Below are 288358 nucleotides of genomic sequence, written 5' to 3'. Positions count from 1 at the left end.
CTGGGGGGATAGTAGAAATAGTCTTCAAGTATTTGAGAGGCTATCATGTTGAAGGGTGATTAAATTCATTCTGCTTGATCTTAGAGGATAAAACTGAGAGAACTATAGGAAAAGTACTCAGAGGAAATTGAAAAATGGAAAACCTTCAAAAATTCAGAGCCATAAAAAAAGCAGACTAGCCATTCTCAGTTATAAGGGGATCCTTTCAACTAGAAGTCTTTATATTAAGATTTAATGACTACTTCTCAGGCATGTTGTAGAATGGTCTGCTATCTAGGAAAATACTGGGTCAGAAATCTCTGAACTTTCCTCTCCGTCTCTCCAATTCTGTGAAATTGTGCTGAACTCAATAAATAATGACCCAAACAGAGGCAGTAGTTTCATGTCTACTTAATTTGGAAATTATTATATTTTGCCTTAGAATGACCACTGGCCTCCCTAACTAGACTATAAACCTCTGAAAATAAGAACTGTGTTATCTGCTTTTTGTATTCCCATTGTGCCTAGCCTAGTGTCAGATAAATGAACATTTACTTAAATGAATTTAGCTTCCATTTTCATATACTTTTAAGAATAGCTTATCAATGGCATAAAAACAACCATCAAAATAGAAATTTTAAATATTTTGTTTTTCAAAGATGTGCATAATTTGTACTATATAATTTTGTAGAAATCCTCTTAACCAGTAGTTTAATTCCTGTCTTCAAATTACAAGCACTTCCCTATTTGGAAAATCAGTTGACAACACAGGGTATGATTCAAAGACCTATATTTCTTAGAAGCTATTTGACAGAAACCACAGAGCATAAAGAATAAACAACTAGAACATGATTAACTCAGGGGACCAAAAAAAAGCTAACCAAAGCCTTTGTCTCCCAATGAAGAGTTGTATTATTTCTTACACAACGAGAAAATATACAGGAAAAACAAAATTTGTATGCATTGATGATCCCATCATTCTTCAGTATCAAATTTAATTTTGGATCTCTGACATTTTTATGATTAAACAATTCATCAAATTGAATCCTTACAGGTCCTATACAGATTCAAACTATGTTATATTATTTCTGTAATGAGATATGGTTGAATGCAATTGTTCTGTCATAAAGCTTATGCTATACTTCCCAGAATATATAATTTTACACCAGGAGGATTTTCACAGAAGGCATTCATCAAATTTGCTTCCTTATCTCAGAATCAAATTATTTAACACATCTAGTTAAAAGAAGATATTATGTGTAGTAGAAAGAGTTTGGGATGCGGACTCTGGGGACCTTGATTTCAAGCAAGTTACTTCTCTAGGCTTCAGTTGAATTATCTCTTAAATTAGGGAGATAGGACTACATCATTTCTAAGGTCATTTCCAGATCTAAATCATTGATATCTGTGATGCCTAGAGCACAATGTGATAATTAGGAGACATCTAACCTACTTTGGAACAAATCAGGAATTTGGAGGGTAAAAAAATATTATCAGAAAAATAATATATACTGCTAGAAAGTATTTACTAATACCACTATCCTAGAAAACTTCATTTATGAAAGGTTCGCCTTTGTTTCAGTGAAATGTCATAGTCTACAGATTCATGGACTTGGAAAAAATGGCAAAGTCATTGACATTGGCTCTGGGACAGATGGCATTATCAACAGTAACATCAAGAGTTTAGAAGGCCAAGGATTTCAAAAGTGCCAGCAGATGATAGTGGAAGTGTGGTAAAAATATGAGAGAATGTATATATTCAGAGAAATAATACAGTATCATGATCTGTCTTTGTGAAGAGCATGCAAAAGCCTGATTTAAAAAATAAATAAACAAATAAAGCAAAAGGTAGAGACTTTTAAGTCATGTGAGTGTAAAAGGAAGGACCCCACCACACAAAGGAGGGCCTGCTGTACAGGTTCTTTGTTCTGTTTTTCTTAAAGGAAAGGCAACTTTTTAGGGGTCAACAATCACTTTAATCAAGCATATGTATCATTTACTTAGTTCAGGGGGAAAAGTCAACACCCTGAACTTCATAGAAAATACAGAAAAATCAAAATCAACAGACAGAGCTTTCAGCTGTCTCACAGTAAGCAATACATACATCACAAATCAATAGACAGTTAACTGTGTGACCACATATACATAATTACCAGAAAGAGAAGCAGCAACATCTTAGTTTTCAAAGCCTGAGGGGTGCTTAGCAGCTTCCCAGAGTCTCATCGGGCACAAAAACCTTCTTCCAAAAACCAAGCCCCAAAGTAAAATCTCACCTCAGAGTATTTATGCATTTTTCAGAGCTAGAAGGCATCACAACCCTTCAGAACCAGTGTCTCATTAACAGAAGGTGTGGGCCTTCCTACAAATCTTCCCAGGCCCCTTAATGGTGGGGGAGATCTTCTTTAATCACATTATTCAATCAGAGGCACTTAACTACCTGAAAACAAAAAATGCATTATCAGTGTAGTGAGCAACAAAATTTCAGATTGGATATTTCTTTGAACCCCAAAATGTCTGAAACTATCAAAAACAGAAATTATGTGCCAAAGATAAAATAATGTCAGCTGTCTCCAAAGTTTGGATACTCAGAATTGAAAAGAAGACTAAAAAACAGAAACAGTAACTGACATTCACTGACCCTGAGTTCACATAGCATCCCTCCCCAACCTTCCATGTTATTAGAAACAAGGCCACAATACTGGACCCAAGGAAATGGCACAAATTTATATCAAAACCCACTCCTATAGTCCTAAAGTCCCACCTTTCCCTTTCCATAGTTAGGAAGACCCTAGTTCCAGGCTACAGAAATTTACTCAGGCTTCAACATTCAGATTTGCCACAACACTTCAAAAGCAAAAACCTACTTAGGGGCTGTAACTCAGAAATACCAGTGGTATAAAGCTATAAACTTCCAGGGCTCTTAATAGGCTTTGAAATGCTAGTAGTATTACACCAGAGAACTAAGGAACAGAGTGAGTGGGATGGGTCATGAGAATTGGACACCCTATAGGTGGGAAACTGTGTGTCAGTCCACTAAGCATGAAGTTAAGACAACAGCATCCATGTGGAGCCAGTTCAATCAACAAAAAGTTAGTTGGGACAGAGACCTAGGTTGGTAAATTCAAATTTTTCAGTGTGGGAGGAGCCTGAGATGCATTGAGATCCAACTCCAAAAGAAACGCAATCAGAGGGGAGGGAGTCACAAAGTGAAGAGTAAGAAAAATAAATCAAAAAGAAGAGTGGCAGGGAGAGACTGAAAGTACTAATGATTTTATGAAAAAAGAAGCTCACAAACTTTGAACATAAACAGATAAATCAACAGGAAAACAGTAACAACAGAAGAAAATATGGCCTTCAAATCTAGTCAAGAATTTTAGTCATTTATGAACAAATACTTCAAATTAAAGTAAAATGATACTCAATGAGACAGAAGACCTTATGGACTTTGGGGAAAACATAGAACCACAGCATGTTATTGCTAAATGGTTTAAAAGAGAAATAAGAATTATGTGAGCACAATCTATGTCCAGCACAACAGCAACAAAAAAATAATGAACTGAATATAAAAACTTGAATCTTCAATGGCAAGTCTCTCCAGAGAAACAAAAGGAAGAGCAATAAGTTAATAAAGCAAATACACAAAAGTAAAGGACAATCTAGAAGAAGAGAAGGAAAAAATAACATTAAAAGAAAATATGCTCACCACATAAATAATCCTGTAATTTAGCAAAAATGAAAAAAAAGTCAACTGCCACTGTCAGAGGGGTGGTGGAAAGATAGGCAAACTCATCCAATGTTGGTGGTACTGCGAAATGGTACAACTCTTTTGGAAAGCAATTTTGAATTATGCAAAAAAATTTAATTTAATGTCCATGCCCTTTGAAACTAAGATTCCATCACTGAGATTATAGTCCAAAGAATTCGTTGATAATAAAAATATCCCCATATAACAAAATATATGTAGCCACACTTTTTGTGATACACACACACACACACACACACACACACACACACACATACACATGGGTAGGTAAATAGATAGACAGAGACAGATAAATAGAAAGATAATTTGATAGTTCTGCTTACTTCACTTTTCATTGGTTCATATAGACCTTTCCAATAATTCTACATTTTCATTCTTCTACATATCATACACATAATTTCTTATAACATGATGATATTCAATTACATTCATGTACCACAGTTTATTTTGTTGTTCCCCAATTGATGTGCTAACAGCCAACAGCTAACTCTGTTTCCAATTGTTAGCTATCACAAAAAGTAGTTATTGTGCATATGTATATGTATACATATTTATATACATGTATATATACATATATATCACAAAAACTACAATAATTTAAAGAATGACAGACCAAAAAAGTCTAAAGTAAATGTAATAAAAGTGTAAAGATCAAGTGGGATCCAAAGGAAGAGATATTAGAAGATGCCTCCAAAGTACCCCTTCATGAAGGTATACATTGTACATACTTTCAGCCTTTTTCAATGTATGAATCACTCATGTGCACGTTTTTCTTTTTTGAAAAAAAAAATACTACCTATCATGGTGTATGGCTCTTAGGGAGGAGGAAAGGAAGAGATACATGGGATAATATGGTGGTTTAATTAATGGACTGAAAATATCAATGTAAAAACAAAAGCCAGTAAGTCAAAGAACGTCAACTTGAATCACAAGTTGAACAACAGGAAGACAGAACTGACAGAGAAGATGCTCTTTCAACAAGAACAGGAAGGAGTAGCAGCAAAGATAGGTCATAAGTGAGAATAGGACACATTATCCTGTGCAAAATGATCATGTCCCTCCAACTTCTGACACTGGCATTTCTGAGAAAACTGGGAAGGGTGGGAATATGAGTTCAAGGATACCACTGTCACTGATCCTGTGATTCCTTCCCAAGAGTGTCTCAGGCACATTAGAAGCATTGTCAGGCTACAAAGGAATTCCTCAGCAAAATGTTCAATGCAACAGCAGCAGCACCAATAAATTTAAAAACAACTTAGACATTATCTAGCTAGAGACACTAAACACTTGAAGGAGTATTGCGTCTCCTTGAAGAGATCCTGTTTGCTTCCTTGTCTCCCTTTATTGAGATCAACGAGCCTGCAATATCACAATCATGGGTCAGCCTATGATACCAGCAAAGAAGTTTGGCTCTTCCAGCTTTTGTGTGCTGATGGAAGGTATAACTAATTAGGGCAGAAGACTGGAATTCTTCTTAGGACTATTGGCAACCACTACTGCCTTCAGGCTTACAAAAGCAATGTAGCATAGTTAAACTCAGAGTCAGTCTAAAAATAGAGTCTAAACTCAATCCATTTATGACATGGTTTCCATTATTCTCACTATCTTGTTCACTCTGATGTGGATATATTCCAGCTTTTCAAAATCCCTTTTGAGTTATGGTTCTAAGAGAGGTAGCTACGGTATAGTAGATAAAGAGCTGTCTAAAAGGTCAGTAAAACCTGAATCCAGATCCTGCCTCAGACACACACTGTTTGACCTTGGGCAAGTAGTTAACTTCACAATGCCTCTCAGATAAAGTGATAAGGTTTTAAATTCATAAAGCGTCTTTCCATCTGCATTGGTATAAGGAATTTCAAGTACCAATGAAATACCAAGTTCAAAAAGTGAAAAAGAAGATTTATAAAGAGCATTGCAATTCCCCTACTCAAAACTTCCTCTTGAAAGTCTAACCTTAAAAACAAAAGTGATCCCAAGGGCCAAGTACAATAGTTCAGGTGTGATGTGACCTACACCCAGTTAGAAGTCCAAATAATTGTATACTCATTCAGTTTACTTATCTTTATGTTATTCATGAGGTTATTATACTGAAGGTTTTCTCATCTGCAAAATGAGGAAATTAGGCAAAAGTATCTCTAAAATATTTTTCTTTCATATATGATTATATATTTGTCAGAATCTATCTAGCATTCATTTTACCTATCATTTTAGTAATGCTCTTAAAAAGAGGGGTGCAGAGGGTAAACAAGACTGTTTATAAATCATTGTTGATGGCTCTAACTTATCAATGTGTTTTTTCCTCATAAATTACACGAGTGATATATTCAATTACACACTACAGAATTTTACTAGGAATTGTTCTGAAGTTTACTGACTCCTAATTTTCAGAATTTACTGTTTTTATCCCTTCTGAAATCAATCTTTTATGCCTCCCCTGTTCTCCACAATTCCTTTAACATTGCCAACTATCATATCTACAAGGTCTTTGAATATCTGAAACATAACTCAATTGGGTTTCAATGTATTCCTTTTGATACTGTTTAAAAAAAGATCCTTACCTCCTATTAATCACATATGGGTATATATTTGTGTGCACACATGTTTATTATATACACACACGTATATTATATACACATATGTATGTATGAGAGAGCAGGATGCTACTAGCACAATCATAACTTGTATATAGAAAAAACCATTCTTTCAGGCCCTCTCTTAAAGTTATTAGAGTGTTATGACTTCTCATATTGCCATAATCCCAAGGAGACCAACTCGGAACAAGTGTTTCCGAATACTTAAGTTCAGCAATAAATTTAGGACCACTTGTTTTTTCCAGGCATAGGAAAACAGCATTATTTGCTCTATGGACACATGGCTTATTTGGCCTGTATTCCTCCTTCCTTTCTAGTCAAATTTCCAGAAAAGTTAACTATATTCCTGGCCCGTATCTAATCTTCTTCTATCCTCTTCCAAGGTTCCTCCCAACTCTAAACATATGAACTGATGATATTAAAGTCTCAAGAATTTTACAGTCCTAGGAAAGCAGATGCAGACAAGAAGAAATAAACAATACAAACAACAGTAAAGTAAAGCATTTGTAGGATTGACTAAAGGTAAACAAAAATGGCACCAATATAAAAGACAGGGAAGAATGTCCATGGTGTATTCAGTGTCCTTGAGGCAGAGTGAGGGTACTTAAAGGGGATCATTGTGATCAACAAATAAGGAGAAAAGAATACTTCAAATTAATCATCTGAGCCAATTAAAAATAGCTGTATTTTCACTGCTATGTTACCATGTACTCATTCCAAGGGACAAACACCATCTGAAATGACTGTGCCTTGTTTATCCTTTACAATATAAAATGAAGTGACCTATATGAGAAGAGACATTGCACTCAACCCTCCCCAAAAGAACACAAAGCAATGAAGAAAATGTATAAACACACTGTAATGTAAGAGGGTGGCATGGAGGTGGGAGGGAAAAATGAAAACATCTCTTAAAACACAAAGCTCTTATACTGGATTCCATGACAACCAGCACAGCAAATGGACAAAACGCGAAATTTCTTTTCATGCCAGGAAGGACAAACCAACCATTGTATTATTGCCTGAAATATCTGCTGAAAGAGCATAAAAATTCCAGCTGTGTTCTGATTCCATCCTCTTAGCCTTTTAAAACTACAGTTGTCCTAATTTTTAATTATGTTTCTAATATGAGCAGTTGTCTGTTACTTCCACTTTCTTAATTTCTTTAGTAATTTTTGTACTTATTACACAAAATCTTTTCGGATGAGTTCTAACTTTGGTCTATTTTTACATGGCTTCCAAAAAGCTTGCACCACCTGTGCATTCCTAAATTCAAAATATCAAGGATAGTGGGTATGGGTATGGGTTGGAGGGTGAGGGGGGTGGGGGGAGAGCAGAGACCAGAAACTAGCCAAATGTTTATGGCTTGGTTACATGCAGGGAGGTTGGGGGCAGGGTTGGGAGAGAAATGTAATTTTAGGCTATGTTAATGGAAGTATGCAGAATGGGGGAGATAATAATCCTCCTCTACTTGCTCTTGTAAGATTGAGTGGGAAAATTGTGTTCAGTTCTAGGGGCCATATTTTAGGAAGGATATTTACAAACTGGAGCAAAGATGAGAGACAGAAATGGGAAGGGAACTGAAAACCATGACAACTGATAATGTATTAATGAAACTAGGAGAGTTCATCCCAAAAAGAAAGAGCCTTTGCTCTTTGTCCTTAAATATTTAAAGTCTTATTATGCAGAGCTATACAGCAGAAGTAGGACCCATGGTTGGAAACTTCAAGGAGGCAGATTTTGCATCAACAAAAGAAAAAAATAGGACCAAGTGCATAAAGTGACATAAAAATAATGGCAATAACAATGAATATTTATGTAATTATATATGTATACGTCTGTGTGTGTGTATTCTCATGTAAGCCTCATAATAACCTTGAATAGCATGTTATTTACCACTTTTACAGGAAGACACTGAGGCAATTGGAGGTAAGAATGTGCTCAGGGACATGTTGCTGTTCACTCATTTCAGTCATGGCCCCATTTGGGTTGGAGTTTGGGGTTTTGTTGTTTGTTTGTTTTTCTGTTTCTTGGGTGTTTTTGCTTGTTTTTTGGCAAAGATATGGAAGAAATTTGTCATTTCCTTCTCCAGCATATTTTACAGATGAGTAAACTGAGGCACACAGGATTAAGTGACTTACCCAGAGTCATACAGCTAAAAAGTGCCTGAGGCCAGTTTTGAACTATGAAAATGAATCTTCTTTACAGCAGCCCTGGTATTCTATCCACTGTGCCATCTAGCTGCCCACCCAGACTTATACTGTTAAAAAATATATGAAGCAGAATTTGAACTCAGGTTTTCCTGATCTCACAGTCAACATTATGCCTCCTACCTGTCACATTGATCAAATGAATACCTTAACTATTTGGGACTGATATTTTGCTTACTTACATAGAAAGGAGAAGGAGCCCCTATCTCCCTATATGATGAACTGACAGTGAGTATAACAGAGATAGAAAAAAGGAAGCACTAGTTGATCCTTATGTCTTCTCATAGACTATACTTCATGCTTAGAATGCACCCTTTCTTTATATGCATCCATCTCAAGCTTCCCTCAAGAATCAGTTCACATTCTTGTCCACACTTAAAGCATTTCCTGAATCCTCAAAGGATATTTGTTCATGCACCCTTTCTTCCCAGTTTACTTTATATGTACTTATCTGAATAGATGCTGTAGCTATCCCTGCCCTCACCACACACACACACACACACACACACACACACACATACACACACACACACGCAACCACTGGAATAGGATGGAAACAATTTGGGAGTAGATTCCATTGTAAAATGTAAGATATCAAATGTAAAATGTCATTCAAGGAGACTGCTTAGTAAATGTTTATTTAATTGTGAGACTAATGGAAAAAGCAGTTGTCTACCATCAGAATGCCTTAGTTTCAATTTCCAGCTCCCATTTCTTACTATGACTATAGGCAAGTCTCTTAATGTATCTGAATCTCAATTTCCTCATCAAGAAAGATGGGATAATGATACTTGTCCTCCTCATCTCCCTAATGAATTAGACATAGAAGGTGACAGATTAGAGCACTGGACTTGGAGTAAAGAAGACCTGAGTGTGAGTTCTATCTAAGATGATTGCCAGCTGTATGACCCTGGACAAATACTTTATTCTCTCTCAGCCTTAGGGTACTTATCTGTAAAATCAGGATAAGAGTGCAACCCCTCACAGGATCTTTCTGAAAGTCAAATAAATAAATATACAGTGTTTTGCAAAGCTTTAAGCACTAAGTAAATTTTGCTTATTATAATTATTAATGAATCCTTTATTGTAGCAATCATTTTATTCACAATAACCATGTAAGCTAAATGGTAAAGCTCTTCACAACCTTTAAAACTACATGTACATGTGTGGTATTGTTATTCATTTTCCTTCAAAATGTCTTCACTTTATATATCATCATAACATGGCCATATCTGAAAAATATAAGCACTGACAGGTCCCACCATATTGAAAGCATCATAAATATCAGACCAGTAATAAACTAGATACCTATTGTATGAAGCCACATCTCACCAAGTTCAAAGGTACTCATAACCTTGTTGACTGTGGTTAATGTTTTTGTTTTGTATTTTCTACAGGAACTGTCACAGATCATCTTCTAATAGGGATTAGAGCTGCCTTGTTGGAAGGAGGACACATAAGATAAAATCAAAAATCCTTGTCATATAGGGGAGAAAATTACTTCATGTTGAACAAAGGTCTCGGGATCAAAGGCTCAAAGATTTAGAGCTGGAAGGGACCTTAGAGTTTATGTAGTTTAAGTCCTTCATTTTACAGAGTCAGAGAAGATAAATAATTTGTCTCTGGACACATAATTGGTAAATGACAGGGAAAGAACTGACCTCAAGAGCTCTGATTCTGAATCAGGCAAAATAATCAGTCTCTGAAATATGTCCCCACTTATTCTCTGATTCTTAGAATTTGTTATTTTCTTCAAAATGCTACCCAAATGATACCATCAACAAACCTTTCTTTACCCTCCTCCCAATTGTTAGTATTTTTTCCTCTCTTGCGTTTATTTTATGTGTATGTGGTGTCTCTCTCCCCATAAAATGCAACATATTTAAGGTCAACATGTGTCAATGTGTGTGTTAGATTCTGACTAAGGAACGTTGGAGTTCAAATTTCACTTCAAGCACTTAGCAGTTGAGTGACACTTGCCAAGTCACCTCATACATGAGATATTTCTCCAGATAATGATGCACTGTCACTACCAATAAAAATTTCCTCCCATAGAAATATATAATGTATAAACGTATGTACATATATAAGTGTATTATATGCACATATACATGTATTTACATTCTATTCTATATGCATATATGTGTATATAGATGTTCTATTAAGGGAAAACAACACATTTACTTATGAGCACATATAAATATATGATATATAGGTGTATTTATATACACGCATATGTATGTATATATTATATATGTAAGTAAATAAAAATGTGTGCATATATGTATGTGTATGTATATGTGCATAAATATATTACATATGTGTGTACATTTACATATAAATATATTGTTTTTCCCCCAACAGAATGTAAGTTTCATGAAGGCAGAGTATGTCATCTCACTTTAGTTATTGCATCCTTAATACCAAGTATAGAATATGATCAGACTAGGGAGATCAGATCACTGAAGAACTTTGAGATCATTTTTCAAAAGGAGAAGGCAAAGGAAATGGGAATATTAAGTGCAAAAAAAGATAACAAGGGATATGGGACTGTCAAGTGGAACTGTGTTATACTCATTCTGTTTGACTTCAGAGGAAAGAACTAAGAACAATGGGAAGAAGTAGCAGAAGGGCAGATTTTCTCTTGATGTTAGGAAAACCTTATCCAAGAATTATAGTGGCCTCAAAATGGAATAGAAGATGTCAGGCAGCAGTGGTTTCCCCAGTACTCAAGGTCTTTAAATAAATTCTGAATGGCCACTTATCAAATATAGTATAAAGGAATTCTTGCTCAGAAGGTTGGACTTGATGGTCATTGAAATCCCTTCCAAATCATTGCATTTCTCTGGGCTTCACTCCTGTGTTACAGCAATCAGGTCACAATGGATTTCTAAATGATTACTTATGACTTTTCTGACATTTTTATCAGTGCATACCCCCTTACAATCCTCTCATGTGTCCTCATATCCCCTAGTGTTTAAGAATTTCCTTTGGAAAGTATTATTAGGTCCTTTTCTGTAACACATTACACAAAGTTACCATTTCATTCTCCATTTTTATAAGACTTCACAGTGAACTTTAATAGTTCACTGCCCAAAGTGAACTTTAATAACATAATTGCTTTTTACCTTTTGTGAATTCTAGTCCATGAAAAGCTACATTCGATTGGAAAAGTGGAGCAAGAAAAAAAGTGACAGTTATAATCTTTCGTGCTTTGACATGTTAACACTCAAAAAGGTCAAGTTGTTTCGTGCAATCCTTCCTTGTCTACTTACAGATGATATAAAAGTCCATGGTTAAAACAAGGTATAGGAGTTCATATGAAAATCACAAAAGAGACCTACCAAATACTTTAATATGATAGATTAATATTCCACATTTGAACTGCAATTTTGTTTTATAGTATCAGAATTTTTAACTTGAAGTAGCTTTTACTGGTTATCAAAGAAGGTGGACTCTGGTCACCTCAATGTTTAGTTGAATGAAGAGGAACCACATTGACCATACACGGATTGCAAATTCTCAGAGAATCAATAGAAAATGTTACAAAGGAAGTGTAGGCCAATAGAATGTGTATTTGACTGGGGACTCACCAGAATTCAGTTCTGGTTTGGGCACTGTCACCAATTCACTGTTACTTTATGTATTATGGAGAAAAGAGCCCAGGATTTGAAATCAGAGGAACTTAGGTCAATTTATAGTTCCGCTACTTACTACCCATGTGACTTTTAGCTGGCCCCTTAATTTCTCTATGCCTCATTTTGCTTATTTATAAACTGAGGGAGCCAAATTAGATAATCTTTCAGATCCTTTCCAGTCATAAATCTTCCTTATAATTCTGTTCCTTCAGCAGCAAAATATCAATGCATCATATTTCTATAATATTTTGATGTTGAAAAAATGCTAGGGTAGACTAAGTATTCTCTAAGGTCCCTTTTTAGCCCCGAATTCATGATTTTAAAACTGTATTGTACATAATTGAGTCCTGTATTGCCTATTTAGCATTTTACATTGCCTCAGGGTAATCATTATATGCATCAGTTTTCATTGTACTGTACGGGGTGTGCAGATTATAGGAGATCTAACTTAAAATACATTGGCTCCAGGTTATATCATTAAAGTTGATTTAAACCACAAATTCATGTTATTTCTTATGTAGCACATTATATAAAGGTCTAAAGAACAACATCAACAACAAATGCACAGGAACAAACAGTAATGGATGTGATGACAAGTTGTGATATGGTAACAGCCAACAAAGTCACCTCAAATGCGATTTGTATTTTTTTCAACTTTATTAATGTTTTTATATTGCAAACATTCACTGTGAGACAGTTAAGTAAAATTAATAATACAGTAATCCCTTCTGGTGTTATTTATCAATACAGCAATTAATCTGTGGATTGGCTCTCTCTATTCAGACCTCACTTTGTCAAGTCTGGGTCGCAGAGTCAGACCACCACGAGAGAATTGCCTTCAAACTCTCAAAGTGCTAGTGACCACCCTTTTAAAGAGAAGTAAATCCTCACCATTCTAATTCCTGAGGCCTTATCCACTGTTTTCCATCTTCAAAACCAGTCGTTCCTAACAATGACACTTTAATATCTGAAACATCCATTTACTTAAAAGTAAGGAACAAGGAAAGGGCAAATCATGCCAATAGTTTTGCCAAGAAAACTCTATGTACAATATTTCTATGCTGTGGTCCAAGGGGTAACAAAGAGGCAGATATGATTGAATGATTGAACAACAATAAAGACAAGCAAAATGCTATGGATATTAAAGTAAATTGATAACTAATAAAAATAGACCACAATCCACATGTAAAATGCTATCACACCATCTCACTAATATACTCAATATCTATATTAAAAAGCATATAAATGGAAAGTAGAGCCAAGATGGTGGCATAAAGACAGGAACTCACCTGAGCTCTCTCCCAAACTCTCCAAATACCTTTAAATATTCACTCTGAACAAATACTAGAGGAGCAAAACACATAAAAAGATGGAATGAAACAATTTTTCAGTCCAAGAAAATTTAGGTGACCAAAATTGTTTCACCAGAGTAAGAGAGAAGTGCAGTTCAGCAAAAACTGTGCCAGGCTCCAGATCAGGCCTCAGCAAATCGAGAACAGACTTCTGGGAGACTGAGTCAGTGGCAGTAGTGATGTTCTTCAAACTTCTCAGCCCACAGATGGTAAGGAGATTACACAATAGCTCAGGAGGAGATTTACAGGGTCCTATTGCTGACAAGAGGGGTAAGACTCTGTTGCATTGCCTATACTTAGATCTGTGTAAACCTGGATCATAGTCTTAGTGTGAGGAGGAGGACCAGCACAGCCGATCTTGTGGCCACAGTGGAGGGGAGACTCTCAACAAAGCTCCATTCAAAAGAACACTTGTGATCACCAATGTACAAGGGAGCATTGACACTATTCTCTAGATCATATCACTTTGCAAGAGATAAAAACTTATAGGTCCCTAGAATTACTTCTAAAAAGAGATGCAAAAAAAGCCCCTAAAGATTGAGACAGTATACTCTCCACCCTTGAAAAAGAGCCCCACTTTAGCATAGAGTTAAAAGTCAAGAAACAGACTGGAACATGAGCAAATAGCAGAAAAAAAATTCTGACCACAGAAAGTTACTATTGTGACAAGGAAAATCCAAACACATTCAGAAGAAGACAACAAAATCAAAATTTCTGTATCCAAAGCCGAAAAGAAAAATAGGAATTTATCTCAGGTCAGAGAAGAGTTCAAAGAGCATTTTAAAAATCAAAGAAGAGAGGTAGCGGAAAATTTGGGAAGAGAAGTGAGAGTAATGCAAGAAAATCATGAAAAAAGAGTAATCAACTTAGTAAAGGAGGCACAGAAAAATGCTGAAGATAATAATGCCTTAAAAATAACTAAGTTAATGATAAAAGCAGAACAAAAATCCAATTAAGGGAAGAATGCCTTGAAAAGCAGAATTGTCCAAAGTGAAAAAGATATATAAAATTCAGTGAAGAGAAGAAGGACAATTGGCCAAATGGAAAAAGATGTACAAAAGCTCACTAAAGAAAATAATTCCTTAAAAGTTAGAATTAGAAGTTAATGATTTTGTGAGGCATCAAGAAACAATCAAACAAAATCAAAAGAATGAAAAAGAGAAGAAAATGTGAAATATCTCACTGAAAAAGCAACTGGAAAAAAGATCCAGGAGAGATAATAACAGAATTGTTATACTACCTGAAAGTTGTAATCAAAAACAAAAAAGAACCTAGATATTATCTTTCAATAAATTACCAATGAAAACTGCCCTGATATTCCAGAACAAGAGAGCAAAATAGAAATTGAAAGAATATGCTGATTACCTCCTAAGGTCCCCAAATTAAAATTCCCAGGAATAGTATAGCCAAATTCCAGAGCTCCCAGGTTAAGAAAGAAATATTGTAAGCAGCCACAAAGAAACAATTCAATATCATGAAGCTACAATTAAGATAACACAAGATTTAGCAGCTTCTATATTAAAGAATCAGAAGGCTTAGAAAATGATATTCCAGAGCATCAAAAGGCAAGGATTACAACCAAGAATCATCTACCCAGCAAAACTGAGCATAATCCTTCAAGGGAAAAAAGACATTTAATGAAATAGATGACTTTAAAGCATTTCTTCTAAAAATACAAGAGCTGAATAGATAATTTGATTTTCAAATACAGGACTCAAGAGAAGCATAAAAAGGTAAATAGGAGAGAGAAATTCAGAGGGATTCAAAGCACTGAATTGTTTACATTCCTTCATGGGAAAATGATATGTATAACTCCTAAAACTTTGTCATTATTAGGGCAGTTAGAAGTAGTATGCATAAGTGAAGGAAAAAAAATCACCATGAACCACCAAAAGAGAAACTGAGGCAGAGCTCTGAGCCAAAAGACTTTATTAAAAGGACCTTACATCTTCTAATGAAGTAGACCCCAGATGTTTTTCATGAACTGAGATGCCACCTCCTTCCAGGGCTCTATTTTTATAAGGTTTGATACCTAAACATTCTAAATCAGCTATACAAAATACAGAGTAATTCCGTTGGTTGACATATGATGGATAAGCTAAAATAAGCAAAAAGTGTGTGTGAACAGGGTCATGAGTTGGGTGAATCCAGAAACATCTCTGTTAAGTGGTAACAAGATGGATGGGCTCCTCCTTAGATTAAGCAATAGGAGAGAAGGGGAAGACTTTTGTATGATGTCACCATCCATGCTTGGTTTGATCATGGAATTTGAGCAAAACAGGTTGGACATATCCCTTTCAGTATTTTTGTGATTCAGCAACTAAGCTCCAAAACTGGTAAACAAGTGACGAATATTATATCAAAGTCTGAGGCCTATTACATGGCCCTCTATTGGAATCTATATTCTATATAACTGATACAAAATACATTGCTCATTCATATACCTATTATTAGGTGATTGAGTTACTATGCATTACTAGATGAATGTGTTAAAATAATTGCTATCATTCCCCTTATAGGATCATAATGAACTGATTAATACTGATTAACATTCTCAATGAATCAATTTTCTTAACAGACAACAGATATGTTAGTTGAATGTGATGATATGATTATCTAAAAGATATAATTAAGTGATATGAAAGGAGAATGCACCAGGAGAAGGAGAGGGAGGAGGAAAAATGGGATAAATTATCTGACAAAAAAGAAGTTTGAAAGAAATTTTACATTGGAAAGCAAAATATGGGAAATGGGTAGGGGAGCACATGAACCTTACTGTCACAGGAATTGGCAATCTTTCTTATTATACAGTAAAGTAGGAAGGGAAGGGAGAAAAGAAGGATGGGAGAAGCTGATAGAAGGGAGGGTATTTTGGGGGAAATAAGTCAGAAGCAAAATGCTTGTGAGAAGAGACACAGTAAAAGGACACAGAGAGTAAGATAATTAGTGGAAAACAGGATGGAGAGAAATACATAGTTAACAGTTGTTCCTATGAAAAAAAGATTAAAGTTGCTCTGATGAATATAATTCTAAAACATATCAAAAATGAGTCATTTTTTTATACACATAAAGCCATTCCTCAACTGATAAATACTAAAAAGAATAGGAATGGAGTTTTCAAACAAAGTAATCAAAGCTATCTGTTCTCTAAATCACTATTGTTGAGAGCAATGCAAATTAAAGCAACTGAATTACTACCTTACACTTATCAGATTGACTAAAATGACAGAAAAGGAATATGGCAAATGTTAGAGGGGGTGTGGGAAAATTAAAATATTAATGTACTTCTGGTGAAGTTGTATACTGATTCAACCATTCTAGAGAGCTATTTGGAACTTTGCCCAAAGGGCTATAAAACCATGGATACCCTTTCACCAAGCAATACCGCCACTAGATATGTATCCCAAAAAGATAAAAAAACAAAAAAGAAAAGGACATTTTTGTGCAAAAATATTTATATCAGCTCTTTTAGTTGTAGCAAAGAATTGAAAATTGAGGGATATCCATCAATTGGGATACTGAATACAATTGCGATACGATACGTTACAATACAATTCATTGGGATACAAAACTGAACAAGCTGTGGTACATGATTCTGATGAAATACTATTGTGCTTTAAGAAATGACAAACAGGAAGCTCTTAGAAAAATTTGGAAAAACCATGACCTGATGCAAAATGAAATGAGAAGAACCAGAAAATTGTACACAGTAACAGAAATATTGTGGGGTGTTCTAGTAGGAATAACTTAGCTATTATCAGCAATATAATGATTTAAGACAATTCTGTAGGACTTATGATGAAAGGTGCTCTCTATCTCCAGAGAAAGAAGTGGTAGAGCTGAATGCAGACCAAAGACACTTTTTCTTTACTTTCCTCATTTTTCTTGTTTTTTTTTTTCATCTGTTTTCTTTCACAGAGACTTATGTGGAAAGGTGTTTTGTATGACTACATATGTATAATCTATGTAAAATTGCTTGCCTTTTTCAGTGGGGGAGAGGAGGAAAGAGATAATTTGGAACTCAAAATTTGAACAAAAAGAAAGTTATAATTGGGAAAAATAAAATATTAAATAAGATTTTTTAAAAATACACAAACAGAGAAACAAACAGGAAAACACAGGCTTCAACATTACTGGTCTATTCAGGACCATCTGTATCACCAAAAAAAAAACAAACAAACCTGCTTCTCTATTTATAGCCTTAGCTAGGGAAATACTCTTCTCTTCTTTGTCTCAACATGGAATTTATAATCTCTTTCAACTTGCAATCACCCTTGAAAGGGAATTTAGGTAGCATTAATTCTTACTGTGAACAGAATCAGAAAATTGCAGAGTTCATCAAACTGCCTACCTGTGTGCTATACAGTTCAACTTGTCATTTATGCACTGATCCAAATGTTGCACAGACCAATCAGAATACAGCTCATAGCCAAGTAGTTCAGGAGTGAGCCAGTTCACTCTACTAAAGGAATTACAAGTTTCTTTTTATTTTATTTATTAATTCAGAAGGGCAAGCAGAAAGCAACAAGACTTTATGCAATGCTTCATTTCTCTCCACCTCTAGGTGGCACTGAAGGGCAATAGCTGACACTGAAGCTCTTGATTAATGAATCATAGCCCTTTCACCAATCAAGAATCACTCAAAAGAAGCTTTCTACCAGTTGACCACCTCCAAATGCTTTTTCAGCCTTTTGCCGTGTATTCAATTCTTCTCCTCAGGTTCCTATACCTGGTTCTTCAGTTCAATTGTTTTCAGTCTTATTCTACTTTTCATGACACCATTTGGGGTTTTCATGGCAAAGATACTGGAGTTATTCCCTTTTGTAGTTAAGTTTACAGATAAGGAAATTGAGGCAAACAGGATTAAGTGATTTGCTTGGGATCACTTAGTGACTGAGGCCAAATTTGAACTCAGAAAGATGCGCTCTCTGACTCCAGGTCCAACAGTCTTTCCACTATGCCATCTACCTACCTACCTACCTCCATTCTTCTGCAATTCAATGGCTAAAATGAAAGCTTTTACTTTAAAAAGTACAATCTCAAATTGTCCCTAAAATTGATAGAGCTTTTAAAATCTTAGATCAGTCTCCAAATGTTTGTAGCAGTCCTTTTTTTTTTAGGTTTTCTTTCTTTAATCATAAGACATATGCAAATGAATCAAGGTACCAATAATGCCAATTTCTGAATGCTTCAATATGGTCTAAATTTCTTTGGCTTTCTGAAAACTGGTGTTCTTTATGCTATAATTTCTCCATTTTTCATACATAAAAGCACTTTTTCTCTTTGTTTAAAATATCACAAATTACCATTCAAGTGAGATATTCTATATAACATTCACAAGGTATTGGAATCTATACTTATGCAATTGATCATTTTTTGTTCATAATTCTTGAAATCTAAAAGTTCTGTTTCTTCATATGCATACATTAACAATGTATATTAAATGAATGTTTTTTCTTACTTCTTTTATTTATGGAAATCTTAATCTTTAATGAAGGAAATATCTTCCATAACTAGAAAATTGACATAAAATTTTTCCATTACACAAAAAACACCCTCTCCTCCTTTTCCATCATTGAACTTTCATATACATATGCATATATGTGTGTGTCTGTGTCTCTGTGAATATATATCCTTAAAGGGAAAGTGTACCTTATACCTAATTTTATAAGTCCAGAAAGAGTATGTTAGTGGCAAAGCAAGGAATATAACAAACTTGTTTAAATAGTATGGCACTTGATTTGAAATAAAAAAAAAATCTATATTCAGGCTTGTTATCTGTCACTTGGTAGCCATGCAACCTTCAGAAAGTCACTTTAAAAATTTCAATGCTCAATTGGAATGCTTGGTGTTTTGGGATGAGGGGAGGGGACAAGGGGGGAGAAAATTTGGAGCCCAAAATTCTGTGAAAATGAATGTTAAAAGTTAAATTAATTAATTAATTTAAAAAAAAATTTCAGTACTCAAGTTTCTCAATTATAAAGTCACAATATTTGCTCTACTTACTTTACAACTTTTATGTGAAGGAATTACCTTACAGCTATAAACACATATAATGTAAACTATTGGTAATCATGTGAAAGTTTTAAAAAGAGTAGATAAAAAAGTCTGATCATATGAGTATTATGATTATTTGGAATTAAAAAGAGAAATGTCTTATTCTTAGGTATGATTCCTTGAATTATTTTTAGCCTGAGAATTTGAATGCTACTTCATTTTCTCACTTGTCTGTTTCAAAATTCTATAATTAGAAATGCAAAACTTATGCTTGTAATTTAAATAAACTTTTAGAGGACATAGGGAAAGAAGGGAATTACAGGAAGGATAGATTAAAAGAAGAATTAATGCTAAACAAATTAAAGTCTAAATAGAAATGTACAAAAACAGTCATTACAATTTTTGCAATGGTAAGTAAAAACTGAAGCGAAGCCCACTGATCAGAGAATAATTAGCAGAATATAAATATGATAGGATATTATTGTATTATAAAAAGATGAAGTGATTTTTTTTCAGGGAAACCTCGAAAGACTTACATGGATTGATGCAGAATGAAATGGGGAGAACCTGGAGAACAATTTATAGAAGGAAAATAAAATTTTAATAAAAAACAGCTTCTAAATCCTTAGGACCACTGATCAGCATAATGACTAATCATTACTCCAGAGGACTAATAATGACACATAATATCTATTTTCTGGTACAGAGGTTAAAGATTTAGACTGACTAATGAAACATAATATTTTCGGACATGTACAATGTAGAAGTTTGTTTTGCTTGATTATTCACTTTTGGAAAACGGGTTTGATTTCATTTTCTCAATTTCATATGATGCTGAGAGACATAGAAATCAGATTTTTGCTGTCTGACAAAAATAAAATTTAATTTAAAAATTGAAATAAGTTGATTTACATAATTTTACTGGTTATCTTCTATAACATAACTGAAGAGACTGAATTAACGAATACTGCATCATTGCTCATAGGGGATGTGCAGCAGTGGGTTCCTATTAACCTCTGGTCCCAACATCTATTTTAGAATATGATCTCACATATAGATTAGCAAATTTTCCCTTCCTTTTTTTTTGCATGTACAGCATAGTATTATAATTAAAATTGAACTCATAATGCACGTTACTCTAATTCATGCAAGAATGAAATTTAACTAACACAGAATTTTTTTCCATAAGATGTATATTCATTGTATCCTTGCATGCAGGAACACCCTCCCTCCTGCCGCTTTCCTTGTTAAAGGGAAAGAGGCAGGAGGGAGGGAGGAGATAATTTAGAGCTACATTTTGCTAAAAAGTGACATACATAATGAAGCAATGGCATTTTTTTTACATCATGCTTATCTGATAAAGGACTCATTTCTCAAATATATTGACTTCAGTCAAATTTCTCCAAGAGCCATTCCCCAGTGGTCAAGGGGTATGAACAGGCAGTTTTCAGATGAAGAAATCAAAGCTGTCAATGATCAAATAAAAATTCTCTAATATCACTATTTTTTAGAGAAAGGAAATTAAAGCTACTCTAAAGTACCACCTCATATCTATCAGAAATAACAAATGCTGGAGGGGAATGAAGGAAAACATATATATTAATGAAATGTTGGTAGAGTAGTGTAATTGGTCCAACCATTCTGGAAAACAAACTGGAAAATCTAACCAAAGGGCTATAAACTGTGCACAGTCTTTGTTCAAGGAATATCATTACTATATTTGTATCCCAAAGAGATAAAAGAAAAAGAACTTACATGTATAAAAATACTTATAGCAGCTCAGTTTTGGTGGCAAAGAATTGGATGTTGAAGAAATGCTCATTATTTGGGGAATGGCTGTAAAAGTTATGGCATATGATGTGAAAGAGTACTATTTTGTTATAAAAATGAACAGGTTATTAGACAAACATTGCAAAACATATAAAAACTGATGCAAATTTAAATGGGAAGAACCAGATCATCACGCATAGTAATCACAATGACCAGCTGTGAAAGACTTGGATATTCTGATCAATATAATAATCCAAGACAGTTCCAAAGGACTGTTAGTGAAAACAATCCTATCCACCTACAGAGAACTGATGAACTCTCTTGGCAAACAAAGTATAATTTTGTTACTTTTTTTACAATATGACTACTACAGAAATATGTATTATTTGCCTTCTTAGTTGGTGTGGGACGGATTGGGATGGAGAGGGGAAATTTGGAACTCTTATTTTAAAGAAAGAATGTTAGAAATTGCTTCTGTAGCTGAGTGTTGAAGATAACTAGAGATTCCAAAAAGTAGAGTTGAGGAGAGAGTTCTTTCCATGCTTGAGGAAATATATCCATTATAAAGATGAAGAAAGGAGAGGTGCTGTGTTTTAAGTTCAAATGCTTTGACTCAAAACTAACATATAGACCAGTATATCTGGAGACTATAGTTCAAAGAATATAGTCATGTTTAAGAAAGCTAGAAAGCTGAGAAGAGATCATGTTGTGAAGAACTTTAAATGTACACAGGAGTTTCTATCTGATCTGCAGGGCAATCCTAGTATTTGTCCATTGAAGAGTAGGAGAAGTTTAATTATTTTTAAATATTTCTATGTCATGTCATTCTAATACCAGCTTAAAATTAAAAAAAAATACCTTCCAAATGAACACAGATTTCTAATCATTCCTTTTTATGGATATAAAATGTGCGTTTTGACCTTATTTTTAGCTGTAAGGGAAAAAAAACTGTCAAATAAACCCCATCCAGAGAGCTTTTGTTGACATCTGTAATTATCCTACCATGTAAACAAAGCCATTTTAGTCTGACAGACATCAGGTGCAGTGCTTAAATCTAACACCTCCATTCCAAACTTAGAAGAGAGAGAAGGAAAATCAATGTTCACCAAATATAAAAAGGCAAGATATATAAAAAGTAATTTCAAGGTTGTTACAAGAAAGAAAGTAAATACTGGAAAGACAGATTGTACAAATGATTCAACAATATACTTCTAAACAGTTTAGGGCTGATGGAGATGACAGTATTAATCATTTTGATACAATTCAAAATTTTCCCAAAAGTCTCTCCTCCCCTAACACAGACTACATTGCCTTCATTTGCAAAGGAAATGAAAATCCTTTCAGAACTTGTAATTGATCTGTTAAGTAACTTTGAAAAGTAGGAGCAAAAACTATGGCTACCCCATCGTTTTGGTCTATGGCAGATTCAAATACGTTTGGTAACAGAATTGTTTTGGTTACTTTCTCCTTTAAGACCAGTATTATGCCCTCTCTTAATTTCTACTTTTCTCTACGTTAAGTTACAGATTAAGGGTAAGGAGAAGAGTCACTAATTTAGCATTTGCAACCAAAATCTAACCTAACTTCAGAGAAATCCGAATGCTGCTGTTCCAGTCCCAGTAGTCTTGTTGCATCATGCTGGAGGTGTAGAAGTGCTCCAGAGTAAGTGACAAAACAAAATATTCACAAAAGATTCGAATGAGAAAATACTGATAATGTAAAGCAAGTGTGAATGAGTACCTTGAGCCCCTGGTAACTTAAAAGACAGAGACTGAGTTCAGGAATATCTTAAAGAAAGGTAAAGAAGGGAAGAGACATGATTATGATTTGACAGACAACACAGAATACCACATTAAATGTAACCTTTTCTAAGATGTATTAAATAATAATAATAATGGTGATGACAATAATCTTAGCTAGCATGTACTCTGTACTGGGGACTCTGCCAAATGTTTTAACAATTATTATCACATTTGATCCTCACAATAATCCTGGGAGTTGGTGACATTATTATCTCCATTTTCGAGATGAGGAAACTGAAACAAACAGAGGATAAGTGATTTGCCCAGGGTTGCACAGTCAGGAGAGTCTGAAGTTGCTTTTGAACTGAGGTTTTCCTGACTCCAGGTATTGATCTCTAGCTACCGTGTCTCTTGAGTGTTAAATAATAACGTTTATTAAGAGCCTACTCTGCGATAGTTGCTGTGCTAAGCATTAGAGATGCAAATAAGAAAGACAATCTCTGTCCTCAGAGAATTTATAATCCCTTAGAAGAAGACAATACACCAAAAAAAAAAAGGAAATTTGAAGATGCCAGAGGGGCGAGAGAGTACCTAGGGGAGTATAAACCAAGCAGAGTAGTTCGTCACAAATCAAGAAACTGCTGAGTTTTTTTTTTTCCTCCTAAAGTCAGTTTAGCAATCTGAGAGTCAGAAACAACTAAGGGTGCTGATGAGGTGGAAGTACCAAAGCTGAAGCAATCTCTGTCCAATGAGTTTCCTGCTGATGGGCTTATTCTGAGTGGGGCACGATGATGATGATGATGATGATGATGATGATGATGATGATGATGATGATGATGCTGCTGCTGCTGCTGCTGCTGCTGCTGATGCTGCTGATGCTGATGCCGATGCTGATGATGGAGTAGAAACTAAGCATGGTAGCTGGTGGCACAAGATTACTATAGTGTCATGTCTTATCTTTCCCATTTGTTTCATAGAAGCCACCATGCTGTATTTAACAGGGATAACATCAGTTTCATAAGGGTATAGTTTAAAAAAAAAAGCTTGTGTTATCTAAAAATGGGAAGAAGTACATGAACAGATTCCTTTAGGCCATTCTCATTAGTTTGGATTTAGTTTATTATTAATCAGTTAGGATCCTGGCCATTATGGGATACATACACACACACACACACACACACACACACACACACACATACACACACACACACACACACACACACACACACCATTTTTTTTTTATTCCCATGACTTATTATTTTTATCTCACAATTTAGCCTGAAATTGTACATCAAGCCCCAAGTTACACCGGGGATATATTTCTGAAAAAAATAGCCTGTGTAGTTTGAAACTTTATAACTAGAGTCACTATCTATTAAAAAAAATAGAAGCCAAAAACAATCATTCAAAGACCTTTAAGAAAAACCTTTATCCCCAAGTTAAAAGAAAAGACAACAAAAACTGAAGAGAAATTCAGAAAGGCAGGTGAAAATGAAGAAAGTGTCAACTAAGCCTTGAACATTTTGCCTAATTTCAAGTCTCCCTCAAAAATGCCTAAAGAAAATGAAGTCCCTATCATATGCATAACATTACGCATCCCTGAAAGGAATGGAAAGGAATACTCTCAGGAAGAAGGGAGTCTCTATTTTCAAATGCAGCCACACAGAAACCCTTAGAATTTAAGCTGCTCCATGAAAAACAAACAAATCGAATAAGCCTATTTTGTCAACAATTGATTTTTGAGGGGGCGGAGCCAAGATGGCGAAGTAGAAAGACGCACATACACATAGCTCTGAACCCACAACCCACAGAATGGCTAGAGGGGACCAACTCATGGTGAATTCTGCACGCAGAGGCCACAGAATATTGGAGCGAGGGAGATTTCTGTTCCGGAGAGACCTGCAAACCTCTTGCGGGGGGTCCTTCGCACTGCGGACTGGGCGCCGGGACTGGGAGCAGAGGGCAGCCCTGCAGCAGCCACGACACCGTGAGGAAAAGATCTGAGCGGGCTATGGGGACGGGATCTCCAGCGGCCACGCGGGTCCCTCCACCCACAGAGGGACCTGCAAACCTCTTGCAAAAGGTCCGTCGCGCTGCAGACGCGGAGCCCAGCCCAGACCTGGGGCGGCCGCGGCTCCAAGAGGTACAGATCTGAGCAGGCTTCAGGGACAGGATCTCCAGCGGCAGCACAAGCCCCTCCACCCACAGGTGACGGGGGTCAGTGAGAGAGTCTCTTTGGCGGGTCGAGAGGGGAGTGGGGTGCCCCCATGGCTCGTGCCCCCCCCCCCGGGAGATAGAAGCTGAGAGGCAGCTGCAGACAGGGGCTCCCCAAGCGGGCGGGAGCCTGGATCCATTGTGGAAGGTCTGTACATAAACCCCCTGAGGGAACTGAGCCTGAGAGGCGGCCCTGCCCTGACCTGACCATCTGAACTTAATTCTCACACTGAATAGCAGCCCTGCCCCCGCCAAAAGCCCTAAGGCGGGAAGCAGCATTTGAATCTCAGTCCCCAAACGCTGGCTGGGAGGACCAGGAGGAGAGGTGGGTGTGAGGAGAATATTCAGAGGTCAAGCCACTGGCTGGGGAGAATGCCCAGAAAAGGGAAAAGAAATAAAACTATTGAAGGCTACTTTCTTGGAGAACAGACATTTCCTCCCTTCCTTTCTGATGAGGAAGAACAATGCTTACCATCAGGCAAAGACACAGAAATCAAGGATTCTGTGTCCCAGCCCACCCAATGGGCTCAGGCCATGGAAGAGCTCAAAAAGAATTTTGAAAATCAAGTTAGAGAGGTGGAGGAAAAACGGGGAAGAGAAATGAGAGGGATGAAGGAGAAGCATGAAAAGCAGATCAGCTCCCTGCTAAAGGAGAACCAAAAAAATGTTGAAGAAATTAATACCTTGAAAACTAGCCTAACTCAATTGGCAAAAGAGGTTCAAAAAGCCAATGAGGAGAAGAATGTTTTCAAAAGCAGAATTAGCCAAATGGAAAAGGAGATTCAAAAGCTCACTGAAGAAAATAGTTCTTTCAAAACTAGAATGGCACAGATGGACGCTAAGGACTTTGTGAGAAAGACAGATATCACAGAACATAGCGAGAAGATTAGAAAAATGGAAGATAATGTGAAATATCTTATTGGAAAAACAACTGACCTGGAAAATAGATTCAGGAGAGACAATGTAAAAATTCTGGGACTACCTGAAAACCATGATCAAAAGAAGAGCTTAGACATCATCTTCCATGAAATTATCAAGGAAAACTGCCCTGAGATTCTAGAACCAGAGGGCAAAATAAGTATGCAAGGAATCCACTGATCACCACCTGAAAGAGATCCAAAAAGAGAAACTCCTAGGAACATTGTGGCCAAATTCCAGAGTTCCCAGGTCAAGGAGAAAATATTGCAAGCAGCTAGAAAGAAACAATTCAAGTATTGTGGAAATACAATCAGGATAACACAAGATCTAGCACCCTCGACATTAAGGGATCGAAGGGAATGGAATAGGATATTCCAGAAGTCAAAGGAACTAGGACTAAAACCAAGAATCACCTACCCAGCAAAACTGAGTATAATACTTCAGGAGAAAAAATGGTCTTTCAATGAAATAGAGGATTTTCAAATTTTTTTGATGAAAAGACCAGAGCTGAAAAGAAAATTTGACTTTCAAACACAAGAATGAAGAGAACCATGAAAAGGTGAACAGCAAAGAAAAGTCATAAGGGACTTACTAAAGTTGAACTGTTTACATTCCTACATGGAAAGACAATATTTGTAACTCTTGAAACATTTCAGTATCTGGGTACTGGGTGGGAGTACACACACACATGCACACACGCACACGTACATAGAGACAGAATGCACAGAGTGAATTGAAGAGGATGGGATCATATCTTTAAAAAAAAATGAAATCAAGCAGTGGGAGAGAAATATTGGGAGGAGAAAGGGAGAAATTGAATGGGGCAAATTATCTCTCATAAAAGAGGCAAGCAAAAGACTTATTAGTGGAGGGATAAAGAGGGGAGGGGAGAGAAAAACATGAGGTCTACTCTCATCACATTCCACTAAAGGAAAGAATAAAATGCACACTCATTTTGATAGGAAAACCTATCGCACAATACAGGAGAGTGGGGGACAAGGGCACAAGGAGGCTGGGGGGGGAGCATAGAGGGGAGGGCATGGGGAGGAGAATGCAATCCGAGGTCGACACTCATGGGGAGGGAAAGGATCATAAGAGAATAGAAGTAATGGGGGACAGGATAGGATGGAGGGAAATATAGTTAGTCCTATACAACACAACTAGTATAGAAATCATTTGCAAAACTACACAGATTTGGCCTATATTGAATTGCTTGCCTTCCAAAGGGAAGGGGTGGAGAGGGAGGGAGCTAAAGAAGTTGGAACTCAAAGTGTTAGGATCAACTGTAATGTTCTTACCACTAGGAAATAAGAAATACAGGTTAAGGGGTAAAGAAAGCTATCTGGCCCTACAGGACAAAAGAGAAGACGGAGACAAGGGCAGAGAGGGAGGATAGAAGAGAGAGCAGATTGGTCACAGGGGCAATTAGAATGCTTGGTGTTTGGGGGGGGAGGGGATAAAAGGGGAGAAAATTTGGAACCCAAAATTTTGTGAAAATAAATGTTAAAAGTTAAAAAAAAATTGACTTTTGAGAGATTTTTGACTCTCTTCTGTCCATTCAGATGTAGAAAAGTGTTAATACTGACACGTATGGCTCTATTTTTTAAGGCTACAGGTATGGCTATTATGGATAGCTCTCCTAATTATTCCAAGAGACACTTCTGTTCTACCATTTTAAAAGAAATAAGTGATACTGTCTTCTAAATGAGGAATGAAAAGTAGAGAACAGTCTGACAGGGCTGAGATACAAGAGCAAATGAGAAGGCATCAACATATGTCAGCCTTACTTCATTGCCTCTCCATAGTGTCTTTCCAAGATAGACACAATAAGCAACTATACAGGCAGCTCTGATCTACAAGTCATGCTATAATTAATTGGAATTCTTCATCACCTGGTTTTGTCCTGTTTGAGTAAGTCAGAATCTTTTACGTGATTATCATCTATCTCATTTGGTAGACTCTGAAATTAAAATAGTGCCATTAATAAATAGAACATCTGGAGCCTCCCACTATCTAAAGGGAATCCATTTTGTTTCTGGGCAAACTATCATCCATTGCACTGACAAGCACTTTGAACAAGCAAACTTCTACCTGTTTTGTGACTCACTTGTGTAATGTATGGCGCATGCATGTAGTTGACTTTTCATTACAAGGCTAATTATTGCAATAAAAACACTAATCAGATACATTTCTCAAAACATGCAATCAAATTTAATGATGAAATTACAAACAATACTCTTCTCTAGCAACAAACCAAAAATGTAAGTCTTAGAGGTATTAACAGGCTTCTTTCACAGATTCATAACAAAGTTCCCTCTCTGTCCATCCAAAAGCCATGTGTCTCCTTCCAAAGTAGCCTGACAAGTACATATAAATCATTCAGCACTGTCCTCAAGCACACAGACTTTCTGGAGTCTCAAGTGCCTGGAGTCACCACCCAGAAGCAGCTGAGGGCTAGGACTTCTTGGGTTTGTTTTTTTTTTTTTCAATAGTTCCAACTGTTGGAGTTCCTAAATTGTTTGCCAAATGATTTGATTGGTAGAATAAATTACCGATAAAACTGTTTGTAAGTTATTTTCCTTGGTAATTTGTCTTAACAGAGGGTTTTTTTTATTTTGAATAATATTTCTTTTTTCTAATTACCTATAAAATTTTTAACACTTTTTTAAATTTTGAGTTCCAAATTCTTTCCCTCAGCTTTCCTTTCTCCTTTTCCTGAGAAGACAAAGAATTTGATAGAGGTTGTGCACCTGCCATCATGAAAAAACATATTTCTTACTAATCATGTTGTGAAAGAAAAGAAACCAAAAAAAGTGAAAAAATAGTATGTTTCAATCTAGATTTGGATTCCCTCAGTTCTTCTCTGCAGCTGGATAGCATTTATCATCTTAAGTCTTTCTGAATTATATTAAATCATTGTATAGCTAAGAATAGTTATGTTGTTCACAATCAATCATTGAAAAATATTGATCTTTCTACGTACAGTGTTCTCTGGGGTTTTTTCACTTCACTCTTTTATCAGTTCATGTAAGTCTTTCTAGGTATTTCTGATAGTATCTTGCTTGTCATTTCTTTTAGCACAATAGTATTCCATCATAGTTGTATACTACATTCTCTCAGTACCTTGTTGGGTTATAAAATCTTCCTTTTTTCTACTTATCTGACAGGTCAACTATTCCACGCTTCCCAAATTTTCTTATGGTATCATCTTTTATATCTAAATCATGTATCCATTTTGACCTTGTTTTGTTACACAGTGTGAGATGGCAGTCTACACCTTATTTCTGCTTAACTGTCTTCTAGTTTCCCCCTTAGTTTTTATCAAATAATGAGTTCTTTTTTGAAAAAGTTGCATCTTTGGGTTTATCTAAGACTGTGGTCATTCACTACTGTGAACTTTGCTCCTAGTCTATTCTGCTTGTCCACCACTCTATTTCTCAGCCAGCATCAGATTGTTTTGATTATTGTACCTTCATAATACTGTTTATCTTCTCAGCGGTTTAAGAATACTCACATGTTGTTTACTACATCATTCTGCACAAATGCTTACCTTGAAAACAAGTTAACGAAAACAAACAGAAACAAAACCTTACTAGAAATAGCTTAATCACAAAGTGGAGATTTAGGAACCAAATGGAATCAATTAGGTTAAGTGAACAACTATTCTTACTATATCATTAAGATACTAAAACTTATTCTCATTGCAACTGGATTTTTTTTTTAATCATTAGGGGACTCTGATATTCACTAACCTAATCCTATTCCCAGTAAGAACCAGCCACTAAAAAGTCCCACTTTAAAACTGAAAATGAAACATTCCACTCAACACCAGAGGGAACTCCAAGGCAGTGACACTATCTCTGGTGAGCAAAGAACTAGCAACCTTTTTTCATTAACCTGGTCCCTGTTTGGAAGGCACCTGCATCTGTCTTTAGAGTAAGAGTAATACAAATGTGAGGTAAGTGTAGAGATTTAGCCAATCAGAATGCTTTTCAAGTACCTTTCCCACCAGGAATGCTTCCCTCGGCATTTCCCTGAATTTCAGTCACAGTGATCAATAATACAACCAGACACATAAACATATTTCCTCAATAGTTTTACTTAGATGCAACATCAATGAAAACAATATCAATAAAAATAAGAGCTGGCATTTATCTAGTGGTATAAGGTTTGGCAAGTGCATTATATTTTATCTTTTTTCATCTTCACAACAGCCTCTCAAAATAGGCGTGTTAAAATTGCACCTTATTCTGGTCCTCCTGACCATTACCCCCCCTCCCTTCTAGTCAGTACAGTAAGTTTTTAAGTAATCAATACAAAATTGCACTCTCATGGAGTAAGATTGCAAGGGGAACCAAAAAGTCACATACAAACTATCCTAAATATCAAAGGAGCATAGTTTATAAATTATATTATATATTAACAAAAATTGTGTCATTTATTATTATATATCATATGTGTATGTATAATATATTATTTTATATGTATTATATATTAACCAAAACTCATATGCCCTGAATCAGGGAAAGCAATCCAGGTTTGACTATAAGAGTTCTCTGATCCTATCATATGTAAATCTCATACAAACTCCAGTTATCCATATTAAGATCACCAGAACACCAAATGGTACTGATCACTCTGAGATGATACAAATACGTTAGCTTTAAAGTCTTACTGACAGCTTTGAGATTATTTAGATATGTTAGTGTACCACCTTCAAGGTGACTCAGAAAAGAGCTAGTCTATTACTCCTTAAACCCATAAAAATAAGACCATCATTAGTAACAGTATTTGCAAATCCTACTTCATTTCCTCGTGGGGTAAGGTGATATCTCAAAAGCAGACTGAGTCTGATCAGCTTAACTGAAGACAAAACAACTCATCATGAGTGATAGCCATTTGATAATGACTCCTTTGCTCATGAAAAGCCATGTAACAAAGAAAACTGCAAAATATCCCTTAGTCTTGTGTCCTTCTTCTGAAATGATGGTTTCAGAAAGATAAAGAGACAATACATCCAGGAATGGGACTCTGTTAGGGAAAAGACAGAGATGGGACATGATTCACATAGGAGAGAACATGGTCAGTTTGGCTGAAAAGGAGAGTGTCAGAGGGGGAGTAACACCCAATAAGGCTAGGAAGATAGGATTTATCCAGTTATGAAGGATTTTAAAACTGAAAGAGATAAGACTAATCTCAAAATTGTGGACAATATATGCAAGGTATATAGAGACGACACAGGAAGTAATAGGTAAGTCAGAAGAAGAAGCAGATATCCTAGTCTATCCCCTGCCACCTGACAGATCAATAAACTGACTCCAAGGCAACTGAAATGAGATTCCCAAGGTCAAATAGGAAAATATTTGATTTAACCTGATTTTCTTATCCCAAATGCAGAACTCATTCCACTACAGCATAGTACATAATTTGGGTTTTGTCATTATTTCCTAACAGCAGAAATGTTAATCCTTCCAATTTCCTTTTTCAGCCTTTCAAAAGCCAGATTCTGGAAGAGAAAAAAAAAATAAAGACAAATAATTACTAGAGAAAGCAGACAAGTCATTTTCACAAAAGACACTTTTGCCTTGGGAGTGCACTCTACAAGAAAGTTGTATTTGTAGGATAATTGACAAGTCCTCAGAGAACTCTAGAAGACCTTTATTTACAGTGAAATTGATTCTACTACTAAATGAATCCTCCTTAAAATACAGCTCTTTTCTAAAGGGCAGCCCCTCTTTAGAATGCACCAAATTACTCTGCAACTCAGCAAGGTGATAATTACTTCCAATTGTCCTTAAGTAACATTTTAAACATTAACTGTTTGCTTGCTCAGGGAAAGTCTTAGGAAACTATTGAATTGAGAAGATAGAATGTCTGCAAAATGGCATCCCATGCTGGTCTGAGGCAAAGATTCTGATTTGAGGAAAGGTCAAGGTGAGATAAATAGAAAGCATGTACAAGAGCAACTGGAGATATGTGACTATGAAATCACTCACCCTCTATTTTCACTAAGCTACCAGTAGCAGCCCTTAAATCCTAAAATCTAACAAATTGTAGCTGCAGTAATCCTTATTCATCAAAAGCTCATACAGGTTTCTCCTTCCTCCCTCTCTGCTCCAAAATTTAACAGTTATCTCTACCAGGCAACAGACAAGTAGAAAGAGTCAAATCATTCAAGTCAGCAAGCATTTATTAAGTGCTTATTGTGTCTCAGGTACTGTAGTAAGCACTGGAAATACACAAAAAGTTCAAAAATAGTCCTTCCCCTCAAAGATTTTATATTATAGAGTATTATACATAGATTGAAGAAGACCTGACCTCAAATCTCTCATCTCATCTCATCAAATTTCTCATTTCAGATCATCTTACATCCCAACTACATAATGGTGTAAGTATAACAATTAACCTTTCTGAGCTTCAGTCTCCTTATCTGTAAAGTAGAGGTAATACAACCTGTAGTACCAACCTCAGAGGGATTTCTTGAAGCTCCATTAAGCTCATATATATATACAGAGCTGTATACATATCAGTTATTATTAGAGAATAACCTCAATTGTACAAAGATAAGAGCCACAGACTACATTTTGAACTCACAAGAAAGATCTGTCATCATTTTTGTATTGACTGACATATTTTAACTTTACATCTTCTAAACTCTGAGATGTTATTTTTAATTCTCACTACAACTTTCCCAGATATGAGGAAATTTAGAATAGTTTTTACAAAATTGTGGCTGCTTGAGTAAAAAGAAGGGATATTAAGAGACATATATAATGGACCAATAAAGAAATTAGCCTATAGGTACATTGGGTATGGACAGCTAGGTAGTGCAGTGGAAAGAGCACTGGACTTGATCTTTTCTGAAATCGAACTAGGTCATCTTTTGCCTCAGTTTAGCCTTTAATCATTGGATGGTCATTGCCTTGGACAAAGTGACCTTGGAAAGGCCTTAACTTAAAAAGGACAAGGTCTCCTACTGCATCTGGTGCCATCACCAGTCATCATGACCTATGACTTGCCACTGGACTCCAGTGACTCTGGAGGACCAGTGCCGCTGATGACTTTGCACAGTTTTGACTCCTTCATATTTAATTCACTCACAAGTCAAGATGGTTCTGGTGTAATGGCGACTTGTTCTAATTTTGGCCTTGTCATTATCTAATCACGTGACCTTAGGGAAGTCACTTTTCTCAAGCTAAATTTATTTATAAAAAGGACAGAGGATAGATTAGGTTGGTCTTTAAGTTGCCTTGTGGCCAGTCTCTCCTCATTTCTGCTCCTCAGACTCCTTCAACTTGTGTCACCTCTTCAGTGAAACAGTTTTGATGCTACCAAGAGTAAGTATCCCTTCTTCCTCCATTTACTGTGTATCATCTTATTTGTTTGCATGCAGTATCTCCCTGGAATAATAAAACCTCCTTGAGGGTAGGAATCTATTTTTTCTTTTCTTTTTTTTTTATTTTTGTAAATCCAGATCTTAGAAAAACACATTGCACAGAGTAGACTCACTATGTTTGCTGAAATTAAATAAAATTTAATAACTAATGTTGTAATTACATTCGAACAATTAATAAAACAGGAATGTGGGGAAGTAGCTCCTTTCTAATGTATAAAAAATATCCATTTTGCTGTTACAGTTAGCAAAATATCACATACAGAGGCTTGGCTCATGAAGGGAACTTCCAAGTCATCTAGTCCAACACCTTTGGTACAGAAATGAAAAACTAAGACCCAGAGAGAGGAAAAAAACATCTTACCAAAATTACTCTTATAGTGTTAAAAAAAAACCAAAAACCTCTTGCGTTCAAAAGGCAGGATAAGAACACAGAACCCTTGACTACAAATTTCATGCTCTGTCCACTATTCAATAAACCATGTAGATAGCCTTCTAATGTAATTATCACCCCCTCTGTACTAGGAGGGATAGAATTAATCTTGCTTCAAAATATAAGAAATAACAAAGGAACAGCTGCACAGTTGCTAACATGATTCATACTCCCTGGGGTATCGAAATGGCAAGTCTCTTTTATAGAGTCAACAGGTCAAGTGCAGCAGTAATGTCACTTGAATCAATTTGTATTAGGTTTGTAAGGTCTGTTTTTACTTGAACTAAAAATCCAACATCTGTACAAAACAGCATTTCTTTCCAACAGAGAGACCAATATCAAGTATTTCAAAGAATATTGAACAGTATCCTTAACTCTCCCTTTGTAGAGTGTAATGTAGATAAAGAATAGGCAATTTCTCTTTAATATTTTTGAAGAAACAAGGAAAGAAATATCATACATGAGGAGAAATGAAATGTGACAGGAAGTGAGGCACTTTCAGTTTTTTTGAGTGAAATAGAAAAATGCTCTCCTTGAGGTAAGGGTGGTCAATTTATCTTTCTATCTACATAAAGCATATAGCATCATATTCTGCACATCATAGGTGCTTAGGGGGTATTTGTTAGAAGAAAAGGTGTAGATAGTGAAGTCATCCAAATGACAAAAATTAAGCTGATTTTCCTCATTCATATGTATCTTTGTGTTATAGGACCCTAAGGCTAAAATCAGGGCTAATTAAAAAAAAACCAGAAGAACAACAATTCTAGCTTAATATTTCTGTGCAAATAAAAGTGGAAATAGTAAATAGTACTTATTTCTCTTTTGGCTGGCAATGCTGAGTGTCTTCCCCTCTCAGTTTGTTTTTTTTTTTTTTTTTTTGATTGAAGGAGCCATCCCTTGACTCACTTCTTAAAGAGGCCTATTCACTGAATGGGCATTACTTCAGCCAAAGTGAGAACCTGAAAAAGCCTTAGCCTATCAGGGCCAAGATCTCCCACTACATCCTAGGTCATCTCCAGTCATCCTAACGAATATCTGGCCACTAGAGCCAGATGGCTCAGGAGGAGAAAGTGAGGCTGGTGACCTTGCACAGTCCTCCCTCATTCAAATCAAAGTCAACTGTAAGTCATGTCATCATTTCTCTGTTGTCATGGTCTTCTTTGAGAAGGAAGGACAAACACAGCAGCAATAACAACCAAGGCAAAGGATGAAAGGAAAGAAAGCATATTCCTCACATCTCACTGCTGTTCTTATTTTCACTGAAGCTAAAATCTTGGTCCTTTAACTTTACTGTTGTTTTGAAAAATGTAAATTGTTGGAGCATTTTCTCTACATATACATAGGCATCTATAATGCCAATCAGCAGAGAATGAATGTGCCTACTTATTTATAAGTTTCACAACTGGAATGTAAATAGGATGCAAGTCCCCAAATTAGAATGCATCTTTTGAGGGTAAGGACCATTTTTTGCCTTTCTTTGTATTCTCATGGCTTGACACAGTGCTGACATATAGTAAACCCTTTTAAGAAATGTTTATTTTTTGACTGTATCAGAATGCTACATGTTATAAGACAGATTGATAAATCAAGAATAATGATTGTTATCCATTCAGTTTACCTTTTCCTGCAGAATTTCATAACTAATTAAGTTACAGGTCCAGAAGAAAGTTGTAAATAAGACATTATGGCTCCTTTATCTCTATCTTTTCCCCAAACAAAAATATCCATTTTTATCCTTCAGTTTTACTATGAATTCAATGTACTTTTTGGTGTCAATTCTTTTCCTTCTCAAACTAATATGCTTCTAGGCACTGGTTGGTCTTTCTCTTTTTCAACCAAGTGATAGTCACTCCTGTCATCCAGTTCCTTCTCTTGTCAATTCACATGTCTCCCTCATCCTGAAATAAAGCTTTTTGTTTCTTAATGTCCATGTCACCTTTGTTATGTCCAGGTTAAAGGAGTTAGTTTCTCTTTAACTAGATCCAACAAGGAGTTGATCAAACAGGCTGACTGAGCTTGTTGGTTATTCAGTCATTTCAGTTGTATTCATCTCTTTGTAACCTCATTTAGAGTTTTCTTGGTGAAGATACTGGAGTGGTTTGCCATTTCCTTTTGCAGTTCATTTTACAGATGAGAAAACCAAGACAAACAGATTTCAGTGACTTGTCCAGTGTCACACAACTATTAAGAGTCTGAAGCCATATTTGAACTTAGAGAAATGAATCTTCCTGTTTCTAGGTCCACTATTCTATCCACTGTACCACCTAGCTGCTCTACTGACTAAGCTTAGGGGTGGGGAAATAATGCTAATGTTTCACCAACAGTCCACTTGATTAGCTATCAATTTATATCAGCTGGCCTCAAGAAACACAATAAATCATGAATTTCACTCACAATACTTATTTTCATAAAGTCAAAATAATCTGACACTTGGAATGAACTTCAATGGCCTTCTAATCCAATCCGTTAAAGGTAATTAGGTCTAGTAGTTAGAAGATGAGCCATGTAATCAGGAATCCTTGGATCCAAATGTTCCTTCTACCACAAACTGACTGTGTGACTCTAGACAAACTGCTCCACCTCTCAAAGTCATTTTAAGTCTTCATGGCCTCATTTTCTTAGCAAAGATACTGGAGTGGTTTGCCATTTCCTTCTCTAATTCATTTCACAAATAGGGAAACTGAGACAAAAAGGTTACATGAACTATCCAGATTTACACAGCTAGTAAGTGACTGAAGCCAGATTTGAAGATGAGTCTCCTGTCCACTATTCACTGTGTCACCTACCTGTCTGAGCTCAGCTTCTTAGAGACACCAAAATGAATTATGGTCCTTCTATTTACCATTCTTGGAGTGAAGGGATTAGGGGCTATTACACTATAAAGAGTTCTATATCAGGTAAAAATATACTAAGAACAAAGAAGAGAACATTTGATCTCATCACAGGTAGAAAACTTCTGGCCTTCACAATTCTAGGAGCCAAAATTTCCTTTTTGATCATCAAAAAAGGAAGGTGTGATCCAAGTACAGAATAAATCACTGCTGAAGGAGAATTATTTCCTAGTAGGGGGAAGAGAAAAGGCATTTATATAACACCTACCTATATCAGAGTTTTATAAATACTCTCATTTATATTGGCATTTTTATTAGTATTATCTCATTTCATCCTCACAACAGCTTGAAAGGTAATTTAGGCTGTTGTCTTCATTTTCCAGTTGAAGAAACTGCCAGTCACATAGCTAATAAGTATCTGAGGTCAGATTTGAACTCATCTTCCCGCCTCTAGGCCCAAGGCTCTGTCCACTGCACCACCAGTTAGTGAGCCTCAACTTGGCTATTTACCGGTAGCTATTACTCACTCCTTGCCTGTCACTCTAATTGCACTTTCATCACATTTGGAGATGGACATTATTCTATGATGGAAGTCATTATTATCATTTAAAAGTGAAGTAAGTGAAAATATACCTCCTTTAAACTGTATAGAAAAGCAATTATTAACATAAGCAGCCTATCAGCTTCAACACAAATTGTCCTCCAAAACATGAGAAAGTAAGTTATAGTAACTTATTTCAATAAACTCTGCACCAGCTGACATTTTCATCTCCAAGCCTTGAGAATTTCTGAAAGAAGGAATGGTATTCAAGATTGCTCAGAAGAAATCTTCCACAGAATGATTAGCTTAGCAAAAAAAAATAAATAAATTTGGAGATTGTACAGTTGTGAGTGATAAAGACATATACAGCGAATTCACCTTTTAGTTATATCATATCATGAGTTTAAACGCTTCACCCCTATTGAATTTCTACCAAGCCTGAAGTTCTTGTGCCTCTCCTAACTCTCTACATTTAATACAATCCATTTGATTTCAGTGTAAGGTTTTTCCTCCCCAGGAGCTCAAAATTAGCAGCTTTTGAGAATCGGAATTCATGACCAATCTTCCTTAAATTTATTTTCAACCTCAGGGGTGGAAATGAACAGCAGCCAAATGTGACTAACATACAACGGAAGCTTTCTGCACAATAGAAAGAAAATGATCAACTTCCCCGTCAAGAATATTAAGCAGGAACAGTGGCAAGAAATAAATGGCCAAGAAAAAATCAATCCAGACTGAAAGAAAGGAGAAAAAAAAAGGTTGAAGCAATTCTTAGCTTATTCTTAGGGTTCACCTCTCTTTTCTACTTAAATCAGTTCAATGTGAAATAAGAATGATACATTGCATTCTTTTAAGACAATACAAAAGAATGGAATTTCAAAAGTAAGGAGTTTGTTGAATCAATCACTATTTAATTCTGAAATAAAGGAAAACATTCTCAAATGATTTTATTTCTATTCAAGATTTCCTGCTTACTGTCATTCTTATGGAGAGCTACCACAGGTCCCTGTCTTTGGTGGCCAGTAATTTACTTGACTGGTGTAACCTACCTCAATGTTTAAGATACTGCTGTTGAACAGAATTCTTTTCTATCTTTAAAGTGAAAGTAAACAATGAATCATTTACTTTGTTGAAGTATAACAGCTCCTTGGAATTTTATAGTCCATATGCTAAAGTTTCAGCAATTTTCCCCTCCTTTGTAACTTTTGCAAGAAGCCAGACTGTCCCAACCCCCAACATAATAGTTGTCTCAACCAAAAACATTATCACAAAAATGTATAGCACCTGAACTGGATTGGCCATCAAACATGATATAATAGTTGCCTCTTAAGGACATTGAAAATATGTCATCACTAGGGCAATTATGAAAACATGAACAGTATATTCTACCACATAACAGCCATTTTTATCTGAGGCCACTGTGGCCTGACAGGCTGATTGTGAGCATATATGTGGCACTTCAAGGTTTACAAAGTACACACATACATACACAGAGAGACATATATGTGGATAGATAAGCATGTATACAAATAGATGTGAATGTATAAAACATTAAATGTGTACATGTATGTTTACATAGACACATACACACATATTTTAAAATATTTTTGTTTTAATTTTATACATTTTAAGCAATATATGTTTAAATTTTATTTGATCCTCAAAATAACCCTGTGAGAGAGGTGAGTTTGTCATTCCTAGGCAACTAGATGACATAATGAATAGGTCATTAGACCTGGAATTAGAAAGACCTGCATTGAAATCTGGCCTCTCTACTTATTTGATCCTTGGCAAATCATTTAACTTCTTGTCTTTCTCATGTTCCCCATCCATAAAATGGGAATAATAAAAGCACCTAAGACGTGGGTTTGTTATGAGCATAAAATGAGAAAATATTTATAAAGTTCTTTGTGAACCTTGAAGTGTTATATAAATGCTAGCTAAATTAAGCCTGAACAAGGTCAAACTTCTTGACTCTAGCTCTGAATCGCTCTCCATTGCAACATATAGAATTAGGGGCTATATATTCGCTGTTTGCAATTATTTGAAAAGTCATCATAGGGATGAAGTGGTAGTTTTTTTGCTTTACCCAAAGCAGCAAAATTAAACGCAAGGGGTAAAAAATTCAAAAGAGACAAATTTTGGTTTGGTTTAAGACAAAACAAAACAAAAGCTTCTTTTCCTCTGAGTCAACTAAAATGTAGGCTGGAGATCTGTAAGGCAAGTCTGGATAGCCAATTGTCTGTCAGATATATGTAAAGGGGATACTTGTTCAGGGACTTAAACTATATGATTTCTCAGTTACTTTATAATTGTGAAATTATAAGATGACCTCCCATGAATCACAGTCCCATCCATCTTACTTTATTTGTTCATAGGTTTATTTCAGTGTGGTCTTGGTAGTTAGAAGTTATCAAAATTAAATTCCTTATGCAAAGATTTCTCTGACTCTCAGTTTGATGAACTGATCTGCATGCTTGTCTGTGAACTAAAATTTCCCCAATGTAATCAATGTATGGTTTAATCCTGCATTCATTATAAATTCCACACTATGAGTTTCAAAGAAGAATCAATGTGAATATGTGTCCTTTGGTGCAGTCTGACTCAAGACACAATTGCTAATACTGAAAAATTTCAGAAGACTCAAAATAAGTGTAGAAGAAGCATATGTCTGGAAAGTTAATAACATTAACAATGTTGGTGGAATATTCAGGTACGTATAGTTTTTAAGAAGAAACGCAAACAAGTTCAGCATTCTTATAAAACTGTGAATTCCCTTTGTCTCAGAAATACCACTACTAGGTCTATATCCCCAAGAGATTTAAAAAAATAAAGCAAAAGCACCCCATATGTACAAAAATATTTATAACAGCTCTTTTAGTGGTAACAATGGAGGGATGGAGGCATCCATCCCCATTCCCCAATTGGGCAATGGAGGGATGCCCATCAATTCGGGAATGGCTGAACAAGTTATGGTGTAGGATTGTGATGGAATAGTATTGTGCTATAAAACCTCATGAGCAGGATGGTTTCAGAAAAACCTGGGAAGACTTACATGAATTTATGCAAAGTGAAATGAGTAGAACCAGGAGAACATTGTACACAGTAACAGAAATATTTTAATGATGGACAGCTGTGAAAGTCTTAGCTATTCCCAGCAATGCAATGATCCAACACAATTCTGAAATATTTATGATGAAAAATGCTATCAGTCCTCAGAGAGAGAACTTATGGAGTCTAAATGTAGATAGAAACATTTTTTTTTTTACTTTATGTTTTTACTTTCTTTTCTTTTTTAATTTTTTTAGTTTTCTTGTTTTCTTTTTTTTTTGTCTGTGTTTTCTTTTGCAGTATGGCTAATATAGAAATGTTTTTCATGATTACTCATGCATACTTATATCAAATTGTTTGCCTTCTTGATGAGGTAACAAGGGAGGGAAGAAGAGATTTTGGCACTCAAAAATTTTAAAAGAATGAATTTTTCACTTAAAAAAAGTTTAGCCTTCTACAACAGAAGTTCTTGAATGTTTGCATTTCACCATGTACTAAATGTTCTTATTAAATCGCATTCAAGTCTCCGATCACCTCTCAAGGAATAGGGACTAGATCCATGACATCCCTGGAATAGGGAACTTAAGAAAGATCAAACTCCTTTTACCAATGCAGATTGGTGCATTCTCTGCACTGATAGCCATGCTAATTGGCCTTTGATATTTGGAGATGTAATCACTTATCCAGGATCACATAACCAATATGTGTCAAAGGCAAGTCTGAAATCTAGGTCTCCCTGACTCTGAGGCCAACTGCTTCTTTCCACTACCAGAGTATCAAACATGTGGCCTGTGAGTCGAATTTAAATTAACAACCTTCCCTGATGGGATTAGTCCAGCTTAAAATGTAATTGGAAAATATTACCATAATACATGAAGATATAATAGAACATAAATATTGTTAATATGTGTGGTTTTCTAAGATAATATGTGACCCTCAAGGACTCTGGATATGTTTTAATGACTCTGCTGTAATTGGAGTTTGAAACCACTGCACTAAGACAGGACACCTTTCATATCACCTTTTCTCCCCTCTCAAATTTAGAAATGTTTAGTTTCTGTCACAGGTATCCCATTTTCAGTTAGATAAGAATATGATTTCTACAACCAATCTGTCTTCCTTAAACACCTACTACTTGATTAATCTTCCATGTGTGTTTCTTAATTTATTCCAAACTTCACAATAAAACTAGGGTATAGGGTACCAATAGCATGATCCAGGGCATCAATTCACCCCATTCATGAAAATTTAAGATTTGGCATTACTAGCACCAAATGACTGCTTGTAGGTCTGAAACTTTGCTACCTATAAAGTCCTGTCAACAAGTCAACAAGCATTTATTAAGGGCTTAAAATATGCTAGTTGTTGTGCTATAAGCAGTGAGGATACAAAGAAGTCCCTGCTTTCCAAGAACTCATAGTCCACTGAGGAAGATAACTATTGATAAACAACTGTGTAAAAACAATATAGTCACAAGACAGATTGAAGATGATTTCAGAGGGAAGGCATTAAAATTAAGAGAAAGTGGAAAAGGCTTCTTTCACAAGTAGGGATGTAAGATAAGACTTGAAGGAAGTCAAAAATGCAACAAAACAGAGGCAAAGAGAAAGACTATTTCAGGCATGGTGGATAGTCAGCATGGAGCTGAGAGATATGGCTTCTTGTGCAAGACATAGCAGGGAGATCTATGTCTCTAGATTGTAGACATGATGGGAGATGAGAAGGGGAGAAGAGGAAGCCCTTGTCAAATGACTTCCATTTTTTTTAGTGACATATTGGCAAATTCCCAAGTGAAAGCACTACTGGAAGGGGAGTCTTGAAAGTGTGAGGAACCATGAAAAGGTTTGGTAAAGCTACTGTAATGAAAAGAATAATAAATCATTTAGAGGGATTGCTTTACCATAGTGATGGCCTAATTAAGATTCAATAACACAAATTTGTAGTGAACCCATATTAACACAGTTTCATGGTTTTCTTTAGTTTCTTTCATTAGTAAGTGAATAGGAGTAAAGGTAGTAGAGAGTGGGAGTAATTCAAGAATGAAGCTTGGCAGGGTAAGATCAACAATAGGATAAGAGGGCAAGGAAATTCAAGAGAATATGGTATAAAGTTGAACTAGTTGATCAAGTGGTCAAAATGGGGAAGGGAGCCAGTGTAGGATGATGGCTTGAGGAGAAATTCTGGAGCAAAGGAATTGCAACCTTGAAAAACAGGGTTGGGTGTATAAAGGAAAGGGAAAGGTAATCTGTAATCAGATAAAGGAATTTCGGAGTTCATGAACACAGAAATAGAACATGTGTATGTGTTTGTAAGATCAAGTGTATAACCATCTCCGTGTGAGTAGCTCAGGTGAGATAAAGAAATGGGTCATATGACAATGAGTATATTATAAACCTGGGAAGTGGGACTGTTTGAGAAAGCATCAATATTCAAGCAGAAGTCTCCTAATATAAGCACAGAAGTTAGAAAAAAAAGACTGAACCAGGTAGTGCAGTCATTGGGAAGGAAAGCAAATATCCTGTAGATTAGTAGATATACACTACTAAAATCATAACTGAGTGATAAATGTGAATTGAATGAATCTCAAAGGAGGAGAGATTACCAAGAGCTTGTGGTAAAGGGAAAGTCTCGAAGTGGCAATGAAGAAAAAGTATTATTCCAACCCCTCTACCATGAGCAAAAAGTCAGGGTGTATGAATCACAGCACAACCAGTTCTAAAATAGAAAATGCTTTTCCTAGAATCTTTATCATTGAATAGAAAATAGAATTCCCTTACTTTGACAAAATGTGTGATGAGTACAAATGTGTGATTTGTACGTATTGATCACTAAAACAATACAAAGCTAACTGGAATAGTATTTATAGTAAACCAGAAATTTATAAATAATTGTTTACAAGCAATTGACAGCACAGTGAATACACTGGGCTTGGAGTCAGGAAGACATGAATTCAACAGCCTTGCACAATCTCTAGCTGTATGACTCTGAACAAGTCATTTAACTTTTATTTGTTCTGGTTTCCTCTACTGTTAAAGAGGGATAATAATAGCACTTATCTAACCCATTTGTTGTGAAGATCAAATGAGATAAGAATTATAAAGCCCTCAGCACAATGCCTGGCATATGTATTACATAATTGCTTATTTCCTTTCTCTCCTCCAATAATATTACTAAAATATATCTTAAAAAGTTAATAGTTCAAGATACTATGGAATTGCCTATATTTATCCTTACTAGTCCTGGCCCCAGGAGGTAGCGGCAGCAGCAGCAGCATCCATTTTTGCAGTCCTTGACCAAAAGACCCTGGGGGAATTGAGCACCTGATCTGGGTCTCAGTCCTGAGTGGTGGTCCTGGGGTGAGGAAGATTGCTGGCATGGAGCTGGTGGAGGTTATAGAAAGGCAATTCTACTTGCATATCCTGGGCAGAAAAGCTTTGGTAGCTCCCAGACTAGCGCACAGGCCAGGAAAGGAGTAAACTCCTCTCTCTTGATTGTGCCACCTTGGAGGAACTGAGAAATTATAGGTCCCCAGAGTATACTCTCCTCTTGACAAAGGACTCAAAAGACAAGTAACTGGCTGGGAAAATGTCCAATAAAGGGGAAAAAAAAGACTATAGCAGGCTACTTTCTTGGTGAACAGATATTTTCTTCTATCCTTCCAAATGAGGAAGAGCAATGCATACCATCAGAGGAAGACTCAAAAGTCAGGGCATCTGCATCTAAAACCTCCAAGATAAATATACAATAGTCTCAGGCCATGGAAGTACTCAAAAAGGATTTTGAAAATCAAATAAGAGAGCTGGAGGAAAAAGTGGGAAGAGAAATGAGAGCAATGCAATAAAATCATGAAAACTCCACAGCTTACTAAAGGAAATCCCAAAAATGCTGAAGAAAATAACACCTTTAAAACAGACTAACTCAACTGACAGAAGAGGTCCAAAAACCCAATGAGGAGAAGAATATTTTAAAAAACAGAATTAGCCAAATGGAAAAGGAGGCTCAAAGGCTCACTGGAGAAAATAGTTCTTTAAAAATTAGAATGGAGAACATGGAAGCTAATGCTTTTATGAGAAACCAAGAAGTAACCAAACAAAACCAAAAGAATGAAAAAATAGAAGATAATGTGAAATATCTCATTGGAAAAAAAGCTGACCTGGAAAACAGATCCAGGAGAGACAATCTAAAAATTATGAGACTACCTGAAAGCCATGATCAAGAAAAGAGCCTAGACTTCATCTTTCATGAAATGATCAAGGAAAACTGCTCTGATATTCTAGAACCAGAGGGCAACACAAATATTGAAAGAATTCACCAATCACCTCCTGAAAGAGATCTGAAAAGAGAAACTCCTAGGAACATTGTGGCCAAATTCCAGAGTCCCCAGATCAAGGAGAAAGAAACAATTCGAGTATTGTGGAAACACAATCAGGATGACACAAGATGCAATAGTTTCTACATGAAAGGATAGAAGGGCTTGGAATGTCATATTCCAGAAGTCAAAGGAACTAGGATTAAAACCAAAAATCACCTAGCCGGTAAAACTTGGTATAATACTTCAGGGGAAATAATGGTCATTCAATGAATTAAAGGACTTTGAAGCATTCTTGATGAAAAGACTGGAGTTGAATAAAAAATTTGACTTTTAAACACAAGAATCAAGAGTAACATGAAGAGACAAAGAGGAAAGAGAAATTATAAGGGGCTTACTTAAGTTGAACTGTTTACATTTCTACATGGAGAGATAATATTTGTAACTCTTGAAACTTTTCTCAGTATTTTGGTAGTTGGAAGGATTATACATACATTCATATATATACATACATACATATATGTGTGCACATATATGTATATGGACAGGGGGCACAGGGTGAGTTGAATAGGAAGAGATGATATCTAAAAAAATAAAATTAAGGTGTGAGAAAGGAATGTATTTGGAGCAGAAAGGGAGAAATGTAATGGGTCAAATTATCTCTCATAAAAGGGGCAATAAAAAGCTTTTTCAATGGAGGGGAAAAGGGAGGAGGTGAGAGGGGGAAAAGTGAAGCTTATTGTCATCACATTTTGTTTAAGTAGGAAATAACAAGCACACTTAATTTGGCATGAAAATCTATCTTACACTACATGAAAGTAGGGGAGAAGGGGATAAATGGGGTGGGGGAATGATAGAAGGGAAGGCAAATGAGAGGAGGGAGTAATAAGAAGTAATCACTTTAGGGGAGGGACAAGGTCTAAAGACAGAATAGAATAAATAGGGGGCAGGACAGGATGGGGGAAAATATAGTTAGTTTTTCACAGCATGACTATTATAGAAATCTTTTGCAAAACTACACATTTATAGCCTATATTGAATTGCTTGCCTTCTCTGTGGGTATGGGTGGGGAGGGAAGAAGGGAGAGAAGTTGGAACTCAAAGTTTTAGTAATGAATGTTGATAATTGTTTTTGCATGCAACTGGGAAATAAGAAATACAGGCAATGGGGTATAGAAATCTATCTTGCCCTATAAGAACAGAGAGAAGAAGGGGATAAGGGAAGGGAGGGGTGTGACAGAAAGGAGAGCAGATTAGGGGAAGGGGTAATCAGAATGCATGGTGTTTCAGAGTGGGGGAGGGGAGAGATGGGGAGAAAATTTGGAACTCAAAATCTTGTGGAAATGAATATTGAAAACTAAAAATAAAGAAAGAAAAAAATTTAAAAAACTGATTCCAACAAAAAACATCACAAATGGCAAATAGTAAACAGACCCACTTATATTAATTGTATAGGAAATGGAATTTGGAGAATTCATACAGATTAGAATATTCCAAAAGATACAAATGAGTGACAGAGCTATTGAAAGGGAAAAAGATAAGATTCCAGAAAAGGCTCCAATTTCACCCCTCCCAAAAAAATTTTCTCTGAAGTTTCTAGAGGAGCAATCTGGAAATCTGGGGCATGTTTTTGAGCCAGCTTCCCCTATAGTCCTGCTGCTTCCAAATATTTTCCACTTGTTTCTTAGAAAAGGGATGTCTCTCCAAGTTCTGATACCAATTCGAGCAGATAGCATAATTTTTTTTTGTTTTCTCCAGTGTGCACAGTAGATATTCTACAAATACTGTTGAATTAAATTGAGCTACCTAGATTCTTTTTTAAAAAAACATTCTCTCTTCAAGCTCCTTCCACTGTTTAAAATTAATTATGTAAGGATGAAACCCAGGATAGAATGCCTATTACCTATCATTGAAACACTATGAATAAACTATTGTGAGGGTTAAGTTAATGTAATAAATAGTTGTTGAATAAATAATTGGATGAATTACATGGACACTTTCCTGAGTTAACTTAAGAAATTCTTTTCACTTTCAATCAGTGTTATATCATATCCTCTCCTCCAAAAAATAATTAAGAGGCAGTATGGTACAATGCATAGAGCACTGGACTTAGAATAAGAAAGACCTGGTTTCAAATTATATTTGTTCTGTGACCCAGTACAAGTCATTTGTTCTCTTTTGTTTCCTTATCTGTAAAAGATGAGTACTTGAACTTGATGACTTCTATGATCCCTTGCAGTTTGGGTTATAGCTTGGGATCTATGATCCTAAGAACTTAGTAATTGGTCACTTTTATAAAAGGTTAAATTATCATCATGATAATAGACACAAAAAATGTAATCAGAAAATTACTTTAATTATAAATAATTATACATTTCACAATGAAGTATTTTAATATATAAAACCAGTATAATGTATCATGCATATACAATTATAAAATTTTTCATTCTTCAAGAATTTGAAAACATCATACAAAGGAAATAGAAATGAATGTTTAAGAAACAACTTTTAAAATTAGCAACCAAAGATAAAGAGTGGGCTCTACATGATTTCTATATATATTTACCAAATAACTCAGCACATACACTGACATTTCTCTTGCTATATATACCAAATAGCAAAGAAAAAAAATGAGGCAGAAACTCATTTGGTTTATTTCTAGATTTTTTTTTCTAAAATCACTACACACAAAAATTAATTTCAATACTAAAAAGAAGCAAAAAAAATTACTATGAAAAACCTTTCCACTATCCTAAAACAGAAGGCACGATTACCAGTAATTTGTATTTTAGACACAAACAAAGCGAGGTTAGGACAGCTTAAATAGGTCCTCTGTCTTTAAGAATGCACCAACACATGCAAGGTGAACTAGACATCCCTCGCAATTATCCAAAAGATTCAAGACAAAAGTACAAATTTCTTTAATTTATATTAATCTCAGGCAAAAGCAAACAAATAAACAAAAACTCAGCCAAAACATAAATTAATCAATCACTCAGCAAGCATCTATTAAATACCTACTATTTGCCAGGCACTGCACTAGCCTCTAGTGATACAGATAAAAGCTAACGTCTCTGCCTTTAATGTAGTCTACATTCTAAAGGGGAGAGCAACATGCACATACATATATATGTAAATATAGAATACACACACACGCACACGCACACACACATGAAACGCAGATACAAGCTAACCTTGTAGGGGAAAGCACTAAGCAGCAGCAAGGGGACTAGGAAAGATTTCATGCAAAAAGTGGTCCTTTAAGTTAAGCCTTGAAGGAAACCAGATTCCAAGAGGCAGAGACTAGGAAAAAGAGCATTCAAAGCATGGGGAACAGCCATTGCATATGGGATGATAGACTCAATTTTCTCCCTCACTTAGTGATAGGCAAATGGCATTCTTTCTGTGGAAGCAGAAATGAATGATTTAGCCTATGAATTTGGTCACGATAGAGTGCCGCTTTGGATATCACTATCCAGCGACTAAAATGAAATGACTACCTCAACTTACCTCAACTAGATCAATTTGGTAATAGACAAGAGGGCAATTTTATATATTTTTGAAGATAGTTTTTGCAGCATAGGCTTGTACGTATAAGGATATAATGATATCTCTTCTATGTAAGTAAAGTTCCCATAATATCTGACCTTCTCTCTGACCTTCTCTGAAAGGTCTTCCAGGTGGATGTAATGAGCATTATTCTAGAAAGTCATTTGATGTCCAGGAGCAGAGAGGGGGCATGTGATTTCTTGTAAGCATTAACACTTAGGTCTTAAATTGAGATAAATTGAGAGGAGTCTTTTCCTTAACATACAAACAATCTAATAACAACAAAACAAATCAGCCTAAGAGATAATCATGTAAATAATCAAATGATAACTTATGTGAATCATTATATATAAGTATATATACATACATACATACATAATATATACATTTGAAAAGGCACAGGTCTCAAAAAGTACGCTTCTCAAGTAGAATCACTGTTCTTTATGTTGCTGACATGTACAGAAACAGCTTTAGCACAGAATAATATGACTTGAATTGTCATTATATCTTTTAAAGTTGTCATCTCCGCTCCCAACTGAGGTTTCAAATAGGTTATTGCCTCACTGCCATGGAGTATTGTCATCTGGAATATCACTGATGTTTAGGGATACAGCTGTATTATGGTATAACAGGCAGAGGCAGCTTGATTGTTGGAATCAACTACTAATGCTGTTAAAAAAATGAAAAGAAGAGTTAAGAATATTACAAGACTGTTCAGTGGATTCTAGAACAAAGCTTGGCAGCTGCAGCATACGCAGGTATAGCTAGCCCTTGGGATGTATGTATTGAGAGACAAAGTAAAGTGGTAGGGTGAGAAATCATCTAGCTGAGTCAAGAAATGCACTTGTTTCATGGGGAAAAGAAAGGATTTGGAATTTTGACCTAAATTATCCAGTGTGGCACTTGATTAAACCACCAAATAACTAATCTTTTTCAGACATTTCATTACGTGTAGCCAGTGCTTTCAAAGACATGATTAATTCCAATATTCTATAGGCTTGGCCCCAGATTTTTTTTTAATATGATTTCCACAGACCATTAAAAGGTTCATGAATTTGGGATGAGAGGAAAAAAAAGTCTTTCTTTCAACTAACCTCTATGTAAAATATAATATTCCTTTCAATTATTAATTGGAAAAAATATTGAGAAGTAATTCACAGACTTCATTATGTTGCTAACAGAGTCAATGGGACACAAAAGATAAAGAATTTCAGCAATAACCATTCATCCAATGGAATAATTGTGTTTGATTATGTTAAACATGTAGGTTTCAGTAAAAAAAACTTGATGAACACAATTAATTTCCTTGTAATGAAAGGTATAACACTTTAGTAAGCAGAAATCTATAGAAAACGCTAGGTAGTATCCATTACAAATCTAAAAACTAGTACCCATAACGGTGGTATAGTGCAGAGTGCTGAAGTTGGAGACACAGGACCTGGATTGGGTTCTCAGCACTGTTACTTATTATCTGTGTGACCTTGGGTAAGTCCCTTAACTCCTCTGAGTATGCATTTCCTCATTTGCAAATAAAGGGGCTAGACTGTATTACTTTCAAGATCCCTCCCAACTTCAGATCTTTACCTGTCATTTGCATTCAGCAATTAGATTTTACTGAAATGAGCTAAGATTTCTAAAAGGTCCATTTCGGTGGTGGTGGCAGTGGTTGTTAGAACACAATTTCTCAGGGCTTTCCCTGAAAATGGTCCTGCCGATAACCTTTGCTTGCATTTGCAGTTAAGGCAAGAGAAGGATAAGGTAATTATCTAGAGGTAAAATTAGGTAAAATTTGAATAATCCCAATGACTGTCTGGGAACATAAATAATAAAGGTTTTATTATATTTTATTTAGGAAGATACTAATTGTTTGGTAGCGAGGGAATTAAAGAATAGCACACAGCTTCATTTAGTTGGGATACAAAATTATTACCAAAGAAAAAGTCCAACATTTACCTATAAGTGAACAGTTCTATCCTTTCTATGTCTGGAGGAACAGGATCGGAATGGAAAAAAGATTTGATCCACCAGGTTGATTCAGTTGCTTCAGGTAATCCTAGAAAAGTATAATCAAGCTTAGTGACTGAAGTTCAGTAATGACAAACCAGAGGGGGAAAAATAATAGTTATAAGTATCTTCAATTAAATTAATTACCTTGATGTGCTTTCTCTATGTCTGTGAAGTTTACAGGGTCAAAGCCAGAGAAAGAATTTACTGAAGAAATATTGGATTCTGTGGGGAGATAATAATATTAATAACAATAATGATAATTATATATACAATGATGAAAATAGTACATATGAAAACACTTTAGAAACTTTAAGTGTTGTATAAATGTCATACATGTGTGTATGTACACAATCATCAAATAACTTTGTAGCACACCCATATTGTAGTCAGAATTTTAGTTCCATCACTACACTTAATAATTAATAGTTATATTATTAATAATAATAATAATATATAATTATACCATTATAATTATGATAATAATGGATATAATATTATAGTTATAATAATAATAATAGCATGTATGTAATACTGATTGTGTCAGGCACTGTACTAAGCAATTTGTACATATCTTATTTGTTCCTCAAAACAACTCCATTTTAGAATTGAGGAAATTGGGATAATCCAAGGTTAATGGATTTGCCAAAGGTCACAGAACTCGTAAGTATCTAAGGCTAGATTTGAACTCACTCTTCCTGACTCCAGGCCCAACACTCTAACTACTGTGTTTTTCTAGAGACTTCTCTGTTTTATAAACAGTGAAACCCTCATACTCAAGGAGGTTGTGGGCTGCATGCCATTTGTAAATACAGAAGTTGTCAAGGTGCCTGAAAACCTTCTATTCCCAGCCCAGACTCAGAAAATAAGACATGTGAAGCCAATCACTAAATGTGTCCTTAGCACATAAGAGAGAATGTGCTTCTTGTACTTACTGAAGCTATTGCTTAGTTTCTTTAGAGTTTCTTTCAGACTCACTGTGATTTCAAAAACTAACCCTGGGAGAGATACTTCAGCATTATAGTGGGAAAGAGGATTAGAACTTGGTATAATAGAGACCCTGACCAGATCAAAATAACAAGGATATTGCCACCTAGGAAAATACTTTGAATTCAGAGTCTTCAAAAAAGCTCACATATATGCACAACATAGTGTTACAGAGTAATGTGCCTTGAGTTTTTGTTATTCATAATATTGGATCCTTGATCAAGAGCTAGAAGGAATCTTAGAGGACATCTAGTCTAACTCCTTTCATTGTAGAGTGAGAAAACTGAGGCTGAGAGGTTAATACATGGGTAGTAAATACCAGAGGCAGGATTTGAACTCAGATCTTTTGATTCCAGAGGAAGTACATTTTCTACTGTATGACACTATATGTATATATTATAAATATGTATATACTATATATATTACAAATAATATTACATATTTGTTAATATATATTACAGATATGTGTGTTATATATACACACACGTATGTGTGTGTGTCTTACAAAAGTTTAGATTACCAAAACTTCAAAGTGATTCATTGATCAATAAGAATATGTTAAATCCCTACAATGAGCCAGGCATTATGCCAAATATTATAGTCAAAGACTTATTGTAGCTTTCTACATTTTTCTGTCAAAATTAAATCTCAAATATATTTCATGGAGTCTCATAAAAGCTACTTAAATTACATGTAAGTGCATACTCACACTTTAAATATATGTATGTAGATAACTTAAGTATATATACACTATACATATGTATACACACATATATTCAGATGTGAACTTGAGTATAGCTAAATAGGCAGAATTTCTGTGTGTGTGTGTGTGTGTGTGTGTGTGTGTGTGTGTGTGTGTGTGTGGAGAGAGAGAGAAAGGCAGAGAGAGAGAGAGAGAAAAGGAGAGAGAGAGAGAATGAGAGCTTTGAGTGAGCCTAGGAGTACAAGAGAAAAATAATTAGAAAATTCACAATGTAGAATTGTGTTGAAACTTCTATTATGAAAAATAATTCTTTGATTCTTTATTAAGTATGACCTTTCTACAAACTGATTCCAAATATAAGCTTGTGAACTTATTTTCTAAGCCCATGTTATGAATTCCTAAGATGCATAAAAATGGAATATGTATGCAAACATATTGTGCCTCATTACTGTATGGAATTAATCTTGGATTCTCTCACTTATGCCAGTGCAATGCAAGCCCCAAAAGTTTCTGTCTAAATCAGAAAGATTTTGAGTATGAACCTGGTGAAAGACTGCTGACTTAAAATGAGCCTAGATAAGTTTAGAGAACCGTATTACTAAATTGATCACAAAGTGACAAATAGTTTAACTAGAACAACTTTCAAAAACCTTCAACTAAGTCACAGGGTAGCTGTGATTTACTTCAATATATGTAGTATCTACATCACATCACAGATAATACACACATTAAATTATAAACAAGAATGTCTTGACTAAGGCAAAATCATTGTTTAAAAATGGATCCTTACTCAAAATTTGCTAATTTTTCTTCCTTGCCATAGATATACATTGGTGTTCTATCCTGAAATGGGGTATATTACGTTACATACTTTACATTCCTCACCCACCTCAGCCTCCCAAGAAAAGACAACCCTACATTTGAGAGTCATTGACTTACTTCTATAATACAGATTTTGGGTCAGCAGGCAGCCAGCTATGGATACAGAAGCCATAGCTGTACAAGAAAGACAGCACAAAGAGAGCTATTAATAGCTACCTGTAAACCTGTAGAAAAAGAGAAAAGTCAGAAAATAAACTGTTATTGTTTGTCCTTTCTTAATGAAAACATTTTGCAAATATTATGAATGCTCTTTTAAACAGCCTTATAAATATCTAAAAGATGCTTCAATCAAAACAATGCTCAAATAATGTTTAACAAACCATTTTAAGGGAAACCAAACTACCAAAGGCAGGATTTCCTGTTGGGTGGGAAGATGCCTGATCCTAAACAAATTGTTAACAACTCAGCACACTTAAAGAAACACAATAGGGAAAGCACCAAGGAGACCCCACTGTAGTCTCTCACCTATTCATGTATTTCCTCCAGCTCTCAAGTTGCTCAGCAGTGTCTCCAAAATGTTCAAGATTCAAAAATCTAAGTTAACTCTGTCCTTTGAAGAGCACATGGACAAGAGTGCTGACCTAGGCAGCTTTCAACCTGCCCTATATGTGGACTAGGGCCTTCCAGCTCCCATTATATTAGGGAAGCTGGGTTGGGAGTAACCTGAGCCCAGAGTAATTGCAAGAAGGGTGGCAATCAGCCAGCCAAAGGCATAGGACACAACTTCCCCACCTGTTCTCTGTCTTCCACTCTGGGCAGACCATGCAAATGTGTTGCCATGCAAAATCTAAGCTGGGTTGGGCAATGAAGAAAATTTCCTAGTGCTATTTTTGAATTCTCCCTCTAAAAGGTCAATGGACTGAATAGCTCAGAACAAATGCTCACACTCATTAACGGTACATTTATGGTGAAGGGAATCCAAGATCAGAGAGAGTGAGTGAGTGCAAAGACTTAGTAGACAAAAAAAACAGATTTCACAATAATCATTAAGAAATATTCATTTTTAAAGTTGACATAGATAAGACAGCATAGTAATTGGAGGCATATGCAAATCACATTCAAACAGTATTCAGATCATCATTAAAATAATATTCATGCATCTCCCCTAATTACAGTAAATCCTATTTGCTAATTACCCTGCTATTCTGTAGACTAAATTACACCGTCAGTCAAGAGTATCTCCTCTGTATCATTTTGTAGGAAAATAAGCAGTGGACTGGGAATTAAGAGATCCAGTCTGAAAGTAAGTGTGTGACCTTGGCAGGCAGTCACATCCTATTAGAAAGAATACTGGATTTATTGGTTCAAATCATGGTTATCCCATTGTGTGATCTGCAAAGATACATGGCATCTACCTGGGCCTGTTTTCTCCACTGAAACGCAAGGGTGTTGGATCAATATAGTAATCTTTTACCTTTTTTGGTGTTATGGATCCCTCTTCCACTGTGCTGAAAAAAACAGCTCAGAATAATGCTTTCAAATATTTGAATATTCAAATATTTGTTAGAGCTTAGTGAAAATAAGCCTGCATTTTTATAATCCTAAACCAAGTTCAAGAACCATCTGCAATATATTCATAGACCCCTTGGAGACCTGTGAGTCACAAGTTAATAACCTCTGGATTAGATGATCACTAACTTCCCATATAGCTGAAAATACTGTGATCATTAGCAGACTGCACTCTTCTCTCTACAAAAATGTCAACTGTACTAAATGGTTTTCCCTAGGGTCTGTTCATCTCCAGCACTTTATGATTTCATGATTCTTATACTGAAGAGCATGAAGTTCTTTCTTGTTGGCATCCACAACCAATTACAACATGAATCTTGTGCCTGTTCCACAGTGAAGTCTAAGGCATATGTAACACATTTTCTGTCTGCTAATCGTTTAATCATAGCTTAGTGCTTTAAGACGTGTAAAGCACTTTACATAAGTTATAAATTTGATCCACACAATAGTCTTATAGGCAAGTGCTATTATTACATAATTTCAAAAAATAACTAAGACAGGATAAGTAGCTTCTTAGGGTCCCATAGCTAGGAAGTGTCCAAGACAGCATTTAGATTGAGGTCTTTCTGACTTCCAGTAGAATTCTTGATATCCATTACACTGCCTAACTGTTTCTAGCAGTCCATAGCTCTGTGTCAACCATTCAGTAAGAATCTGGGTCACTAGGCCCAAAACACTACTTCCATCTACACTGGTAGTGCTAATAATACGCATATCTTTATGGAGTACCATACCTGCTTAGATACAGTGGATACAGTGAATAGAGTGTCTAGTGGATGCAGGAATACTCATCTTCCTAAGTTCAAATCTGGTCTCAGATATTTACTAGCTGTGTGATCCTAGACAGGTCATTTGACCTTATTGGCCTGGGTTTCCTCATCCATAAAATGAACTAGAGAAGAAAATGACAAACTAATGTAGTATCTTTGCCAAGAAAACCCCAAATGGGATTACAAAGAGTTAGACACAATTCGATAATAAAAATAATATATGCTCTTATCATAGCACTCAGGAACGAAGACTATTAAAAAATACAAAATGCACTTCCTGCTCTCTATGGATTATGAGTTAGAGCTGGAATATCATGAAGAAATCATTGAATCCAACAGCTTTATTTTATGGTTGAGGTGACTGAGGTTCACATAAGCTAATAAGTGACTTGTCCAAAGTGAATCAGAGCAAGGATATGAATCCATATCTGCTGCCTCAAAATTCACCGGTCTTTCCTTAATAACTTTTAATTTGTAGAACTTTTTCATTATTTCTAAGTGCTTTCTTTACAAAAGCCCTGGATAAACATTATCATTCAACTTTACAGAAGAACCACTTGAAGTTCCAGGATGTAACCTGATTCTCCTAGGCTCACAGACCCAGAAAATGGAAGGGAAGGGAGTGAAATCCTGGTCAGATCGTTGCTGGCATTTGCCCTTGAGACAAAAATAATGCAAGGGAAGATAGAATATTGTGATTATTAGTGTTAACATGAGGTAGTGGAAAATGCACTGGATTTCGAGTCCGAGATCCTCATTATTTTGAATAAGCCAGTCCCTTTCACTAGGTCTCAATTTGTTTCTATAATTTTTTTTCCAACTTTATCCTGTTTGTGGGGACAACAGGACTGACAAATGTAGGAACATCTATTTGTCTAAAAATAAAGTGTAACTGTCCAGACAGATGATCCCTTTAAGGAATGTGGGATAATATAACGGCTGCTATTTTCATTGACATTGGAATGAGATGGTAAGCAGTAACTGGAGCTCTGCTATGTAGGGCATGGAAAGTGACTGCTGGAAAAACACAATCAAAGTTCCATATCCCCCAGTGACCATGAACTCTCATTGGCAACTGGTGTAATGAACAGTATGTGAGAAGCAGTGTTTCCCTGGTTTCAATCTATGAGTTCTAGACCTAGTTTCAAGCAAGATTTATAAAATTCTTTACTGCATATAACAGAAAAGGAAGCAATAGGGACTGAATCTAAATTTCTTTCATGGAAGGAATTCCCAGGAAAGGAAATTTCCCCTATCAATACAGGTTGCCACCTTCGCTGCAATTTATAGTCTTAGAGAACTCCTTGAAATCGTGAGAGGTTAAATACTAATAATAATTAATAACAACAATGTTGATGATAGTTGTCATCTATGTAGCATTTGCTATGTGCCAGGCAATATGTTAATTGCTTTAAATATTATCTCATTTAATCTTTATAACACCACTAAGAGGTAAATGTTGTTACTATTTCCATTTTGCAGATGAGGAAACTGAGACAAACAGCAGTTAAGTGACTTGTCCAGGATCACATAATCAGTTCGTTTCTGAGACTGGATTTGAACTCAAGTCTTCCTGAATAATATAACCAGTTACATAGGCAATATGTGTCAGAAGCAGGATTGAATCCATGTCTTTCTGACTTTGAACTACTTATTTATCCACTATGTTACACTACCTCTCCAATAGAGAAGTTATGAAGTGTTTTTTTCTTCAAATAGCATACTATCTGTAAGTTTAAGAACTCAACAACAAAAAATAAAACACACACAATAAAAGCAAAGCTGATGGCAGAGTTTTAGCCAAATAACCAAAATTGGGAATGGGGATCAGGAAGAAGATAAAAGATGATTGATGTTGGATTTTTGGCAACACTCCTAAAGTCAGAAGTGTTCCTTATCAAGTGATAATTGGAAATGCTACATCTGGATATGTCTTGTATTTCCTCAAACAAATTTTCTTCTACAAATATTGATTTAATATTATTTCAAATGTACTTAGATATCAACTGGATAAAGTTGTGCTTTGTTTTACAATTTTTCTTCACTTTTATGAATTGACAAAAATAGACATTTATTTATATTTATCAAGCTCTGAGTTTGTGAACTTTCCAGACTCTTATGTTTCAAAATGGAACATTAGTCCTTTGCTTCTTTAGATACAGTTTTCCAAGACTATAAGAGATTCAGGAGTGAGGCCCTTTTTGGTTTTTCTTTTGGTTATTTCATAACACTAATGGGGAATGGGAAAATTTACAAGGCTAGGACCTTTGTTTGTCTGCATTGTAAATTTGTTTTTAAATGATAATACTGGGTTCATAAATTCCAATAGTAGTCAAGGTTTACTTCACATTATTCCCAATATACATTCTATGTCCCAATCAAACATTCCTACTTAACTCTTCTCCATGCATATCATTCTATCTCCCACCTTTACATTTCTGCATGGCTCTCTCCCATTCCCAGAATGTTTTGCTTCCAATCTTCTACATTTCGAAATGCCTAATTACATTCAAGGATTAGTTCAAATTTCATCTTATACATGAGACCTTTTCTGGTCCTTTCAATTGGTACTGCTCCAATGATCTGAAATCCTTTTGTGTTTTCAGCGCTATAAGAATTACTTGGGACAAAATACAGTAAACATATTGGCATAAAATTTAAAACCCTCTGTCTAAAAATAAATGATTGCTATGGAATACATCCGCCTTTTGAGCAGCTAGGTAACACAGTGAAAAGAGTGCTGAGCCTAGAGTCAGTAAGTCTTGAATTCAAATCCAGTCTTAGACATCTCCTAGCTATCTGATCCAGGGCAAGTCACTTATTCTCCAGCTACCTCAGTTGGGGATAATAATAATAATAATACCTCATAGCTATATTGTGACGATCAAATGAGATAATATTGGTAAAGCATTTTGAAAAGTTGAAATGCCCCAGAATGCATGGTGGTGGTGGTATAACTCTCAGATTTATATATCCAGCCTGGATCTCTCTTCTGAGCACCAGCCCTGTATCATCAATTGTCTGCTGTACAACCCTAATTGAAAGTCCTGTAGGCATCCCAAACTGTCCAAACTGAAACCTATAATTTCTTTATTAATACCTGTTGGGGCTTACTCCCTTGTTGCTAAATAACTATACAGTTATCATACATAAATGTACTTATTTATATTATGCATGTTCCAGATAGAAAGTAAGCTCCCTAAGAGCAAAGATTATTTTTCATTAAGCCTCTGTGTCTTCAGTTCTGAGAAAAATGCCCCCTAATATTAGGCAAATAAGTGCTTGTAGGACTGGAACCCTCCATTACCTTTACTCATGGAGATAAAGTTATTGTCAGAATTGGGATTAAATTATATAAAGCTCTTGAGATAAAAGCAAAAGTATTCACACACTTCAATAAGATATGTTTCTTCTGATCCTCTTGTCAAATATACAGCAAACAATATTTAAAGTAAATCAGCATTACAGGCATTGATTCAATAACCCTTTAGATAGAAGCATAAATTTTAGAGTTGGGTTTAGCTCCCTGAAAATCTGATATCTAATATCATCATCATTTAAGAGATGTCCATGGAACTTGGAACAAATTAAGCATGCATTGTACACAAAGAGTTGACAATTAAATAAAATCAAAGAATGATGAGTAACAATAAAGATGTAATTTGATTTTTCTTTGCATTAATTATGCAACTGAGTCCAATCTGTTTCTTGTTCTCATAAAAATAAACCCAGATGGCCTTCTTTTTAACTTTTATCAGGTGGCCCAAAACTCAGAGTAACCTTTGAACCTCTGCCTAGGAATGTGTAGTTGAACTTACTGGATCTCATGAGGAAAAAATAAAACACCCTGCAAAATCTGTACAAACTATTGCCAGGAACTTGGGAAAATTAACTTAGATGTTTAATTATCTGTGAAATAATGTTTTGGGGAAATAAAATCATCAACTAAAGATTACTCAGGAGTAACAGATCATAGAAAGACATAGGGAATTAATGTTACGTTAAAATAAAACATTTTTTTCATTACTCACTTAGTCTGACTGAGCCAAACTACCTTTCAACAGCACCCTTAACCCCCTTTCATGAATGAGAAAGTATGTTTCTTTTTCTAGAATTAGAAGCATGGAAATTTCAAACAATTAACCAGACAATCCAAGCCCCAAAAATACTTTCTATTATAGAATTACATTTTTAGATCTCTAAGAGAACTTTAAAGCTATTGAATACACCCCTTTCATTTTACAGATGAGAAAACTGAGGTAAAGCTAAGTGACTAACCTGGAGTCACACAAAGAAAAAAGCCTTCATTTTTATCCTTTCTTGAATATGATCAACATGAACTTCCAGCGTACATTGACTGAGTGCCCTGTTACCAGCAATGTCCTAACTACAGCATGTTCCTGACTACTTGGGGAAGCTAAGCATCTAAATCCTTGTCATATTATTATGCAAGCTACATTTAGGCAGTAATTAAAACACATTTTTTTTGGATGCACATTTACTATGTTCTGTAAGATTAATTAAATACCTCTAGTAAGCTGATCTTTTACTTTGTTGGTTTCCAAGACAGCAAAGCATAGTTTCTACATCTCATTTGGGATTCTTTCACTATCTTCATCTCTCAAGGATTCCAAATGTGAACCCTTGAGCAACAGACAAGATGTTAAATAAGGCGTGGAGATCATAAATTGTAACATCACCAAATGGAATACATGATGCATAATATAAGATTTAATTACAAATCTGTTAAGATTCCCTGTGGGTCTATGCATGAGGAATGTTTCACAGAAATATAATCATGATTGAGTGAAGAATCATATGTTCTAGATTTAACTGTATTTTAAGGTCATTATATGAATTGAGGTAAATATCTCAGTATTAAATTGCCATAAAGAGACAAAGAGATGCCATGGCAAAATGCATTGACAGAAAATCCAACTGTGATTCAGAACGTATTCTAGTTAAAAGAATGTTGGACCAGAAATCAGAAGACTCGCATTCAAATCCTCACTCTGCAGGACAACTAAGTGGCGCTGTGAATACAACACTGTGTGTTCAGTCAGGAAGACTTGAATTCAAATGTGGCCTTAGACATGTACTACTTGTCTGACCCTGAGCAAATCACTCACCCTCTCTTTTTCTCAGTTTCCTTATCTGTAAAACCTCTGAGTTTTTCAGTGAAAATTAAATGAGGTATTAATTGCATAAAGCACTTAGCACAGTTCTTGATACATAGTAAGTACTACAAAGTAATAATGAACATTATTATTAATAATTATTACTATTATCTATATGTGTTCTTGGGACCTTCACTTTACTACTCTGGACTTCAGTTTATTCATGCATATAGTGAGGAGGTGAGAATGACCTCTAAAGTCTTTTCCAGCCCTGAATTTGAAGTCTAATGAAAGGAATCAGAGCATTTTTACCTAAAGTCTGTCCTTAAGCTAATAGGCTAAATAGAATAAAATAATTGTACAATACGTACCTTAGATTTGCATATGTGTGAAAAATTATAGGCTTGAATTAATACAGAATCTTAGAGATGTAAAAGACCTTGAAAATCTAAAGGTAACCAGGATTTTCAGTACAATTCAATTGTGCATTTGTTGCATAACTACTCTATCTCAAGCACTATTTCCCCAGGTACTGGGGACAAAATTATCTCTGACCTCAAGCAGCTTATAATATATTAGACAGGAACAACATGTAAACAGAAAAATGATTAGAAAACAAACACAAAGTAATTTCAGGAGTCAAGACAAATGAGAAAATCCATAAAGGCCTCTTATGGGTATTGACACTTGAGCTGAGCTGTGAAGGCTTTCCAAGTGAAAAAGGTGAGAACTGGAAACATTTTGGGCAATACAAAATATATCAGTCTTTCAAAGGCACAAAGTCAAGGAATGGCTGAAGAACAGACTACTTTGGTTTAAATGTAACAACAGTTAGGTGGCTAGAAAGATACCTGGAATCACTTTCTGAATGACTTACTGCCAAGCAGAGTTTGCATATTCCCCTGGAGGCAATATTGAAAAATTGAATTTCCCTGAGGAGGAATATGAAAGAAATAGATGTGTTCTAGGAATATCAGTTCATCAGTTATGTGCAGACTAAATTGGATAAAGGAGGAGTTGAAAGGTAAGAAGACTAGAAACCAAGTCTTACAAGAACCAGCTGAAGGATTGAGAATGTTTTAGCCTGGAAAAGACTGATTAGGGAGGCAGGATATGGCAATCAGTCAAATATTTTTAAAAGGGCATGGTAGTCTATGACCAGACAAATATACCACACAAGAGATGAAGTAGATCTTACAGAGCAGAGAGAATTTTAAGGGGGGAGGCCCCTACACTGTGGAACAGAGAGAATTTCTAGCCAAATAGGCCATGCCATCTAGGCAACTCTAGCACAAAGATTCTTTGCTTCAAGCACAACGGAAGGTTTCACAACGGTCACACATTACCCAGAAGTCCCATGAACATACAAAAATGCCCAGCATAAAGAGCTCTTGGCCAGGTCATACCTAGTGGTTTCCTCTCCCCATCTGAGCCACATCAGCCATTATCACAGATTTTGTCTTTATAGAAAGCACGGAGAAGAATGGGAAGTCAGGCTCTTACTAGAAGCAGCACCAAGACTATCATTGTCTAACTTTATTTTGTCTTTTTTGCAAAAACATCATTACCAGCGAAGTGAGTCCATGTACATATCATGCTTGTTTGTATCAAGTCTGTCATTCATACCACTCTGATACTTGCCAACAACTATCCTAAAATACGTTCCTATGTGGAAAATGGTTTAAACTTAGTCTGCTTGGCCCCAGAGTACAAAATTAGGATATACTGGTGGAAGGCAAGGGAAAAAAAATGCTGTTTCAGAACAAGGCAAAACCATTTAACCATTAGAGTTTCAAAATCTGATGTGGATTGTCTCAGCAGGCAGTGAACTCTCTACCCACTGAAGTTTTCAAGCAAAGTCTAGAAGACTACCTTTCAGGGATGTTATGAGTGGAATTCTTGCTTTTGGCAAGAGTTAGACTAGAATGAGTCCCATGTTCTTTACTTGGAAGCCATGATTTTTATTTGTTTGTTTACGTATTTAGTGAGTCTGGGTCTTTCTATCTCACTTTAGCTGCAAATACAGTGATCCCTTACTGATCCAATCTTACTATTGATCAGCATGAAATATTTGACTTACTCTATTTCTCACCTAGGTTGGTTTGCCATTTCTTATGAAGCCTGGTGACCTTCCCATTCCTAAGAGCTAATATTTGTGCCAAACTTAGTGTGGACACCTGATCATCTTTAGACCTAGAGAAATTCAGAATTCCAGAGCTCAAGTGACCTATCAGCTTTAGCTTCCCCTTTACCTGAGGCACATGTCTGGCTCATGAACTTTTAAAAATATACATTTTAGAGAGGATTCTGGGAAGATGGCAGAATAAGTCTGAAAATTCCAACTTCTTTAGATTTTCCCATACAAAAGAGTTAAAATAGCACCTTAGGGCAAATAAAGTGTGAATGGAGATAAATAAGAATAGGGATACAACAGGGGTGTTCCTGGGATAATTCAAGATCTGAAGAAAATTTCAGGATTAGGTTTGGTCCCTGTGAAGAGTAAACACCTGCAGGCTAGGGTTCATTTTAATAACAAGCTGAAACCCTGGGATTAGGCGGTTTGAGAAGCTGCCTCCACCCCAGCCACAGGAACTTTCACCTGTGAGATAGTGGGAGGAGTCAGACATTTGAGTCTAATAAGATTGAGGAAACCTCTGCTGATAAGGAACACCAGACCCAGCTGTGCAGCAAAGAGCAGGGGGGTGGTGAGAAGGATCCAGCACACACCAGGTGAGTGCAGAAGCAGTGGGGCAGAGAGCCTCTGGCTGTGGACACTTATAGCAGGTCGGAGGTTTGGCTTTGGTCCCAAACTAGAGGGGATAACTGAAGATCTGGGGCAAGAGGCACCATTTCCCATTCGCATCCCATTTCCCATACCTCAGGGCTAGAGATGATTACAAAAATTAAGCTATTACCACATACACACACACAAAAAAAAAAAAAACCACAGGAAAAGGAGAAAGAATCCAACCATAGAAAGCTATTATGGGAATAGAGATGACTGGGGTTCATCTTTAGAGGAGGATATTGAAGCAAAGAAACTCCCAAAGAGGAATGTAAAATCATCACCTACCCAAAAGGAATTTATAGAAGATCTTTAAAAAGACTTTAAAAATCAAATGACAAAGATGGAAGAAAAACCAAAAAAAAAATAATAATAATAATAATAATCCAAAGAAAAAAATAAGAAGGTTATGAAAAGTCAACAAATTAGAAAAGGAGATCCAGAATCTTAAGGAAGAAAATGACATCTTGAAAATTAGATTTGGGAAAAGTGAAGCAGGAGAAATTATAATATATCAAGAAATAATTAAACAGAACAAATTCTAGAGTAGCAGAAGCCACAAAATGAGAGTGAAACAGATTTCCAGCTCAAGATAGCCTGGAAGGCCAACAAGAAGGGTCTATTGCACAGTGCTCAGAGCGGAGCCCAGCCCAGACTGGATCTCATGGAAAGGACAGGACTGGAGTAGGTTTTAGGGCTCAGAATCAGGGGTAGCAGTTGCAGTTCCCAGATTTCTCAACCCACAATACCAAAGACAGCTTTAGAGGTCAGAAAGAAAGCTCTTTCACTTGGGTGAAAAGGGAGCTTGGTCTGGCCCTGGCCTTGGCTCCAGGGCAGCAGCAGCCACTGTGACTGCAACTGTGGCAGCAGCAGTATTCACTTTTGGAGCCCTTGGCCTAAAGATTTCAGGGGAATCAAACAGAACATCTGGATCTCAGTCATGAGTGGTGGTCCTAGGGTGAAGAGGAGCACTGGCACTGGTGAGGTGGAGCTGGCAGCAACCCTGGAGAGGGAACCCTACTCACAGTTCCAGGGTAGAAAAGATAATTTGTGGTTGCTCACAGACCAGAGTACAGGCCAGGAGAGAAGTAAACTCCTCTCCCTTGATTGTACCACCTTGGAGGAACTGAGAACTTACAGGTCCCTAGAGATATCTCAGGGAACAGCTGCACAAATTCAAATTCTTGTGGAAGTGAATGTTGAGAACTGGAAAATAAATATAAAAAAACTAAAAAATATTTAAAAATACTTTTTATAGCAAAAAAAAAAATCATGTAACATCTATCACAAAAGAATTAATTAAACCATGCATGAATAATGAAAAATAGAAGAGAAAGTGAAACATAAGAAAAACAATAGATTTGGAGAATTGATCAAGAAAAGAAATATAAAAATAATTATACTGAGAGTTATAATCAAAAAAAGAATCTTGATACAATAATACAAGAAATAATTAAAGAAAATTGTCCTGAAGGATTAGAACAAGGTAGGGAAGTAGAAATAGAAAAAAAAAATCCATCTATTGTAAGATAAAAGAGATCTTACGAGGAAAACTCAGAAAAGTCATAGTCAAATTCCAAAGCCCCCAGCTCAAGGATAAAATATTAAAAGCATCAAGATTAAAACATTTTAATATGAGGAAGCCACAACTGGCGTTACATAAACCTAGTAGCAGAGACATTAAAGGACCACAGTTCTTGGAACACAATATATCAAAGAGTGAATGATCTAGGGCTCTGGCCAAAAATATCATACCTTGTAAAGTTAAGTATTATTCTGAATGGAAAAAAAATGGAAATCTAAAAACTCTCAGACTTCCAAGACTTTTTTAACAAAAATTTTGAACTTACTAGAAGAATCGACATGTAAGAACCAAGAGAAATATAGGGTATGTACAAAACCCTGATTGTAAGGGATTCAAAAAGGTAGATTGTTTATCTTTTATATATGTAAAATTTATGTCTAAGACTCATTAATAATTGAGTAGCTCATAACAAAGATGGGGTAAACCAGACTATGATATTAATTTTAAAAGTAAAACCATTTAGGAAGAGCTAAAAAGAATAATTATTTTATACAAATATGGTACAAGAGTTAGAATTGATACAAAGGATTTAAATGGGAGAGGAGGGTTGTTAGTTCTGGTAACCAACTTTCATTGAGAATGGGTTTAAGAGGAAACAATACATATAAATTTAGAAGAATATAAAAATCTTCTAAATTCAGCAGAAATAAAACAAAGGCTTGGGGAAAGGGGAAAGGACAAGAGAGGAATCTTTAGAGTTAGAGGGTGAGGGAATAGGTAAAAGGGGGGTATAGAAAGTTGTTTAGATTTATGGGAATGGAGGATAGGGGTAATTCAAATGGAGAGATCTGTCCCATTCATTAATAGGCCCATGTGACCTGTTTAGATCACATGGAAGCCTAAGTCACATGTGGTGGAAAGAGGCTGCTGAATGGGTGGAACAGGAAAGGGGGAGCATAGCCAGGAGGACATTAGTGGAAATGGTTGGGGGGTGGGAGAGAGGACATAGGCCAGCAGAAACAGCAAGACTCCTGATTGTTTACTGGTGGTAAGGCCTCCTGTGGAGGGGGAGGCAGAGGGTGAAGGTTTGGGAGTGCCTTTGTGCTCAGTAGAGCTAATTCATACTGACTTCTTGGTTACTATGACAGATTTGGCTTTCTGGTGTCTGAATGAATGTTTTTCTTCTGCCTTCTTTCTATATGGAGAATCTTTTAAACTTTTTGATTGAAAATTATGACAGCATATTCATAGAGGTTATCAGTGGTGTGAATATTGCCTTGGAAATACAGCAAGTAATAAGAGGGCAAGGTAATAGGTAAAATTTAAGTAGAAGAGGCAGTAGGGAGAGGAAACTAGAGATAAGCACAAACGTAAAAACCAATGATCAGGTGTAGAATAGCTTTGGAAAAATATGTCTATATATGTATGTGTGTATGTATATATCTATAGTTACAGAGAAACATTTCTAAGCTTCATTGTGTCCTTCTGGTGGTGGGAAAAAGAACAAAGCAAAAAAAGTGCACTGCAGAGAATATAAGAACTCACAAGGAAGCAAAGAAAAGATGAACAATTTTCAACACAACAAATACGATTTATTATTCAGCCTTTCTTGAAATGAAAATCTATTGTTACATAATTTTAATCCTTTCATGTTCTGCTTGAAATGCTGTTTTTTTTTTCTTTTTAACTTTGTGTTTAAGTTCTAATATTTAAGTTTATAATATGTTTTTTGTTATTTTCTCAATTCTGCATTGGGTTCTGTCATTTGAGTCTAAAATAAAATTTTGTTTAAAAAGATAAGAACATCTGAAAATAATATATACATAAATATATTGATAACTATATTTCCATATAATTGATTTCATTTGTAATCTTATGGATTTTATTTTATGAATTGAAAAACATGATTCTGAGAAGGGATCCATAGGCTTACTCAGGTTGTTACAGAGGACTAACAGAAAATAAGATTAAGAACCCCTGAGCTATGTAATTTCTTTCCTGCTATTTTCCTGGAATCTTCATATTCTACCCTCTCATTGTTCCCAAGCTTCATAAGCCTTGTTAAAAAATGCTTGAGTGATCTATCAAGCTAAGCTCCAACAACTCTTTTTCCTTTCACAAACTCCTAGAAAAAGCTCACCACTCTTACTATTTCTACTTCCTCATTCCTCAATTCTTCTCAGCCTTTTGCAGTCTTACTCAATTGGAACTATTCTCTCCAAAGTTATCAGTGAATTTTAATTGCCAACACCTTTTTTAATCCAGGCACTGTGCTAAGCATTTTACACCATTATTATCTTCTCGTCTGTGCCTTTCCATTCCCCTCACTTCTGCTCACACAACACTTTCTACATGAAGTTGTTATTTACTTTGCACAAATAAGAACTTAATAAATCCTCATTGAGTGGTTGATTTATTGGCATACTCATGGCAACAGGTCCCCAGATATGTGTTTCTTTTAAGAGATTGACCAATGGCTTCTAGCTTAATACTAAAGATATTTAATTAAACTTCATAGCAAAATAAGTGATGAAAAAGATGCCCTCAATACATATAGATCATATTGTCCTGCAGAATATTACACCACTGGTGGGAAAGAAATAAATGTAAAGAATATTAACGTTAAAGGAACACTAATAAAAATAATAGTAATTAATAATAACTAGCTAGCTTTTACACAGTGCTTATTATGTTCCACACACTGTGCCAAGCACTTTACAATTATTATCTCATTTGCTACTCACAACATCCCTGAGAAACAAGTGCTATTATTATCCCCATTTTACAGGTAACGAAACAGGCACCAATGGTTAAGTGACTTGTCCAGGGTCATGTAGCCAGTAAGTGTCTCAGTTCAGATTTAAATAGTTGGTATATGTTTATAGCAAGGGTAAGTCATACTCTGAATATAGTATCATCCTTTGAAGACTTCTCTGTCTGGGTCTTGCTCCAAAACAGCACCACTGAGGTTCTTTTTAATGTCATCAGGGTATAAAATTTCTTATCTGTAGACCTGAGACCTTTTGATATTCTGTTTTCTCTGCATTGCTAATCTCTACTAGATCTTTTGTGATATTACACTACCTATCTTCACAAGACAACGGCCTAGGGAATCCCTGGGGTATTTCATTTGTCTTTCGAAGTACCTTGTTTCTGCCTAAGGCTGCCATTCTCTGAGTTGAATCCTCTTTGCATCAGGATGTGAAAAATCTAATTTCTTATCACTCTCATTACAGCTATGTGGCCCGGAGCCATCTTACTCCAGAGTCAAGATGGAAAGGTCCTGGGTGGAGCTCCAGCATTGGTCCTACATACCTGTTAATATTCTTCATTTTTATGTACATCAAAAATGCTACTTAGAAATCAACCAACCAACAAGCATTCATTTACAACCCTAATGTGTGCCAGGAATCCTGCTAGGCATTTGAAATGCAAATGCAAAAAAAAAAAAAAGTAAAGAAACAAGTCTATTCATGAAGCTTAAATTACTGAGCAGATGACTTCTGAGGCCTCTTTTCACTTTATATTCTATGTGATACATCATAACATAGCAGAAAGAACTCTAGCCTAGAGTAGGTTGCCTAAATTTGCATCCCAATTCTGTGAGTAATCTCCTACAGGATCCTGGACAAATCACCTACCTTTACTGTTCCTTAGTTTCTTCATCTGTAAAAGAAAATCAATATGACATTGTATTTGTAAAGTATGATAAGCATATCAATTCATACAACCTTGTTGTACACACTGTCATCTGTCCTGTCCAAAGGAATAGGAATGATTGTTCTACATCCAACATAGTTTTACTTAAGTGATTTATTAAAAAAAGGCTCAAAATTACAAATATGAAACGATAAAGAGCAACAATGGAATCCTGAAGCAATGTTAAAATGTTATTAAGGGTATTAAAATGAAAGGATCTAAATTATTCTGAAGGATTTGTAAAATGAAGCTTTTGTAAATCAAGACATTTTGATCAATCAAACTCAAGTAATTTTCTACCAGTGTTTAAGTTGCTCTTGGATTGAAATTAGGCAACTGGGAAAGAAAATGAACTCTTCTAGGGTACAACAGTACCATAAAGAACACCGAAGTAACTTCTTAGAATCCTTGTTTCCTTTGAGACTTGGCTCAAGCTAGAACTTCATAGCATACTTCCCATCTCATCCCATCACACAATTCTTACTGTCCCCATTACCTTGAATTTATTTATATTTATTCTGCATATTTTTTTATGAGACCATGGCTAATTAAATTCCAATTTATTATTTAAGATACTTTATTAAAGTGCAAGGATTTGGACACAAATATCAAGTCACACAGTCCTCAATCTTCTAGTGCTTTTGTCATTTCTAATTCCCGTACCAGTTTTATTAACTCTAATGAGATGCTTTTGTTTTATGGGATTCTCACAGTGGGACAAGTTCTGCCTTTTCCCTCTGCGATTCTCATTTTTGTTGTGATTTATGTAGCCTGCACTTAGACCCTTTGCAGGGGCACCAGAGCCTTCAGGGTGCAGCTCAGGAGAACTCAGACAAAAAAGGAAGAAGGGGGCAAGTTTGACCGGCAAATAAACAGGCAGGAGAACTCCTAAGGGCAGGGTTGGGTCTAAAAAGGATAGGAGGGACCCAGAGGGACTACTGGGCCCTAAGTGGTCCTGGTTCCTGGCCAGGAGAACTGGGGAATGCTTACAGGAAAACAAAAATGGGTTGGGAAGAGCAGTTCAACCCTCCCTTTGTAATGCCTGACATCATTTGTGCCAACTTCTGGAAGTCAAGAGCTGGGTTTAAACAATGATTCAGCCCAAATGATGTGGGAATTGGGGAAGGCTGTCTATGCTACCTGAAGGATTAGGCCCTACCCTGGACCTCATGGTTTGTTGCTCCTGGGGTTTTTCTAGGCAGGAAGGCTCAACTGGGCTAAATTGCAGTTATTTTTGATAAACTACCCCATAGGAGATGTGTTGGTGTTTTATTGGTAGCGGCCCCATGGGACCTGTGTGTTTATTTCCTGTAAAGTCATTTACCCACAAAGGCTGTTTGTGTTCATAATGGCATCCTTGGGAGAGAGGGAGCAAAAAACTTCAAGAGACATAGAGCCAGGACTCCCAGCCCAACTCCCCCAGTAACTCACTGTTATCAGGAGAGTCACCTAACCTGTGTGGATATAGAAAACAGGGGGAAATAGATCTGCCTTTTCTTATTTCATATAGACTTTTTGAGGATGAGTGAGGAGTATTCTGTATACTGGGAGGATGAGCAGTTGAGAAATAGAATGGAAAGGATCTTTCTTTTTTTTTTTTTTTACTACTTGTTTCTTTAAATCTCTTTTGATTTATTTATTTTACTTTATTTTATTTTTTTATTTATTCAACTTTTAACATTCATATTCACAAATTTTGGGTTCCAAATTTTCTCCCTATTTGTCCCCTCCCCCTCCCCCAAAACACTGAGAATTCTGATTGCCCCTATCACCAATCTGTCCTCTCTTCTATCACCCCTCCCTTCCCTTGTCCCCATCTTCTCTTTTGTCCTGTAGGGCCAGATAACTTTTTATACCCCATTACCTGTATTTCTTATTTCCTAGTGGCAAGAACAGTACTTGAGAGTTGTTCCTAAAACTCTGAGTTTCAACTTCTCTTCATCCCTCTCTCCCCACCCATTCCCTTTGGAAGGCAAGCAATTCAATATAGGCCATATCTGTTAGTTTTACAAATGACTTCCATAATAGTCATGTTGTGTAAGACTAACTATATTTCCCTCCATCCTATCCTGACCCCCGGTGCTTCTATTCTCTCTTTTGATCCTGTCCCTCCCCAAGAGTGCTGACTTTAAATTACTACCTCCTCCCATTGCCCTCCCTTCCATCATCCCCCTCACCCCACTTATCCCCTTATCACCCACTTTCCTGTATTGTAAGATAGGTTTTCATACCAAAATGAGTGTGCATTTTATTCCTTCTTTTAGTGGAATGTGATGAGAGTAAACTTCATGTTTTTCTCTTACCTCCCCTCTTTTTCCCTCCACTAAAAAGTCTTTTGCTTGCTTCTTTTATGAGAGATAATTTACCCCATTCCATTTCTCCCTTTCTCCTCCCAATATATGTCTCTCTCACTGCTTGATTTCATTTTTTTAAGATATGATCCCATCCTATTCAATTCATTCTGTGCTCCGTGTGTGTGTGTGTGTGTGTGTGTGTGTGTGTGTGTGTAATCCCACCAACTACCCAGATATTGAAAAGTTTCAAGAGTTATAAATATTGTCTTTCCATGTAGGAATGTAAACAGTCTCTTTGCTGTTTACCTTTTCATGCTTCTCTTCATTCTTGTGTTTGAAGGTCAAATTTTCTTTTCAGCTCTGATCTTTTCATCAAGAATGCTTGAAAGTCCTTGATTTTGTTGAAAGACCATTTTTTCCCTTGAAGTATTATACTCAGTTTTGCTGGGTAGGTGATTCTTGGTTTTACTGCTAGTTCCTTTGACTTATGGAATATCATATTCCACGCCCTTCTATCCCTTAATGTAGAAGCTGCTAGATCTTGTGTTATCCTGATTGTATTTCCACAATACTTGAATTGTTTCTTTCTAGCTGCTTGCAATATTTTCTCCTTCACCTGGGAACTCTGGAATTTGGCCACAGTGTTCCTAGGAGTTTCTCTTTCTGGATCTCTTTCAGGAGGTGATCGGTGGATTCCTTGAATACTTATTTTGCCCTCTGATTCTAGAATATCAGGGCAGTTTCCCTTGATAATTTCATGAAAGATGATGTCTAGGCTCTTTTTTTGATCATGGCTTTCAGGTAGGCCCATAATTTTTAAATTGTCTCTCCTGGATCTGTTTTCCAGGTCAGTTGTTTTTCCAATGAGATATTTCACATTATCTTCCATTTTGTCATTCTTTTGGTTTTGTTTTGTGATTTCTTGGTTTCTCATAAAGTCATTAGCCTCCATCTGCTCCATTCTAATTTTGAAAGAAATATTTTCTTCAGTGAGCTTTTGAACCTCTTTTTCCATTTGGCTAATTCTGCTTTTGAAAGCATTCTTCTCCTCATTGGCTTTTTGAACCACTTTTGCCAATTGAGTTAGCCTATTTTTCAAGGTGTTATTTTCTTCAGCATTTTTTTGGGTCTCCTTTAGCAAGGTGTTGACCTGCTTTTCATGCTTTTCTTGCCTCTCTCTCATTTCTCTTCCCAGTTTTTCCTCCACCTCTCTAACTTGATTTTCAAAATCCTTTTTGAGCTCTTCCATGGCCTGAGCTCATTGAATATTTATTTTGGATGTTTGGGATACAGAAGCCTTGAATTCTATGTTTTTCCCTGATGGTAAGCATTGTTCTTCCTCATCAGAAAGGATGGGAGGAGATATCTGTTCACCAAGAAAGTAACCTTCTATGGTCTTATTTTTTTTTCCCCCTTTTCTGGGCATTTTCCCAGCTGGTTACTTGACTTCTGAGTTTCCTCGCCACACCCACCTGGCCTCCAGTTCTGCCCAGCTAGTGCTTGGGGTCTGAGATTCAAATGCTGCTCCCTAGCCTTAGGCTTTTGGCTGGAGCTGGCTGCTATTCAGTGTGAGATTAAGTTCAGCTGCTCGGGTGGGGGCAGGGCCGCCACAGGGGGCTCAGTTCCCTCAGGGGGTTTATGCAGAGACCTTCAACAATGGATCTGAGCTCCTGCCTGCTTTGGGAGCCCCTGTCTGCTGCTTCCTCTGCTGCTGCCTCCCGAGGGGGCCTGAGTTACGAAGACACTCCGCTCCCCTCTTGGGGAGCCAAAAAGACCCTCTCATTGACCTTTGCAGCATGTGGGTGGAGGGACCTGTGTGGATACTGGAGATTCCATCCCTGAAGCCTGCTCAGATCTGCTCCTCTCAGTGCCACGTGGCCAAGGCAAGGCTGAACTCTGCTCTGGGTCCAGTGTGCGATGGACCTTTACAGTTGGTTTTTCAGGGCTCTCTAGAACAGAAATCTCCCCTTCTCCATTGTTCTGTGGCTCCTGCTGCTCCAGAATTTGTTGGGAGTTCTTCTTTACAGGTATTTTATGAGCTGTGGGTTTGGAGCTACCATATGTGTATCTTTCTACTCTGCCATCTTGGCTCCTCCGTATTCTGCATATTTTAAATATATGTATATATGTGTATGTGTGTATGTGTGTATATGTAACACACATAATCTCCCCTAGCAAGACTGTAAGATTCTTGAGAATAAAAAGTCTTTTTTCCCTTCCCATATCCAAAGTTTATTACAATGTCTTGCACGTAGGATTATTGATCAATTGATCTAATCAAATTAAGCCCCATGGGAATTTTATGTATAATGTCAGCAACCCTGCCTACTTTTTGGTGCATATATATTAATTGTATCACACAATCTTGATCATTCTTACATAAAATACTGGTTTTATATACATTTGTGTGCATATATGTTTGTATGTATAAATGTGTATGTGTGTGCATTTAAGGGAGCAAAACTAGGATTTAAAGCTAGAAAGACCAACACATACAACACTCACTCATCAGATTTCTTTTTCCACCATCCCTCAGTAGCCTTCTTATGCTAGAAGATCACTCTTCCCCCATGAGTCTTTTCCTCTAATTGGTCAGTTATTCTCAGAAACTCTATTTTAAGGAAATGTGCCCAGGTCAGCTATGTTCCCATCTTTATTCCTCTGTGGGCTCTGCCCCTAACTCTGAATATTTTGTTTTCCACCTGCCCAGTCTTGGGAATCTTTACCTCTACCTCCCCTTCCTGCTTGTGTCATGTGCTGTTCTCCCTCATTAGATCATAAGCTCCTTACTTGGAGAGATTATCTTTCTTTTTCCTTGAATTTGTATTCTTGGCACTTAGCACAGTACCTTAAGCATAGTAAGTGCTTAACGATGCTTGCTATTGACTTGAGGACTATCTCTTTTTCAGAGACAGAAACTCAAGGCACAGAGTAGTAAAGCAAATCACCAGGGTCCAAGGGCAGACTCTCAGAGGTTGGATGAATTATGTTCTACTAGAAAATTTGTAATAATAGGAACTGACATTTGTGTAGTTCTTTTAGTTTTGTAAGGTTTATTACAAATATTATTTCATTCAATGCTCATACCGACTTTGTAAGGTAAGCTATCATTATCTTCATTTGATGGATGAGGAAACTGAGGCATGCAGAAATTAAGTAGCTTATCCAGCATCACACAACTAGTGAGTGTCTGAGGTGGGATTTGAATCAGGTCTTCTGGATTCCAAGTCTGGTGCTTTGGACCCTGCGCCATCTTTATTGTGTGTCTGTATTTTTAAACATGGACTTTTTTCCAGCAAGATTTAGTCTGTTTCTAAATGCTACAAATAATCACAAAACAAGCTAAGTTGAAAATGTTTCCTAGCCCTCCATGTACCATATGGCTAGTGCTAGTATAACTTTTTCTGCCAGTTCTCCATGACTATACTGAATGAAGGCTCCAAATGTCATTTAACAAAGAGAAAGGGCCATTTAGTTTAGAAATTATACAGTCCTATGCTTGTCTCTGAAGAGAAAGTAGGAAGGGAAATCAGACATGATGAATCAACTCTGGATTTTTCCCAAGAAGGTTTTTGAAGATATCTTCCAATTTATTCCATTGCTTTCATTAAGACAGCTGGGATGTTTGCAGGGGTCTGTTAATTATTAAATGTTTAAACCAGGGGTATCAAGAGAGTAGTAGGAAAAGTAAAGAACAGAAATTTGGGACCTATAAACATGGTTTTCCTTGTGTGGAGATAGTAAAGCTACCATTTAGTAGGAAAATGAGTGCAGAGAAAGGTATTGAGGAGTTTGAAATACTTTAGGCCTAATTTATGATCTCTATATAGATATCTATAGATATCTATCACTATCTAGTGGATATAAATACATTTATATGCATATTTATCTATGTCTATCAATTTATTCATATCTTTCTGTCTAGTTTGAGAATGCCTGAAGGAAGAAACCTTTATAAAGAAGTTTACAAGTTGTAATGGAAATTAGACTTTAGACTTTGGGCAGTTTCAGCTGATCTTCTTCTCTCCCTTCAAACACTCCATGCCCCTCACAAACACACTTGAAATTAGGGCTGTTGTGAGCCAGAACGATGTGGAAGGATGATGCTTCAAACAATTTAAGGTGACATTGCCACAAATGAACCCATATGTTATGGGCCCTTTGGGAAAGGAGCATATAAGTATTACTCTGTAGCTTAAGCAGGAAGTTTATGGAATCCCATCACTCAGATACGTTCATAACCATACACAACACACACACACACACACACACACACACATAAACACAAACATATACATACATCTGATGGAATTTCATTAAGGGCTGCTTTTACCTAAGGGTCATAGAGGATATCTTTATTAAAGTAATGATTTTCTCTGAAATCTTAGGCTTTAAATGATCCATTGCACCAGTTATGGAAACTCCTTCAAGAATAACACTGGAACCAAAAAAATTATTTTACAGAGCTAGAAAAAACAATTTCAAAATTCATCTGTAAGAATAAAAGTTTCAGAATATCAATTGAATTAATGAAAAGAAATGATAGGAAAGGCTGCCTGGCCCTATCAGATCTTAAATTATATTATAAAGCAGCAATCATCAAAATAATTTGGTATTGGCTAAGAAACAGAGGGGTAGATTAGTGGAATGAGTTAGGTACACAAGACACAGTAGTCAATGATTATAGCAATCTACAGTTTGATAAACCCCCAAACCCTAGCTGTTGGGATAAGGACTCTCTATTTGACAAAAACTACTGGGAAAACAGAAAAATAGAATGACAGAAACTCTGCATACACCAAAGTCTGACACCTTATACCAAAATAAGTCCAAATAAGTATACAATTTAGGTATAAAGGCTGATACTATGAACAAAAGTAGGGGATCAAGGAATAGTTTATTTGTCAGATTTATGGAGAATAGATGAATTTATGACCAAACATGAGACAGAGAACATTATTAAATGTAAAATGTATGATTTTGATTACATTAAGTTGAAAAATTTTTGCACAAACAGAATCAATGCAACCAAGATTAAGGAGGAAGCAGAAAACTGGGAAAGAATGTTTATAACTACTGTTTCTGATAAAGGTCTCATTTCTAAAATATATAGAGAACTGAGTCTAATTTATAAGAATAGAAGTCATGCCTCAATGGTCAAAGGATATGAACAGGCAGTTTTCTGAGGAAAAAAATAAAGCTATCTAAAGTCATATGAGAAAAAAATGCTTTAAATCACTATTGATTAGAGAGATGCAAATCAAAGCAACTCTGAGTTACCACATCACACCTATCAGATTAGCTAACATGACAAAACAGGAAAACGATAAAGGTTGGAGAAGATGTGGGAAAGTTGGAACACTAATTCATTGTTGGCAGAGCTGTGTGCTAATCCCATCATTCTGGAGAACAATTTGGAAATATGCCCAAAGGGCTTTTAAAAATGTGCATACTCTTTCACCTAGTAATATTGCTTCTAGGGCTATATCTAAAAGAGATTATAAAAATGGGGAAATTATGAATGTGTAAAAAATATGTAGAGCAGTAGACATTTTTGTGGTGGCCAAGAACTAGAAATTGAGTGAATGCTCATCAGTTGGGGAATGATTGAACAAGTTGTGGTATGTGAATGTAATGGAATATTATTGTGCTATAAGAAATGATGGACAAAGAGAAAGATCTCTATCCTGGGTGAGCAGGAAGTATGTTCCAGTCCCAGCCCCAGCCCCAGCTCCAGGACAGTGGTAGCAACCAGCTGCTTCCGGTGTTCTTGGCTAACAGACAGTAGGTGAATTGAGTGACTTATCTGGCTCTCAGTCCTGAACGGCAGTCCTGGGGTGAGAAGGAGTGTTGGTGTAGCAGAGCTGGTGATGGCTGTGGAGAAAGAATTCTACTTACAGTTATAGGACAGAAAAGAGTGCTTGTGGTTGCTCACAGATCAGAGTTCAGGCCAGGAGAAGAGGAAACACCTCTCACTTTTACCATTATACCTTGATTATACCATTTTGGAAGAACTGAGAACTTCTAGGTCCCTAGAGATATCTCTGAAAACAGCTGCACAAAACCTCCAAAACCTGGGGTACTATACACTCCACTTAAGAAAGAGCTCAAAAGTCAAGTAATTGGCTAGGAAAATGCCCCCAAAAAGGAAAAGAAATAAGATTCTAAAAGGTTGCTTCCTTGGTGAAAAGATATTTTCTTCCATCCCTTCAGATGAGGAAGATTAAAACTTTCAAGCAGAGGAAGACTAAACATACAACTAGAAGAAGACAACAAGGCCAAGGATCCTTTTTCCAAAGTCAGTACACACACACACACACACACACACACACACACACACACACACATATGAAATGGTTTCAAGTCACGGAAGACCTCAAAAAGGATTTTGAAAAGCAAGTAAGAGAAATAGAGGGAAAACTGGGAAGAGAAATGAAAGTAATGCAAGAAAATCATGAAAAATGAGTCAACAGTTTGCTAAAGGAGACCCAAAAAAATGCTAAAGAAAATTTTATTTTTTATCTACTTTCCCTTTATATTCAGCTCACCCTGTACCCTCTGTCCATATGCACACATACATACATATACGTACACACATATACATACCTACACATAGACGTACACATATAACACACACACACACACACACACACACACACATTCTCTCTAACTACCCTAATACTGAGAAAGGTTTCATGAGTTACAAATATCATCTTTTCATGAAGGAATGTAAACAGTTCAACTTTAATGAGATCCTTATGGATTCTCTTTCCTGTTTTGCTTTCCATGTTTCTTTTGATTCTTGTATTTGAAAGTCAAATGCTCTATTTAGCTCTGATCTTTTCAAACAAAGGGGCAATTAAAATGCTCAGTGTTTTGGGGTGGGGGAAGGGGACAAATGGGGAGAAAATTTGGAACCCAAAATTTTGTGAAAATGAATGTTAAAAGTTAAATAAATAAATTTAAAAAAACACAACAACAAAAACATGAAAAAAATATTTGAAAAAAGTCAAAGGAACAGATGGAAGCTAATGACTTTATAAGAAACCAAGAAATTATAAAACAAAACCAAAAACTAGAAGACAATGTGAAATATCTTATTGAAAAAACCACTGACCTGGAAAACAGAGCCAGGAGAGACAATTTAAAAATTATTGGTCTACTTGAAGGGAAAGAACGTGGAACTCAAAGCTTTAAAAATGAATGTTAAAAATTGCTTTTGCATGCAACTGGGAAATAAGGTGTATGGGCAATGGGGTATAGATGTCTATTGTGCCCTACAGGAAAATAGAAGGGAGGGAGATGGGAGAAGAGGGAATAATAAAAGCTAGGACAGACTGGGAGGAAGGGTGGATGGGATGCAAACTGTACTAAGAAGTGATGAAGAGGAAGACTTCAGAAAATGCTGGAAAAACTTATATGAACTGATGCTGAGTGAAGTGAGCAGAACCAAGAGAACATTTTTCACAGAAACAGCCACAGTGTGAGATGACTGATTTTGACAAATTTAGCCCTTCTGTGCAATGCAAGGAGCAAAAACAATTCCAAAGGACTTATGATGGAAAATGCCATCTACATCCAGAGAAAGAATTATGGATTTGGAATGCAGAGTGAAACAGACTACTTTCTCTTTTTATTATTTTGTTTTGTTTTGTTTTTCTCTTTCTCATGGTTGCTCCACTTCATTATAATTCTTCTATGCAACATGACTGAAGGGAAAATGTGTTTAAAAGGCATGTATGTGTAAATCCCATATTAGATTGTATGCTATCTTGGGCGGGGGGAGGAAGAGGGAGAAAATATAAAAGTTATGGAAGTGAATGTAGAAAACTAAAAGAAGTAAATGGAAGTTATGGATATTTGCAGAAGAGTGCACCCAAGCTTTAGAAGGGGAAAAAAAAGAACAACACTGGATCTGGACTAAGAAGACATGAGTTTGACTCCTGTTTCACAAATGAGTATTCACCCTTGACAATATTATGAGATATTACCTGATTCTCAGTTAACTTCTAATTTTATGAAATGGGTATCAGTGACTTGATCCTCACTCTTTTTGTGCAAACAAGTAAAGTGGGTCCCAATAAGTTATGTTGAATGAATTGAGAAGTCAGGTTTCCAATCTGAATAGGGCAAGATCTCTTTAACTAAAAACTGACATCTTTGGAAATGGAAGAGATAGTCTACTCACATTTCATTGGCAGTAGTTACAATGTAGGATATGTGATATGCCTTCTAATCCTCAGAAAGAAGATACTGACCACTTCTTGATCCTAGAAAGAAAGAAAGAATGTAGGTTCCTTTCATCCCTAGATCTATGGTCCTACGACATTAGGGAACATAGGACCTAACTAGAATGGAGCTAGTTTATGGAACTTTAAACCAGTTATCTTCTGGGGTCTTTTTCTTAACCTTGATGTTTTTCTTCTGGTTAAGGCAGACAACATATAGTTGACTCTGATTGTCTCTATCTGAAATCTTCTTGGTGAAAAACAAGGAGCATTTCCTGGTTCTCTCAGGCTTCCTAAATGGTCTTGAGACTCTCTGGGTTTAGAATGCATGTGAATGGATTATACACATACACACACACACACACACACACACACATGCATGTGTGTGTATATAAATATACATATATATTAGAAATAATTACATATTTTATACCTCTAATGTTAATGCTTATATTTGTTTTTATTATTTTGAAATCATTATGTTCTATTTATATTTTTATATTAAGCTTGAAATTTACATGATAGTCCTTGTGCTTCATTTTCCCTGTTGAATCCTACTCTCTCCCACCACCCCAAAAATATCTTCATTTTGTGAAATTCAGTTTTCACATCACTCACATAATCAAAATGCCTAGAAAATATCAACAGTACTGGCTTTCACTGGAATTGGTGGAGACACTGGGAAAGGGAGATAGAGGGCTTGATAGCACTTTAACTATTCTTTTACTTGCTATAGTGCCTGACCAAACTGCTTCACTTGTTTCCACATACATAAAACCAGAGTATTGATACTTAAACCATCTTATATGGCTATTGTATGCATCAAATGAAAAATTAAAGATGGCTAATTAGTGAACATTAACCACTGGGAGACTGGGAAATTAAAAGAGTAAATTCAATAGAAGAGTAGTTTTGTGGGTAATAAAGAATTCTAATCTTACAGAGACTTCTAATCTTATGGAGAAAAAGCCCAAGATATGGTAAAGAATCATTAAAGAAAAGTCAATGTATTATTGAAGTGAGTAGCATGAGTCAATTTGGGGAGACACAGAAAACATATGTTCTCAGTTCCTACAGGGACACTAAATGCAAATGCATATTCCTGCTACATAGGAAAAGATCAAAGAATGTATGTCCCTCCTTTTCAGTTTGTGAGGCAAAGTAAAAAATATGAAAGAAAATGAATAAAAAGGTCATAAGTATTTATTTTGTGTCAGATTCATTGCTAAGGACCAGCAATACAAATATAATGAAGTTTTCTCTCCTCAAGGATCTTCTATTCTACTAAGAGAAGAAATAAGGAAATGTATTTTATCTGAGATATCATGAGGGGTGGAAAATGAAGTCAAAGGCCAGCTGATGGAGATGTCTTTTCTAGAAATGGAAACGTCATTTCAATTACTGATCCCAGAGCAAGAAGTGGAAAGTGGAAAGGAAATACAACATGGTGGGTCTGGGGCCAGCCTGGATACAATGACCTCTCACTGATTAAGAGCCCTAAAGCAGAAGCTAGAGTACCAACAGGAGAAAAGCAAGCATCATAACAAGAAGATGTCATGAAGAAAAAAGAGTTAAAAGAGAAATTGGGGAATCCATGCCAGAAGAATGAAGGTTAAGTAGCTGAAATGTTGACAAATGCAATAGAAGACAAAAGGTGGAAGTATCGGGACAAATACTAGGTTCTATTTTCCATAGACAATGATTTTAGACTTTCTGAAGATGAAATTGGTGTCTATGTTGCACAGAAATCTAAAGAAATTTATAATGATGGCACTAAGAATAAAAGACACCCACAACAGTTTTGGTGTTAGGTGATCCCTTAATGAGAGTTACTGAGGTAGGCACATGGCCACCTCAGATAAACAATTTGATTAGGGCACCTCTTCAAAGTGCATATAGGAGACAATTTCCCAATATCTGTTCAACCTGAGGACCACTGACCACTTCTAGTGACTCATAACCACAAAAAGAAACATGGAAAGTATCTTTAGGAAATGTAAGGACTGGGTGAAAGAATTGAAGAAATTAGAGTCAAGGACAATATTCTCATTTCTGCTGCTGTTTAAAAATAGGCACTGCAGATTGGAAAATAGGACACGAAATGAATTGTCAGCAAAGAAGATCCAGTTTGACAGATTAAATGTATTGTATATTTATTAAGTAGAAGTACAAGGCACTTTTGAAAAGGCAATACATTTTCCCTCATGTAGTTTACGTTGTACTGAGGAGTGAATATATATAGACAACTAAATGCAATGTAACTTAAGATGAGAGCATTAACAATTGGGAAGATCAAGAAAGCCTCAAACTGGCATGGACAACACTAGACCTATTCTTGGAAGGAAGCTCAGGGGTTCTGCAATGTGGAGATAGGGGGAGAATGCATTACTGACACCTGAACTGACTTCAAGTGGTATCCTTGGAATGAGTAACAGTTTGATGTGTCAAAGTGTGGGATTTGGCCTTCTGGATGGTGGCTTGATATTTAAAAATAGTTAGATTTTGTTCAGTAGAACACCAAGATTAATGTATTCACACAGAGACTAACAGATCTGATTAAGAGGACTTCAAAAGGAAAATGGAGGGGAAAGGAGAAAATTGCCCTATTATAACAGCTGAACTAGATAGCATAGAGAGTCACAGAAGTAACACAGGAATAATGACAGCAGAAACCAATAAATATGTTCAGCAATCTACAGAGAAGGAGTAGTACGCTTATGAATCACAAAGGCACTCATCTATGTGAAATTCTATAAATCTGAAGGGGGAAACATAGTATAAAGTATTTAGGTAAAATTAAAATTAGAGAAAAAGGAGTTGGATCTCAGTGGGAGTATACATGCTACAGGCAAGCAGGCATAATCAGTTGACAAGATCCTGACAAATCACAAAACTAGCCAGCGTAAAATATATAGTTATAATAGGAGCCTTCAACTATTAAAATCTGTCAGTTGTCTCCCTATTCAAAGTAGAACAATCCACAATTTCATGATGTCTTGCTGATAATTTAATCTTTCAAGAAGTGGAGGTAGCAGCAAGAAAACTAATTTCTCATCCACAAGGAGAATCAAATGTCAAAGTCAAATGAGGAGAATCTTGAGAGGAAGTAGCCATATCATTTTAAGGTTAATGATTAAAAAGGGAAGAGAATCTTGGGTAAAATCTGATAAATGCCACTAGACTTTAAGCAAACTAAGTTTTAAATCTCAAAGATAGGATAGGTTGGATTCTGTGGACTAAGACTTTTATTAGATTGCATTTTCATTATTTCTTAGTTTTTACTGTATATTTTTATTTTGAGTTCCAAATTCTCTTCCTCTCAACAGACCTCCCCCACCCATTCAAAAGATACTATACATGTGAAGGCATGCAAAAAGTATTTCTATATTAAAGATATTGCCAAGAAAAAGGAGGTAAAATAAAATGATAAAAATAAGTTTACATCAGCTCTTGGAGTTCACTGATTCTCTCCTTAGAGGTGGAAAGTATTTTTCATCATGAATTTTTAAAAATTGTTTAGGATTATTGTTTTGACCAAAGAGACTAAGTCTTTCACAGTTAATCATTGTTATGATAATAATGATATTGTGCACAACCTTCTCCTGGTTCTGCTCGCTTCATTTTGCATCAGGTCATAGAAGTCTTCTATGTTTTTTTCTGAATCCATCCACCATGTTCTTTCTTCTAGCAAAATAGTATTCTAAAATAATTACATAAAATAATCTGTTTAGCCATTCCCTAAGTGATAACATTTCTACAATTTTCAATGCTTTAAAACTACAAAAAGAAATGCTATAAATTGTTTTGTTTACATAGGTATTGGTCTTGTTTCTTTGCTCTCTTAGGGATATAAATATATTGCAGCTGTTTTTGGCTTGAAGTATATGTATTGTTCTCCAGAATAGTTGAAATGGATCAAAACTCTACCAACAGTGCATTAGTGTGTCTATTTCTCCACATATCGTCTATCTTTTGTCATTTTCCTTTTCTGGAACAGTAACCAATCTGACAGGTATGAGGTAATACTTCAGAGTTGGTTTAATGGGCATTTTTCTAATCAGTGGTGATTTAGAGTAACCATGTTAAGAACTATTTATAGCTTTGTTGCCTTCTCCTGATAACTGCCTGTCAATACCTTATGACCATTTATCAGTAGGAGAATGATGGCAATTTTTAAAATTTGTCTCACTTCCAGTTCTTTTTACCTTTTGTATTTTAAACAAATGCTTAAATATATAATAAGAAAAAAGAAACATAAATTTAAATATAAAACTTAAATATCAAATGAGAAAAGAAAAAAACATGTCATATACACAGGAGAATATAGGAGAAGATCTGAAATATAAAACAATAATTTATCAATTCAAGAAAGCCTATATATTAAACACTGTGTGTGAAGTTGGAAACTGGCAATCTTTTCTTTGCTTCCTTGTAGGTTTTCTTTTGTTCTCTGCTGTATACTTTTTACTTTGTTCTTTTTGCCCCCTTCCTTCCCTCTACTCACCACCCCAAGGCTACTGTTGAGCATGGTTATATTTATAGATAGTTATTAATGTATTCATACATGTGCACATATACATGTGTTTGTGTATGTACATATATATGTGTGTATATATAATTATATATGTATGTGTATGTATATATATATGTATGTATATATATACATACATACATATATATATATATATATATGTATATATATATATATATATATATATGCTTTCCTTGTTGGATTTTTTAGGAGATTCTACTTCTAATCTTGTTTTTATATATATATCCTTTTTTCACACCTCTCCTAATTTCTCTACTTTCCTTCTACAGGCTACCTTACCCTCCTATTACTTAACCTACCCCCACTCCAGCAATCCCTCCCTTATCCTCCCCATTTCCCTAAATCTAAACAGCCTTCTACCCCCCTTTTAACCTATCCCCTCATCCTCTCCTCTGAAATTCCCTCCTTTATCCTCTCCTCCACTTCCTATCCCCTTAGAGTTTTATTTTCTTTTAAATTTAGAAGACTTTTATATTCTTCTAGATATATATGTATTTTCCCCTTTTAAACCCATTCCCAATGAAAGTAGGTTTCCAGAACTAACAGCCCTGATCCCCCATCTAATTCCTCTGTGTTGCTTCTTCCTCCTGTACCTCATTTGTATAAGATAATTACTTTTTAGCTGGTCTTGAATGGCTTTACTTTTAAAAGTCATATCATATTCTAGTCTATTCCAATCTTTCTTATGCGCAACCTAATTATTAGTAACAATCTTAGAAATAGGTTTCACTTTTTCCATACATAAAAGGTAAACATTCTATCCTTATTTAGTCCCATATAATGGGTCATTTGTATGTACATTATATTTCTCTTGGCTCTTGCATGTCAAATCTTTTATTGAGTTCAGGGTTGCTTTTTTGTTTGTTTGTTTTTTTCTAACAGAGCCCTTCAAGTCTGGCAATTGATCAAATGTCCATTTTTTTTTTCCATTCAAAATATGCTTACCTTTTCTGAGTATGATATTTTTGGCCAGAGTCCCAGTTCTATTGCTCTTTGATATTTAGTGTTCCATGACCTGCCATCTTTTAGTGTTGCCAATGTTAGGTCTTCTGTGATTCTAACTGTGGTACCATCATATGTATATTATTTTTTCTTGTTGCTCATAATATTTTGCCCTTGATCTAGGAGTTTCAGAATTTAACTGCAATATTCCTTTGAGTTTTCCATGTAGGATCTCTTTCAGGTGGTGATTGGTGGATTTTTTTTCTATTTCTACTTTCCCCTCTTGTTCTAACGCTTCAGGACAATTTTCTTTAATAATTCCTTGTATTATTTTATCAAGATTCTTTTTTGGATCTGAATTTTCAAGTAATCTAATAATTCTTATGTTTTCTCTTCTTGATATGTTTTCTAGATCCCTTGTGAGATGTTTCACATTCTCTTCTATTTTTTCTTTCTTTATGTTTTGTTTCATTTTTTTTAGATTTCTTCACCTCTTACAACTTCACTGTCTCTCCCTTGTCCAATTCTGATTTTCAAGAAGTTATTTTTTTCCTAAAGATTCTGGATCTCCTTTTCTAATTGGTTGACTTCCTTGTCATAATCTTCTTGTTTTTCTTGAATTATTTTTCTTTTTCTTTTTCTTTTTACCTCAATCTCTCTCATTTTATTTTTAAACATTTTTTTAAGTTCTTCAATGAATTCTTTTGGGGTAGGTGACTATTTGACATCACTCTTTGGCATAGAAAAGGGTTTCTTTCCTTCACTATGTTCCCCTGAAGATGAACCCCAGTCTTCTCTATTCTCATAATAGCTCTCTATGGTAGTATACTTTCTCCTTTGCCTGTGCATTTGTGTGTGTGTGTGTGTGAGACAATTCAATTTTTATAATCATCTGTAGTCCTAGAGTATGGAAGATGGTGTCTCTGGCCTCTGATCCTCTTCAGTTCTTTCCACTATCCTTGAACACAAACAAAGACCTTTACCCTCCTATAAGCAGGTATCCCCCTCCCCACTGTATCTGCATTCACTGGGCATGTGCTGGTTCCTTTTCACCCCTACTGATCACAGAAGCATGGTTTGGTCTTGCATTCCTTGTCTGCAGAGGTTCATTGCATCTTACTCATGTCAGACTCCCAGCTCCCTTCACTGTCCTAAAGCAGAAGTTCCTGTATCTGGGGCTGAGGCAGCCTCCCAACCCAGCTGACCCCAGGGCTTGCTGCTTGTTGTTTGAGCAGCTTGCTGATGGATATTGAAACAAACTCTAGCCTAGAGATGTTTACTCTTCACAGGGAGGAAATCAAGTCCTGGGATTTTTCTTCAGGTCTTTCCTGTTATCCCAAGAGGACCCCTGTTCTGCCCCTGCTCTTATTTGTTTTCAAAACTCTGTGTTTTCCCAGAGGTCCTCTTTATCTCTTTTGTGAAGGAAAATCTTGAGAACTTGAAATTTTCTGACCTACTCCACCATCTTCCCAGAATCCTTTTCTGAAAAATGAGGTCTTTGTCAGAGAAACTTGCTGTAAAAACTTTGTTCCCTGTTTCTTTGACTACATTAGTTTTGTTTTGCAAAACTTTATTTTTAATTTCATGTAATCAAAATTGTCCATTTTACTTCCTATGATGCTCTCTCTCTATTGTTTGCTCATAAACTTTTATCTTATCCATAGACCTGAATTATTAATGTTTCCACTCAACCATAACTGGCTTGTGGTATCACTCTTTATGTCTTAATCACATTCCTATTTTGACCTTATCTTGGCATGTGGTACAAAATGTTGATCTTTTCCAGGTTTCTGGTAGAATGCTTTCCTGTTTTCCCAGTAATTTTCATCAAATAGTGATCCAAAAACTTAGATATTTGGATTTCTCAAACACTAAATTATTATGGCCATTTATAATAGAATATTGGTACCTAATCTATTCCACTGATCAATCACTCTATTTCATAGTCAGAACTAAATTGTTTTGAAAGCTACAGGTTTATAATATAGTTTGAAATCTAGTACTACTAGCCCACATTCTTTTATTTTTTTTTTCATGGATTCCCTTGATATTCTTGAACTTTTGTTCTTCCAGATGAATTTTGTCATTATTGTTCTCATTCTATGAAATAATTCTCTGACAGTCTGATTAGCATATATTGATTAAATTAATTTACATATAGTTGGGATTTTATTATATTGGCTTGACCTACCCATGAACAATTAATAGTTTCCAATTGCTTAGATTTACCTTTATTTTTTTGAAAAGTATTTTTAATTACCATCATGTAGCCCCTGTATTGGCATGTAGAATCTCAAGTATTTAATATTGTCTGAGATTATTCCACATGAAATCTCCTTTATTATCACTTCCTTCTGGATACTGTTGGAAATAAGCTGATTATTTATGTGGGTATATTTTACATCCTACAAACTTGCTAACGTTTTTAATAATTTCAACTCTTTTTTATTGATTCGCAAGGAAAACTTTACCATCATTTCATCTGCAAAGTAACAGTTTTGTTTCCTCATCTCCTACTCTTTTTCTTACAATTTCTTTCTCTAATCTTATTGTTAGAGCTAGAATTTCTAGTACAATATTGAATAATAATGGAGATGATGGACATCCTTGCTTCAACCCTAATCTTATTGTGAAGGCTTCTGGATTATTCTCATTACAGAAAATGTTTGGTCCTGGTTTTAGATAGAAACTTCTTATCATTTGAAAAAAAGTTCCATTTATGCCTATGTTTTGTAATGTTTTTAATGTGAAGGCAGACATGACTGAATGATTGAACAAGTGTTAGATTATGTCAAAAGATTTTCTGTATCTTAAAATGGTCATATGATTTTTGTTATTTTTCTTATCAATATCATCAATTATGCTGAGAGTTTCTCTTTCATGCTTACCTTTTGTGCTTCTCTTGAGTCTTGTGATTAAATGTCAAATTTTCTATTCAGTTCTGGTCTTTTTATCAGGAATGCTTGAAAGTCCTCTATTTCATTAAATACTATTTCTTCTTTTGAAGTTGTAATGGTAATTTAAATGGGAAGATCTTTCTCATTCATTAATAGGCCCATGTGACCTTCTTAAGTCACATGGAAGCCTAAGTCACACTCCTGTGGTAGGAGGAGTTTGCTAAAAGGGTGGAGCATGAAGTGTGGAACAGGAGGAGGTGGAGCTAGAGCAGAGCTGAGAGAAAATTAGTCAGAGACTTGTCAAAGTTGTCAAGGATGCAAGCAAGAAGGCAGTTGGTTAGCATGAGTGAGAAAGCTTGCTTGTGATTTCTTTAAGGGAGTTAGCTTGTGGGAAACCTAACAAAGGGAAGGCTTGGGAATGATATTGCCCACTGCATTGTTATTGTGTATAGATTTCTTTATTACTATGATGGATTTGGTTTTATGGTGTCTGAATAAATGTTTTGGTCCTGTCTTACATGTGGAGAGTCTGTCGTATTTCATGATTCAGAATTGCACTAGGATATTCATAGCCATCATGGGCATCAATATCAACACTGGTGCCAAAGAGGGATACTCAGATTTGCTGGATAAGTCATTCTTGGTTGTAATCCTATGTCCTTTCCTTCCAGAATATTATATATTCCAAGTCCTCTTCTTTACATGGTAGCTGCTTGCTAAGTCATGTTTGATATTGAGTATGGATCTACTGTATTTCAACTTTTTGTTTACTTCCTGGCTGTTGGTAGTAATTTCTCTTTGACTCAAGAGCTCTGCAATTTGCTATAATATTCCTGGAAGTTTTAATTTTGGAATTTCTTTCAGGAGAGATGACTGGTACATTCTTTCAGTTAACATTTTACCATTAGGTTCTAAGATATTGTGGTAATTTTACTTTATGATTTCTTAAAATATGATGTCTTAGCTCTTTTTATTTATCATAACCTCCAGGTAGTCCAATAATCCTTAAATTATCTCTTCTCAATATATTTTTCAGGTCAATGTTTTGTTTTCCCAATGAGATATCTCACATTTTCTTCTATCTTTGAATTCTTTTGACTTTGTTTTATTGTTTTTTTGATGTCTCACTGAGTCATCAACTTCTTGCTCAGTTGATGTTTAGGGAGTTATTTTCATTGGTGAACTTTTGTACCCCTTTTACCACTTGTTCAGCCCTACTTTTTCAAGTCTTTTTCTCCAGTGAGGTTTTATACCTCTTTTGCCATGTGAGTAATTCTTTTTAAGTGTCGTTTTCTTCAATATTTTGTGTTTCATTTAGCAAGTTGTTAATTCTCTTTCCACACATTTCTTGAATTCTTCTCATACTTTTCCCTATTTTTCCTCTATTATGCTTGTTTAATTTTTAAAATCACTTTTTGCTCTTTTATGTCTTTCTTTATCTCTCTTAGGAATTCTTCCTGAGTTTGTGTCTAATCCATATTTTTTTTCCTTTGAGACTTTTCTTGTAGATATTTTTGCATCATTGTCTTTTTCTGAATTTGTATCTTGAGCTTTCCTGTCACCATTACAGCATTTTATGGACAGATTCTTTTTTCTATTATTTTTTCAGCCTATTTCTTGACTGTACACTTTATGTTAGAGTGTGGCTCTGCTTGCTTTGGTAGGTTTGAGGGAGGAGTTCACATCCTAAGCAGAGACTTTTTCTCCTTGTTGTTTTCATAGTTAATTCTAAGGCACTGTAAATGGTGATTCCATGGTGGAATTATCTGGTGAGAGGTGTAGTCACTCCTCCCCTAGTCTGTGCTCTATTAATTACTCAGTTAGGGGCCCTGACCCTTTGCAACTGCAAGTGTTCCTCTGCTCTGGAACTGTAACTCAGAAATGGGTAATAGGTAGTAGAGCTCCTAATGGTGCCTGGTCCTGCTCCCCATTCCACCACAGGGCTTCCCTGTATTCTGTTTTTGATTAGTTGTACAATTCCATGACCATCCCTAGATGATCAGAACTCCTGAAACTGTTTCTATGGCCACCAGCCCCACCATCCACAGTTAGTGTCAATCCTGCCCTGTACCCACAATCAATTCCCAGTGTCACAGTCTTCTCCTTTCAACCTCCTTGATCTAGAAAAATGTCTCACCCCAAACTTTGGTTGGTTCTGCTGCTCAAGAATTTGATCTGAAACATTATTGTAAGATTGTTTGGATGGAAATTTGGGGTGAGTTTGACTTGAATGCTCCCTCTACTCCCCTCCATATTGGTTCCCCCTCTCTAGCCCAAAATTTTTAAATGGACACAATTTCAAGAAAGATAATAGCCTCCAGAGTATAAAAAATTAAGTAACATTATGATAACTGACTCCAATGGATTAGAAAAAAGACTATGTAAAGTGAAAAGTGTGGATATCTCATTAATAAATTCAGATTTTAAAAGAATGTATATGAGTCAGAATCAAGCATATTTGGGAAAGAGTGTCAAGGTCCTGTAAAAATAACATCAGACAATAAACAAATAAATGATGACAGAAACATATTTAATAGAAACAAACCAAATACGAAGATTATTAGAAAATAGTTCTTGATAAACTCAACTCTCCTCTTCAAGTCAGTCTATAACCCACTTTCCTAAAATAACTTGCAAATGTGATTGGCAAATCACTGTTGATCTGTGCTGCATTTGGCAAGTGGTAAGTGTGTAATATGATTTAAGACATGAAGAAATGAAGATTTTTTTTAAAAAGAAAGTAAATCCTTAGAACTCAAAGCCTGTGAGCTTATGTCAATTCCTTTTACAACTCTCAAAAGGACTGTTAAATAATGATTGTAGGACATTTAGAAATAGGTGATGATAATGAGTATCCTATATTCATTATAGAAAAAGTCATGTCTGAAAACCTCATTTCCTTTTTGAATAGAATTACATAGTCACGGAAGTCTCATGGACATATACCTAGATTTCAGCAAGACCAAAAATGATTTCATTGGAGTAGAGAGAGAGAGAGAGAGAGAGAGAGAGAGAGAGAGAGAGAGAGAGAGAGAGAGATTGAGTAGAGGATAGACCAGTAAAGTAGTTTCAGTTTGGCTGACCTTCTGAAACCAAAGAATGGTGGTTATACCATCTATTTGAAGTTCTACAATGCTGTTTTCTTGTTTTTTTAAATCTTATTTAATATTTTTATTAATGACTTGAATAAAGCTACGTGTGTGTGTATGTGTGTGTGTGTGTGTGTAAAAATATACCTACAATAGTTTTGAGTTTGCTTTTCTTTTTTAGCATTTTCAAATGTCATAAAGTTGAAATGTAGAGTTAATACACAGGATGAAAAAATCAGAATCCAAAAAGATGTGAGTAGACCAGAAGGATTGTCTCAGAATAACAAGATAAAATTTAATGGAAACAAATGTAAAGTCCTGCATTTGGATTAAAAAACATAGCTACATATGGAAAGAGTAGATGTGTCTAGAAGGCAGATTATTTTTTTTAATCAGTTCTGTAGTATGAAGTTTAGTTAAGAAATCCTGGATTAGAAGGATCAAGTACACCTGCTTTCCTAGTTTGGCTTCAAGGACTTTCAAAGGGTAGAAAGCCTGGTACAGTGCCATCAATAGAGTTGTCAGCAATAGCAGCTGCCTTCCTGTTTCAAAGATCAATTACTCTGCAATTCTAAGTGTGGTAACAAATTGACAAGCTCAGCAAAAAAAGTCATGTGAGATGTGAAACTGATGGAGGGGTGCCTGGTCAGGACCTAGAAGGCTGTGCCAATGCTCAGAGACAAAGTTTCGAGGTTTTTCTGCTTATTTTCTTTTGCTGTAGGTCTCTGGTGTATGGTCATCTTTCTCTGCATTTCTCTAAAGATAAAGGGAGTAAAAGGGGAAAGGACCAAACTCTGCAACTGATCCTTGTTTTATAGAATCAACACAAAGAGAAGGCTCTACACTATAATACTCCAAGTCAATCAATCATCCGCCAATTACTGAGAGTTAAGGAAAGGTCGTCACTCCCCAACAAGGTTTCAGTGGACATGTTTTACATATATATGTGTGTGTGCGTGTGTATGTGTGTGTGTGCATGTATACATATATATACATATATATGCATATATATATAATAAGAAGGTAGAAGCAAAGTCAAAGAGACCCATCAAACTATGTTTGTCAAACTAAACAGGGAGTTTCCCTAAGCATTACAAATAATTTCAAAGATTTAAGGTGAAATTCTAAGATCACCTATTCCAGATGTTTTGCTGTCCTATCCATGTCAAATGATTATCCAGTTTCCACTTGAAGACCTCCAGAGATCTATCTCATGAGTATTAGCTTCAGTTGTGGGAATGAGATATTAGAAAGAATATGGACAAGTTGGGAAATATCCCAAGGAGAATACCTCAGATAGTAATGGCCTTCAAGATTATGTCATGTGAGGTTTACCTAAAAGACTGTCTGTTTTTATTTTGGAAATTTAAGAGTGACAGATATTTTTTAATCTGTGATGTTGAAGAAATATTAGACTTCTCTGGTCATTGCTGGATGTTAGAATTAAGAATAAGCATTCTGGACTGATTAGGAAGCAATAGATTCTCCCGACTAGAACTCTTCAAGCAAAGCCTAAATGAACAGCCATTTTTATAATGGTACTTGGCCAGAAATAGGCTGGACTAAGCGCTTTCTGAAGTTGCTTACATCTACAAGTTTTTGTTTTGTTTTGTTTTGTTTTGGGATTCTGTGATTTATCACATTCTTAACATGTTATCTTGCTTTCCTTTGGATTCTCTTTCATGTTTTCCTCCTCTTTGTTTTCAAGGGTGATATTATTACCTCTATATGGAATATAGCTATAAAGGCCAAAGTGGAGGCAAAATCCATCCACAGGTAAATGCAGGCTCTTTGGGTCACTATTGGAAAACCTGGTCATTACAAAGCTTACAGTCAGCTTAAAGCTATTGCTAGCATAAAAGGAAGTAGATACCCCATGACACACAGCAAAACTCCAGGGTTATCTGACTGCTATTGTTAAATCTCAGCAGTCCACAAATACTGATAGTGCTGTGTAATAAAAACTAAAATTAGAATTCAAAGACTTACATATTCAAAAACTTTCCTTGTACACACTATATAACATGAGACAAATTACCTCCTCTGAGTCTCAGCTCCCTCATCTATGAAGTGGAGATTATAATTGGTGCACCTACTTCAGAAGGCTGTTGTGAAGTTTAGATGAGATCACGTATGTAAAATGTTTCACAAATGTAGGTGATGCAGTAAATAGAACAGGACTGGTGTCAGACACTTATTTTCTGTGTGACTCTAGGCAAATCACTTACCCCCTACTTGCCTCTGTTCCTCTTCTGTAAAATGGGGACACATTGGAGAAAGAAATGGCAAACCTATCTAGTGTCTTTGCCAAGGAAATCTCATAGACAAAGTCTACAAGGTCACATAGAGTCAGACATGACTGAACAACAACAATTAAATTACTTGGACTCTTCCTCAGTGGACTTCATGTGCTCTCACTTCTTACTACATTGAAATCCAATCAGATTTTGTAATTGGTTTTCCTTACAAACCACACTGCTCTCTTGGACTCAAATACTCAGTGAGCTTTCTTTTTCTGTGCAACAGCCTTCTTAGAAGTCTATATGCTTTGTTACTACTCCACCTTTCAGTGACTGTATATAGACCCCCAGTGTCCTTTTAGAAAGACTTTTAGAAAGTACTAAATGCATTTGACTGAAAGTTTGAACAAAATGTCAGGAAAATGAATTCTCCTCCTAAGTATAAGCCAGATCAACTTCGGAGTCAATGTGACAGGATCTTCTCATTTGATTCCAATGGGAATGCTAAAAATATGTTTACTTTTGCTTCTAATTAATTAAATTTGCCATACTACAGATGAAGTATTTCATTTTTCATGAATATTTATGAAATGCTCCTTGTCCACATTTCACAAGGCTTCACTGAAACTCATAAAAGATTGTATGAATATTTCATTAAGATAGAGAACATAGAAGGAGACATTTCGTATTCAAAATAAAGAATTTTCACGTATTAAGGCAATTTTGATGTGGGTGCAATACTGAAAGTATTAGCCTTGACCTATTCTACTCGCTGTATATAATACATATGATGTACTTCAGTGTAGTAGAACACACATTGCTTCATGGTTAGAAGACATGGATCTTAAGCTCTGCTCTGTCAATTATGGTGTATATAATTTGAGACAAGTCACTTAACCTCAGTCTCAAAATGCCTCTTCTGAAAAACAAAATAATAATACCTACACTACTTGTGTCACAGGATCAATTAAAATAGATGTGAATATGCTTTGAAATTTTGTGTACATGAATACTCATGTTAAATAATTCTGCATCTTAGCGTACATGATACTTATGGTAGCTAGCTGACATTGTATAGAGTGTTAGACTTGGAGCCAGAAAACACTGAATTCAAAAGTTACCTAAGACAAAATGTCACTGTGAGATTTGAGACAAGTCATTTGCACTCTATCTGTCTCAGTTTCTTCATCTGTAAAATGGAAGTAATAGAAGCATCTAACATCCAGGGTCATTATGAGCAAAATATGGGAATATATATGTGCATGCATGTACATGCATACGTATATACATACATATATGTATTTACACATATGTGTATATGTGTGCACATATATGTATCTATATGTGTGTATACATGCATATACACATATATGTTTCCCTTTTAATAAAAATTCTAGTTGAACAAAATAAACTGATACATTGCTCCTGTGTGATAACATATGCTTCATTCTATACCTATAGATGATAATATTTCTAGCAGAAGGAAAGAGATACACTTCATTTCAAGTCCTGTGGAGTCAAGATCTATTATTTTATTGATTTCAATTCCAATATCTTTTGGTGTCATTTCTCTTTCCATTTTTGTAATCATTGTGAATATTGTTCTCTTGATTCTGCATACTTTGTCCTATGCCACTTATTCTTTCATCTGCCACAATGTTGTTTTCCATAACTCAATCAATTGGCATCCATGTTCATTCAACTTTCTTGTTATTTCAATAGCTATCTTTCTCCAATGCTCTGATAAATATTTAATATTATAAATATGTTGTTTGGAAATACCTGAGATCTTTCTATCTTTGTTCTCCTTGGGTTAAATATCTTTCTAATGTTATTGCTGTGTCAAAGTTTAGTCATTTTTTTGTAGCAACATTCAAGATTTTTCCCAGAATTCTTGAAACAGTTCATAGCTCCATCAGTGTGATCGCCTTCTCACAATTATTCCATATTGATTATTCCTGTTGTCTTGTAATCTTGGTAATTCTTTGAGTATGGAATAAAACATCAGAGTTCTTTTATATATATCTCATATATGTGATTAAAAGTATATTTTTTGTTTTGATCATTTGTATATATTTATCCCAGGTCAGGCATCACTAATTCTCTGAATTATGTCAAGATACATTGGCTGCCTCATTGCTTTACTCTGGGAGACCTCTTCTATTGGTGAGTTCTTTCTAGAACCTCCATTTTGGGGGAAAAGTCTCATTCTCTAGACTTAGCCATCATGCCCCAAGCTGATTCCCTGTTGGTTGCATGATAAAATGTCAAATTGTTCTCTCTTTTTTTCACATATAAAGCCCTTTACAACCCGGCTACTACTTGTCTTTTCAGTTTTCTAACCTTTTATTCCCATTCATGTCCTCCACAGTCTAACTACATTGATGATTGCTGTTAGTCAAACTTGATACTCCATTTCCCAAAACAGAGTTTTTATGGGCTGTCCCCATTCCTGGAATACTCTCCCTCCTTACTTTCACCTCAAGACTTAGCTCAGATCCTCTTACCTTCTATATGAGGTCTTCTCAATCATCTACAACTCTCCTCATCGCCCCACTGCCAGTTCATTTTCATTTACACTATTCATAGTATATCACATCATAGCACATCATGTTATGTCACAGAATACAACTTAAGTAATATAACATTATATCATATCATGACATAATATATTATTATATAATATATGTATTATGTGTACGTGTAATTTCCATGCAGGGACCATAGGTTTGCCTTTTTTGCATCCCCAGTGTTTAGCATAGTGCCTGGCATATAGTCAATACCCATTTTAGAAGCACCTACTCTACGCTAGACAAAATTCAAACAAAGAGACACTCATTTTTCTCAAGTAAATCACAAGTTCATGAGAGAGACAATATGCACATAGCTAGGAACAAATAAACTATATATGGAATAAATACAAAATAATCAAAATAAAGACACTATAATAGAGAGGAATCAAGGGAGTGGGATTTTAGCTGGGACTTGAAAGAAGCAAGGGAACCCAGGAAGCAGAAATGAGGAGAGAAAGTATTCCATGAATGAAGGGCAGTCAGTAAAAAGGCCCAAATTCAGGAGATCGAATGTTTTATTCAAGGAACAGGATAGAAGATGAATTCACTGTTTTGTAGAGCATGGGGAGGGAAATAAAGAGTAAGAAGACTAGAAATAGGGGAAGTTTTTAAAGATTTTTATGTCAAACAGGAAATCGAGAGATGATCAAAGTTTCAAATGGGGTAACAGTAGGGGTAGTCACACCACATATACATAATTACCTTCATAAACAAAATAAAAGAGTTATGCTTGAAGCTTGTGAAATTGATTTCATCTGTTATACTCTCTACTATTGCACAAAAGCAACAAAATGTTCTTAGAATATTTATATTCCTGATATGTTTTTAAACATGCTAGTTGTGTGGAAATTAAAATACTTTAATTAGTTTGTTATTATTTTCTTATTTATTTGACTTTTCTTAGCCCCACTTCAATTTGTATCAAACTCTGTAGGTTTGGCCATGGAAGACAATCCTGATATATGAAGTTTTTGGGTGAGTTGACTCCCCTGCTATGCTCCCTTGACTATTAGAATTAAAAATAAACAGATATATCTAAAAGATCACATGGTATAGACCCAACCTACTATATTTAATTCCTATATAATAAGCATTGCTGAAACTTACTCTGAAATATAATTATGTATTTAATTCTGGAGAACCTCATGGAAAATGTCAATTGCATTTAAAGGATCTCAAAGAAGTTATTTAATTTCCCATTCACATTTTATAAGGTATCTCCAGCAAATGTGCAGATGGTTCAAGAAGCAAATAGAATTCATAGTTTAAAAATCTTGAAAAATTAGGAAGTAAGCATTGTAGCTTAGGTAAACATTCCTTCATATTTATAAAGTACCTCCTATATGAATGGTATGGGGCAAAATACACAATAATATACTGTAAAAGCAAGCACCTAGATATACACAGGAGGACCTGCTATCACTGATTTGCTTTTTGAAAAGGAAAGGCAACTTTTGAGGGGTAAACAATCATTTTAATCAAGTACATACATCATTCACTTAGTTCAGGAGGAAAAGTCAGTCCCCTGAACTTCAGAGAAAATACAGAGAAATAAAAATCAACAGACAGGGCTTCCAACTGTCTGAACATAAGCAATACATACATCACAGATCAACACAAATCTAATTGTAGAGTCTCATCTGGCCAAACCAACATTTTCAATGAATAAGCCCTAAAGCAAAGCCTCACCTCAGAGCATTTATACATTTGTCAGAGTCAAAGGACATCACAACACTTGAGAACCAGTGCCTCATTATAAAACTAACAAAAGATGTGAACCTCCTCTAATCAAGTTTCCCTTAATGGGCAGGTTCATCAATGAGTGGGGAAGATCTTTAATTCATTAGCATAACATATACAAAAAATTAGTATATTGAGTAAAGCACCAGCCCTGACCTAGAAGAGACTATAAGCTAATTGCAAAGACAGGATATCATTTCATGTATTAAGATTTCATTTAGGTGGGTACTGAATACAACCCTGCAAATCCCTATCCATCCAGATCTTCTCATCTGATGTCTTGTCTTAGTCCATTCCTAATTCTTCCATTGGATCTCTGCCAATGAAATGGTCTTCCTTTCTCTATAACTTGTGACACAAACACATAGAAAATTGAAAAGTAGCTTAAGACTACATAATTAAGTGATAAGAGAGAAATGAATTAAGAAGTTAAAGGAAGCATCATGAGAGTCAAGACAAACATTATGGAGAAAGTAAGCCTCACGCTAGAACTTGAAATATGATACTCCATAACCATTTTAGATTTAAAATAGCATCATCCTATCAAAGGGTCTGAGGCAGGAGAGGGAGTTGGAAGTGAAGGAGACCCAGGTTGAGGCCAAAACCAAGGTACTCCCTCTTCCCCTTCCCCAAAATGTTTCCTCCTTAGAGGTTTTACTGGAATATTCTGTCGGCCTGTAGCCACTTGAAAACCTTGGATGAAACTGGCTTAATATTTTATTGATGACCCCTTGGTTGTGACCAAGTGTCTTCAGCTAATAGAAACATTTCTTTGCATGGTCATTTCAATTGATCAAGGATTATTTGTACTTTGTCTACTCCAAGGACTTTGGTTGTCTGGATGATAGAAACATAGTCTCACCTTGTAAATGTGTCATTTTTTTAAAAAGTGAAAGTAAGATAAATTGACTGATTTACTTGTGTGAGCCCTACTCATATTGCTTCCAGAGCCCTTGTATATTTGCTGTCCCTAGTTTATTTAGCAAAGATCCCAAATGCTGCACAGCTCTTTAGAGACTTGAAGATAGTCTGCATTTTCTTTAAGATTATCTTCTATACTACCTTGTACTTAAGTTTCAAGAAAAGTCCAAGTGATAAAATTCATAATGACATTAAGTATTTAACACTTGTCTATACTTCCAATTATAGGATAATGGCACTTAATAGATCAATACTATTTTAAAATTCTAATAGAACATTGCCCCTCATTTCTTGCAAAAAGTGAAATACCTGACTGAAGGTGAGAAAGGATATGGTGCATCTGATTTAAACATGTAGTACTTGTCAAGGAATAGTGCAAAATAAGGTTGATAGGCAATATGAGACCGACAATGAAGGACCTTCAAAGGCAAAAAAATTAAATTTGATAGAGTAGGAAATGGGAAGTAGAATTTGACTCAAGTCAAAGGCAGAAAATTTCTTAACATGTGTGTTTTCTTAAAGAGGATTGTTCTCTTTAGAGTCTTGATTGGAGTCAATGCTGAAGTTCTTCAGGAAGGATGAATTACCAAATTCAAACCTCACTCTAGATGGAATTCTTACACCCATACAGATTACATAAGATACCTTCTGAAATCCCTTCTAAATATTAGGGTAAGCTATTCAAGATGCTCAAGGAGAAGAGTGACATTATATTAAAGGAAGATTGTTAGGAAGAATTTGAATAAGGAGAGACTTCATTTAGAATTGCCAGCTAGCATTGTAGTTGTAGCAATTTAGGCTGAGGATCTATTAAGTAAGACTGGAGCTATGGCAGAAGAAAGGGAAAGAGAAGAAAGGACAGATGTGGAAAATGTTTGAAAAAAATAGATGGGTCTTGGGTGATGGAGATGCTGAATTCCAACATGATTCCAAACTTTCAAGCCCAGATAACTAGGTAGATAGTGGAACATACACTGTTAAACATGTCTGTGTTCAGAGCAGAGTCAGGGACTGAACTAACTAGAAGCTTCAGCTAAGAGCCTCTATGGGAAAGGCTTTGGTTCTAGCAGGCCTCCTTGGCCTGAGAAGGGTAATTCAGTGTATTATTATTGCCTCTGTGGAGGGTCAGAAATAAGAAATAACTTGTATGGAGGAGAAACTAAGGCACCAGAGCAGCCAGCATTATATATAAAGAAAAAGAGGTAACTAGATGTAGAAGGATTACATCTGGGATCTCAAAGAGCTAGTTAGCAATATGGTAGGGACAAACAAGTAAATGGCAAGAGTTTATTTTTTAAATATATGCATGAATATTAATGAAATTGTAAAAATAGTTCACAATAATTTGTGCTCAATATGGTAAGCAAACCAGAGTTCTTTTATGTTCTAGTATATGATGGACTTCTCCAATGGGATGATCTTTGACTTGGAGTCAGAAAGACCTGAGCTTAAATCTTACCTTAGACACTTATTAACGGGTACTTGTCAAGTCCCCTAACCTCCTGAGCCTTATCCCTTATCTTTATAGGTCTGCAATAGTACTTACTTCATAGGACTGTTGAGCAGATCAAAAAAGATAACATGCAAATAGCTTTGCTAAATCTTAAAGTGCTATATAAATGCTAGCTGTTATGAACTATCATTAATATATCTAGAACAGAAATCATCATCATACCCCTAATGCCCTCAAAATCTACCTTACTTGACTTACATATACTACATTCCAAATACACCACTTTATTCATTATTCCTGATATTACATAACCTGCCTCCAAATCTTTGCATATGCTATCCCCAGAGTACATTACCTTTTCAACTCCAATCCAAAGAAGTCCTAGATTTAGTAAAGCTTCACTTCAAATCAAATGTCCCACACACAGGTTTTCCTAATTCTGTCTAACTGTTCCTGTCCTCCTATAGTGAAACTGCTTTTGTTTATCCTGTATATGCTTCATATTGGCTAACCTGTGAGGATGTCATTCTTTTAAGTAAAATGGGAACTCCAACCCCTAATCCAGTGTCTGGAACATCATAGGTCCTTAATGAGCTCTTGATGAATAAAAGAATCAGCCTCAACTTCTTTGTTTCTCTTTGCAAACTTTGACCTTGGTCATTTCTCATGTGGGAAAATGGTTAGCCCATGAGGAAAATGTAATACAATTAATTTGTATGGAAAAGAAAGCTGAGAGAGAAAGAGCTGTTTTAGGACAATATATCATGATTTTACTTTTATCTAAATTGTTTGAATTGACAACTGGACATTCATATAGACAACTAGAAATATAGGATCCAAAATTAATCTACAGGATAAGATTGATGATATAGAGGTGGAAGCTATAAATTAATATTTAAAGTCAAGAAAATATTCATTTGCCTAGGTAGAGAGTTAAAAGCAGAGAATCACTAAATGAGCCTCATGGAGCATCCACTAATAGGATGAACAAGAACCTGAAAAAGAGAAATATTAGCTCAATTTTATAAGTCTATTGTGAAACATCGTATTCTTCAATTGCATTTGAATTCAATTACAACCAACTACATTGTAAGCTCCTGCAGGGCAGGTATTAGCATGATCCACTTAGAAAACATGAAAAAACTGTGGTAATTGAAAGAATAAAGGGGTGGTTGTCAAAAGATCATAGACAGGCAACAAACATTAATAAATCACTTACTATTTGCTAAATGCATCACTACTACAAGGCAAAATAAACAAAATCTTTGCCCTCAAGAAGCTAACATTATAAGGGTGAAAGACAATAATACATAAATGGAAGTTGAAAAGCAAGAGAGGGGAGAGGAAGGAAGGGGGAAAGGTCTCTATATAGGGTCATGGAGGCAAGAGTAAAGCCCAGAACATAGCCAATTTGTCTCCAATGAAAACCCTGGAAGGAACTCACCAATGGAAACAGGGCAGATGAGTCAGGGTGGTAAAGTCTATTGGAGTGAGAAGTACAGCCATAAAGACAGAAGGGAACTACACAAGGGATCATAGAATATACACCCCTCTGTTTCTATAAATGATCACATATACAATCACCATAAAACTAGTCACATATTTGTTAGCAGGTTCACTGACTGAAAATAAAGTCGCATGAGTTTTCATGGTATTTTATTTTGAAATTTGAGGCCCGTTAGTATCCAGACAGTTTTCTATATATTTCCTATTTTTATTATGAACTCAATAACCATCTACAAACAAATACTTCAATAAACAAAAAAGAACAAAAGGCTTATACATGAAACTGTGAATTTCTGTCATGTACAGTTTACTTTTAGAATATGTATATATACATACATGTGTGTGTATACTGTTTTTAGAGATAATAAATTATAGATTGATTTGGGGGGGAGGCACCCTGCATGTATATGACAATATTATGAAAGAGACGACAGAGATAGATAATGATAAACATATATACATATATATATAGAGAGAGAGAGAGAGAGAGAGAGAGTACTTACTATGTCCCAAGCACTGTGCTAAGCACTTTGTGATTATTATCTCATTTGATCATGAGAACAACCCTCGGGGGTAGGTGCTTTTATTATCCTCATTTTGAGGGTAAGGAAACTGAGGCAAACAGGGTCAAGCAACTTGCCCAGGATCACACAGCTAGTATCTGAAGCTCAATTTGAACTCAGGTCTTCCTGACTCCAGGCTCTACTCTGTTCATTGTGCCATCTGGGTGCCCTGAGATGATCTTTCTCTCTCTCCCTCTCTCCACACACACACATATATGCATACATAGATATGCATAATATAACATATTACACACATATAAGTATACATATGTACATAATATTATATACACAAAACATATATATCATAATATAGTAAATAAAATGTCAGATGCCTACAAACTTTAACAATGTGATAACTTTGTTTATACAATTCAATTGGTTTGTGTCTCCTCTGCATATTATTTCCTCTGTGAGTTAAAAAAAAAAGCTATATGATACTCTTTTTTAAAAATTCAATTCTTTCCCGACTCTCTTATCCATTATCCCCAGCCCTAGCCCTTAGAAAAAAGCCCAATCTGTATTGAAGTTTTGCCCCAGAAAAAAAATATCAGCACAATGGGTACATCTAAAAATACACATTTCATATGTATCTCTGAGACATTATCTCTCTGTAAAGGGTAGGAGCTGTGTTGCAACATTAGTGATCTTAAATCACTACTGTTTGCTACTTGGATTAGAGGACTAAGGTCTTTCAAAGGCATTGTTTTTCATGTTATTATTATAGTTATCATGTAAATTGTCCTGGTTCTGGCAAAGATGATCTTCAGAGTTAACATAAATAATAAATATCAATTTCCTTCCTCTGTTTTTGTCTTCCTCCACCCTCAGGCATTTTTATTAAACAATGAGAAAAATATGTTATCATCAAGTTTATGACTGTTGACAGGGGAATCTTAAGTCAACGACAGCAAAATTCAAAGAATTAGCAAATCAGTCAACCAATCTTCCAGCATTTATTGTTTCCACAACTGTATGCCAGATACTGAGAATACAAAGACAAAACAATATAGTCACTCCCTTACAAAGCTGACATTCTCAAATCCAGAAGTCATAAAGGACCCTTGAAGCTATTCGTTCCAACGCATTCCTGAAAACATACCCCTCTACTCCATCCCAAACAAATGGTTGTCCAGTCTTTGCATGGAAACCCCTGAGGAGAGGGAACCCTCTACCTTCAAAAGTAGCTTATTCCACTTTCAACCAGTCATGGCTATTTAGAAACTATTCCATTACACAGAAGATAAATAACCCTTTCACTACTTTAAGTTCATTACATTCATTGCTGTGCTCAGGGTCAACCTCTCTTCCAAATTATAACCTCTCTTCCACATTATAATGCTTAACAATACTAGAAGGTAAAAATAATGACCCCTGTAAACCCTATTTTCTAAACATGCCCAGCTTCTTCATCTAATTTTTATGCATTTTTTAAGTCCCTTCAATATTCTGGTTGCCCTCCAGCTTCTTAATGTTTGTCTAAAATGAGTGAGAACTGAGTCCAGTATTCCAGATATAGCCTATAGAATATTAGACATATAAACTCCCTAATCATGGACAAGGACACACTTTTATAGAGAGATTAGATTGACTTGGCTTCCCACATCTCCAGATTTTTTAAAATTTTAAACTTGTTTTCATTTCCAAACTCAGTCCTTCACTCTTCCTTCTCCCCACCAATTGAGGAGAAAAGAAAACAAAACTCATAACAAAAATTTATAATCATGAAGAACAAATAACAAATTGGAAACTGGGAGGAAGTTCATCAAGTGGGGAATGGCTGAACATCCAGATCTTTTCCATATTTCATCAACTCTCAATCCTCATCTAGTACTTATGAAATTGATTTTGTAACCATGGTACTACATTTATGCTATTAAATTTCATCTTATATATTTTAGAAATGAGGCCTTTATCACAGTCACTAGTTGCAAAATTTCTTTCCCAGTTTTCTGCTTCCCTCCTAATCTTGGTTGCAATGGGTTTGTTTGTGCAAAAACTTTTCAGTTTAATGTAATCAAAATTATCCATTTTGCACTTCATAATGTTCTCTATCTCTTGTTGGTCAAAAATTTCTCCATAAATCTGACAAATATACTATTCCTTGCTCCCTTAATTTGTTTATAGTATCAATCTTTATACCTAGATCATGTATCTAGGACTACATTCTTGTGTATGGTGTCAGGCATTGGTCTATGCCCAGTTTCTGCCACACTGTTATCCAGTTTTCACAACAATGTTTGTCAAACAATGAGTTCTTATCCCAGAAGCTGGGGTCCTGTGGTTTATCAAACAATAGATTGCTATATTCATTGACTACTGTGTGTTGAGTACCTAACCTATTCCACTGGTCTATCCCTCTGTTTCATAGCCAGTACTAAGTGGCTTTGATGATTGCTGCTCCATAATACAGTTTGAGATCTGATAGGGCTAGGCCACCTTTCCTAGCATTTCTTTTCATTACTTCCTTGATATTCTGGACCTTTTGTTCTTCCAGATGAATTTTGATATTACTTTTTCTAGTTCTAGAAAATAATTATCTGGTAGTTTGATTGGTATGGCACTGAATAAGTAAATTAATTGTCAAAAGATATGAACAGGCAGTTTTCAGAGGAAGAAATTAAAATCATATGATCATATGAAAAAATGCTCTAAATCACTATTGATTAGAGAGATGCAAATGAAAATGATTCTGAGATATCATATCACACCTATCAGATTGGCTCAAATGACAAAACACTAAGATGATGAATGTTGGAGAAGATGTGGAAGAGCTGGAACACTAATTCATTGTTGGGGGAGCTGTGAGCTGATACAACCATTCTGGAGAGCAATTTGAAACTATGCCCAAAGGGCTACAAAAATGTGCATACCCTTTGATCCAGCTATATCGCTTCTGGGACTGTATCCCAAATAGATCATAGAAATGGGAAAGGGTCCCACATGTACAAAAATATTTATAGCAGCTCTCTTTGTGGTGGCCAAAAACTGGAAAACAAGGGGATACCCATCAATTGGGAACTGGCTGAACAGGTGTGGTATATGAATGTAATAGAATACTATTGTGCTATAAGAAATGGTGAACAGGAAGACTTCAGAGACACCTGGAAGGCCTTACCTATATGAACTAATGCTGAGTAAAAGGAGCGGAACCAGGAGAACTTTGCACACAGCAACAACCACAGTGTGAGATGAATTTTTCTGGTATACTTAGTACTTCTTTGCAATACAAGGATTTAAAAAATTCCCAATGGACTCGAGGCAGAACACCTTCCACATCCAGAGAAAGAACTATGGAATTGGATCACAGAATGAAGCAGACCATTTTCTTATGCATTATGTTTTGGTTTGTTTTGTTTTATTGTTTCTCCCATTCATTTTAATTTTTCCATGAAACATGACTAAAGTGAAAATGTGTTTAATAGGAATCTAAGTGAAGAATCTGTATAAGATTTTACGCTGTCTCGGTGAGGGCGAGGGGAGGGAGGGGGGAAGTAGGGAGGGGGGAGAAGGAAGGAGAGGAAGGAGAAAAATCTAAGATATATGGAAATGATTGCAGGACACAAATAAAATAATTTAATAATAAAAAAATTTCATTTTATTAGAATTAGGCCAATGGTCTAACTTTGACATTTATTATCTTTCTCTCATTTATTAAAGACAAATGACTTATTCGAAGTTACATAAAAATCATAGCAAAATATATCAATCTAAAATTGTGCATTAGTATTAGATGATAATTAACCATTATCAAGGTTTATGTTAAAATGCATACCTAAAAAGAAACGTGCCCATAGAGCATGGGTTCTTAAGCTGGAACCTATAAACTTTTAAAATCTATTTTGATTATCATAATTGAATGTAATTATTTTCCTTTATAATCCTATGTGCTTTACTTTATGTATTTAATAAAATTTTTTCTCAGAAGGGGTTCATGGGCTTTGCAGACTGCCAAAATGGTACATCTCATATACAAACACACACACACACACACACACACACACACACACACACACGCACAAATGTAATAAGTCCTACATAAATGTTGCCTGCCATAGCCACCAGTTATGGGTCTGTCTTTGCTCCCCATAAAATAACAAGAAATTGATTCTCACTGAATGCCAAATTTGGAAGGGACCATGAGTCCAAATTGCTGAGACACAGTGCTGACTGTTCAGAAGTTTGCTAGCTGCAGAATACTTTGGATGCTGACAAGGGGAGAAGAGCCAATGTCCCTTTCTTCCCCTTGAAGTTTTAATTCATGAAGACTATAAGACATATACCACCTGATCCTCATGTACTTGGATCATTAGTTAATGGCCATCAAAGGACCTGACAACAGGTTCAAAAAAATTTGAAAACACCAAAAAAGTTCTGTGCAAAACAGGGAAATTCCTAAGAAAACTCCAGAGAAATCTATTCTCTTTATACACTTTACCCTCAGAACTCTGTGTAGTGCTGGACACCAGGAAACCTGTAACTCGACCCCACCCCACCAAGCCCAATTGGGACTGGCACAGAAATAGCCTTCCCTTCCCTTCACACAGAAAACATATGTTGGTCATAGGAATTCACATTTGCTTCAGGCTGTTCCCACCCTAGGGGATAAATCAGGCTGTTTCTAATTCTAGGTTTTCTCCTAGGTTCCTTTGTAACCTGAGGCAAGCCATTCCAAGTGTCAAGGGCCTGAGTTTTTCATCTAGAGAATTTGAAAAATACAACCCACTCTTTCATCCCCTTCTCACAAGGCTGCAGAGATTTATAATTTGTGCAAAGTGAGTTGGGCTAGTTAGAGAAGGGTGTTATATATTTGCAGACTGTTGTTAGTGTTGGTGGCATGCTAAGGCACCTTTCTCCCCACTCTGCCCTTTTGATGTTTCCTCTTTTGAATCAGTTTCCTCTCCCTGGGACTAATGTAGATTCAATCACTTCCTTTTAAGGAAATGTAATTTTCTGATTCTGAAAAAATATTAACTGGCCTAGATATATCTTTCTGCAATATATACAAATTATATATATATAGTTGAATTTTAAAATCATGGCTTAAAAATCATTCAGGGTTCCCAATGATTTTATATTAATTTTTTAGAATGATAGATTTCTAATGTTGAGAAGTAATGTTAAGTTTATTTTATTGCTCTTTGAAGAATGGTGTTACTTTTTTCATAAATTAAAGCAAAATAATGTCCAATTCACAATTTGGAGGAAATTGAATTGAAATTCTAGTTATTAAACAGATTGGTTATAATGGGCTCATTTCAATTATTGATATAAAAGCAGTCATTTGAAAGAGAGTCATCATATATTGGTACTCCCACAGTAGTGGCTCCTACCCTGCTATCTGCCATATGTATGTATATGTATATATGCATATGTATATGTGTGTATATATGTATATATACATATGTGTATATGTATACACGTGTGTATCTGTGTATAGACACACACATGCATATGTACACAGAGATATACACATACACACACACACACACCTGGAACTTTCAAAAAAAAAAGGAAACTATGAAATGTCATCTTGGTCTCAACTAACATCAGTAACTTTCTGTGATTTTGCCTAACTTCACTCTTTCTGACTAGAGGTAATAATGCAATGGTAATTGGCACTTAGGGCCTCAAATAAGCCTGACCTCCCTTTCTCAATGAATCTTCCACCCCAGAGATGTAGGTCACCAGAAACATAATCTTTGAGAGACTGAAGATGTCTGAAGTCAAAACACTTAAAAGTATTCTCTAGATTCTAAGGCTCTGTAGTCAAGGAAAAATATGATGGTTCAGAAAGATTAATCCGACATCGCAGATTTTCTTTTTGTGGTTGTTGTTTAGTCATGTCTGACTCTTCATGACCCCATATGGAGTTTTGTTGGGAAAGACATTGGAGTGAGTTGCCATTTTTTTATCTAGTGGATTAAGGCAAAGAGAGATTAAGTGACTTTTCCAGGGTCACACAACTAATGAATGTCTAAGGACAGATATGAACTCAGGTCTTCCTGATACCAGGTGGGATGTTCTATCCACTGAGTCACCTAGCTGCCTCATTATTACAGAAAGGAGCAGGGTTTTATCAGATTTTTTTTATTTCTACCTTTAGAAGGCAAATACCTCAAATTTCAATATTTTACTACAAATATCTGCTGTGTTCATCATTTACATGAATATGAGTAAGTGAGTCCATTTGATCAGAACCAGGCATTTGGGTATTTTAACTGACATTTTCTTAATTTATTTATTAGAAGATATAGAAGGTAAAGGGCTTTGCTGCTCAAGAACAAAGCAGTAAAAAAAGTCTTTCTATTTCCTGGCTTTTTTAAAGGACAAAATATAAAACATCTTCAGGAAATACCTCTTTGTCATACTGTCCCAACATGCAGTGTATGGTATTGGTTGAAATAATTTAGACAGACTATTCGGTATTGTTTTGTTCCCAAAGCACAATAGGAAACTTGAAATAAGTATAGCTCACCTTTTTAAAATGCTTTTTAAAATAAGAGTTAAATATCTATACTACAGTGAACTATCAGGCCTTTATGCCCTTAAGTAGAAAAGTCAAAGAGACCTGCAAGGACAGAAAGAACACCATATAGTTCTTAAACACACACACACACACACACACACACACACACACACACACACTACTTTTTACACATGATAAAAACATTGACTTTTCCATCATGCTCCTTGAGACATGTGGAACTCATGGTCACTAGACTGAGAGTCTAAGAATACCTAAGCTTGTTCAATGAGTAAAAAGGATCAGGCTAGTGGCTATCATTGCCATCTGGTGGTGAGTGACATATCCATATCCACTCTTTATTTCTTTGGTCTCTAAAGGTTAAGATTTAGTGATTTATAGGAATATTAAAACTTTGAATTTTTAATGGTATTTTCATGAATGAAAATAACACAATCATCTGGTTAACAAACAACATTGATGTGTCCATTGCTAGAAGTCTACCAATTATCATTTCAAACTTTTATGCGAAAATGAGAATATGTAATGGCATCACCTGAAAGTGATCAAGGAAAATGATAGTTTCCTTTTCCTTACACGTGCTTTTCAGAACACTGTCCACTCCTCTCCAAATCTGAATAATGTTATTTTTGAATGTAGGGACATATTGCTGACTATTTCCTGGGTTGGATTTGGTTTTGGCTGAATCAGTGCATGCATTAGGTAGGCAGTCCCTACACTTCAATGAGCATAACTGAAATAAAATGACAACTTCCCAGAAGCAAACTGGAGTTGAAGACCAAACTATAATTTTATGCTGTATAGGACCATCTGTTTGGTGCTTTTCAGCTGCATATTCATTACCTAGAAAAATAAACTAGGGTAAAGTATGGAGCACTTTAGAAAAATAACAGAGAAAAAGATTGTTCTTATTGCTGCCATTGCTTTAGAATCTACAAGCAACTGGGTGACAGAATACCCCATAGATAAATGCACAATCTGGCTTCATAACACTTTCTAATGATTTTTTCCTACTCACTGTAATGAAAGCCCTGATCTTTAGCCAATCTTCCCAATCATGATTCACACTTGGCCAGATAATGGGATAGTTAGATGATTCATCCATCATAATAAGTTTAAAAGCGGAGAAAGTGGATGGCACTTCACCAAAAAAAAATGTCTAGTTCTTTCTCCAAATAATTTCACCTATTGCTACTTATGTACATGAATATAGGAAAAATATTTTAGAAATTCAAGAAAAAAATACTCATTTGAAAGCATTATTACACAGAAAGATTACAAAGAGAAAAAGTAAGTCAGAAAAACACTTATATTTTTAAAATATCAGTTCAATTAAAGTAATCTTAGTAGTGGGAATACTTCTCAGCCTAATCAAATTATGGATACTTGAAAGCAAAGTAGAAATAATCATAAAAAAGGAAGAGGTGCTGCTTTCTGACACTTTGAAAAAGTGAACTTAATAGTTTGAAATTGTAATTAATCTAGGTAAGTTCAACATCAAGACTCTACTCAACCATTTGAATATGGGCAAATAATTTAATTTCATTGAATTTAGATTTTGTCATATGAGAAATATACCTAACCGTACTTGTTAAACTATTGTCACAAAAAAATGCTTCATAAATTGTAATGTATTGCACACTTTTGCTTGAGTGATTGATGGAGCCAAGCTAGAGCTTTATTAAACATAGGAGAAATTAGAATATTTGTGGAGAGGGGAAAGACATCAGTGAATAAGAAGTAACTGAAGTTGCATAAGAAGAAATTAAAGAGGAGAGACGACTCTGAAGGAGCTGATGCAAAGAGAATCACTGGAGCAAGTAGAGGATAATCAAAGAAAGGAGCCCCCTATATCCTTGAGAATGAAAAAAGGACAAAAATGGAAAAAAAATGGTTTGCACTGTGAAGAAAGAGAGAAGAGGGAAAATCTTAATCGCTTCAGTAGAGTAGAAGGTGAGATCATCTTCTAAGAGTGAGGACTTGAGGAAAGATGAACTCCATGATATCACAAGCAATATGCTCTTGGATCTGTGATGTTCAAACTTTAAATTATCTCTTGAATGAAGACATATACAGAAGACACCAGTTCTGCAGAAGAAGCAAAACTAGATGGGAAAGCCAGCTCAGCGTATGATAACCAGGACCCAAAAGTTCTCAATAGGTACCAGAATGATAGGTGACATTTAATGGGATGAAAATGTTTATTTTTGTCCAAGATCCATTTTTTTCAACCAGGGTAGGGAACTTTGGGCATAGGGACTCCATCCACTGATATACATTGGTAACTTATTGGAAATGTATAGTTTCAGAGAGTTGTCTAGAGGGTTGTCCTATATGTGTAAAAGATGTTACTTAATAACTAGCATTTATATTGAACTTTAAATTTTGCAAAGCAGTTTCAAATATCTCATTTTATTGTCAAAATTACCCAGGAAGGTAGAGACTGTGACTATCTCCACCTTACATATGAGACAACCAGAGGTCAAATGATTTGCTCAAGGTCACACAGCTAGTAAATGTCAGAGGCCAAATTTGAAGTAGAGTCTTCCTGACTCTAGATCCAACACTATATTTTACCTTCCTTGAACCGTATCTTCCTGACTCCAAAACAAGAACTCTCTGCCTCACCTCTTGCTGCCTCTCAAAATGAGATTTATCATTAGGGATAAACACACACACATACACACCCACACACACACACACACATACATACATACATAAATGCATCTGATTTAGAAAGGTCAATTTCATAAGTAAAAAACTTTTTTAAAACTGAGGTAGGTAGGGTTAGACAACTATTTTGTGAAAACCATCTAGGACTAAAAGTTCAAAGTGAGACATGGCAGTCTAAAATGTTACTTTTATCTTAGGTAGCATTAAGAGATTTATAGCATACACTTCTCAGGGGGTGACAGACCTGCGGTACTTTGTCCTACACAATCTCTACAATCTGCGTAGAAAGAGTATTGTAATACTCAGCAAAGTAATAGAGGATTGTGTTCAGGTCTGAGCATCACGTCTAGAAAAGCTATATATAAACTAGACAACATGCAGAGGAGAAAAAAGAGACAAATATGGTGAAAGGAATAGAGACCATGCCACAGGAGCACCAACTGAAAGGACTATTAGTGTTTAATCTGGAGAAGAGAAAGGTGAGAGCAGACATGCTAGTTCTCCAAAGGTTTGCCATGGACAAAGAGCACTAAACCTATATTGCTTGGGCCTGGTGAGTGGAAGTAGGAACACTTACAAAGAAATTTTTGACCCAATGTAAGGGGCAAAACCTTTGGTAATATTTAGAACTGGGGGCAGCTAGGTGGTGCAGTGAATGGAGTGTCTGACCTGGAGTCAGGGAGACTTGAGTTCAAATCCAGCCTCAGGCATTTATTAACTATGTGACCTTGGGCAAGTGACAATCTCATTTGTGTCGGTTTCCTCATTTGTAGAAGAGTTGGAGAAAGAAATGGCAAATCACTCCAGAATATTTGCCAAGAAAACCTCAAATGGGGTCACAAAGAGTCAGACAGGATTAAAAAGACTGAAAAACAACAACAAAATATTTAGAGGTATCCTACTGGGAAAAGGATGTATCACATGATATTTAGGGGAAAAATGTATGCCCTAACTATGTCATCATAACCACAGAGCATCTTCTGTAGTCTCTGCTATTTATATAGGGTTCTAAAGTTTATAACTTGGTTCAGAGCATTAAGAGATAGACCAAGAACCAGGATGATCCAGCTTCAAGTTCTGGCTCTGATCCACATAGCCTGTGTGATGTTGGACTAGTTATTCAGTACCTCAGTGATCTAGAAAGTTCTTTAAGATACTAACTTGCAAACTAATTGCTTTGAGGAGAGAAAGTGTATGAAATCCCAGATCCAATCAATCCCTTTCATATGTAAGGGTTACAAGGGGCTTCTGTGCATTATATTTTTGAACTTTACAATCATGTATGAAGAAGTATGAGAATGCCCCTTTCACAGGTGAAGAAACTGAGATTGAAAATGGTTAAATAACTTGTTTAAGGTTACATAATTAATAAGTTTCCAAGAAGGACTAAAATCAAGAGTGTACAGCCTCTACTCTATCTTCTACACAATTCAAGTAATAATGAGGTAACTATTAGTTAGCAAATAGGTGGTACAGTTGATTGAGGGTTGGGTCTGTAGTCAGGGAGACCTGAGTTCAAATATGGGCTCAGACACATAGTAGCTGTGTGACGTTGGGTCTTACCCTTTCTCTGCCAGAGTTCCCTCAACTCTAAAACGGGGATAACAGTCATACCTACATCACAAGGTTGTTGTGTGGATCAAATGAAAGATTTTGAAATATGTTTACCACTTTGTGTGGCACATAGAAGGAACTTAATAAAATGTTATCTCTTTCCCTTCCCTCTCGTACTAGAAGGACTAAAACGCGTACTCTTGTACCACTTGGATGCTTATATTCTGCTTCAGTTAGGCTACAGGGGAAAGTGGATCCATTTTAATTTGCTTAACTAGTCCATAAATGCCCCCAGTTCTTACCCTGCAGGGAGGAAGTCAATCAATTAACTAATAATCAATTATAAGCACTTTTTACATATTAAACCTTGAGAATACAAAGTAAGGTCAAATAATCTTATTCTAGTGTGGGAGAAAACATATAAATAACTAGGTACTTTAAAGATACATACAGACAAGATGGAAGGAACCTTAGAAGAGAAGTCTAAGAGTTGGGGAACTGAGAAATGAAAGGAACTTTGTTCTGTTTCTTGTAGAAAACTGAGCATCTTAACTTTCTGGATTGGATGATTTTTGATTTCAGCTGCCTTTTAACCCAAGTGATACAAATGTCTTTCAAACCACCTTTTTAGTCAGTGGGTTGTTTGTGTTGTTGCAGGAAGGCTTTTGTACAGGAGAAAATATTCCCTAGGTTTTCAGGAGTCTCTTAAGGGAAGAACTCCTCTGAGCAAACGGCAGGGAAGTTATTCACAGACATGGATGATATTTGAGCTACCAGCTTCAAATGAGAGGTGACTGTTATCTGCCATTCAGGCTTAGTAGGGTTCATATTTGACCCTTTTGTAGCAAATTCCACTAGAATTGGGTTCCCATCCAGAGATGTATAGCTTAAAAACTTAAAATTTCTTTGACCTAATCATGTTTCAGGCACTCAATACTATGGCACAGATTTTAAGAACTCTTTATCCATTGACTACTTAGGAAAGTTCTTCTATATCAATGCATGAGTAGAATTTATGACTTTTTTTAAAAAAATTAATATGCTTAGAAAAGTTTTTTGACATGGAGTCAGCATTTTATTTCACCCACTTACTTTCTGCATATGTCGTTAGAGTCTTGGTTAACTAACTTGTGACCTTTAGCCTAGTTTTGACTGTGGACTAAACATAGCACTACGGTCATAGTGGCTGTTTATTTCAGGGCTGATACCTTGTTTTCAGTCAGCCAAAGGACACGATTAGCTCAAAGCAAAAGTATTTACTGATTTAGCATAGTCAGAACGGTAACAATAAAACATATTAGTAAATCTAGGGTATACTGTCCCACAAGCATACACTGCGTCAGGGGGAATTACAGAATCTAAGAGGTGAAAAGGATCTCAGCAGCCATCTACTCCAAATCACAAACAAAAGAAAAGACTGTTGTAACATAACTGACAAGTGGTTTTCTAACCTTCACTTGAAGACGTCCAAGGAAGACCCTTCCCCTGTTCTCCTTCTCATAAAATTTTGTTTTGAACAGATCTAATTGTTAATAATTCTTCCCTTTTATCAAATATAAATTTGTCCATTTGCCAGCTGTTCCTATTCATTCTTTACTTTAGGGTCAAATCGAACAATGCTTCATCCATTTGACAGCCACTAAAATGCTTGAAGACAACTAGGATCCCTTCCACACAGTCTTATCTCTTCCCAGGCTAAAAGTCCCCAGTTTCTTCAGCTAATGTTTATATGACATAGACTCAAGACCTTTCATCACCCTGATGACATTCCTCTAGAAACTCTGAAGAGTATACACATGCACGCACACACACACACACACACACACACACACACAGAGGAACACACCTAGAATCCACAAATGGAAAGACAAATATATAGGCAACACCTGTGGTTAGGGTGAATGTCAATAGAGAGAATTCATACCTTCAGTGCTAGAGAAAGTCAGGGACACTACTGTGCTAGCATTACACCATTCTTGATTGAGTCACACCATGATAAATATTTAATAACCAATAACCATCTCTCCAGAAAGAGAAATTAAGCAGGACACCTTGTAAAATTTAACCTGCATTATCTATATTTTTTAAGGCAAGGCACTAAAAACGTCAAGCCTGGTTTGTAGCAATATATGATTTCTGACTTATAAATGCTCACAATGAAAATGTAATCATTAGCTCTCGTGAGCAATTCAAGCAGACACCGGCACACTCTCATCTTGGTCCTAAAGTATCAGAAGAAATGAATGAGAGAAAGAAGAAAACTTAAATACAATTTTAGAAGTTCTTACCAGAGGATGGGTAACGACACCCTTTAACTAGATTTGTAGTCAAAAGGGGATAATTTTAGAAATACTATGAAGGTAGAAATAGAATAACTTGACAAATGATTGGATAGGACCAAGAGAGAGGGAAAAGCTAAAGATGAGTCTGAGTTTGTTAAGTGGGGTGACCGGAAGGATGTTCTTCCCTGAAATAGAAAAATTTCCAGAAGCAATAGGTTTGGGGGAGTGGGGGTAGTAGCATATGTTTTGGATGGATTGAGGCTGTTACTGCTGGGGAGACATACAATAGACAGAAATGTAGGAATGGGCTATAGGAGTAAGAATAGGTCTGGGTATTTGAGACTCATTTTTGTAAAGGTGATCAATAAAATTTTTCATAAAACTCTCATTTATAAATAATTTTTCCTTCTTAGACCACATGTAAGAACTGCATACTTCTTTCATGCTTTTATTATATTCCATTATATATTATAATCATTTTATACTTATATTTCTGCATCTTTTGCTAGAATATTAGATCACGTATTTTTAAGTGGAAAGGAAAATTTAGTCCAACCCTTCTTTTGCCTATTGTTGGCCAATCAATGAGAGCCAGAGTGAATTGGGTTTAAGTGATTGTTTTAAAGAAATATACCTTTTGAACCAGCAATACCACTTCTAGGTCTGTGTCCCAAAGAGATCATAAAAACAGAAAAAAACACATGTACAAAAATAATTATAGCAGTTTTTTTGTAGTGGCAAAGAATTGGAAATTGAGGGAATGTCCATCAATTGGGGAATGGCTGAACAAGTTGGCATATATGAATGTAATGGAAAACTATTATGCTATAAGAAATGATAAGCAGAAAAACCTGGAGAGACTTATATGAACTGATGCTGAACGAAGTGAGCAGAACTAAGAGAACACTTTACACACTAATAGCCACATTGCATGATGACTGACCTTGGCAGATTTAGAAATTCTCAACAATGCAAGGATCTAAGAACTCCAAAAGACTAACAATGAAAAATGCTATTCACATCCAGAGAAGGAAATTTAGAATGTGAATGCAGATGGAAGCATGCTATATTATTTGCTCTCCTTTTCTTTTGTTGTGCTGTTCTGTTTCTTCTTTCTCGTGGTTAATCCCATTAATTCCAACTTTACATCATGACTAATGTGAAAATATGTTTAATACTAATGTATAAGTAGAGCCTTGTAACAGCAAACAAAGTAGGATTTTTTGCTGCTATTCTGAATTGAGTTTTAGCCAGTCAAGTACCTTTGACTGAGTCTTACCTTTGATTGAATCAGTCAAGAGTCTTTGATTAGAAACAATATATGTTGTAGAGAATTCAGTCAGAAGCAAAGCTGAGAGAGAAGCCACAGTGAGTGAACTAGGAGAACTTGTTTGTGGGGAAGCCTAACATAAAGAATGTTAGTGATGTGGTCACTCTGTCTGTTGGTCTCTCTTAATTTCTCAGACAGAAACCCTGCCTGTTGGTCTTTATGAGTGAATTGAAAAGATGGCTCTGGCGATGTGTATAAATATTGTTATAGCCCTATTAAGTTTTGTTTTCCTAGAAACAGAAGTTACAAGCAGGAGCCTCTAGAGCTTGCTGTCAGGCAGAAGCAGGAAGATTTTGGAGTGGAACTGGAGCAAGAGCAGAAAGCTGCCTGTGGGTGAACCCAAGCAAGAACTGGGAGCAGTTGACCCACAGAGGAGGAAGAGCCATGGGGTTTGGAAGTTGGCTTGGAGTCACAATGAGAAAGGATTTTACTTGGACACTGTGTATTGATTAAGGAGATTGTTCTCGCAATGACCTAGGGGTGGATGATGTGGTATTCGCTGCTACCCCTTAAGACTGCATTATGCTAGGGAAGACTCTATCCTGGGAACCCCTGACTTTGGGAATTCAATGATATGTGCTCTACACCATATAACATACTGAATGTTATGAGATGCATATACCTATTAGATGATATGTTTTGCTTAAGGATGTTGCTATGGATGTTATGCTTTGCTTTATTGAATAATAATGAATTTAATATATATTATACAATATAATATATTTAATAAATAAATAAATAATGAATGCCGAATAAAGAGTTCATTATACTATGTGATTACACCTTAAAATAATTCACAGCAGCAGTCCTCAGATGTGCTGCTGTGATTGCTTTTACAAGCCCATATGAGGTTGCACACTGTCTTGGAGAGGAGGGAGGTTGGTAGGGAGATTTGAAACTCCAAATCTTATGAAGGTAAATGTTAAAAACTAAAAGTAAATAAGTTTCATATATATATGGCCTGCAAATGCCCAGATATCTTGCCAGATTTTATCCATCAAAATTTATATTCCTTTGGGTAGAGCACCTATAGGTAAGGGCATGATACCCTAGGTGGACAGAGGGAGAGGGAAAGGAAGGAAGGAAGGAAGGAAGGAAGGAAGGAAGGAAGGAAGGAAGGAAGGAAGGAAGGAAGGAAGGAAGGAATGAGCTGCATTGCCTAACTGGAACTAGCCAGTTGGGTCCCCCGTGGGGCAGCTCAGACCACTCATAGGTTGTTGTTTATCCTTTAATCTCAAAGAGGACCATAACATAAGGAAGGTGATGCCCTGATTTGAAAATGAATTAGATTTAAGTGAAGGAAGGCTGTACAAAATCACCAGCCTCACTATCTCTTCTGGAGCCATCTGGGTTCACAGGCAAGATAAAACTCAGGACAAATGGAAATAGCCCTTATATATGTTTTATCCTTTCAGTAGATTGTAACTTTATAGATAACAGGGATTTTCCCAGTTTTTTGTCTTTATATCTTCAATATCTATGAGTAAGAAAGTACTTAATGTATATTGACTTGAATGATTTTACTATCCTTCACTCTTTTTTGATGCTCCTCATCTAATTGGTGTCTTTTCTAAAATGCAGTAACTAGAACTGAACATAGCACTCTTGGTATTTTCCATCCAGGCTAGAGTATATTGAGACTCATATTCACAGTCCTGGACACTATACTTCAATTTAACCTAAAGTAGCATTACCATTTTGGTCCACTACATCAAACCATTGACTGATACAGAATTGGCAGCACGAGCAGAAGATTTTCAGATGAACTCGTATCTATCCATGCCCAGTCTTCCTGCATTTGTGAAGTTGGTTTCTTTACCAAACATAGGACTTTACATGTATTTCTATTATATTTCAGCATTTATTCAGCATCTGTTTCTCCTCCAAATGCAAAGGATATTCTGTAACACATTCGTTCTGCTTTATTTCATTCAGTCACTACTTTGTCACCCATTCTACGGATTGGAGCACACTGAATAAAGTCCTAAAAGACAGTTTGGGTCTTTTCGTTAAATTAAAATATCATTAAATAAAACTGTAGTTTTACTATGTTGTCTCTTGGCAAAATTAAAAACACTAAAAATTGGCAGAGTTGTAAAGATTTTAAATATAACTGCATTTAAAGAAGAACAGATGGAACAAAAAGTCTTTTTGTTCAGAAGTCATGCTTCCTAATGTTTAAGCATTTATTTTGTAAAACAGTACAATAACGACAATGCAAGGCAAATATAGGAAAAGAAAAAGAAATTGTGTATTTATTGTTTGAATCGCTCCAATTTAATTCTTAGAGGTTTATTTTGTTGAGTAAGTCTGCAAGTGAGTTGTACTGATGTTTCTATTATTCTAGTGTGGTTTTATTTTATCATTGAGCATCATGGTGTCTGAAGGTCAGAAAACTGACCTTATAATCGGGAAGATCTGGGATCAAGTCTATCCTTATGACGTACTGACTGTGCCACCATGAGAAAATCACTTAACTTGTCAATCCCTCTCCCCAAGATACTTTCTAAGGAACACTGTGTTGATCTACTTTGGTCAAGCTCATCACCAGGAACTCACTATGCAAACAAAATCATAGACCTAATTAAAAAAACTTCCCTGTGGATATAGCCAACATTCTCACTTTTTGAAATCTTTTAGACTCTATCTTTGTTTTTCAAAATTGTCTCTACGTCTCAGATTTACACTATATACATCTTAGGTAAGCATGCTATCTATGCTTTATTCAAGTCATTAATAAAAAGTTGTTAAACAGCATGCAATCAAGCATATTCCCTGAGACACTTTATTAGAGACTTCCTTCATAACCTGGCTTTTTTTCACCTTTCCAAGCTTCATATACTTTATTACTTTTCACATACCCTGCCTTTCAGTCATACTGGCCTCCTTGCTGCTTGTCAAATAGGGCATTCCATCTCCCAAGTCAATGTACTTTCAATGACTGTCCTCCATGCCTGGAATTCTCTCATTCCTGACCTCCATATAATGGCTTCCCTAACTTCCTTTGAGACACAGACAAAATCTCAGTCTTCGCAAGATGTTTTTCCCAATATAGTGAATATAGTGCCTCACCTCTAAGATTCTTTAAAATGTATAGGTTGTGTAATATATTTGTACATATTTGTTTACATGTTGTTCCCCTCCATTACACTGAGAGCAGGAACTGGTTTTTTTTTTTTAATATGTTTGTTTTATTTTATTTTGCCTTCCTTTGAGTCATCAGTACTTAAAAAAGATCCTGGCACGTAAAGGATGCTTAATAAATACTTATTGACTTGACTTTGAACATTCCATTTAACAAATTTCAAATCCATCTAATTGTGCTATAATGTCACCTAGATGTTACTATTTTGTCTATATGAATAGTATAAAAGACTCGGGTCTTCCTAAGTTCCAATCTGTCCTCAGATATTTATTACCTGTGTGACCAAGAGCAAGTCATTTAACCCTGCTTGCCTCAGTTTCCTCATCTGTAAAATGAATTGGAGAAAGAAATGGCAAAGCACTCTAGTATCTTTGCCTAGAAAACTCCAAATGGGGTCAGGAAGAGTCAGACACAAGTGAAACAACTGAACGATAACAGATTCTTATATTACAGACCATGAGGTTCACCTGACAGAACCTATTTTTACAAAATCCATACAAAATTTTCACACTCACTACTTCCTCTTTTAAATACTTGTTAAAAATTCCTTCACAGCACCATAGAATTTTTCAATTTAGAAAAGATTTCAGTGGCTTTCCAGTAAAGCACACGACATGAACTTTCTACTATAATGTATTTTTAATGATTTGTTCTTTAAATGTAAACTTCTTGAGGGCAGAATTTTTTTTTCCTTTTTTTGTATCCACAAAAAAACAATGCCTCATGCATAACGAGCACTTGAGAAATGCTTGTCAATGCATTGATTGATGAAATAATTGATAAAATTTTCTCTGTCACTGTTTCTCCTCCTCCATAATGGGGCAAAAATCACTAGCACTTAGCTGAATATAAACCAATTGGATTTTTCACATGTATCATTCCTGTTCCATTTCCTGTTTCATTTTGGCCCTTCCTCCAGGACAAGAGTCAACTCCTTTTGTCTTTCATTAAAGCCTCCACACAAAACCCAATTATATATAGTGTTCTGAATGGATGAAGGACTCAATAAATGTCACTGACTGGTTGATTGACTGGCTGACTGACCTTCTCTGAAGAAACTTAAAACCCATGCTTCATAGAGCATAGTTTCATTACTATCATTACTAATAGAAATCGAATGTCACAGCTATTATTCTCTGAAAAGTAAAGCCAGCTATGTTGAGTATCTGACTGCTGTCTTTTAAAAAGTGAAGAAAATAATGCAAGCTGTCCAAAACATGGGCAAAATGTTTTATTTCTTAAGTATGCAGGCCTCCCAAGTTGGGATACCCCAAGTAAGTTATGGGTTCCGTGCACTTTCTTTTTTTGCTTTCCCCCTGCCTGGAGGTTAAGGAGTAGGGAAAGAATTATAGACTGCAAAGAACTGCTATGCCAAAGCTAGAGTACTAGCTTCGAAGGACCATAGAGGTCAGTTCTGTGATGCCCTGCAGGCATAGCGATCAGGATTTGCAGGCAGCCTTACTCATGAAATACAGTCTTATGTGTAGCCTGGATTTTTTGGGATGGTTTAAACATAAAAAGTCTGCATCTCTTTGCCCCAAAGACCCTATTCTCCCTTAAACTATTTATGACTATCTGATCTAGCTTTGACTATGTGTCTCAAACAAGGATGTATGAAGTTCTTTTAAACCTAGCTGCTACCTTCTGTTTCAAATGCAGAATGAAAAAACAATGTAGGATTACCAAAGTTCTTCCTTCAGGAAAGATAGGGGAGTGCAGAGTGGTCAGCTAATTTATTCCTCACAAATCTTGTGATTTTCACTAGAACATTCCCAAGTGACACACGTAGGTCTACAAATAGTTCAAAAGGTCACAAATAATTGGCACACTTATATCTTATGTATGCCTACATGGTCTGTGCCATCTATCCTCAGGAAATTTTCAAGAACAGGGAAAGATTTGAAACCAGGATGGTTCATTTGGGATATGGAGGGGATAAGGAAGTCTTAAATCAAGTTTACATTTGCAGAATCTCTCCTACAGCTATCTTTCTCTCTTTTGAACCTGCCACCACATAGTAACAGCCTTCATCATCTCGTGCTTGGGCTCCCAACCTCAAATCTACCCACACTCCAGTCCATTTTCTATCTCGTCCATTGCCAAAGTGATCCTCCTAAACTGTAGTCTAACCATGCCATTCCTCTACCAATTAGACATTATTAACATTAAGAGAGAACATAAGCTATTCTGCTTGTCATTTAAAGCCTTTCCCAACGTGGCCTTTCCCTTCCTACCTCTCCAATCATTTTGCATTTTAGTCTCCTGTAGGTATGTACTTTTGAATTCAGAGATCCTGGCCAGCTTGTCCTTCCTTACCCATGAAATTCAGCGTCAAACTCCCTGACTTTTTACTAGCTATTTCACATACCTAAAATGATCTCCCTTCCCAATTTGTCTTCTGGTTTCCACGGCTTCCTTCAAGTCTCAGCTAAAAAACTTACCTTCTACAAGAAGCCTTCCTTCTCTACTTCAGTCTAGGGCATTTCCTGTGAAATCATTTCCGAGATTCTCTATATATGTGACATGTACAAGTTGCTTTCATGTTATTTTCCCCATTAGACTGTGAGGCCCTTGAGGTCCGGAACTGTTTTTGTCTTTCTTATAGATACTAAATGCTTAATAAATATGTGTTACCTAGTTTACTTAAAGCATGGTTATCTGATGAAAAAGGTCAAGTCCAAGACTGGGAGTTATTTGTGGTGATTGAATAGGACATAATATAACCTCAAGAAATGTGAGAGCATCCAGCCTGGCAGCCTGGGCAAAAGGCCTTTCTTTTCATTTTTTATCATCTTTACTCATCTTGTCTGCCTAGTCTTCTCTCCTCAATCCCATCCTCACACTGGAATATTTCCTAGATCAAAAGTTCATAACCTATGGTTTATGTACTTTAAAAAATTAATAACTATTTCAAAATAATGGATTTCCTTTATGGGGTTGTGCATTTTATTTTATACATTTAAAAACATTATTCTGAGGTTGGATTCATAGGTGACACCAGACTGCTAAAGGATATCATAACACAAAGATTAAGGATAAAGTTTAGATAATTGCAAATAACACAAATAATGCCATGTATACAACATGTCTAGCAAACCCCTCCTTGAAGAAAATTTTTCTTAAATATATAATTTACTTTCACTTTACAATATTCATTTCCAGAAGATTTTGAATTTCCAATTTTTTCTCCATCTCTCCCAAACTGCCACCCCAGGACACCATGCACCCCATCCACCCTTTCCCCTAATCTGTCCTCCCTTCTATCACCCCCTTTCTTCCATTCGTCTCCCTTCTTTTTTCCTGTAGGGCAAGTGATATTTTTAAACCCCCTTGCCTATATATATTATTTCCCAGTTGCATGCAAAAACAATTTTTTATATTCATTTTTAAAGCTTTGAGTTCCACATTCTCTCCCTTCCTCCCTCCCCACCCACCCTCATTGAGAAAGCAAGCAATTTGATGTAGGTCATACATGTGTAGCCATGCAAAACACTTCCATAACAGTCACGTTACAAAAAACTAACCACATTTCCCTCTATCTTGTCTTGCCCTCCATTTATTCCATTCATACCCTTGATCTGTCCCCCATCAATAGTGTTTGCTTCTGATTACCCTTTCCTTATCTACTCTCCCTTCTATCTTGCTCCAACTCCTATCCCCTTCCCCCCTGCCTTCCTGCAGGGTAAGATAAAATTCTATACCGAATGGAGCATATGTCATTCCCTACTTAAGCCAAATCTAATAGAGTAAGGCTCACTTACTACCTTTCACCACCCCTCTCTTCCCCTTCATTGTAAAAGCTCTTTCTTGTCATTTATGTGAAATGATTTGTTACATTCTACCTCTCCCTTTCTCTCTCTCCCTAAGTACATTTATCTCAACAGTCAATTTGATTTTTCAGGTATTCTCCCTTCATATTCACCTCACCCTGTGCCCTCTTTCTATGCACACATACACACACACAAATACATACACATATACATATACACATTTATACACACATATACATGTCTACATATATACATACACATATGCAACACACATATGTATGTATGTGTATATATGCACATGCATATATACATATATGTATATGTGCACATACATACGTATACACACACATATATATATATACATATACTCTCTAACTACTGTAATACTTAGAAAGGTCTCATGAGTTACAAATATCATTTTTTCATGAAGTAATGTAAACAGTTCAACTTTAATAAATCCCTTATGGTTTCTCTTTCCCGTTAACCTTTTCATGTTTCTCTTGATCATTGTATTTGAAAGTCAAATTTTCTATTCAGCTCTGGTCATTTCAGCAAGAATGCTTGGAAGTCCTCTATTTCATTGAAATTCCATTTTTCCCCCTGAAGTATCATACTCAGTTTTGTTGGGAAGGTGATTCTTGGTTTTAATCCTATCTCCTTTGACCTCTGGAATATCATATCCCAAGCCCTCTGATCCCTTAGTGTAAATGCTTCTAAATCCTGTGTTACCTTGATTGTATTTTCAAAATAATTGAATTGTTTCTTTCTGGCTACCTCGAATATTTTCTCCTTGACCTGGGAACTCTGGAATTTGGCTACAATATTCCTGGGAGTTTTCCTTTTGGGAAACTCTTTCAGGATGTGATTGATGAATTATTTCACTGATTTTGCTCTCTGGGTCTATAATATTAGGGTAGTTTTCCTTAATAGTTTCTTGTAAGATGATGTCTAGGCTCTTTTTAGATCATGGTTCTGAGTTAGAATAATATTTTTAAATTATCTCTCCTGGATCTATTTTTTCACAGGTTGGTTGTTTTTTCCAACATGATATTATCTTCTATTTTTTCATTCTTTTGGTTTTGATTTACAATTTCTTGATTTCTCATAAAGTCATTAGTTTGCATTTGCTCCATTCTAATTTTTAAGTTATTATTTTCATCTGTGAGCTCTTGGACCTTCTTTTCCATTTGACCAATTCTGCTTTTTAGGGCATTCTTCTCTTTATTGGATTTTGGGACCTCTCATACCATTTGGGTTAGTCTATTTTTAAATGCGTTATTTTCTTCAGCATTGTTTTAAGTCTATTTTGGCAAGCTGACTCATTTTTCATGATTTCCTTTCATCACTGTCATTTTTCTTTCCATTTTTCCTCTGCTTCTCCTATTTGATTTTCAAAACCCTTTTTCAGTTCTTCCATGGCCTGAGACCATTTCATATTTTTTGGAAGCTTTGAATGTAGGAGCCTTGACCTTGCTATCTTCCTCTGGTTGCATGCTTTCATCTTCCTCACCCAAAAGGACAGAAGAAAATACCTTTTCATCTTATATAGTCTTATGTTTCCTCTTTTTGTACAGTTTCCTCTCCTGGCCTGTGCTCTGGTCTGTGAGTAACCACAAGCACTCTTATCTGCCCTGACACTGCAAGCAGGATTCCTTCTTCACAACTGCCACCAGCTTTACCACATCAGCTATCCTCTTCACCCCAGGACCACCACTCAGGACTAAGACCCAGATCAGTCACTCCATTCCCCCACTTTCTGTAGGCCACAAGCTGCAGAAGCAGCTGTCACTGTGGCAGTGGCTGTTGTTGCCCTGGAGCTGGGGCTGGGGCTGGATTATACTCCACTCTTACCCAGGTGAGAGAGCTTTCTTACTGACCTTTGAAGCTGTCTTTGACATTTGTGGATTGAGAGGTCCGGAAACTGCAACAGCTACCAGTAAATCAGTGTCCTGAGGCCTGCTCTGTCTGTGCTAGCACAACATGGACCATGCTCCACTTTGAGCCTGGTGCAATAGACCCTTCCTTTTGGCCTTCCAGATTGTCCTGTGCTGGAAATCTGTTTGATGTTGTCATTTTGTGGCTTCTGCTGCTCTAGAATTTGTGTAAAGTCATTTTTTACAAGTATTTTAAAGGGTTTAGAGGGAGAAGTCAAGCAGGTCCCTGCTTCTACTCTGCCATCTTGATTCCACCCCCCTGAAGAAACTGAAAAGTGAAATGTGACTTTAAAAACAATGAAAGGGGGCGGAGCCAAGATGGCGGAGTAGAAAGACACACATACACATAGCTCCGAACCCACAACCCATAGAATGGCTACAGGGAAGTAACTCACGGCGAATTCTGCACCCAGAGGCCACAGAATATTGGAGCGAGGGAGATTTCTGTTCTGGAGAGACCTGCAAACCTCTCGCGGGGGGTCCTTCGCGCTGTGGACCGGGCGCCGGGACTGGGAGCTGAGTGCAGCCCTGCCACGGCTGCAGCACCGAGAGGAAAAGATCCGAGCGGGCTTCGGGGACGGGATCTCCAGCGGCCACGCAGGTCCCTCCACCCACAGAGGGACCTGAAAACCTCTCGCAAAAGGTCCGTCGTGCTGCTGACGCGGAGCCCAGCCTAGACCTGCTGCGGCCGCGGCCGCAGCACCGAGAGATACAGACCCGAGCAGGCTTCAAGGACAGGATCTCCAGTGGCCGCACAAGTCCCTCCACCCACAGGTGACAGGGGTCGGTGAGAGAATCTCTTTGGCACTCGAGAGGGGAGTGGGGTGCCCCCATAATTCAGGCCACCCCGGGAGGTAGAAGCTGAGAGGCGGCTGCAGACAGGGACTCCCGAAGCGGGTGGAAGCTTGGATCCATTGTGGAAGGTCTGTGCATAAACCCCCTGAGGAAACTGAGCCTGAGAGGCAGCCCTGCCCCAACCTGAGCATCTGAACTTAATCTCACACTGAATAGCAGCCCTGCCCCCGCCAAAAGCCCTAAGGCTGGAAGCAGCATTTGAATCTCAGACCCCAAACACTGGTTGGGAGGATTAGGAGGCGAGGTGGGTGTGAGGAGAATATTCAGAGGTCAAGTCACTGGCTGGGAAAATGCCCAGAAAAGGGAAAAGAAATAAGACTATAGAAGGTTACTTTCTTGGAGAATAGGCATTTCCTCCCTTCCTTTCTGATGAGGAAGAACAATGTTTACCATCAGACAAAGACACAGAAATCAAGGCTTCTGTGTCCCAGCCCACCCAATGGGCTCAGGCCATGGAAGAGCTCAAAAAGAATGTTGAAAATCAAGTTAGAGAGGTAGAGGAAAAGCTGGGAAGAGAAATGAGAGACATGAAGTCAAAACATGAACAGCAGATCAGCTCCCTGCTAAAGAAGATCCAAAAAAATGTTGAAGAAATTAACACCTTGAAAACTAGCCTAACTCAATTGGCAAAAGAGGTTCAAAAAGCCAATGAGGAGAAGAATGCTTTCAAAAGCAGAATTAGCCAAATGGAAAAGGAGATTCAAAAGCTCACTGAAGGAAATAGTTCTTTCAAAATTAGAATGGCACAGATGGAGGCTAAGGACTTTATACAAAACCAAGAAATCACAGAACAAAGACAGAAGAATGGAAAAATGGAAGATAATGTGAAATATCTCACTGGAAAAACAACAGACCTGGGAAATAGATCCAGGAGAGACAATTTAAAAATTATGGGACTACCTGAAAGCCATGATCAAAAGAAGAGCCTAGTCATCATCTTTCATGAAATTATCAAGGAAAACTGCTTGGAGCTTCTAGAACCAGAGGGCAAAATAAATATTCAAGGAATCCACAGAACACCGCATGAAAGAGATCCAAAAAGAGAAACTCCTAGGAACATTGTGGCCAAATTCCAGAACTCCCAGGTGAAAGAGAAAATATTGCAAGCAGCTAGAAAGAAACAATTCAAGTATTGTGGAAATACAATCAGGATAACACTAGATTTAGCAGCCTCTACATTGAGGGATCGAAGGGCATGGAATAGGATATTCCAGAAGTCAAAGGAACTAGGACTAAAACCAAGAATCACCTACCCAGCAAAACTGAGTATAATACTTCAGGGGAAAAATTGGTCTTTCAATGAAATAGAGGATTTTCAAGTATTCTTGATGAAAAGAAAATTTGACTTTCAAACACAAGAATGAAGAGAACCATGAAAAGGTGAACAGCAAGGAGAAGTCATAAGGGACTTACTAAAGTTGAACTGTTTACATTCCTACATGGAAAGACAATATTTGTAACTTTTGAAACATTTCAGTATCTGGGTACTGGGTGGGATTACACACACACACATGCACACATGCACACATACATAGAGACAGAGTGCACAGAGTGAATTGAAGAGGATGGGATCATATCTTAAAAAAAAAATGAAATCAAGCAGTGAGAGAGAAATATATTGGGAGGAGAAAGGGAGAAATTGAATGGGGCAAATTATCTCTCATAAAAGAGGCAAGCAAAAGACTCATTAGTGGAGGGATAAAGAGGGGAGGTGAGAGAAAAACATGAAGTCTACTCTCATCACATTCCACTGAAGGAAAGAATAAAATGCACACTCATTTTGGTAGGAAAATCTATCTCACAATACAGGAAAGTGGGGGATAAGGGGACAAGCAGGGTGGGGGGGATGATAGAAGGGAGGGCATGGGGAGGAGAGTGCAATTTGAGGTTGACACTCATGGGGAGGGATAGGATCAAAAGAGAATAGAAGAAATGGGGGACAGGATAGGATGGAGGGAAATATAGTTAGTCCTATACAACACAACTATTATGGATGTCATTTGCAAAACTACACAGATCTGGCCTATATTGAATTGCTTGCCTTCCAAAGGGAAGGGGTGGAGAGGGAGGGAGGTAAAGAAGTTGGAACTCAAAGTGTTAGGATCAACTGTTGAGTAATGTTCTTGCCACTAGGAAATAAGAAATACAGTTAAAGGGGTATAGAAAGCTATCTGGCCCTACAGAACAAAAGATAAGATGGAGACAAGGGCAGAGAGGGATGATAGAAGAGAGAGCAGATTGGTCATAGGGGCAATTAGAACGCTTGGTGTTTGGGGGGGAGGGGATAAAAGGGGAGAAAATTTGTAACTCAAAATTTTGTGAAAATGAATGTTAAAAGTTAAATAAATAAATTTAATTAATAAAAAAAAATTAAAAAAATAAAACAATGAAAAACCAAACAAATATAAAAAGGAACATTCCAACAAATAAATATATAGTCATCATACTGCATGAAGCCACTCTCTCTTTTTTCTTTTTTTTTATTTTACTTTTTACCTTCAATCTTAGTAAAATAAAAAAACAAACTAGGAGACAATGAAGGAAAGGAATAGAAAAGAGATCTTCAATCCATCAATTTTTCCACTGAATTGTGTTTTCTTCCCACATATATCAATTTAATTCAGTAAAAATTGATTGAATGTCCACTCTGCTTAACATTTTGTTCTGCACGGGTGACAGTACTAAATGAATAAGGTGTGGTCCTGCTAACAAGAATCTTATGTTCTAGTAAGTTACCTTTGTCTTTGAAGTAAATTGTTTCTCCCTTGAAACAAGGCCTGTGATGCTTGCTTGCCCAATGTAGAGTCTCAGCTTCATCAGTTCTCCAACATTATTAAAAACAAAGGATTGTAATTCATTTTAACTTCATGCAAAAGTCAGGACATTCTGAGAGAGTTATCAACAAAAGGAATGAAGAGAGGTACCTCTCATTGAAGGTATGTTAAGAGTAGACACAAGATACTTGCTTTTGCATTAAACCTTCACTGATTAATACAACTCAGCTGATTAGCGAAACTGATATGTACCATGCATATATTTGATAACTTTTTTCCACGAAGAATATTCTCATAAGTAAACACAATAAAATCATATCTTCTATTTTTAGAGTTGTCTCAACACAACTTTTTCCCTGGAGAGCTTTCTAAACATTCCAGAATCCCATGGTTGCTATTGTACTGAAAAAAGAAAAAAGATTGGACAGATCAGAACATGTTTATGATTAATGTGTTGGCATCCTTCTTTTCTACATTACGAAAAGAGAAATTGACAGAAATCCATGGCATTTGTTGTTAATGTTGCCATAGAAATGTTGATGTGATACCAAAATATGCTCATTTTATACTGTCATTAAATAGAAAAAAACTTTTCTTCCTCATGTATTAATAACAGAGTTTATGTTTTCCTTTTAAAAGTGATATTTTCTACCACAAAACAGACTCCCCAACTTTCAGAATGCATTTAGAAACAATGGTTTTCTCTTGTACCTGAGTAATTTCCAAGCAGTAAGTTAATTACTAGGGGAAACATATGAACTCTTTCACCAAAAATTCATTAAATGGTTCCCCAATAGCCTGATAGACATTCAGCAAATAATTTAATTCTAGGTAGTCATTTAGAACTAAGAAGAATCTGACATAAAGGAATGTTATATTTAACAATTGCTTGTCTATATTCACGTTATTCCAGGAATTGTATATTAAAATAAACATATGGAGTAGAGGATAGAATATTGAATTTTAAGTAGGGAAAACCAGGGTTCAATAATTAGTTGAGTCATTCTTGGCATGACTTGTAGCTTCTCTAAACCTCATTTGTTTTTTTACCCATAAAATGGGAATCCTTATAACCTCTAATTCACAAGTTTATTGTGTGATATGTATCAAATGAGATACTGCAGGTAGTACTAGTTCTATGTAAATGAGAGCAATTACTAAATGCATAATTATTTGATGATCATTTTTGAGGAAGAAAGTTGTCCTGCCTTTCCACCCCACCTCAAGGGGATGGTTTCATCTTTAAGCTATCCTATCTTTCTAGTTCATCCTGATAACCATTTGGTAGTTACAGATTAAGTAGATGAAGCCTATCAAGAATAACCAACATGGTCATTAAAACAACCTAAACTGAGAGGGATCTTTGGAACTGCAGATACAAAGGAACTAGGCCTTCTAATCTTATTTTGGAGTAGAACACAGTGTCAAATTTGTCACAAAACATACCCACACACCAGAGTCTGCCTCCTGTTCTGGAAAATTCAAAAGGTAATTGTAACCATTAGAATGTAGTTTTTATCTTTATATGATAGGGAGAGAGAATTGAAAAAAAATCTATGTTTTTCATGAAAATCTTGTGTGTGCATATACATACATACATAATTACATATATGCATATATACAGATATATAATAAGCATGTTCATATTTATATATTTAAGATAGACAAAATGCATTGCCTGCTTATTATGAATGTTTTAAATGAAATAAAATATATTATTATGATAATTTTTAAATCCTACATACTATATTGTATTAATAGCTAACAAGTAAAATTTTAATATACAACATATAACAAGAATTTCAAAGAACTTCATCACAGCCATAAAAACCTTAGTATCATTAACCCAGGAAGAGATATAGAAGAGATATAAGCACAATGTAGTGCATTCTCACTCTGCTAATTGACTGTACTATTTGCTTGAAATTTTGTTTCATTCAAAAATTTCCAAACTATATTCCTCCCCCTAAACTTGGCCAGATCTTCAGGTTATGTCTATAGATGCAAAATCAAGTCTCAAGTTACATTATTAGCCAACTATTTAGACTGAAGAAAATTTAGGCCTGAAAATTTTTGATTAATTATAATTTATAGCTGAAAACCTATCCAATGTCCTGATTTAAAAAGGCACTATCATATACTAGATACAGGGTTAGGCTTAAAGTCAAGGGACTCAAGGTTCAAGGCATGCCTCAGACCTGTACTAGTTATGTAACTGGACAAGTCAGAACAGCAGGCAGCCCCACAAGTTACAGAGAAGGTCCTTTCCTGTGTTGGTGAAAGGAGGTTTCTGCAGTCTGGGAATTCTTTATATAAATGAAATTATAATGTCAGTCCTTATTTTTTTTTTTAAATTTAAATAGTATTTTATTTTTTCCCCAAATCCTTATTAAGAAAATTTTTTAGCATTCATTTTTACAAGATTTTAAGTTCCAAATTTTTCTCTCTCCTTCCCTTTCCTCCTCTCTTCTGAAAATGGTTGGCAGTTTGATACATTTTATACATGGGATACAGAGATAATGTTAGTATGTGGTTTTCTAAATCAATGTGTGGCCTACAAGGATCTTTATGTACAGTTTAGTGGGAGTTTAACACCACTGGTTTATTTTTTTTTATTATTATTAAATTTATTTATTTAACTTTTAACATTCATTTTCACAAAATTTTGGGTTACAAATTTTCTCCCCTTTTCTCCCCTCCCCCCCCAAACACCAAGCATTCTAATTGCCCCTATGACCAATCTGCTCTCTCTTCTATCATCCCTCTCTGCCCTTGTCTCCATCTTCTCTTTTGTCCTGTAGGGGCAGATAGCTTTCTATACCCCTTTACCTGTTTTTCTTATTTCCTAGTGGCAAGAACATTACTCGACAGTTGATCCTAACACTTTGAGTTCCAACTTCTCTTCCTCCCTCCCTCCCCACCCCCTCCCCTTGGAAGGCAAGCAATTCAATATAGGCCATATCCGTGTAGTTTTGCAAATGACTTCCATAATAGTTGTGTTGTATAGGACTAACTATATTTCCCTCCATCCTATTCTGTCCCCCATTACTTCTATTCTCTTTTGATCCTATCCCTCCCCATGAGTGTCGACCTCGAATTGCACTCTCCTCCTCATGCCCTCCCTTCTATCATCCCCCCCACTCTGCTTGTCCCTTTATCCCCCACTTTCCTGTATTGTGAGATAGGTTTTCCTACCAAAATGAGTGTGCACTTTATTCTTTTCTTTAGTGGAATGTGATGAGACTAGACTTCATGTTTTTCTCTCACCTCCCCTCTTTATCCCTCCACTAATGAGTCTTTTGATTGCCTCTTTTATGAGAGATAATTTGCCCCATTCAATTTCTCCCTTTCTCTCCCCAATATATTTCTCTCTCACTGCTTGATTTCATTTTTTTTTTAAAGATATGATCCCATCCTATTCAATTCACTCTGTGCACTCTGTCTCTATGTATGTGAGCATGTGTGAATGTGTAATCCCACCCAGTACCCAGATACTGAAATGTTTCAAGAGTTACAAATATTGTCTTTCCATGTAGGAATGTAAACAGTTCAGCTTTAGTAAGTCCCTTATGACTTCACTTTGCTGTTCACCTTTTCATGGTTCTCTTCATTCTTGTGTTTGAAAGTCAAATTTTCTTTTCAGCTCTGGTCTTTTCATCAAGAATACTTGAAAATCCTCTATTTCATTGAAAGACCATTTTTTCCCCTGAAGTATTATAGTCAGTTTTGCTGGGTAGGTGATTCTTGGTTTTAGTCCTAGTTCCTTTGACTTCTGGAATATACTATTCCATGCCCTTTGATCCCTTAATGTAGAGGCTGCTAGATCTTGTGTTACCCTGATTGTATTTCCACAATATTTGAATTGTTTCTTTCTAGCTGCCTGCAGTATTTTCTCCTTGACCTGGGAACTCTGGAATTTGGCCACAATGTTCCTAGGAGTTTCTCTTTTTGGATCTCTTTCAGGCGGTGTTCTGTGGATTCCTTGAATATTTATTTTGCCCTCTGGTTCTAGAATCTCAGGGCAGTTTTCCTTGATAATTTCATGAAAGATGATGTCTAGGCTCTTCTTTTGATCATGGCTTTCAGGTAGTCCCATAATTTTTAAATTGTCTCTCCTGGATCTATTTTCCAGGTCTGTTGTTTTTCCAGTGAGATATTTCACATTATCTTCCATTTTTCCATTCTTCTGTCTTTGTTCTGTGATTTCTTGGTTTTGCATAAAGTCATTAGCCTCCATCTGTGCCATTCTAATTTTGAAAGAACTATTTTCTTCAGTGAGCTTTTGAATCTCCTTTTCCATTTGGCTAATTCTGCTTTTGAAAGCATTCTTCTCCTCATTGGCTTTTTGAACCTCTTTTGCCAATTGAGTTAGGCTAATTTTCAAGGTGTTAATTTCTTCAACATTTTTTTGGGTCTCCCTTAGCAGGGAGCTGATCTGCTGTTCATGCTTTGACTTCATGTCTCTCATTTCTCTTCCCAGCTTTTCCTCCACCTCTCTAACTTGATTTTCAAAATTCTTTTTGAGCTCTTCCATGGCCTGAGCCCATTGGGTGGGCTGGGACACAGAAGCCTTGATTTCTGTGTCTTTGCCTGATGGTAAGCATTGTTCTTCCTCATCAGAAAGGAAGAGAGGAAATGCCTGTTCGCCAAGAAAGTAACCTTCTATAGTCTTATTTCTTTTCCCTTTTCTGGGCATTTTCCCAGCCAGTGACTTGACCTCTGAATATTTTCCTCACAGCCACCTCACCTCCTGATCCTCCCAGCCCGTGTTTGTGGTCTGAGATTCAAATGCTGCTTCCAGCCTCAGGGCTTTTGGCGGGGGCAGGGCTGCTATTCAGTATGAGATTATGTTCTGGTGCTGAGGTCGGGGCAGGGCCACCTCTCAGGCTCAGTTTCCTCAGGGGGTTTATGCACAGACCTTCCACAATGGATTCAGGCTCCCGCCGGCTTGGGGAGCCCCTGTCTGCAGCCGCCTCTCAGCTTCTACCTCCCGGGGGGGCCTGAATTATGGGGGCACCCCACTCCCCTCTCGACCCGCCAAAGAGACTCTCTCACCCACCCCTGTCACCTGTGGGTAGAGGGACTTGTGCGGCCGCTGGAGATCCCGTTCCTGAAGCCTGCTCGGATCTGTTTCTCTCGGTGCCGCAGCCGTGGCCGCAGCAGGTCTGGGCTGGGCTTTGCGTCTGCAGCGCGACGGACCTTTTGCGAGAGGTTTGCAGATCCCTCTATGGGTGGAGGGACCCGCGTGGCCACTGGAGATCCTGTCTGTGAAGCCTGCTCGGATCTTTTCCTCTCGGTGCCGCGGCCGCGGCAGGGCTGCACTCAGCTCCCAGTCCCGGCGCCCAGTCCGCAGCGCGAAGGACCACCCCGCGGTTTGCAGGTCTCTCTGGAACAGAAATCTCCCTCGCTCCAATGTTCCGTGGCCTCTGGGTGCGGAATTCGCCGTGAGTTACTTCCCTGTAGCCATTCTATGGGTTGTGGGTTCAGAGCTATGTGTATGTGCGTCTTTCTACTCCGCCATCTTGGCTCCGCCCCCTCCTTATTCTTTAGTTTACAGAAGAGAAAGTTCAATACGGAAAGGAGAAGGTACTTGGCCATGCTCTCAGAGGTAGCAAATACCACATCATTGAGGAACAAGATACTTACCTGTAAAATGAAAGGGTTATGGGGCAACTAAGTGGCACAGTGGACAGAGCGCTGGAGTCAGGAGGACCTGAGTTCAAATATGACCTCAGACAGTTGACATTTAATACCTGTGTGACCCTGGGCAAGTCACTTAACCCCCAACTGCCTCACTAAAAAATGAAAGATTTAGCTTGATGATGATGTCTCAGGTATTTTTCAGTTCTGAATATATGATGTCACTATCTTAGTAATTCAAACACTGGAAAAGTCAGTGTAACTCAAACCCCAAAGCCCATTAGCATGAGACTTTCTCCTCACTAGTGAAGATTAATGCCCAGCACTTAAATGAGGAGCAGGATAAAACTGGCAAGAACAGGAAAGGAGAGAGATCTGGTCTCCGAACTCACTTCTGGTTCTTCTGAGAAAATACATGATGCAAACCTCTCTGCATGTCACTGAAGGGGCAGAAATTCTCTAAAAAGAAACCCTCATGAAAGGAGCTAGCAGAATTTATCATGTTCTTATCCTCAGTTTGTTAAACTAGAGACTTCAGGGAGTTTTCTCCTTTGTGTAAGATGTAGTTCTTCCTCTCTCTCTCTCTCTCTCTCTCTCTCTCTCTCTCTCTCTCTCTCTCTCTCTCTCTCTCTGTGTGTGTGTGTGTGTGTGTGTGTACGTGTGTGAGTGTGTGTCTCTTCCTCTCTTCTTGAGCTAAGAAACCTCACTCCCAATGACAAAGCTCCTTCAATCTGGATTACTTGAAATATTCTCATATGTGTACTTTCTCATATTTCTATTTTGCTATCAACTTAGATAAATGGATTTTCTTACAACTTTCTATGTGTGTTAATTGTGGGACTGGTGGTATTTGATGGAAAGGCTATCAAGTCATATATAAAGCTTGGAGTCCCCTTTCTCTACTAATGAGTACTGATAAGGAATTTAGCACATACCCTAGTTACTTTCCTTAGAATAACAATATTTAAGACAGCAGAGAGATATAATTTTAACTTGGTACTCTTCCTTCCCTGAGGAAAACAGGGTTGCCAGCCTCTGACTCCAACCTTCTCCTCTCCCCTTAGTAGGAATTAAAGTCTCCTTTGGAGAAAGGTAGGAGAAGGAGATATTCAAGATATCTATTCTTTCCTCCCTGTAAGTCACACTGAGACCTTTGCATTTTATAGAAGAAAGTTTATTATTATCTAAGTCAGAAGACAGAAGTTTTAATGTAGTAAGATAATATGTGATAGTAGACATAAGAAAAGTCACTTAAATCCTCTGATCCTCCTCTTCCTCCTCTATAAAATGATAATAAATTCCTAAACTACATACACCATCATGGCTGCAGGAAATTACTTGAGTACCTATAAAGTGTTTTATAAATGTGACCTCTGTTATTATTTGATTTACCTTAATCTCCCACTTTTTTTGAGTATAGTCAAAACCCCCAAAGATAATCATTAAAAACACATAACAATGAACTTCAATTGCTTAATTTTATGCTTCATTGACTTTCTGGCTTTGCTAGACTAATGTTTCATTTCTCATTGATTATGGTTAATATTCACTATGGAATTAGGTATTTTTGAGTTGTCAATGGATCTTTTGATTGAACAGAACTGTCAATATAGAAATTAAAAAGATCTGAGAATAATAAGAGCTTGATGCTTAAGATAGATGGTTTGACAGTGCACTCTTGACCTAACCCTAATCAAACACTTTACTCTTACTCTTAATTAATTCAGCATTCAAAAACTTTTCTGACTGATTTCTGGAAGCCAAGATGGTGGAATAAGCAGTAAGTCACTCTCACTCTCCTTTATTGATCTCAAAAAACCCAGAAAATACCGCCCCAAGAAAAATACTGAAACAGTGGAACCAGTAGAAAGAGGGGGTACAGCACTTTTTTACCTCATGAAACTAGAGGGTTGAATGGGAAAGGCCCATCTTTCTGTGGCTGAAGGGGACCAGTGCAGGACAGGAGGTGTCTGGTAAGCCAGCATCAAGCCTCACCTCAACAGACCAGCATGAGATCCTGAGCACCATGGTGGTGGAGCAGGCAAGCACCAACACCAGGATTCCCTGTATGCTTTCACACAGCCAGGAAAACTGGCAGATACCAACATGAAGAACCCCTACTTGCACAGTGGACAGGTGTCCACCAATGATTGAGTCTACCTGCACTGTAGCACAGCCCGTGACAAGGAGGCGATCTCCAGTCGCCAAACCACCCCCACACCTACACCTTACTCTGTGAGCTTCAATGTAACCCTGGAAAATACAGAAAAATCCTACCTGGCCTTGTCACACACCAGCCACCACCAGCAGCTCCAGTTCAGCACTAGGGAAGCTACAGCCTCTATGGCCCCTAGCTGCTAGAACCTAAGGACCCAGCACACAAAGTCAATAGCCAAGCCCCTATCCCCAAGCACAAGAAGGGTGGGACAGTGCCCCCCTGTACCCCAGAAGCAGAGATCAACCTTAAAAGCAAGGAAAAAGGTAAACACCATGAGGAAAAGAGCAACATAGAAAAACAAATACCACAGATTCTTAATATGGGGAGAGGGAAGATAAAAACACAAATTCAGAAGAGGACAACATTGTCACTATAACCACATTTCATACCTCAAAGGGGAATATGTACTGGTCTCAAGTCCAAAAGCCCTTCTTGGAACAACTCAAGAAGGATTTTAAAAGTTAAATTGGAGAAGTAGAAGAAAAATTGAACAATTCCTTTAAAAATACAATTTGCAAAATGGAAAAAAGTACACAGAAGAAAATAACTCCTTAAAAAGTAGAATTGGCCAAATGAAAAAGGAGATACAAAAGCTAACTGAAGAAAACAATTTGTTAAAAATTAGAACTGAGCAAATGGAAGATAATGACTTGATGAGACATCAAGAATCTGTCAAACAAAATCAAAAGAATGAAAAAATAGAAGAAAACATTAAATACCTCATTGGAAAAACAACTGACCTGGAAAATATATCCAAGAGAGAGAATTTAAGAATTATTGGACTACCTGAAAGCCTTGATGAAAGAAAAAAGGACCTGGACAGCTTCTTCCAAGAAAGCATCAAGAAAGACTGCCCTGGGGTCCTGGAACCAACAGTAAAATAGTCATCAAAAAAATCCACTGATAACCTCCTAAAAGAAAGTCCAAAGACATAAAAACATATTATAGTAGAGAAAATGAAAGGAGGGAGATAAGCATTGTTTGAGTTTTAATCTCATCAAATTTGGCTCAAGGAGGGAATAACATACTCAGGTATAGAAATCTAATGTGCTCTATAGGCAATAGGAGGAAAATGGTGAAAGAAAATGGAGGGGGTGGTTAAAAATGAGGGAAGAAGTACTGTGTTCATCCTTTGTTGCCAAAGAAGACCATGCCATCAGAGAAATAATGACATGACTTGCACTTGACTTTGTTTTGAATGAGGGAGGGCTGTGAAGATTACCAGTCTCACTTCTCCTCCAGGGCCATCTGAATCCAGTGACCAGATATTCATCAGGATAACTGGAGATGACCCAGGATGAAGCAATTGGGGTTAAGTCACTTGTTCAAGGTCACACAACTAGTGAGTGTCAAATGTCTGAGGTGAGATTTGAACTCAGGTCCTCCTGACTCCTGCACTGATGTTCTATCCACTGCACCACCTAGCTAGCTGCCCCTACTTGGAAAGTTAGTTTCATCATGAATGGTGCAAATGAGGAAGAATACTTAATTAATAACTATTTATTTATTGAACACTTTGTCATATAGTAAAAATGTCACTGAATCAGGAATATGGACATAAACATCTTATAAGTAAAGTAAAAGGGAAAGAAAAGGGAGAGGACGGATAGAAGGCAGGGCAGATTGTAAGAGGTAGTGGTCAAAAACAAAATTCTTGAAGAGGGAACGAAATAAAAACTTTTTCTCTGATTTTCTTGAAATTTAATTATTTTTATTGTTAGAAAAGATAACTATAGTTCATGGAATGGTTTTGAAATTTAAAGTCTGGCAATTTTACAATATTTTTCAGGTTAGAAATGAGAGCTTTAAATGTCATAGTATAAATACTAAGGCTCTAATGGAGATTTAGCAATGTAGTGCTCACTAGAGTTAATGAAAATTATGTATCTCAATCCCTGCTCATCACATTTAACATTTAGCTTTTTGATTTAATTATCTACAGGGCAAAATGTGGACATTTTAGAAAAAAATACATTTCTGATTATTTGCTGGGTAGAGTAAGTGGTCCATCATTCCGTCTAACTGATGGAAATAGTTCTTTTAATTTTAAGGAAGTGGTTTGGATCTAAGAAACTTTTTAAAATAAAAAGCCCATGGTGTCTCACTGAATAGATATTTGTTGGCAAAGCATATCTTGCATTCATTTCTAAGCTCCCTTCTCTCCGATCCTACCTCACCTCATCACTGGATCAAATTAGTCCTGCTTTTTAATCTAGGGCTTACTACACATTATTTCAAGCAAGTTCAAGTAAGATGGTTAATTTTCTATTTTTATCTCTAGTGAGAACATTTTTTAATGGAAATAGTATTTATCCAGCTGTATTAAATCTCCTCCAGTTAATAAGTTGTCCAAACAGGGAAACCATTTACCAATGCCAAAAAAACAATAGCCTTAGCTCTCAAGCTTCAAGAAACCTATAAGGGTATTCCAGGAAATATCACTAATACAGCTGGGCTATTGTTAATTTCCTTTGTTTTACTCCATATAAATGCAAAATGAGCCAAATTGCCTCAATTTCTAAGTGACTTCCTCATATTACATTTAGATATTGAATTATTTCAATTTACCAGGGCAATTGTTTTGAAAGATGGAAAAGTTGAGCTGAGGGCATGTGGTTGGGTACAGGAGAGAATCTAGTGACCCTCACTTTTCTATAATCAACGATGTAGAACAAATTCATTTCTAGGGAAAGCTTCCACTACTTAGTGGAAATTAGACTTCCTAATTATTGCATTATTTGGATTATAAATAAACCCCTGTCCCAGTGTCATGGAGAGAGAGAGACAGAAAGAGACAGAGAGAGACAGAGAGAGAGAAACAGAGAGAGAGGTCAGTGCACAATGTGAAGAAAGTTAGAAAAGGTTTTAACATAGAAAGCAATGTTAACCAAGGATAATCATGGTAGGCATTAAATGATTTAAGTAGGACATTTAACTTAACTTAAAGATTTAACTTAACTGATCACTACATATATATAGTTGGTTAAGTGGTTGATACATCATAGCATAAAACAGTCTTTGCAAAGTTTCTAATTAAGTATCTCTCATTTCATCTTTGAAATTATCTGAGTGATAATTCTAATAGATCCTGCCTTATCAACAGTCAATTCTGCCTCTGCCACACCAGCTGCACTAACAGTTGCTTTATTTGAACGCTACTCATACAGCATTTCCTAACCGTAAGTTCAATAAGCTTGATTTTTAAATACTATTAATATTTCAATATTGCCATGTTAAACTATAACATGTTACATCATGTTGTATTTAATATTTTAATAACTTGCATTACTATAATTGGTTTTCTTTGTATTTGTATGGATTTTGTTTATTCATTTAAAAACATCACACTTAAAAAGTGACCATAGGTTTATCCAGACTGCTAAAAGGGTATCAAATACACAAAAAAGATTAAGAACTTCTGTACTAAAAGAAAAGAAACAAAAAGAGTGGCAAAGATACCCAGGGGTCCTGACACATTATCTGCTTAAGTCCTGTTGCTACATAAGCAGAATTTCGATGGCCTTAGGGAAGAGACTACAGAAAAATGTGGAAACCAGAAACTGTACTCTTATAAAAGGTCCATTGAGCCCTTAACTAATCTGGCTCAGCTGTCATGTAAGTTATTCTCAGAGATGAGTCATACATGGCTAGAAGCCACTCTGCCCTGCTGGGGCAGGTAGAGAATGTCTACACATGCTCCAAGGGAAAATGGGGCCCAAGTATGTCCCCATTACAACTATTTTTTCAAGTTCATGGCTACTTTAGACATGGAGAAATACTCAACCCTTTCCTTTAAGTGTCTGTAATATTCACTGAATACTTGTTAAAGAAATTCATGATATTATTACAGATATAAGAGTCCTCAGGCATCATCTTATCCAATACTTTCATTTTAAATATGAGAAAACTAAGACCCATAGAAGTAAAATGTCTAGTTCCAGGTACCAGAGTGATACTAGAAAATTATGAAAAGATATTCAACAGCTTGGTAAAAGGGTCATGAAAAAAATTCTGAAGAAAAAAATATATATATTTAAAAAAAACAGAATTGCCAAATGGAAAATGAGGCCAAAAAATCCACTGAAGAAAAGAACTTGTTAAAAAGCAGAAGTAATCAAATAGAAAAAGAGGAACAAAAGTTCACAGAAGAAAAGAACTGACCAAATGGAAAAAGAAGTACAAAATCTTACTGATGAAAATAATGATCTAAAAACTGGAAATTGAAAATTCAACGCTAATGACTCCAAGAGACATCAAGAAACAGAAAACAAAATAAAAAAAGAAAAGTCAGAAAAACTGTGATATAACTATTGGGAAAACAATATATCTAGAAAATATAGAAGAGATAATCTAAGAATTATTAGACTACCTCAAAGCTATGATAAAAAAGTGCTTAGACATCATATTTCAAGAAATTATCAAGAAAAACTATCATATTTTCCTAGAATCAGACAGTAAAAGAGAAATTGAAAGAATTCATCAATCACCTGCTAAAAGAGGTTCCCAAATAAAAACTTTCAATATTATAACCAAACTCCAAAACTTCCACATCAAGTAGAAAGTATTACAAGCAAATAGCAAGAAGCAATTTATATCTCCTGGAGCTATAGTCAGGACGATACAAGATTTAGCAGCTTCCCCATTAAAGGATTGGTGGGCTTAGAATACTATATTCCATAAGGCAAAGGAGCTAGGATTACAACCAAAATAAGCTTCCCAGCAAAAGTGAGTATAATACTTCAGAAGGAAAATTCATACTTAATAACAGAGGACTTTCAAGAATTCCTGATGAAAAGAACAGAGCTGAATAGAAAATCTGACTTTCAAATACAAGACTCAAGAGAAGCATAAAAAGGTAAATTTGAAAGAGAAATCATAAAGAATTCAATAATGTTAAACTGTTTATATTTCTATATAGGAAGATGATACTTGTAACTCCTGAGAATGTCATAATTATTAGGTCAATTAAAAGATATTTACCTAGACAAAGGGCATAGATTTAAGATTATGTTGGAATGATCTCAAAAAAAGGATGTGAAAGAAAAATGCACTAGACGAAGGGGGGAGGAAGAGATAGAATGGGAAAAATAATCTTATACAAAAGACACATAAAAGGATGAGCTTCGATATTGGAGGGGAAGAGGAGGAGGATGGGCAGCACTTATTCTCATCAGAATTGACTCACAGCAGGAATAACATATACACTCAGTTGGGTATAGAAATCTACTACTGTGTATAGAGAAGTAAGAGAGGTAGAAGATAAGAGAGGAGGAAGGTTAATAAGAGGGAAGGGTAGATTAAAAGAAGCAGTGATCAGAAACAGCAGCTATCATGATTGTAAATCTGAATGAGATAAACTACCTAATTAAAAAAAAAAGATAGCAGAATATATTAAAAACTATAATCCAACAATATGCTATTTACATGAAACACACTTGAAGTAGAGAGACATATACAGAGTAAAAACAAGGGGTTAGAGTAGAATCTACTATACTTCAGCTGAGGTAAAACTGAAAAGCAAGAGCTAGTAATCATGGTCTCAGACAAAGCAAAAGTAAAATTAGACCTATTTAAAAGAGGTAAGCAGGGAAACTATATTTTGCTAAAAGTTACCATGCACAAGTTAAAAACTCAGTACTAAACACGTATTCACGAAATGGCAGAGGATTCAAATTTCTAAAGGAAAAGTTAAATTGGTAATAGAAGGAAATGTACAATAAAAGTATACTGGGAGGTCAATTTGCCCCTCTCATAACTAAATACATTCAACCAAAATATAAATAAGAAAGAAATTAAGGAGATGAATAGCATGGGGGGGGGGGAGGGATTATATATAATAAGCCTGTGGAGAAAATTAAATGAGAATAGAAAGGAATATATGCATATATCAGCTTTAGAGTGCACCTTCACAAAACAAAATTACCCATGTATTAGGGCATGCAAAATGCATAAAAGTAGAAATATTAAATATATCCTTTTCAGACCCTGTTTAAAAAAAAGACCATAGAAACATGAATTAAGGTCTGCCTCTCCCTCTCTCCTCTCTCCTTCCTCCTTTAGCCCAGGCTAAGCCAGGGTCACTCCCGCCAACCCCACTGTCCCCACCACGCTCCCGGGTCTAGGTCATGGGCAACAGGGAGATGTCTCAGAGGAAGGAGCAAGTTCCAGGTGGACGCGACCTTCATCCCGGTTTGCCAGAAGATCTACCCCGAAGTGGCGGCCTTTCTCCAGGAGCTTCAGGGACTGTTGGTGGGAGGATCCAATCACTTCAAGATCACAGAACAGCTGGGCGAGGAGGACGAAGTCATACAAAAGTCTGACTGTTCCTTTGACCAGAATAGGGCAGTGCAGTACAGAAACTGACAGCTGGTCTCCAAGCAGATCATCTAGAATCACCTTAAAGAAGAGCTTCTGAAGGATCTCATCAACTTCTGCCTCAACTACATGGCCTTGTTCAAGCTACCCAAGAAACACGGGAGCTTCACAGAATTAAGAAATGGGATGCTGAACATCCCCCATTGGCTGCAGCTGTACCCTGGAGGATTGAATTCTCTGAGCTGGACAAGAAAGAAAAGATCCGGGAGAAACTCGTGGAGGCCTTGAAGGCAGAGTTTGCGGGCAAAGTACTCCCAAGTTCTCCCAAGGGGCCAAGATCATCTTTTGACGTCTTCCCTGAGGGCTGGGACAAGAGCTACTGCTTTCCTGGACCAGGAGAGCTTTGACACCATCGCCTCTTTTGGGAATGAGAACAGCCCCGGTGGCAATGAATACGAGATTTACGATGACCCCTCCACAGTGGGGCACAGTGTGGTTTCTCCCCACTGGGAGCTCTTCCCAGAGAGTACTCATGAAGTGTGAGGCTGTGTCCCTTGACGGCTCAGGGACCAAGATGTCTTCACCTGAGGATTGTAGAAAACATCACCAGGTCATGTGGAGAAAGAGCCCTGGCTGGCTGCAGGGGTGGGGAAAGGAGGGGGACCTTTGCCTTCTCTCTGCTCCCCTCTTTTTTCCCCTTCCCCACCTAGGAAGAGTCACCCCTGCCTGTTTGCTGGAAAGGACTCAGAGAGAGGACCTTGGATTGGAAGGGGTCCAACAAAGCTTCATCATGGTGGCAGGTGGATAGATGGACAGAAAATGTGGGTGATGGATCAAGTCATCACTCAAAGTGTCTATACTCTAGGTTACTAATCTCTGGCCCCGGGTTTCCATGCACTACCCTATAGTCAGTCACGAAGTTGCTAGAGTGGGTGGGAAAACAGGTATCCAGGAAGGGATGGGTTTCTCTTTCTCTCCACTCTCCACTCTTTTCTTCCCCTCTCAAGTTTCTGTTAAGGCCTGGAGAGAAGGTGGGGGAGGGGCAGCGTGGGGGGAAGTCCATCAGTAAGCATTTAGAAAGTGCTTCCTATGGACCAGGTCCCTCCCTGCCTCAGCTCCACATTGGCTTAGGGGCAAGATGAAATCCACCTAGCTGTACACGCGGGGTTACCCTGAAGGTGGGTGCTAGACTTATCTTTGCATGTCAAAGACCTTAAACCCCACCTGTCCCAGGAGTCAAGCCCTGAAAGGCAGGGATTTGATGCCCTGGTCACCCTCTATTCCTCCCCGCACCCAGAGCTACTATTGGCCTCCTGGCATTCAACTAAGACACACAGCTGTGGACTAGTGGGTAGCCTTGTGGCTGCCTGACCAAAGTAGGAGGAGAGGTCAAGAAATCCTAGGCCTGATTTGCCTCTATATCTCCCACACAACATATGAACTGTTCCCTCAGGGTCTGAGCCTTGAGCTAGGACACTGTCCATCCTCATCTAGAATCAATCAGTGGTTGTTTTCTGTGCAAAAAACAAAAGATTTTTATGTTGGAGAGAGTGTATGTATGTAAGTAAAAGCTCTGCTTAGGGGTAAAGGACACAGCTCTGAACAATAGAGAGATTTATTATGGCACAAATTCTATTAAGTAAAGCAATCCATCTCAAAAAAAAGAAACATGAATTAAAAATTAATTGGAAATTAGATAATCTAATCCTAAAGAAAGAATTTTGAAAGAACAAATCATAGAAACCATAAACAATTTCATTAAAGGGAATGACAACAATGAAAAAATGATGATAAATCTCCAATTACACACCAAATTGGAAATCTTGAAAATCAAAAGAGAGATTAATAAAAGTGAAAATTTAAAAATTGAATTCATAAATAAAATTAAGTTGATTTCATGAAAAATCAATAAAATAGATCAGCCATCGGTAATTCATTTTTTTAAAGAAAGAAGAAAACCAAATTACCAGTATTAAAAATGAAAAGGGTAAATTCACCACCAGTGAAGGTAAAATTAAAACAATTATTAGGATCTATTTTGCCCAAAGATATGTGAATAAATCTAACAATCTAAGTGAAATGAACAAATATTTACAAAAATATAAACTGCCCAGGTAAACAAGAGTGAAAATAGAATACTTATATAACCTTCTAGGGAATATAAAATGGAAATACAAAGGAATCTACCTATTTCTCAACTGTGTGTAACACCTACACACAAAAAAAAAGGAAAAACATTGCAAGCAAATGGAAAAAAGCAGAAATATTAAAAAGCATCTTTTTAAATTTAATTTATTTGTTTTCAGTTTTCAACAATCACTTCCATAAGTCTTAAATTTTCTTACATTCCTTTTACTCTCCCTCCCTGAGAAAACTTGCAATCATATATGAGTTCTACACATACATTCTTACTAAATACATTTTTTCATTAGTCATGTCGCATGGGAGACTTAAAATGAATAGGAGAAACTATGAGAAAAAACAAAGCAAAACATAACATGAGAGAAAATACTCTGCTTCATTCTATATCCTGATTCCATAGTTCTTTCTCTGGATGTGGATGGCATATTGCCTCGAGTCCTTTGGGAATGTTTTAGGTCCTTGCGTTGCTGGGAAGGGTTAAGTCTATCAGAAACAGTACTCACACACTGATTGTTACTGTGTACAATGTTCTCCTGATTCTACTTATTTCATTCAGCATCAATTCATATAAGTCCTTCCAGGCCTCTCTGAAGTCTTTCTGTTCATCATTTCTTATAGCGTAATAGTATTCCATTACATTCATATACCACAACTTGTTCAACCATTCCCCAACTGATAGGCATCCTCTCAATTTCCAGTTCTTGGTCACCACAAACAGAGCTGCTATAAATATTTTTGTACATGTGAGACCTTTTCTCATTTTTATGATCTCTTTGAGATACAGTCCTAGAAGTCATATTGCTGGGTCAAAGGGTATGCACATTTTTGTGGCCCTTGGGCATAGTTCCAAATTGCTCTTCAGAATGGCTGGATCATCTCACAGGTCCACCAACAATGAATTAGTATTCCAAGTCTACCACATCTTCTGCAACATTTATTATCTTCCTGTTTTGTCATGTTAGCCAATTTGACAGGTGTGATGTAATACTTCAGAGATGTTTTGATTTGCAGCTCTCTAGTCAATAGGGATTTAGAGCATTTTTTCATATGACTATAGATAAGTGTAAAAACCATCTTTTTAGAGTATAATACATATACATATATGCTTATATATACCTATATTTCATATACCTATATTTAATATCTGTACATATACACATATATACTCGATAAAGTAACTTTGAACAAAATTTAAAAATTAACTGGAAACTAAATTACTTAATCCTAAAGAATAGGTGGGTCAAAGAAAAAATAATTTTAAAAATCATTAATTTCATCAATAATAATATTATATCCAAAGCAGTACTTACAAGAAAATTTATATTTCTAAACACTTTTTTCATTAAAAGATAGAAAGAGCACATCAATGCATTAGGTATGCAACTAAAAATATAGAAGACCACCATATTTAGAAGTAGCAATAATTCAATGGAAAAACTGAGATGATAAATATCAAAGAGGAAATTTAAAAGGGAAAGCACAAAGATGAATTAACAAATAAGTCAAAAACTATTTTTAAAATAATAACAAATAGATAAGTCATTACCATGGTTGATTTGAGAATTATTGAAAATTAAATTACTGGTATTAAAAACGGGAAAACAGGTAACTTCACAACATGCTGAAAAGTAAAATACATTAACATGAACACATTTATTCAATCATATGGGTGAAAACTTACAAAATTATGAAATGCAAAGATGACTGTGTTCAAATGACTCTTTCTTAGGAAAATAATTGTTCATACTATAAATCAACTACAAAAGAAAAATCAACAACAATCAGGAACAGATGAATTGATAAGCAAATCCTTTCAAACATTTAAAGAAAAATTAAACCCACTACTATATAAACTGTTTGAGAAATAATAAAATAAAATGTCATGCCAAATTCCTTCTGTGTTATAAATATGATTTGATATCTAAACTAGGGTGAGTAAAAAGAGTGAAAGAAATGTGTTGGCCAATATTCTTAATAAATATTGACACAAAAATTTTATATAAAATATTAGAGATAAGTCTACTGCAATATATCACAAGAAGCATAAGACTATGACTGGATCAGAGTTGAACCAGGAATGCAGAACTGGTTTGATATTAGGGAGAATATAAACATAACTGACCATATGAATAGCAAGAATAACAAAAAATATGACTATATCACACAATGTTTTGAAAAAGATAAACCATTCCTATTCCTATTAACAATGCTAGAGAGTATAAAAATAAGTTGAACTTTCTTTAATATAATAACTATGTACTTAAAACCAAAAGCTAGCATTATCAGTAATAAGTACAAACTAGAGGCCTTTCCAATAATATCAATGGTAAGTAAAATAAGAATGGTCATTATCCAGAATTACTATTCATTATTGTGATAAATATAACTATAACAATAAGACAAGAAAATCAAATTGAGGGAATAAACATAGATAAAAAACCAAAATTATCCCTTTTTATAAACATGATGATTAACTTATAGTGTTTCCTTAATTATGGGTCACAATCCCCTATGAGATCAGGACCCACAGTTTAAGAAGTGCTAAATAAGTAGCAGGGGAAAATATCCTAAAGAGAACCTTAGAGTGAACTAAAAAAATTGAAATAATTAAGGAATTAATTAAAGACGAAGGATATGAAATAAAAGCACATACATAATCAGTATTTTTTAGGTTACTAACATATTTCAAAATAAAAATATAGAAAGTGAAATCCAATTGAAAATACCTACAGATAGTATAAAATATTTAACTATCTACCTACCAAGACACACACAGGAACTACATAAACACAACTATTAAACACAGTTTATGCAAGTAAAGAGAGCTCCAAATAACTGGAGATCTAACAATTACTCATGAGTAGGCAAAGTCAATATTACATATTTAATATCATACCAATCAAAGTATCAAAAGATTATGGAGTCAGAAAAAAAATAACCAAACCCATTTGGAGGAACAAAAGGCTAAGGATATCAAGGGAATTAATTACCAAAATAAAATAAATGAGAAGGAAGGGAGCCTTGTAGTAGCAGATCTGAAACAATACTACATAAACTAATTTAATACTGGGTAAAAAGTAAAGAGCTTGATTATTGGAAGAGATTAGGTACATAATATATATCCTAGTTAATGTGGTAAGAACTCACTATTTGGCAAAAACTATTGAGAAAACTAAAAACTATGTATATATCGACATTTAACACTATATAGCAAAACAAGCTGCAAATGGATGCATGAGGCAGACATGCAAAATCATATAACAAATAAATTCAAGAGCACAGAGGATCTATAGATGTGCAAGAATTCATGACCAAATAAGAGACAGAGTATTTCACAGAAAGTGAAATATGCAAATTTGATCACAAAATTTAAAAAGATTTTGTACAAAAGTTCAACTTAAAGTAGCAAGAAAGGCGAAATACATGATGCCAGTAAGCTGATGAGATGCTGGTATGAACTGCACAGGTGATCTCAAGGGAAGGGTGGGAGAGAGTCTGTTCAGCATGAGCTGAGGTGGGATTCTCCTGACTCAATTTCTCCACTGACACCTGGCAAACTAAGCCTGACTGAATGCAAGTGGATAATCTAATCCTGCCTGAAACTGACATGAAGTTGGGGAGATATTGTATCCCTGCAATATCCTTACTATTGGTGGCAATTTCCTATAGTCAAAAGATTTGTAAACTTAATACCAGATCTATTCAATTATACATTATGGGTAGGGGAACGTCCAAGGTTGTCTAAAATTAAGCTATTAGGCATAGGACTTTAGACCAACAACAATATGCTAGGGTCCTTTAATTCTTAGTAATACTGTGAAGACAATTAGGTCAAGAGCTTGTGAAGTTAGCAACATATATATTATTTGTGTCTCAGTTGGTTAATGTTTAAAAAAATTTCCTTTTGTGGTCCATATTGTAAATGCTTTAAAAAGAAGTATTATCTGACCAAAAGTTGGAATTGCTTTATCTGTTATAAACTGTGTTAAAAATAAATATAAAATAAAATAAAATAAAATTCAACTTAAATCAGAAATGAAATAGGAAATTGAGAAGAAATTTACCCAGCAAATTTCTCTGAAAAGGCCTCATTTCTAAGGGGTATAGGGAATTGATTCAAAATTATGAGAATAAGAAGCATTCTCCAATTGATAGTCAAAAGATGAGAACAGGCAGTTTTAGAAAACACTATCAATAGCCAAATGAGAAATGAACATCGAACCAACTCTGAGAAACCATCTCATCTTTATCATATTGACAGAGTTGACAAAAAAGGAAAGTGACAATTGATTAACAGGCAGTGGTAAAACAAGTACATTAGTGCTCTGTTGGTAGAGGTATGAACTGGTCCAAGCATTCTTGAAGAACTATGTCTTAAAAGCTATGAAACTGTGCATACCCTTTGACCCAGTGGCACTGCTACTAGGTCTATAGCATAATGAGATCAAGGGAAAGAGAAGGACTCATATGTGCAAAAATACTTATAGCAGCTTTTTGTGTAACAAAATTTGGAATCAGATGGTCACCATAATATGGAGAATGGCTGAACAAATTATTGCATATAAACGTGCTGGAATGATATTTTGCTTTAAGGAATGATGAAGGGGCTGGTTTTTGAGAAGATTTGAGTAAATTGATGCATAGTGAAGTGAGTAGGACCAGAAGAATTTATATAAAAACAACAATATAATACAACAAACGATGAAAGACTTAGGAACTATGATCAATAGAATGCTTAACATAATTTCATTGAACTCACGATGAAGCTTGCTACCCATCTCCCAATAAACATGATGGATTCAAAGTGCAAATTGAGGAATATTGTTTTTACATATTCAATGAGAGAATTTATCTTTGCTTCCCTATATTTGTTTCTAACAAGGGTCATGTTTTTCTTGCTTTATCAATATGGGATTACAAGGGAAAGAGAGAGGGAAAAAATGCAGATCTGAAAATAAAATATGAATGAATTGAAAAATAAAATAAAACCTGCTTTCAACATGCACAAGTTGCATGACCAATTACTTGTCACTTATCCTCTCTTTATCTCAGTTTGCTCATCTCTAAAATTTGAGAGTTGGAATTGATGACCTCTGGAATCTCTTCAGCTCTAAATCTATGATGCTATGACTTAACCATGGTCAAGGTGCATCACCCAAACAATATTCACAGCACTGGGGATGACTATGAATATGCTGGCTTAGTTCTCAATTGCAAAACATAAAAGACTCTCCATACAGAAGGTAGAAGAAAAACATTTATTCAGACACCAGAAAGCCAAAAAACTAGATCCCAGAACCAGAAAGCCAAATCCATCATAGTGGCCAAATAGTCAATACACATACCACTGGAGGAGACAAAGATATTCCCAAGCCTTCCCCCACCCTCGTTGCTGTGGTCTTCCCACAAGCAACATTCATGAGCCTTGCTGTGCCTGCTGGCTTGGGTCTCTTTCCTCCACCCTGCCTGCTGTCACTAATTTCCTCCTGGTTCTGCTCCACCCTTCCTGTTCCACCTGTTCAGTAAGCTTTGACTTAGACTTCCAGGTGATTTAAACAAGTCACATGGGCCTATTAAGGAATGGCAAAGATCTTTCCATTTAAATTGCCATTACACAAGGGTAATGGATAAATATGGTCAAAAATTGTTATCATTATACACAGATAAGTAATGATACACTAGACTGTAATAAACTAAGAATTGGTAATAGTAATACAATAAGAAAAATAGAGATGGAGTCACACACTAGAGATGAGTTCTGGGAATTCTCTCTCTCTCTCTGTATATATATATATATATATATATATATATATATATATATATATATATATATATATATATATATATATATATATATATATATATATATATATATATATATATATATATACATATATATATATATATACATGTATATATATATGTATATGTATATATATGTATCAGAAAAAGGAAAATATTCAAGGAAAGTTATTGTTGAAATCAGCACTACAGTAATATTAAATTGCGTTCTTCTCTTTATAGTCTAATGTAGGGGAGAGTATGAATGATTTGCTAGGTAATACACAGTACAGTTTGGTAAAAACTCAGTCAAAGACCTCTTTCTTTCGCCCTATCTTTCATTGGTTTGGGTAACTATGGCAGGTGAATCATGCAGAGGCACATATATCTGAGTTCCCTTTATCGACATTTTAAGTCATGGCCATCCACTGTGCTGGTCCAGTAATGAGGTATATATGATACATAGAGGCAGCTAGGTGGTGCAGTGGATAGAGCACCAGTGCAGGAGTTGGGAGGACCTGAGTTCAAATCTCACCTCAGACACTTGACACTCACTAGCTGTGTGACCTTGGGCAAGTCACTTAGCCCCAATTGCCTCATCCTGGGTTATCTCCAGTCATCCAGATGAATATCTGGTCACTGAATTCAGATGACTCTGGAGGAGTCTGGTGACCTGCACAGCCCTCCCTCACTCAAAACAAAGTCAAGTGCAACTCATATCATCATTTCTCTGATGGCATGGTTTTTTTTAGCAACTAAGGATGAACACACACACATGATACATGCAAAAAGGGATCTGAGCAATGATAATTTATTCCATACAATCAGTCTTATATCTGACCCTCCATTATGTGGCTCAATTCCTTCATTCAGAGAAAACATGTCTAGTATTAGGAATACTGGCCCCTGGGGAAAATTTATTGGAGGGAGTAGGCTAATTTATGAAACTCTTGTGCATAGTTGATGTGAACCCAAGTCCTTGGACTTTAGAGTCACTTTCCACTATCTTACAGAGAAGCTCAAAACAGAAAACAGTCGGGGGAAGAATTAAAGGGCCCATGTTAATGAAATTGGGGCAGCTAGGTGGCACAGCAAGTAGAGTTCTGAGCCTAGAGTCAGGAAGAACTAAGTTCAAATCCAGTCTCAGACCTTTTCTAGTTGTGTGACCCTGGGCAAATCACTTGATCCTGTTTTCTTCAGTTTTCTTGTCTGTAAGATGAACTGGAGAAGGAAATGGCAAACCACTCCAGTATTTTTGCCAAGAAAACTCCACATGGGGTCCTGGACAGTTGGATATGAATAAACAAATACTAAACAAGCAAGCAAGCCAATGAAGCTAGAAACCACAGAAGGCCCTAGTCAAATACTTTATGGGGCTATCAGGCCCAGGAGCAACTATAAGACATGAGGAACTTTATCTGAACTGAAGTTGGAAGAAACGAGTAGAAAAATAAGAAAATTAATCTGGTAAGGCATTTTCAACAAGGAGAACAGAGCTCACTAGAAAGGAAGAACTAATCATGAAATAACAGAGGTTTTCCTTGACATTTTCACTCTATTGGAAGAGATACTTGATGCCTCAGACAAGATAGAGAAAAACAGATTTAGAATCCAGATCATCCACAAATTATATCTCCCAGAATCTCTTTGGTATTAGAAAGTGACAACCTTCCAAAGACAAAAGCTAAATACAAGATGAGAGGGAAAATTAGGCTTTGGAGCTAGGTTTAGAGTGCCATTATACACTTGGCAAACAGATGGTAACTGAAGACAGGCACACCTGGGGATAAGCAATCAACATGAAGTTGGCCAGGTTCATTTTCTTTGCTGTGATTATGAATGTGAATGTTGTGGGAGATATCATGTCATAATAGAGTAGATTATTACTTAATTAGGAGTTAGCAAGATTTGAGTTCTAATGCTCTTCTAGACATTTACTAGTGGTCTGACTTTAGGCAAATCATAGGATCATAGATCCAGAGGTAGATGGACAGCTTGCCTAATGTTAAGTGGTGCAATGAATAGAGTGCTGGTCCTATAGTAAGGCCTGAGTTCAAATCTAGCCTTGTATAACACTGGGCAAATTACTTAAGCTCTGTCTCTCTTAGTTTTCTAAAGTATAAAATGTAGATAATAATAGCACTTACTTCCCATGGTTATTGTGAAGATGAAATGAAATATTCAGAAGACCTTAACAAAGTCCCTGTAACATAGTAGGCACTCGATAAATCCGTGTTTCTTTTCTTCCTTCCTCCAGTCTTCTTTTTCTCCTTTCTTCCTTCTTTCCTTCCTTCTCCTTTCATAGATGAGGTAAAAGAGACCCAGGAAGGTTAAGTGGCATTCACTAGGTAACATGTATTATAAGTTTTAAAGGCAGGATTTGAATTCTGGTCTTCTGACTCTAGTCCAAGGGGTACCAATTAGGAACCCATTGCAATATTTCTGATGATAAGTGTATAGGATAAAAGCCTCTCATTTAGATACAAGGTGATGGATGCAATAGATATTGTAGAAACACAATAAATGTGGCTATGAAAGTAATTGGAAATGGATAGGAGGAAGAAAGAAGAAGGATAATAATTAGGTAATTGTCCTAAGTTTAGAAGTAGGAATGTAGGTATAACAGCACTGTCACAGCATAGGTGACCACTTTCCACCCAATTTTTTGCCTTGCTAGGCATCAAAAATATTTGAACTATTATTTTGTGACTGCTGTGGAATATTACATTTCTCCATGAAGAAGATACATCACAACACATTTGATTTATATGGAGTTACTGTTATCAGTACCTGCTACCCATAAAACCAATCGGGAAAAAAGAAAGATCACCTCTCTTAAAATTTAATATAGAATGCCAAGAGTTATGAAATTACATGAAATCTTCCAGGAAAGTCTGAATTTCTATAGTGTAATGTAGAATGAATGATTCTATTACATTAATTGAATAGATAGGATGGAATTGGATTCCAAATATGTTTCTGAAGTTGCACTTGATAAATTGTTCAGCACTTTCAAAGATCTCAAGCTGCTCACTGGAACAAAACATCTATTCTATTGGTACCATTATCTTTACAGTGATGCTATATGATGCACACCATAATCAGAAGGACTGTAATTCATTCAAAGGTCAATGGAGGGATGCATTGTTGATATAAGCAAACTCTACAAGAATTCATAGTAATTAGAGAAAGTAACTAGAACAAGAGAAAACCAATATAAAAAGGACCAAGAATACCTTCCTCCACAGTGTTCCGAGGACACCAGTCCCTGTTTCCTTTATCACCAGTCCTCCTAAGAATTCTTCTCAGAGAAGAGAATGAAGCACAGAAAAGTGACACTGGATAAAAGGTCCAGCTAGCGTATCCTCTCAAAATCTTCCTGTTGTATCCCAACTCACACCTCAAGAGCAGGAGAAGTCATTCAACTCTCGTGTTCTAACAGAGATCTGATGTCAATTGCTTATAAAAGGGGGAATTATTGAACTTTCAGGAGGGAAAAGATTGTTGACAAAAATTTCACTTCCAACAAAGATATCACACAAAATCAGCTATTCTTGATAAAGACAAACAAAAATTTACACAGTGGAAGGAATAAAAATGTGAAGAGAAGAAATGTAGAGGAGAAAAGAAAATGTGAAAAAGTGTTTCAGTGGAGAGCTACCTTAAAGAAGGAAATTGTTTTAAAACTCTCTGAAGAAGAGAAAGGTAGCATAGCAAATTGTGAAAGACCCCATTTAAAAAATGATAAGGGAATTACATAAAACAACCACAATGCCTCAAAAGAGAAATCCAAGAATAAGCGTAAACAGAAACACATAAATTAAAGCCTTAAAGGAAGAAATCAATAAATCCAACCAGACACTACAGACTTTCAAACAAAAGACAGGAATGTTCTCTACATCACATCATGAGATTCTCAGAAAAGAATATTAGATTTGAATTGAAAGTGAAAGTGTAAAAACTGAAGGAAAAAAAGAATAGAACTTAAATAAAATTGGAAGAACACATTGAAGCTCTACAAAATAAGGTTGATCAACTGGAAATTAGGATACAAAGAAATTATCAAAGGCAAAGATTCTTTAGCTTTTTGAGTCATTTAAACCTATGACAGCCTAGTGAAATCTATGGATTTCTCCTCAGAATAATGTTTTTAGATACTTAAAATTAAATACCTCAGATTATAAAGCAAACTACTTATATCAAATTGTAATAATGAGAATATTTGAAAACAAGTTTAGAAATCATTGTTTAATATCTCCTAATTCAAGGTATATAGGTAAGAAAAATCACAAAAAAGAAGCTCTACAAAATCATACCTCCAAAAATCATACATAAAACTGTGCAGAAACAATATGATCGAATGATATAATATAGCTCATGAGACTCCTCAGAGGAGGAAAAGAAAAAAAATCCAGCTTCAATCAGCAAGAAATACTTTTGTCAATTTCAATTTGTAATTCTGAAGAACAGATTTTTCAAGCCTAGAAAAAGACAAATCTTTGAACATCAAAAAAAAAAAAATAGAGTAGCACTGCGCTTATAAGAAAACAAAGGAAAAAATATAATGAGTTATTGAGGGGAACAAATGAGATCAGTGACCATCCCAAAAATAACTTATCTTGCAAAGTTAAACCTAAGCATTAAACAAGGTAACTGTACATATAATAAAAGTGAATAATTAAATTTATTAATTCAAAAGAACTCAATATAGAGAATACTATTTAACATCCAAATGGCCCAAAATCACAAAGATAATATAATAATAAAAGACTAAGAAATTACACATCTGTCTTTGTCTAAGTCTCAACGAACAAAATGGGGGGAATGGGAAAGATGATGGTTTTTATTCCAGTTAGATTGTCTTTAAAAAAGACTTGCATATTAATTTAGATATATTGAAAATCAATGAGCATAAGAATCTAAGGAGCAAAAGGAACAATGAGATTAAATAAAGATGAGAGTAGTTAAAAGAAATGGAATGATATTTTAACGAAAAATATTACTGCCATGTCAGTAAATCAGTATTGTAGGGATGGGTTAAAATGAAAGGAATGTCTCTTCTGAGGGTAAAGGATAGACTGGGATAAATTATAACTGGTCAGAATTAAAAGTAAAGGTAAACAAGATGATTTCATCTCCTTTCATCCCAGCATTATGAATAGTTAAAGAGCAACAACAGAACATGGTAGGGAAAGGAAAATAATGAAGGGAGGAGTGAGACTTTGTAATAGTCTATGAAGAGCAGAATATTTGACAGTATTGTGAAGGGAGTCCACAGGGTGGAAGAGGAGAGACAAGCATCTTGCTGGGAGATTTGTATAATTTTGATCATTAGCTTCTATTAGATAGGGTCAGGCATTTTAGAAATACTTTAAATAAAATTCCTTTTCCATTAGGGGGTGGGGGTAGTCATGACTCTAATATGGCAAGATCTAGGGAAGGTTGAATCACAAGACACAAGTTCCAAGGGAGGGTGGAAGACATTAAAAGGGATAAGCAATGAGGGAAAAGGTAAAGAACAGAACTTGGTGCCCCAGATTTGATCACACAATAATTTCAACTCTGCTACCTTCACCAAAAATTAACCTTCCTAAAAATAGAGTACAGGTAGGGAACCTGGAGTGCATGAACTTGCTTTTAAATATATACATACATTTATTCATATCTATATGTATGTATGTGTATATAACTGTTTTTTCAATATAATTAGTTTCCTATTTATTTTTTTACTATTTATTTTATTTTACACATTTTAAACAAAAGGGCACATAACACTAAAAGGTTATGATCAGCTAATCTAGAGACTAGTCTAGAGGTCTTTCTTATGTACAAGAAGAAAGAAGTAAAGAAGAGGTTAAATTGAAAATAACACTTCTAAGAAAGAGCATTACAAAATAAAATAGCCTATAAAATGGTTGGGAAGGTATTACACCAATTTATTTTATTTATTTATGATAATGTTTTATTATTTAGATATTATACTATTTTATTCTTCACTGAGCTGGGAAAGAGAAGGGTGAAATGGGAGAAAAAGAGATAGAGACAGAGACAGATAGAAGAGCAAATAAAGCAAATTCTTGGAATTGGGCAGGGTAATGGAAGAAAGAGACTGTGGGGAGGGGTGACTTTGTAGGCTTAGTTTATTGAAAACAAAGCAAAAAGTAAGGATTATTAATATGAATGATATGTACATATACATTTAACTGACTTGTTAAGCTCTGGAAATAGGTAAATTGTAACAACAGGAGGTTTCAATTTTCCTTGCACAGAGATGGAGAAATGCAACAGAATCATAAAGAAAATAGAAAGCTAAATAAATATTTTTAAAATTAGGATTTATTGACCTAGAGATATTTGTAAATGTTAAAGTGTATATATGTATATATACATACATATATTCTATAGTACCTTTAAAATAATTTATTATAACTTAAGATATATAAATCAAGCTTTAGCCCCACTGCCTTGGGTTTCCTACTAGAGGAGGCCTCATGACATGTGTTTAATTTCCCTACCTCAATGGAATCTGCTTATAACCTGTGTGAGCTCTTTGGTATTTTTGGAGTTAAGAGCAGTTGCAAAACCTCTGCGATTCTTTGGTGATTTGTTACCAGAGTTGACATTAATAATAGCAAATGATTTGGGGAGATCCAGAGTTCTCCTTTTTCTAAAGTCTTCATTTCAAGACTCACAATCTGAAAGACAGAACTGATGATAGCAGATAAGATTAACATTCTCATCAATCTAGATTTTCCTACCCTTCCCAAACTTACAAGGAATATACTCTAAGAGCAAACTCACAGCCCACTCGGTTCTGCTCAGGCTCAAGTGAGGGATATAAATCCTTTGCCAGATTTCCCCAAGGTTGGGGGTGATTTGGAAGTAAGTGATATGATCAAAGTAACATCTCTCAGGCCCTCATCAGAACAGATTCACTTCTCATTGTACTATCCATTTTCTCTCATTAATTGTTAGCTAAAGTTGATTGCCACCCTCAGGAACACCATTTCTTCCAAGGGCATATAAACTGTAAGTCCACCAACCATGATTCATCTTTGGTATTTGAGAGTGTCATTAACCCATGTTGTTGGTAATATGCTAGCATTATTAATAAAATGATTAATAACCCATAAATTCTCTCTCCATATATATATATAATTACAATATATAATACACATAATATTTCTATATATATAATAAAATAATATGTACATATAATGCATAATATATTAGAAGACAGTATAAATACTGAACAGATAAAATGTAAGAAAAACATGTAGGCATAAATGAAAGTAAAACTAATGCAATGATTTCCTAAATAATTATTGTGTGGGTAAAGGAACAAAATATTTAAAATAATAATTGATTATTTTTAAAAATTGACAACAGTGAGACAAAGATTATGGGATGCAACTTTAGTCATTGTCAGATAAAAATAAATATTTTTTAAAATTTAAAAGAAAAATGGAAATTGCTATTTAAATTTCATGCTAAATGAAGTTTTAAAGGAGATTTTTTAATGGACCATTACAATACAAATTTGTCAAGAATTTAGAGAGTATTTAATAACTTTGCTAAAAAATATTCTTAAAAGTAGAAAGGGTACACTGCCCACCTCCCATTTGGAGACAAATATGGTTATATTAACTAAACAAGGGAGAGAAAAGAGACCTATAGACAAATGTTCTAACAAATACTGGTACCAAGTTTTTAATGAAATCCACTCAAAGAAATTACAATACACATAAAAATAACCTGCAATCACCAAATTGTATTCATGTCAGTAATAGATGATAGTTGAACACTGAAAGAACAATTAGTATAATTAGTCATATAAACAATAGCCTTATTTCTGCGATCATGTAAAATATTTACACATTAATCATTTTGTTCAAGAAGACAGAAAGAAAGGAAGGAAGGAAGGAAGGAAGGAAGGAAGGAAGGAAGGAAGGAAGGAAGGAAGGAAGGAAGGAAGGAAGGAAGGAAGGGAGATGTTTCGGTCAGTATTCTTTCATATATCATGACTTCTTTCCTGATTTTTGCCATTACTCTGGCATATAATCTCAAAATCTCATATGTGGGTAGTCTTGTGGTTGGTGTCTCTATTTCAAGTCTTTCATCACTCCAATCGATTCTCCACTAAGTTATCAAAGTATTGCTCTGAAAGTTTAGGTCTGATCACATCATACCTCTATTGAATGAATTTCAATGGTTTCTCATTATATCTAGGATCAAATATAACAACTTTCATTTGCTTTTTAAAGTTTTTCATCACCTGGCCCCTTCCTACTTCACCATTCTCCCTACACTTAACTTCACTACACATACCATACAATCCTGGGACAATTGCTTCTCACTGTTCCTCGAAAAAGAAACCATCTCTGGATACTGTACATTTTTACCAACTGTCTCATTTGTCTGAAATGTTCTCTCTCCCTATGTCTACCTCCTAATTTCCTTGATTTCCTTCAAATCTTGCCTAAAATCTTAACTTTCCGATGAATCTTTTCCTAAATCCCTTTATGCTAGTGTCTTCCCTCTGAGAAAACCTCAAAGTTATCCTTAATATATCTTTTTCATACAAAGTTGTATGCACATCATCATTGGAATGGTGTCTCCCCAATTAGATTAGAAGCTACTTAAGGGTAAAAATTTAAATTTGGATTTTTCTTTTATTCTTTCTTTGTATCCTCAGTGATATGCGCAATGCTTGGCAAATAGTAAATACTTAATAAATGCTTGGTGACTTCTTCTGACTACTTTGTAACTGTGTGGTTCCAGTCACATATCCCTACCTCGTTGTTTCATTCTTTCATCTGTATCATAAAGCACTTGAGCTCCTGAAAATGCAATGTCTGGGTTGGAGCTAAGAATTCTTTGGACAGGAAGGACATCAAATCGAGCAATATTTGAATAAATTAACTCTGTTCATTAGAAGGACAAATACTGAAGTTCAAATGTAAATTCTTTGACCACATAATGAAATACAAATCTCATTGGAAAAGGTTTTGATGTTAGGAAAGATTGAAGGCACAAAGAAAAGAGAACAGCAGAAGTGACATGGATAGAGAGTATCATGAAAGCAATAAACATGAGCTTGGACAGACTTTGAGAGAAAGCAGAGGATAAAAAGACCTGACTTGGTTTGGTTCACAGGGTCATAAGGAGTCAGAGATGGCTGAATGATCGAACAGCAACAATTCACTGTTGGCAGAACTGTGAACTATTCCAACCACTCTGGGGTAGAATTTTAGAATTATACCCAAAGCACCATAAAACTATGCATACCTCTTGACACAGAAATACCTCTAATAGGTCTGTATTTCAAAGAGATAAAATAAAAAGGGAAAGGATCCATATGTACAAAAATATTCATAACGGCTCTTTCTGTGGTGGCAAAGAATTGGAAATTAAGAGGATGCCCATCCATTGAAGAATAGCTGAAAAAATCATTGTATATGATTCCAAAGGATTGCTACAGTGCTATAAGAAATGACAAAGGGGATGGCTTCAGAAAATTCTGGGAAGACTTATATGAACTAATGCAAAATGATTAGTTCATACAAGTCTTTCCAGAATTTTCTAGGCGAACATTATTGTAATGATAATCAACTGTGAAAGCTTGAGCTCCTCTGGTCAATAAAATCATCCACAACAATTCCAAAGGACTTATGATGAAAAATGCTATCCACTTACACAGAAATAATAGATGCACTCTGAGTGCTGATTGAAGCATTTTTCACCTTATTTTTCTTGCTTGTTTTTGTTTGCAACATGACTAATGTGAAAATGATTTGCATGACTTCACATGTAAAATGGTTAGCCTGTTTCTTGTTTTTTCAGTGAGTAAAGAAGGGAATGGAGGAAGGAAGAGAACTTAGAACAGAAAATAATTATTTAAATAGGAAAATACATATATATATAAATATCGAATTATAGTGAAAATATTATAATATTTGTATTGTACATAGAAAATTGTCCTTTATTTAAAATGTCACCAACAAAATCAAGCCACAAATAATAAAAAAAAACAAAAGGAATATTGAACATTATATGATCAAAGACACATTCCAGAAGAATTCCACAAGAAATCTACATTAAAATTCAAAACTGTGCCCTTAGATACCCGTGAAACTTGTGCATTTATCTTATTTTTAAGCCTTAGTTTCCACACTTGCAAAATGAGAAGTTTGTCCTCTAAAGTCCCTTATATCTCAAAACGTAGGATCATTAGTATGTGAGCTATGTGAAGAGAGGGATTGAAGGTATTTTTGCGGGTTTTTTTTTTTTGTTTTTTCTTTGTACTCCTAGTACTCAGTATAATGCCTGATATATAGTACATATTTGATCAATGTTTCTTAATCAATTGCTTCATTGAGTGATCCTAAGTGATATATTTTTGCCTTAACATGGGGAGAGGTACTTCTGCATTCATAAAGGGTATTGCAATATCCCAAGCTCTATCATGTCTCTAAAAGTTGTAAAGGATGAAATATGAGTCAAATGGAACACTGTATGTCAGTATGTTTTCCAAGGATAAGCCTAGTTACAATGAAAGAAATTCATCATCATAAAAATGATGACTAACAGTGATGAAGGGTGATTGGTAGTGACACAGGCAAATCACAAATGCTATTTTATTAATTTGCAGAGTGTTTGCTTTCTTCAGTAATGGAGTAACCCATACTGATAAAATAATGGAACTTGAGTGTATTGAAGTATTCTCTCATTTTGTAATGGTAGAAAACTTCAAGAAGAAAAACTCAAAGACAAATCAGAATAAAAGAATTATACATTTAACCTACATAAAACATAATCTTTAATGGCTTCAGAAAAGATAAAGAAATATTTTTTCCTCTTTTCAGTCTTGTATTCTGAAGAGTTCCCTTAAATGTAATTTTATATAGAAAAACCTCTTCCAAATGAGAGGCATTTATTTGACAGAAAAGACAAAAAGCTGCAGAAGTCTTAAATAAAAAAGCTCATTAAAAATTAAAAGATCCCCAGGAGACATCATATATGTTTAAATCATCCCAAAGAGACTTCATATGTGCTTAAATCAGCCAAAAGTTAAACAGTATAATTCCAAATGAGATGTGCAGTGACATAATTACTTATTTAAGGTGATTTGCAACATCTTACAGCGTGTTAGAGCTTCAATATGAGCCATTTTAATGCTTTCTGAACACCTGATAAAACATACGGAACTTATACTTCTATAATAGACTGTCAATAAACAAAACATTTCTGATTAATGTTTAAAATTCCCCATTCTTGAGAACAACTGCACCTATTTCTCATTTATTTCTTTGTGTTTCCCCTCACATGCCCTGTTTGATTTTTAAGGACACATTCACATGACTCACACTCTACTTTATAAAATAATAAAATTTTAACATTAAAAAGAGCTGAAGAGGTTACCTAATCTAGCAATTATGTGGAATGAGAATCTCCTGACAAGCATTTATACAGTCTCAGTTGAACATGTTTAGTAGGCAGTTCAGTGGTACAGTAACTAGAGGTCAAAAGACATGAGTTCTAATATTCACTTACATATGTACCATCTGTGTGACTTTGACAAATAATTTCACTTCTCTCTTTGCTAATTTTCTCCTACATAAAATAAAAAAAAATAGCATAAGGCTATGAAGGAAAAATGGCATATATAAAGTACTTTGGAAACCTTAAAGTATTATACAAATGTTAACAACGGTAGCAATGGTAATTGGTATTGTCATTATCATACTCATTGTCATCATTATATCAGTAGTAAAAGAAAGTTCATATGACAGCTTATTTTCCATTTTGGGGACAGGCATAAAAATTCAGAAGTTGTTACTTTTTCCTTTTATTTTTCCTATAAAATACATATACTGATCATAATTCAAGCTCCCATACCCTATATCCCAAAGACATCAAAGAAAAAGGACAGGAACCTGTCTGCATAATACATATGTGTATATAATATACATATATATGTATATATACATATATGTATATATATATATATATATATATATTTCTAGCAGCATTCGTTTGTGTCAGCAAAATTTGAAAACTGAGGGAATGTCCGGTATTTAGGTAGTGACTAAACAAGCTGTAGTATATGATTATGATGAAATACTACTGTGTTATAATAAATGACAAGCAGTATGGTTTCAGAAAAACCTGGGAAGATTTATATGAACTGATGTAATGAACAGAATCAGGAGAAAATTGTACACAGTAGAAGCAATATTGTAATGATTGTCTCTGAAAGATTTAGCTACTCTGAGGAAGACAATGATCCAAGACAATCCCAAAGGATCCCAAATACTATCCACCTCCACAGAGAGAACTGATTTATTCAGTGTAGACAAGCAAATATTTATTTCTTTATCTTTCTGGTTTTTTGGGGGGAGTGTCTTTTGCAACATGATTAATATGGTAATATTTTGCATGACTTCACATGTGTGATCAATATCATATTTTGAACCTTGTCAGTGACTGGGGAAGGGGAGGGAGAGAGAGAATTTGGAATTCACATATTTCAAAAAATGAATGTTCATGTTTTTACATGTAATTTGGAAATATTTTACAAAATAAAATACAAAAATCTCTCTTTATATATATGCATACGTATAAAATACTCAAAGCTGAAGTGAATACATCAATTAGAGACTGATAGAATATGAGGAGAGATAAAGAATGAAAGGGATAGAACCATTTAGTAGATTAGCAGACTACTTGGATGTTGGAACATACCATACTTTCTGAAAATTATCACTGTTATGGCATAGGTACAGGTAGAATATTAAGACCTAATTCCCTCCAACTAGGGGATCCTGGTTGTGACAGATTGGTCCCTACTTGTGTACAAATTTTTCTGCTTTTAGGATTTTCTACCACACACCCAAGACATCCCACCAATAATTATTGACTTTAGTTCATTGTAAGAGTATAAAAGAGCTGCCACTGGAAAATGAAGTCACTATAGAAGAGGATGCTTTGGGTCTATGAGCAGCTTGAGTTATCATCAGAGAATTCCACAGTAAGCAATAAGCAGTCCAGTCATCTTGATTGCTGGAAATATATCACTAGATATGCCATCCAACAGCAAAGTTAATGCAATCTGTCTGCTTTTCAAAAAAGAGATGATATCAGAATATAATAAAAATAGCAAAACTAACCAAATTAATTTATAGACATAATGGAATATGAATCAAAATGTCAAAAAGCCTTCGTAAAATAATTAAAGTGGTAAAATTTATATGGATGAGCAAATGGACAAAAATATCAAGGGGAACTATAAAGAAAAGATGGAAAAAAGTTTTTTTATTTAAATCAATTAATGGAATAAATAATCTGGAATAAGAACCAATGTCATAAAATACACTGGTGTTAGTAATTCCTTGATCACAAAACATTCTAGAAGATACTTTAATGAATATTCTCAGGAAAATGGGTAAGTGGTATCACTTAAAATGTTATTATATCGACAACTCATTCCATATACTATGATAAATTCCAAATATGCCAAAGGGAAGGAAAAGATAAACCTTGCTATAAGACTTCTGATCAAAAGAACAAGATGATACTGTTCTGGTATTTGTTAATTCTCTGTGAAGATTAAGGCTCATAACATGTGGCATGTAGTCAAGAATTTTTTTCATTTCATCCTTAAAATGAGCCAAGTAGATTTCCTCTATAATAATCCCATAAATAAGGTGTCAGTCTGAGTTCAGAAAACGCCATAATACTTGGTATCAGAGATAGTGACCTCCATATTCTTTGTTAGCCAACTTTACATAAATCAGAGAATATTCCAAAATATTGTTATTGGTCCCTTCAAACAATTACTATGATCAAAAATTTCCAAAGCAGAGAACTTTAAGATGTGGCAAAAAAAAAAAAAAAGAAATCGCTTGTTCCTCTACCAATTACCATTCCAGAACCCCTGAAGAGGAGGGAATATCTCTAACAGATATGAGATATGTAAATGGAAGGCTGGGAAATCATCTTTGCTACTACCACCACTTAAGATGGAAATGGATTTTGAGAACTGAAGCATCCCTTTCCATTATTCAGACCTCTTGAGGTCTTGAATACACAAAGTATTCTTGAATACTGTAGGCCTTGTTGGGGGAGGAGGATGCTGTCTTAGAGAGGCCTTTGACAACAAATACACATAGACATATCAAGAGTGGTGAGTGTCTCAATTCACTTGTATAATTTTATTTTGAAGAGAACATTGTAAAATTAGTTCATAAGGGAAGGTAGGACTTTTGGACTTGAGAGTCTAAGAAAGTCAAAAAATAATTTATGTCTCTAAAAGATTGTAGCTCAAGAAACATTATGGGATGTATAAAAGTGATGACTAAAGTTTGCGGAGTGAGTGATATTGCTTGGATTTACTAAGATGCATGGCATTACAATAGGACCTTCTACTTCAGATGAGCCATACTGTGAAAACATCATTGGCAAAGCCAGCCATGACAGTGAAGGGTAACAATTGACAACATTTGTTTTTAAGGTGTTGTTTATTTAGTATGATTACTGAGCACCTTGAATACAATTCAATAATTAAATACTCACGGAAGAGGAAGAAGATGAGGAGAAGGAGGAGGAGAAGAGAAGGAGAAGGAAAAAAGAAGGAAGAGAAGGAAAAGAGGAGAAGGAAGAGGAAAAAGAAGAGGAGGAGGAAGAGAAGAGGAAGAAGAAGAAGAAGAGGAGGAGGAGGAGGAGGAGGAAGAGGAGGAGGAAGAAAAGAGAAGGAGGAAAAGGAGAAGAGAAGGAGAAAAGGAGGCGGAGAAGGAGAAGGAGGAGGAGAAAGAAGAGGAGGAGGAGGAGGAGAGGAAGAAGATGAGATGTAGGAGAGGGAGAAATGAAAGAGGGAATGAAAGAAGGAAGGAAAATATTTTAAGTTCAGGGCATGAGCTAATATTTAAGAAGCTTTATTGTCTTTTCCATAGTTTATTTCATAACTGTGATACAAGATACATGATTCTAGTTCCAAGCTTAGCCACATCAACTAATGATTACAGGGATGATTTCAAAAAAGCATGTGAAGATCTATATGAACTAATGCAAAGTGAAGTGAGTGGAATCAAGAGATATATGATAATATCAATGTTGTAATGATAATCAATTATGAAAAACTTAGCTACTCTGATCAGCACAATTATCTAAGATTATTCTAAAAGACTCATCATGAAAAAATACTATCCATCACAACAGAAAACTGTTGAACTTTGAATACAAATTAAAGTTCAGTTTTTAATTTTATTTTTCACGCTTTTTGTGGTCTGGCTAATAAAAAGCTATGGTTTGCATGATCTCACATGTATAATTTATATCTTTGCTTGCCTTCTCAATGGGTGGAGTGGCAGGAAGGAGGGATAAAATTTGGAACTCAATTTTTTATAAATACATAATAAATATATTTTTTTACAAAAGAGGAAGCACTGAAGGACCTTCTGAAAAAATGCCAATATGGTATCCAGTAACAGATTTTTTTTATCAGACTAGCTAGATAGTCCTCTAACAAAAAGGCACTGAATAAAATGGGACACATACTAAGAAAGTTATAATAGTGAGGAGAATTTGCAATGACAGAAACATGCCTGGGAAGGCCAGATCAAAGAAGTTCTTGGATACTGAGAGATCTGTGCAAATAGGGCAACTTTTAAGCATAAAGTATTCTAGAATGAAAATTTGCAAAGGAAATCAAAGATCACAGAACACAGGGTTGAAGGAATCTTAGAAATGCAGCCCAAAATCTTTGTTTTACAGATGAAAATACTGAGTGACTTTCCCAAAGACAATATAACTTTTAAATAGCATTGCCTGGTCTTAAACCAACATGTATCACTTCCAAATTCAGGCCTATTTCAACTAATTCAGGCTGATGATAAAATCAAAGTTTAATTCTATTTAAAGCCCATCTTACACAATGACCTTAATATAGATTGAACCAAATGCCTGTGAAAATTTAAGTTACAATTTAAACATGCATATACACACAATCACAAGTAGGAAAAAACAGGAAGGCAGGAAGGAAGGAAGGAAGGAAGGAAGGAAGGAAGGAAGGAAGGAAGGAAGGAAGGAAGGAAGGAAGGAAGGAAGGAAGGAAAGAATTGCATCATGTTCCCAATAGAGTGTTTAGTTTTTATAACCTCTTGACTTCTTCTTTTTAATATAATTACTTTATATTTAGCTCTTAACTTTCAGTTCCATAACATTTTGAGTTTTGAATTTTCTACTCTTCCCTCTCCTCCCCCCTCCCCAAGATAGCAAGCAATCTGATATGGGCTTTACTTATGCATTCATATTAAACATATTTTTACATTAGCCATAATGTAAAGAAGGGTTAGAACTAATGAGAGGAATCACAAGAAAGAAGAAACAAAACAAAACAACCAAAGAAAAGGAGAGCATATAGGATGTTTCCATCTGCATTTAGTCTCCCAAGTTTTTTTTATGGATATGAATAGCATCTTTCATCACTAGTCTTTTGGAGTTGTCTTGGATCCTTGCATTGCTAAGAAGGCAAGGTCCCTCATTGCACAATGTGATATGCACAATGTTCTGATTCTGCTCATTTCACCCTGCATCAATTCATATGTCTTTCTAGGTATTTCTGAGGTCTGCCTGCTCATCATTTCTTATAACAAAATAGAATTCCATTACATTCATATACCACAACTTGTTCAGCCATTTCCCAATTGATGGATATCCCCTCAATTTCCAATTCTTTGCTACCACAAAAAGAGCTGCTATGATTATTTTTTGCACATGTGGGTCCTTTCTCATTTTTATAACCTCTTTGGGATATAGACCTAGAAATTGTATTTCTGGGTCAAAGGGTATATACATTTTTATAGTCCTTTGGGCATAGTTTCAGATCTCTCCAATATGGTTGGATCAATTCACAACTCTACCAGCAATGCATTAGTGCTCCATTTTTCTCACATATTCTCTAATATTAACCATTTTCCCCTGTTTTGTCATGTTAGCCAATCTGATAGGTGTGATGTGGTCCTCAGGGTTGCTTTGATTTGCATTTCTCTAGTCAATAGTGATTTAGAGCATTTTTTCATATGACTATAGCTAGCTTTAATTTCTTCCTCTGAGGATTGCCTGTTCGTATCCTTTGACCATTTATCAATTGAGGAATGGCTTATATTCTTATAAATTCAACTCAATTCTCTATATATTTTAGAGATGAAACCTTTATCTGAGAGACTGGTGGTAAAAACTGTTTCCCAGATTTCTACTTCTCTTCTAATCTTGGTTGCATTTGCTTTGTTTGTGCAAAAACTTTTCAATTAAAAGTAATCAAAATCATCCATTTTGCATTTCAAAATAGAACCTCTTGACTTCCGTAATCAAGATTCTGTAATCAGAATAGTAATCTATTGTCCAAAAGGAGAATTTCCACTCAGACCAATTCCTTCTTGCAACAATCATTCTCTGTGCTTTTATTTTTTTCCTCTTTCCCTGAAGTACCAATCATTCTAACGCAACATTCTGAAGGTACCATTCTATCTACACCCCATCCAAATGTCTCCTGTGACAATTTAATGCCTGCAAAAATTGTGCAGCACATATTCTACAATCACCAAGTCAGCTTTTTATGATCTTCCCCATTTTCTTCACTGATCCCATCTCTCTAGACTGTCACAGTTTGGTGGGTAATTAGGTTATTTTGACTCTTGAGTTTGCAAAGTTGTTTATCAAATGTCTCCAAAATTGCTCAGTGTCTGTGAGATCATAACACCCCACAATTTTAGCATGTAAACATGTCTTATAGATTAATTTGATGTTAAATTGCATATGTAAGGTGGGGAAATTAAATGTAGCAACACAATATAGTTGTCATGAATATCAGAAAATGGAGTTATGTAATGCACAAATTCAGAGGTTGTGATGAATTAAATTATTATTTAGAAAATCTACATTAGTGTATACAGAATCTCTACCTACTGGATGAGAAGAAAATTCAAGAATTTCATAGCATCATAGATCAAGAAGGGTCACAGAGTACATCTAACACAACCCTCTCATTTTATACATGTGAAAAATAAGGCACAGGGAATGTGTCATGTGAACTGCATTTGAAAACAACACGAGTAATTTTCAGTGTCAGGATTTGAACACAGGTCTTATGGCTTCAAGCACTCTTTCCATTTCACTGATCTGTCTCTTTTTCAATGGCAATTGACAGTCATTTATTGAAGTAGTGACAGAGTGCAAGTACCTGGGTCTAATAGCTCACTAACTCCTGTTAGTCATCTCAGCACAACCTAACTCCTATGTCCATGTTCTTGTTGCAAAGCAAAATGCCACATGTGAAACAATTCAGAGAATATAACCACCACAGAAAGATGAACCCAAGATCTGACCTGCCTTGTCAGTCATATGGACCTTGAGTTGTATCACATAATGCAGAGTAAAAACAAAAGTGAAACACTATTCAAAATTCCCAAAAAGTATATTATGTTTGGATGTTTTAAGCATTAACTTCCAGAAGCAACATCCATAATGAGTTATCATATCATGTTTTAAGCATTTCACCAAGGCAAAATTTTGACTTTTGAGTTTTACATGTTTATCTGGTGAAACAGGAAATAGCTTTCCTATATCTGATCTGCTTTGTACACTATCTTTTTAGAATGGTTCTTTTTTGAGAAGATTCTACACATAAGAACTTCTTAAGCCCTCCGCTCTTCTGAACTTCCCAATTACCCTCAAGGGTGCCACCAGTCTCTCGGTCACCTACGCTCACAACCTTTTTTTCATTTTTCAACTACTCCCTGCAGTCAGTCTATTCCACAATATCTATCATAAGTGGCCCTTTCTCTCCATTTACACAGCCACCACCTCTTATACTTGGCATATTGCAACAGCTTTCTAGTTTATCTCTTGGTCTCAAGTGCTTCTCGCTCCATTCTGACCTCATTTACCAAAGCAGCTTTCCTAAATTATAATCTGATCATGTCACTCCCTACTTCAATAAATGCCAGTGGCTTCTAATAGCTCCCAAACATAAAATATTTTGCTCAGCACTTAAAGCCCTTTCCAACATGGCCCCATCCAGTCTTTTCAGTCTTCTTACATTTACTCACTGATATGTACTCTTCATTACAATTGCACTGGCTCACATGATGCTCCTGAAAGGTGACACTTCATCTCCTCACTGCCTTTTTGTCCTCTGGAATGCCCTCTTAGCTCACTATCAGGATTTCCTGGCTTTATGCAAAGCTCAACTCAATTCCCTTCTGTAGGAGATATTTCTTGGTACTCCCTACTACTAGTACCTTCCCTCTGAAATGACTTTGCATCTGCTTTGTATATATTTTACATGTGCATAGTTATTAGCACTTTGTCTCCCTTATCATAATCTTTGCTTCCCAAGGAAAGGGACTGTTTTGTTTTGTTTTGTTTTTACCTTTCTTTGTATCCCCAGAACTTAGTATTGGCCGTGACACATAATAAGTGTTTAATCAATATTTATTGACTAATTGACTAAATTTTGTTTAAAGTATTAGTCAGAGAGTACAAGAAAATCCTGAATGCCCTCTGTGGGATCAGGATTTCTCAGGATATGAATAGGAGATGGCTCTGTCTAAGTGAGACTCCTTAGTGGGAGAGGTACCATACCCAATGGGGCTTAGGTTCTCAATCCTTTTTAATACAGAATAGACTCTCTTTCCCTCTTTTTTATGGACAAGGGGCAGAGGAAACCAAACAGGTTACTGTTTCAAAACCTCTCAAATGGCTCTATCAGAAAGTCAGGGTACAGGTACAACTGAACATGGCACGCTTCATGACGTCATCACTATTGTATTTTGTTGCTGTTGCTGCTGAGTAATTATTCAGTCATGTCTGACTCTTCACGACTCCTTTGGGGGTTTTCTTGATAAACCTGCTGAACTGGTTTGCCATTTCCTTCTCCTGTTCATTTTGCAGTCAAAAAAACTGAGGGAAACAGGGCTAAGTGACTTGTCCTAGGTCCCACAGCTATTGTCTGAGGCTGAATTTGAACCTGACTCCAGGATCAGAGCTAGATAGCAACATAACCCCTACGAATGAGTAAATCACTTAAGAAAAATGCATTAGTAACCATAGAAAGCACTGAGCACTTAGGTGGCTCAGTGAATATGATCTGGAGTCAGGAAGACTCATCTTCTGGAGTTCAAATCTAGCCTCAGACATTTAGTATCTCTATGACCCTGGGCAAATCAATTAACCCTGTTTGCTCCAGTTCTTAACCTGTAAAATGAGTTGGAGAAGGAATGGCAATTCACTCGAGTATCTTTGCCAAGAAATGGAGTTGTGAAGAGTCACACGTGTCTAAAACAATTGAACCAATCTAATAATTATGAGGTAATTAAATGATATAATGTTGGAGTGCTTGATTTGGACTCAGAAAGACTTGAGTTAAAATATGGTCTCAGACATACTAGCTATGTGACTAAAAAGTCACTGAGCCTCTGAAACTGAGTTTCCTCTTCTATAAAATGGGAAAAAAATAATAGCAGCTATATCAAAAAGTTATTGTGAGAATAAAGCAATATAATATTTGTAAAATGCTTTGCAAACCTTAAAGTGCTATATAAATGCTAGGGGTCTTTCTTCCTTACTGAACAGTAAGGAAGATGTTTGGCTTACAAGTGAAAATTATATCCCCTAGACTAATAATATTTGAAAGAACATATAGAAATAATTCTTGCCTAATATCCCCTCCTCAAGCTTCTAGCCTCAATCTGCTGCTTCCCCTCCTGACAGGAATTAAAGTCTGTCTTGGAGAAGGGTGGGAAAAGTCTATTCTGCCTCCCTTTGAGCCACACAGCAACAAAAACAACATCCCCATGCTCCATGTGGGGGACAGTCTTACTACACATGATTACCAGTATCCTCATTGCTTCATCCCAACATGACAAGAGAGCAGATATACTTAAAAAATATTCTGCCTCTATAATAAGCAGTGCACTTTCCATCTCTCTGGGTCCAGGAGGTATTGAATCTCTTATAGTTTTGATACCCTAAGTCTCAGGATCTCTACAGACTTGCTTGTGATCATTGCACAGAGGATTTTGCAGAGATGGCTTATGGAAATACATGCTGAACAAAGGGTCTCTCTAAGTTTCAGATATACAGTGGTAACGTCTGCCTGAACTGAGCCAGTGAAATTCCCTTATCCACCTTTTTGTGTAGTGCAACCCCCATACCAAATCAGTACTGTCAAACTCAAATAGAAATGAGGCTACTAAAGTGTACATATGGATCCCTGCAGTGGCATATTGACTTGGAAAAACACATAACACATGCATGTTCTATTGTGATTTTATTTATTTTTGTTAAATGTTTCCCAATTACATTTTAATCTAGTTCTGTCTTAAGACTAAAGAGTATTTGACACCTCTATAAACTACTAGATAATATATGTATCTGGCACATAGTCAGCATTTAATAAATGTTTGTTGAATTAATTTGACTCTTGTGTAAGATCTCATTACTGAGCCATTTCCTAAACAAGGAACACAATTTCAGAGAAAAAGCACACCTCCGGGTTAGTTCTATGAGGCCCCTACTCACATTACACTCATTATGTTACTCTTAATATTAGAACTTCCCCAAAGAACCAGCCAGCCAGCTGGTTGCAGAGGGATTTTATCAGGACTTCCCTGTTTTAAAGTCACTGATTATAAAAAAAATTTGATAGCAAATTAATTTCAGATATACACACATATATACACATATATGCTTATCTATGCATATGCAAATGTGTGTATGCAAAAAATGTTAGTCATAAAGATTAGCCAATTACATACATTCTTTGTTTTAGGATCTTTTGTTTTGGTACTTGTTTTAGGATATCAGCTTTTCATTGATCTTTGGAATCTGGGAAACAGATTTGGGCTAAATTGTTTAATGGCAGAGTGAGAAATGTTGTGTTTTTTCTTTAATTATGTATAATGTAGAAAATTGGGGCTAATTATTTCTCTCTTAAATTGGCAATCATTTGACTAGAAACTGATTTACCTCCTTATTTATTCTAATTTGATATAATTATTCTAAATTTTTAAACTCTAAAAAATCTTTTAAAACTCTTATGCACCAATGGAGATATAGAATTGAATGGGGAAACATAAATTTTTAAATTGTGCTGATTATTTGTTTGTTTAAAACCCATAGAGAACTCTGGATACTAGAAGCTGATTTGCAAAATTAATTTTTTTGTGGGGGTGGGAACTAGATAGTGAATTCATTAGTACAGAGAAGTCTCAATGGGACAAATACCTCTACAAATTCAAATTGGCACCTTCTCTGTAACTTATGATCTCAGAGAATTATGTGGGATCACTGGGAGGTTAGCTGACTTGTCAAGGATTATACAGCTAGTATATGTTTATAGTACAACTCGAACCCAGGTCTTATTAATTCCAAGGCCAGTTTTTTATATGTTATGACATACTGACTCTTTACTAAAATTTTAATATAAATTTTTCCATTGTAAGTATTTCTGTAAATTTTATCACTTAGAAACTAGAATGACCAAGTACTTTTTTGAATCCAGTCCTACTATATTTGATACATTGTTTTTCAGCTATGATTTTTGGAACAAAAACCAATGTCAAAGGGAAAAACAGTTTTGCCACTCTCATGATAAATGTCTTTGGGTTTCTGGTAAATAATTTTAGCTCAAATAAAATTGCTACTTTAAATATAAAAACAGCTTCCTCCCACTTATCCTTTTCTGTCATTTTAGTAAGGTTCCTTTTGCTCCTTTGAGTTATGACTCTCAATGCCTTGGTGTTCCTATTGTCTTGGAATTTAGATCCTCTACAATATGTCTCTCATAGATATGAGTCCCCTTCAGTATGGTTCATATAGCACATCTGGTTCCTTGAGATATAGTCAATAACTATTTATTGGGCCTACTATGTGTCAGGGGATTTAAAAAAAGAGCTAAACAATTAAATATACACAAATAAGTTACATGCGAGATAAATGGGAAAAACTCAAAGAGGGAGAAGACATTAGATTTAAGAGGGGTTGGATGGGATTTAAGTGGGGTCTTAGAAAACAGGAGATGGAAATGAGAAGGGAGAGTATCCCAGACATTGAGGATAGCCAGAGAAAATGCTCAGACTGAAGAGATGGACTAGCTTGTTCCTATCTCTCTTATATAGATCAGAAAGGAGGCTAGTGTTACTGGATCAGAGAGTATCTGCTTGTGAGTTAGGTGTAAGAAAACTGGAAAAGTAGAAGGGATCAAGTAATGAGGGGCTTTTACCACCAGAGGATTTTGTATTTGCTCCTGGAGGCAATAAGGAGCCACTGGAGTTTACTGAGCAGTTAGTTAGACCTGTGCTTTAAGAAAATCACTTTGTTCGCTAAATGGGGAATGGATTAGAATGGGGAAATACCTGGAGCAGGGAGACCTACCAGCAGGCTACTACTATAATCCAGGCATGAAATGCTAATGACTTGTGCCAGAACTGGTAGCAATGTCAAAGGAGAGAAGGGAGTATTTATTCAAGTGACATGGCAAGGTGAAAATGGCAGGATTTGACAACATATTGGATATTGGGGGGTGGGGGGTGGGAGGTGAGACATAATGAAGAGTTAAAGATGACACCTAGGTTGGAAGCCTGAGGGACCGGGAGGAAGGTGTTGTCCTCTACAGTAAGAGAAAAGGTGTAAAGAGAAACACGAGTCCAATTTTGGACATGTTGAGTTAAAGATTTCTCCTAGACATCCAGCTGAAGATGTCTGAAAGGCAGTTGGAGATGCAAGATAGGACCACTGATGCATGTGAGTCTCCTTCATCACAGTCTCCTTGCTATCTTAGGTAGGGTACACTATTTTAGCAGCCAGTTTCCTGGGACAGCAGCCTATGCTCTCATCCTTATTCTGCCCCCTCTGTGGTAGGAACATTACTTTAACTCCTCTCTCAATGCAATTAGGTTAGTTTTCCCTTGAAATATATTGAAATATTCTTCAAGAATTCTTTGGCTCAGGGGACTAAGTGCTCAGATTGTTAATGTAACTTTCCTGAGTAGAAAAGCAGACATGAGAAGGAGTTTGGGGATGGTAGGGAGGCGGTGGGTCACAGAACAACAGTCTGGTGAATCACAATTAGTAATAAAAGCAAGGGAGATTTATTCAATCCAAACTTAAACTACTGGGGAAATAACCTAAGTCTGGCCCACCTCTAAACAACTTACATAATCTTATAGGACTGGAACCTGAAATATTGATGGTGGGCATTGGCAATGCATTGGAACATGAACCTGAGTTGTCCTTCATGCTTCTGGTGATGGTAGCTGCTAACTGAGAGGTCAGTCAGCAAGAAGATAAAGTGACTATATAGAAGAACTGTACCTCTAAGATAAATGAAGTCAGCTGTGTTTTCAGCACAATGTCTTTATTGGGTCTTCAGGCCTGGTAATTTAAAACTCTTCCAATTTGTAGTAGGAAATTTCTTCAGAAATGAGTTTACCTTCAGAGTGGAGAAAGAAGTGGTACCTTCATTAGAAAAAGAAAAATTAAGAACTTATTATGCTTAAGACTGTGGGTGAATAGATGCCTTTGTGTTGCTAATGGTTACTATCACCCAACTGGTCATTGGCTGAGTCAAGGTGCAGCAGCAGCAGCAGTACCCACACTACTCTTGCCAAAAACAGTAGGATGTGGAAGTTCAGGCCCATAGTATCCTTCTACATGAGTGTGGAGGGAGGGGTCAGCAGAATCACACAAACACACACACCTTAAACACCAGAATAGAGTCAGACCACAGAAATGTTATGGCAATAGTGCTCAAGCCCACAGCAATACTTTGGTTGAGCAGAGGAGCTCAGGTCCTACGGATAGCAATTGTCCTGCCCCTACTAGAAATGCAGGCCCAAGGGGCAGCAGTGACCAGTGGGCAGTTGGCAGAGATAAGGGCCACAATGGACAGAAGATCAGTTCTGAGAAGCAGTATTAGTCCATTGGTAGAAGAATGGGTAGTGAAAGATGCAGAACCAAAAGGCAAGAACATTCCATTCATTACTGTGATACAAAACTGTTTGGCTCCTCCAAATTGCTGAAAACACAACACCCAATGATTATTATACAACTCCTCCTCAGAAAAAGCATAGAAGACCAAGAGTTGGTATTTTTGAGAGGCAGCTTGCTTTACCGTAACAAGGCAGAGGTAAATGTGTCCAATCAGCACATAAAAATGTAGGTCACAGTCCCTTAGAGGTGTCTCATTGGGCAAAGGAGGTATTCTACCTTCTACATACCAAGAAATACTAATGGCAAGTAGTACAGGGCAAATATCACTGACATATGATGAGGATATTAGTCACTGCAAGGTGAAGGTGTGTCATAATCTTTATTGCAGAATGGATATTCCTAGCTGTTTTTGCATGTGGTCACCATTTTATATGGAGAGACACTGTGAAGTGCAAAGATTTGGCATCATCCACCACATAGATCTGCTCATTTAGACATGGGACGGAATTCTTCCTGGGTCTCTTCCAGGGTCAGTCACAACTTTGGGGAATTGTTATGCAAATTGTGTTTTGTTTTATTTATGTTTAGTGTTTTTGTTTTGTTTTGTTTTTTGCTCTTCCTTTAAATGTTGCCTGTAACAAGCTTCTTGAATACCAGAGGTAAGGCTAGAAAAACTATACTATGTGGAGGATAAGACGTGGCTAGGAGTCACGTGGCACAAGAGGAGGAGCGTACCCAGATCCATCTAAATTTCCTCTTTTCTCATATGCATATATGCTTCCTTAGAATTATGCTCTAATAGCTTCAGTTGTTCATGCTTAATATCTAAATTAGACTCTTAAATTCTCTAAATCTGGCCTTCAACCTTTTTGCATCTATAGTGCCAAGCACTATGCTGGAAACGCAACTGCTATTAAGTAAAAGTCACAATGATTCAACTGGAATCTCACCCTGGAACATCCTCCTCAATATGTTGCTTCCCTTCTCCCATTAGTGAGGTCTCCCAATAGAGAATCAATATCATAAAAGTGGTGGAAAGTCCTCTAGAAGATCTTTAAAAACTTACCACAAAGGGTTGGAGTATGAGAAGACCTCTCCTCCCATTCCCGTATAGATTCATCATCTTTCCTTAAAAGTTACTGAGACATTCCTTAGACTTTTTCAGTTCAGGGAACAAAAGACTCATACTCCTAATGTCACCACCTCATCACTTGATTGGGAAGGGTGAAGACTTAGCTAGTAAATTACAATGGATAACACAGGCAAGGGAGATTCTCAGGTGAATCAACTGAAAGTGTTCTCAATATTTATCTTTGTTGAATACTCTTCTCCAATTATGGCTAAATAAATCACTTTTCTTAATTGTTGAATGACACTGTATTCTAGTATTGAAAGTGAACTACTAGAGGACTAGGCTCTCTCAGATTCAACTTAGAATACCCTCCTTATGATAACTTATTTACCCTGAATATGTATTCTGAGAAAAATAATTTCAATTCAACAGACATTAAGTACCTATAATATGAGAGCTACTATATAGTGCAAACTGCAAATCTGATAGCAGATATACGCTATACACCAGGTAAATCAAGTCAACAAGCATTTGCTATGCACAAGTCATTTATATATTATAGACTAAGATAAACTGGCAATCTGATATACTGATCTTTGGTGAACTAGAAATGAGCTTCCCCCCCTGATATTCCTTACTGCAAAGGATAGAGGCTACTAAGGAGACAGTGGATTAATCAGACATTTTGGTAGCCTTTAAATCACATCACAAAGAAGGACACATAACTTGCTGACATAAGGGGTTAGAAAAGATGCCAAAACTGCCCTAATTAAATTTTATCCAATTAGCTGATCATTCTGTCCAGTAGGATTAATCATTGTATTTCAGCAGCAGGAGTCTCAAGTATTTTCATCCTGCACTCTTCAATAACTCTTGTTTTGTCATTGTTTAGGTACAATTTTTCACTGGTATAGAAACTTCCAGTATGGATACTTTCTCTGTCAGGGCAGATCAACAATTTATTTGTAGTAGATGGTTACCCTCATTACAATATTTAATGGAGAGCTGTAGCGCATGTGAAGGGCAGTGAGATGCTGTATAAATTGCCCAGGTTTGCACAGCTAATACTTGAATCAAGGTCTGTCTAAATCCAAGGCCAGCTCTCATCGACTAGGCATACTGAAGTAATCCCTTAGTAACCTTATATGTATTATGAACCTATTTGTTTGTAATCTGATCATTATTGATAGCAAGAATCTTTCTTCATTGTCAAAAAAAATAAGCTAGTTATTAGGATACTGTTAAATTAAGGTTGAATGACACATAGACAATATGGAGTGTCTCAAGTCACAGTTGAATGATGCCAATTACTATGCTCCAAACTACTGGTGATGAATTATGACTTGACAACTGTTCTGTGGATGAGAACAGAGGCTAAGCACAAATTCCATCAGGTCAAAAACATTTGAACTAATTTTCAAAATGGCAGAGGTTAAATATGGAGTCAAATAACAAACACAAATTAGAAAAATATTGAATGTTATTCAGTACATGCTTAAGGTCATGTAAATAGGTAATGGCTGAATGGATCATTTAAGAATAAAAAGAAAATGATCACATTACTGTCTGCAGAGAAAATCAAAAGCAACCCACAAATCCACATCTTTCCAGGCTCTTGTTTATTCAGTGATACCTACCTATTACTTTTTAATGATTTATTATAAACTTAATATTAAATATCAATACACAAAATTAAACTTGTAACTCAGTTATTTACATTAAGCAAGATAATTCCAATGCATAAAGTGTTATAACAGGTGTTCAGGCTCCCTCTGACTCTCCATCAAGACTCTTTGTCTATTTATTGAAATTCAATTTTCCTCTTCTAGAGACATAAGTACTATCTGTTCTTTTGGTTCTTTTTTTGCTTTGTTTTGTATAGTTCTCTTATATTCCTCATACTTGTAGAATAAATTATTGTAATATAATTATTGTATAATTGTACTACAATCATATTATAATTCGATTTCATTGCATAATGTAATTACAATTCATATTCCATAAGTAAAAGGAATATAAACAATTGTAATTCTAGAATATATACACATGTAGAAAATACTATATACAAATGTGTATATATCTGTATACATATACCAAAAGCTTATATTACTCATATTCATTTATCTTAATTATAGAATAACATTACATTGTATCAATTAAGCTATCCTCCCTCTTACTCTAATCTCCTCCTCTAATTGAAAAGAAAATAAGAAAAACAAAACCCTTGTAACAAATATACGTAGTCAACAAAATTAATTTTATAAACATTTCTGAAAAGATGTGTCTCATTCTGTTCCTTGTGCTTAACAAATCTATGTCAGGAAATGACTAGTATTCTTCCTTATCAGTTCTCTGAAGAAATGATCGGTCATTACATTTATCATAATCCTTAAGACTTTCAAAGTTTAACAGATGATCTTGAATTGATAAGGTCTCTCTACTGAACTCATTGTTCTTCAGCCACTCTCCAAAAAGCAACAAAGGTATGTTTAGCTTCAGTTTCCAATACGCAATCCATTTCATTATTAAAAGAGGGAGAAAATTGTTGTTTGTTGTTGTTGTTGTAGAAGTCAGGCATCCTTTCCCTTTTTTAAGAGCTATGTCTTAGAAGAAACAAAAAAGAATACTTTTTTTAATTTCTTCATTTATCTTACTATTGCAGAACAACATGGACCAAATATATTTTTTGACCAATATCTATAGAAGTATGTGTGTGTTTGTAGTGGAGAGAAGATTGACTTTAGAATCAGAAAGACCTGAGTTCAAGTCCTTCCTTCAACTCCTATTGGCTGAGTGACCCTGGACAAGTCACCTAAACTCTCACTGCCTAGGTAACTCTTTTGGACAACAGATTAAAGAAAAATTGCCAATTTACATAGGCTTGATCCCACATGAGGAGCTCCCCACATCAATGATAAATGTTCTTTATTCATATCTAGTTATTTCCATCGTTGTGTATCAGGTTAACCATAGAACAATTCTCTCTTCTCTTTATATTGGTTAGAATTGTATATAGGGATGATTGTGTGAGTTCATATGGAGTATTACACTTATGTGATAAAAACTCAGCAAATATTAAATAATCACCTACCATGTGCTGGGCACCATAACAAGTTTGTCACACTTTCCAGCATTTCATTTACTAATCAAGCAAATAATCTAAGCTTGGTATCTAAATGAATAGAGTAACAGATTCAAATCTTGCCTAATACACTTAATAGTGGTATAGACCAGAAAAATAACTTATTCTCTCTGATCACAGAGGCTTCCTCCTGTATAAAATGGAAATAATAACAGTTTCTATTCCCAGGATTATTTTGATGGTCAAATGAGTTAGTATATGTAAAGTGTTTCACAAAACACTATGCATGTCATTTACTATTATTATACCTTGAATTTAGGAAACCCAATTTTATTTCCCTTACTTTCAAAGTATTCTGTTCTGTCTGCCTTCTAAAGTGTAGAGTCATGTAACTCTGCCTCCAGTGCATGAATAAAATCTATCCTACCTACCTCCCAGCAGTTTTGTAAAAGCACATTTTAAAAGTCCAAAAAATCATAGAGTGCCATAAAATGCAAAGCATTATATGTAGCATTTAAAGGGGCCTTCTCAGTTTAATAATAGCCTTCCCAAATAGGGTCAACATTCTCACTGAGTCTAAAATGAGAATCATATCCATATCAGGCCCTCCAGGAAAATCTCAGGCTCAGATCAACTTCCCAGGAATGGAGTCTGACAGACTAGAAGTTAGAAAGAGGCAGCTTATGTATAGTCAGAAGCAAACAGGTGATAATCCCTAACTCTCCTCCACCTGACACTCAGGCTTATCTGATACTGTTCCCGTCCACATCCTGTCAATCAGTACCACCACCCTTCTGGAGATGAAGTTAACAGTCAACAGGGGAAAATACAGGGCCCAGGGGAAAGAATTCTTCTGAGGAAATTGGATATGGTGCTACTTGTGATCCAACAGAGCAAATGGGATGCCATACCAAGCCACAGTTGACAGGACAACCCAATCCACAGGGCCAGAAAAGGGGCAGAAAGGGAGTTTATAGCAATAGTTCCAGAGCCAATAAAGGCAACTGCAAATGTCAGACGGGACAGACCCAAAGCAGTAGGCATTGCTGAGATGATCATTTGTCTCAAGTAATTTTTCAGCCCATGACAGTATCCAATTATGGTGACATACTGCTGGCCATGACCCTTCTTTGTTCTATCACATCACAGTCACTGTAGCATGGACAAATACAGTCAACTAGACTATGTGCCATGGTTTGTACATATTGAACACTTTTTCTACCATGGTGCTTTTGCTCACACTATTCCTTATGCCAAACATGCCTTCTCCCTGTTTTCTGAAATGATTGATCCTTTCATCCCCAGTGTAAATGAGAGCCCTTGCATAAAGCCTCCTCTGATGCTCCCAGTCAAAAATCATCTTTTCTTCTTCAGTCTTTACAAAACAATTTGCCCTCCTCTTTTCCTCTTTCCATATTTAATTTTGTAATAGTTCTACTACATTGTATAGTGTTGCATATTTACATATGTTTAATCAACCAATAATTGATCAATAAATATTTATTAAGTACCTACTATGTGCCAGGCATTGTCCTAAGTACCTGGGATACAAAGAAAGAGAGAAAGAGACAGAGAGAGAGAGAGAGAGAGACAGAAAGAGAGAGAGAGAGAAGACAGTCCCTGACCTCAAGGAATTTACTATGAAATGTGGGTGATAATATGCAAATAAATATATACAATGTAAGCTACGTATAGGATAAATGGGAAATAATTAGCAAAGAGAATGCATTGGAATAAAGAGGGGTTAGGGAAGGCTTCCTACAGAAGGAGGCATTTTTGTTGGGATCTACAGAAAGCCAGGAAGGTCAGTAGTCAGAGAAGAGGAGGAAGAGTGTTCTAGGCAGGAGAACAGCCAGAGAAAATGTCCAGAACCAAGAAAAGGTATGTCTTGTTCATGGATCATCCCGAAGACCTGTGTCACTGGATCAAAGAGTACTTGTCAGGGAGTAAGGTCTAAGAAGACTGAAAAGCTAGAAGGGGATTAGGTTATGAAGGGCTTGGAACGCCAAATACAGCATTTTGTATTTTCTACTAAAATCAGTAGGAAGCCATTGGAGTTTATTGAGTGGGGAAGGAGAATGACATGATCAGACCTTCATTTTAGGAAAATCACTTTAGTGGCTGAAAGGAGAATTGATTAGAGTGGGAAAAGAACTAAGGTTAGGAGGCTATTGTGGTGATCAAGGTATGAGGTGAAAGGGCCTGCACTAGAGTCAGGGCAGTGTGAGATCAACAGGTGAAGTACTATAGAGATAAAAGAGAAGGCCAGGACAGAACCCTGAGGGACACCTAAGGTTAATGGTCCAGCAAAGGAGACAAAGAAGGAGCAGTCTGATTCTTACTCCCCAATTTAAGCTCCAGAATTGTGGGATCCCAGAGATGGAAGTAACCTCAGTGACCATTAGATCCACCTCTGTATCTAAACCAGAATCCTCTCCACAACATATCCATCCTTCCCCACTCCAGGGGTAGGAAAAAACTATCTCCATAAACAGCTCATTCCATTCTTAGATAGCTATAATTTTTTGAAAGTTTTTTTTTTTCACAATGTTAACCCTAAATCCAACTCTTTGAGTTGTCTATCGTGTCAGTCAATAAGCATTTATTAAGTGTTTTTGCATACCAGATTTTGTGAAAAATATTAAGGAAACGACAAAAGGCAAAAGACAATCCCACATTTCAAGGAGCTAACAATTTAATAGGGGAGATAACATGAAAGACACTATACACAAACAAAACACAGGCAGGATAACTTTTAGATAATCAATGGAATGAAGGCACTAGAGTTAAAGAGAATAAGAAAAATCTTGTAAAAGGTGAGATTTTAGCTGGGATTTGAAAGAAGCCAGAGAAACTAAGAGGCAGAGGTCAGGAGGGAGAATATAACCATGGGGAAAAGACAGTAAAAATCTTTGGAGTCAGAAGTGAGGTATCTTGTGTAAGAAAAAGCAAGGAAGCCAGTGTCACTGTATCTATTTATGGAATCACAATACCTTGGTATCATATGTAGAGAGATTTTTAATGATCACAGTATCAAACTGCTACACACTAGAAGACTAGACTATTATAAACCCTATTCAAATAATCATTAGGAAAAAAAATTATTTGAAAAAGTAAATGATTCACATTTTAAATTCTAAAATCCTCTCCTTTCCTTCCATTATTATTTTAAATACTTTTTAAAAATAGCAGTCATTTGGTATAAACTCCCCCAAAAAACAATGTGATATTATTACTCCAGTATATCCATTTGCTCTGGACTCTGGATTCTAGAACAATTAAAATGGTTTTAATTTACTTAGGATATTTGGGGAGGGGGGCAGAGATAGTTCTTAATGCTACTAGCACATAGCATTAACATCAGAGTACATGTAGGGGAGTAAAGTCTAAGAACACTGCCAAGGTAGGAGGAGGTTATGTTGTGGAATGCTTTGAATGGCAGAGGATTTTGTATTTGATACTCAAAGTAATAGGAGGCTACTGGAGTTTGTGAAATAAAAGAGTGACTATCAGATCTGTGTCAGTCTTTAGGAAGATTCTTTTAACAGCTAAATACAAGGTGGATTGAAGAAAGATTTGAATCTAGGAAACCAACCACCAGGCTTATTGCATAGTCCAGACATGAGGTGATGGGTGTCTGCACTGCTGCCCTTTGGGACCTAACAGAATATCTCATACCAAGTCCACTTAAGTACAAATCTACTAAATACATGGACAAGCAGAGGACAGATCCATTAAATAGAATTTTAATAAGCAATTATTGAATGAATATTTTCCAGAGAACGCAAATCCTCTTTCTTTCTCAGTATCTAGCCCTTGGACATAAAAGGAGCCAATATGGAAAACCTTCTGGAAGTTTCAAAAAGAGGATCATAAAGCAAAGAAGAAAATGAATGCAGTTTGGGGAATTGGGGTAATACCCAGCTCTAAAATTAAATATGCCAAAGAAACGAGTTTGGTTAAGAGCTCTGTTGACTCAGAAAGGTTTCTCATTACCATCTGCCCACTCATTTCTTCACTAGGATCAATGACTCGTTCCAGGTTATATTCCTAGAGGAATACGAGGAAAAGACTATTCTAATGAATGTTGCTCTCTACATAAATGCTTAATGAAGTGCTTAATTTTGGAGCTAATAGCCTTAGGGCCATCAAAGAAGAACACAGACTAAGAATGAGTTTGAAGAGCTAAAATATTGAAGAGCTGTGATTGTTTGCTGTGGGTTGGCCGTTGCCTTCTATGGTCGTGAGCCTTACTCATGACGAAGGAGCAGGGTGCTAGTTTGTCGATCAGGTCTCCATGTTCTTTAAAATTGGATTGGAAAATCACACTGTAGTTGGATGCCAATTATTATTCCAAGGGATCTTGGTGAAAATCTAAATATTAGCGAATGACACAGGTAAGGTAGTGATAGCTGTTATTGATTCCTTTGCTTCTTGATCTCAGAGAAGTTTAGCATTCTTTTAACCCTTAAACATTGTTGCAGAGGAGACTAAGCATCAATGGGCCGGGGGGCAGAGGGGCGCTTGGACTAGACAACTTCAAGCATTGTTTCCAACTTCCAAGATTCTATTATTGTGTAATTGTGCTGAAAATGTTAATATTCAAAAGGGGAATGATCCAAGAATCTTTTCCATTCCTCAAAGGGCAGTTTTGTTGGCAAATTAGTGTGAGTCAGTGTATTCCTTGAATACTATTATTAGTCAGTTCAAATGCATTTGAAATACAAGGTAATACTTTTTAAAAAAATTCAGTAGGAATAGGAGAAAAATATTGTAAAGCATTATGTTCTGACTGGTTAAATCAATATAGAATAGAACATTTCCAAAACAAAGGAAAGGTTATGTTCTGCCTCTTGGGAAACTGCACTTATAATTTTGGTGGGGGGGAGAAAGAATGCAGTAAAATGTAAGTTACTTGAGGAAAAGCACTATTATTACTGTTTATTTTTGCATCTCCAGTTCTTAGCAAAGCTTCCTGTTATACAAATCAATCTGTTTAATCAATCATTAATGAATTAAGTAAAAATAAATTTTCTATTGTGTTAATTTATCCTTTCCTTTTTCCTCACTATTTCCCTGAACAGGTATAAAATTCCTACCAGGGATGAGGAAACCTGCAGCCTGGAGGCTGCATGTGGCCCTCTAGGTCCTCAAGTGCAGCTCTTTGGCCGAATCCAAACTTCGCAGAATAGATTATTTTATTAAGGGTAAGAGTAAAAATGCAGTTAGAGGGCCCCACTTGAGCACCTAGAGGGCCATACGTGGCCTCCAGCCTGCAGGATACCCAACCCCTGTATCCCACAGAAGGAGGTAAAGTAGTAGAGCTGAAAAAACATTGACTCTATTTGAATCCTGTGTTGGAGGCTTATTACCTGTAAGACAAGTAACCTCCCTGGGTCTCAGTTTCCTTTTCTATAAAATTAATGGGTTGCACTAGATGGACTTTAAGGTCACTACAAGGTCTAAAGACAATCAGTAGAGGAATGTAAAAGTTAGAAGGAGATTCTAAGATGCTTAGTCCAAACTCTGTGTATATGGGAATCTTCTCTGTACAATACATTGGACACAAGTGGTCATCCTACTGCCATTCCTTCATGGTGGTGAAGTCAGACCAGCTTTCTAATATTACAGGGCTCTGCCTACATGTTATGAATATTTTAATTTAAAAATCAATTTAATTGCTTTCTTTGCATGATATAATATAGAGAGCATCGATAGACGGTCAGAAAGACCTGAGTACTAACTATGTGACTCTGAGCAAGTCACTTAATTTCTGAGTACCGCAGGAATCTTTCAAAGGCTACAAATCTCCAGAATATTAATCTGCCTCTATAGAGCTCCCTTCCTTCATCAGTATTCTCTATTCCACTGAAATTACAAGTTAAACCCAAAGATGGTGAGTGAATCCCTTCCAACTTGATGCTAACTGATAATATTTACTAGCTGTAAAAGTGATGAATTGTAGAAAGAAAAGTTTCGAGATGGGGTGGAGTATGGTGAAGCCCTTTGAAGTCAGAAAGGGTGGTAAAGAGAATGACTACCTTGGACAGAGATTATTGAACCAGAGAGAAGGTAAGATATGGTATTGCGCAAAGAAAAGCTTTAATTACTTCATATTGGCTAAGGAGTTTTTCTATGAACCATCACACATACACACACACACACACACACACACACACATACATATGTATATATGTGTGTGTATATATATGCATATATATGTATATATACACACATATCTATGCATGGAGAGACAGACACATAGAGAGAGGAGACAGAGAGAGAGGGAGGGAGGGACGAGAGAGACAGAGAGAGTGTAACTACTGGAGAGCAGAATCTTTGTAATCATCTAATAAATAACTCACTTCACTGAGATACTGTAAGTATCTTCTGGTGTGTGTCCAGAAGCCAAGCAGGATACTACTTCACAGTCACAGCATTAAGCAGATCAAAAACATTTTTGCTGGAGTAGGTGACATTCTCCCAACTCCCTTCAACCCCAGGTCAGATGAATACATAAAATAACCCTCTTGTCTCTTACATAAAGAGAATTAACATGCCTCAACTGAATTTCTTTTCTTAATTACCTATAGGCTGGATATAAAGAAATTATGTTTTCCTAGTTATTTTTATCTTTCTAACATGAAAAGAAATACCTGATATCATTTCCTGGAAGAACTTCCATTTATTTAGTATCACTCTAGAGATTTCAGGAAAGAATAGATGGGAAAGATATCTGCTATCAGTTAGCAATCAGGAGAGAATATTAAATGTGACTAAGTCATTGCCTTCAGGTCATGAAGAGGGAATAATCTACTCTTGATTTGTGCCTATGCACAAATGGAAAAACAAGGAACATTACAAAAACTGTCATTATTTTCATCTTTTAACAGGGTAATGGGCTGTCCAAGGAGGAGCAAATTTTTGTATATGTATTAGCTGCAGTTATATAGATCACAAGTCATCCAGATCATTCCACTCAGTTGGATTTTGTCAATGTCATTCTATAAATGCCCCATGTCTTATTTTCTGGAGACATATTTTGTTTTTTGCGTTTATTTGCTTGTGTTTACTAAAAAACATTTCACCAGTGCAGCATTCAGGCTACTAATCTATTAGTCGCCAAGTTTTTATTGCTTTTTCTTCTAAGCATCTCTGCTAACTGACCCCTTCTCACTATTCACAACACAACCACCCAAGTCCACCCTAGGTCCTTATTTACTTCTTCCCTAGACTGCAGTATTGCCATGACTCACTAATTGTTCTTCTTGATTTAACTCTATCCCCCCTGCAAACCATCCTCCACACAGATGCCAAATTTATATTCCTAAAAGGTAGATCTGACCATGTCATTTCTCTGCTTTTTGAAATCTTATTCTTTAGGAGAAAATAAATATCTAGTCCCTAAAGTCCTATATGTTTAGTTCCATCCTATTTTTTCAGGATGATTACACATTTCATCTATTACTACACTATTTTCTAGTCAAACTGGTCTACTTACTGCTCCCTATACATGAGATTATATCTGTTATCTTTCTGTCTTTACAAAGGTATCACCCATGTCTAGAATGTGTTGCATCATTTCTGTTGTTTGTTACCTTTAGCTCACCTTCAAGTCTTGACTTAAAAGCCATGTCTTTCAGGGGACCTTATCTGATTTCTGCAGTTGTTAATGCTCCTGTCCAAATCACCATATAAGTATTTTGAATATATCCTATATGTATATGTCTATGAACATATGAGACCTCAAATTCCACCTTAGAGACTTACTAGCTGTGTAACCGGGGGCAACTCACTTAATGTTGCTTGCCTCAGATGCTTATTTGCAAAATGAGCTATAGAAGGAAATGGCGGGGGCAGAGCCAAGATGGCAGAGTAGAAAGACACACATATACTAGCTCCGAACCCACAGCCCATAAAATATCTGTAAAAAAGAACTCCCAGCAAATTCTGGAGTTGCAGAAGCCACAGAACAACAGAGTGGAGGAGATTTCTGTTCCAGAGAGTCCAGAAAACCTCTCGCAAAAGGTCCGTCACACTGTGGACCAGGAGCCCAGCACCAAGAGGAGCAGATACAAGCAGGCTTAAGGGATGGAATCTCCAGCAGCCGTGTGGGTCCCTCCACCCACGGGCCCCAAAAGTTGGTGAGAGGGTCTTCTCGGTTTGCCGAGAGGGGAATGGGGTGCCCCCATAACTCAGGCCCCCTCGGGAGGCAGCAGTGAAGGCAGGAGCAGACCAGGGCTCCCAGAGCAGGCAGGAACCTGGATCCATTGTTGAAGGTCTCTGCATAAACCCCCTAAGGGAACTGAGCCTGTGAGGTGGCCCTGTCCCCACCCAAACACCTGAACTTAATCTCACACTGAATAGCAGCCCCACCCCCATCAAAAACCCTGAGGCTGGGAAGCAGCATTTGAATCTCAGACCCCAAGCACTGGCTGGGAGGATCTGGAGGCGAGATGGCGGTGGAGAGGACACTCAGAAGTCAAGGAACTGGCTGGGAAAATGCCCAGAAAAGGGGAAAAAAAAGACCATAGAAGGTTACTTTCTTGGTGAACAGGTATTTCCTCCCTTCCTGTCTGATGAGGAAGAACAATGCTTACCATCAGGGAAAGACACAGAAGTCAAGGCTTCTGTATCCCAGCCCACTCAATGGGCTCAGGCCATGGAACAGCTCAAAAAGGATTTTGAAAATCCAGTTAGAGAGGTGGAGGAAAAACTGGGAAGAGAAATGAGAGAGAGGCAAGAAAAGCATGAAGAACAAGTAAACACCCTGCTAAAGGAGACCCAAAAAAATGCTGAAGAAAATAACACTTGAAAAATAGGCTAACTCAATTGGCAAAAGAGGTTCAAAAAGCCAATGAGGAGAAGAATGCTTTCAAAAGCAGAATTAGCCAAATGGAGATTCACAAGCTCACTGAAGAAAATAGTTCTTTCAAAATTAGAATGGAGCAGATGGAGGCTAATGACTTTATGAGAAACCAAGAAATCACAAAACAAAACTAAAAGAATGAAAAAATGGAAGATAATATGAAATATCTCATTGGAAAAACAACTGACCTGGAAAAGAGATCCAGGAGAAACAATTTAAAAATTATGGGCCTACCTGAAAGCCATGATCAAAAAAAGAGCCTAGACATCATCTTTCATGAAATTATCAAGGAAAACTGCCCTGAGATTCTAGAACCAGAGGCAAAATAAATATTCAAGGAATCCACAGATCACCGCATGAAAGAGATCCAAAAAGAGAAACTCCTAGGAACATTGTGGCCAAATTCCAGAGTTCCCAGGTCAAGGAGAAAATATTGCAAGCAGCTAGAAAGAAACAATTCAAGTATTGTGGAAATACAATCAGGATAACACAAGATTTAGCATCTTCTACATTAAGGGATCTAAGGGCGTGGAATATCATATTCCAGACATCAAAGGAAGTAAGACTAAAACCAAGAATCGCCTACCCAGCAAAACTGAGTGTAACGCTTCAGGGGAAAAAGTTGGTCTTTCAATGAAATAGAGGACTTTCAAGCATTCTTGATGAAAAGACCAGAGCTGAAAAGAAAATTTGACTTTCAAACACAAGAATGAAGAGAAGCATGAAAAGGTAAACAGCAAAGAGAAGTCATAAGGGATTTACTAAAGTTGAACTGTTTACATTCCTACATGGAAAGACAATATTTGTAACTCTTGAAACTATTCAGTATCTGGGTACTGGGTGGGATTACACACACACACACACACACACACACACACACACATATGCACATGCACACGCACACACACATAGAGACAGAGTGCACAGAATGAATTGAAGAGGATGGGATCATATCTTTAAAAAAAAATGAAATCAAGCAGTGAGAGAGAAATATATTGGGAGGAGAAATGGAGAAATGGAATGGGGCAAATTATCTCTCATAAAAGAGGCAAGCAAAAGACTTATTAGTGGAGGGATAAAGAGGAGAGGTGAGAGAAAAACATGAAGTTTACTCTCATCACATTCCACTAAAGGAAGGAATAAAATGCACACTCATTTTGGTATGAAAACCTATCTTACAATACAGGAAAGTGGGGGATAAGGGGATAACCAGCGTGGGGGAGATGATGGAAGGGAGGGCATGGGGAGGAGGGAGCAATCTGAGGTTGGCACTCATGGGGAGGGAGAGGATCAAAAGAGAGAATAGAAGTAATGGATAGGATGGAGGGAAATATAGTTAGTCTTATACAACACGACTATTATGGAAGTCATTTGCAAAACTACACAGATTTGACCTATATTGAATTGCTTGCCTTCCAAAGGGAAGGGGTGGGGAAGGAGGGAGAAAAAGAAGTTGGAACTCAAAGTTTTAGGAAGAATTGTCGAGTACTGTTCTTGCCACTAGGAAATAAGAAATACAGGCAAAGGTGTTGGGACTGGAAGCTCAATTCCGTGTGGACGGTCTCGGGCGGGTAAAAGTGGGACTTCTAAATCTTAGAGTCTTACGAGGCCCTCCATGAACAGTGGGGGTTCGAGAAGGTCAGACTGAGCTAGCTCGGCTAGCTCGGGTATTTCCGCCTCTCCCCTGGAGATATGTGATGGGTGGAGTCTCCCTGCCCTCGAGGTTGTCCCGGATTGGAGCACACCTAGTTACCTAACAGCACGGTATTGAGATGCAAACTGTGTGGCTGAAGATTAAGTAGGATTGAGGAAGCCAGAAAGCTCTCTCTTAGCACGTGTGGAGCCAAAGAGGATAGTAGGGCTCCGCTTCTTTTCTTTCTCTCTCCCCTCCCCCTCTCTCCCTGCTTGTACTTCTACTTCCAATCCCTTAAGCTTAGCCTCCTTAGGAAATCTCCCCCTCTTCCTCCTAAGGAAGATCCTCCCTGCATTTGTAACCCGGACCTTGAAATAAAGCTCAACCCCTGTTCGACTCTGGAACGTCCTTTCTCTCATACGTGCATCCGGTTTGGCCAACCGAAGACCTGGGACAGGTAAGAAAGACTTGGGTAGCCCAATACAGGCCTCTAGGCTTGGCACAAAGGGGTATAGAAAGTTATTTGGCCCTATAGGACAAAAGAGAAGATGGAGACAAGGGCAGAGAGGGATGATAGAAGAGAGAGCAGATTGGTGATAGGGGCAATTAGAATGCTCGGTGTTTTGGGGTGTGGGAAGGGACACAAGGGGAGAAAATTTAGAACCCAAAATTTTGTGAAAATGAATGTTAAAAGTTAAATAAATAGATAAATAAAATAAAAAATTAAAAAAAAAAAGAAGGAAATGGCAAGTCATTCCAGTATCTTTGCTAAGAAAATCCCAAATGGGGGCACAAAGAGTCAAACACAATTAAAATGACTCCACAACAATAAGAACATGTTATCCACCCTCCTCAATGTAATATAAGATCCATGAGTACATAGAGGACCTGATTTTTGCATTTATATCCCCACATTGACTGATGTATTGTCCACTCACAAGAATAGCTAGCACAGATCTCTTTGTGATCGTATATGTCCTCAAAAGCATCTTTTGCATTACTTCTCTCTGCTAACAAATTGCTGCATCCTCCTCAGACTTACCATACACTTTTCCATTGCCTTTTGGATTACCAGTCATTTTCTTTCTTCTGAGAGGGCAATATTCTATGATTTGTAGTTATATGGTATCACATGGAGAATATCGTTGTTAAAGAGATGGGCTTGGTGGCAGTGGACAGTTCAGCTTCATCAAAAGTATTGAATATTTTCCTAAATGAGATCCTGTTTGATGTTCCACTAATCAATTGTCATTTCACCTTTGTTATTTTTGTCTTTTCCTCCTTTCAGGACTAAAAATGTTTCCCAGAAGTTGTCCTTTACCAAACCCACTCTCTACTTATTTGTCATGGTACAATAAATGGAGGGCTGGCTGGCTTTGGAGTCAGGAAAACAGAGTCACAGGATTTGAGAGTTGGAAAGGCCCTCAGCAGCTACCTCAGCTAATTCATACAAGAAAGAAATTTTCACAATGCCATATCTGACAAGTGATCATCCATCTTCCTCCAAGGATGGAAAACCCACCACTCTTGTGACAGTCCATTTCATTTCCAGACAGCTCAAATGGCTAATTTTTTTTTTGCCTTGATATCAAGCTTAAATTTGTTTCACTACCTAGTTTTCACCCATTGCTACTGACCCTGCCATCTAGAGCCATCAGAAAAATCTTCATTGGTTTGATCTGCTCTGCATGGTCTCAACTCCATGAACATCATGCCTCTCTCAGAGTAAGCTCTTCAGCTGAAATCTCATCCTCATGCTGATTAACTCAGCTCCGACACACAACACATTTGCACCATCCTCAATTGTCTCTACCTTTTGATTGTCAGGCTGAACAACAAATTTCTCCTAAACCTTTCTTTAATAGAGGGTTCAGAACTTTCCCGACGTTGCTTCATTTTCCATCAGAGGCTCCAATTGTTTTTGTTGTTTTGTTTTTTTTTTTATTCCTCTGAATATCATGCCTCCACACTGGGGTATCTCCGGTTTCCCCTTCCTTTTTTTGTTTCCTTTTGTATTCCCCATTGGATTGTAAATGCTTTGAGGACGAGGCTATTTTTCTTTTTTGTATTTGTATCCCCAGAGCTTAGCACACTACCTGGCATATAGTAGATACTTAACATGTGTTTATTGACTATTCACTATTGGCTAAATAAAAGCATTTTTCCACATGCCAGTCATACAATTATTTCAAGCCAACTGAATCCTAATTCTGACACATATTAATTGTTTTTGTCTTTTTAATAAGAAAGTCATTTAACCTCTCAGTGTCCTAGGCAACTAAATATAAGTTGTTGATCTGCATTAATGGAGTCAAATTCCATAGTGAGAGATCTCTAATAAAAACAGATCAGGAAAAAAAATCTACAGTATCAGTATTTGTGTGTTTATGTATCTATCTCATCTTCAGGGAAACATCATTTGTTACAAACATAGTGATCAGTGGGGTAAAAAAACCAACAGCACAACCACCACAAGGCCAGATTAAAGTGAATATGTTGACTATATAGATCAAAGTAAGTGTTTGCCTCATGTTCTCCCTGATTACTAGTCTCATTTTTCCCCAGAACACATATCATTAATGCTTATAATAAATATGAATCTTTCATGTACATGCCAGAGAAGTTAAATAATATGACATTGTATATTCCTTTTAAAAAAGCAATAATGCTTTTTAAAGTTTTAATCTGTTATCACATGAATTATTAGATTAAGGTAAAAACAACAAATTCACAAGAGATGCAGCTTTTCTTATGTTAAGACTGTACTGCCCTCTGGTGGTCAATTGTTTCTACTGTGTTCCTGATAACATCAGGAGTCTTTTCATTAATTTTGGACAGTTTCTCCATCCTTCAACATTTTCTGCATAAAATAAATCATTTGAAATAGAATCTTTACCCAGGTATGTATTTTTGTCTTTTCTATTTAAGTAGAATTTTTTTTTATCTTTCTTAACTATATTTCCCATATTTCTTTGCTGAATCACTAAGAATACTAAAAATGGTATATCTGTAAAAAAGCTGTATTCTGACTTTTTAAAAAAGCAATACCAAATCTAGTCAAAGCCTAAAGCACTATGTAGCCCTCTTCCTTAAGGCTGTGTGACAAGGATTTTTTTTTAGGTATCATCCATAGAGATAATTGTTGGGCATAGGAATACATAGGGAGCTCTCAAATGAGAAAACTTCCTCTACCAATGTGATTTGTCCCCTTTCTCTGGAATTTCTAATCTTAAAGAATTGCCTTAAACTTTGAGAGGTTAAATGGCTTGACTGCTATCAAAGGCAGGACTTGAACCCAGGTTTATGGCGAGATCTCTAGTCATTATACTGAGTTAAATTATATAGATGAGCAAATTTCCTAATGACTGGGACCATCTTGCAGGAGGAAAAAACCTGTCAGGCCCCCAAAGGAGATTGGGGTATTTAAGGTAGGGGGCATGGTGTAAAGAGGACTAGATTTCAATCTGAGTACTTCTATACCATGGTGCTGTCAGATCTCTCTGGGGATTGGTCATGTAGGCATGAGCAACACATCTTCAAAAGAGCATTGACAAGCTATAGAGCATCCAGAGGAGGACAACCAAAGGGATGATGAAGGGTCTCAAGATTATGATATGTGAGTATTAAGCATCAGTTGGGGTAACTAAGGATTGATAATTTGAGGGAGGGATAGGTGCATATTAGCTACCTTTAAGTATGTGAAAAGTGATCACATGGAAGAGGGACTCACTTAGTTCTGTTAACCTCACAGAGAAAAGTTGTGGCAATGAGTGGAAGTTACAAAGAGGCAAACAAATGTGCAAAGAATTTTTTAAAAATAGTAACATTAAGAAGGCAATGGAGAAACACAAGAGTGTGAGCAGGCTGCCCCAAGTATGAATGAACTAGGAAGAACATAAATTAAATGATGTCATCAAAGAAATGTATGATTAAGAAAGGAGGTGGGTAGTCAAAAAGAATACCTGTGGACAGCCCATGCACTCAAACGGTTACCTCTTGGTATTAGGAAAGAGCAAGGAAGGCGCCCAGCACATTGGGCATGGTCTCTGTAATTAAGGGATGGCATGTACAAGATTTAAACAAAAAGAAGTAGCTATGGATGGCTTACAAGCTGCATCATTGGCCAGAACTTCCATATTGAAGAAATCACAGATGTGTTTGACTTTTTTACTAAAAAAAAAAAAACTAACAGAGCTACCACAAAGAAAACACACTGTCTTCAAAAGAGTTGGTATACAAGGGGAGGAGTCAACATGGCAGAGTGAAAGGAGGGACCTGCTTGAGCTCTCCCCCCAACCCCTCCAAATACCCATAAAAAATGACTCCAAACAAACTCTGGAGCTGCAGAACCCACGTAATGATGGAGTGGAGCAGAGCTCTAGCCCACGATAGCCAGGAAGATGTGTGGGAAGCATCTGTCTTACTGGGCTGGGAGTGGAGGTGAGCACATTCTGACACAGATAGGGCTGGACTAGGCCTCAGGGGATGAATCACTGGCAGCTGTTGCAGTTTACAGTTTCTCAATCCACAAACAGCAAAGACAACATAGAAGGTCAGTGGGAAATCTCTGTCAGATCTGAGTGGGGGAAGAACATGGTCCTCCTGGTGTCCAGCCTCATCCCCAGGATGGAGGAGGTAACACTTGCAACAGAGCCTGCAGCAATGGCAATTGAAGCAGCAGCAGCAATTTGTGGAGCTCTGGACCCACAGATGGTGGGGGATTGAACAGCTGATACAAAATCCCAGAAGTCTGGGACAGTACACAACCCACTACTGGAAGCAGAGTCCTACCTTGACAAAGAGTTAGAAAGTCAGGTATCTGGCTGAAAACATGAACAAACCAAGGAAAAAAAGTCAGAATCTTACTTTGGTGACAAAAGATCAAAACACACAACCAGAAGAAAACACAGTCAAAGCTCCTACATCAAAAGCCTCCAAGAAAAATAGGATTTGGTCACAGGTTATGAAAGAGCTCAAAAAGGATTTTGAAAATTAAGTAAGAGAAGTAGAGGAAAAATTGGGAAGAGAAGTGAGAATGATCCAAGAAAATCATGAAAAACAAGTCAACAACTTGCTAAAGGAGACTCAAAAATATATATACAGAAGAAAATAACACTTTAAAAAACAGACTAACCCAAATGGCAAAGGAGGTCAAAAAAAAAAAAATCAATGAGGAGAAGAAAACCTTAAAAATCAAGATTGAACAAATGGAAAAGGAGGTCCAAAAGCTCACTGAAGAAAACAATGCCTTCAAAATTAGAATGGAGCAAATGGAAGTTAATAACTTTATAAGAAATCAAAAAAACAAAAAGAACCAAAAGAACACAAAAATAGGAGAAAATGTCAAATAACTCATTGGAAAAAACACTGACCTGAAAAATAGATTCAGGAGAAATAATTTTAAAACTATTGGACTACCTCAAAGCCATGATCAAAAAAAGAGCCTAGATACCATCTTTCAAGAAATTATCAGTGAAAACTATCCTGATATTCTAGAACCAGAGGCTAAAATAGAAATGGAAAGAATTCACTGAGCACTTTCTGAAAAATCTCAAAAGGAAAACTCCTAGGAATATTGTAGCCAAATTCCAGAGTTCCCAGGTCAAGGAGAAAATATTGCAAGCAGCCAGAAAGAGACAATTCAAGTATTGTGAAAATATAATCAGGATAACACAAGAACTAGCAGCTTCTATGTTAAGGGATTGAAGGACTTGGAACATGATATTCTGGAAGTCATAGGAGCTAAGACTAAAGCCAAGAATCATCTACCCAATAAAACTGAATATAATACTTCAGGGGAAAAAATGGAATCTCAACAAAATAGAGAACTTTCAAGAATTCTTACTGAAAAGAGCAGAGTTAAATAGAAAATTTGACTTTCAGATACAAGAAACAAGAGAATCATGAAAAGGTAAACAGGAAAGAGAAAGCATAAAGCACTTATTAAATTTGAACTGTTTATATTCCTTCATAAAAGATGATATTTGTAACTTATGAGACCTTGCTTACTATTGGGATAATTGGAGGAAAGATAGATAGATGATGGTGATAGATAGATAGATAGGCAGACAGACAGATAGATAGATAGATAGACAGATAGATAGATATCTTAGTATGTTCAACTGAAATTAAAAGGTCTTTAAAATGTTTCCACACTACAAATCCTATTCTGTCCACAATTGTAATGATGGGGCAGCTAGGTGGCAGAATGAATAGAGTACTGGGCCTACAATTAGGAAGATCTAAATTCAAATCCAGCCTCAATCACTTAAAGTTGTGTGATTTTCATTTCACTTGTCTGCCTCAGTTTTCTCATCTGTAAAATGGGAATAATAGCAGCTACCTCCCAGGGTTGTTGTGAGGATCAAATGGAAAAACATTTATAAAACACGTATCACAGTGCCTGGCACATAGCAGTGGCCATATAAATCCTAGTTATTACTAATTATAATTATTACTGTGAAATCTGAGGTTCTCACATTGCTAACATGGCTCTCCAGGCTGCATTGCTGGCTCATCACCACAGGGCTTTCTCTATCTTGCCATAGAAACCTCTTCCCCGTGGGAGCTCTCTCCATTCCTGGACTATTTCTCACAGTGGAAATACCTCCAAATGTGCATCTCTTCCCTCTGATTGGCTAGATCCTCTCAGAACCACAGGGTTTTTTTTGGTGTTGTTTTGTTTTGTTTTGTTTTTTAGCAAAGCAACCCATTTATCCAAATTTGTAGCAAAACAGAAATCAGAAAAATTATACATGCGAGAATATATAGAAGAGAATACAGAGTAAAGGAGCACTCTCCTTGAAAACATAATAACTCAATTCCACCAAGAGAGCCCCATTTCTCACTCAAGGGTCAGTTTTTTGAAGTCTCTAGAGCAAGCTAAAAATAGGAACATGATGGAGATTCCCATTTTCTCTCAAATTGACTTCTTCCCATAGCCTTTTCCTTCAGTAACCTTAAAGAGAGCGAACCTCTCTCTGCTGTTATTGCCAATTCCATACAGCACTGAGGAAAGAGAAGGAAAGAGACTCATACCAGTTGGCTTTGAGACTCAGTTTGCATTCCTCATTTTTAAGGATGAAGCCCAGGTCAACCATGTCTTTCTTCTTTTTTAAGCTATGCTCTTCACTCATCTCCACCAAATTTTGTCTACCATGCACTCCTACCAAATACCCCCCCACACACACACACCTTTTCACCTCCCTTTTATGAGTTATCTTTCCCTATTACAATATAATATGATTAACATAACATAACAATGCACAGGGACTGTCTTTTGTTCTGCTTACCTTTATATTCCCAAAGTACAGCACAGTTCCTGGCTCATAGCAAACATTTAATAAATACTTTTTGGCTTGTTAACTTTGAGAGGTGGAGGGAAAAGAACATTTTCTGCTGAGGCATATATTTTTATAAATCTTTAGGTAAATACAATGTAACCCTAAAGTGCTATGCAAATGTAAATTATCATTAATAATAGTATTTAATGCACTGCATTATATGATTATCCATATTTTAGAAAGGGACGAAAGTTAAACTGCTTCCTGTCAAGAAGCCCTGGATTTTCAAAATGGAACTGACTCACCAAGAAATCAAGAACCATTTTCCCAGAACTCTTGATACTTATCACAATCAATAGACCTTGTTTCATCTTATGTGTACCATAAAGAGCACACTGAAAATATTAGCTGCCAGACGGCTAATGGTACAATTAGGACTACAAAAATCTTCAGAAGCCTTGTGGCTATTCTTTTGTTTCTTCTGAGATTTCCCTTTATGTTTAACTCAACATTACCAAGTTTTTAAAAAATCAATTAAATAAAGCCAGTCATTCCCAGGTCTTTCAAAGCTGATCTTTGTTTCAAGGCAGGGTGTCTTGGATACAGAAAAATCTAACAGCTTTTCTTTAACAAAATGTGGTAAGTTAATAAAGAGTCTCATCCATCCAAAGAATGTGGGATTACTGTGCATATTTTTTTTACTCATTATAGAGTAATAGATTTAGAACTGCAGGGGAACTTGGAAGTCATCTAGTCCCACCCATCATTTTACAGCTGAGGAAACTGGGACACCAAAATGTTGAGCGACTTGCCTAGAGTTAAAATGATATGACAATAATTTGTATAGCACTTTAATATTACTGAAGGATTTTATACATATTAATGCAATTGATGCTCACAACAACCCAGTGAGGTCGATATCATCATTATTCCCATTTCAGCGGTGAGGAAACTGAGTCAAACAGAGGTTCAGTGATTTCTCTAAAACTATGCAGTTAAAAAACATCTGAGGCAGGATGTGAAACTAGATCTTCCTGACTATAAGCCCTGCTGCTTTCTATTTGCTGACACTAAATTCAGTGTTTCATCCACTACAGTTCACTTCCTCTCAATTTAGGAATTTTCTTGAACTTCAGAATAAGATAATGAAATCAAAAAATTGACTGAATTAAGAAGAAAATCCAATTGTTCTTTGTGGAGAAGCAAACTCTTTTTGATAAGAAGGTTGGTAAGATGATTAGTTCATAGTGAATGGAAGCCTGGGGGAAACCGTACTTGATAATTTACTTAATTGTCCTTAAAAGTCAAAAAGAGATAATTGATAATTTGTTTAATTACAAGAAGAATTTAACTAATGAGCTGAAAATAATTTTGGAGTATGTGTGGAGAATACATTCCTTGCATACATAGCTCATAGTACAGTGAGATTTAGGTACCAAAAAAATTATTCTTTTCAGTATTCTTGCTTTGCTTTTTCTTCCCTTATAGCAATCAAAGTTGAAAATTAGGGTTAGTATCGTTAAGTGGTTAATGATCACATGTAAGAAACAATCTAATTTAACTTGCTATGTTATCAAATTCACTAGAATACCATTCTAAAGGCTCTATAGAGGTCATTATTTATGGCTTTAAAGTGTTCTTATTCTTGGAATAATAAATGTATTAACTAAGCCTGTAAAAGTTAACAGAAAGATCAGAATTAGCTGAGAAATGTACACTATGAAAGGAAAAACAAAGCCTGATTACAATTGATTTCTCTAAACCAAATTCTGTGTACCCTCACTCTGATGAAGAAATATTTTAAAAGGAACATTCATCCCTGTGCAGAGCAAGAAACTATGGGTGAGAAACACTATGTATGCTGTGCTACTTAGTTTGGGTGAACTGTTTTATTTAAAAAAAATTGCTACAAGGGGATGGCTGGGTGGGGATATGTGGCATTTAAAAAGTTTGAGGGACAATTTCTGGGTAATTAGTGATTGCATTAATAATGCCACCATTTCTAATAAAAGTTCAGTGGCACTCCTGAATGCCAAAGACAATCATAGCTATGGGCTTATGGTTTATATGCCCTTGAAAGAGGTCAATCAACTCTGATTAACTAACAATTAATGAAAGGTGGACTATTTACAAAGAGAAGTGAGGGACTGAGAGTAACATCGTATTACTCTTAAACTGAGAATGGGCACTATCCCTATATCTAGACCACCCCAGCCTTGGGCAATCTAGACAGAGAATGTATATTCTCCAACCAAGTCTGAGTTAGCTGGGTAGAGTAGCAATACCCAGAATGAGGAGATTGGTAATCCTATCTTCCAACAGCCCTGTCCTTGAAAGACTGAGCAATAGGACAGAGGAAAAAAAGCTGGGGTCTCCTCAGTTTTAATGCTTGGCTATTGATATGAGAGAGCAATTATCAATTCTCTCAGGGAGGAATATATTTGGAAATGGGCATGATATAAAAGGTAAAGAAGTAAAAGTTAAAAACTTAAAAGAAAAGTCAAATTTCAGTATATATATACACACATATAGAAATCAATTGTTTATTGAGATATATATACAGTACTTTGTATTTGTTTACTTTTATGGATATCTATATGCAGTACTGACTATTTGTTAGTACTACTGTGAAAGCAAATTATACTTCTTTATAGTTATATTTAATCTTCTTAGTCATCAGGGTGTTACTGGAACATGGTGAGAGGCAGTGTCATGTACTGGATAGGGAGGTGGCTTCAGGACAATTAAGTTCAAGACCTATCTCTGACACACACTTGTGTGGCATACACCATAGAACCTTGGAAAATTCACTTAGTTTTGGAGCACTTCAGGCCAGTGGTGTCAAACTAAAATAAAAAAATGAATTCCGGTGACTCCATATTGACTTGGAATCTGCTCCCAGGGATTGAATTAACGTATCTAGGTTAATGACTCTAAAATCTATGTATTCTGCCCCGACCTCCCTCCAATCTCACTTCTCCAACAGCCTTTCAGATATTTTGAAATGGGTATCCAGTAGACATCTTTTACAAAAAATGTCATTACCTTTCCCCCTAAACCTTCCTACCTTCCCTGTAGGTTCCCAGTCCATAGGCTCACAAGTTAGTAGACAACTTTCTCACTATCTCTCATGTCTCAGCTCCTTATTGCATTCGTTGCCAAGTCCTATTGTAAGCAGAACAAGAGGAATACTGTATACAGTAACAGTTATGTTATAAGGATGATCATCTATGAAAAACATGGCTACACTTATCAATACAATGATTCAAGACAATTCCAAAAGACTGATGATAGGAAATGCTATCTCCATCTAGAGAAAGAATTGGTGGAGCCTGAAAGAGCGCTAATTTTCAAAAATTCCATAAAACTAGCTAATTTTATTTTTCAATTTATGCTTTGTTCTTTTTTTTACTTTAACAACAAAAATTACATTCAATAATGTAATGCCTTGGAAGCACTGATTAAAAATTAATTGGAAACTAAATAATCTAATAACTAAAGAATGAGTAGGTCAAAGAGCAAATCATAGAGCATCAATAATTTCATTTAAAAAGAATGACAGAAATGAGACAAAATTTCAAAATTTGTAGGATGTAATCAAAACAGTACTTAGGGGAAATTATGTATCTCTAAATGCATACATCAATAAAAGAAGAAACAATCAATAAATTGGGCAGACAACAACAACAACAAAAACTAGAAAAAGAACAAATGAAAAATTCCCTAGTCAACATGAATATGGAAATCCTAAAAAAGAGAGAGAGATTAATAAAACTGAAAGTTTACAAAAACCTTTCAGCTAATAAATAAAACTAGGAGATGGCTTTATAAAAATAATAATAATAAATAAATAAACCATGGGTTAATTTGAATGAAAAAGAAAGGTGAAAATCAAATTGCCTGTCTCAAAAGTAAAAAGGTGAATGTATCACTAAGGACAATGAAATTAAAGCCATTGTTAGGAGTTGTCTTGCCCAATTATGTCCCAGAAAAACTGACAATCTTATTGAAACGGAGAAATATTTACCAAAATGTAAACTGCCCAGATTAAGAAAAGAGGAAATAGAATTATTAAATAACCCTACATTAGAAAAAGAAATAGAATCAGTCATAAAAGTACTCCCCAAGAAAAAATTTCCATAACAAGTTGGATTTACAACTGAATTCTACCAAATATTTACGGAACAATGAATGCCAATATGAACTATTTTTTTTTTCAAAAGAATAGATAATGAAAGAGTCCTACTAAAATACTTTTATGATACAAATATGAAATACCTAAACCAGGAAGAGGAAATACAGAGAAAGATTATAGACCAATTTTTTAATAAATGTTTATGCAAAAAATATAGAATGATTATAAGGAGATTACAGCAATATATCACAAAGATCACACACTATGGCTAGGTGGGACACATGTAAGGAAAGCAGGGCTGGTTCAACATTAGGAAAACTATGAGCATAATTGACCATGTCAGTAATAAAAATAAGAATTATGATTATCTCACGATCTGCAGAAGAAGCATTTGACAAAATAAAATATTCGTTTTATAAACACTAGAAAACTTATGAATAAATGGAGCCTCTCTTTAAAGGACATATACCATCTATTTAAAATCAAGAACAAACATTCTCTGTAATGGAGATAATCTTGAAGGTTTTCAAATAAGATCAGGGGTGAATCAAGAAAGTCCATAATCATCACTATTATCTAATATTGTACTAGAAATACTAAGTATAGCAATGGACAGAAAAAGAAATTAGAAGAAAAAAATAAGAGATGAGAAAATAAAACTATCATTTTTTGCAAATAATATGATGGTATCCTTAGGGGACCCTACAGAATCAATGAAAAAACTAGTTGAAACAATTAACAACTTTGGCAAAATTACAGGATATAAAATAAATCCACATTAATCATGAGCATTTCTATATATTATCAACAATGTCTAGAAGTAAGAATAGAAACAGGAATTCCATTTCAAATAACTACAGACATTATAAAAAACTTATTTTTTTATAAGACAAAGCCAGGGATTATATGAATAGAATTACAAAACTCTTCGCCAGAGACATATCTAAACAGAGAAATATTAATTGTTTATAGGTAGTCCAAATCAGTACAATAGAAAAGAAAACTCTACCTAAGCTTATTTACCTATTCAGTGCAATACTAATCAAGCTACCATTAAATATTTCAAAGAACTGGAAAAAATAACAAAATTCATCTGGAACAACAAAAGGTCTAAAATATCAAAGGAATCAATGAAAAATAGAAAGGATAGATTTCAAACTATATTACAACGTGGTAATCATCAAACAATCTGGTACTGGCTAAGAAATAGAGTGGTGGATCAGTGAAATAGATTAGGTACACAATATAAAGTGTGGTAAATGATCATGGTAATCTAGTGTTTGATAAACCCAAAAATCCAATGTTTGGAATAAGAATTCAACATTTTAACAAAAATTTCTGGGAAAACTAGAAAGCAGTTTTGCAGAAACTAGGCATAGATCAACATTCACACCATATACCAAGATAAGGTCAAATTGGAAAAATGATTTTGACATAAAGAATGATATAAGTAAATTTGAGAACCATGGGAAAATGTACCTGTCACATCTATGAAGAAGTTTATGACCAAATAATAGACAGAGCAAATCAAGAGAAGTAAAGTAGAGAGCTTTGATTCCATAAAAGTTAAACAAAAAAATTTTTTTTTCCGCAAACATTATGATGTAGCCAAAATTAGAAGGAAAGAGGGAAACTAGTGGAAAAATTTATGGTAAGTTTCTCTGATAAAGGCCTCATTTCTAAAATATATTGGAAACTAAGCCAAATCTCTAAAAATAAAATCACTCCACAATTGATAAATGGTCAAAGGATATGAATAGGAAGTTCTCACAAAAAATAATCAAATCCATCTAATTGTTCTAAATCACAATTAAATTGAAAAATAATAATGAAGAACAACTCTGAGATATCACTTCAAACTTATCAGACTGACTAATAGGACAGAAAAATAAATGACAAATGGTGGAAGGGACATAGAAATATTTATGGAGTTGTGAACTAGTCCATCCATTCTAGAGAACAATTTGAAAATATGCCCAAAAAGCGATGAAACTGCACATGCTATTACATCCAGTTAGTCCCTTCTTTCAAATGGCACATGATAAAAGAAAAATAAGGCAGGAGAGGAGCAGTGTGATAATAGGTTCAAGTTTTAGCCACCTGAAACATAGAGGTCTTACCCTCAAGTTCTGCCACCATTCATCTTTCTAGAGGTCAGGGAACACATCTCCCCTACAGTAGCTCTCTGTCTCCTTTCAATGGTTCTCAGAAAACTGTATCAAGGGAAAAAAAAAGAAAAGAAAAAGGAACATTCAGAACTGTGTACAGATCTTGCCATTTTCAGATGGCTTACAAAATAACATCCCCTGAAAGATTTTTTCTGAGGTCCTTTTGGATTCCAACAGAAACGAAAAAATATTGCAGAAATACTTGCTACTTTCAGATTAGGAAAGCATCATGTGACTCATCAGGAATCCCAAACTTTCCAGTCATCCTTCATTCCCATCCCACCTTCCACATTTCAGAAAACCAGAACCCTACCCACAATATCTTCTTCAATTCAAGATTCTCATCTCAAGTGTGAAAAGGATAAGGGGCATGAGGCCCCTCTCAATCAAACAATAATTCATTACTCATATTTGCTAGATTTCTTCATTCTGTAAATTGTTGCTCAGGTAGATTTACCTAGGGATTAAACATAATATTTTTAGGACCTGAGGATGAACTAATACCTAATTATTTTTGCAAGTAAAAGTCTCTGTGCTTCTAAAAATAATTACCCAGTTTACAAACATAAGCTAATAGCACTGAAACCAGATTCAGTAAAAGGATTGTACATCTCAACAAACTACCTGCATAGGCACAAGCTAACTATATATGTAGATTTGAAAAAGAAAAAAGAAAAAAAATGCCATTTTTCTCTTGAGGTTTTTCATAACACAGGCACTGCAGAAAATGAAATAGAATTGAATAAATATAATATAACAGTGATTCTTTTTCTTATATCTGTTGCATCAAGTATCGTATTATTTATCTATTTTTGCAAATAATTTTTGAATAAGACTTTGAATAACATAATGTTTATACAGATGCATTACTTTTCAAGTAGACCTAGAGGATTAAAAAATACAGGCCCATGTTCCCAGTTGAGATGTATCATACACCTTCTATGCATCCTTGGACAAGTCATTTAACTTCTCTATACCTTTTCTTCCTCATTTGCAACTTAAACAATACTTGTGCTACTTACATGACAGGTCTCTGACATCAGAAGATGTCACATCTGTAATGTATAAGTGTCAAGAACTATTTGGATGTAAGTTATGACCATATACTTTTCATCTTATTCAATGGAGGTCAGATAGAAATATTTCTGGAATACATCATTATCTCACTATTATTTATTTCATACTCATTATTTTGAGAACTATTATACCAGTGGATAAAATGATTGCTTTTAGGTAACTGGATAAAGGCATTGCTTTATAAGTCATTGTCTGAAGTCTCATTGATGGCATCTTTGGGACAATAGCAGGTGGGATGACGAAGAAAAGAAATATACATATAAATGTACATATACACACATGTGTGTTTATACATGCATACATGTATACTCATCATATGCATATGTGTGTGTATATACATAGATATGCATCTATATGGTTATGTAATACACTATTGTTATTGTTGCTGTTTGTCCTTGAGAAAAGTAAAGGACCAATGACATCACAGGGTAATGTCTTGACTCCTTCATAAATTGGATTTAAGTGAGTCATAGTTGCACCAAGTCATCAGCCCCATTCTCTCTTTCAGAGTCATCCAACTCCAGTGACAAAACAAAAGTCAGGATGACTGGTGATGGATTGCATGGAGTAGATGACCTTGGCATCTTCAATGGGTGACCAAGCTTTAAGCATTATCACTGCACTTGCTTAAGCCATTTTCATGGCTGTTGGAACAAAATATTCTCATCTGCTCATTCCACTGGGAGATCATCTTCATGTGCTTGGGACTTGGGGTAGAGATCTCCCTATCTCATCAATAGGTTTGAGGTCTGTTGGTTACTCTCAACCTTGTTTGGCTTGTCTAACAAGAGAGTTTATGGAAGTGTGGTATGGGGTATCCAAGGAGCACCAGCCCCTATGGTGTGAGGGCTTGCTGAGCCCTTTTCAAGGCTTCTCATCCACCTTTGGTGCTCCCTGTGACCCAACTCTCATCTGTGGCTTGAAGAAGCTGTAGCATACATACACACACACACACACACACACACACACATGTACACATACTTGCACGCATGCATGTGCGCACACTCACTACATTGGGAGTTAAAAATCTTCCCTGCCCATTAATAAACCTCAGGGGGGCTACCAAGGGAAGCTTGATTAGGGGAGGCTTGTTTTGTATAAAGGAATACACCTTTCCTTAATTGCTAATGAAGCACTGGGTCATGAAGGTCATGACCTCTGACTCTGAAAAGTGTGTATAGACTCTGAGGTGAAGTTTAACTTTAGGGCTCAAATCACTGGAAAAGTGCTTGTGTGATTAGGCCAAAGAAGACTCTGGGTAGCTATTCAGGAGCCCCCCTCTGCCATTTCCCCCTTTGTAAACCTAGGTGTTGATTTTTCTCTCTCTGGTAATAATGTACGTACTGCCTATGGTCAGAGAGTTGGAAGCCCTGTCTGTTGGTCTTTCTGTTTGTAATTTCTGCTTGTAACTTCTGTCTGTATTTTCTCTGCAGTTCAGGTGCTGACTTTTCCCCCTGCTGTAAGTGAATGATATATGTGCTTGATTAAAGTAAAATTGTTTTCCCCTCTTAAAGTTGCTTTCCTTTTAGAAAAGCAGATCTAAGAACCTATACCAGTAGGTCATCCTGGGTGCCAGGGTGCTTGCTGTTACACACAAACACACACACACACATACACATACACACTTCACGCTATTTCTATTTTTTTATTTCTTCTACTAGATCATTCAGCATGGAAATTGTGAGTATTTTGTATAGTGCCATGTTAAAAAGTATACTTAAAAAATCACTATTCTACACAAATGCTCCCTTGCAGATACTCTACAATCGAATGACACTAGTTTCCTTGCTGTCACTCGCAAATAACACTCCATCTCCTGACTCCAGGCATTTTCACTGGCTGTCCCATATGCTTAGAATTCTATCCTGCTTCATCTCCTCCTCCTGGTATCTCTGGCTTTCTTCATGTCCCACTTAAAATCCCATCTCCCCAGCTAAGTGCCACAGAAAATTGGACATGAAGTCAGGAAGCCTTGAGTTCAAATCCAGTCTCAGACACTTACTAGTTGTGTCACTCTGGGAAAGTCACTTAACCTTTGTTTACCTCAATTTTCCCAGCTACAAAACAAGGATAATAACAGCATCTATTTAACAGGATTGTGGTCCAGATCAGATGAAATAATATTTGTAAGGTACTCTGCAAAGTGCCTGGCACATCATAGGTACTCCTATCTTCTAAGAGAAGACTTTCTTGATACCCCTTAATGCTATGGCCTATCTTCCATTTATTATTTCTAATTTAGTTTGTATATATCTTGTTTTTGTGGTTGTTTGTACGTTATTTCTCCCATTAGAATGTTATCTCCTTCAGGGTATGTACTGTTTATTTTACTTTTTTTTTTTCTTTTTCCCTTTCTTTATATCCTTAGTGCTTAGCAAAGTGTCTGGCACATAGTAGTTGCTTAATAAATGTTTTTTGACTTAATATTGCTTTAATTCTAGTACACATTATATGTGGAATGCTCAAGGATATCTGAGGTTCTGTATTTGTAGTTTGATAATTTGGCATCTTAGTTCATTAAGGATAAAAATTTGTAAAATTGTTTTTGTAAAATTCTGGCCACTAAACTCCATCTTTCTGTATTTTTGATAGCTGTTAAATCCTTGCAACCTGAAGTGATACACTTTATCACTAAGTGAATGAATAAAATAAACAGAAATATTTTGTACTTTTTGTTGCATAAATTGCCACAGGCATCTTAAAAATAACCATTCCCTAATTTATTACCTGAAACTGCTATCATAAACAATTCTGTTTCTATAAACAAATACGAATATTTTTATCGTCATGAATATATTCCCTTATAAGTAAGATAGAAGTCACCTGGTTTAAACTTTTATTATGTATTAATATGACTTTTTTCATATTAATATTTTCCTATTTCTGTAATTATCCTTATTTTTAGAATCAGAGTACCAGACCCTTCTTAAAAATTAACCAGTCTACCTTTATTCTCCATCCTCTCATTTACCAGTTTCTGAAAGATTTTACTTATAAATTGAGGCCCACTTTCCACCTCTATCACTTCTCCCTTAACTCCTAGGACCTTCCACTTTGCCTTCACACAAACCTTTGCTTTTGAGTCGGACCAAGGACTAATTAGGAATTATTAGTAATTTCATCTAAAGAAAAATGGAATCTAAATTGAAGGTAGAGGTAGGTAAATGGAGGGAGACATGAAATGCTACTGGTAATAAGACAGAACTAAAATAAATGAAAAACCAAAGGTAGGGATTAGAATGACAAAGGCTATCAGGGTGGAGAGGTTGAAGAAGGAAGCCAAATGCCAGGCTCCTGAGTCAGCAGAACAATGAACAGCACTAGATGCCAGAGTTTAAATTGCTTAAGCTTTTATACAGCTGTTGCTGAGGCCTCCTGGGAGATCTTAGAGGATCAGCATGTCCTCTAAGGTCATTCAGTGTTCCTTTTAGAGAATGACTCAAAATGACTTCTCTGTGTGAAGCTGAAAAAAAAACAACCAAATAGGAGGTAGAGACAAGTTAGAGTTTCCTGTAAGATATAAATTAACCTCAATGAGCCCTTGAAGCAAGTCAAAATTATCTACTCACTACCAGAACTTTGATTTGCCTTTGTCCTTCTCTTATAGGATCTAAAATTGGAAAGAAGGAGATGTAAGAACACCAACCTCAGGAATAGAAGGAGAGAATTATAATGGTTACAAGTGGCTCCAAAGACTAGGAATTTCCCTATCAACTGCCTTCTCCTTTCTGATAGGAAAAATCCTTTAGAACACCTCAAAAAAGTTTACATACCTGCTTATGATAATAATAGCTAGCATTTATACAGCACATAAAGGTTTACAGAGTACATTACATGTATATCTTATTTAATAATCACAACTACTGGGTCAGGTAGGTACTATTAAAAATTGTGACAGATAGAGCAAGTAAGGTTAAGGTGTCAACATGAAATACCCAAGGTCAAAAACAACCATACTATCTAAGAAAGAATTTAATACCCGTTGGTCCAGCAGTACCACTGCTAGTCCTATATCCCAAAGACACCAAAAGAGGCGGAAGGATCTCTTTTTACATAAATATTCATAGCAGCTCTTTTTGTGGTGGCTAAGAATTGAAAATCAAAGGAATAGTCATCAACTAGGTAATGGCTAAACAAGCTATGATATATGATATATGATAAGAAATGATAAACGGGATGCTTTCAAAAAACATGAAAAAACCTATGTGAACTGATGCATAGTGAAGTGAACAGAACCAGGAGAACTTTGTACACAGTGACAAGCAATACCGTTCAATGAAATACTATGAATGGCTTAGCTATTCTCAATAGTACAATGATTTAAGACAATCTCAAAGGACTAATGATAAAGCGTACTATCTAACCGTAAGGTTAATGGTGGGTGGGGGGAAGAGTTAAATATCTTTCCCCTGTTAATAGGCCTCAGACACCTTTTGTTAATTTCGAAGGAGGCCATGGTCAGAGGGTTGTGCCCTCCAGCCCTGAAAAAGTATATATACTCTGAGGTGAGATTTTGCTTCAGGCTTATTTTGGTGGGAGAAGGTTGGTGTGCCAGAAGAGACTCCAGGCAGGCTTTCAAGAAGCTGTCTAGCTTTGAAAACCCAGATATTGATGCTTCTCTCTCTGGTAATGATGTATGTATTGTTTATGGTCTGTCTATGGTCAGACAGTTGGAAGCCCTGTCTATTGGTCTTTCTGTTTGTAATTTCTGCTTCTAGTTTCTGTTTACATTTTCTCTGAAGCTCAGGTTGCTGACTTTTTTCCCTGGACTAAGTGAATGATATATGTACTTGACTAAAGTAGATTGCTGACCCCTCAGAAGTTGCTTTCCTTTTAGAAAAGTAGATTTAAGAACCTGTACAGCAGGCCCTCCTGTGTATGCCAGGGTCCTTGCTGATACACTGCCTCCAGAGAAAGAACTGTTATTGTTTGAATACAGACTGAAGCATGCTGTTTTTCACTTTCATTTTTTCTTTTAATCAAGTCTTCTTGTAAAAAATACTAATATGGAAATGTTTTACATAATTGCATATGTATAACCTATATTTGATTGCTTACTTATGGGGGAAGGGGAAGAAAGGGATGGATAAAATTTGAAACTAAAACTTTAAGTTAAAATGTTAAAAAAAATTTAAAAGAAAGGATCTGATTTTAAAAAAGAGGGGTCATTTGGGAAATGTCCCCTAAACTAAACCTTTAAAAAGAATAAAAATACTAAGACTGAGTGAATTCCAGGCATGGGGAATAGCTATACAAATGCACAGTGATGGGCAATGGAATGTCAAGTTTATAGAAAAGCTAGTAATATAGTTTTGGTGAAACATAGAGTTCATGCTAAGGAATGATAATAAAGGATGCCTGAAGATACTTTGGAACCAGATTGTGGAAGACAATAACTTTGCTTCCTTTATTAAGAGTTCTTCTGTTACTCTTATTTAGAATAACTGGCATGTCTATCCAGAAAGGGCTTGAAAATGGAACATACCCTAGTATTTACATTGTTTCTATAATAGAAATGGATTTGGAGGACTTAGGATCTACATAAAGGATTAAAAAGGAGTTTACAAGGTCTGTATAATTAAGTCACATCTGGGACAATTCAATTCAGTTCCAGGCATAGATAGTAATAATGGACTAATCATAAATAAAATGAACTATATTTTAATCTGAGGCACTTTATTTCTCTTTTATTCAGATACTGTTGTCAGCCTTTCTAAAGATCTGCCAGCTTATCTTCATTAAGGAGAAGCTTTCTTGTCACTTCATTTTACCAGGTTGAAGAGCTATTACTCATGATGAAATAAAGCCAGAAGCTGGTAGCAGGAAGAATGATGAGGAAGAGCTGAGAGAAAGTGAGAATACAGTACACAACAGCATCAATATGGTGTCCAAAAATGAGCAGACCCAGAATGGAGCAGCTATTAATGGGAATTAGGCTAATAAGGGCAGCCAAGGATGGAAAATCCTGGTGTTCCTTCAGCATCACAGTTGTCAGTCACAGTTTCATTCATATTTCTTAATCATACATGCCCCCTATTGATGATTCCTATGCATATCCACCATTCTCCCTGATGGCATATTATTTATGGGAAAGTATGTCTATTGCTCCTTTTACTTCTATAGTTTTGCCTTGAATTGTATTCTCTGGTTGACTGGTAAAAGTAAACATATCATTCAAGTTTCGCAAGCTATTGTTTTGAGTAGATGGAGACCCATAGAGCAATGGTGTCCAGATCAAATAGAAACAATACCTGTGGGCTACAAATTAACTTAGAACACTGCAAATTAAAGTTATATATGTTGTATTGTATTTGTATTATTTTGTTAAACATTTCCCAATTACATTTTAATCTGTTTTGGACCACTGTGGAGTCTCATGGGTACTTATGGGCCCTGGGCTGTAAGTTTGACACTTCTATCACCTTGAGTTGTACAGAACTTTCTTTTGCTTCCTTCCTTCCTTCCTTCCTTCCTTCCTTCCTTCCTTTCCTTTCTTTCTTTCTTTCTCTCTTTCCCTCCTTCTCTCTCTTTCTTTCTTTCTTTCTCTTTTATTTCCCAAAACCTTAAACCCAGTGCACTTTGAAGCCCATAGATTGGACAACAATAGACCCCTGCCCAAACTCCATTTAATGGCTGTTTTCTGGATCCTCCTGGCTTAAGAGTGATTATCAATAATAACTGTTGTTCTTTCTCTCCCAGATTGATTTAGTTATATTTTTTTCTTATGCCCATTAAAGGAGTAATTCCTTGACTACCTATTAAAGAGACCTATTCACTGAATGGGAATCACCTCATTCTAAGTGAGTATCTGAATAGGCCTTAGCAGAAAAAGGCCAAGGTCTCCCATGGCATCCTGGGCTGTCTCCAGTCATCCTGATGAACATCTGGTCATTGGATCCAGATGGCTCAGGAGGAGAAAGTGAGGCTGGTGACCTTGCACAGCTCTCCCTCACTCAAAACAAAGTAAAGTGCAAGTCATGTCATCATTTCTCTGATGTTACAGTCTTCTTCTAAAATGAAGGATAAACACAAAACCTCAAGCTGTAGGGAGCTTTCCTTAGGGAGACATGTGAAAAAGTGTTTGTCCCAGACACTACATTCACCTACTGCTCTAAAGTCATATCCAGACTCCTATCATCCCTGAAGCTAATGCGACTTAGAACCATGAAACTAGTTACCATGACCCTTTCTCTGTAAATATTATTGTAGGTAATTGTCTGGTCCAGAAAAAAGAATGCTGAATTTGGTGTCAGACTTCTCAATTCTTCGCACTTGTTACCTATGTGACTCTGGGTAAATTGCTGTGTTTCAGTTTCTTCATTTGCAAAATTTAGAGATTGTACTAAATTTCTAAGATATCTTCAAACATTGAAGTTATGTGATCTTACAATTCCATATTCTCAGCAAGTGACCCACCAAACTCCACAGGAGGCAACATATGCCAGGCAAATCAGACCACATCCACCAAACTAAAAACCATCCCCTCTCAGATCCTGATAGAGACATCCCAAAACTCCAGACTCAAGAGATTTTGCAATAGAAATTATTCCAATCCAGTGCCTATGGCCATAATCCTGGAAAACCCCGTATGAAAATGTAGTCTGGAAACTTCTGTATGTGCTGCAGTTACTGAAGACCTAGAAAAAAAGGTTCTTGCCACCAAAGTCTTTGACACTGTCAAATTGTTCCACATTACAAACTCATTTAATTGTTTTCAATGTAAATGGCATTGAAGAGGTACTATTGTGCTTTGTCACTGTATCCTGAGAATCATGGTACCTTACCATCTGATCTGTAGTTGAAAACTTCCATGTCTGTTAGTTGTTCATTAGAATGTGAGCTTTTTCCTATAGTATCCTCAGCATTTAGCATTTAGTATGATTTACATAAGAGCATAGTAAACACTTTATTCATTCTTAGTAATTTCCCTCTTCTGCTCAAACTTCCCACCAAGTTCTTCTGGGGACTCCTCTGCATCTGAATACATTAGCAGAACTAAGAGACATATCTTTGCACAAAAGAATATACTATTCTTTGCCCTGTCATAGCCACTATATTCACACTCCCTCTTCCTGGTTTTCTCAGATTTATTTGTAACCTCTTATTCTCATTCCAGTCTCTACTCTCTCCAAACCATCCTCCATGCAGCTGAAAAACTGATATTCCTAAAACACGATTCTAACCTTGTAACTCAATGCTCAAGAAACTTCAGGAATCTCCTGTTACCTCTAGGATAAAATCCAAAACTCTGTTTAGAATCTAAAGTCCTTTGCAATCTGGTTTCATCCTATCTTTCCAGAATGATTACATAGTACTCTTCCTCATCTACTCTATGCTCCAGCCCTAGTTGTTTTTCCCTCATATTATGTCTCCCACCATGCAAATGTTCTTCCAGTTATTGCTAGAATGAAATCTGGGAGTCATTTCAGATTCATTCCTCCCTTTTATTTCACTCCTCCAATCAAGCAACACATCCCATTAGCATTTATTCCTAGGGGGCTTTCCTTATGCAGGAATATCTACCTGTTGAAATAGTTCCCAAACTTTAAGAATAAGATCAAATTCTACCTCCTCAGAGAAGTGTTCGCTCATTTTCCCCTAGGTGAAAATAGATTGTTTTTTTTTTTTTTTGTTATCCTTCCCATAACTTTTTTTCTTTCTCTTAATGCATTTAACATGATCTCTTTTGCATTCCAATTGTGGCTCCTTAGTGGCTTCCCAGACTCTTCATCTGGCACTCAAACCTCCTTACCAAAAAACTAAGCCCCAAAGTAAAACCTCAACTCAGAGAATTTATACTTTATTTTAGAACCAGAGTGCATCACAACCCTTGAGAACCAGTGCCTCATTAACAAAAGACTTGGTCCTTCCCACAAATCTTCCTGAATCAAACTTCCCATAATGGGCAAACACATTAATGAGTGGGGAAGATCTTTCATCACATTAAAATAATTAACAATACAAATACATAGACTATTTCTAGTTAAAGAAACTTGTTTCTGTACTTTACCCCTTGTAAAAACTCTTGATTGATAAAGGCAAGATTTAATCAGAGGTACTTGATTATACTAAAACAAAAACAACAAAAGATTCTATTTTGATTGCCATTACAATCCCTCCCTCAGGCATGAAAAAGTATGATAGAATCCAGTCACCTCTCCACTCAACATCTATTACAACAGTAGAAGTGTGGTTCTCCTCTCTCTTCCAACACAATATGATTATTTTTCTTCTTTTCCCATCCTACCTCCTTCTTACTCCCATGAGGGGAACATTTCCATCTACCTTGAGAAGAGATCCAACATACAAAACAAAATAGTGATGAAAAAATCACCTGTCCTAATGCATTATGTGGAGAAGAAGAGTGTATTCAATGAAAATCAAAAAAGTCACCTCCCTGAGTCATTATTTATCTACCTCGGAACTCTATTCTCATGAACTGATCAGTCTTTTCAATCTTCTCCAAGGATACTCTCCTCTTTTTGATGTTTAAGCATGCTTCCTGGAGTTCAATCAATGTGTACAACATTTTGAGTAATTCATGAGGTCTAGACAGCCACTCAGTCCACAGTTCCTAATTCTTTTGTCCAGGGCCTCTTCTTTTTTCTCTCTATACTACCTTGCCTGGTGACCTCATCAGCTCCCATGAGTACAATTATCATTTCTAGGTAGATGATTCCCAGATCTACAACTCTAGGTTGATTTATCAATCTTCAAGTTGATTTCTCTGCCTCCAGGCTCTCCTTCTTGCAAATCCTTTTGTATTCCAAGTCAAATAAATCTTCCTAAAATGTGATGACCTTCCCTTGCTCCAAAAGTACCCATGACTTTACAATTCCTACAGCAGGAAATAAACTCTTTTGCCTGCTTTTCAAGGCTTTCCACTGAAGTACTATGTTATTGATAAAATAAACTTGGCATATGCTAGAAATATCTATATATTTGTATATGTGAATGCATACATGTGTATTTGTATGCATACATGTGTACATATCTATGTGTATGTATATGGATGCATATACAGCTATACATGTATTGTCTATTCATATATAGATATGTATATATGTGTGGAGAGAAAGAGAAAGAGAGAGAGAGAGAAGAGCCTGGGGTACTATATATAGTATAGCTATACATAAATATAGGCACAACATGCAAATATGTATATATGTATATTGTGTGTGTGTGTATACTTAAACATATTATTATAAGATGAGAAGCTGGACTAGGGTCATAACAGTAGGAATGGATAGGAAGGTAAAAAGTTAGGGACAAAAAAGGAGACTCCAAACAGAGGAAGATTCTTGATCCAAGCTGTTGAATATACTGTGTTGAGAAGAGACAAGTAAATAGTAATTAATTTTCACTTCTAGTTTTAAATCAAAATGCACAAAGGCAAACAGGGCTCATAATGAGAGAATAAGACAGTCAGCAAGGAATCATTTATTGAGTATTTAGTATGTGTCAGGCACTATATTAAGCCCTGAGGATACAAAGACAACAAGTCCCTGCCTTCCAGGTGTTCATCATATTGTAATGGGGGAGATAACATAAAAATAATGAAGTACATACAAGATATATCCAGGATAGATAGAAGGTCATCTCATGGGTAATCTCAACTGCACTAATAGCTATGGAGGATGGAAAGGAGGGGGACTGGGAATGAAAAAGTCTTCCTGCAGAAGGTAGTATTTAAGCTTCGTGTTGACAGAATTATGGGAAATTAAGAGGCAGAGGTAAAGGGGAAGAAAATTCCAAGCACAAAGAATAGACTATGCAAAGGCATAAGGAGAGGATGATGGAATATTGTGTATGAGGAATAAGTATGGCAATATAGTTAGATTGTACAAAATGTAGAGGGACATTAAATTTAAAAAGACTAGCAAGGTTAGAATGCAACAGGTTATACAAACATTTAAATGACAAGTAGAGGACTTTATACTTGATATTGCTGATAATAAGAAGCAACTGAAAGTTACTTAACAGAAGAGTGACCTGAACAGACCTATGTTTTAGGAAAACAAAACAAGATAAAATAAAAGCGTGACAAATGATTGGAAGATGGATTTCAGTAGTATAAGAGCTGCTCTTCTTGATCTTAGTCCATTATTAAACGAGTCTTATGATACTTGCACTGCTATATGCTGATTAGGAAATTCAAGAAAAAATCACAGTGAGTTCTTTTCTCCAGCTCAGGTCAGCCTAGGGAAACATTGGATCAGTACAGGAGAAGATCTCACAGAATATTCCAGTGCCTAGAAACTGAAAGATTACCATGGAACAAAGTCCCTGAGGACCCCCAAATTGTGCAAGATGCAAGAAGAGTTGCCAAATAGAAATTCTGTTACTCAATACATAGTTCTAGGTGGGTTGAAAAAAGGAGGGGATCTGAATTTAAAAGTAGAATTCTGGGGTGATGGTAGTCTGAAGAAGAGATTAGCCATCAATCAAAAGAGAAAAATCTTAAAGAATGAACAGAAAACAGGATAAAGAAAAATATGAAAGAGAAGTGGAAAAAAATTCACAATTTACCATATCTTTGAATGTGAATGGGATGAGCTCTCCCACAAAACAGATGATAGCAGAAAACCAGAATCTAACAATATGTTGTTTTCAGGAAACATGTCTGAAACAAAAAAATGCACAGAGATGTAAAATAAGGGAATTCAGCAGAATCAATTACATTTCTGCTAAAGTATTAAAAAAAATTAGAGGTAGCAATCACGATTTCAGAAAAAACAAAAGGAGATATAGATCAGATTAAAATACATAAACATGGAAAATATATTTTGCTAAGAGGTACATTGGGCAATGTAATATCAAAATTAAACTTAGATGCACCAAATGACATCATTTCTTTTTTTTAATTCTTAAAGGAAAAGTTAAATGAGTTACAGGGAGAAACAAACAGTAAAACTATAATAATCAGAGTCCCAGTTTATCCCATCTTAGACCTAAATAAGATTACCCAAAGCATAAACAAAAAAAACGCAAAACAAATTAAGAACTTGAACATCATTTAAGAAAAGTTAGATTTGATATAGGTCTCTTGAGAATATTGAGTGAGAATTGAAAAGAATATATCTGCTATAGATGTTTCACAAAAAAATTAATCATGTACTAGGACATAAAAATATTGCAAATTAGTGCAAAAAGGAAGAACTATTAAAAGTATCATTTATGGAGCATAAAGTAACAAAATTTATTCAACAAAGGATATTCTAAGTAAAACTTTAAAATTAATTGAAAACTATAAGAGGGTAGAGCCAAGATGGTGGAGTAGAAGGACATGCCTCTGGAAGCTCTCCTCTGACAGCTCATAAAACACCTGTAAAAAATGACTCTGAACAAATTCTCGAGCAGCAGAAGCTGCAAAACAACAGAGTGAAAGAGATTTCCAGCACAAGGCAACCTGGAAAGCTGACAGAAAAGGTCTATCACACCAGGTGCGGAGCAGAGTACAGCACAGCATGGGCCACACTGGGCAAGGACAGGACTGAAGTAGTCTTCAAGTTGCCACCAGCAGCATCTGTGGGTCCTGGATTCCTCAACTCACAAACTCCAAAAACAGCTTCAAAGGTGAGTGAGAAAGTTGTTTCACTTGGGTGAGAAGGGAATACAGCAGTCTAGCCTCGGCCCCAGGCAGCAGCAGCTTCCATTGTTAGCCTAAATCACCTAGAGGAATTGAGCAGCTGATCTGGTTCTCAGCCCTGAGTGGTTGCCCTAGGGTGAGGAGGAGTGCTGGCTGGTGTGGTGGGGCTGCTGGAAGCTCTAGAGAGGGAATCCTACTCACAGATCTTGGGCAAAAAAGAGTGCTTGTGGTTACTCCCAGACCAGAGTGCAGGCCAGGAGAGGAGTAAACTCCTCTCCCTTGATTGTGCCACCTGGGAGGAATTGAGAACTTACAGGTCACCAGAGTATACCGTCCTCTTGAAAAAGAACTCAAAAGTCAAGTAACTGGCTGAAAAAATGCCCAAAAAGGGGAAAAGAATGAGACAATAGAAGGCTACTTTCTTGGTGAGCAGGTATTTTCTTCCATCCTTTGGGATAAGAAGGAACAATGCATACCATCAGAGGAAGTCAAGGCTTCTGCATCTGAAACCTGCAAAAATAGATATGCAGTGGTCTCAGGCCATGGAAGAGCTCAAAACGGATTTTGAAAATCAAGTAAGAGAGGTGGAGGAAAAATTAGGAAGAGAATTGAGAGTGATACAAGAAAATGATGAAAAGCAAGTCAACAGCTTACTATAGGAGACCTAAAAAAATGCTGAAGAAATTAATCCCTTTAAAAACAGACTAACTCAAATGGCAAAAAAAAGGCCCAAAAACCAATGAGGAGAAGAATGATTTAAAGAGCAGAATCAGTCAAATGGAAAAGGAGGTTCAAAAGCTCACTGAAGAAAATTGTTCTTTAAAAATTAGAATGGAGCAGATGGAAGCTAAAAACATTATGAGAAACCAAGAAATTACAAAACTAAACCAAAAGATTGAAAAAATAGTGAATATCTCAATGTGAAATATCTCTTTGGAAAAACAACTGACCTGGAATATAGATTCAGGAGACACAATTTAAAAATTATGGGACTACCTGAAAGTCATTATCAAGAAAAGAGCTTACACATCATCTTTCATGAAATTATCAAGGAAAACTGCCCTGATATTCTGGAACCAGAGAGTAAAATAAATATTGAAAGAATTCAGTGATCACTTACTGAAAGAGATCCAAAAAGAAAACTTCCTAGGAATATTGTAGCCAAATTCCAGAGTTCCCAGGTCAAGGAGAAAATATTGCAAGCAGCCAGAAAGAAACAATTCAAGTATTGTGGGAATACAATCAGGATAACACAAGATCTGGTAGCTTCTACATGAGGGATCAACATATTGAAATATTTGGGGGACATTTGTGGACTCTGCACATGACACATGAAGGTAAGAAGACAACTCAGAAAAAAATTATAAAATCAGAAATGTATAGAATATATGTATAGTATTCTTTTTTCTCTCCAAATTTATTTATTTTATTTTGTGACAAATGATCACTAGACTCATTGATATTTGAATTGCTGTTTTTCTCTCATTTTTTCCTATTCTTTTCTTTTCCTTCTTTTCTGTCTTCTTCCCTCCCTTCCTCTCTCTTCTTTCTTTCTTTCTATCTTCTTCCTCTCTCCTTCCTCCTTCTCTTCTTCCCTTCCTTTTTTTCCTTTCTCTCTTCCTTCCTTTCCTTCTTCATTTCTTTCTTTCTGACCTGTGATTTATTTGATGCAGGGAACTTTTAGTGATGAAGTTCCCTGCTACTCAACTACAGGTCAGTAGCTATTGCACAATTGCCTGGATCACCAAGAGGCTTTCTGAGGATCATACAGTTAGCATAAGTCACAGATAGGATGCCAGTCCAATCTTCCTGACTCTCAGGGCAGAACTCTAACCAATATGCAATGCTGCTTCACCAGCTTTCAATTATTCAAATAAAATAGGCTGCTCTATGCAACAAACAAATGGAAAAAACTCCAAAATTTCTATATTTATACTTTCTCCTTCAGTGTACATGTAAACCTCATATTTGGACTCTCACTTCACAATCTCTGATATTTTGTATGAAAAATTATAAACCACACCTAAGAAAGAAAAGATGGGGATAACATCTGGACCAAAATAAGCATACATAGAATGAGTCTTTCCTGTGGGTCATACCATTTTGAGTATTGAAGAATTCATTTTCAAGATATCTATAATAGAGCAAGATAATAAATATTACCTATGACTTCCATGATAAAACATAAAATCATATGTTTGGCTTTTAAAGCTCTTCATAATCTCCTTCTTCCTGGTTTTCTAGTCTTCTTATACTTTATTCCTCTCCATGTACTCTGATTTTGCTGTTCCTGGCATGCAACATTCCATTTCCCAACTCTGGGAATTTTTACTGTTTGTTTCCCATGCCTGAAATTTTCTCCCTCCTCACCCCTACCTTGCCTGGTTTCCTTCATGTCTCAGCTAGTCCAACCTTCTAGAAAAAACATTCTCAATTCTCCTTAATGCTCACACTTTCCCTCTAAAATTATTCCTAATTTATTCTATCTGTATCTTGTTGCTGCATACTTTTCTCCCATCCCCCATTAGACTTTGAGTTCCTTGAGATAATCAAGGAGGATTTTTGTCCTTTTTTTTTTTTTGTATTCCTAGTGCTTAGCATATAGTAGGTGCTTACTAAATCATTACTGACTTAGCTTGACTTGAAAAAAAACTATTACCACTTTAAAAAGGCAATAAAAATATCAATAATTATCAACTCATATTCTTATCATCTCTACAAAACTTTTATTGAGAATAACATATAGACATATTAGTAATTGGGTGAGTTAGAACTTCAACTTTTTCCTCATGAAACAACCTTTCTGCCTGAGAAAGCTAAAAATGTCTTGTATAAATCTTCAATCACTTTTTTCTCCCCAAAGGGAATTGTTCTCACCTATAAAAGTCTTATTATTACTGAACAGAGACTTCTTTGTGCTAAAATATACTACTTACTCTAGGTTGGAATGACCATGTGATAATTTTACATTTGAGTCAAATATCCACTGAGGACCAAATTGTACTTATAAAACTAATTGCAATTATGGTCAACCATAGGGAGCCTTAGATATTGGTCTCTAGAGGGAAAGATGCTGGAAATTTATTTTCCCATATCCTTTAGAACTTCACTCTTGCTTGGGAAAATAAAATCTTTCCACACATAGTATATAAGCTGACTATTTTTTACTAGATAATGGAAGAACTTTCACAATCATGGTCTCAGGTCCAACTGAGTTATTAATTTTATAGTTTTACTATGTGACATGTATAAAGATCTGTGATCCCATGTGCCATATTTCTTTATTAGATATAGACACAGAAAAAATTGAAAAAGATCATGTTGTTTAAGGAGATGTAATCCAGATAAAGATGGGCTAGAAATAAGGAAAAGTTAAAGTTAGAGTAATTACTATGAGAATTTTTAAGTTCTTCATAGAAATCTCTACTCTTCATTTTCTATCTAAATTGCCCAAATTTTCCTCATAAAAAGTCACTTAAAATATTTTTAATTATGAATCATGGTCATTAATTTTCTTTTGAATTTTAATTAATTTCATGTCAATTTCCCATTTCCATTGTCATGTTTTACTCTATTATTGCATTGAAAGAATTTTTATCATCATCATGTTGAAACCATTTGACTCACTTTGTTCCCATTAACTCATTCTGGTTGCTTCCTAGATTTTTATCTAATTCACTTTCCTATCAGTATTTTCCCCACTTTATTTCCATTCTTATGGGTACTTGTTTTACCTTTCAGTTGTTCTCCTTCATTTTATTTTCAGTTAATTTTTGTGTTATTTACCTTACACTTTTGATGGTTGAAATAGCAATGTAACTTTTTGCCTGACTATCTCATTGTAAAAACCTTAGGATTTTTTAATAATAAGCCTTTAATTTTCAAAGTCTCTGGAGATTTCCGTTAGGAAAGTATTTAGAACTGGCAATCCCATGCTTTACCCAATGCAACAGAAAAGTGGAAAGTTCAGGATCATGATTCTGATTAGAAGGTAGTGATTAAAAACCATCTGCAGAGGTGGAAAAGTAAATAATAAAACCAGCACCCATGTCTGGTGTCCCAGCCAACCTCATATACTTTTCCTAAATTATAGAGACCAGAGGGCAGCAATGACTAGCTTTCTGCTGCTCCCCAGGGCAAAATATAATGTGTGGCATATGCCTTTTTTTTAATTAGTGAAGCACCCATTAAAAGATAAAAACAAGAACTTCAATAATAACAATGCAAACAAAAACAGTAAGGAGGAGAAATGAAAGCTTCTCAGATATTTGTTGATTTGTGTTGTACATACAAGTTTTCTAGTGGCACCAAAACCTACAAAACATATCCAGATGTTCCTTTTTACATGTTTTTATGTTGAGTTGATTAAAGGTGCATTTCCAAATGATATCCTACTTACAGTACATATTTATCCCTTGGCATAAACACGTCTATTAGATCTCAGGGGGAACTGGGAAGGATTGCCTCTAACCCTCCTGCCCCCTGCACCACTGAAACTCCAACCAAAATCATAAACTCCTCTGAAATCTACAATTTCCATTATTCTGGAATGTCTAGCTTTCTATGCAATGCTGCTTCTGCTGCCATTATGTCATTTCAGTCTCGTCTGACTCTTTGTAACCCCATTTGAGGATTTCTTGGCAAAGACACTAAAATGTCTTTCTCCAACCCATTTTATAAATGAGGAACTTAAGGCAAACAGGGTTAAGTGACTTGCCCAGGGCCAGAATAGAACTTGTAAAGATGAGTCTTTCTGGTTCCCAGTCCAGATCTTTATCCACTTCCTTACACAGGTGCCCCAAATCCTATCTGTCCTTCAAATGCCAAAGCAAGTCACTTCTCTTGTAGGAAGACAAATTATTCCGGACCTTATTGCTCTCAGTCCTAGCACACCGCTAATCCAATTCCCTCATTTTACACATGTGATAATGGAGGCCAGAAAGATATAGTGATGTATTTAAAGTCTCACAGACAATTAAAAACAGTGTAAGGGTCACCTAACTCCAAGTCCATTATTATTTAAGGATTCAAATTCTGGTTTTTATTATTTCTTATTGTATTACTGTATGACCTTGGACAAGTCATTGGAGCTTGGTTCCTTCATATAAAAGGCCTCCTTGGTCCATGATTCCTTCATTTGAAAAGAAGGAAGTTGGACAAAATGATTGCTAAAGTTTCTTTGTTTGATTGGGTTTTTTTAAGCCTCAGAACCCGTGATAGCATAATTTCAAATATTTTTTGCCCAGACCACATCAGTAGTTATTTAATATCTACGTATTGCTTTCCTAACTATAATGTAAACTCATGAGGGTAGGTCTAGTATAATTTTCATCTTTGATACACTCTACAGTGCCAAAGATAGGATAGAACACATGGTTGATATTCAATTAACACTTTTTTTCATCAATTGAGTTCATTGGCATTCTTAACCTAAAAAAAGATGTCACAATTTAAGAGGAAGTTGAGCTGAAATTTAACTTTGATTATGAAGACCCTATTGCTTATCTGAGCTACCACCTAATCCCTGCTTCGAACAATAAATGTAATCAATTCACTCCCTCACCCCACAAGCAGACAAAAGGACATTTCAAGTCCTCAGGAATTGGAATATGATGACAACCCTAGGAGACAGCAAAGGCAGCTAATCAGCTGAAGAGGTTCTAAATGGGGTGACCAATCTATGATTGATGGTAAGGCCCTGAACATGTATACCTTAGCTCTGGGCTAGTAAAGCACCATGTGGTAAATGTCATAAAAAGCTGCAAAAATTCCATATTGTGGTGGAACTTGTAATGGCTTTGTTGTCATGGTGTTCTCAAAGATGAGAAGTTCCTTCTTAAGATTTCCAACAAGAAAAATGTGAGCCATTACAAAAAGCAAAAATCTAGTTGAAAAATAATTGTTTGAAAGAATGGTGCAATGCTGAATATCATACTCATGTGCTTCACAACAGTTGCAAGGCTGACTCACTGGAGAAAATACAGAGGCAAATACGTTGCATCTGACTCAGGAAATCTGCCAACAAGTAACTATCTGGGATGCTCTTCTATTCTCTTTTAAATTCAAGGTGAATTTTAACAAGAGCAAAAATATTCAGAAAAGTCATCTTTAATAACTGCTACTTTATAATATCAGCCATAAAATGATCTTTAAATGAAGAGGAACAGCTGGACCAAATAGTAGAGGAAATAAGAACTGCAATTTCCAAAATAGATAACACCATTTCCTATAAAACATAGAGAGAAAATATTTAAACATAAATAAATTGAAAATAAGATGAGGAAACAACAATAAAATAAGTCAATAAAATGAGGTATTTGGAGGAGGAAAAAGATGCTTGGAATGGGTAAAAAATAAAAAGTCAAAGAAGAAACATGTATTCAACAAAATAAAATGCATTCTGACTTCACTCAAAATCAGAGGCAGTTAGATGATGCAATGGATAGAGTCCTGCAATTGGATTTAGGAAGACTTGGGTTCAAGTCTTGCACAATATTCCTAGGTCTATGACTATTATCTGCCTCACTTTCTTAACCTATGAAAAGGAAATAGTATCTACATTCAGAATTGTTATGAGGATAAAATAAGTTAATATCCATAAGGCACTTTGCAAACCTATTACTATTCTTAAATTGCTACAGGGTGAAAATTATGGAGATTCATTTTTATTCTTAAAAAAACTAAGATTGACCCACAGTACCCCCTTGCCATTTTATAACTTCCATCACCTTAGCTAACATAACTGTTCAGTCAACATGAAAGAGGAATAATAATAAAAATAATGAAAGATGACTCCACTTCAGCAATTGTGATAGTCAGAAATGGATCAATTTTTCCTTTGTTATGGTTCTGGAGAGTTAGCATAGACAGAAAGTTAATGTTATATAATTCAAGAAGAGAATACTAAATGCTACGTTTTTGTCAAGTCATCCTGACAAGAACTCCTTTGCAGTTGGTCAATATGCCATACTCCCAATTGCACAGTTGACCCTGTAAGATTTTTATTGATAGAAACCTATCTCATTCTAGATTTCTCAAAAAAAGATTAAATTTTGTGATTAAAAATTAATGAGGAGCTATGTGAAGAAATGAAGAGTCAATTGATGTTCATGTTTGTGTTGGAAGTTCTCATTAAGTCTAGCTAAATATGGTTGAATTAAATCTTAAATCTTGAAATATCTCTGCTTGAATCATTCAAAAGGATTTATTCTCATTGTTGGACATGGAGTGACAGTTGTCTTTAAAGGAAAAAGACAACTTTGAAATTGCTCAGGTCCAGAAGATTAGGGGACGTACTTGTTTACCCCTACTATGATGTCCTCCTAATTGAATATTTGTTGTCCTTAGCAAAGTAACTGGAGTATTTGGGGTATATTTGTTCATATATCCATTTCTGGAAAATTCTCTGAGGGAGATCTTCAAGTAGCTTCCTCCAGTGTCTTACACTAATGAATCTCTAAAAACACAGGTGAGTCAGAGCTCTTAATGAATTCTTAAATGTCATATGAAGAGCCCCAAGCAGACCATTATGTATAATTCTTATATGGTCCTAAATTTAATTGTATTTTGTGACTGCCAAGGTTTACCATGCTGGTGGGTCTGGAAACTGCAACCATTCCCAAACTCGAAGTTTTTCAAATTAAATGAACAAAGAAAATTTTACAAAATTCTTAGATTCTATTTCCTTCAGTCTTTAGAATGGCCTGTTCCAAGTCAAGCAACTAGGGAGATATAAGAATAATTTTTAAAAACTAACTAAAAAAACTTAACAAAGCATAGAGAAAAAGAAAAGGAAAATCAAGCTTCTCCTCTCAGAGGGAAATTCTAGTCTCAAAATGAGGTCTCTGAGCACATGGGATTCACCCAACAGATCAGGGATCTGGAAGTCAGTCCTGCAACTTCAGGAGAGAAATCAAATGATCCTAGGCAAAGATTTTTCCAAGGATTACTTGCATTCCATAGATGCAAGTCCATATATTATACCAGTGGTTCCCTTAAGAATGCATCAAGCAATCCAGATGGAACTCTAGATACAACTTCTCCAGTAGTGGTCTTTTCCATATATAGAATACCTTGACTTACTCCAATGGATCCCTATCAATGCACAGGACAATATAGATGGAGGTATAAACTCACCAACAGGAAAAGAAGGCACAGCTCAAAGATAAAACAAAGAAATTCAATACTCTCAAATATGTATTTTAAGCACTTAAAGTTGATTGGAATCAATCTCTCACAACCTAGACAGCCCCAAGTGTAAAAAATAAATCTTATTAGGACCAGGAGGGCCACAGAAAGCATCCTCTCCCATAGTGGGGGTTCTGAGGGATGGGATTCTAGGCTCCTATGCACAGACCCAGATTTAGTCTTGTTGAAGTATGGTTTCTGAAAACAGGGGTAAGTCTCATTCTTATATTTTCTGTCTGTCTTGGGAAAATCCCTTAAAGTTTAGATTTGGCTCATGTATAAAGTCTTTCTGAAGAGTTGGAAAGTACTCAATGCGCAATTTAGATCAGGTATAGGACAGTGTCATATTTCTTCCACACGAAATAAATGTTTAAAACACAAAAACTCATAAGCATATATTGACAAAAACTTAAAGCAAGATAAAATAGCCCATAACTCTTAGTGTATTCTCCTAGGAGGTAGAAAATTGAAATAATAGAACACAAAGTATTTGGTGGCATTACTAAACAAGTATTTCACCTCTACCTTGGCTCTGCACTATCCAGACAAATGATTCATTCCTTCAATGTCTGTTCCTAAAAGCCAGACAGGTCAGAAGTTGTACTCATCATCCCTTCATAGCTATCTTCTTCTGATAATGGTAAAATTGTAGAAATCTCTTCCTGCTGCCATTCAGTTCTGGCTGAAAGATGCAATAGTTTTTGATCTCTTCGATCCATGTAATCACCTCGAAAAGCTAAAAAAAACAGCCATACCAGCATGACTATTAGATAATTTATACTTAGGGAAAGAAACATAAGCAGAAAGGGCAATCCGGGCCCCAAACTTTTCAAGCTGTCCAAGAAAGTACATGTGCATGCTGTCACATCTGAACAGATAAAAGGGTTGCTGGTGGTAGGTGGAAAGTGCCCTCTTTCCCCCTTCATGGGGAATCCCAAACAGAATTTCACGATCTGAAAGTGAGGATCAGGGAGGGGAAAAGTGACTGCAGAAGTTGTCTTTTCATTTAAAAACCACCGAATGGGCAGCTTTTTCTAGCTCAGTCATTCTTTTTTCAAATTTTATCACCCCAGATTGTCAAGTTCTTCAGCACTGATTCAGAGCTCATGAATTCTACTGGAAGCAATCTGGCAGATTAGGGGTCTAACAATTTACCTCATCACATTTTTATATAATAATGAAATTATATATAAATATAAAATATATTATATAATATATAATATAAATATATAATAATAAAATTATATAATGCATATTCTGTGAAAATTATACCACATGATCATATTCAATATTCAGAATTCCTTTTCGTGATGATGTACATTTCTAAGAGTGTGTACACTATGAAAAACAACTGTATTTCATTTCATCTCTCTTCATATTCAATAATATAAGCCTACGGAGAAGGAGAAAAAGTTGTCAATACTTGGCAGCCTTGTGCCAGGATCACCTGGTCAAGATTCAGAATTGTCCCATTCAGAAAAAAAAATCTCTACCCATTTCACCTGAAAGTTATCTGGGCTGTGGTTTCTTCATAATGGAAAATTTTGGAACAAAGCCTTGGACAACAGCCTCAGAAGCTACTAACTTCTTATCATTCCAGAATGTGTCCTAATATGAGTTAGTCTAAATCTATGGAAGAAGTTTTTAACTAATCAACTTGATAGTGTACACCTTTTGTGGAAGAAATATAGGTGAAAATGGAGGAAAAGAGGAAATAGAAGTAGAAGGAACAAGAGAAAAAGAAGCAGGTATTGCTGATGACTCTGGAAGTTCCACTTCTATATATCCTTGTTTTCTCCTATGATTGATATATTGAAATAATATAAGATTTCTGGAGATGGTCTTCTTGGAGGATAATCAGTTAATCACTGAAATATGTTGGCACACATACAATTGCATATAGATGAATTTCAATAAAGCACTACAAATTGTGAACCAAAAACATCTCATTCAGATTATCCCTCAGTAAATTATGACTGTTCAGGAATCTATAGTACTATAAATCATACATTCAGAGCTAAAAGAAAAATTAGAGGCTATCAAGTTCAACTTGCTCATTTTTTAAAAGAGAAAACAAAGGTGCAGAGATTTTAAGATCATAAAGCTGTGATATGATCAGAATTTGAAGCTATACATTCTAACTGAATATAGAGTTCTTTCCACCACATACATTGCCTAAGTCTTTGATGAATTTGATGAAGATGAAACTACAAACTCTTCCTCCCTAGTAAAGACAGAAAGGAGATTTTTGATGTCAATGAGTGTGGATACTGCCAGTAGTGTGCAGGTAGGTGTTAAAAACCTATCCAAAAACAACAAGGTGTACACATAAAACACTCAAATTTAATCTGCATTATTTTCATATTCTAATCACTTTTTTAAGTGTAGACAATCAAAAGAAAAAAAAAAACAACCAAACCCTCATTTATAGTGTTTGCTGATTTACAAAATATAAATCCTTACACTTAAAATTTAACAATTGATTCCTGAGAGTCATTAGAACTGGCTCCAGTATAGCCCTGGATGTTGCCTTTAGTCTCCATAGATTTGTGTCTTATCATTATTTGAATTGAGTGTGCAATTTTCATTGCCCTCTTAGTATATTTAAGTGATTTCTGAACATTTGTCAATGCACATAGGAGATAAGGGAAGGAGAATTAAGCATGAGGTTGCAGAAAGAAGGAAAAAGAAAGGAAGGAAGGAAGGAAGGAAGGAAGGAAGGAAGGAAGGAAGGAAGGAAGGAAGGAAGGAAGGAAGGAAGGAAGGAAGGGAGGGAGGGAGGGAGGAAGAAAGAAAGAAAGAAAGAAAGAAAGAAAGAAAGAAAGAAAGAAAGAAAGAAAGAAAGAAAGAAAGAAAGAAAGAAAGAAAGAAAGAAAGAAAAAAAGAAAGAAAGAAAGAAAGAAAGGAAGAAAGGAAGAAAGAAAGAGAGAGAGAGAGAAAGAGAGAGAGAGAAGGAATGAAAGAAAAGAAAGTCATTGAAAATTGTCTTTGAAATGTACAGAAAAGAACAGAAGGAAAGACCAGAAGGAATCACAGTCAAGAAGGACAGAGCCAAAAGTAACATTTTGAATTTTTATATCTTCTAAAATAAAAGCATGATGTGCACAATAGAGATTCACAGTTTTATTTATAATCCTATCTTTCTCTTCTATTACGTATATGGAAATGTTCCTTTAAGTTGACATTTCTTAGATTCAGAATTTGTCAATTGGGGGAACTGGGAAATATGGAGAACAATATCAGACTCAGGGCCCACTCAATCTATTCTGAGTAGTGAAGACCTATAAATTATAGATTTGTCAAAGTGGCACAGAAGGTCCAGGAAAGTTTCATCACTGAAAAGGAATCTAAGTGGGTCATTGAAGTAGAGGACCATGATCTCTGACCATAGTTAGCATCAGAAAGTACAATGATGCGAAGAAAGAGAATGTCACTGCAGGCAAGTAGATGTCCCATTTAATTGAATCTGGTGGTTTAGCATCAGGGTATCCAGGTAGCATGACAACAGGATAGTCACGAAGCATGTTAACGCTGCTTAGAAATTTGTCGTAAATAATAATAAATGTCAAATTTGTTTCAGGCTACACATGCCATTACAGAGATTCAACAAGAGAAAAAAAAGTCAACATATAATGTGAAAAATCCTCTCTTTCCTGTTGCTGTCATCTCTGCTGAAGTGAATCAAAATAAGAGTTCTAAGGAAAGTCCAGAAAATGATCACACACTGTTTGCCAGGATACTGTGGGCTTATACTGATGTAACTTGCTAATTTGGAACACTGGAATTTCATTTTTTCCTGTCTTATTCCCCACTCCACCCCCCTATTTTTTTGTAAGGACAGTTATACCCCAGAAAGTCTCCTTCAGTTATATAAAATTCTGTTTGTGAAATGACATCATTGTTCCATTCATAATTCTTGTTAGGATTCTTCCAGTTCGTAGATTGAATTTTCAGAGCTCTTGCTTTTGAAAAGTGGAAAGGTATAAGTTTTGTATATTGTCATGTTTTCACCATTTTATTTTACGAGGTTTTTGTCTTTTGTTTCTCTTTTTAAAAAAATAAAGTTTGATAAAGCTTGTGGATTAAACAGAATAAATTGCCAAATTAATAAACTATTAATGAAGCAAATGGCATAGCTCTATAATATAGGCAGCCAAGCCGATTTGTGGAATTTACATTGTAAAATAATGATTGGTGGTGCTAATAAGAACATTTCCATTTCTCCCGTTGTTCAAAGTGGACCATTGACATTGCAGGGTGATGTCTAAGTTGCACGTGAATTGGATTTAAGTGAGGCAGAGTTGTAAAAAGTCTTCAGCCTCACTCTCTCAGTCACTGAAGTCCAATGGCAAAAATAAGGTCAAGAAGGCTGGGCATGACCCAGGATGTGATGAATGAACTGGTGTCTTCAATGTCCAACCAAGCTCTATGCACTCCACAGTGCCTGCTTCAACTGCCTTCATGGTCATTGGAACAAATGTTTTTAATGTGTCCATTCCACCTTTGATAGTCTTCACATGCTTAGGGTAGACATCCCCCTAATTCACCAACAGGTTGGAAGCCTCATTTAGTCCATCTGCCAAGACAGTTTTATCAGGGTGTAGCCACTGCACATGCAACAGCTTCTTGGAGCCATGGGTGACAGTTGGGAGGCAAGTGGACACCAAAGGTGGATAAGCAGCCCTGAAAAGGGTTTGGCAAGCTTTCAGACCATAGGTGTCAGTCCTCCTTGAATACCCCAATATACTTGTTAATCAAATGTCTTAACCCTAGGAGTTACTTTACTATGAAAAACATCAAGTCTCATGGACTAAGACCATAAAACACTTCTGTTCATAACTCTTTATTTTGTTTGCTTCAAGATAACTCACTTATAAGAATAATAGTTCATATCTGCAAAGTGCTTTAAGATTTAGAAGTTCTTTTTCCCCAGTATTTCCCTGGGAAACACATAGTAGAAGTGTTATTAAACCCTGAAGGAGAAAACTTAGAGTTCCAAGGAGTGAAATTGCCTTGCCTACAGTCACACTGTAGCTCCTAATATGGAATCCCAAATTACATCTTCTCATTCAATGGATAATGTTTGTTTTATTTTGTTTTTCCCATGGCACCTTTATACTTCTTACACCTCTCACCATATGACTCCCAGGAGGCAAGTTAACTGGAATCAAATTCTTCAATATGCCCTAACTATTTTAAGTAAAGTCTCTGGTCATATTAAAGAGAGGAGAACATTTTTCAATCATTTACCACCAGAGAGGAGATTTGTTACAAATCATTGAATGGCTACCCAGTCTAACCCACAGATAAGTCCAGATGGACAAGAAATCATATCCAGGGTGGAACAGGAGAAGAATAGAAAACTGAACTGCCTTCAGGAAATTCCCATCTTTTAATGTCAATATTCTACAGGTGTTACTTTATGGCAATCACACATGGAATTTAGTGGTCTCCGAATAATTAAAACTGAGTATTACCCAGAGAGCAGTAAAAGAAACACAGTAGGTGTAAACAGGCTATCTTATATATCGAGTAAGAACAGAAAGAAAGAAATCAAAAAGAAATTACAAGATAGGAAGAGACGTGCTGGGCACAATTTGAGAGCAAGGGATTCTGGACACATAACTAATATTTTTCACCCTTATTTATGTCAAGAGAAAGGAAAGAAAGTTTATAGCATGCTGTTTGAGCTCTCAATGACAAATTTGTGGAAGGATATGGATGAGAGTCATCAAGTACAGGCAGACACAGAAAGGTTATCTGCATCATTGGAGGGGAACTTCCGCAGATGTATTTGAGAATCTGATTAAATCCTATACAGGAGGTCAAAGAAAAGTACATTAAGTGAATAAAGAATTTAATTTTACTAATTTCTTGATTGTGAATACCAATTAGTTCAAGCCATCCCTAGTTTAAGCCATTATCTACTTAATTAAAAGATCATAGGTTTACATATCTAGATTTGTAATGGATCCCAGAAATCATTTTACATGTTCTCTCTCTCTCTCTCCCTCTCTCTCTCTGTCTCTCCTTATCACCACCTCTTGGCTTCCCTGGCTTCTTGTAAGACCCTGATAAAACCCTACTTTCTACAGGAATCTTTTCTCAATGCCTCTTAATTTTAGTGCCTTCACCCAATTATTTCTCATTTATCCTGTATTTAACTTGTTTGTGAACACTTAATTGCATTTTTTCTTCCTCATTAGATTATGAGCTTCTTGAGGGTATGGTCTATCTTTTTCCTCTCTTTGGACTTAGCACAGTGCCTGGCAAATAGTAGGAACTTAATAAATGCTTAATGACTGACTGATTACTTCCTACCCTTACAAATAAGCAGCACACCTGTAACTTACATTCTTGGAGATTTTCCTGGGGGAACTGAGATGCAAAACCACTCAACCAGAGTCACATACCTGGTCTATGTAAGGGTCAGAACTTAAACCCAAGTCTTTCCAATTCTAAGACCAGCGGTTCTACAGCCATTATTCCATTCAACTTCTACCTTACCTTTTCAAAGTCAACATACACAAGCATAGTTACATAGACTAAATAGAAAGTTACATTCTGTTCACAGCAAAGAGATAATCAAAATATGTGCAGATTCTAAAAATGGATTGTTGTTCTACACATCAAATTTCCTAACATATACATATTTGTTTTAATGAAAATAAGGCATGTGCAAAAGACCTTATTGCCATGCCAATAAGCTTTATCATCTATCTTGGTTAAGCAGCTATCAAATGCTTTCTTCCTGGATCATTTCTTTTCTTTTCCATTTCCCTTTGTAGTCAATTCAATTCAACAAATGTTGTTTGTGAACATATATATGTATATGTGTATGGATGTATATATATATATATATATATATATATACATATATGTGTGTGTGTATGTGTATGGGTGTGCATGTTTCTACTATGCATGTGTACACATACAAATATACATATATACACACATATATATTCATACATATATATATATATATATACACAAATATCTTTCTACTATGCATAGACTACTGTTCTAGGAAAAAGGGAAACAAAGAAGAAAACTGTTATAATCCATCCCCTCAAGGAATGCACAGTTTAGCAGATGGTGAAACATCATATGTCCACATAACTATCACATACTCTACAAAATGATGATGTGCATAGAACTTAATCACTAACTTTGACTATACAGGTTAGATGCTTTTTCAAAGACAAATATTGCTTCCCACATGGGAAGCATAAGGATCCATCTATCTGATCTTTGGAAACAATAGCAAGAAGTAAAATTTTCCTTTTTTAGCAAAATTAAAAAATACATTTCCCAATCAGGAAAATTCTTTTAATCCCTTTCAGTGCAACATGCCTGGATCAACCAAAAGTTGACAGCTACTACATCTTAATACAGTAGAAATATCTTCTAATATCTGCCAGAAAACGAGATTAGCACTTGCATTATAAGCTAAGCATATTATATTCCTCATTTGTAACTGTTATTTTTGGAGGGGCATAGCCTGACAGGCAGTTTATGTTGGAGTCAGCTCCAATGGACTCCAGAGGCTCAGTTGTTAAATTTTCAGTGCTTTTAGAGTGAGAATTTACAGCTCAGAAATCTCTAAATACTATAAATTAGGCTTTGATTTATTGTTTTGTTGATTGATGGTGAGAATATCAATGATGCAGATTAAATTTAAAAATATGTCATGCATACCTTTTTCTTTTCCCAAGATGATAGTAACTAAGCATTTACCAGCACACCTATACCCATATCTGAACAATGATATGGCAAAGTTCTACTATACCAGTGACTTTTGACCCAAGAATCCTATACCACATCATAGTGTAGGAAAACATAACAGTACAAAGGTCCATGCCATGAGAGCAGACTGATCTACATTTAAAGAAGCTCTTAGCAACGTTGCAGCCACCTTGGCAGAACTGCTTAGAAAACAGTACTTTTATTTTAGTTCTACCCTTAATCCACAGACCTCAAAGGTCAACTCACATGTTTCCAAAACAACACTATAGGTGCTGGCTCCTCACTATCCCATTTGCTCATTTTTGAAAAGCTTTCCCTTCAAATAACCTAAACCACTTAAGAGAATTCCTTCAGAACAAAAGCTGTCTATTACATGAGATACATACTTAGTCAACAATTAGTATTCAGAGCATTTCATGGTATCCACCGATAATCTTGTTACCCAAATCCCAGATGAATACACAAAGCACATCTCCATAAATGTTCATGAGAAGCTATTGTAACCTGGGGAGGAATTTGTCCCACCTGAAACTGAACCTATGAGCCTCATTTGGGCCTCTAGGGCAAGCCTAAGTGATCAGAGGTCATTGCCCTTTCTCACATGATAATAAATAACCATAGAATAGCTTTGCTTTCAAAAGAACTCTGAACCTTTTCCTTTCATGGTGTTTCCATGCCTGCATACCTACACATGATGTTCCCTTTCTAGATCCCAAATAATTAACAATGAAAACAAGCAGCACTCTAGCTTTGCAGATCAGCTACAGAGAAAGAGATGAAGGAATACAGCCAGAATAATTATAATAATCTGAGCAACTTTTACTTTTCTTTTCTTAGTAGAATTTTGAATATGGTTAGTGGAAAGCATCAGGGGTTGTGTTCAAATCCCAACTCTTTCACTAACCAATTACATAATGTTAGATCATCCATTTAAACTCCCTGGTTCTCAGTTCTGTATGTATAAGGCAAGGATGTTTAGCTATTCCATCTCTAAATCAGGTCCAGCTCTAAAGTTTTCTGTTCCTCTTGCCAAAAACTGAATGAATTTAAGTCATGCAATCAATTAATTCATTTTAATAGGTGCTGGAAGAAACTTGGGACATCCTCATTATACAGATGAGGACATTGAGGCCCAAGTTCATAAAGTAATTAGGTTATGGATCCCAGATTTGAATCAAAGTCTCCTGATTTTTTAAATACACTACACAGAAAGCTGTAGCCTAAATATATCAAAAGAGTTAAGTTCCTTTATCCAGTCAAACTATTAATGACCTGTTTCTCAAAGCCAAGAAGAAGCATAAAATACAACAGAGATGTAAGATTAGCTATCAGTATGAAAATAGAATCACAATGAATTATAAAAGAATTCATTGGAATAATACAGTCACGATGTATCTTACCAACATTTTAGTAACATGCAATGTTCCTCACAATCTGATGCCATCATGCTTTTCTAGACTTCCTCCTTTTCATGCATGCTACCTAGCTCAACTGGTCTTTTAACTATTTGTTGTACATTAAATTCCATCTCTCATCTCTTGATGAGACTTGTCATGACTTGACTGCAGTTCCTTTTCATTTATCCCTCTTAGAATCCCTTGAAGTTGTTCTTCAGATCCCTTGAACCATATATACTATGTTAATACTGTGCATGAGGTTTTCTTGCCAGACAGTGGAGTGCTTTGCCATTTCTTTCTCCAGTAGCAAAGGTTAAATGACTTGACCAAGATTACACAGCTATTACGTATCTGAGGCCACATTTAAACTCAGGTTGTCCTGACTCCAGGCCCAACATTCTATCACTGAATCACCTAGCTGCCTCCAAATCCCTAGATTCCTCAAAAACTCAGCTCAGCCATCAACATTTATATGAAGTTGTTCGTCTTCCCTCCAGCTGCTAATGCCTCCCCTAAAAATTTACTAAATGATATATATGTACCTATAATGTATGTGTACTATATGTAGACATATAGATATTATATAGATATATAGAGACATATAGATGCCTACACACATATATACATACAAATATGTATATATGTGCATGTGTGTATATATATACATACACATATACATATATAAACATGTGCCCATGTTATCTTCTCCAGATATATTATACGCTTCTCAAAGCTACCCTTAGTGCCTAGCACATTACCTGGCATATAATAAGCACTTAAATAAAGAGTTGTTCATTGATCGATTAACAAAAAAAGGCCATTATAAAAATACCAATACTTCTAACTTGGGTTTTCAGGTTAAACGATAGTCTAAAACAATTCAGGAATCTCTTCACAAACTGCTTATGGAAATGTCCAACACAACTGCTCAAAGCATCAAGCATATTTTAAAATTGTATTTACTTTTTGCTCAGTCACATTCTCAAACAGAACTACATATTAATCTTGTTCGGCGATACTACCTAGGACTCACTCCAAAATTGATTCTTTACAACTGAATGACTTATAAATTTAATTTACCCACAGCATTTCATACCTATCCAATTTCCATTTAGTCTGACAGAAAATTTGATCTCCACCTGTTCTAGTTGTGGTTATATTGTCAGTGTGTCTCTTCAGAACAGTTAATAAGCCAGGGAGTCTCTGAGTACATACTCACTTCCTCCACAACTCAATTACAATTCATCAGAGCTTAACTTTTTCATTCTCATGGCTCATCCTACTCCCCTTTATGCTGGATTTAATACTGACTGATCTTGACTTCCAGCACCACTGTCTCATCAGGGGTTGAACTGGTTAATGGAAATGAAAAGATCTGACCTGCTAAAAAAAAAAAAAAAACCTCAGAGAGAATATAGTTTTTGCCTTCAAAGAAAGTGACTTGTACCTACTAGGCAATTTATCAATACTTACTAAATTGAATTGAATTGAAATGTTTGAACCATTATCATATCAAAGATTTGTTCTTGAGCTATTTTTTCAGTCATGTCAGGCTCTTCAAGACCCCATTTGGGTTTTCTTTTTTTGTAAAAGATACTGGAATGATTTTCCATTTCCTTCTCCAGTTCATTTTACAAAAGAAGAACTTAGGCAAATATGGTTAAGTGACTTGCCCAGGATCACACAGCTGTATCTGTATCTGAAGCCACATTTGAACTTAAGAAGAAGAGTCTTCTTGAAACCAGGCCCAGCACCTATATCAAAGAGAGATTTATTTTGCTCATCCTCAGAGAGGTGTATGGGTACAAGCTGGCAGAAGACAAATTGGTTCCATATAAGGAAAGACTTCCTAGGCAGTAGAACCATGGCTCAACCATCCCTGAAGGTCTTGAAGTAGATGCTAAATGATACCTCATCAGAATAACATTGAGGAGATTCCTGAGTTTCAATTCCCACACCTACAAAATGAAGAGGTTATACTAGATGGCCTCTGAGGTCCTTTCTAGCTCTAGACCTATGCTTCTATGGTCCTCTACGTTGAATGAGCAAATAGAGCTAAGAATGACTAGTACAAAGGAGGTTGTTCGCCACTGTTAATTCTCTAGAAGAACCCTTTAAAGGTTAACTTAGATCACTTTAGTGGGGGAAAAATTAATTATTTGTGTGAGAGGCAATATGGTCTAGTAGATAGAATGCTGAGTTCAGTTGTGACCATATCATTTACCATTTGGGTAAGGTCTCAATTCAGAAGATCTAGTTTCAAATCCGACATCTAACATTTACTATTAGTGTCCCTTGGTGAATCCCTTGACCTCTCTGAGACTCAAAATTCTTCTTGTCAAAATGAGATTTTTGAATTATATGACCTCTTTCCTTCCTTTCAGTTCACAATCTATGATTCCACAAAACTGCACTGACCACACAGAAGTAATTTAGCATCTCTGAAGTCTAGTGTCATCATCTCTAAAATGGAGTCAATAATATCTGAAGTATGTAGCTCAGAGTTGTAGTGACCAAAGGAGACAACATGCATGAAACATTTCACAAATCTAAAATTCTTTCTCTGTCTGGATCTCTCACTCTCTTATTCTCTCTCTGTCTCTCTCTTGCTCTTAATCTCTCACTCACTGACTCTGTCTCTTGCTCTCTGACTCTCTGTCCCTAGCTCTTCATCTCTTTGTGTATTCCTCTGTCTCTCTCCATCTCTGCCTTCCTCTCTGTCTCTATCTCTCTCTCTCTCTCTCTCTCTCTCTCTCTCTCTCTCTCTCTCTCTCTCTCTCTCTCTCTGTCTCTCTCTCTCTCTCTCTGTCTCTCTCTCTTTCTCTCTCTCTGTCTCTCTCTCCTGCACAATCTATATTTTAGCAGAAAACAAGTCATGACTGGTTTGCCATCTTTGCCATCTTTCTAATAATACAGGTTGGTGAAGCAGGAATTATAGCCATGGAAGCAGCCAAGTGATTCCAGATATTTAACCTTGATTTAAGTTTAGAAGTTCCTTGTAACTTCTATTTGACCCTTTATATTTATCCTTGGTCACCAAAACTCATTTAGGTGACTGTGCCTAAGAAGCAAACAAACATGCAAAAAAGGTAGCTAGGCAATGGTTGTGGTGGTGAATCCCACAGCATTGCCCAAATCTATATTACAATGCAAATGAAGTTGAGCAGGAGAAAAAAGCTAAATTAAGAAAGGTCATTACTCTCCAGTCTCTTGATCCCTATTTTGCATACATGTCCAAAATTACTGCTGCTACAGCAAACAAGCAAACCCTGACTCTTGAGCTATCTTAGAGCCAACATAAAATCTTCTTATCTTCTAAATGAAAAATGAAAAGATTAGACCAGATAACCTCTATGATTGCTTACAGCTTGAAATTCTATTATCTTTTTGGCCAGTGGTAGATCTACTGCATCACAGATCCTATATAAAAAATAGTGGACATGTAGCCCATAAAGTCAAGAAACTGTTGGGGATGTAAGACAAGCATATTCATGCAAAGTAACCATTTGTCCTCTGCTGAATTGTGTGTTGGATAGGTAAGTATTTCTGAGTGCCAAAACAAAATAGTATTTTACAGAGTTTTGGAGAATTTTGTTAAAAAGTGTTAAGGCAAAGACTGCCATTATTATGCTAAATTCCAGTCATGTGCTTATAAAATACTAACAATATCCTCCACTAAGCCAAGAAAAAATACTATTCTCCAAATTTTAGCATTCAAAATGCCCTACATCCAAGAAGCTCTGAGGGTTCTTATGCCAATTCCAACTCTCAGTGATAATTTAGATCTCTGAGCAAGATTCTACTCCCTCATGATTCTAGAGGAAACCTTGAGAGGCTGTAGGGGTCTTTCAAAAGCTTTTAGTTTGTACCTCCATTCTGATGTTTCCCCATTATCAGTCACCCGTGATTAGTTCTCCAGTATCAAATAATTAACAAATTATCATTTACAAATGGGATAGTTATTGTGAAGATAAGGCACGAAAAGAGTACAGACATTTCCTTCTGACACCCTGAAATCACCTGGGTACCTGGGAATAATGGGCTCAAAATTAAAGCAGAATTTACAAATTTTCCATGCCTTCCAGCAAACGTTTTTCCTAATGTAGTAATGTTGCCAGTGAGGCAGCTGGGTGTCACCGGATAGAGTCAGGTCTGGAACCAGGAAGATGAATCTTTCTGAGTTTAAATCCAGTCTCAGATACTAGCTGTGTGACCCTGGGCAAGTAATTTAACCCTATTTGTCTAAGTTTCCTTAACTGTAAAATGAGTTAGAGAAGGAAATGGCAATTCACTTCAATATTTTTTGCCAAAAAAAACCCAAAATGGAGTGATAGAAAGTTGAACATGACTGAAAACAACAGAACAATTTAAAAAAAAAAAACAGTATTGCCAGTGGAGAACTCAAAAAGAACTGACTGCTGATCTGGTCTCTGAGTGCCCTTCAGGGTTGTACTGGTAGTTCATAAACTCTGGCATATTTTCTCATCATTGGATCTCTTAAAGGTCTGGTTTGAAAGGTTCAACAACCTTTCCAAGCTCACGATGTTGTAGTCATCTCCAATCCTACTTCACTTAAAAAACAAGAAGCAATAAGTGCAAAGAGGCAAAGCATAGAGGCATCCTATTTATGGGTCACATGTTGGGCCTGAGGCCTCAATCTCCACCCAAAGACTTAAGTATATGCTCTCTACGTTGCGGGCCAGAAATTAATGTCAAATTGACCAGCTAGGAGTCTTTTGAACACATGCCCATTTTGGACTTAGCCACCAAATGAAGAGGCCTTTCCTTCATCACATGGCAAGTTGGGGTGGGGGAAGGGAAGTAATAAGATTTGATGCAAACTCCACAGTCCATGTTCAGGATGACAGGAAAAGTACATGTGCGTATATATGAGCAGGATTGCCCAGGCCCATTACATATATCATGGCATTCACAATGGTAGTATACAGAGAGAAGCAGAGAAAAACCTTGGGTAGCAGGAGTAATAGGAATACAAAAATAGCACTGGAAATGGCAATTATCTGAACGGGGACCACAGGCTGACGTATCAAACATAATAGCGTGGTATGCCATCTGGTGGTAAATATCACCAAAAAAAAGGGGGGATTTTTAATTTTATTAGGAATAGAATGATCAAATAAATGTCTAGAATCTGGGGATTAAAGAGGATCTTAGAGTCAATTGGTCCAAACTCCTTTTCAACATAGGAAATCCTTCTGCAATATCCCTGAAAGCTAGCCATGAAATCACTACTTGAGTACTTTCTCATATCTATATCTGTCAGGTTAAAGCAAGGCATTTATATCTTAAAGTAACCAATAATTGAGAAACCCCTTCCTCTTACATAATTAAAGGGGAAATATTTCATAATATCATAAGTTTTCTTTATGTAAGTATGCCATGGGAGATAGGGACTGGATTGATGATTTTAATAGCAGAAGGAACTCCCAGATAAAGAAACTTCCTCTGCCCATGGAGATTAACACTTGTGTCTGAAACTTATTATCTTAGAGAGTCACCCCTAACTATGAGAGGCTAAATAGCTTGTGCTGGGTCATACAAACAGTATTTTGAAAATCAGGACTGAAATTGACTTTTCCTGGTCCATTCTGTCTCTCTATGGTTACACATATATCTTTATATAGGAATGTGTAGAATACCTAATCCTCTCCATTTTTACCTTTATGACCTGAAAACTCTATTCTATTCTCAGTTCCATCACCCGTCACCCTTATACTGCCCAATAGTAGCAACATCTATATGTTGTTTTAGTTGAAAAGAACTTTAAATACATTAGCTCATTTGATCCTCATAAGAACCCTGTAAAATAGTTGGTACAGTCATCCAAATTTTGCAGAACAGAAAACTGAATTTCAGAGAGCTTGAGTTATTTCTATATTTTCATATAGCTAGTTGAGATCCAAGATGAAATTAGAGCCCAGGTGATTCCAACTTCAAGTCTGTCCTCTTTCCACTATATCCTACTGCTTCTTCAGGGATCATTGTCAGTCATCCTGATCTATGTCTTGCCAATGGCCTCTGATGACTCTGGAGGAAAGAGTAAAACCGGTGACTTTGCACAGCTCTCTCCCACTTAAATCCAATTCACTTGCAAGTCAAGACATCACCCTCCTTATGTCATTGGTCCCCTTCAAGAACAGATGACAAATAATGTCAACAACTGCTTCTCTCTCTAGATGGAAGATGATTAGAAGGTTGTTTTTATAAAATATTAAATGCAGCACAATCAAAGTGCCACACCAATAACTTAAAGGTTATCTCTATTCTCTTTTTCTATCCTCTTTTCTATATATCAAAGTGTTCAATATTCCCTTCACTTTCCATATAAGGTTCCAGTTTACCTGTTCTTAAAATTATGCCTACATTTGCTGCACTAATTTCCATACTACTACTCCTAATAGTAATCAATGCAGCTAATATTTATATAGTACTTATTATGTACTGGACACTGTCTTGCATTTATCTCATTTGATTCTCACAACAACTCTGAGAGGAAAGTATTAGTATTATCCCCATTTTACAAGTAAGGAAACTGAGGCAAACACAAGTTAAGTGATTTGTCCAAGGTCACACAACTAGTAGATGTCTGAGGCTAGACTTGAACTCAGGTTCTCCTGACTCCAAAGCCAGCACTCTAGGCACTATTTGTGTTCAGTCTCTAATCCCACTCCCTGTTCTAAAACCGTCGACAGAATTATTTCCAAGAAACTGGGTATAGACCAACTCTTGACACCGCATAGAAGAATAAAGTCCAAATGCGTACATGATCTAGGTACATAGGCTGATACTATAAACAAATTAGGAAAGCAAGGAATAGTTTATTCATCAGATTTATTAAAAATGGAGAAATTTATGACCAGAGATAGAAAACATTATAAAATATAAAATGGATAACTATGATTACATTAAATTGAAAAGGTTTTGCACAAACAAACCCAATGCAACCAAGATTATGAGTGAAGTAGAAAATTGGGAAAGAATTTTTACAACTAGCCTCTGTGATAAAGGGCTCATTTCTAAAATATATAGAGAACTGCGTGAAATTTACAAGAATAAAAGTTATTCCCCAGTTGATAAATGGTCAATGGATATGAACAGGCAGTCCTCAGAGGAAGAAATTAGAGCTAATTATGATTATATAAAAAAATGTTCTAAATCACTATTGATTAGAGAGATGAAAATCTAAAGAACTCTGAGGTATCACATCACATATAGCAGATTGGCTATCATGACAAAACATGAAAATGAAACATGTTGGAGAAGATGTGAGAGAATTGGAACACTAATTCATTGTTGGTGGAGCTAGGGGCTAATCCAACCATTCTGGAGAGTAATTTGGAATTACGCACAAAGGGCTATAAAAATGTGCATACCCTTTGACCCAGCAATATGGCTTCTAGGGCTGTATCCCAAAGAGATCATAAAAATGAGAAAAAGGACCCAACTGTACAAAAATATTTATAGTAGCTCTTTTGTGGTAGCCAAGAACTAGAAATTGAGGGGTTTCCCATTAATTGGGGAATAGCAGAACAAATTGTGGTATATGAAGCTAAAAGAATGCTATTGTGCTATAAGAAGTGATGAACAGGGTGACTTAAGAAAAACCTGGAAAGTCTTATATGAACTGATACTGAGTGAAGTGAGCAGAACCAGGAGAACATTATACACAATAACAGCCACAGTGTGCAAGGACTGTTTTTGATAGACTTAGTCCTTCACAGCAATGCAAGAACCTAAAACATTTCCAAAGGACTCATGATGCAAAATGCCATCCACATCCAGAGAAAGCACTAAGGAGCTGGAATGCATAATGAAGCAGACTATTTTCTCTTTTGTTATGTTATGTTTTGTTTTGTTTTATTTTTCTCATGGTTTCTCCCATTCATTTTAAATCTTCCATACAATATGACTAATATGAAAATATGTTTAATAAGGATGTATATGTAGAACCCATATAAAATTGCATGCCATTTTGGGAAGGAATAAAGGAGGGAGGGGAGAAAATTTGGAACTTTTGGAAGTAATTGTTGGTAACTGAAAACAATAAAATTTGGGGGAAAATGTTAAGAAGACAAAAAAAGAATTATTTTCAAGATAGTTAATGATATTTCTAGCAGGTGTGATTGGTGAGACACAGTCAGTGGCCTTTGGGGGATCATGGACTGTTTAAGGGATACTATATGGCTATTTAAGGACAAAATGTGAAAAGAAAATGGAATGTGCAAGTAATATGCCAATGATTTTGAATTTGCTTCTGTAAAATTCTGAAGTTCATTATTAAATGTCATTCAGTCAATAAACTTGTATTAAATGCCTGCTGTGTGTCAAACATTGTGCTAAACACTTGTGAAACAAAGGCAAAAGACAGTCTCTGCTCTCAAGGAATTCAGTCTAATGAGAGAAACTGCACCAAAATAACTCTGTACAAACAAGATATATAGGATAAATTAGAGGTAAATAACATTGAAGGGAATCAGGAAAGGTTTCTTATAAAAGAGGGAACCAAGAGGCAGAGATGAAGAGAAATAGTATTCAAGGAGAAAGGTCTGTGAAAATGCCTAGAATCTTGAAGTAGAATGTCTTGTTTAAGGAAGAGCAAAGAGGCCAGGGTTGCTGAGTCACAAAATAAATGAAGGGTAAATAAAGGGTAAGAAAATAGGAAATATAGGATAGGATCAAGTTGTGAAAGGATGTGAATACTAAATGAAGGGAATTATATTTATTCCTAAAGGTGATAGGTAGCCACTGGAGTTCACCGGATAGGGAGATGACTTGGTTAAATTTATGCTTTAAGAAGATTAATTTGACAGCTAAGTAAGGATGGAGTAGAGTGGCAACAGACTAGAGGAAGGGAGCCCAACCAGCAGGTTATTGCAGACTATTGCAATAATCAAGATTTGAGAGCATAAGGCCTACAGGAGGGTGATAGTATTGTCAGAGAGAAGCGAGGCATATACGAGAGATGTTGCGAAGGTAAAATCAACAGGACTTGGTAATTAATTGAATTTGGGGACTGGGGTCAGAGAGTATGTGGAGCTGAGGATCACTCCTAAGTTGCCAGCCTGAGTAACTGGGCAGAGGAGGAGGAAAGGGGATGATGCCGCCCTCAACAGTAATAGTGAAATTTTGAAGAGGGGGGAAGTTTGGGAAGAAAAGTAATGAGTTTAGTTGTAATGAATTTAAGATGTCTACATGACATCCAGTGTGAGTTGTGTAATAGGCATTTGGAAATGTGAGCTCTGAGGTTAGGTGTGAGATTAGAGCTGCATAAGTGGATTTGAGAATCATCAGCATACAGATGATAATTGAAACCATGAAAGCTAATAAGATCCCCAAAGAAAATAATATAGAGGGAGAAGAACAGATGGTCTACAACTAAGCCCTGTAGGCTACCCTTAATTAACAGGTAGGATCTTGATTGAGATCCAGCAAAAGAGACAGAAAATGCAGTCAGAAAGTTAGAACCAGTAGAGAGCAATGCCACAGAAATCTATTGAGAAGTGTCAAGAGCTGTAATAACATCAGAAAGAATGAAGATTGTGGAGAGGAACATTAGATTTGGCAATTTGGAGATTATTAATAATTTTGAAGATAGCAGTTTCAGTTGAATGGGGTTATTATAGCCAGATGATAGAGGGTTAAGAATAGATGAGAGGAAAGGAAATGGAGACATCTATTATAGACAGACTTCTCAAGAAGTTGCCACAAGTAGAAGAGATGTAGCACAATAGATACAATTTGGTATGGACAGATTGAGTGAAGATTTTCTGAGGACAGAGGAGGTATGGTCATGTTTGTAATCATTCAGGAAGCATCTAAAAGAAAAGGAAAGACAGAAGATCAGTGAGAGAGTGAGGGCGATGGAGGGGGAAAGCATCTGGAGAAGATGGGGTAGAATAGGAGCACTTGTTCATGTAGAGGGATTTCCTTGATAGGGAGAATGGGCATCTCTTCATGAAACAGGTATAAAGTAGGAGATAATGGCAAAAGGCATCCTGGTGATCTAAGATGAGGAGTGAAAAAGTGAGAACTCTTGGCAAATGGCCTCAATTTTTTCAGTACAATATGAGACAAAATTCCCAGAGGAGAAGGTGGGGGAAGGGGTAGCTATGAGAAGTTGGCTGCCATTGTGAATGGGATAGTGAGTTAAAGAAGAATAAAAGAATCATCTTGTGATGACAAGAGTGAAACTCCTTCATGGCACTGAGCAATTCAGGTGGGAACACAGGTACGTGGAACTGTTATTCTCCTCCTCCAAGATAGGACATCCATCAGAGGTTTGATTGAATGGCCTTTCTCCTCCCCTGTGGAAGCGAAAAGTTTGGTGTTTGATGGAATGGTGTTTTTCCTCTTCTAGTAGGAGACAAGAGACAAAGCAGAAGCTTGGTATGATGTTAGATGATGGTATAAAACACTATAAGAATTTTGTAAGAAGTGATGAACTCAACAATCTTAGAAAAGCATGAAATGGTGAAGAGTGAAGCGAGCACAACCAGAAGAATATTGTATACAGTAATAGCAATATTGTTTTAAGAATGACTTTGAGTGATTAAGTTATTCCGACTATTATAAATGATCAAATTAAAAATAAAAGACATATGAAAAAAGATGCTACCTGCATCCAGAGAAATAACTATATAGAATTATAAGTGTGTGCTTACACACACACACACACACACACACACACACACACACACACACACACACTTATTTGTGCCTAATGGTAGCTATTGCTAGGGAAGAAAAAAAGGGAAAAAAGAAATTTACATGACAACTTTATTATATATTTAAAAGGAATGCCAAGTTGTACATAATAGATTTGCAGTTTCATTTGCATACTATGCTATGGAAATGCTTATTTTGTTCCATAAATTAAAAATTAAATGGTATGGCATTTTCTCCCCTTGCCCTAAACAAAGGAAACTAGTCACAATGGAATGGCATTTCTCCTTTTCCCAAGAAATCTAGGAAATTAGGGATAGTAAATGAAAAGCTAGAAAAAGTAGCTGTGATCACATAAAGACAGCATGTCAACAAGAATAGATCAAGATGCAATACAAAATAGATGATAAAACTTTTCTGAGAAAGTAATGAGACATGTATGTCTGAGGGACATTGTAGACATTTTCACTGGATTATAGCAGGGGTGTACGGGGTATTCAAGGAGGACTCGCACCTCTGCTATGAGGACTTGCCAAGTCCTTTTCCTGGCTGCTCATATACCTTTGGTGATCACCTGCCACCCAATTCCCACCTGTGGCTTCAAGATGCTGTGCATGTGTAGCAGCCACAATCTAGTAAAACCATTTTTGCAGATGAGCTAAACAAGAATCGGGGTAAGCAAGAGGTCTCAAACCCTTCATGGAGTTAGAGGAATATCTACCCCAAGTATGTAAAGATTTCTCCCAGCACAATGGGCACATGAGGGCAATTTGTTCCAACAGCCAGGAAGGCAGCTGAAGCAGGTGCTGTGGGGCACCTAGAACTTGCAAAGACATCAAAGGTACCAAGGCCATCCACTACATCTGAGCCATCACCAGTCATCTTGCTATAATCTGGTTGTTATTCTTCCTTCAGAAGAAGACCCAATGACTTGGATTCAAGTGAGGCAAAATTGCACAAAGTCATCAGCCTCCCTCTCTCTTCCAGTCATCAAAGTCCAGTGGTAAAACAAATGTCAGGATGACTAGAGATAGCCTGGGATGCAGTGGATGACCTTGGCATATTTGATGCCTGCCTCACCAAGCTCTAAGAGCTCCACAGCTGTCTTTAATTATTTAAAGAACTATTGGGGGGAAAGTAGAATTATATTTGTTCGGTTTGACCTCAAAGGGCAGAATCAAAAGTGATGGGTAGAAGCTGCAAAGGAAAATTACCTAAAAATTATACACATCTGGAAGTAGAATGAGTGGCCTAGAAAAGTCATGAATTCCCATTCGTTAGAGGTCTTTGAGCAGAATCTGAACTACCACTCCACAGGTATGTTACAATGCAGATAATTTATTGTGTATGGGTCAGACTAGATTGCAGCTGAGGACTGAAATTCTGAGTTTCTGTGATTCTTTGTTCTGTGGTTGGCTCTGAGCTGTTTAATCATTTTACCAGTGATTCAAAGACACAGTGTATTCATCAAATTTTCAGATAACATCAAATTAGACAGAATTACTAACACTGTGACAGACAGGAATAGTAGCCAAAAGGTCTCAAGGGGTTATGATGTGAGGCTAAATCTAACAAGATCAAAATAAATTTCACCACTAAAGGACAGACGCAGAGGATAAATGAACAGAAAACAGTTCTGTCGCTCTTCCTCAAGCATTTTCATTGTTTTCCCCCATGCCTGGAATGTTCTCTCTCCTCATCTCTGCCTCCCTGGCTTCATTCAAGTCTTAGCTAAAATTCCCCATTTTTCCTCCTTAATCTTAATACCTTCCCTCTAAAATCATCTGTAATTTATTCTGTGTATATCTTATTTGTATTGTCTTCCCAATTAGACCACAACGTCACTGAGAACAGAGACTACTGCCTTTCACCTTTCTTTGTATAGAACCTTTCTTAGCACAGAACCTGGCATATAGTAGGGGCTTAATAAATGCAAGTTGATTACTTAATTGACTATAATATCATTATGAGTTAAAAGCAGTGTCCACAAACTCTAATGCAATTTCAATCTTGACGAAAAGATGCACATTGTCTAGGATTAGGGAGGTAATCATCCTTCTAAATTTTTTCCTGGCTAAACCACATTTGGAGTTTTATGTTTAGTTCTATACATACCATTTTAGAAAGGATTATAATAAACAGGAGAATTCAGGGAAGAGTGACCAGGATGGTGAAGGATCTCTTTAATTGGTCCATATAATGACTGTTCAAAAGTTTAATAATTATCACAGAATCTCCTCAAATGAACAAAGTTTTATAATTGTTCACAATTATGATTCACTTTTGCATGTGGTAGAAGTATTTAGAGCTGTACCATTTCCTTCAAACTATGCAAATGTCTCAACACCTTATATGTCTTTGTTGTGTGCTTATCATACCAAACACCTAACTTGACAGTCAGGTGTCACTATTATTGTCATTCTTTTTAATATTTTCTTTTGAGCTAAATATAAACAGAGGCAAAATTTCTTTAGGTTATGGATTCTTAACCTGGGGTCCATGACCTTTAGAGAGAGAGAGAGAGAGAAATAGAGAGAGAGAGAGAGAGAGAGAGAGAGAGAGAGAGAGAGATGATAGATAGATAAGATAGATAACTACATTCATATATTCATTTATTTCCTTTGAAATTCTGTACATTTTATTTTATGTATTTAAAAACATTCTTTTATGAAAGTGTTCATAGATTTCAGAAGACTGTTAAAGGGGGTATGTGACAGAGACATAATAAAGTTAAGAAACCCTTCTTTAGATGGTGCAGAAGCTGGTTCTTTGGACTAGTTATGCATTCTCCACCAGGTGGCAATCTCGATTCAGCAGACCTGGGAAACCAAGTATGAAATGGTACTCTTTTCAAAACATCCAGCAGAGGTCCCTTGATCACCACATATTTCTTAGCTTCACTCTGTAAAACCAATCCAGCATTTTCAAAAGTCTTTATTGTTCAATCATACCACAGATGAGATGCTCAAAAAATCCCCAAAGGGCACATAAATATCACAGTAGATAGTCAACTAACGTAGCTGTGATGAGATGAATAACTTTTGTCAGGATATACTTAGTACTGTATCCACTCAAACAGAAATGCAACTGGAGGAGCATAAGTAAGGCAATATAGATGGGCCATTTGTGGCAACATCTACCAAAAACAATCTCATGGAAATACTATTAAGTGTTAAGTAAAGTCTTGTTTTTTTTTTTTTAAAGTCATCTTCAAGTGCTTACTGATCATAGGTTTGGAGTCCATTTAGTTAATAATATTCTAGTTAGGACCAGACAGGCCCTTAGTTAATAGCACTATAGCCAGAGGTAAATTTGGGACTCTTAAGCTTGGATGCCTATGAGGTTAATAGCATTTTAACCAGAGTCAAAATGGCATTTCTCAGGCAGGTGTCTATTGCCAGGGGATATATTAGGAGTCAATGAGGAATTCTAAGTGGAAAGGGGATACCCTGTGGTCATTTTTTTTAAATCCTTTCCCTTTTTCTTCACTTGGCCTAACCTTGATTATAGGTTAGTACAGATAATACCGGGGTCTCTGAAAGCATCACAGAAACTCATGATAGTTATTGTTACAGCTTTACAAAAATATAGGTTTCAGGGATATTGTAGAAGGGATTTATTCACTGGGTCAAGGGCCAGGGGTGGACTGGATGTCCTCCAAAGTCTCTTTCAGTTCTATCTACTATTCTACAATTCTGTTTCTGAGGCAGTCATCCCTGTCTTGCAGGCATCATTAGCCTATCTACTTTCCTACACCATTATCAGGCCTCATTTTAGTTTGTACACATCCTCAGGAGACAATTTATCTAGTTAAACCTGGGATCAATATATTCAGGGTCATGGACTTCAGCCCCTGCCACTAGTTTGAACAACTCTCCACCACAACTAACTCTTCAGAATTATCAGCCTAGAAATATCAGAAGAATAGGAAATCCCTCCAGCAGCACGAGGGGCAAGGGCCTCTGACTTAGTGGGTAGGTCCTTGGTAGTTTCCTGAGTCACAGAGGTTAAGTGGTAGGCCCAAAATCGCACAGCAGTATCGGGCAAAGGATTTGAACCCAGGGCAAATACTGATTCTAAACCGAGGACTGTATCTGTTACACCAAGCTGCCTCACTAAGTACTAAGTCTAACTACCTAGAATTTGCAAATACTTTCTTTCAAGCAGTTGAAAACCATTAATATATAATCAGTAAAACCACCACAAAGACCTCCCAGGGTTATTGTGAGATAGTAATGGAAAAGAGCTTGGCATAGTGCTTGGCACCTAGCTAATAAAGTTATTCCCTCAAAATAATAAGATTTTTTTATGCTTTCAAGAAGTTAGACATTGAATTTGTAAAACTTGTATTTGCAAACAATGCCATTCTTATCTAGATGTGTATTGGAGAAAGGCATTTCTGTATAGAATAGTACTATTAAATTAGAAAGTAACCTGGATTATAGAAGTCAAACCTGCTTCCAGTCTATTATTAAGGCGCCATTTCAGGCAGCTAATTCTCATTTTCCAGTGTTTGATTCCACCAATATTTCACACTTAACTGAGATAAAAAATGGCTCCTTTTAGAAGGCTCCAGTGTATAAAACATGATGGAGGTTTCCCACCTCCCTGACATTTCATTATTCCTTGTGAGAAAAGCTGGAGTTATTTGATTTCCAAAACTTCAGCCAAGACTGCAGAATTTTTCATTCATTTCAATGCTTTTTTTCCCCGCTTTAATACATCATAGCAATGCTTTCACATCATACAATGAAGTAAACTAAACCTATTACATATTTCCCACAGTTCTACTCAACTTGCCTATGTGCTAAGGGAAGATTAATTTATTTTAATCATACAATCTGTAGACTTTAGGCTTGAAGATAACCTAAGGAACAAGGTATCTTTGAATATGTGGATTTAGGAGTGGATAGCAGATGAGAGCATTCTTGTCAGCTACCAAGGTACTAGCAATATGTGCCGGTTTGTATGTTCAGTGGGGGAAAAGTACATTTTATTCACCAAGGTTTCATCATTGTAGATGGGCAAATCAAGGAAAAACACCTGATCATATCGCTCCCTTGCTCAGAAACCGCTAATACTTCCCCTTTTACCTACCCAAAGAAATCCAAACTTCTCAAGTGATCACTTCAGGCCCTCTGTGCTTTGGTCGTATCTTACTTTTCCAGCCTTCTCTCATTACTCCTCTACATATTATATTCAGTGTTTCAACTAGATTACTTGCTTTGCCTTAAGAACATTCCACACCTTTCCTGTGTCCAGTGGGCAATTTGTTCATGCTCTCCCCTCTACCTTGAATGCCTTCACTTCCACTTCCACCTTCTGAAACCCTATCTATCCTCAAAGATCTAACTTGAATTAGAAGCTCTTCCAATAAGCTCTGTCTCATCTGAGCATCAGGGCATTTTGTTGACACATCCTGCTTCATATTAAAGTTGTTTGTATGCATATTTTATTTCCTGCTGCTACAGTATAAGTTTCTTAAGGACAGAGACATTTCCTGTCAAGTTCTGCCTTTTCCAGAGTGTTTAAACCTACAGAAATGAATTATGTGCAAGACACAGTTTAGATATTCAGGGCAGTTCAAAAGTCAGAATTTGCTTCCCATTTTTCTCAAAACCCATGGAATGATGAAAATAAGAACATTACTCCAACAGGTCATCTTAGCTACCCCCCATGGTCCTTCAAATTTCCCTGTAGTAGTGAAGAGGTTACCCACTTTATGAATTCATATTTTGTATATGATGATTACCTTCTCTGTGCTTTCAAAATGAAGCATTTTCAAACTGTTACAGTTGTACCAGACATGAGTTCCCTTCTCATGCAGGAAAAATATTTCAGCTCCTCAGCTGAGTCAGTGACCACAGCAAACATTACCTAACTGAGATCTCTGGCATCCAGAAGGAAAGGAAATCTTCTCTCTTAGCCCTGGCTTACAGCTGACTCCAGTGCATTTCCCTTCATATCCTTCTCCCTTTCCTGCACATTTTGCTGGGCTCCAAAGCCCCTTTTGACCATGTTAGCAGTGAACAGGCAGAGCACCTGTTGAGACTGACTCACCCGATCCGCCTGCAGACTCTCCCACTTTTGACAGCAAACCTCACTCAGGTAGTATGTGTGACTAGTAACCTTTCAGATCTGTGTAATAACATGCCTCATACGCTGTTCCCAGCATCATTCACTCTTTCCAGTAAGTGCAGTAATATGTCACGGCTCTGTGATTTGTGTGATGTTCCCTATGTACATACACTGTGTATGACTAGGCTCTCTTATATGAATATAAATAAGTCAATTTCTCTGCTTTTACAAATGGAGTAAACTGCTATTGAAAAGATTCACATACCCAGAAAATAAATGCAAATATCTATCTTCTCCAGTTATCTGAAGACACAACCCTTGTGAAAATCTACCAGTGTTATTAGAAAGCAAATATTATAAACAAAATTTAGCTGCAGCACTGCCCTTATAGTTCTTTGCTGTTATGAACAAGCTCTGAAGTTATGAGAAAAGAATTTCATATCTTTCAGGGAGTCAAAGAAGGAAATGGAAGCTCATGACAATTTGTGTTTACTCAACTGTATACTATATCTCTAACAAATTGTGCCTTTTTCAGGAAATGGGGTGAAAAGGGCAAGGAAGACTCTTGCTTCAATAAACGAGACTCCTAAATCTCTACCTCCTCTCATAGAAAGCAGCAAACTCAGAAAACATGCACTAGATTATACTCAGATTTATAGTTTGTTGGGGGAAACATAAGTCCCTAAGGCTCTGATGCTGCCATTCCCCTTTCCCTGTTTTCCCTAGGTGCATTTCCTTTAACATGGAGATTCATCTTAAACTCCTTTACAATTTACCATTAAAGTTAGAGGCTATAAGTATGCACATGTGTATATATATGTATTTATATATGTATATACTGTATGTGTTATAAACACACACATATCTAGATAGAGAGATTAGAAATTAGCTCAAAAAACTTGGGTACTTCCCACCACCACCCCACCTTCTTGCACTTGTTTTGGCATCTTAAGATTAAGAAGTTATGCAGCTTGAAAATGCACTTTACTCTTACAAGTCTTAACACAACCACGGCTATTTGCTTCTTCACATTTCTCTTCCAGCACCTGTTAGAGACAAAGCTGGGGTGGTCTTTATGCATGTGCCCTATTTACCAGTACTCTGAGCAGGATACAGATGGGAGCAAGGAAAAAAAATTTTTTGATGTGTGCTGAAGCATTTGAAAAGACAATTGTCATGCTTCAGAAATAAATTATCTTCTTTGAAAGGTTTATTTTTTTTTTACATTTTTAAACCCACAATAAAAATTTGAGGTATTTTAATATTTCTAGACAGACATTTCTCCTAAACTTTAGCATTCTGTATATATAACAATATCCTTCTTCTCCGGCAGTCCAGGAAATCAATTGATCCTACAATGAATTTAGATTGCTTTATCTTTAAGGAAGTAATACCAAATGAAAGAGATTAATCTTTGAGATGTCTCTAAAGAAATCTCTCCACTCTTTCCATAAAGTCACATAAAGACACATGATAGACTAAAATTTGTTGTCATTTGGATATATGAGATATATGAGAGGATCTTCTGTTGTTACTGACACAGTTTACCTAACTGTTGTGTCGATTAGCTGGGCATTTTTCCTTAGTAAGGGTGCAGAGTTCCATTTCTTTAGGTAATCATATCTCTCCTCGAAAGACAGCATTTCTTTCAAGTCATAGCAGCTAATACAGTGAAATGATTACTCCATTTCTATGAGGAAACGTGATCTTCTTGCTTTACTGAAGCTATTAAGATATAAAATGCACTCAGTGGCAATCAGAATGTGAATGACATGCTGCTTCCAACAAGTTTTACAGACCAAAAGAACCTCCCTACTGTGAAGGAGCTTCCCTCCTCACTCACAGAAGCTTTTGTCTCCCCTCTCCTACCTTTCCTTTTCAAAAACCAAGAGTTAATGATTTGGTTAATCTACAAGTAAAAAACCATTCAAGATGCCACTTCCAAATATAGACTCATTAACATTGCACGCTGACCCGTTATCATATCGTACTCCCCCTTTCCTTTTCTTAATGAACATTTTGTTCCATTGTATTTGTTTTATCAAACATCTGGAAGCCAGACCTGTTCCAGAAAGAAACTGCTGTGCCTATGACTTATCTAGCTTTGTATGAGTAAGAATAATAACGAGTGGAATTAAATAAGTAAAATTACTTCTATTGAAAATACTTAAACACTTTAAAAAAATACTCAACTGAAATTCCGAGGAACAACATACAGCCACTTTGAACCCGAATAATTTAGTCTGACAACAGACTCTGTTCACAGCTGTCCCGGGGGGGAGGAGTTGAAACCTGAACCAAACCCTTACCTCGAAGCAGTGATTGGATCCCTTCTCCCAAAAGGGAGGAGAACCCGCCCAGCCAAACGGGCTCAGTGTGTAAAAAAGCCAGAGCAGTTTCAGAAGTGATTGGACGGACAGAAACCGTGGCCCTACCCTCCTGCACCTGATAGTGGGTATTTACAGCACTTTGCAAGGAGCCTCTGCCCTGCTCTAGGTTTCCTTCACTGCATGGATTCAGCAGAGTAGACAATGCTAGAGGGACCAATGTGCGAGCAGTGATTTGGATTCCTCCACGGAACCTGGGGACCGTTATTCTAAAGCAAAAGACATTTTGGGAAAACTCCAAAATCCTGACTTCAAAATGCCACGATCCTTCCTGGTCAAGAAACATTTCAATTCATCCAAGAAGCCAAATTATAGTGAACTGGACACACACACAGGTAAAAGAAAAGGAGAAAAAGAAAGAAAAAGAAATCTGCCCCTCTAATTTAACTAGAATAGCTTTTGATAGATTTCAGTAATTCTGCTGTTCGCTTGGTTTGTCTTTTTAATTGCTATGTTGAAGTAATTTCCATTTTGTTTTCACTGTTTGGAGAAAAGCTTAATTTAGAAATTTGTACCACAACTTTTTCTTCCGTAAAAGGATTTTGTGATTTATCTCTTCTAAGTTTATTTTTTCTAAAACTTTTTTTCCTGAAGCTTGATGTGCAACTACTTGAAAACAGATTTCATGAAATGAATATTTTCCTTTTAGAAGGCTGCATGATAAGTAAGTGTTGTATAGAAGAAATGTAGAATACACATGTTTGAAAGAAAACATTATGTCATAAAGAATAGGAATGGAAAAGTCTCACCCTGTGTGCAAATGCAGGCAGTTGTAGGCATTTCAGCTTAAAAGGTGAAACTAATGATGAGGCTTTTAGAACTTAAGTCTGTATATTGCACTGATTGCTAATTTTCTAGGTGCTGTCATGGGTATTTCCAGGGAATGTACATATACACAAATACAACTTGCATATGAGTGTCATATTTTTTTAAACCGAATCTGCTTTACAAATACCTCTGTTGTCTCTTCTAGGCATCTCTGTCTTGTACACTGTGAAATCCTATAAGCATTATTTTATAGCCTGTTAGTAGGATTTTCCAGTTACTTTACCTTAATCCTCTTTTCTTTTTCTTTTTTGCCAGTGATTATTTCCCCATATCTCTATGAAAGCTATCCAGTGCCTGTCATACCACAACCAGAGATCCTCAGCTCAGTAGCCTACAACCCCATTACTGTGTGGACTACAAATGCTCCGTTCCATTCGCCATTGCCCAATGACCTCTCTCCCATTTCTGGATATCCTTCATCCTTGGGGAGAGTGAGTCCCCCTCCTGCCTCAGACACCTCATCCAAGGACCACAGTGGCTCAGAAAGTCCCATCAGTGATGAAGAGGAAAGAATCCAGTCCAAGCTCTCCGATCCCCACGCCATCGAAGCAGAAAAGTTTCAGTGTAGTTTATGCAACAAAACCTATTCCACTTTCTCTGGGCTGGCCAAGCATAAGCAGCTGCACTGCGATGCCCAGTCTAGGAAATCTTTCAGCTGTAAGTACTGTGACAAGGAATATGTGAGCCTGGGCGCCCTGAAGATGCACATCAGGACCCACACTTTACCTTGTGTCTGCAAGATCTGTGGCAAGGCATTCTCAAGACCCTGGTTGCTTCAAGGACACATTAGAACTCACACTGGTAAGCAAAAGAAAAATTAAAAATCAAAAAGGCATAAATGCTACTGTATAATAGAAAGTAGCTTTATGTTAGCTTTGGGTTTTGCTTTAGGTAAATAACATCAGTGCTCTTAAATGTGACTGACATTAATTTATAGCTGCTTCCTGGCTGTCCTCAAAGAGTCATTACAGCACAAAATGCTTGGGTTCTCGTTAACAACCTCTGCACTGATGATTGCAAACATGCATTTAGACTTTGGAAAGGACTCTCTATGTGCTGGGGGTTTGGTCTCAAAGATCAGTTAGAAAAAGCAGGAAAGGTTGTCCCAGAATGTGTGTTGTGCGCCTGCCTCTCACCCCCACCCCCACTAGTAATCAGTGACTACAAATGTTGCTATCTTAATCAATTGATTTAGTAAATAGATGAAAAGGTTACCTATACTTGTTTTTTTTTCCCCCTGCTTTCGTTAAACATGTTCTTGCTGTGATAGGTAGCATACTCCCAGAGGCCAGCTCCCACCCCTCATCCCTTTCACTCCTGCCCCTGCCCCACTCCATTTCTTATTCCTGGCACAATATCCTCCAAAGGGGAGGGAGGGGGGAGGTCTTATAATGTAGCTGTAGATGTAAGACAGGATCAAGTGTAGGAAAGGGGAAAAAAGACAAATGCTTGGAAGAGCCTGACCGTAAAACATTAGCTGCACCTGTTGTGAATCAAAAAACTTTAATAAACAAGGCCCCTGATACAACAGAATATTTCCTCAAGTCCAGGAGCAATGAGCAGTATTTCAGTTTGTCTAGCAGTATCAACTTTTATCTTAAGGGGACAGACTCCAAAATTGTACCCAGCAGGTGTCTAATAAAAGTCAGTTTGTGGATTTAAATCAGGGTTGGCAATATTAAAGTTTACTATTTCTGATTTTTGGAGCTCTGAGTGCCTGTCAGTCTTTTAGGGTTGTCTAACTATTCATTTTTCTTATGGAAATCACTAACGAGTTTCTTCCTTCTTGTCTATTTTGATTTTTCCAGGGGAGAAGCCTTTTTCATGCCCTCATTGCAACAGAGCTTTTGCAGACAGGTCAAATCTGAGGGCTCACCTCCAGACCCATTCTGATGTAAAGAAATACCAATGCAAAAACTGCTCCAAAACTTTCTCCAGAATGTCTCTCCTGCACAAACATGAGGAATCAGGCTGCTGTGTAGCACACTGAGTGATGCAATCATTGTTTACTCGAACTGAATGCATTTCTTCACTCCTATTCCAAATGATAAATACAAGTCCAAAGGCATTTTCTCTCCTGCTTTCCAACCAAATTAGAGATGTATATTTTTTTAAGGTTGAAGACCATAGATTCCGTAAAGGTTTCAGGTTACTCACTTCCATGGGAAGTTCAAAATTGCCATACACCTACTAACATTTCAACTAGAACCTAAGGAAGAAGCAAAATGAGCTTTCTTCAGAGATGAAGCCCAAAGCACATGACCTCTTTTCTTGCTAGGAAAAGAGTGCAAAGATTTACATTCCTGCCAAATCATTTCAATAGAGAACAAACAAACAGTATTACTTGTAATAAAGAGTTTCTTTGAGCAAGAGAATCTGCCCGACACCATCTATCTCAGGTGCCTTATAAAGTATTCCAAGTTTACTTTTTTGAAATTCCCAATATTACTGGTTGCTGTTGTTGAAATAAGGCCTTTTTTGACTATCTGCAATGCTTTACACTCAAAGAAGAAAAAATTCAAAAGAATGTATTAATGTATTTCATGTTTTATAATAAACAGTGTGTGCCTTAGGGGAAAGAAAAACTAACTTTGAACATTCCTGGTGCATGCTTGACCCATGTTTTAGTACAAAATAGGTTTTCATTTTTCTCTAAAAATTAAAAAAAAACTAAACGGGAATAAGTGCAAGAGAGGGGATTTTTGGAAGTTCAACAATGTACTTTTTTTTCCTTTTAAAAATGCACAAAGAAAATGCAATATCTACAGCATTAACCCCCTCCAAGTGCCTTTTTTGTTAATTGTTGGTGAACATAATGTAAATTTTTTTTTATTTTTATATGACTGCGTGGGTTATGTATGAAAGTGATCTGTTGCCTATGGTCACATCTATAAGCAACTTGAGGACTGTGTGAAGTCAAATGTTTCTACAATTTTTTTAGTCACTTTTTTACAATAAACATTTTTTGAGAAAAATTCTGTTTTTTGTTATAATTACTTACAGAGGCTTTATTTGTTTTGTCATTAAGAGGGAATATCAATGCAAAGTATGGTTTAGCTTATTTAGGAAAGATGACCACTTAAAAGTATCAATGGAAAGGACATGTTGCTTATGGAAGATAGATGAGGATAATGAAACTCCTACAGATACACAAACATTTATATTTAATGTGCAGATAACACTTTCAAACTCAGAAAAGAATAATCAACCAAAGGGTGTGCTGCCATCTACCTGTGGTGAAAAATTATTAGAAGATTCTTTTCTTCTGCTGATTGTCAAGACTTGTCAGATTATAGCATAGAAGAATTAATGACTGATTTTACTACATACTTGTTTTTTTAAAAAAATCAAACCCCAATTATCTCATGTTATGGAACCTACAGAGTTAGTCTATATCTTTTAAAAAGAGATTCTACATAATCCAAGGTAGCTTTAATTTGAGAAATGTGAAAATTGGGAAATTAAAATTGAGAAAATGTGGAAAAAGTGGGAAACATGAGAGAAACATGAACATAAGATTAAAAAATCACACACAAAGTTAGTTTTCATTGTAGAGAGCAATGTAGGTCCCAGTAATTCAGAGGAACTGAATAGAGCAACTGGTAATAAATGTGTTGGTTGAAGTTTAGTTAACTAAGGAAAGGTTAAGAGTTCTTTTATTGTTGTCCTCTACTATCTACATTGGATATATACAGTATATGTGTCTATTACATATACATGTTTTATATATTGTAATCTTTATGTAAGGGTTTAATGTAAAAGTGACATATTATAACAGATATATAGCTGTAGAGAGACAGACAGACAGACAGACAGATACATGGATAGATGATAGATGAGAGAGAGAGAGAGAGAGAGAGAGAGAGATATGAGATGTCAGGACCTACCTAGGTTTTCAGTAAAACCCTTATTCAGTAACTGAGATCAACAAATTCTAATAATTAATATACACTGTTGACAATATGGAAATTAGCTATTGCCAAATAATCATTGATCTAACTATGTGGGACAATTTAGCAACAAGAAGTGCCAGTTTATTGATTCCAATGATCATCACATCCATATTCAAATTGTGCTAAACTGTGATGGCTTTGAATAGTAATTTGGTAAGAGAAATAAGATCCTAAAAGTATTGTACTGATTTAATTCAATCTCCAGAAACAAAATAATGATGACTTTAGATATGTAGTTGTTAATTTTTCTTTCAGTTTACACAGAGTTTTCTGTGAGACACTATTTTTTCACACTAGAGCTGTGATATAGATATGGGGCAGAAACAAGTATTTCCAAATCCTAAATTAGACAGAAGATAGTTTGTGACCAGAGAAAAATGACATGACTAGTCAGAAGCAGAACCATCATTCCCATCCCAATGCCTTGCTACCCACCATTTGTTCCACTGAAACCAGCTAAATAAATTGTAGCCAAGGTAACATGGGTCTGTAATCTGATTGAAATAGCTCACAATTAAAATACTGGTTTTTAGTTTCACTTGGTCTTACCCCCTCTGTACAAAACATTTCAGAAAGGCAAAATTAACTCCAACTAGATTTTGTGGATATAATACCACAGCTGGTTTAACTGAAATGGTCTGTCTCCATTTTCAGAAATCAGCACTGCCTTCACTTAGGAGTCCCTGGTATAGCAAAGATGGGTAGTGAAGCCTCCAGACAATTTCCAGGACAATAAAGAGTAAAAAGCGTTTTTCAAGTGTTCCTACGAAGGCATCAAACATCTTTGAAATGTGTCATATGGTTAGTCTATTGACCTACACATACCCGTTAACTCCCTTTGAAGTTTGTAGATCTCCAGGCAAGCATTTGGTTGTGTCAGCTTTCCCATTCCAGACCAAAGCTTAAACAGTTACCTGTCTTAAAGTCAACATTTAACTTCAAGCATTCCCCCTTTGTGAGAAATTAATAGTAACATTTTCCTTTTTATGGGACTGAAGTTTTACTTTCACTATTTCATTCCCATTTCTCTCATGGTGAGGCATTATTGGTCCTGAATTCAGACTTTCCAGACTTAAGGGGATCCTAGATAAACCAACACCAGTGATAGAGTGAAAGGAGCTGAAATCAAAAGAGGATAATTAGTTTCAAAAAAGGGAAAAAATTCAGAATACTTATGAGCTCAATGGAAGAATCATTTATTGAAATAGCACCCCTACTGGCCTACTCTATTCAACACAGCAGAGTGATGAGAGGCACACAACTTCCCCCACCCCCTATCCTAAGGGGAGGGGCCGCTTCCACTCTAATGAGGAAGAACAGACGTCTGCTTTAATTCAGAAACACAAGTGTCTTTAAGGATTATAGCAAGTTAGGAAGCAAGCAATCTCTGAATTGGTCTTTATTCTGAAGTGCAGAGTACAGAAGAAGATGAAATATTTTCCAAGGGACAACTATGATACTGAGAGGTATGATTTTATTAGGAAAATAATACCAAATACCAATGAAAACACATTTTAGAAAAGGGAGAAATTCTAGTAAGAGATAGGGCTAGGCTTTCTGACTATGCATCAGGGCCTCTTCAAATGGGTATTAAGTCAAGAAAGAGGCTGGCAAGCCACTTTGGACCAAATACAATGTGGTAGATGGCTATGTGGAAGGAAGTGTCAGAAATTGGACTATGGATCTGATGAAAATCAATTAGCAGATCTGAAAGAATTTGAATGACCCTCCCCCTCCAACCTGTCCCCTTTGTTTTTAGTATTCCCTAGGATCTGAGGGACAATCAAAGTGTTGGCATTCTCTTAACCTAGCAAGTAGAGTCCAGCAGAAGGAAATTAGATTTCAAGGAGGAGGAAATGGCAAGACCAGTGCAAATTTAGGAGACTCGATGATATTTCCATGGGCCTGTTTTTAAAATAATAATAATACATTTCAAGGTTTATGAACATAATAACAAATGATGATGTGATCTCTTAAGTCACATTTACAGACAGCAATAGGATGTCAAATCATAATGATAACTAAACTGGAGGCAGCTATTATCTTTGAAACAGAAACTAGCTTCTAAAGGTTATTTCAAGGAATGCTTAAGTGATTTGCTTCAGTGTGTCATATTCATTTAGAGTGACCATAATATAAGAGTTTGCAGCTTTCTGACAGAGGTAAATATCACACAAAAGTATTTCCTAGGCCCTTCAATCTATGACAAAATTATCAAAACATGAGAGGAAAGCCAGAAGCAAGATGCCCAAAGGGATGATTAGAAATATTCCTTCCTGTATAGTGTTTTGTAAATCAGAGGCACTCCTGAAATATTTGTTGTAGATGATGATGGTGGTGAAGCCAACTTGGAAATTAAATATTTTAGCCTTTCATTTTGGGGATCTTAGAGAACTGATGGAATACCCAATACCTAAGTAGCAATATAGACCCTCCTAGATTGATTTCCCAATTAATTACAAGAAGTTGTTTTAGAAATAACTATTTAACCCTCAGCGTGGCTAAATCCACACTTACAACTCTCTTGATTTTCTTCTGGTGCATTTCAGTCCATTCTCTGGTTCTGTCCCCTGGTGATGAAAAACAGCTGGCCTCCCTCCTCTCTACAATAACACTTCATTTTCTCAAAGACCATTATCACTCCTTATACACCCCCATGCCTCGCCCCAGCTTTTATCTTCTTAGGCTAAAAAACCTTCCAAGGTAAACAGTCATTTCATTCATTACTAAAATGTAGGCATTCTATGGTGAAATTAGCTGGTTATAATTTAGTAGAAGACAAGGTTTCCCTGGCCAAGACACAAATCCATGGCCTACATGGCCTACATGGCCTACATGGTCTAGGTTGTGATCAAATTTTGAGCAAAAGTAGTTTGACAGTGAAGGTGTTCTGTCACCCAAAAGACAAATGAATGGTCATACAAATACGGTGCTTTGCCATTGAAATCCTTTTTTTTTATACTGCTGATTATCAGAGATCTCCACCTTATCATATAATACTTCCCCATAGGGGAAAAATTTCTGTTTGACTAGAACCAATGAATCCATAGGGTTTCTGAAGCTAAAGGAGCTGATCTAATGGAGAGTTTGGCCTACCTCCTTAACCCTGCAGGAGGTAGTAATTACTTCATGGAAAGTACACATGTAAAGAAGGAACAAACATGGCAGTCCTTCAAACATACCAACTTGCCAAACCTCCAGAACAAAAAGTGATTAGGGGCATAGCCTTGTCTACTGTCTCCAGAGGGATAAATAAGATGTTTTTTAAACCTTGGCAGAAGTACTATGAATAAGAGATTGGATCAGTTTATATACTTTGTATAGCAGTTCACTTAAAAAGTGATTAAAATCCTCTGTTTACTGCTTCAGCTTTCATTCTCTGCTAATGAGTGCTATTCTTTGCTCTACTTTTCCCTTTACTCTCTCCATTTTGGAATTCTGTTACACTGCTTTGACTTTGTTCACCTCCCACCTAGTTAATCCAGCCTCAGCCTTCTTCATTGGTTCACCTTTCTCTTCCTGCCCTTGCCTTAGATGTTGTATTTGCTAATGCTCTCCTGTCAGCCCTTTTTGCTCTCTTTCTGCATTGTTTCCCTAGGAGATCTCATCCATTCCTGGGGCTAAAATCATCACTTTTCTTCAAAGACACCTCAAGTCAATATATCCAACCCTGACCTTTCTTCCAATGTCTCTCCAGCTGTCTGGTTATCATCACTACCCAGATGTCTCAATGGTACCTCAAACTCCATATATCCAGAGCTTAATGTAACATCTTACCCCCCAAAAAAACATATCTCCTCTCAACTACTCCATGTTTTTGGTGGCACTACAATCTTCCTAATTTCTCAGACTCAAAACATAGTCATCTATGACTCTTCCCTATCTCCCACCCAACCACATACAATAATTTGCCAAGTTCTTTCAATTCTAGTACTAAATGGCACTTGCTTCATCTAAGTGAAGTCTTTACCTGATACCTGTATTATTGAAATAGTTAGCTAATATTCTCGTACTTCTGCTCCCTCTCTCCTTCTCTTCTAGCCTCCCTAACACTACCAAAGTAATCCTTCTATTACAGAGGTCAGATCACTTAAACGCCATGATCACAAACTGTTAGTGTCCTTCAATTACCTATAGGATAAAACACAAACTCTTTTCTTTGTCTTACAATCTGCCTCCAATTTGGCTTTCCAGTCTTATTTTGCTTCATTTTTCTTCATGGTTTCTATATTCCAGATGATCTGATTTACTAACTGCTCCCCAATATTTTCTCCCCTTCTCATTTCTGCAATTTTTCAAAAAAAAATCTTTATTGGCTTTTTTGTTGTTTATCAAATACAGTAATTTCTGTATATAACACCCCACCCCCTGAAGCTTAGTTTCTTCAAATAGAAAATTAGGGCCAATCATGCTTGTCCTTTGTTTTTAAAAAGGACCATGACATTAGGGACATTATGACATGACATGCATTTGACTTTGATTTGAGTGAGGGAGGTCACCAGCCTCACTTTCCTGAGTCATCTGATGCAGTGACCAGATATTCATCAGGATGCCTGGAGATGGCCCAGGATGCTATGGGAGACACTAGACCCTCTTTTGTAATAAATAAAAATAGGGAAATAAATAAATCAGCAAGCATCTTATCTGACAGTGTGTACAGCATTCCATCCCTGTAGTATTGCATGTCTCTGCAGAGAAGGACAAGGCCTGTTTTGTTATGTTTTTTATCTTTCTTTATGCTACAGGAATTTAATATATTGTTTTGCACATAGTAGTCACTTATGAAATGTGGAAACTGATGAATTAAACAAAGTAAAATAGCAGCAACATAAAAATAATAATAATACAGATCTCCCCTATTCCTTCTAGAAACATTTATCAAGGACCTACTAAGTGTGATAATAAGAGATGACATTTATAGACCACTTTAAGATGTGCAAAGTGCTCCAAATACATTACCTCTTTTGAGCCTCCTAATAACCCTGTAAAGTAGGTAGTACAAATATTATTATTACCATTTCACAGATGAGGAACTCGAAGCCTGCAGAGGTTAAGTGACTTCTCTCATCTCTAGAATCAAATCTAAACTCCTCTGCTTGACATTTACAGTTTTCCATAACTCTACCCCTTCTTACTTTCCTAATATTTTTACACATTATCCTCTCCACACACTTTAGGGTTCAGCCATACTGAGCTACTTGCTTGGCCTCACATACAGCCACTCTCCCTTCTCAATTATTCTGTTGTCTACCCCCAAGCCTGAGATATCCTTCCTCCTTTCTGCCTCCTGGGATCCTTCGTTTCTTTAGAAAATCAGCCAAACACCACCTTCTTCAGGAAGTCTGTTCTTGTAGTCCCCTCAGCTGCTAGTAGTGTCTTCCCCTCTAAGGTTACCTTATATCTAGTTTTGTATGTATCTTGTATGTATGCACATATTTACATGCATATTTAAGAATCACATGTGTCTGTGTTTATATTATCTCCGATTAGAATATATTCAGAGATATATTGTGACCAGGATGGCTTTGCTTTTGATCTTCTTTTCCCAGGGCCTAGCACAATGCCTGTGGCATGGTAGATGCATTATAAATGTGTGTTGATTAATTGATAGATTGGTTCTAATGGAAATTTTGGTTGATAAATATTTGGTTAAATTTATGTGTATAACAAATTTTACATTATGTGTGACTAGGATGTGATTGACATATATATGCTACATCACACTATGTTACACATGTTATCACATGTCATGAATATGCCTTATCATGCCCTGTTATATCACATAGTATATAACTATGTATGTCACTCATACTTCACACTGTCATGCCATGGCACATAACATATCACACTATGCATGTCATGCTTATGTCACACCGAGTCACAGTTTTATCACAAGATGCTATGCACATATCTGTCACATCACATACAAGTCCCACCATACATGTGTTATGCTTATATCACACTATATCATATATGACATGGTATGCTTTCATATCACACCATGTAACGGGATGCCTTGATATATATATATGCCATATATGTATACCATATATGCCATATACCATGTCATGTCATGCTTATGTCACCCCATGTCCTGAATTGTCATGGATATGTTCCCAATCTCATAATACATGTTACATGCCACATTGCATTTATGCCACACCAAGCCACAATTATGTCATTCCACACCACACGTATGTCATCTACAGAGCATCATTTGCTTGGTGAATGAGGCAAAGACAATTCACATGCACCAGTGTATGGGTCATTTAAATGGGAAGATCTTTTCCATTCATTAATAGGCCCATCTGACCTTCCTGGGTCACACGAAAGCCTGAGTCACATGAGTCTGTGCAGGGAGGAATTTGCTGAAGCGTGGAACAGGAAGAGGTGTAGTTAGAGCAGAGCTGAGATGAAATTTGGTCATGAGAGAAGTCAGAGGTAGGAAAGATGCAGATGAGCAAGCTGCTGGCTAGGGTAAGTGAAAGAGCTTGTTTGTGATTTTGTTTAAGGGAGTTTGTTTGTGGGAAGCCTAAGAGAAAGAAGGCTTGGGGCTCATGTTGCCCTTTGCATTGTTACTGTGTGTAGATGCTTTTGTTACTATGATGGATTTGGCTTTCTGGCGTCTGAATAAATGTTTTGGTTCTGTCTTCCATGTGGAGAGTCTATTGTATTTTGCAATTCAGAATTGTGCACAGATATTCGTGGCTGCTGTAGGCACTGTGAATATCACATTGGCACTAAAACCAGTGGATTTATCACTTGATAAAACTCTGCTATGCCAAGCCTGAGCTATTCATTGTGAATGTATGATAAAGTCCTTAGTAAGCCCTTACTTATTACCATGGTAAGTACTGGAGAGGCAAAGTGAAAATAAAATACTCTCTGCTCTAGATCACTTCACACTACAATTTGAGGAGACAACACATGTAACTAGAGTTCACCTACAAGTCATACAGAAAGTAGTCCTAAAGGTCACACAGCTAGTAAGTATCTGAGGCCAGATTTGAATTCAGAAGGATGAATCTTGCTAACTTCAGGTCTGGTACTCCATTTATACCACCTACCTGCCTAGATTTTATATATATATATATATATATATATATATATATATATATATACACACACACACATATATTATATATATGTACCCTATACCCTCCAAAAATAAAAAAAAATCCCAGGGGCATTTGATTATATCGCCATGCAGAACTTAAGTAAACCACAAAAACAATAGGCCCTTATATGAAAATAAATAATATAAAAATTAAAAGCCACTTTCTGTTACAAAGGCTAAATAAGGAGATAAATTCTATGAAGAAATTAACAAGATTCTCCCAAACTAAGTTAATTTATCATTCAAACTGAAGTGTCTATGAAGTGTGGAGAATGTAAAGATGGAAACCAAGAACAGCATAAACTATATAAAGAAAAGATGATTCTGGACCAAAAAAAGAAAAGGGCAATCAAAGTTTGATAAATTACTGAGGAGTCTGCTCCCTACACATCATGAAGTCTGGCTCAAGAAGAAAATAGGAAGGCACTGGGGTTGGTGAGTACCCAGACAACTTTCAAAACAAAAAACTGTTTTCATATGCAATAGTCTTGTAAGCATCAACCAAATCCAGTCAGGTTAGATAAAAGGTCAAAGTAAATACCTGAATAGAAGAAAGAATAAAAGCTGAATTGAGACTATGTATAATTATAGCATTTCTAGACTGGCCTCCTTAAATAATTACAGTGACATCTGACATATATACATATATATATATATATATGTGTGTGTGTGTGTGTGTGTGTGTATCAGACATATATATATACCCATATAATGTCTGAAACTTTTAAAAGTATTTATGCAGATTTATCTCAAACAAACTACCAGATTTTTTAAAATGAGAAATATATAGACATAAAGGAAGGGACTCATTATCATTATTTCTTAGAGACATTTAACAAATGTAAAATAGTTACCACAATGCACAAAGACTGAAAAAGATTAGCACTACCTCTACCAACAAAAAACCCTAAGATTACAGTATCAGAGATATGAGACCTTAGAAGTCAAAATTCTACAGAAATTTATCAGCACATTGATCATATCTGAGAATGCCTGTCACATTTAATATGGACATTGTTACCTCTTTGTCAAGAGATACATTTCATCATCAGTCCTTTGAAGTTTGCTGCTATTGAATTGTTTGCTGATTTGAGATCAGTGTCCTGAGTTCTTTCACAGTTGTTTTCCTTCATGCTTCTCTCGATCTGTGATATTTGTCATTTGGTGCAATAATATCACATTCTAGTCACAGACCACAATTTGTTGTTTCATTTCGCAATTGATTGACACTTATTTTGCTTCCAGTCATTTGCTTCTACAAAGAGTGCTGTTATTTTTCTACAGAGGGAATTTTTCCTCTGTTCTGGACCACTTTGGGAGAGATGCCAAATGGAATTTCATTTTAATGAAAGGGAGTATCCAGTATTAGTGTAGGAAAAACAACACTAACTTTGGACTCAGAAGATCTGAGTTCTAATCTGGTTTCTACTTATTGACTTTTTACTTCCCTAAAGCTCAGTTTCTTCAACTAAAAAAAAAAAAAGATTAACCAGTAAATGCATTTATTAAAGTTCTTCTGTGTACCAACCACTCTTCTAGTCAGTGGGGTATATAAAGACAAAAAAAAAAAAAATGAAGTAAATACTTGCTGACTTCAAGAAGCTCCCTTTCTATTGGGGAGATTATATGTATAAATATCAGTATACACAAACATACATATGTATAATAAAATAACACTTTCAAGATTGTTTTGAGGAAAATATTTTGTAGACTTTATAAAGCACTGGAGAAATTTGAGCTAATATAATTTCTATCTTAAAATTAACTTACATCTTTTTTCTTAACAATTTGAAAAGAAAAATTATCCCTGCAGCCAATTTTCTAACTAATCCAACCTTTGTTTATCCTCTAATTGTTGATTCCAGTAATAGAGCATGATTCCACTATCAGTAGTCTTAGAAAACTGGCATTCTCCACTCAGATCAGTTTGTTTTGTTGTATTGTGTTTTAAAAATGATTTTATAATATGCCATCAAAATAGCTCTCAGTGCAGTTTGGCTTTAGATTAAGACTAGTCATCAAGGAACAGAAACCAAACCAACTGACCACCCATGAGCATGTGGTTTAATATGTCTTTAATTACCAATGATCAGCTGTAGATCCTGTAAGATGAACCAATAACATGGACAACAACAAAGTTTAATGGAAACTGAAGATCTTTTGTTATGATTCCTACCACAACAGCAATAACAGAAATGAATTAAGTTCAAATTGAGTTTGATCACTGTTAGTTCCGAAACGCTGATCTCATTGTAATACCTATTGTAAGGTATCTGGGTTTTTTTTAATTTTAATGGCATTCTGCATAGACAAGGAGGTAATCACATTTATTTGTAGCTCATGCAGGCTCAAAGAGTGGCAATATGATGTAATGGAGAGTAAGCTGGCCTCAGAGACAGAATGACCTAGGTTCAAGGCCTGCCTCTGTCACATGCATACTAGCTGTATAACCCTGGGCAAGACCCTTAACCTCCTAGTGACCGCAAGCAACTCACTAAAAATATAAATTATAGAACAATTTCCAATCTGTGCTGGTAAATGGCATCACCAGAGAGTTCTTTGAACTAATAAAAATCAAAATTCTTGAAAAATAAAAAAATTTATGAAGTTTGACAAATTTGATAACAACTTACTTTGATAGGTGTGATGAGTATCCTCATCATTAACCTTTATTTTTGAATTTCTTTAACTATCTCAGCAGAGCAAGATTTCTTGTGAATTTTTAAGACTATTACTTGTTTTGACTTTGTCATTTCCACAGAATGGATTTTTTTTTAAAAAAATCATTGCTCTGTAATGTTCTAAGACAGTAATACTGTTGCTAAACCTCAAATATGTCTTTGACTATCCCTAAATTAGGGGCAAATATCAACGTGTCTCTCTTCTTAAAGTTCTTAATATACTACCTGAATGACAGTGATGGTTGACTCAGGAAACTTAGGGTTTAAGTCCTGATTCTAACATATACTGGCAATATGACCTTTGGGAAATCACTTGATCTGTCAGTATTCTAAGCAAATCTCTATGACATGACTATAACTTACAAATAGTTATCCGGGTGAAGATGTCAAATAGACAGTTGGCTAAGCAGTCCAGGAATTCAAGACAGCATTTAGGAATGAATATGCAGGTAGGAATCATTTTTATGGAAATAATTGTTCTCTTCAATTCAAAGAATATTTTAAAGCATCTATTCTGTGTAAGGTACATGCATAAACTATGTGCAAATGAGACTGTGGTATAATGGTTAGAGAGCTGGACTCAGGAAGACCTGAATTCCTGTCATTCCTTTGACTCCTATTGGCTGTATGGCTATAGGCACGTCAATTAATCTCTCACTGCAGCAGAGGGGCAATTCTGTGAGGCTATAAGTTGCAGAAAAAGCATTGGCCAGCTCTAATAGAAGTTTTCTCACCTGGAAGCTCCCTATACTAATGAAATTGAAGATCTTGTCCCTATGTGCAAGGGATAGAGTTGTAGATTGGCATGGTTGGCTTCCTTGGGCAAGACTTGACACTTCATGGCTATGTTATCCTGAAGGGGAACAGGAGGAGGAGGGAGTTGGAGCTGAAGAAAAGGAGGTAGGAGGAGGAACTGTAATATTAGAGTTCTACCACAATGAATAATTGCATAAATCTCTAAAGACCATAGCTCATGTAGATGAATGCTCTTATCCAATTTGTATGAAAACAGAATTTAACTAACCACTTCATTTCCAAAAGTCCTGAAATATGTGAACTTTATGAGCACAGCTTTATTCATTGGATTATCATAGGAACTTGTTGATAAGTTGACTGTTTGGAACTTGGAAAATATTTGGCTATAAAAATGGCATTTTAAATAGTGGCTAGATTAGAAAGAGAACCTACAAAATTCTTTTTAGCAGTAAAAATAATGGAATTGTATCCAACTGAGTTCAGTACTATATCCTGATGCCTTGTACAAGGTAGATACTTCAATATTGGTGATACAAATTGTACTATGAAGCCAAGTCATTTTCTATCACATACTTTCTAAAGAAAAAATATGTCCTTGCTTACAACTCAAAATCATTAACTTCTCTCTGATGGCATTACCTTCCCTTCAGTTACTCAGGCTCAGCATGTCTAAATAATTTCACATGGCTGTGAGAGCCAGGGATTTGGATTCCTGCTTTGCTACTCTATACCTATGTGAATGTGAGCTGGTTAGTCTTTCTGATCCTTATGCTCCCCCTAATTTCCAGCAGAATGTAATTTCTCCCACCCATGGAATTTTAGAGTAGATTTTCAGTGCCCCTCCATTTCCTGTATTCAGCTGTAAGCCCTTTGAGGCCACAGCTATCATTGGTTTTGGTTTTGTTTTTTCATTTTTCTATCTCCCTAGCCTGGTAAATAATCCAGAGTGTCCCAAATGTCTTAGAGCAGTTTGAAGCTAGCTGTATGTGCTGAATAAAATTTTGACATGAATAATATGTGCATAATGAACAGTGAAATGAGTAGAACCAAGAGAATACATAGTATATAGTAACAACTACAATTTTAAGCACAACTTTAAGTGACAGTCATTTTGACTATTATAAATCCCAAATTCACTATAAAGGACATGTGAAGAAAAATGCTATCTACATCCAGAGAAAGAATTGATAAATAGAAGTATGTATGGAATAATTATATATATATACACATATATACATATATGCCTATTTATATCTAATAGTTACCATCACAAGGGTAGTGAGGGAGGGAAGAAAAAAGGGGGAAAAAGAAAAGAAATTATGTGATGCCTTATTATATATTTAAAAAGAAAAGCAAGTTGTACATAATATTTGCATTTTATGCACAATTATCTTTTTATTATATTGTTACAGAAATGCTTGTATTATTCCACAAATTAAAAACAAATAAATAAAATAATATATGCAGAATGCTTGTTATCTACAGGAAGCTAGGTAGCACAATAGGTATAGCACTGGACATGGAGTCAGGAAGATGTAAGTTCAAATCCAACCTCAGACACTTACCAGCTGTGTGACATTGGGCAAATCACTGGACTTCTGTCTGCCTCCATGTGCCTGATCTGTAAAGTGAGGCTAAGAGTAACACCTACATGTTGGCGCAGTTGTCATGATAAAATTAGGTTATACTTGTAAAGCACCTATTAAAACTTGAAAAATTATATAAACACTAGATATTGTTATTGATATTGCTCTTATAACTTCTTATAATTTATAAATACAATAATAAATCTTGACCCAGGCAACAGTATGTGAAGTACCTCTCTCCCTTGGAATGGAGGGGATGGACCATGAATATGGAAAGAGACATAAATTGTCAGATTATCAACATGTTTGTTTTGCTTAATTTTGCTTCTTTGATACAAGGTATGGGGTGGCAGTGGGAGGTTGGATAATGACATCAATATTTCATCATATATAATAAAATAAAATGATACTGGAAAAAATGTCTGTTAAAATCATAGAATTCAGATTCCTCTTCCCAAACCTGGGCAACAGGGCGGCGCCCACAGGCTTGGCGTCTGCTCTCCTCCGCCTGCGTCTCTGGCCGCGCCGCGCGTGCCCACCTGCCGTCACCTCTCTGGCCCCAGGGACCTTCCCGCCTCCCCCCAAACCCATCATTGGGCACAAGAGACAGGAAGCTGAGCAAGAGCGCAGGTTCTTGAGCCCGAGTTCATCCCTCCGCGGGGCTGGACAAACCCACTCAAGTTCCAGCTGCAGCGCCAGAACATGCTGCAGCGGTGCAGGGTTCTCCACATCCCCGAGTTTTCCGTGGGGAGTATCCTGGCTGTCACCTCCTCGGACTCCTATGCTAAGGGGAAAACCAGCCGCTTTCTGAGCATCCGTACCCAGAGGTAGGGCAAGGGCCTAGGGGCCACCTTCGTGCTGCGCAATACCATCTAGGGCCAAGGTGTGGAGATCCCCCCGCATCCAGGGATCCAGGTGCTCAGATTGGAGAAGTGCTTGGACGACAGCCTCACGTACCTCCGAGATGCCCTGCCTGAGTACAGCACTTTTGACTTAGACATAAAGCCGTGGCCCGGTCCCCACGACCCGGAGGTGCCCGTGAGTGAGCTCAAGGTCAAGATGAAGCCCAAACCGTGGTTCAAGTGGTGGGAGTGTCCCAAGTTCAACATCAAGAGCATCCGCTTTGACCTGTGCCTGATTGAGGACTAGCTGAAGGACGCCCAGAAGTGGAGCCAGCCCTGGCTCGAGTTTGACATGATGAGGGAGTATGACACGTCCAAGATCGAGGCCAAGATATGGGAGGAGATAGAGGCACATCCGAGGTCCTGAGGCGCACAAGTGTCCAGGCCTGACCTAGAGAGGCCGCTGCACCTGGCCGAAGACCGCCTCCTGCTTCCACCCTCATCCTCTCTGATGGAGGAACACCATCTGATCCTCTCAGATAATGTGAGGGAGGCTTTTTACTGACCAGGACATCCATCCCTCCTCTGACCAGAGAGACCCTTCGAGTCTGGAGTCATGGGCCCTCCGGGGTCTGGGAAAGTGAGGGGCCGGCCTCATTGTGCATACACCCTCCTCCCTGATGAACCTGTGGCACACATAAAAGCAGTATGATAAACGTTTGTTAAACAAAACAATAAAATAAAATCGTAGAATTCATTGGGCTTAAACCTGTAAGAATTCATTCAATCCAATCCAATTTTATAAATGAATACACAGTACCAAAGGAGATATGTGACTTGCCCAATTGAACTATCTTTCTCACCTTCAGCTGCAGCTCTTTTAATCAGGAAGAATTTACTGTTCCTCTTAACCAACAGCAGGAACAGAGATAATCTCATTCTTGCACATGCTCAGTGAGAGTAATGGCTCCTTCATCACCTTCTCCCTTGATAACTGGAATAGGGACCAGCAGCTCTAGGATTTCAAGAACTGGGTTTCCATTAAAGTGGTTCCCAAAGTAACATGGTTTCCAGGGGTAATGAAGGTGATTTTAAGGGGGAGCTATTGAAGAGTAAGAAAGGGCAGAGGCTCTAGTACAGATATCCTTAAGCTTTTTTGTGTAACGGACCCCTTGGACAGACTGGTGAAATCGACTGACTTCTCAGATAAAATCCATAGGATTAAAAAAAAAAGCCTTTGAAATGCAGTTATTTTTTAAGCAAGTCCACTGACTGCAGTTTAAGAACCTTTCATTAGTCAGTAGCAGTGAAGATGTTTGTTTCATTTGGTGAAGGAAAGAAGATCAATTATAGGAACAATAGCCTATCCCCCTATTGTAAAGTCCCATCATATATGTAAGTCATGTAGTGGGCAAAGTATTTGCATCTCAGTCATGACATTGAGGGCTACCTTTACATAAAACTATTTACTTTGAGCCCAGAATGAAATAGAAATGGGAATTATTTTTAAAGATGACTGAATGACTCTTTTTTCACTTTTAATCTTTGAATAACTTCAGACTCCTCTCACGTGAACTAATGCAGTTAAATGATTTTGTATAAAAATATGGTATAAAGCATAAATTAATCTGTGTCTTATGAAAAGTAACATGTACTGAAAGAAGTGGGGAAAGGAGGAACCTCAGAGTAGAAAATCAAGCAAAATAGATTCAGTACTCAGTTGTGTGTGAGTGACATTTAGTATTATCCAAATTACGCATATATTTAATTTGCTGAGAGATAAAGACTAAAATAGGCATATAAAGAGACAGAGAGACAGAGGCAGAGAAGAGACAGACAGAAACAGAGAAAGATTTCCATCTATGGAACTATAAATTTTCTACAACCCAGGGTGAGAATCCAGGCCCATAGTTTTCATACATTAGGACTTGGAATTGTTTCCCTTGGTCTATTAGTGGAAAAGAATAAGCTCACTTCCTGTAACACCGTCCCAATAACTTATGATGATTGCTGTGACTTTTACTGGTAAGACCTGGGCTGATCTGCTACAGACTTTTCTCTGCGGAACATAGCAGGACAAGCCAATCTCTCAGATTCTGCTTTTTTAATCAAAGGATGTAAAAGGATCTTTTGTGTTGCTGCTTTCCTAGGGCAATAAAAAGGCAATAAAAAGAATTAGTAGGAAAGACAGTCTTAAAATGTAACTTTGAGATTTTTACCATTTAGAAAAATCTCGACAATTCCAAGGCCAAACTCTTGCCAATGAGTACTGGGGCTGGATCTGATGCAATTTGTATAAGGTTTCAGGTGACTCCAGCTTCCCTCCTTTGCTTTTGCCAATGATGAAACCTTCCAGGTAATTTTCCATGGAGGTTTCTTAATTGATTTTAAAGGCAGCCACCCTGGTTTTCAAATTTCAAGCCATAAAAGAAGGGGACTGCATTCTCAGTTGTCCAGCAGAAATAACTGCCTGCGCCCATTTTGAACAACAAACAGTGGGTAATAAAAGTATTTACGACACTTAGAGAAAAAATACAAATCAGTGTGGCTGTATGTCTTCAGGAAAAAGCCAGGCCATACAAAAATTGACCTTGTAAAGTTCATTCTTCCTCTCTTTCCTTGTGTAAAATGTTCATATATCCCATGCTTATAGGGACATGGAGAAAGTTCTTCCTCATATGTTACAAAACTGAAGATATCACCACTGTGATTATCTTAGGAGAGATTTTATACACACGAACATACACACACACACACACATACATACTCACATTTCATTTCATTCTTCATCTTTCATTTTATTCATTAAGAACTCAATCAAAATCACCATGTCCAGAGAAGTATTTGAACTGTGCTAACAACCTAAAGGAGTGTCTGTGGACATTCAGATATCTCAAGAAATATTAAAATTATTTTAAAATGGAATGAGCTAAACTCATGACAGAGTGCCTCGTTATAGTCTCCAAGGAAAAAGTACATGGAAATCTTCAGAAAACCTTAGTTTAAATCCCAGCACTATCACCTGTGTGGTTTTGGGCATGGTATTTAATAATATTAATAGTAAATTAACATTTATGGAATGCTATAATGTGGTTGTTCAGTCATTTCAGTCACATCTGACTCTTCATGACCCCATTTAGGATTTTCTTGGCAAAGGTACTGGAGTGGTTTGCCACTTCCTTCTCCAGTTCATTTTATAAATGAGGAAACTGAGGCAAACAGGGTTAAGTGACTTATCTGAGGTCACACATGTAGTTAGTGTCTGAGACTGGATTTGAACTCAGGAAGATGAGTCTTCCTGGTTCCGGATCCAGCACTCTATCCACTGTGCCACCTAACTTTCTGCTTTAAGGTTACAAAGTATTTTAAAAATATTATCTCATTTCATCTTCATAGCAACCTTAGAAGGCAGATTATCATCCCTATTCTACATGTTAACTATATAAATGTTACATATTAATATGAACTATTATGAATTTCCCTTCATTCTATGTATATATGTGCATGTATAAATATAGATTATAGATACAAATGAGGGAAGGAGATGTGTTAGGGTAGGGAACTTCCTCCACCACAATTTACAGCACCTTAGCTAGAATTTAGTAAGTCCGTTGCTAGGGATTTGCATCAGGCATAAAAGCTAAGTGACTTTTCTTAGGTCATGCACCCTTGAGGCGTTAAAAATAGGATTTGAACTCATGTCTTCCTGACTACAGTCTCAGTGCTTTATCTGCTTCTGTCTCCTTGTAACTGTAAGACTTATTATTCTACCATATTACTTAACATTTATATGCCATTTTACTAGCACACAAAATTCTGCCTACACTTTACCTTATTTGGTCCTCACAATCCTATGTAGTTAGTAGTTCAAGAGTTATCCCCATTTTACAGAAAGAAACTGATTTTTGAAAAGGTTAAGTCAATAGGCCTAGGTCACAAAACCAGTAAAAATGTAAATGTGGTATAGAAAGCTGATTTCCGGACATCAACTTTCTGTCCTTTTCTTCAAAAACAACCCTGCGGCCTCTTTACCATTCTACCTGAAATAATTTGTGAAGTTCCAGTCATCTGAGGTTACCTTGGGTACACAAAGGCATTAGAATTTTCAGAAAGCTTCTCATTAACCAAAAAGTCCCTACGCAAGGTAAAGAAAAGACTTTGTACCATCATCCACATTTTTCTCCTGTTTCCATACTTTTTTGTGGAAATGGCCTCCCCACGTCACTGTATTTTCTCCTTATCTCTTGGAGAATTTTCAAAATCTAGAGCTAGATGAGAGTTTATCTGACAGATGATCAGGAGGATTCTGAAAAATGTGTTTGAAAACACAACTATTTTGAGACAAAGTAGAAAATAAAGGCATAAACATTGAGGGCTAATGAATTTTACCACTAAGAAACTACCTAATTGCCTGGCATAGTTATCAGTTGCCACTGAGTCCTTCAGGTGGACCTTGTCAGGCTTTTATGTGGAAGCAAAGGCCAGCGATTGCCCGCATTGTGTACTGAAGGCTCCCAGGTGCAACAAGTCAACATTTGCACAGGGCAGCAACTGTAACAGAGTAAGCAAGCCCATCCTGCAAAGTGGGGCCTCCAAACCCACTGTCCTGCTCAGTAACACCATTTGCGCAAGTGATAATGTCTGTCCCTGTCTACAACATGGGAAGCATCTTGCTAATCTGCTAATTGGCAGGCTTGCACACATGGCCTCATCTCTACTCAAAGTGGTAGTAACCTTCAAGATACAAGGAGGGGAAACCGAACTAGAAAGCTGAAGCCTATCTTCCATGAGCTCATGCTTAGTTGTGTTCCTGGGCTCTTCCTTAGCAGTTAATCTTCTGAGGGATTCAAGAACAATGAATATAGTTTATCCTTCCAATGTGAGGCTGACTTGAGGACTTACTGATATACCTTATTAGCCTCTCCAACTGGTAGACTAACTACTTGTATAATGTTGTCAGCCTTATAGCCCCCAAGGCTCAAAATGACCTCAAGACATGGTAAACTGTCATTTATAATAATCAGGGCTTCTTAAACTCTTTCCATTCACAACTGCTATCAACGCTTCTTAAACTGTGCATCACAACCCCACATGGACTTGTGACCTACAGTTGAAGAAGCGCTGGTCACTTTATATGATCTTTTCAGAGCATCAGATACAGGGAAATCTCAGGGGACACTGTCAAAACCTCAATATTGTTTCCATTGGTTTGAGTAAAGTTTTTGATCTAACCAAAGGATTGTACTTTCTCAACTCCATAAAAGGTAAATTCTTGGAAATAGTGTTAAGAAATAAAGATGTTGGTTCTGATGGTGTTCTCTATCTCTCATAGATTTTCTTCGATAAATTGAGAAATCAAGCATCCAGGACACCAGACAGCTACCTAACAAACATTTTGGTCAAGTGTAAAATATGAAGTACCTTTCAACTCTGTCATACCATTTTGACTCCATATAGATTTTTAAAACTAAGTTTTCACTGATGTATTTTTTATACCATCATAGTTTTCTCCAGTTTCCCAGTCCCTCCCCCTAGAAGAGAGTAATTTCATAGAACCAAATAGTATGCTAAGAGGCAAAAATAAAAAATAAAGGGGAAAAAAACAGTGCAGATAATTACTATATTGGAAGAAGTCCAAAAAATGTAAGCAAAGCCCCTGTTTTATAAGGTCACTTGTTTAGTTGTGTCATAGTAACGATTCAATCTCCTCCTTTCTACTATGCAATATGGCCTTATACCCTAAGTTCCATGATAACAATTATACTATAAGTCATCCAAAAAGTGACTAAAAATATTTTGTATGTTACTAATGCTATAAAATCAGCCCTGAACTAACCTTAAGGTTAACTTGGACTCAGAATAAGGGTCTCCATTTATCAGCAGGTACAGTAAAGAGTCTTTGACAGCTGAAAGGGAAAAAAAGGGAGAGGTGTGAAAGATATACAAGCATTTAGGGATTCTGACTGTGACCTCTTGTTTCAACTCAAGGGCTCTTCTGGTTTCTTGAATAAGAGGTGATTTTTCTGCATTTATATGAATTTTTTTCTAGTCTACATCATTCAATTGATAAAGGAGATCTCATAGCATCTTCAATGTTATATTTCTTCCTCATGGCAAAGAAATGTTTTATTAGAAACATTTCCTGAATATAGCAAAATATACTGGTTTTGTTTGCATATTCAAATGAGATCATATTATCTTCCTCCCTCCCCATATGTCTTTCTTATCCAAAATTCCAGATTTCTATAGAGAATATCACCATTATCCTAATAAGCGTAATTGGTATCTTATCTTTGACTCTTTCTTCTTCCTTAACATACTCTACCCCATATCCAACCACTTCACAAGTTTAATTCTACTTAAAAACATTTCTTTAATTTCAACCTTCAGCCACTATCCTAGATGAAATCCTAACCTCTTCTCTCTTACTTGAATTGCTGTAATGGTCTCCCAATTGGTCTCTGTTTCTGATCTTCTCTCTCCATTTTAGCTTCAACATGAATACCATAAGAGTCTTTCTAGGACTTGGGTCTGACTATGTCACCTCCTGCTTAAAAATCTTCAGAAACTTTCCAATGCCTCTAGTAACAAAGACAAATCCCTTAGTCTGGTAATGAATCTTTTGACACTTTAGTTCCTACTACACCTACTTTTCAATTCTGATTCTGCTCTACTTCTTCATAAACTGTACCTTCCAGCCAAACTGGAATACAGAGTTTCCCTACCTCCCCACACCATCTCTCAAATCCTTGAATTTATAAAGGGCATGACCTGGCCTGAAGTGGGGGAAAGGCAGACACTATCTCATCTTTGCTTTTTAGACTGTTTAATCTTCTGTATCATTTCAAGAGATTCCCCCTGTGAAAGCTTCTCTAAACTTGTTCCCCTACCTAAGCAGCCTTGTTGTTGGTACTCTTTCCCTCTTCAAGGTAACTTTTATTATATTCTGAATTTTTTGTATTGCCTACTTCCACCCTCAGTAGATAAGAAGCTATTTGAGAGCACAGAAAATTTTGTTTTGCCCTAGAATCTTGGTGAAAATGACAATAACATGTACATAGTAAGCACATGAAAAATGGTTAATTAAACATTTATATGAACCATTTCATCAAGGGGAATTCATGAATTTATAAAAATACTGTCACAAACATCCACAAGAACTGGCTAATATATTCTTCACTGTACAGAAACGTCTTATCTGACATTGTTTCCCTTCCTTTCACAACATCGTACCTTCTCAAGTTACTGAAGAAATGTCAACCATGAGGGCATAGTTATGTCTTAACTAATGCCCATATTATCTCCAGTATGTTGCATAGAGCTCTTCCCATAGTAGGTACTTAAGAAATATTTGCTGAATTAAAGTCCAGTTATGCAATGAGAAACAGTTCATTCATCAGGGAGGTAGATAAACAGATAAAGAGATACATATATACATATATATATACACATATACATAGACACATACCTATATGTACATTTATTTTTCATATATGTACATATATGTGTGTGTGTGTATGCCAAGTATAGCAGTAGTAATAGCCCAAAGAAACTAAACTGAAAAAAAGCACATAGAGAAAAGTAGTTTTCTAAACCCCTCAAGGTTAGACCACTGTTTCCATCAATCTTCTCACAGATAATTAAATTTTAAAGGTATGATTAAAGGAGACTCTCTGCCTCTCCCCTTCCCGCCAAAAAAAAAAAAAATCTGTCTATGCTTCTAAGTCTCTTCATGCTGAAAACCTACCCAGTAGACTAAAATGAAGATCATGAATGTAATTTTCCTATTGTGCTGTGGGGAGCAAGTTGATGTTTCTTATAAACTGCCACCCTGATTTCTTGTGGTCTTGGAAAACAGCCTCCAGAGTGATTCACCAACCACTTGATGTTCTGGATTGCTTAGTGTCTTTCGTACTTTTTAACGGTCCTACACATGAGGTATTTGTCTATTATCTGCGTCCATGCGGTGCCTAACACATACCAGTTACTTTTGTCAGGATGAAAAATAGTGTTCTACCTCAAATCACCTTCATTTCAACACTTTTTGGAGTTACTGTCCCCACTGATGATGTAAGTGTCTGTCTATTATCCTTTCTGAACAGAAGCCCTCTGCTTTCTGATGGGTTGTTTAGGCCAATGGCCTAGATACAGTGCTCAAGCTTTGGAAATCCCTATTTGGAACATTGGAAACATCTGGAGAAACCACATTTCCATGTTGAAATAGAGATAAGTTGTCATTTCTGCTACTCATTTTGGATTTATCCCACAGACTGATGAGAGGATTTTGCCCATAGCAAGTTACAGAGTATATAGCTCAAAAAAACCACATGGGGTTGGAGGCTGATTTTTGTAGTATTCTTCCAAGGGTTCCCTTAAGTATTCCTTAAAATATGTTTATTTCATTCCAACTTGTGGTTGACTGGGTAGACACTGAACCAGGACTCAGGGGAGAGACGTTGGTTCTTCTAGAAGACCTTGGACAAGTCTACTAATCACTCATTTTTAATCTCAGTTTTTCATTTGCAATATATAAAATCCAATTGCAAATTTCCATTTGCAATATATAATTGAAAGGATAGGGCTTCATGCATAATCATTCATATGTATTTCCTAATAATACTTTTATTGTGCCTACAGAGATGGTTGCAATTTTAAGGAAAGCTCTTGTAGTGACTTTGTGCTTTCCCCAAATTTTACTCATGCATAAGCTAAGGCCTTCTATCTTAATGAGCCTACCTTTGAACCTGAAAGTACAAGCTCTTCTTAAATCAAACTACTAGTGGAATTGTTTGCCCTAGAGACATGGACACCCTGGTGGATAAGTCTTTTGTCATTAGATGCACAAAGATACTAATGCTCTTGTATTTTGATTTATTTTGTACTATATACATACACACACACATATTTTCATTCAGTTTCCCCAAACCTTTTTATGGTAGGCCTATCCTAGAAGGATAAATTATTTTACTTTTAACCAAATTAGCATAATGATAAGGAAACAGTAACTACTAGATAAAATGTTGATTCTCCTTCTCTTCTAATTCAATTTAATCCTAATAGAGTCCATACCTTCTAAGATTTGGTTCATTCCACATGAGAATTCTTGGGTCATGGAACAATAATAAAACTCCAGGACCACAAGAGACCAGAGGACTAGATAAAGTTATTAGCACAGTATTCCAAACAACAAGCTTGATTGGAAAATATAGAAATTTAAACATTTTTTGGGGGGAGAAAAAGGACTTGATTCATGTATAGGCCTCATGCATTATTTATAATCTGAAGTACAGAATGCAGTTTACTACCCTCTTTCTGAATAAATTATGCAGATTAAATATCATTTGCATAACCCTCATCTTTTCCCCCCACCTTTTGGGAGGAGCTTGTGATGCATTCCTACGAAACCATATCTAACTGGAGCAGTTCTCTCATCATCATCCAACATACAGTTCTCTCATCACAAAGGACTGCGATACAATTACTGAATTCTTGTAGACAGAAGTGTGGGTAGCAACAGGATATCTGCCCAGATTGCCTGGTTTCTCAGGTGAGCACTCAGCCACAAATGCTTCATGTGCAGCCGCTTCAAAAGCCACAGTGCCTCATTCATTTTCCTCATCTGCTGTTTCTCATTTCTTTTCAAGCATACTTCCAAAGCCTAGCACTATTTGCTATTTGCTCCTACTATCCCAGTCAGAAGAAATCAGCCTTTCTGTTTTGTTCTGATTGTGTATTATCAATAGACTTGAGATGAATTCCTATGCACTGTAGTATCCTGAAATATTGATAAGTCTGAAGAGTAACAAGGGTATATGAAAAGTAAATGGCTCAAAATGGCTTTAATTCTAAAGTTTCTTCAAAACTTTAGTTCAGGGATAACTTTAGCGGGGTAAAAGTCCCCATTCTATATATTCTCATTTGCTGCCATGGAAACAGCATAGAATAAGTAGAGAGAGTACTTAGAGTCAAGAAAATCTGGGTTCAATCCTTCCAATACTAGCTGTGTGATATGGGGCATTCACTTAACCCCACTGTGCCTTCTACCCACTTGTTCCCTACCTGTGCCTTCAAATTTATTTCCAGAAAAAAAAACAAACCACAAGACTGAGGAAGGAAGTAGAGAGGTATGTCTTTGGGACTTAGCATCTCCAGGAGTGGGAGCAATGGAAAAGTAATGAAAAAAAAAAGAGTCAAAGTCAGCATGACCAGATCTACCCCAAATTCTCAAGCTGTTGGGTGAATTGTCATCAATAAAGGATCTAATAACAAACAATGTTCTCTTGCTGTTTTCTCCCAGATTGAAATATTATCTTGACCCAGACTTACATTTATCATCATTGCATTTTGAAACTCTCCATGGACAAACTCTTCAAGACAACTGTGTAAATTGTGACTTTAGAAGGTAACAGGATACAGTTACACCAAAATAATGTATATCACTTACATCCTCAAAAAAATTTTTTGACCAGATCTAAATATTTCCAGCTTGGCCTGTTTTTTATACTTTGTGGCTTTAAATTGTGTTCATTTCAGTACATGCACAACTGCTTTTTAAGGAATGACACAAAGAATAATTATTCTATAACCAAGGTATTATAAGTGATTATTTTATTGTATATATGCAGAATTGAATATAGATATAAACATAGATATGTATACATATACAATATATATACAGATATGCATACATGTATGTATTTAGGTGTATATGTATACATATATGTGTGTATATACATATATATGCATATAATCACTTGACAGAGTAGATGGAACACAAGACTTAGCGTCAAGAAGATTCAACATCCGGCCTCAAACACTTACTAGCTGTGTAAAGTAAGGAAAGTCATTTAAACCCCTTCGGCCTCAGTTTACTCATTTGTAAAATGGGGATAATATGGCATCTACCTCCTAGGATTGCTGTGAAGATATAAGAGGTAAAATTTGTAAAGCACTTTGCAAAACTGAAAGCACTATAAGATGCTAGGTATTATTATTCTGTAAATTTGACTGGCTGGGCCCCCAAATGATAAATAATAACTACCTTCTGTCAAGGCCTTTCCTTCCCCCTCTCCCCAAGAGAAACAGATCAGGTGATTAACAATTTATTCAATTCAATTCAACAAACTGTTATCATATGCTCACCATATTCAAAGTACCCATTATACTGGGGATAAAACGTAGCAAATTAAGTAAATAAAAGATACTTTGAGGACTTAGCACTATCAACTTCCCAAGCAATATGAGACTAAACTGAACCTTGAAAGAAAGAAGAGATTCTTTAAGACAAGTGAAAAATAATCATCTCACAGCCTCAAGGTACAGTCTATGTAAAAGCACTGAAAATGTAAGAGAGTCAATGTCAAGTGTGTGAAAGGAAGTAAGTTAAATCTGAAAAGGTGGACTGGAACAAAATTCTAAAGAACTTTGACAATCAAAGAGAATATATTTTATCCTAGAAACAATAGGGAGCTAGGCAAAACTTGATCAGAGGAGTGATATAATCAGACCTATGTTATAAGAAACTTATTTTTATAGCCGTAAAGCATTGATTAGAGAAAGAAGAGCCTGGATTAGAAAGAGAAGAGAGAGAACAGAGATCAATTAAGAGGTTATTGCAATAGTTAAGGTGAGAGGTGATGAGTATCAACTAGAATGGTGGCTATATGAGTGGAGAAAAGGGAATTAATGAAAGGATGGTCTTGAGATATGTACAATTTGCGGCAGGCATTAGATGATGACTCAGTAAAGGAAATTTAGAAGCTATAAGACATGTAAGGAAAGAGGAGTATCATCAGTTTGTTTTTTTCTCAGTTTTGAGCAAAATGTTTTGGGTATGAAAGATAAACTTAAAGATCATTGTTGAACCATGACTCTAACCAAGAGCCACCATCATTTTTATAAGGTTATGAAAAATCCTGTTCTATGTGGGTGGTTTATTTTAAACTCCCCAAACCTCTGAAGGTTGTGGAGTTTGGGCTACTACCAAAGGCTGAAATGCTGAAACCTACACCTGTCTGTGGTCTCCTTTACTCCTACCTACTCATACAAAACTGGAAGAGAAGACCATCAACCATGAAGATATTTTTGTTTTCACACATATCCAAGGAGATGAGTAAACTGTTTCCAATGAAAAGAAGAAACAAAGTTCCAGTTCCCCCTAAATCCTTCACTCAGAAATAAAACCAAAAATATTTAATTCATTTTTTTCCATCAGGCATTTTCTTTGGTGTAAGGTGCCAGCCTGGGTCAGAGATAAACAGGCTCAAATCCTGGCTAGAAAAAGAAAAAGAAAGAAATTCTTCTCAGATTTTTTCCATCTGTTTTTTTTTAAACAAATCATCAGGAGTTTCCAAAAAATGTTGGGTATCCATCCTATCTGGGAGGTCCATTTCTAAACCTAAAATTTGTGTTGGGTGGAAAGCTGAGCCACAAATGGCACACTCATGATCAAATATAATTTTTATGTTGAAAGAATTCATTAGAATTTGTTTGACTAGGATTTCTGCTGAGTTGACTGTCATTAATTCTTATTTAGCATTCATTGCTCTTTAGCATACAAACTGTTTCTTTTCATTAGTAAAGAAATATTTAATAATAAGTCTAAGCGCTTTATCTTCCTCCTAAAACTTGGAGCCCCTTCTGATTTCCTTGTTTCTGAAAGTGGTACAGCCATTCATCTACTCATTCACATTCAATAGTTTACAATTATTTTTCATTTTTCCCTCCCCCAAATCAGTTTTGTTCAGTTTTATTGCTTTGCTCAATCTTGCTTCTGAAAAGATCTCTTGAATATATCACCTTTTCCCCCATTGCAATCACCCTAATACAGACCCTAATTAGCAACTGTTTGCACTATTGCAAGAAAACTATACTCTTCGTGATCTATGGATTTATCTATTATCTTTACATCATCCTTCAGTGTTCTTATGGTCATTTCTACATGTGTCATATCATCCAACTGTACTCTGAGTTCCATAAGGACAGAGATTTTGCCTCACAAAATTTATGTATTTCCCTAGAACTTAGTTCAGTGTTCTGTACAGAGCTAATAAAAGTATACTGAAATGGAAATCTACACTATAGGATGAGGAAAAAGTGCAATTTCATTTTAATCCATTTTTAAAGTGCTCGCTTCCTCTTGTGTCCATGATAGTGTTAAAATTTGAATTGTCTACTTACAAAAACTAGGAAAAGACCACCTAGAGATCATTATTAGAAACTTCATAGCTTCTATCATCATCCACCACCACCACCACCACCACCACCACCACCACCACCACCTTCATCATCATCATCATCATCATCATCATCATCATCATCATCATCATAGCTAGTAATTGTCTGAGCTGGGATTTGTACTCAGGTGTTCTTGACACCAAGCCCAGTGTTCTATCCAATAGACAATTTGTTAGATTCATTTCACCTCAAAGATCTCTCTTTAAAATCATCTGCCATAGTTTAAAATCATTGAAATGGTCTTATCTTCAAGCTGATTTTCCTCTATCTTTCTCTTCTTTTCTTTTTTCTTTTTGATTTTTTACTTTTCTTAAATGATTTTTAAAAATTTTTCCTTAACCCATTTATACTGTTCTTTCCTTTTTCTTTCCTTTCTTTATTAATTCTTTCCTTCTTCCTTTCTTCATTCCCTCCTTCCTTTTTTCCTTCCATTTATCCTTCCCTCATTCCTTCCTTCTTTCTTTTCATCCTTTCCTCATTCCTTCCTTCCTTTCTTCCTTCCTTACTTCCCCTTTCCTTTTATTCTTCCTTGTTTTTATTTTTTTGGTGTATTTCAAATCTCAGAAGAAAGTAATTTAAGACATTCCCCTGACAAACAGGGAGGCTGAATTGTGAAGAGTCAACATATGTTAACTGGTCTCTGGAATAGAAAGCTATTTCAAAAGGATCCTTCTCTGGAAATTGCATCTAAGTCTAGGATGCTTTCATATTTCATGCCTGTACACTGTGGCCCACCTCCCTGGCAACACCATTCTCCCTTTATTTATCTGATGTTGGCCTTGTTTCCCTCTCAACAAGAATATTGTCTCAGTGTTAGACACTAGTCTATTCTATCACATATTTCCTTTTGTATGCAGATGGGAGTGGGGGTTGAAGAGGAGAGTTTCCTAAGAAGGTTGGCGTCTCAGGGGTTGGAGCAGTTTAGTCTCGGCCAAAGTATTTTGCCTGCAGTGCTATATAACACAAGGGGGTCTTAACCTCTGAAACCTGCTGACTCAAGGGTAATTGACCAGCATGATGCCACTGTGACCAGCAAGTGGAACAAATAAAATTACCCACCATTTGAGTGCAGCGATTGTCCTCTCCCATGCATGATTCCATGAGTTCCCCTGAAGAACTGACCTGCTTATAATAAACAAATTGTTTTCCAGGCTCATCTTTCATTGCCTTTAGGGGAGCTATCCACAGACAGACTAGGGCTGTGTTGCTAACTATATTTAGAGCATTTATCCTGCATCAAATAGCCCAGATGACCGTTAGAGTGTGATCTTTTTAAGTGTCATTCTCTAATAAATCATAAAATGATCTGGAATGAGGTTTAGAAGGTAGAATTTATGTTCCCATGGAAACATAAATGGAGGAAATTTAGAGATTAGACTTAAGAGAGGCAGATCAACCTATAGCAGCAGATCCTTTTCCTAAGAGGGCCTAAAAGCAGCAAAAATCTCTCTGTATATATAATATGCTAATCTGTTTGTATAAAGTAAATTGCTTATTCTTCAGGCCTACATTTTACTTTACCAAATATAGGCATACTCTTAATTTAGAAGCCATTTAATAACCTATCTTGGATTAAAAAAAAAAATCTTTCCTCACAGTCTGTGAGTGGTACTGCTTTTTTATTTTCTTGTTGCCTAGTGGTCCCTTTTCTCTGATTTTATCTTCTGCATGCCACTGTAACCATGTGTTTAACTAAATATTGGATCATAAGGGCCTTCAAGGATGGGGTCACGAATCAGAAGCAGAATAACAGATTACAGGTCAACTTCCTGGCATAACCACTAAGATGTTCAGAGGATTAGTGCTAAAGATATTTAATGTATGTGGCCAATATTATTTCCATCTACTTACAAAACTTGGGAAATAAACTTTTCCCTCATCCATATAAATATTCCACTGCTTCAGAGTTTCATAGGATTATTGAAAGCAAGAAAGGGACTTTACATGTCATTTAGTCCAGCCTTTCATTTTTCAGGTAAGGAAACTGAGGCTTAGACACCTTGGGATTTCCCTAATAAATATATAATCAACTAATTAAGGAGATTTATACAGCATATAGAATATTTCAAACTGACTCATCATTAATAAGTACATAGTAATGATTTAAATAAGCCTAATTTGATAACAGAAAGTTTCTAAGGAATGAGCTTTTTGATAGCAAAGAACAATTCTTTGTATTCCCACCAGTTAGCATAATACTTGGAATATAATGACATTTAATAAATGCTTATTGACTGACTAATTAAAAAAGAAATATCCACCATATGATTTTTAGCCAAGGACATTCTGATACAAAGCTGTGAAGCATGTAACATTGGGGTTTGGCTCCTCTATTTCTCCTATCTGCCCTCAGTGATCACTTCCCTAACTTTAGGGAACTACTCTAGGGATCTCATTGCCCAATATTTACCCTCTCTTCTCTAGTATTCCATGTCACCTCTCAATTGCAAAAGACACAGGATTTCTACCTCAGTATTCCAGTTGAAATCTGTCAGCTTTGGAAAGCTATGCTATCCATTCTCATGAAAGAAATAGAAGTCAAACAATGTCACTGTCATTTTAATTGGGCTTATTTATGGTGATAGTTTATTTCTTTCCAACTTGTACCACAGTATTTAAATTTTAAAAGTAATTAAACAAAAAGTTTAGCAGACAGACTTCAAACCTGCCTTGGGATATTATGATGATGAAGAACATCAACTGTTTGGACACCTGCTATAGTTCTATTATTGCCAAAAGATGATCATTTGATGAATCCTTTACTTTCCTTTATGATATTTTTTCTTCTTTTTAAAATTTAATATACTTTATTTTGAACTTAAGAAATAAAGCAAGCATTTGAAAAACATATTAGAATGGGGGAAAAAGGATTGCACATGAAACTGCAAATCTATTCTGTGCAACTTGCTATTTCTTTTAAATATATAATGAAGTTATTGTGTAACTTCCTTTTTCTCTTTCTACCTCCCTACTCCCCCACGAGATGATAGTTTTATCCTTCAACATGTGTGGGAAATAATAAGGGGAAACTGTTGAATGAGATCCTGACTAATAAAGAGGAAAGGAAGCAGAAAAGACAGAGACCCTAGCATCAAGTGTCCAGTATATTGTAGCATTCTGAACAGAAAAGGAAAGGAAAACTAGGCATGCTACTGGTGAGCCTCCTGAATTTTGAAAGAACAGATCTTCAATGGTTCAGAGAAAAAGAAACTAGAATATATGTCCATTATTTTGTAGGAATAGATCCAGAAGGTATATGAACTCTCAAGAACTCTGAAAAAAATAAGCAAAACTGAATGAGCAAGAAACGAAGACAGTACCTAAAATGCTTGACATGGTTTAAAGAACTCATCGTCCAAGTTATATAAAGATGTCTGAAATAGGAAAACAAAGGCAAGAAGGTAGTAGATGAATACAAGAGTAGCACAGACCTGTAAGATAAGTGTTAGGTGTGCTTAGGACCACAAAGAGCTACAACTGATGGTTTATACCAAAGACCACAAAAGAGATTCCTTTAGCTATGTTAGGGGGCAAGTGAAAAAGCAAAGAAATGAAAGAACCAATCTTTAGGCAAATGGGATGATGATAATGGACCGTAATCAGTAGAACAGTGATCAAACTTATCTGCCTCTGCTGTCACTTCTAAGGAGAAGGCTCTTTGAATTGCAAAGGACAAAATAAAGGTGGTTAATAGGGAGTGGAAAACTAAAATAAGTGAGATAGTCAAACAACATCTATCTACTTCATTGAATTAAACTTCCCAAGTTTCCCAGATAAATATAACCCTGGCTATTGTAAGAATCAGAAGACATTAATCCTGGGACATAGTT

At 36.3% G+C, this 288358-nt stretch overlaps 2 protein-coding genes and 2 pseudogenes across 3 annotated transcripts; 3 read left to right on the top strand and 1 right to left on the bottom strand.

Annotated features, from left to right (window-relative positions):
• Positions 1-47063: 47063 nt before the first annotated feature.
• PPDPFL (pancreatic progenitor cell differentiation and proliferation factor like) lies at positions 47064-253410 on the bottom strand. Of its 2 annotated transcripts, XM_072604567.1 has the most exons (6): positions 253336-253410; positions 203338-203430; positions 52911-53017; positions 50429-50506; positions 50231-50330; positions 47064-48946 (listed from the first exon to the last, which is right to left on the bottom strand). In XM_072604567.1, the coding sequence occupies exons 3-6, from the start codon at positions 52963-52965 to the stop codon at positions 48934-48936; spliced, it is 246 nt and encodes an 81-aa protein (XP_072460668.1). In that variant the 5' UTR covers positions 52966-53017; positions 203338-203430; positions 253336-253410; the 3' UTR covers positions 47064-48933. The 2 variants fall into 2 exon arrangements, with proteins under 2 accessions (XP_072460668.1, XP_072460667.1); XM_072604566.1 differs by lacking the exons at positions 203338-203430; positions 253336-253410 and adding an exon at positions 53319-53469.
• Positions 142041-142773, top strand: LOC140502488 (phosphomannomutase 1 pseudogene; annotated as a pseudogene).
• Positions 252342-257332, top strand: SNAI2 (snail family transcriptional repressor 2). Its single transcript, XM_072604565.1, has 3 exons — positions 252342-253864; positions 254613-255158; positions 256166-257332. The coding sequence occupies exons 1-3, from the start codon at positions 253786-253788 to the stop codon at positions 256345-256347; spliced, it is 807 nt and encodes a 268-aa protein (XP_072460666.1). The 5' UTR covers positions 252342-253785; the 3' UTR covers positions 256348-257332.
• A 13536-nt stretch (positions 257333-270868) lies between these two features.
• Positions 270869-272060, top strand: LOC140502487 (large ribosomal subunit protein bL19m pseudogene; annotated as a pseudogene).
• The last annotated feature ends 16298 nt before the right edge of the window (positions 272061-288358 follow it).

Source organism: Notamacropus eugenii, chromosome 4 (assembly GCF_028372415.1).
Source record: "Notamacropus eugenii isolate mMacEug1 chromosome 4, mMacEug1.pri_v2, whole genome shotgun sequence".
Taxonomy (NCBI): domain Eukaryota; kingdom Metazoa; phylum Chordata; class Mammalia; order Diprotodontia; family Macropodidae; genus Notamacropus; species Notamacropus eugenii.
This window is presented reverse-complemented; position numbering and strand designations above follow the sequence as displayed.

Excerpts from the sequence above, each read along its gene's own strand:
- PPDPFL (XM_072604567.1), bottom strand. The coding sequence starts at position 52,965 with ATGGCTTCTGTATCCATAGCTGGCTGCCTGCTGACCCAAAATCTGTAT. Across the intron at positions 50,507-52,910 it reads CCAAAATCTGTATTATAGAA|AATCCAATATTTCTTCAGTA; the intron begins GTAAGTCAATGA and ends ATCTCCCCACAG. Across the intron at positions 50,331-50,428 it reads CATAGAGAAAGCACATCAAG|GATTACCTGAAGCAACTGAA; the intron begins GTAATTAATTTA and ends ATACTTTTCTAG.
- SNAI2 (XM_072604565.1), top strand. The coding sequence starts at position 253,786 with ATGCCACGATCCTTCCTGGTCAAGAAACATTTCAATTCATCCAAGAAG. Across the intron at positions 253,865-254,612 it reads TGAACTGGACACACACACAG|TGATTATTTCCCCATATCTC; the intron begins GTAAAAGAAAAG and ends CTTTTTTGCCAG. Across the intron at positions 255,159-256,165 it reads ACACATTAGAACTCACACTG|GGGAGAAGCCTTTTTCATGC; the intron begins GTAAGCAAAAGA and ends TGATTTTTCCAG.